Below are 271,471 nucleotides of genomic sequence, written 5' to 3'. Positions count from 1 at the left end.
AGACACACAAACAAACACAAACATACACACAAAATTCAAGCTTTCGCAACAAACTGTTGCCTCATCAGGAAAGAGGGAAGGAGAGGGGAAGACGAAAGGAAGTGGGTTTTAAAGGAGAGGGTAAGGAGTCATTCCAATCCCGGGAGCGGAAAGACTTACCTTAGGGAGAAAAAAGGACAGGTATACACTCGCACACACGCACATATCCATCCACACATACAGACACAAGCAGACATATCTGTATGTGTGGATGGATATGTGCGTGTGTGCGAGTGTATACCTGTCCTTTTTTCCCCCTAAGGTAAGTCTTTCCGCTCCCGGGATTGGAATGACTCCTTACCCTCTCCTTTAAAACCCACTTCCTTTCGTCTTCCCCTCTCCTGCCCTCTTTCCTGATGAGGCAACAGTTTGTTGCGAAAGCTTGAATTTTGTGTGTATGTTTGTGTTTGTTTGTGTGTCTATCGACCTGCCAGCGCTTTTGTTCGGTAAGTCACCTCATCTTTGTTTTTATATATAATTTTTCCCACGTGGAATGTTTCCTTCCATTATAGTTATTTATTTGTAATTTTAAGTGAGGTAAAAGTTGAAATTTATCCACTCTGTAGCCCAAGATTCAGCACTAACATTACATTGCCAGATCTGGTACCAAGTGTAATGAAACTTGTATCCTTTGTTTAGAGTTAAAGTAAAAAATGGCATAGAGGAATGTGTGAAGTGGTGGAAGAGAAACAAATGGGAATTAGAATGAAAATGAAATTGATGGGACAGACCAAAATAGAGATAAACAGTGATGAAATTGAGACCTTAGATACCTTCCTGACCTTGTTTATTCCCAAATGGTGCATCATATGGTGTCATTGAAACTTCACAACATTGCAGTGAAACACGTTTTGCATCGGCGGGCAATAATACTGACTTAGTGTATGGCCCGAGGAAGGCACTAATTGTCACAATGATACATGTAATGTGCAGGCATCAATTATTGGTACCTGGATAACAGTATAGCATGTTTAAAGGGCAATGAAAATGGGCTGTTGGTTGCAGAATCCAAGGTGCAAAAAAATGGTTGCATTGTCCCTTGTAATTAATATGATTTCAGCATGCTTAGATTTGTTCAAATATCGTGAAGTGTGAACAATACAGTCTGATGTTATTCTGAGAATCTCTCCAACAATGACAAAGTTGTATGTCAGGGTGTCCTTTTCAAATAGTGTGTCAAGTACTAGATATTTTTTGTGTTGGAGGTTTTCGACAAATTTATGCTTTTACATCCCACCTTTCTTCAACATTGCCTTTCTTTTATTATATACTCTTTAAAAATAGAGCTTTATCAGTTATTTCAAACAACAGAAAGTCTGGGATGGAATAACAACTGTGTTATATTACCAGTAACTATATTCATTTGTTTATACTCTTTAACTATTTCTGAAGCTACCATTTAACTTGCACAGTGCATCATTATGTCTCATCTGTCTTTTATTCATGTTGAGAGATGTTGCTTCATTTTCGTTTGTTGTAATTTAGAATTAAAAAGAAAAAGATTATTTATATTGTTTACTGTGTAATATGTTTGAGAATCTCCTTTATGCCTGTCAGAGTGTTGTGTTGGCATCCAAGCCTTGAGGTTACATATGCTAAATCAGAAACTGTATGTAAACGAAAAAGTTGTAGACTTATCCTCATGGACTCATAAATGAAACAAAAACTTCTCTAATTCACAGTTAAAGACAAACTTGTCAAATATTTCATAAAATTCTTTGTGAAGTCATGATGGGTGAATTATGGGCAAATATATAAGTGGGTTGGAGGAGGTAGTCTGGCCACATTTATCTCTGTATTAAAATTATGTTGTCCACCTTTACAAAGAAGTGACAAGTGATTGTTGTTGTTTGTTTCTTGTGAATGCAGGTGCCAGTTTTGTTGACAGTTTCAGTATAAAATGATCTCTTCTTACCAGCATATAAATAAACATGATTTTGTTCCTGTGAAATATCAATGCATAGTACAACATATTTTTTTTTTAATCAGGTATTGAAAACGTTGTTTCAGTCAGAGATTTGCTGTTTCTGCATTGTGGCTAGTTCAGAGAGAGCAGAGCATCCCATCTCCCCACACTTATTACCACCTCCAATTTTTTACGTGAATATATCGTCAAGAGATACCATGTCTTAAGAAAGATTACTTGCTTCTCTTTATGTGGAATTATTTGTCCAAAGAACTTCGGAAGACTTCCATCCCTTCCCCCCTCTGTTCAGATTATGTTGTGTTCTGAATCAGGTGAAAATATCAGAGCCCCAAAACTTTTGAAAATATTCGCTTTACTTGTATAATTATGCATACCTCTTTTGCACCTGAAAACAGATGTCCTTTGTGTAAGTTAATCATTACATATGATTAACAAAAACAGCTCAATACAGTTCGCACACTACTTTGGTGCTACAGTTCGGATGTGTTTTGTGTATAATTTTATACAGAAAATTTTATGGGAGGTTTATAGTGTATTGTCTCAGCATGAATTTGTGGCACAAAAACTCGATAAAGAAAAGATGAGCTTCCGTAAATAATTTATATTCTTCTCCAACCATTAATCTCCACAGGTAGCACCCAGCATTTCTGTGGCTTTAGGAGACTTAGGTGTGCCTTACGAATATTTTATCAAATGACATTTTAAAAATTTAGAAGTAATTGGAAATAACGTTTGGTTACAAATAAGACAAGCAGATACTGTGTGTCAGTGTGGAAATTTTCTAGCATTAAATGTATAAGAAAGTAAACTTAGAAGCAGCTAAGCATCCATTTTGTCTCTCTTCTTTTCTTTAAGAATTGTTGGATGTTGATCACTGTATAATGTAAAACAACTATTTTTAACCTTAAGTTAATTTAGATACTTCAGTTTGTGTAGAATCCTAACTGCTTAAGTAAATCACAGATGTCTTGTTTATTTGTTCGACTCTGTAATCACTAACTCTATTAAAGTATCTTTGGAATTTATAATATGTGACAGCTGTAACAGTAGATATTCAAAATGGACATTTTTTTGGTTCATGGTTTGATCAACTATTTACAAAATGAAACCTCTTTTTATTTATTTATTAAGATTAGGTTTACTGAATTTATATCTTTCAAAATGGAGGCATGTTTTTTGGTATGTCATTCGGGGTTACCTGAGTAGAACATTAACTATGAATTGATGTTATCACATACTTGAATAAAATATTTTGGTACATGACATAATAATACAAGATGGAAACACAATGTTAATTTTATTGCGGGGTAGGCAAACTTTAGATTGGAGTTCATCAGGATGGGTATGAAAGGTCATTTTTTTGTGTTAAAATTGTATTGAAAATTAATCAGTAAATTCTCTTGATAGTTAATTAAGACTCTGTGACCATATACATAAAATGCTGGTGCCATGAAATAATTGTTACAGACATGCAATCTGAATAAATGTAAATACTCTGCGCACATTATTTGGAAGTTTTTGCAAAATTGTGCTGGAAAAGAACAATTTAACAAGAAGCCCTAATTGTCAACAGAAAAAAATACAGAAATAAATTTGAAACAGTGTTGGTAGACAGAACAGTGAAGAAAGTAGTAATAAGCAGTATGTGAAGTAAAGGAACATTCAAACATTTTTATATAAAAATGTTCATCTACCTCCCTCAGACTCGTTCCACATCATTACGAAATATCGTATTCATGATCCATGGAACTAGTATTAATCTAATCTAATCTAATCTAATCTCAGAACAGAAGTTGTGTTGAACAACTTGAGTCTGGCCTTTTAACAGAATGAAACTTTCAATGTTTCGTAGTGTGTGTGCTGATGTTACTCAGACCTTAGCCTTTTGCAGCCTGTGCTTTACCAACTGAACCCTTCAAGCATATGTCTTGGCACATTAAAGTTGTGAACTGGATTGTGAAGTGATGCTCAACTGTAATCAGAATCATAGGCACAACAAAAAGACTGTCACAAAATAAGCTTTCAGCCAAGAAGGCCTTTGTCAAAAATAGATGACCACACAAACATGCACGCGCACGCAACCATAGCGCACCTTGTGGCTTCAGCTGCCAGAGGTGGTGGTCATATGTGTGTGAGTTAGATTTACATGAGTGTGCATGTGTGTGTCTGCCATCTATTTTTGACAGAGACCTCCTTGGATAAAAGCTTATTTTCTGACAGTCTTTTTGTTATGTGTATCTGCGACTCAGCATCTTCGCTATATGGTGAGTAGCAGCTATCCTTTTCATTATATTGTTAAAGTATCTGCATTTGTGTGGGGTGGGACGTGCAACTCTTCTGCCATTTTGATTGATGTATTCTGGTTCCCCCCTCCTCCCCTTTCTCCCCACCCTCACGAAAGATGAATGTTGGGATAGCTCTTTAAACAAGGCAGTGGCCAATTTCCTTCCCTATAGTTGTCACTGTTGTTGAAGATGCAACACAGGCTTGGATTTGACACCTATGAATAATCAACTTTTACCTACTTCACTTTCATTGTAAATTAATTTTTGATCACGTTTGTCTTTGCATGTAAAATGAATGTTTCTTTGAGAATAAGGCTCTTAAAGTACTCTACTTATAGCTAAAAACCACTGGGTGCTCAGTGAAACAGGTAGTGGGTAGCTCGCATGGGCATTCCACTCACTCCAGTCTGTTTGTTGTGTGCTGTGGCTTCATTCCAGTCAAACAGGAGATGAGCACCCATGCTGGATTGTCCTTGCCCATGGTGGGAAGCTGCAGAGTGTGATTTTCTAGAGACTGTGGTGGCCAAGTGAGTATAACGTGACAGAAGTAGTAGAAAGATTGCTTGAGTTGTTGCATGCAAATGTATTCTTGTACAATGCACAATGTGGTGACTATAAAAATGTGATGGAAAAAGGTTGAAACAAGGAAGGAAATAGGCACAAGTATAAATCAACCAGTTATTTTCTCTGTTTATAAATACATGGGTTGTAGCATAATGTGTAGCACAAGATGCATATTGTAGTGTAAAACACAGTTCAGTTGAAATAATAATATGTTAGCACAAACTAGTGGTGCCTTTGTAGCATAATTTTAGCTACAAACACATTATTCATAACAAGAGGGAATATCTTGTTACCTTACAACTTATTACTATACGAATTAGGCAGAAATTGGTCCAAACAACATAAATGGAACCATATGATCTTTCCTTTAACCTTTGCATGTTTGAAAAAGTGTTAGTTGGACTGTTGCCATGCTGTTCCTGTGAGTCAGTAGGTATGCTATTTGAAGGATGTTCTGTAGACAACATTCTGCTCTGACAACAGGTTCTGCAAAGACTTGCCATTTTGGACGAGTATACCAAAAGCTTTGCCCACGACACAATGGACCCCACATATTTGTGCTTTGAAAATTGACTTTGAAGGGTCTTTCAGAACTGAAGGTTTGGGGAAACGGCACATCAGATATGTTTGTAATTTAAGCCCTTCGTCACCAATCAGCTCATGAGGGATGGACACGTTTGTTCGTGGCAACGGTTTTGTCAACAGAATACATTTGCTTTGTATTAATTCAAAGAAAAACTTGAAGTTTTCAAAAAATGTGCAATCAGAGTGTCTGCTATAACAACACATGTCAGCTACCATGTAGCTGTAATTGTGATTAACAACTGCAAGCAGAACAAATAAATACAGTTTATGTAAAAAAAATAGTTTGATGCGAACAAGGGAAAGTACAGGCTGGAGAGTCAATTTGATCCACTGTCCCTAAGGACACTTTATTCTCACTTCCTTCCCATCTGTGCTGCCAAAGCAGTGAGGAAACTGCCATCATTCAATGAAACTCATCTCAGTTTTCTTCCATATTTCCTCTGTCGATCGAAGTAAATATGATTGATCTAAAAAGTTATACAATTACTGACACACGTTTGACTATACTGGAGACAGTTGTTCTTCCCATGTGGAATGCAAAAGCAATGGTTTGGTGTTTCATCAATGGCCAAATATTGGGAACCAAATGTTCTAGGCCTATACGTTAGTAATAATTGCATCATATGAAATGAAATTAGCAATTTGCATATGGCTTGCTTGACAGGTAAGGTTGCATGAGCAAAGTGGAAGAACTTAAAGAGACTACTACTGCAAATACTAGAATTCATAGAGGGAGGTGCAATTTCAGCCAAGAAGTATCAGAATTGGCCATGGGCATGTCATTTGAAGTTTCTTTCTGACACACAGTCGTCATGTCCTATACCCTCAAATGTTGAAAAGTCAGTGGAACCATTGCCTGATGATGGGGATAGATTCACCATAATCTGTTGTTTACTGTTGTTTTCATGTACACGCTTTGTTCCCTTTCTCAAAATGAGCGTAAATAAAAACAACAGTTGGTCATCATCAGAACTATTACTCATGCTTACTGCACAGCACTGACTCTCAGCAGACCACGGTGGGCAAGACGTGCTCTGACCACAAGGACAGCTTGCTCTCTGTTTTACTGAGCCTTAAACAGTACTAGTTTAAAATCGTCTCTGAGAACTTTAAATACTGGAGACGAGATAATTTCTAAAACTCTGAAACTGATAGTAGAAGATATTGGCTTTGGGTGGATGGACTTGATAACATGGTAATGGAACTGGGAAGTGAAAGCATAATTTCAAAGGCACAGAAACATTATGGATTTTTATATATATTGTGATGATATGTCTTGTGATTATTATTTCAATATTTACCTGAATGTGATGCCCATTAAGTGCCATGATGATATAGGATTATTGAGATGTACTTGGTATGGCCAGGAAGTAATAGGGTTCTATTTTTGGTTACTAGCTTGTAGAACATATTGCTATTTACCAAAGCAGTGGCAAAAATAAGTTAGGTTGTTATTCTCTTGTAGCAGCTGGAAAACTTTTGTATGTATGAACTGATGAGTAGTGACCCACACCAAATGAATTGTTTCTAATTTGTACAGTGATTTAAGAGGACAAGTATATATACCGATACATTCATTATACTTATGAGATTTGATTGATGAACATAAGATTGGATCGGTAGTTAATTCCAAAAACCAAAATATTCTAGATTTGTTGAATCCTGAAAATAATTTTGAACGTTGTAATTGGCAATGAACTGCACCAGTAGCAATATGATAGGAGGCAAACTGCCAGTTGTATATTTAGATTATGATATTCATTTAGCACAAGCAAAAGGTAATGAAAATGTAGCACTAATTTTAAAAAAATCTGTGTGAGATTGGGACTCTTAGTTCAGATTTCCTGCTTTATTGGGGGATGAGAATTGTCAGTGAAGGACTGTGGCGCAGCATGCTGTAAGGGATATGCAAGTTGTAACAAAACGATAGCAACAAACTTTGAATGATTGTAGAGGAAGTTTTGAGGAACAAAATGAGGAAAGCAACACGTCTCGAAGAATCGACACTACATTGTGTCGAAGTTACAAGGTCGATGCCTGTTGTTAGGCCACCCCTTCAGTAGCAGAAGTGAATTTATGCAATTAAACAGTGTTGTCGTGACTTGCGTGAATGCATCCAACACCACCTATTGTCATGAATACTTTCTGGCCTATTGCAAGAAGTATTGATAATGGCCCATCAGCAAACACTCATGTTTGCTGTCAAAAATATGACCTTGCAGTAGGTGTAGGTCAATACAATTTCGAGGCCATATAGTGCCATTGAACAACAGTTCTGGACGTGAGCTGCAATTCTGGATAAATGTTGCCAAGTGCTTAAAGGGTATACTGCCCACAATCGGTTGCATTGTGCATCTGAACCTGGAGAGGAAGGAAGTTAGGTAGATCTTTCTCCTCCATTGACTTTCAATTTGTGAATGATTTGCTAAGATTTTTTCCCTTTTTCAGTCTTGTATTAGTGTGTGCTTAAAAGACTGGACAAAAATGTGAAGAAAAATTACTTTGTTTCTTGTATGATTAAATTGGTGCATTCTTAATTTTCTCATTCTGTTTACAATTAACTACATGATGAAGGTTTCAAATACTAGTGGGAGAGGAAAGAAAATTGAAAAAAACGGCAGTGTGTGGTTCATCTGGACGACTATTGAAGATATGATAATTTGGCTCCTTACAGGACTCATCTTTGAGAAATTGCAAAATCTAAATGGATTTTAACCAAGACGTTGCTGCACACAACTCCATTGCTAGAACCATATTGTTCATAAATGTTGCACATTAATGGCTGATAGACAGTATTCTCAAATTCGTAGATAACTTATTTGATGAGGATGCCTATAGTTGCCAGACAGGAGGACCTCACAGTATTATTATCATGGAAAACAGCACACATTTCTAAACATTATTGTGCGAAAGTAACTAAAGGGAGGTAATTCCTGCCTACTATAATTTAAAAACTGCTTTATTTGTCTCTCTTTATTACTGCATTATGTATGATCAAGTTTGACTGTATTTTGGTGCATCATCACAGTGCCAAGAACAGTAAGCAACATTAACAATATCAGCTTATTTACTGTTGCAAATTTTGAAAATGTGAAACTATCAGAATTCTGTGGCATCTCATTTGTATTGCTTGCTGCAGTATTCCATCACATTCAACCAGATCGTCGATAGGGAGTATTTCTGTGAAATGATATTTTGAGTAAATGCAGATCAGTGTCTTGGATAGTGGAAATTCTTTCATGGTCGTGGCTGTTTGTTTGTAGAATCAGTTCAGAGATGAGAGAAATTCCCTGGGAGATGAAAGTCAGTAACACCTGCTACTAAAGGAAATGCATCTTCTGTTTATGAAATAATTAAATAGAATGCCATTGGCAGAGTTAGCACAATCAGTGTATTTGCGGGATTCATTGTGTAATTGTATAATTTTTTATATTAGTCTTTGCAACAAATCTTTTGAAGATATGATTTGATATTCGATATTGCAACTGGTGACAAATTATAGCTGTACCAAACCAAATGAGGATTTCATTTTAGAGCAAACTGTATCGTATAAGATTATTCATAAGCTCTGAGAGCTATGTAGACCTTCCAGTAAAGGAAACATGGAAAGGAAAAGTTTTCTGGTTTAGATATTGCAACAAAGGAAGCATGCAGTGAATATTGTTCAATGATAACACTTGTAGGGGCAGCTATCATACATTGAGGAGGATTGTTACTGCAAGTGACCAATAAGAGCTAGTGAACTTAACCCCAATATAATTATATTATTGCCTTCTACCAGCAATTAAGATGTGACAAGACACAGCTTGATCTGAATTTGAAATATATATATATATATATATATATATATATATATATATATATATATATATATATATATATATATATATATATATATATTCTTGCTGAAACTTAAGAATATCAATAGTTTTTGCAACCAAGCTGATTTTCTTTAATTCTTTTTGGGTACCAAAATCTAGAACTATGTTTTCGATATCGCAGGCGAATGACTTGAAAGAAAAACAGATTTGGAACATAGCAATGGACCATTAACAAACTTCCTCATTAACATGAAACTTTCAGTCTGTGGTTGATTCTTGTCTTTCTTCACACCCTCGATGTGTTTCTCCATGTTTATATTGACTGATCTATGAGGAGCTGAGGAATGCTCCTGACATCTGATATAACGAAGTATTTTTTGGAATTGTAGTGGAACCTGTCGGTGTACTGAGTATATAATGCTCTCCAGGGTGAGACGTTCTGGAACACATTACTTAAGGCTCTCAAAAATAATGCAATGTCCCAAAGTGTTGCCTTGATTGCATCTTTGAAAGGATTATACGTGTAATGAAGGCCCCAACTACCAATATCTAGCAGTTTAACCTATGCTGAATGTGCTTCATATTCTTTCAGAAACAGCCAAATCATATTTGGTCCTTCTATTGAAATCTGATGAATCACCCATTTGGTATGACTTTCATCACACCAGTTAATGAAGATAAAAGGTTGGTATTTCTGGAGCAACCAAGAAAAGAAGAAGTAAGGTATCTTGTCATTATCTCTTTTTCATCTTCATGTGTAAATAATGCAAATTGCACTTGGTACATTGGGAATATGAAAAACAAGATTATAAGTGCGCAATTTTTAAATAGTGCTTTTCTTTCAGTGACTGAATGTGCCATGTCGTCAACAGAGCACCCTGCAGTATAAGAGTTTCATGTAGAAGTCTTGTAGTTTCTCCTGCAGAAAAACCTCACATTTTAGATACATTGTGCAAAGTTTCCAGATAAAAAGCAAAACATTAATAGTCAGCTAACTTAATATTTTAGGAAGTGAAATGTCTATTTTTCAGTGTGTACGTTGTGCATGCTTATACTATCTGAGCTGCTACCTGTGTAAATATTAAATTAACAAATATTCACGTTATCAGAAATTTAACATTTATTAATCCTTCCATTGCATAAAACATACACAGTGAGTTGAGATATGGACAGTATCCAAAAGGTAAACAAGTAATGCATATAGTTTTGCAGGTCATTCTTCTACCTACGAATTAACTAGAATGATAAAAGGAAGGGAGTGGTCCACCATTGCATTGCCCTTTAAACTTGGTTTATTCCAGTACTATACCTGTATTTTGATCTTATTTGATCCTATTTTGAAGTAACACAGATAATGAGTAAGGATTTTGTATTGTTTATTGAAATTTCCATGATATGACAAAGTTTTTGATTATTGATTTATTTTGTACTATCGTGGTTTTTTGGGTGATTGGAAAATGTTGTAACTTGAGATTTACATTAACAATATATTTGGCTATAATGTATTAAAATTTCATTAACCTCATACAAATACATCGCAAGCCATATATTTTTAAAGTGAACGTTTCCTTCCGAAGACACCTAAAATCGCAAAATCCGAACCAGAATAAGAAAAAAAAAAATACATAAATTTGACTGTAAGACTAAAGTGCTGCATATAGCCTTACGCAGAATAAAACAAGGAAAATATTGGTGTATCACATTTTGTGATACATTTATCGGTTCGCTCGTAATTAAAGTGTAAATTCGAGTGTCCATAATAAAAAATCCTATAGTAAGAGGAGTCGTCAGGAACCTAATCTGATCAGACAACAAATAAAAATAAAATAAAAACAAATGATGTATACATAACATAATAATGTAATATACATACCAGTATTACTACGAAGAACAATATCCAGTAGAGACGAACTCCAATGCAGAGGCGCTGAGTCAAGCAGGTCGAGCCGCCAGCTGTATTACTGCATGAGCTAAGACCGCAAAGACCAGAGTGACACCTGAGTTGCTTTGCTCAACGCTCTGGCTAGAGTCGAGAATGGTGGGATGAGCGTTTAGAGGGCGACTTCAGAGGGTGGGGGGAGTGGTGAACGGCCACCAGTCACCCTCTCCGAGACAAATCGTCCATTCTCTTGCGAGCAGGTTGTTGCAAGTAGTTCTTATGTTCTCTGCTAGGAGGCTCTCGGTCCTGTTGCTCGCATCAACAGCCCAGAGGGCAGGACGTGCGACTGAAACGATCGCCGACGGAGTGCGATGCTAAGTTAAGCTGTGCCAGACACTGCACGTGGCAGAGGAAGCACAGAGACGGCACGGCATATGTGAAACACAAAATCCAATGGGGCACTGCACAATGCAGGCAGCCAAGGCAGAAGCAGGGTAGAGGCCGGCGCTGGCTGTGTTGTGTGGCATGCAGTGTGTTCTGACCAGCAGAGGCCCCGCTGATATGCTCTCTCTCTCTCTCTCTCTCTCTCTCTCTCTCTCTCTCTCTCTCTCTCTCTGCCGTGGGAAACGTTTGGAGCTACCGTTCTTTTTTTCTGAATCACTGATTGTTCACTCCTTTGAAAGATTCAACTCTATGAATCAGTTCAGGAGCAGATCCCCCATCTCTACTGTCAAAAGGGAAAGTACAAAATTTCACAAAAAAACCTAGGAATACTGAATTTTCCAGCTAGCAGTGGTTGGTTGGTTAATTTTGAAAAATGGAACAACTAGGTTTTTGAGAAAGGCACTGGGGAAAGAAAATCTGTGGGTCAGAGTCTTTGTAAGCACTGGGCTGAAGATGTGCTAATTCTTTCATGCAGGTCTCATCCAGACAACACTTACAATCCAGATCAGACTGGTTTCCTAGTGCAGCAGCAAGTTGTCACCTCAGACTACCTGTTCCTGGCACCAAACCATTACCTGCATTTTTGATTACAGTACAGTAATACCAATGCTAGCAAACTGTATCTTATTGCCTGAAAGGAAAAACTGCCTTCATTGGGGCATGATACATGTGTCTTGAATGATATTCATGGGCACTTTATCATCGAGCTTTGTGATACTGTAATGAAACTAATGATAACACTACATCATTCATCAAAACAGCCATGACTGATGAGCCAGCAACAGCATTTCATTGACTGCTGTATACTTAGTCTTTGGTTTAAATATGTCATTTTATTTTCATTTTTTTGCCCATAACAAAACTAGTTTCAATTTTTTTTAAATGTGATTGTATTTCACAGCTTTATCAATAATGGGAGACTTATAGGATGTCTTCTTAACTATCTACAAAGCTATTGTAACTGGGCAGGCTGCCTGTTACTGGCCACTCATGACAATGTTCACATCAAGACTAAAAAACGTACCTGCCACACGCTCATGCAAAGTGGTATGAGATCCAGCTGTGATAACACTGGCAACAGGGCTGCCTGGGCCCTTGCTGGTTCTGGTTGAGAGGAATTGAGGCCATTGTTGGTCTTATATTGAACAGGATACCTTTACTTCTGTCTGAATAATTCTAATTGTGCTAATGGGGCTAATTTCAGCTGCCTTTGAAGGGGAGGGAGGGAAAGCATGAGCTAAATTTGCAGTTTGGTAATTTCATTGTTCACGGGTGTAAAGATTCCATCAATTGCCTATGATAGCAACAATGAAGGGTTGCATGACGATGGAAAAATTAGAGTGATAGCTGAAGGAAGAGAGTGGAGTCAAGAACAAAGGAAGAAAAATCATTCTATTTATTGAATACTGTTCTACTCACATTGATTTTCCAATACTCTTGAAGAATTGCTTCAACAAAGCTCGATTTTGGATCAGCAAAGACAGCCAAGTTTCTAGAGGAAATTGATGCTGAAACTGGACCTAGCAATTAGAAATGGACCAAATTCATTTATGAAGAAATGAGCATTTCAGCGTTCATATTCAAAGACTTTGTAGACGTTGATGATGTACTGGTTGTCAGAGAATACACAGGTGATCACATTGTCGCAGACTAAGTACATCTATAGACAGAAACGATGAAGATGATTATTTAAGACAAATGGATGTTTTGATGAGTACAAAATCTCTTATTCAAAGAAGCAAGGAGCTTAAATATACTAGAGACAGTGCACAGATTTTCTGAATTTTCCAGGGATACTGATCAGTTAGCTTTTGATAATGTATACGATCTTGAAAACACGTTCAATGTACCAATATGGAAAAAAGACAAAAACTGACCAACACCTTCAAATAAGTGATACTGCAAATTTCTAAGATTATTATGTTAAATGTCATTGCTGTATTTCTTAATCCTATGTGCATTCCTGATCTGTTTCTAATGTTTAAGGAAACATCCCTAAGTGAGGGATCTAGCCACTAGACATGGATTAAGGAAAACCTTTCTCAGTGAGAGAAGTCACTAAACCGGTGTAACTGAAGATCTGGTTAAGTGAGAAACCTCGGTAAGATGTCTCTAATCCAGGTTTGATTGTGTGTAAATATTTAGTTTGCGCAGCAGAGGAAATAATTCTCGAGAAACAGAATTTAAGGTCAGTAGTCACCCTCATTAAATCACACAATGCAAATACTAAAAAATGACCAATCACATTAAAAAAGAACTGTTGTTCTGGGTTAAAGTTAAACTGTATTTTCTATGATGCTAATGAGTGCATCAACAGCTATCATGTTGCTCAGTTGGCAACTTAAATTTATGCAATTGATCAGCATTCATCACACAATTACTGGACATTGTTCTAATGAAAGCCACAACAGGTGCAAATATTCTTGCAAGAGTATAGGAGACTGATGTCAATATGACTTGCAATGGAAGGATCTCTCTCTCTCTCTCTCTTCCCAAGCAATATATGCCGTGGTGAGGAGTGGTGAAAGAAATATCAGTTTTGTTGTAATTTTACAAGACACACTGTAATTTTTATCCATTTCTGTAATACTCTTAGTTATCCACAAAACAATATATATAAAGAGCGTAAGCATAAGAGAATTGGTGAGTGTGCTGGCTTGTTTCATCTATGGACATTAACTCAAAATACTGTCCATGAAAACCCTTTTGGCAAGACCTGTAAAGGTGTTGTAGGGATTTAGTGCATTACTGTGAAATATACTGATTTAGTTGAAGCATAATTCAAGGGATTTTTGTATTAAATTTCATGGACATAGTGATAAATCTGTTGAAGAGCTGTGGCATCCCTCTCTAATGTTATTCAATACATGAATCTTTTATATTCAATGTTTCAGGGTAAATTCAGAATGTTTGACAACATACACAGTTTTCACATAAAACTGCCTTTGTGGAATAAACTAAGAAATAGTGAAGTGTTTAGGGCTGTGGTTATGGGTTGTAACTGCTTTATTTGCGAGTTATGGTTGTCTTCTCATGTTTTCCTGTCGCCATGGACCTGCCGTGCAGAGTCACCACTTGTACCACGGGACTTCTTCACGATCTGCAGAACACTGAGGGCTGTAAGAGTGCTCACATCTATGTCAACTTGCTACAAAATGACATAACTGCCTCTTCAGAGAACTCTTCTGTACTTGATTGTTTTTGTATTCAGCATCTACAATATTAGGTGACAAATCTCATTACTCAAGACAACATACCTGAAGTGGATCTCAGAACAGAACATATGAGAATGACATTTCTCTTCAGCTTTTTCAACTGTTTCTGAGTGTTGTCATTGTAGGAAGAACTGCTTTGTCTGTGCCTTCCAAAACACTGTGATGCAAAATCATAAATACCACCCCAACAACAGGCGGAGACTTTTTGACAGCATTGTGTCCTTGTACTAATACTTTTCCCACTGTCTCAGCACAGACCAAAATAAAAGTGGGCACAGTAGAAATTCTCTATATGCTAACTACCTAACCAACAATCTTAAACATCTGAGTGTGAGGAAAAGGTGGAACAACATCTTACACCATAGATCCCCTAACTAAGATGAAATTTTGTGTGAAATAATTTACTTAACTAATTTTATGAAAGTATACTTGCTACTCACCATATAGCGGATATGCTGAGTCGCAAATAGGCACTCACAAAATGAGCTTCTGGCCAACAAGGCCTTCGTAGTGCACCCCCCCCCCCCCCCCCCCCGCGCCCCTCCCCTTTAACTCATGCACACATGATCACAATCACGGGTGCTGAGGCCACACTGAGCAGCTGCGCATGATGGAAGACACAATTGGGTGGAGGGGGCAAGGAGGATTCTGAAGCAGGGTAGGGGTGGGGAGCAATAAAGTGATGCTTATGGGAGCATACAGGGCTGAGGTGGAGAGAGGGTAGAGCAACTAGGCACAGTTGGGGAAGGAGATATTAGCACATAAGGAGAGAGTTAAAAATACTGTGGGTACATTGGTGCAATAGAGTAGAAGTTAGAGAGTAAGGACAAACAAAGTCTGAGGCCAGGAGGGTTACAGGAATGTGGGATACGTTGCAGGAAGAGTTCCCACCTGTGAAATTGAGGAAAGCTGGTATTGGTGGGAAGGATCCAGATGGCACAGGCTGTGAAGCAGTCACTGAAATGAACGTTGTGTTGGATGGCGTGCTCAGCAACGGAGTGGTCCAGCTGTTTCTCAGTCACAGTTTGTCGATGGCCGTTTATGCGGACAGACAGCTTGTTAGTTGTCAGTTGTCATGCTCACTTAGAATGCTGAGCATGCTGCCCAACACAATGTTCTTCATTTCAATGAGTGCTTCACAGCTTGTGCCACCTGGATCCTTCCCACCAACACCAGATTTTCTGAATTGTGCTGATGGGAAATCTCCCTGCTGTGTGTCCTACGTTCCCGTTACCCTTCCGGCCTCAACCTTGGTTAGTCTTCCTCCTGACTGCACCTAGCTACCCTATGCCCTCTCCACCTCATCCCTGTATGCTTCAACAAGCAGCACTTTACTGTCCCCCATCCCTACCCTACTATCCCTTCCCCTCTCCACCCTAGCCATCTCCTTACCCCCACCACATGGTTGTCTCTCCCATCATGTGCAGCTGTTCCCAGTGTGGCCTCAGCAGCCAGAAACTGTGTGTGTGTGTGTGTGTGTGTGTGTGTGTGTGTGTGTGTGTGTCTCCAAGGCCTTGTTGGTCGAAAGCTCACTTTGTGACAGTCTTTTCATTGTGCCTATCTGTGACTCAGTGTCTCCACTATATGGAAAGTAGTAATTTTCCTTTTCATAATACTGTTACATTCTGTCCTGGATTTTCATGGTTCAATTTTACTTAACTAGATATAAATTTTTTATCATCATCAACTTTTGATAAATTATTTTTGTTACAAAAATTAATATCTCAGAAGACTGAATTCAGTGTCACTTCTCCACACAGCAGAACATTGCAATAAGTAGCAAGTCAAGTAAAGATTTAGAAATAGCTGCTAATCAAATTTTCACTGATGTTAATAAATGGTTTAAAGCTAATTCACTGTCACTAAACTTTGAGAAGACCCACTATGTGCAGTTCAGAACCTGTAAGAGATTTTCTTCCAGCATGTGTATAACATGCAGATTGAAGAGGTTGACAGTGTTAAATTTCTGGAATTACAACTCGATAATAAATTCAGTTGTGAAGGGCATACCACAGAATTGCTTAAGTGCTGAAACAAGTCTGTATTTGCAGTGAGAATGATGTCAGATGTAGGATGCATAAATGTAAAAGAGCTTGAATACTTTGCTTTCATTCTATTATGTCATATGGGATCATATTCTGTGGTAACTCATCAAAATGAGCAAAAGTTTTTAGGGTTCAAAAGCGTGTGATAAGAATCATTTGTGGCATAAATTCAAGGTGGTCATGTTCAAAGAACACTGTTTCTCAATATATTTATTCCTTAATGAAATTTGTTGCAAGTAATATATCTGTATTTCCAACCATTAGCTCTTTACATAGTATCAATACTAGGGATAAGAACAATCCACATAAAGACCTAAAATCACTTAACTTGGTCCAAAAAGGGATCCAATATTCAGGAACACACATTTTCAGTAAATTGCCAGCAACCATTAAAAACTTGGTTTCAGATAAAGCACGGTTTAAACAGAGTTTGAAAGACTTTCTGATAGGCAACGCCTCCTACTCTACAGATGAATATCTTAACAGAGACTGTTAAGCCAGCTTAAGTAAAAATGTCTATTAGAGTTCAGTTTTAACAGCACTGATCACAACAGTCAAGATTAGATATTTTGTGTATGATAAATTTATTAATAAGTGCATAACGATGTTTCATTCTGACAGTGTGTTAATTCTGTATATATTATCTGTTCCCTTTTACTACATTGTAATCACCTATTTCGACAATCTCCTGACAAATAATCAGGTTTAGTAAGTATTATTTATATTCAAATGTTTTATGTTATACTTGCTGACATGTTCCACACCCTATGGATTGAAAACTTAATCTAATCTAACTTCATCACGTAAATCATACATCTTAAGCCAATTATTTTAAGTTTTTAATTCTTAGATTCAACAATAGCTCCATTTATCTTTTGATTATGTCTTTAGCGCATATTTATGCTTACTTAATTAAAGTGTAAAATGTATTTTCATTAAGTTTGTTTTTCTATTCTCCCGCATTTTCTTAAACTCCTGTAGCCATCCAACTACTTCATAAATGCATTGTTAGATTTGCACAGCAGAAAGCAAACCCATAAGACATTAGTTCTATTTGACCAGGCTCAACCATTAGTTCATTACTTTTGCTCAAAGGCAAGTAGCTTTACGTTGTTTTTACATCATTGTATATAACAGCACCAGGGTCTCAAATTTATTACAGTGTACAAGGTTTAAGTCTTTACTTACCACAAGGATTGCACGCCGACATGACACTCTATGCTATTTTCCATAGCTTTCAATCTCAGATTTTCTGTAAGTCAACATGTAAGGAAATGAAAATTCATTGCGCAGGTAGGGCCATTTGTTTTGACTACTTGAGTGAATACTTCATTAGCTTGGCTAACAGTCACATTATAAGTCCCTACATTTGTAAGAACTGCACTCACACCTTATCGTATGGGAAGACACTGTATACATATATTATTATTTTTGTGATGTGGGTGCTCTTTCCTTACCCCTCTACATAAAAGAAGTGGTACAGGTCATTCCTCCTGTGGACTCACCTGACCTAGGCATATGCCATCCCTTTTTCGGGTCCACCTGCCCTTTACTCTGCAATACACCTCTAAAATAGTATAGGTTGTTGCATATATGGATTCACCTGACCAAAAATTAGATCAGTCCTTCTCTGGGTTTCTTCTACCCTTTTTCCCTCTCATACCTACACGAAACTGGACCCATCCAAACTTACAAATTTGAAATTATATCTACAGCTTATGACCTTTACTCCTGTAACTTTCAATAATGAAGTTTGCCCATATCCTGCTGTACCTGGATATTTCAAATCGTTACTTCCTGACTCTTTCATAATTTCCTTATGCATGTTGCTAAAGTCTATTCACCTGTGGTTTATTTATTGTTATTAGACTATTATGATTATATTTTTGGATCACTGAAGTAGTAATATTACATTCTGATGGAGCCTAGATGCAATTATATATTTAACTGTAATACATTGTAAGACCACACCACGAAAGAATTATCTGAATGAGATGGAAATCAGTAGATATGATGTACACGTACAGAAACAAATGATTACAATTTCAGAAAAATTGGATGTTTTATTCAAGAGAAATACACTCCTGGAAATGGAAAAAAGAACACATTGACACCGGTGTGTCAGACCCACCATACTTGCTCCGGACACTGCGAGAGGGCTGTACAAGCAATGATCACACGCACGGCACAGCGGACACACCAGGAACCGCGGTGTTGGCCGTCGAATGGCGCTAGCTGCGCAGCATTTGTGCACCGCCGCCGTCAGTGTCAGCCAGTTTGCCGTGGCATACGGAGCTCCATCACAGTCTTTAACACTGGTAGCATGCCGCGACAGCGTGGACGTGAACCGTATGTGCAGTTGACGGACTTTGAGCGAGAGCGTATAGTGGGCATGCGGGAGGCCGGGTGGACATACCGCCGAATTGCTCAACACGTGGGGCGTGAGGTCTCCACAGTACATCGATGTTGTCGCCAGTGGTCGGCGGAAGGTGCACGTGCCCGTCGACCTGGGACCGGACTGCAGCGACGCACGGATGCACGCCAAGACCGTAGGATCCTACGCAGTGCCGTAGGGGACCGCACCGCCACTTCCCAGCAAATTAGGGACACTGTTGCTCCTGGGGTATCGGCGAGGACCATTCGCAACCGTCTCCATGAAGCTGGGCTACGGTCCCGCACACCGTTAGGCCGTCTTCCGCTCACGCCCCAACATCGTGCAGCCCGCCTCCAGTGGTGTCGCGACAGGCGTGAATGGAGGGACGAATGGAGACGTGTCGTCTTCAGCGATGAGAGTCGCTTCTGCCTTGGTGCCAATGATGGTCGTATGCGTGTTTGGCGCCGTGCAGGTGAGCGCCACAATCAGGACTGCATACGACCGAGGCACACAAGGCCAACACCCGGCATCATGGTGTGGGGAGCGATCTCCTACACTGGCCGTACACCACTGGTGATCGTCGAGGGGACACTGAATAGTGCACGGTACATCCAAACCGTCATCGAACCCATCGTTCTACCATTCCTAGACCGGCAAGGGAACTTGCTGTTCCAACAGGACAATGCACGTCCGCATGTATCCCGTGCCACCCAACGTGCTCTAGAAGGTGTAAGTCAACTACCCTGGCCAGCAAGATCTCCGGATCTGTCCCCCATTGAGCATGTTTGGGACTGGATGAAGCGTCGTCTCACGTGGTCTGCACGTCCAGCACGAACGCTGGTCCAACTGAGGCACCAGGTGGAAATGGCATGGCAAGCCGTTCCACAGGACTACATCCAGCATCTCTACGATCGTCTCCATGGGAGAATAGCAGCCTGCATTGCTGCGAAAGATGGATGTACACTGTACTAGTGCCGACATTGTGCATGCTCTGTTGCCTGTGTCTATGTGCCTGTGGTTCTGTCAGTGTGATCATGTGATGTATCTGACCTCAGGAATGTGTCAATAAAGTTTCCCCTTCCTGGGACAATGAATTCACGGTGTTCTTATTTCAATTTCCAGGAGTGTTGTTTCTCAAGCTGAGAAAGTCAATAATGCATTTGTCCACCTCTGGCCCTTATTCAAGCAGTTATTTGGCTTGGCATTGATTGACAGAGTTGTTGGATGTTCTTCTGAGGGATATTGTACCAAATTCTGTCCAATTGGTGTGTTAGATCAAATCCTGAGTTGTATAATGAATCATATTATTTTTTCTTTCTCTGTTCTTTTCCTTATATACATGTAAGCTATATATACACAAAGCCAATGGTAAATTAATGATTTGCTTTGTGCCAGAGATAATGTTTTGATACAAAAAAGAGAAGACATATCCTCTTCAACTGATTGATTTCTGTACCTTCACCTCTTCGTTTCGAGAAGTGGTAGCGGGCCAACATATGATGAGATCCGTCATACCAGTATTGTTTATAAATGTCTATTTCAAGCGTACATTAAAAGTGATAGAAAAAGTTATTAGGAAAGTAAAACTTTATTCATATATTCACATCAACCACACTTGTCTGTTAATCATTTTCCCCACGCCGAGAATCCTGCATCAGGGGGTTTGGAGCAGACAAAGAATTTGTGCGAGCAGTGGAGGAGCAATCCTGCATCGGCATTGTTATAATCAGGACTACACACAATGGAATTAAAGTGAAGAAGTAGTTAACTTAAATGATGAATATTTATCTTAAATGTACTGACATGGAAGGTCTGTTGATATTAGTACCATTTAAAGTTCACCCAGGAATGTGTACCTTCCATTTTCTTTTAATTATTCTTTCCAGTTAATTTTTTTAAATTATTTAAGCAGCAATTATTAATCAGTTTCCATTATTTATCCACCCGCTTATATGCCATTATTCAATGGATGGCACTGAGTGAGATATGAACAGACCTTTCAATCCAGAATGAGATTTTCACTCTGCAGTGGAGTGTGCGCTGATATGAAACTTCCTGGCAGATTAAAACTGTGTGCCCGACCGAGACTTGAACCCGGGACCTTTGCCTTTCGCGGGCAAGTGCTCTACCAACCGGTACCAACCGGTGAGTACCGGGCGTGAGTCGTGCTTCGGTAGCTCAGTTGGTAGAGCACTTGCCCGCGAAAGGCAAAGGTCCCGAGTTCGAGTCTCGGTCGGGCACACAGTTTTAATCTGCCAGGAAGTTTCATATCAGCGCACACTCCGCTGCAGAGTGAAAATCTCATTCTGGAAACATCCCCCAGGCTGTGGCTAAGCCATGTCTCCACAATATCCTTTCTTTCAGGAGTGCTAGTTCTGCAAGTTTCGCAGGAGAGCTTCTGTAAAGTTTGGAAGGTAGGAGACGAGGTACTGGCAGAAGTAAAGCTGTGAGTACCGGGCGTGAGTCGTGCTTCGGTAGCTCAGTTGGTAGAGCACTTGCCCGCGAAAGGCAAAGGTCCCGAGTTCGAGTCTCGGTCGGGCACACAGTTTTAATCTGCCAGGAAGTTTCAGACCTTTCAATCGTTGAGAATTTGTTTTTTTGAGATAAATATTTCATTTTATTGTTAGCAGAAACTCATAAAACTTTCACTGTATTTGTTACACGTCCACGAGATTGGGGCTCATAAAAACTTGAAGCAGCAAATTAAAACTAATTTCTGCCTACAAATGAGACGCACCGGGAATGGTGATGTCAGAGGTAAAGGTAGGAAACTGCTACGCTGCATGCTCATATGGCCATGCTTGGTGCCATCTCTCTGGCAGTAGATAATCTCTTATCCTTCCAATTAATATCCTTAACAGAATGTGCATTTCTAAAGAAAAGACGAAAATTTGTATAAAGTAATCATGAAAGTGCAAGATAGGTCATCAAATTCGATAAGACTGTGTCAGAAAATAATCAGGCTTATTAGTGAATAAGCAGCTAAATCTACTTTAATTGAAGGGTGCCAAAACATATAAAACTTCATCTTTTTGAAAAATTTTGTTCATAATTTTGTTAAAAAATATTCACAACGGAGTCAAAGGAAATGGCCATTGCTGAAAATTCATGACAAAATTGCAATATGCCAAGATGTTGGAAATCCGAGCTTGGCAACAGTTGAAGATAACATGCGAACTTGTGATCTGGCCAATGACAACCAAAACAACATGGTTGGTGTCCCACTATCAAAAAATTATGACATTGGTAATATAACTAATCGTGATGCCACTTTTATGATGCTCAATGAGGCAATTTCTCAGTTATCTCTGGGAAACATTTTTCCAAATAGTGAAACTGAAGCGCGACATTGAAAATTCCTTTGATTATCTGCTGATGACGTCATGACCGTAAGACAAGGAAACAATTTGCAAAACCAATGTAAATACTAGTGAGACACACAATTTGCTCAACTCGTGCAACTAACAACACAACAGTTTACACAGCAGTTCACAAAACACCAGGAAAATATAGGACAACAGCTTACGCAGTAGTAAACAAAACGTCCAGAAAATATAGTACAACAGCTTACACAGCAAAATCAGGTGTTCAATGACTTCAGGAATAGTATTAGTCAAAAGTTCAGTGAGGTGAGCAAAAGTATACGTACTGAATTACCTGAAGAACTGTTCGGAAAGTTGACACAGCTAGGTAAACAACTAAAAGAAGAAATAATTACTGACATATTCCGCAATATAAATACATTAACGGAAAAAGTATCATCCGTAGACAATAAACAGGAACAACTTGCAGGTGAGTTACAAAACCTTGTGTATTAAACCGGGTACCTCGGAACAATGGAGAGGCTTCATGTACACCAAACCTAGGGTTATTGTGCAGTTCGGCCCCCAGTAGATCTTCCCCCCCCCCCCCAACTTGGTAATGTCTCATACCTGACGAGTGTACTCGAAATGTTTGTGTGGTAGAGCAGTTATGTTGTATGCGTAATGGTAATCACAACGGCAGTGGAGAAAGTCGTAAATTCGAAGGTGGATATAAAAGAAATGGGCAAAAATTTAACAAAAATAACTACAAGGGTCAAGTAGCATATGGCCAGCCTGTACAGTATGTACAGACACCAGCTACCAGCAATAATCAGCTGATTGCTTGGCAAACACAAAACAGTACCAAACAGACGAATAATCCGCAGACAGCGGGATTCGGCCAGCAAAGTAATGCACGTATGGTGAAGAACACGCGAAGGCAAAGAGAATTTCAGTTGTGAGCCTCACAGGATACTAATTGGCGTAATCAAACACTAACAGTCCATATAATGGAAGTTACACCTAACCCAGAGACTGATGCCATTGTGATGCCTGAAAACTTGAACTGGTCATGGTAGGCCCCTGTTCTGTGATCCTGGAGGAGAGTGGGGGTATGAGCTCAATCAACACTTGCTGTATCAGATACAATCAAGATAGTGATCTGAAAGTTTATCTCCATCAAAGTGATGAGGGTACACAGAAGAACTTGACAGAGAGCAAGGTACAAGCTACTATTAAAGCTGAAATATTTGACCTTCATGGACGGTACCCATTATGCTTGACACAGGTGCTACAACTAATTTGATGACACAGGGATTCTTTCAAGAACTGAAGAAATCTGGGCATACAGCCACATTGCCAGTGCAAAATTGCAAGGTACAAACTGCCACTGGTCAGAAATCAAAAGGAGTCAAAATACAAGTCATAATTCCCTTACAATTAGGACAGTTATCTGTATGATGCAATGTTTTGATAGTAGAGAAATTAATAGTTGATTGTTTAATTGGTATGGCTACATTTAGGACATACCAAGTACAAATTCCCCCCCCCCCCCCTCCCCCCTCCCGCCACGCTCCCAAGAACAATGGACCTTGCCGCTGGTGGGGAGGCTTGCGTGCCTCAGCGATACAGATGGCCGTACCGTAGGTGCAACCACAACGGAGGGGTATCTGTTGAGAGGCCAGACAAACGTGTGGTTCCTGAAGAGGGGCAGCAGCCTTTTCAGTAGTTGCAGGGGCAACAGTCTGGATGATTGACTGATCTGGCCTTGTAACACTAACCAAAACGGCCTTGCTGTGCTGGTACTGTGAACAGCTGAAAACAAGGGGAAACTACAGCCATAATTTTTCCCAAGGGCGTGCAGCTTTACTGTATGGATAAATGATGATGGCGTCCTCTTGGGTAAAATATTCCGGAGGTAAAATAGTCCCCCATTCGGATCTCTGGGTGGGGACTACTCAGGAGGACGTCGTTATCAGGAGAAAGAAAACTGGCGTTCTACAGATCAGAGCGTGGAATGTCAGATCCTTTAATTGGGCAGGTAGGTTAGAAAATTTAAAAAGGGAAATGGATAGGTTAAACTTAGATATAGTGTGAATTGGTGAAGTTCGGTGGCAGGAGGAACAAGACTTTTGGTCAGGTGAATACAGGGTTATAAATACAAAACCAAATAGGGGTAATGCAGGAGTAGGTTTAATAATAAATAAAAAAAATAGGAGTACTGGTAAGCTACTACAACTAGCATAGTCAATGCATTATTGTGGCCAAGATAGACACGAAGCCCACGTCTACTACAGTAGTACAAGTTTAGGTAGTACAAGTTTATATGCCAACTAGCTCTGCAGATGATGAAGAAATTGAAGAAATGTATGATGAAATAAAAGAAATTATTCAGATAGTAAAGGGAGATGAAAATTTAATAGTCATGGGCGACTGGAATTTGGTAGTAGGAAAAGGAAGAGAAGGAAAGGTAGTAGGTGAATATGGATTGGGGGTAAGAAATGAAAGAGGAAGCCGCCTGGTAGAATTTTGCACAGAGCACAACTTAATCATAGCTAACACTTGGTTCAAGAATCATAAAAGAAGGTTGTATACATGGAAGAACCCTGGACATACTAAAAGGTATCAGATAGATTATATAATGGTAAGACAGAGATTTACGAACCAGGTTTTAAATTGTAAGACATTTCCAGGGGCAGATGTGAACTCTGACCACAATCTATTGGTTATGAACTGTAGATTAAAACTGAAGAAACTGCAAAAAGGTGGGAATTTAAGGAGATGGGACCTGGATAAACTGAAAGAACCAGAGGTTGTACAGAGTTTCAGGGAGAGCATAAGGGAACAATTGACAGGAATGGGGGAAAGAAATACAGTAGAAGAAGAATGGGTAGCTTTGAGGGATGAAGTAGTGAAGGCAGCAGAGGATCAAGTAGGTAAAAAGACGAGGGCTAGTAGAAATCCTTGGGTAACAGAAGAAATATTGAATTTAATAGATGAAAGTAGAAAATATAAAACTGCAGTAAATGAAGCAGGAAAAAAGGAATACAAACTTCTCAAATACACTCCTGGAAATTGAAATAAGAACACCGTGAATTCATTGTCCCAGGAAGGGGAAACTTTATTGACACATTCCTGGGGTCAGATACATCACATGATCACACTGACAGAACCACAGGCACATAGACACAGGCAACAGAGCATGCACAATGTCGGCACTAGTACAGTGTATATCCACCTTTCGCAGCAATGCAGGCTGCTATTCTCCCATAGAGACGATCGTAGAGATGCTGGATGTAGTCCTGTGGAACGGCTTGCCATGCCATTTCCACCTGGCGCCTCAGTTGGACGAGCGTTCGTGCTGGACGTGCAGACCGCGTGAGACGACGCTTCATCCAGTCCCAAACATGCTCAATGGGGGACAGATCCGGAGATCTTGCTGGCCAGGGTAGTTGACTTACACCTTCTAGAGCACTTTGGGTGGCACGGGATACATACGGACGTGCATTGTCCTGTTGGAACAGCAAGTTCCCTTGCCGGTCTAGGAATGGTAGAACGATGGGTTCGATGACGGTTTGGATGTACCGTGCACTATTCAGTGTCCCCTCAACGATCACCAGTGGTGTACAGCCAGTGTAGGAGATCGCTCCCCACACCATGATGCCGGGTGTTGGCCCTGTGTGCCTCGGTCGTATGCAGTCCTGATTGTGGCGCTCACCTGCACGGCGCCAAACACGCATACGACCATCATTGGCACCAAGGCAGAAGCGACTCTCATCGCTGAAGACGACACGTCTCCATTCGTCCCTCCATTCACGCCTGTCGCGACACCACTGGAGGCGGGCTGCACGATGTTGGGGCGTGAGCGGAAGACGGCGTAACGGTGTGCGGGACCGTAGCCCAGCTTCATGGAGACGGTTGCGAATGGTCCTCGCCGATACCCCAGGAGCAACAGTGTCCCTAATTTGCTGGGAAGTGGCGGTGCGGTCCCCTACGGCACTGCGTAGGATCCTACGGTCTTGGCGTGCATCCGTGCGTCGCTGCGGTCCGGTCCCTGGTCGACGGGCACGTGCACCTTCCGCCGACCACTGGCGACAACATCGATGTACTGTGGAGACCTCACGCCCCACGTGTTGAGCAATTCGGCGGTACGTCCACCCGGCCTCCCGCATGCCCACTATACGCCCTCGCTCAAAGTCCGTCAACTGCACATACGGTTCACGTCCGCGCTGTCGCGGCATGCTACCAGTGTTAAAGACTGCGATGGAGCTCCGTATGCCACGGCAAACTGGCTGACACTGGCGGCGGCGGTGCACAAATGCTGCGCAGCTAGCGCCATTCGACGGCCAACACCGCGGTTCCTGGTGTGTCCGCTGTGCCGTGCGTGTGATCATTGCTTGTACAGCCCTCTCGCAGTGTCCGGAGCAAGTATGGTGGGTCTGACACACCGGTGTCAATGTGTTCTTTTTTCCATTTCCAGGAGTGTATGAGATCCACAGGAAGTGCAAAATGGCTAAGCAGTGATGGCTAGAGGACAAATGTAAGGATGTAGAGGCTTATCTCACTAGGGATTTGATAGATACTGCCTACAGGAAAATTAAAGAGACCTTTGGAGAAAAGAGAACCACTTGTATGAATATCTGGAGCTCAGATGGAAACCCAGTTCTAAGCAAAGAAGGGAAAGCAGAAAGGTGAAAGGAGTATATAGAGGGTCTGTACAAGGGTGACGTACTTGAGGACAATATTCTGGAAATGGAAGAGAATGCAGATGAAGACAAAATGGGAGATACAATACTGCGTGAAGAGTTTGACAGAGCACTGAAAGACCTGAGTCGAAACAAGGCCCAGGGAGTAGACAACACTCCATCAGAACTACTGACGGCCTTGGGAGAGCCAGTTCTCACATAACTCTACCATCTGCTGAGCAAGATGTATGAGACAGGCAAAATACCCTCAGACTTCAAGAAGAATATAATAATTCCAATCCCAAAGAAAGCAGGTGCTGACAGATGTGAAAATTACCGAACAATCAGTTTAATAAGTCTCGGATGCAAAATACTAACGCAAATTCTTTACAGATGAATGGAAAAACTGGTAGAAGCCGACCTCGGGGAAGATCAGTTAGGATTCCGTAGAAATATTGGAACACGTGAGGCAATACTGACCCTACGACTTACCTTAGAAGATAGATTAAGGAAAGGCAAACCTACGTTTCTAGCATTTGGGGGTAGATGGTAGAGCACTTGCCCGCAAAGGCAAAGTTCCTGAGTTCAAGTCTGGTCTGGCACACAGTATTAATCTGCCAGGAAGTTTCATATCATTGCACACTCCCTGCAGAGTGAAAATCTCATTCACGAAACTTTTTGTTCTGCTTCATACCCTATACCCTGGACAAAAAGGGAAGCAGTAAGAAAAGAGATTAACAGTATGCTTGAAAGGAGCATCATTTTCCCCCTATTGCAGTCTTATTTTGGCTGTGAGTAGGCCAGATGGTAAGGTGCCCTTGGTCCTCGATACCCGTAACATTAATAAGAGTGTTGTACAGACCAAACACATCCAGACAATATAGAGGAACAGCTTATGAAATTCAATGATGCTATATTTCTTACTATAATCAACCTCTGGTCTTCATACTGGCAAATAAAACTACATGAAGAAAGTCGGAAGTATACTGCGTTCATATGTCAGGACAGGGGCTTCAAATTTCCATTATTACCGTTTGGATTGAACATAATGTGCGGGTGTATTTGCTCTTGACTGGACAAAGTGCTAGGCCCAAACTTTTGAGTAAGGTAATGGTGTAAGTGGACAACCATTTAGTCGCTACATCCAATTGGATATTACACTTAAGATTAATTGAATAAGTATTGAGCCGCTTTTCAAAATATGAAGTAATGGCAAATCTCAAGAAATCTAATTTTTTTCAAGAAAAGGTAAAATTTTTAGGAGAGATAATCTCTTCTGAAGGCATACTGCCAGATCCTAAAAAACTTGATGTCATTAGGAACTGCCCTGTTCCTCAAAACAAAAGGCATGCTTAGGCCTAGTTCGATGCTGGAAAGTACTAGTTATGCCAGAATGGACAGGTAAACCTGACAGCCCTTCTCATATATGCAGTCTGAAAGAATATTTTTCCTGGAAGTGAAATATTGGACATTATTGTTGAGGAGTCAAACAGGCTATCCATTCAAAAAAATCCTGCAAAAGGGCTGAAACCTGACAGACAAAAATTAGAACTTTGGATAGGAATGGCGTTCTTTATGTCTGTGATTAGACCCCCTTCTACTAGAGATTACTGGAATTCTGAGACTATAGTTCCCATTGCAGTTGATAGAATGTGTACAAATTGCATTGAATAAATAAAAAGTAACATACATTTTTCTCATAATTTGAGAACAATACACAAAGGAGAGCCAGGGTATGATTCTATATACAAGACTAGAAGCCTTATTGACTGTTTCTAAGTGTAAAGTGCTACCAAAGCCGGAAAAATTCAGCCTTGACAAGCAGATTATACCATTTAAAGTTTGTCATTCAATGAAACAGTACAATCCAAGCAAACCAAAGAGATGGGGCTACAAAATGTTTGTACTGTCTGATGTGAATGGTTTAGTATACAATTTTGAACTGTACGAAGTGGAATCCAAAGTTTTCGGAACTGGTGCTGCCATCTGGAAAGTAGGCGTAGTAGATCTTTGCACCACTAGGTAGCGAGAGCTGCATATCTGAAGAGCCAGTGTGCGGAGTGGTATTCAGCTGGGAGGACATGTTGCGTGTCCACAGTGATTTCCGTAATACTCTGTGTTTGGTATGTGGCGATTTTATGATGGATCTGTGAACAGAACAGTGCGTTTGTGTCAAATTCTGTGCAAATCTTGGGAAAAGTGCTACAGAGACCCTTGCAATGATTCAACAAGTGTTTGGGGGACACAGCATGAGCTGTATGTGTGTGTTTGAGTGGCATGCTCAGTTCAGGGGCAGCCTTACAGGTGTTGAAGATGATGCTCACACTGGAAGGCCCATTAGCCACACAATACCAGACATTGTTGCCAAACTTCAACAACTGGTTCGTGCGGATCGACGTTGAACCACTCAAGACTTTGCGGATGAAGAGGGTATTGGTTACGGGACATGTCAACGAATGTTGACTGATGGATTGGGCATGCATCGTGTCACCGCAAAATTTGTGCCAAGGATCTTGACTGCCGATTAGAAGGCACAGCATGTTGAAGTGTGCACAGACCTTTGTCAGACCACATCTGATGATCCAACTTTCTTGTCATGGGTTATCACCAGCAATGAGAGCTGGATTTACGGTTATGACCCAGAGACAAAGTAGCAATCATCCCAGTGAAAGAGCCCAGGCTCTCCAAGACCGCTCCATGAAAATGTGCAGCGATGACGGCCCGAACTTTGGTGTCAAGGGAACTGGCTGCTGCATCATGACAACGCACCCTGTCACACATCCTTGCTCACCAGGACCTTTTTGGCAAAAAAAACAACATGGCTGTTGTACCCCACCAACTGTACTTGCCAGATTTGGCACCTTGCGACTTCGTGCTATTCCAAAAACTGAAACTCAAGCTGAAAGGCTGTCAGTTCTACACTCTAGAGAGGATTCAAGAAGCATCGCTGGCAGTGATAATCACCCTCAAAGAGCAGGACTTCCAGAAAATGTTTGTCCAGAGGCAGAAGCACTGGGACCGGTGTGTACATGCGGATGGGAACTATTTCGAGGGTGGTGGTGACCATTAGTCCAAAAGTAAAGTTTTCAACAGATGGCAGCACCAGTCCCAAAAATTTTGGACAGCACCCTGGCAGAACTAACCAAAATGAACATCTTCCTGACATAGGAGCCAGTGGAAATCTGCATGTTAGTGTAATACCTGAGCACAAAAATTGTAAAATATTTTTTGACAACTGGTTCTGTAGTTTAGATCTGCAAATGAAACTGGCAGAAAGAGGAATCTACAGCCTAGGCACTGTACATTCCAATCATCTAAAGGGATGTGTGTTCAACTCTGACAAGAAAATGAAGAGTTCTGGAAGAAATGCAACAGATGAAAGACAGTGTTCTACTGCAAAGTGGCATGACAAAAAGTTTGTGACATTACCTAGCAATTTTGTGGGAGCAAATTCCAATGAGTGAAGTAGAAGGTTTGAGAAGAAGTTGAAGAAGTTAGTCAAGGTGACTTGCCCCAGGGCAGTAGAAGAGTATAATGAGTTCATGGAGGTGTAGATCGTGTGGATTCAGTTCTAGCATTGTCTAGGATTCAGATACGTTACAAAAAATGATATCACAGAATATTTTTTCATATTGTAGATCTGACGGTAGTGAATGCTTTGTTTCTTTACAGAAGAGATGCACCATCAAGTGAAATGCATTGGGAAAGCATGCTTACTTTAGCAGAGTTCAAGAAGGCCATAGGAAGAGGTTTGCTGTTCCAGGGGAAAAGTGAGGCAAGAAAGCAAGGAAGACCTCGAAGTAATTCCACTGAGAGAGCCTACACGAAGAAGAAGAAGAAGAAGAAGAAGAAGAAAGGACCAACAGCTGCACTGCCTGAAGAAGATACGTGGCTAGATGGCATAGAACATTTGCCTATTATGGATATCAAAGGAAGGTGCAAAGTTCCATCGTGCAATAGAATTGTGTGAGTGAAGTGTTTGAAATGCGAAGTGCATTTATGTTTCACTGCAAATTAAAACTGTTTTTTGAAATTTCACACTGAGTGATGAAACAAGGTGTTGAATTGTTGAATAATATGACAAAATATTTTTTTTAAACAGAAAAGTAACAGTTTTTCATCTTATACGATTCACTAATGTATATAGGAGCACATATGTGTATCTTTCCTAAGTCATTTTATACATGTATGTGAATATAAGTGTTTGAGTCTTCTGGGAAGTGTGTTGACATACCAAGGAGTTGCCACATGGCAACAAACTTAAAATATTGAATAAATCAAAATTACAAAAAAATTTCTATGTTTAAGCTATTATACAGTATTTTGCATATCAAACCCTATGTTTTTCATTGAGATAGGTTTCTAAAGAAAAGTCATGCAATAGAAGGTTAAGGGAGAGTCTATACTACAACTACAACTATCTACACAATACACACATACAAAGATAAGTTAAGGGATAATATACACAGGAAAGGGCCGCTAAATATGAGATGTTTACTTAAGTTATGCTACTATATACATTATATCAACATTTGTACAATATTTACAAATTTGTAGTACTGAATGTACGTGCACTAATCATACTTGATGAACGAGAAAAGTCTTGCTGCAGGTAAACAAGCGAGTACAGTGCAAGTGGCAAACTGAATAAGAGGTCGCACCATGCCTCTAATACACTGTATCTTTCAGATTTATAAGGTAAATAGAGACACACACTTGACATTAAATAAGTTTTGTAACAGCACAACTGCACACTGAAGTGAATGAATGTATGGTTGAAGATATGAAAAAGGTAACCATTGAGCACTATACACTTATCTATGAAGATTTTGTTTTAAGTTAGTATTAAGTTTTTTTCCTTCCTGGGAATGATGCATCAGCACATCCTGAAGTGAAGAAAGATAAATGCTTGTAGAGTGTTAGGTACCATTTAAACATAAGAAAGGACTATACAGCAAGTAAATATAGTTGTATGTTTATGATACATATGAATGTGATAGTGTGAAAGTATGTGAAGGAGAAAACTGTTGCAGTACATCACATACCACAATGCTAAACTAAGATTGTGTACTACCAAATAATCAAGGGGTTCAAACCTACCTACAAAAGTGTAAAATTTTTATGCACATTTGTTACTTATGTAAATAGTGTTTCATGCTCATTGTACGTAACATATCGTATTGATGAGACAACTCTGTATACCTCAGCATATGAAATGGTTATCCTTTATACAATGAACATAACAAGTAAATACTGAGCTGCACTTTTAAACACTGAATGAGTATCTGATACGATTGGTATTGTCAGATTTGAGTTGTGTTTATAAACAAAAAACTATTTTGTTCTTGGGATCACAGTTAAGTCTATCAAAAGTATCCGGACACCTGGCTGAAAATTACTTACAAGTTCATGATGCCTTCCATCGGTGATGCTGGAATTCAATATGGTGTTGGCCCACCCCTAGCCCTGATGACGGCTTCCACTCAAACAGGCATACATTCAATCAGGTGCTGGAAGGTTTCTTGGGGAATGGCAGCCCATTCTTCACGGAGTGCTGCACTGAGGAGAGTTATCAATGTCTGTCGGTGAGGCCTGGCATGAAGTCGGCATTCCAAAACATCCCAAAGTTGTTCTATAGGATTCAAGCCAGGACTCTGCGCAGGCCAGTCCATTACAGGAATGTTATTGTTGTGTAATCAATCTGCCACAGGCCGTGCATTATGAACAGGTGCTCGATCGTGTTGAAAGATGCAATCGCCAGCCCCGAATTGCTCTTTGACAGTGGGAAGCAAGAAGGTACTTGAAACATCAATGTAGGCCCGTGCTGTGCTAGTGCCATGCAAAACAACAAGGGGTGCAAGTCCCCTCCGTGAAAAACACAACCACACCAAAACACCACCACCTCCGAATTTTACTGTTGGCACTACACATGCTGGCATATGATATTCACCGGGCATTCGCCATACCCACACCCTGCCATCAGATCGCCACTTTGTGTACCGTGAATCATCTCTCCACACAATGTTTTTCCACTGTTCAATCATCCATTGTTTATGTTCCTTACACCAAGTAAGGTGTTGTTTGGCATTTACTGGCATGATGTGTGGCTTATGAGCAGCCGTTCGTCCATGAAATCCAAGTTTTCTCACCTCCCACCTAGCTGTAATAGTACTTACAGTGGATCCTGATGCAGTTTGGAATTCCTGTGTGATGGTCTGAATAGATGTCTGCCTATTACACATTACGATCCTCTTCAACTGTCGGGGGTCTCTGTCAGTCAACAGACGAGGTTGGCCTGTACGCTTTTGTGCTGTACATGTCACTTCCTGTTTCCAGGACAGTGGTCCTAGGGATGTTTAGGAGTGTGGAAATCTCGCGTACAAATGTATGCCACAAGTGACACCGAATCACCTGACCATGTTCGAAGTCCATGAGTTCTGTGGAGCGACCCATTCTGCTCTCTCATGATGTCTAATGACTACTGAGGTCGCTGATATGGAGTACCTGGCAGTAGGTGGCAGCACAAGGCACCTAATATGAAAAATGTATGTTTTTGGGGTGTCCGGATAAGCGACAATAATGGCATTTCGGCAAATCAATAGGATATGTGTATTTTGTAATTGTATTTTTTTTATGTGCGTAGTATGTGTAAAGGTCGCTAAAGAAACTGTATGAAAGATGCAACTGTATGAAAGATGCTCAAAAACAATGTGCAAAAACATACAAAACCTGGCTGCAAAGTATTAAGTGTGCTTGCAATATACATGGGTGTGTGTGAGGTAAACTAAAGATGGCAATACTTTGCATAACATGAATTTTCTGTGCTCAACAATGACGTAAAAGCGGAAAGAAACTTACCTTGCCAACGGGTGTCAGACATACAGCTGGTGTCCCCACTGAATAAGTGAGAGCGATGAGGTGAAACAAAATTCCTCGGGCTGCTGATATGGAAACTAGTTTTCACCGTATTGAAGATTTTACAAAGGATCATACCTCTGAACATGAGCTTCATAAATTTGTGCAGTGAAAGCTACTGCAAATGCATGACGCAGACACTCTGGCCTTGTATTGAACCTGTGAGTGCGAACTGGGATGATAACGGATGTTGAGCTGCTTCACAAGCTTAATACTGTGCAGCAATGGAAATCTGTGGTTACAGCAAGCACTTTGTTAGGAGAGAAAACTTATGTATTTATGTGTTAAAAGAAGCTGAATGCCCTTATAAATTGATTACCATAAGGCCAAAAATAAAGGCTATGCCCATACAGGCCAGGTTTATTAACCCTCAAAAAGGGAAATATTCTCAGACAATGCGTACCTCCACATGACATCAGTGCATAGGAGGGGGGACAGTTATAATGGATCATGTTATTTTTTCTTTCTTCATTCTTTTCCGTTTATAGATGTAAGCCATTTATACACAAAGCCAAATTAATGAGCTACTTTGTATCAGAGATAATGTTTTGCCGCAAAAAAAGGAAGAGATATGCTCTTCAATTGATTAATTTCTGTATCTTCACCTGTTCATTTCGATAAGTGGTAGCGGGCAGCTGTATGACAATATCTGTCATACCTGTATTGTTTAAAATGTGTATTTCAAGTGCACATTAAAAGTGTTAGAAAAAGGTATTAGGAAAGTAAAGTTTAATTTATATATTCACATCGACCACACCTGTCCGTTCTGTTCATCATTCTCCCCGCACTGAGAATCCTGCATCAGGAGGTTCAGAGCAGACAAGGAATTTGCGCAAGCAGCGGAGGAGCAATCCTGCATCGGCATTTTTATAATCAGGATTATGCACAATGAAATTAATGTAAAGAAGTATGTAATTAAAATGATGAATATTGATCTTAAATGTATTGACATTGAAGATCTGTTGATATTAGTACCAGTTAAAGTTTACTCAGGATATGTGTACCTGCCAATTTCTTCCAATTATTCTTTCCAATTATTTTTTTTTAATTACTGAAGTAGCAATTGTTTATCAGTTTTCATTACTTATTTGCCCACCTATGTGCCACTATTCAGCTGGATGGAGGGCCCTGCCCATAATGCTCCAAATGTCCCCAAGTGGGGAGAGAACCGGTGACCCTGCTGGCAAAGGAAGGATTTGGCAAGCACGAAGACAAGAAGTAGAAACACTTGCTGTGTGGAGGCGAGCATTATCTTACTGAAACATCAGCCCAGGGTGGTTTGCCATGAAGGGCAACAAAGCAGAACATAGAATATCATCAACCTACCCCTGTGCTGTAGTGGTGCCATGACTGACAATCAAAGAGGTCATGTTATGAAAAGAGATGGCACCCCAGACCATCACTCCTAGTTGTCAGACAGTATGGCGGGTGACAGGATGATATCCCACTGCTGTGTGGGACATCTCCAGAAATGTCTTCAGCCTGCAATCTCTTTGAATGGAGTAGAACTGTCTTCAGGGATGAGTCTTGATTCAAACTGAGCCCTGATGATCAGCAAAGACATATCTGGGGATGTCCCAGACAGTGGTGGAATACCATACTGACCGTCGCCCACTGTATGTCCCAATAACCAGGAGTCATAGTCTGGGGTGTCATTTCTTTTTATAGCAGGACCCCTTTAGTTGTCACCCATGGACCCTTATAGCATAGTGGTACTTCAACAATATTCTAAACCCTGTTTCATTGCCATTCATGGCAAGGTGTCCTGGCCTTATATTTGAACAAGGTAATGTTCACCGTGGTCTAGGGTTAGTGTCTTTGATTTATAATAAAAATGTCTTTGTTCAAATCCTGCCGCTACTTAAATTTTGATTAATAATCAGCATTGGCGGCCGAAGATTTCCGGCATAAGAAGTCACCTCTCATTCTACCAACGGCCTTGTCAAAGAGGGTGGAGGAGTGGACAGAGGTTCAGGGCACTCTCTTGTCCTAGGGGTGGGAAACTGCCCCTAAAGGTGGAAGAATCAGCAATGATCAACAGCATAAGGATGCAGAAGACAATGGAAACCACTGTGTTAAAGACACTTAGCGTGTATCCACAGGACATGTGGCCTGTAATTGAAGAAGTGTCATGATGATCTCTCCATTGGCAAAAGATTCCAGAATAGTCCTTCATTCAGATCTCTGGGACGGGGCTGCAAAGTGGGAGGTTACCATGAGAAAAAATTGATTAATCAACGAAAGGATAACATTCTATGAGTCGGGGCGTGGAATGTCAGAAGCTTGAACTGGTAGGTAACCTAGAAACTCTGAAAAGGGAAATGCAAAGGATCAATCTAGGTATAGTAGGGGTCAGTGAAGTGAAGTGGAAAAAAGACAAGGATTTCTGGTCAGATGAGTATAGGGAATACCAACAGCAGCAGAAAATGGTGTAATGGGAGTAGGATTTGTTATGAATAGGAAGGTATGGCAGAGGGTGTGTTACTGTGGACAGTTCAGTGAAATGGTTGTTCTTACGAGAATCGACAGCAAACCAGCACTGACAATGAGAGTTCAGGTATACATGCCAATGTCGCAAGCTGAAGATGAAGAGAGAGAGAAAGTGTATGAGGATATTGAAAGGGTAATACAGTATGTAAAGGGATTTGAAAATCTAATAGTAATGGGATACTGGAATGCAGTTGTAGGTGAAGGAGGAGAAAAAAAGGTTACAGAAGAATGTGGACTTGGGACAAGGAATGAGAGAGGAGAAAGACTAATTGAGTTCTGTAACAAGTCTCAGCTTGTAATAGTGAATACTCTGTTCAAGAATCACAAGAGGAGGAGGTATACTTGGAAAAGGCTGGGTGATATGGAAAGATTTCAGTTAGATTACTTCATGGTCAGACAGAGATTCCAAAATCAGTTATTGGATTGTAAGGTGTACCCAGGAGAAGATATAGACTCAGATCACAATAGTAGTGATGAAGAGTACGCTGAAGTTCAAGACATACAGAAGAATGGAAAAGAAAATTGAGGATGTGCTAGATGACAATCAGTTTGGCTTTAGGAAAGGAAAAGGCACAAGAGAGGCAATCCTAATGTTGCAGTTAATAATGGAAGCAAAACTAAAGAAAAATCAAGACACATTCACAGGATTTGTCTACCTGGAAAAAGCGTTTGACAATGTAAAATGGTGATAGATGTTCGGAATTCTGGGAAAAGTAGGGGTAAGCCATAGGGAGAGATGGGTCATATACAATATGTACAACAGCCAAGAGAAAATAATAAGAGTGGTTGACCAAGAACGAAGTGATCTTATTAAAAAGGGTGTAAGACAAGGATGTAGCCTTTCACCCCTACTGTTCAATCTGTACATCGAGGAAGCAATTTTGGAAATAAAAGAAAGGTTCAGGAGTGGAATTAAAATTCAAGGTGAAAGTATATCAATGATATGATTCACTGATGACATTGCTATCGTGAGTGAAAGTGAAGAAGAATTGCATGGTATGCTGAACTGAATGAATAGTCTAAAGAGTACAGAGTATGGATTAAGAGTAAATTGAAGAAAGACGAAAGTAATGAGAAGTAGTAAAAATGAGAACAGTGAGAAACTTAACACCAGGACTGGTCACAAAGTAGATGAAGTTAAGGAATCTGCTACCTAGGCAGTAAAATAACCAATGACGGTTGGAGCAAGGAGGACATCAAAAGCAGACTAGCAATGGCAAAAAGGGCATTCCTGGCCAAGAGAAGTCTACTAACATCAAATATCGGCCTTAATTTGATGAAGAAATTTCTGAGAATGTATGTTTGGAGTACAGCATTGTATGGTAGTGAAACATGGACTGTGGGAAAACTGGAACAAAGAGGATTGAAGCATTTGAGACATGGTGCTACAGACGAATGTTGAAAATTAGGTGGACTGTGTGGTGTCACAAGGCTTAGGCCTGTCCCACCCCTCATTAAATTGACCAAGACTTATATGAATAATTGTAAGAACAGTTATTATTATTATGTTCTTTAAGTTTGTTTTTGGGTTTTCAGAAATACTGTGGGAAGAAAGTTTATTTATGTTGCAGATAATATGGAAGATGTTGCCCAATGATCACCAAGAAAGTTTGACGTAGCGGCAAGTGGGCAAGGAATAAAATGAATGCTGCAAACTACTGTGAGCCATGGAAGAGCCTGGGCCATGAGGGCGTCGAGCTTCCTAGGTTGTTGTTGGACAACGTCAAAGGAAGAGATATTCTGCTTTCTCTTTGTAAACAGATTGATTGAGTCTTGAAAGGTTCATGTAAAACATATAGGCGGGTGACACATTAGGTGGAACCCAATGCCTGTAATACTTCCACAGTTATTAAAAAGTTGTTAAACGGCAAAACCAATAGTTCAACATTTATATAGATAAAAAGTAGTAAAGATATAGGAAAGGAAGAGTTGTGGCGTCAGAACAAAAAGTGATACATCGCTCAGCAACGAAGAAGGACGTAAACAGCGGGCGTTACGTGGTGAAAACAAGTCAACTGATAAAATAGGAAGTCTGTAATTAAGCATAAAGTCATGTAACAATGCGACTGATAAGGTAAGGAATGAGGAGGTTCTGCGTAGAATCTGAGAGGAAAGGAATATGTGGAAAACACTGATATGGAGAAGGGACAGGATGATAGGACATCTGTTAAGGCATGAGGGAATGACTTACATGGTACTGGAGGGATCTGTAGAGGAAGAGAGAGATTGGAATACATCCAGCAAATAATTGAGGATGTAGGTTGGAAGTGCTACTCTGAGATGAAGAGGTTAGCACAAGAGAGGAATTCGTGGTTGGCTGCAACAAACCAGTCCAAAAAAAGAGGTTCACCCACAGCTGGCAAGAGTTTCTACTGCTTGTCTTCATATCTCCACCCAACTGAGAACATTCAGAGCATTATGGGCAGGGCCCTGCAACCAGCTTGGGATTTTGACAATCTGCGCACCAATTGGGCAGAATTTGGCAAGATGTCCCCCAGGAGGATATCCAACAACTACATCAATCAATGCCAAGCCGATTAACAGCTTGCATAAGTATCAGAGGTGAACCAACATGTTACTGACTTTTATTTGTGAAGCTCTTTCTCTTGAATAAATTATTCAATTTTTCTGAAACTTTAATCAATTGTTTGTTTGTACATGTACATCACATCTACCAATTTATACCCCATTTGGATAATTCCTTTATGGTGTCTCTTTTTGTGTTTTGGATGTATAAAAGATTACCTCAGTCACTTTGCGTCACAAAAAAAAAAAAAAAAAAAAAAAAAAACAGAGAAAACATTGTCTTTGTCAATACATTTATGTATGGCATAATCTATGTCACTTCATAGTCTCGGATGTTATTGAACTTAGCATATGTTAAAATTTAGGAGTAAGAAACATGTATTTTTTTGTTTTTTCCAAAAAAGTTCCTGCCCCGAGATACAGGCCTCCAAAGACAACACTGCGAACACCATTTTGAAGATGTGAATTTTGGAAAATTTTTAAAAATGCTGTATCTCTGTAACAGTTCTAGATACTTTGTCAGAGTTTTTTTATTTGAAAGATAATTGCTATATGATTACAATGGTATCCTCCATTTGGACATATCTGTCAAAATTCTTTTACTGTGACCTTTTGAATTTTTTTTTATAATTTACAGAAAAAAATTTTCTTTATCAAAAATGCCAATCCAGAAAAGTTAGATTTTTTTCTGTTGATTAGTACCATGTAGTACTATATTCTCTGAAAAGGAGAGCTTCCACTTTTAAGTTGGACAGGTTTTATTTTAGAAAACATTTTTTTTCACTTTCAAGGGGAAAGTATATCTTCACTGAAGTTGTTTCTATCTAATTTCTTTGTTACAATGTTTATTTCTGTTGTCTTTGTTGCAGTTGTTTCTTATCACTTTCTTTGTTGCAGTTATTTCTTTTCACTTTCATTGTTGCAGATATTTCTTACACTTTGTTGTAGTTTCTTGTCAGTTTCTTTGTCGTGGTTGTTCAGTGCAGATTTCTGTTTTGTAGTTGTTCAGTGCTAGTTTGTTTACTGAATAGACTTCTAAGAAATCTGAGACCATCCAGTGATTTCTGCATTTTTGTGAGGAATTTGCCAGTTGACACAGTTGCAGTGTGTTTTGTGAAAAGGACCGTTTGAAATGTCTTCGGACTGGGGCCACAGGAGAGTGAAGCGTGCTGACTATTTGCGTATCCATAAAAGAGAAATATATAAGACAAACAAAAAAAAAAAAAAAAAAAAAAAAAAAAAAACAGACTTTGTTCAGCCTGGGAATAAGTGTTCTCACTTGAAGACTCTGTTTCAAAGTGAATGTGTTTCCAGTGATGACTGTTTGTGTTCTAAATGGTTTTGACAGAATAACAACGGTGATAGTATCTGAACAAGGTGAAGCCTCCCATGGCGCAGATGATGCAGATTTTGCACCAATAGAGGAAGAATTAAATATCATGAATCAGTCAACTACAGAGGTAGGTGTTAGTCCTGTTGTGAAGTCGAGTCATAAGCTCTATGCATCAAGAACACCCAGAGAAATTACTAAAGCTATGGATGAATACAATACAGCAAAACTGACCACACTCTTCAAAGTAGAAATTCCATCTTCAGAAGAAAATGAACTAAAGCACTCTTACACCTCTTGCCAGGAATTTTTCACAAATATCAATTCAGCTGTTGAATAATGTGCATCCTACAGTGGAAAGGAGCAAATTTTAACTATTATTCCAAAGATGTTTTCAAAGAACCACGTTCCATCAGTATCAAAGTACATGGTAGACAAATCAAGAAATGTGTGGTCTGTAAAAGGACTCTTTGGAAGAGCAGATCCCTGTTATGGTCATCCTGTAGAAGCAGCTCAAGTTCAAATAGTGCAATCATTTTAGTGCTTCATTGTGATTTTGCTGAGAACTGGTTTGTAATTCTCCCATAAGAAATACAAAGGTATTGTTAGAGCAATGTCCAGGTTTCAATTTTTACAGGAGTGACATATTTTCAAAACAAGACCACAAGTATTGCAGTTATAAGTGATGACACAGGACATGACTCAGCACATGCTTTGCTAGCAATGCACAAAATTCTTCAACTGCAAGCAGGGGCAGAGATCATCATTATTTCTGATGGTGCTCCTAGTCATTTTAAAAATTGTTACCAGCTGTTTGAATTGAGTAAGTCATTTCTGCCAACTGACTGGGTATACAGTGCTACTGGTCATGGAAAGGGGCCTTGTGATGGTGTAGGAGGCTTGCTGAAGCACCACGCTACAAAACATAATCTGTCCAGACCAAATACAGCTGTGATTCAGAATGCTGAGGATTTTATGAGAGTCGTGAAATCTTAAACATCTACAACCCTCATTCTTTTGTCCAAAGAGGAAATTGAAGAAATCCGTGAGCAGAAAAAAGAAGAATATTCTCAACAAACTACTCCTGTGAAAAGAATTAAGAAAAAACCTTTTTGAACACAAAGAGACGGGCGAACTCATATTGCACACACTTTAAAGAGCAAGAAAGAAGAAATTTCATTTGTTCGGCCAACACCTCAGAAATAGCAGGCGTATTATTGTGACTGCTGGATTGCAGAGATTATAGACACCACTTATGAGTTAAATGAAACTGTAGTGAACTTTATGCTACCACATGGGCCAGCTGCTGGATATAGGGTTTCCAGCTGAAGGACAGCAACTACACCATCAGTGTTCACTTCCTGTTCACAATGATCTGAAGATTGTAAGTGCTCCTGTTCCTATTGATTCAACAGGAAGGCATCACTCTATATCAAAGTAATATACTGAAGCAACAGAAAACATTTTTAGTTAATTGACTGGCTAATTTCAGTACAAAACAGAGTGGTACAGAAACTATATAAATTGAAACCTTGAGGTCTTTGGACCTTTCACATACATTTTGGAACCATTTAAAATGCTTGAAAAATGAGTCTCTTACTTATCTTACAAAATTAAAATTGATATGAATATAATAGAGGGAAACATTCCACGTGGGAAAAATATATCTAAAAACAAAGATGATGTAACTTACCAAACGAAAGTGTTGGTATGTTGATAGAGACACTAACAAACACAAACACATACACAAAATCAAGCTTTCGCGCCCCCATGTGAATGTGTGTGTGTGTGTGTGTGCGCGCGAGTGTATAACTGTCCCTTTTTCCCCCTAAGTCTTTCCGCTCCCGGGATTGGAATGACTCCTTACCCTCTCCCTTAAAACCCACATCCTTTCGTCTTTCCTTCTCCTTCCCTCTTTCCTGATGAAGCAACCGTGGGTTGCGAAAGCTTGAATTTTGTGTGTGTGTTTGTGTTTGTTAGTGTCTCTATCAACATACCAACGCTTTCGTTTGGTAAGTTACATCATCTTTGTTTTTAGATAAAATTAAAATTATATTACATAGGACTAAGTTTTGATTTTTATGAGCCTGTTAGGTGACAATGTGATGATAATACGGGTTTTACATATGGCAAAAATTTCAGTTGTTTGTAAAACCTTTTCAACCTGAAAGCGGAAGCTCTCCTTTTCAGGGAATGTAGAACTATATGGTACTAATCAACAGCAAAACATCAAAATTTTATGGATTGGCATTTTTGAAAACAAATTTTTTTTCCATAAATTATAAAAAAATTTCAGAATGCTATAGTAAAGGAACTTTGACAGATAAGTCCAAACAGAGGATTTATTTGTAATAATAAAGCAATTATCTTTCAAATAAAAAACCCCAATAAAATATCTAGAAGTGTTTCAGAGATACAACATTTTAAATTTTTTTTCCAAAATCTGGTTCATCAGAATGGTATGTGCAGTGTCATCTTTGGAGGGCTGTATCTTGGAGCAGAATTTTTTTTTGGAGAAAACAAAAAAATACATCTTCCTTACTTAGTCCTTCATTTTAACATATGCTTAATTCAATAACATCTGAGACCATGAAGGTAAGATTTTTTCCTGCCCTGCTTGAATTGATGTGGACTATTCCTTGTATCTCTTGTCTCTACCTGTCTACCCTATGCGGTATGGATAAAAGAAGGGTTTCAGCAATAGGAACATATGAATCTGGAAAGAGGGAAGACAGAACTGGTACTCCAACTGTAGGAGGAGGAAAGGAAATACCAGAGTGTGTTAGGACAGAAGGAATATAGATAGATCCCCAGAGACAGATTTCCATACTACCCACAACCCCAAGGTAACCATCCTGATGGGTCCTTCACCAACACACTGGAAGAGTGTTGTCAGCTTGCCTCACATAACGGACATGTCCTGGTTTCAATGTACAGGCCCCAAAAGTTGATTCAAATGACACCCCTTTGTAATCATCAGTCTGTAAGTCAAAGGATGCCTACAGTATTTCATCACTATGAAACACACATATTTGATTACAAGTATCTCACTTAAAGAACCTACCTAACATTACCTAATCTCCTCTACAAAAGTAATATGAAACCAAACCATTTTTCAGAACAAGAAAGGAAAGGTAGAAAATCCCATGACCAAAATATACAAAAGCACTATTGTTTTGCTCAAATACAGTTTATAATCACTATTCAGTAATGTATGTTTTTTATCATACAATGAAGGCTTTCACAACCGGATGTTTCAGCTGCTGAGAATTCTTCCAGGTTGTATGGCCTTGGCCCATGGAACTCTTCTATCCCTGACATTTAGTCCAAAGCTATGTTGGACACCTTTGGAGGTGCTCCTGGTTGTGCTGAGTCTTGCAGTCGGCAAGACTCAGGACAACCATGAGCACCTCTGAAGATGTCCATTGTAGCTTTGGACAAAATGTAAGGGATAGAAGAGTTCCATGGACCACGGCCATACAACCTGGAAGAATTCTCAGCAGCTATGTTTTTTTATGCCCAAAATAAGTCTTTCTCTGTTACTTGCATGGTGCAAGATAGTGAAATAAGAGAGTTGTAAATCACAGATAACAGGATATTTGAAGAGGAAGAAATCGCTCCATGGAAAACTAAATATTAAGCAATGAAGCAATTATCTCAGAATCTGGAAGTCATCAAACCATGTAATCTGTAAAGGTGGCAGATTCTCCTGAGGATTTAAATTTCTTTAACATGTCACTGTTGTATAAGCTCTTCTCCTGGTAGACTCTGAGTCTACTTAGTATACTGCCTTTGTACATGGTATATGCAGCACATTATAGGGTCCTTTGCTGAATGGAAAAAAAAGTCACATAAACTGGTTTTTCATTGCATTTTTAATCCACTTTCCGCATGTTTTCATACGTTTCCCTTTACCATATTCTATAGTTCTGCTGCTTCAATAGGTACTGAAGGTGGCCTGCTGAACAACTCTAATAGCGGTTCACCAATAAAAGTCCTATTTATTGTTTCTACTGGTGACAGACCTTTAGACTTATGGAGTAATTCATTCAGTATAGTCAGGAACTTAGCGTATGTAGTATTTTTATGAGGGCAATAAGCTCTACATTGAAGTCCAATTTCCTTCATTAAGAGATATTTCGAGATGGATGCATTTATATCTTCCCATGCTAAAAATTCCTCCAAGTTATTTCTTGTAAATTGTGACCCATTATCAGTATGGAATATAAAAGGCTTACCCACTTCTTTGAAATAGTCTCTTAAAAATTTTATTATTTTATCTGTGTTGGCTTGTTTAATAGGGTAATGTTTTACATATTTTGACCAACACTCTATTAGTACAAAGATGTAAGTTACTCCTCAACCTTCAGCAGCCATTAAATCATGTAATTCTTTTTGTATTATTGGATATAACTTATATCGTAGATGGCTGTTATCATCTCTTTAATCTTTTGATATACCTCACAGGAGTGCAGTGGTTTACTATTTTCCGCAGGTTATCTTCCATTAGAAAAGTGCGTGCACTCAGCAATTGTTATGTGATTTGTAAATTATAGAGTGCAGCAGTCAGTCTTATAATTTATAAATTACTATTTTCCTACTTGAGTTCTTAAAGTAATAAAATTTATTCGTGTGCCTGATGCACTTGTGGACACCAATATGCCCATATTTCTTATGGGTAAACCACATTAAATCTTCTTCCACACTTCAAGGTATGCATAACTTCAACATAGGGACGGTGTTGTTTAGTCTCCGGAACAAAATATAAGTAATTGTTCATACTTTCTGCTCATATGATAGTCTTCTGGCCTGTGAGCATTGCTGAAATCTGATGCTAAAATATTTATGCCTCGCTTTATTCTAAAGCTTCATCTAAGGCTCAAATAAATGCTGAAACTGAAGTACTTAGTCCAAAAGGTAGCATTTGTAAATTGATACGACTTTCCATCAAATTAGAAAGCTGTATAATGATTCAAATTTTCATGTAATTTTACTTGCCAGTATCAAGGTGTCACATTCTCTGAACTGAAGTATTTGGCTTGTTCAACCCTAGAGAGCAATCAACTGGTGCACATAAATCTCCATCTTTCGGTCTCTTATATGCTTATTGAGAGTATGTGCAGCTAAGACCAGGTGCACACTGCCTGTGCCTTTTTTAACAATTAGCAATGAATTTTCATACACACACAACATTCAATAACTGGATTTCCTATCATTTTATTTATTCCTTCCTGTACCGCAGTTTGCAAACTTCATTGTACAGGATAAGGTTTACGCAACAAGTGTTTCATCTTTTATTTTGACAAATGTAATTCCTTGTTCCTGCTGGTTTATCAGAGAATACTGATCTATATTTCGATATGATGTTGTATAACTCTTTATTCTGCTCCTTCCCTAAGAGGACGGATTCATAAATCTTACTATGTCTTTGTTAGTTATCAATTTGTGTATTATGTGTAGGTTCTCCCTGGTTCATCAATCTCGCATTTGCAGTTAAACATATGTTGTTGACCGATGTGTCTTTTTAACACATCACGGTGTCCATCTTAACAGGTAAAACTGCCCAACAATCATCAATTTTCCAGAACAATAATTCTGCATTAAAATCTGAAGTCATGTTATGCTTCAATAACCAATCTACAGCAAATAATATTTGTAAGTTAGCATTTGGTACTATCAGTAAAGTTTGAATAAATCAGTAATTTACTACACGTATAGATAGAAGTATTTCTTGTTAAATCACCTTACCTTCCCTTCCAATAACCCTACAGTATATACCTTCATAACAGACAATATAGGACACAACATTTATTTCTCATCATTTGTAAAAACTCCTGAGAGAATAGGGAAATTTCACTGCCTGAGTCTGTAAAAATATTTACCTCGTGTAGCTGTAGATGTAGGGAATATGCAGCAGTCCTCAGCAATTAGGAGGCCTAGGTTAGTCGCAAAGTCTAGCAGAAAGAAGAAGGTTATGCTGCTAGGTAGTTCTCACAGTAGAGGTGTGGGCCAGCAGTTGCAGGAAGTGTTGGGGAGTGAGTACCAGGTCACCAGCATTGTGAAGCCTAGTGCAGGGTTGGCTCAGATGACTGAAAGCATAGGGGAGTTATGTAAGAATTTTACAAAGGAGGGTCAGGTAGTGATAGTGGGTGGAGCAGGGAACAGCCTCGAGAGGGGCGGGGAATATGATGTAGGTGGTGACCTGGTTAAGATAGCTGCTCAAACTGGTGGCACTAATGTGCATTTTGTGCAACTGTTTCAGCATTATGATCGACCTCACCTTAATGCGGCTGTTAGGCACGTTAACGTGGGGCTGGGGAGGGCGCTGATGGCAGAGGGCATGGCTCACATTTCAGTGGTGCCAGTTGGGTCTATCAGTTGATTGGGTTTCACTAGGCATGGCCTGCACCTCAATAGGTATGGGAAGGGGATGCTGGCTAAGCTTATAGATGACAGTGTAGTGGGTGGTGGTGTCACTTATGGAAAAATTCCTGTAGTAGTTAGTGTTAGGGGTGCACCTTTTTTAGATTGAAGTCAGCTGATAAGTATACCTGCTTAAAGGAAGTACCTGTAATTAAGGGCTCACCTTTCGCGGATGTAATGTTTCCAAGTAGAGAAGGAATTAGCATATTTCATCAAAATATAAGAGGTATTAGAGATAAAGTTAGTGAACTGCTTATAGATGTTGACTATGAAATTATTGGTATATCAGAGCGCCACTGACATAATTTGACAATTTAGAGGCTTCCTTTACCAGCCTACAGATTAGCTGGCTGTTTCTCAAGGAGGGAGGAGGAGATTAGTGTTTAACGTCCCGTCGACAACGAGGTCATTAGAGACGGAGCGCGCAAGCTCGGGTGAGGGACGGATGGGGAAGGAAATCGGCCGTGCCCTTTCAAAGGAACCATTTCGGCATTTGCCTGAAGCGATTTAGGGAAATCACGGAAACCTAAACCAGGATGGCCGGAGACGGAATTGAACCGTCGTCCTCCCGAATGCGAGTCCAGTGTGCTAACCACTGCGCCACCTCGCTCGGTCGTTTCTCAAGGAGTTCCTAGCTGGGTGGGGGAGTGGCTCTGTACATAAAAAACAGTATTCCATTTGAGTCCATAGACGTATAATGACACTGCACTGAGCAGATATTTGAATGTTGTGCAGCGGTAGTTGAATTTAGTGAAACTAAACTTCTAATTGTTGATGTTTATAGGTCCCCTAACTCCGACTTCAGGGCAGTTCTGCTCAAGCTAGAGAGGGTTCTTGATTCACTTTGTAGGAAGTACCAGAAACTAATTATATGTGGTGACTTCAATATAAATTTTGTATCTGATGGTGCAAGGAAAAGGATGTTGGTAGATCTCCTAAATTCACATGATATGATGCAAACTTTGTTTTTTTCCAACTAGGGTGCAGGGGAACAGTAGCACAGCGATAGACTATATTTTTATTCCTTCTTCATTACTAGATGGGCATTCTGTTAGTAAAAGTGTGAATGGCCTTTCAGACCATGATGCACAAATTTTAACACTAACAGGCTTCTGTACTCAAACCAATGTCATATTTAAATACAAACTATGTAGGAAAGTTAATCCAACAGCAATAGAGAGTTTTTTAAACGCTGTCAAGGGACAAGAGTGGCAGGATGTTTATAGTGCCGAAAACATAGATGATAAATAAAATGATTTCCTTAACACATTTCTCTTGCTCTTTGAGAGTTGCTTCCCTTTAGAATGTTCTAAATGGGGTACTAGCAATAATGGGCAGCCAGGGTAGCTGACTAGTGGGATAAGGATATCATGTAGAATAAAGTGGGAATTATATCAAAATATTAGAAGTAGTCACAATCAAGTTACAATAGCCCATTACAAACAGTATTGTAAGGTGCTTAAAAATGTTATCAGGAAGGCAAAGAGTATGTGGTATGCAAATAGAATAGCTAATTCAGAGGATAAAATTAAAACCATATGGTCAGTTGTGAAGGAAGTGACTGGTCAGCAGTACAAGGTCGACGATATAAAGTCAGTTCACAGTAAAAATATTTCTGTTACTGATAAATCAGAAATGTGTACAATATTTAACAGTCATTTTCAGAGCATTGCTGGTGTATTAAATAAAAATTTAGTTTCTACAGGAAATCATATAACTTTCTCGGTAAATGCCTTTCCGAGATTGATGTCTGAAATACTCCTCTGTGATACAGACAGGAGGGAGATTGAGTCAATAATTAAATCACTGAAGACTAAGGACTGTCATGGTTATGATGGAGTATCTAGCAGAATATTAAAGTACTGTGATGCACATGTTAGCCCTGTATTTAGCCATATTTGTAATTTTTGCTTTAGGAATGGTCAGTTTCCTGAGCGATTAAAGTACTCAGTAGTAAAGCCGCTTTATAAAAAGGGAGAAAGGGATAATGTAGATAATTTTAGACCTGTTTCTATGCCATCAGTGTTTGTAAAAGTTATTGAAAAGGCTATGTATGTAAGAATAATTGATCATTTTACATCACATGATTTGCTATCAACTGTACAGTTCGGCTTTAGAAGTCGTTTAACAACTGAAAATGCTATATTCTCGTTTCTCTGAGAGGTACTGGATGGGTTAAACAAAGGGTTTCGAATGCTAGGGTTATTTTTTGAGTTAACTTAGGCATTTGATTGTGTTGATCACAAAATATTGCTCCAGAAGTTGGACCATTACGGAATACGGGGAGTAGCTCACAATTGGTTCACCTCCTACTTTAGCAACAGGCAGAAAAAGGTCATTATTCACAATGTTGATAACGGCTGTGATGTGGGGTCTGAGTGGGGTACTGTCAAGTGGGGGGTGCCCCAGGGATCAGTGTTGGGGCCGCTCCTGTTCCTTATTTATATAAACAATATGCCCTCTAGTATTACAGGTAACTCTAAAATATTTCTGTTTGCTGATAACACTAGCTTAGTAGTAAAGGATGTTGTGTGCAACTCTGGCTCGGTTTCAAATAGTGCAGTACATGACCTCAGTTCATGGCTTGTAGAAAATAAATTAACGCTAAATCACAGTAAGACTCAGTTTTTACAGTTTCTAACACACAATTCAACAAAACTGACGTTTTAATTTCACAGAATGGGCCTATGATTAGTGAAACTGAACAGTTCAAATTTCTATGCATTCAGATAGATAGTAAGCTGTCATGGAAAGCCCACGTTCAGGATCTTGTTCAAAGACTTAATACTGCCATTTTTACTATTTGAACAGTATCAGAAGTGAGTGACCATTCGACATTAAAATTAGTCTACTTTGCTTATTTTCATTCGCTGTTGTTGTATGGTATTATATTTTGGGGTAACTCTTCCCATTCTAAAAGGATATTTTTGGCTCAGAAATGGTCAATTCGGGCAATAAGTGTGTTAGTTCATGAACCTCTTGGCGACCTCTGTTCACGAGTCTGGGTATTTTGACATTGGCCTCTCAATACATATATTCCTTATTGTCGTTTCTTGTTACCAATATTAGTTTATTCCCAAGAATAAGCAGCTTTCACTTGGTTAATACTCAGCAGAACTGAAACCTGCAGTTGGATCGGACTTCCTTAACTTTTGTGCAAAAAGGTGTGCAGTATACTGCTGCATCCATTTTCAATAAGCTGCCACTCAAATTCAAAAATCTTAGCAATAATCCTAGCACTTTCAAATTGAAACTGAAGAGTTTCCTCATGGGCCACTCCTTCTATTCTGTCAAGGAGTTCCTTGAAAAATTAAGCTGATTTTTATTGTATTGCTGATAGTGTTTACTTAAACTTATGGACTGACTCTGTTAAGGTTCACAAACATTTATTTTTATCTGTTGTTGTTATGTTTATGTTGTAAATTCATATACTGACACGTTCCATGAACTTGGAGATTTGCTCCTCAATTTGGTCCTATGGAACTTGACGAGTACATAAACTTACTTATGGGCAAAGGCTATAAACTTTTCTATGTATGAGCATACAATTATAGTGTCATGTCTTGGATCCTAGGCCCTGTCCCAGGATGTTCAGTTTTTCCGTTTTAATAATAGGATAATTCCCTTTTAGTACCACATTATTGGCCATAGTCTGGTTTACGTAAATCATATCACTGTAGTCTGTGTTTTGAAAAAACACTTGCGACTATGTGTTATCCTTTATCCACTTTCGTGACTTTTGACTATTACTTCTGTTACTCACATGACATAAATTAGTTTCCCTCTTTCTTGAAAAAGTGTTGGGGAAATGTTTACCTTCTGTATTATAACTGCCCCCACTTCTCTCCCTGGACATCTTTGTTACGTTGTTTATTTAATGTGTCCAACCATTCAATGCAGGTCAACAAATCACTAATGGTTATCCATGCTCTCCATCAAATTTTCTTTTTTGCATAATGTGGAAACTTGTGTACTAATATCTTTGCAAGACATACTCTTCTGTTGGGTTATCCAAATATTTATACCTAATTAATGTCATTAAATGTATTTCTTATAACTTCCCCAAGAATTATTATAGTATTTCAGATGTAACAAATTCTAAAGTCAATTTCTCCTGTGTACTAGAGGACCAATATTTCTTCTTTAATTCCTCCTGAAAGTCATCCTAGGATTTCAAATCCTCCGAATGAGCTGTTCCCCATTCTGCCGTGTGTCCCCTTCCAAAAAACTAAGGGCACAGTTAATTTTCTTCTGTTCTTCCCACTTCTTAGGTAATGATATACAAAATACTAGTAGAAAATAACTGAGGTGTATTTCACAGTCTGGTTTAAACTTTGGAAAATGTTTTGATAAAACCATATTGCTTCCAGGTTGTAGTTCCCCTACCACATTATTTGATAATCAAGTACTACTGATGGCCATTTTCTTACGAAATTCTTTTTGGGTATGTTCTAATGCTTCCCACAACTTCTGAATCTCCGTCTGATGTTTTACAGTGTCACCAAAAGAATTAGTGGTAGCACTATTTAATTCAACTCTCTCTTGTACTTTCTGTTCAACTAATTCTTGTAAATGCTCCTCCAAATTAGTCAAAATGTTTGGGCTGCTAATTACTTTGCCAAAATCTTTACTTTGTTATAAGGGTGCTACTTGGCTTTGTGTTTCTGAGTTTGACTATGTATATCCTCAGTTTCCTGTGTGGATGTTCCTCGATATGTAGTATCTTGCCATTCTTTTCTTTAAATTGTTCTGTTTGCTAGTTCCCGACTAAATTGCATTGTTTTTCTATTACAGTTTGTAACTTCTTACGTAACTGGGCCAACATATTTTCTATACTAGAAATCTTACATACTTTTGTAGCTGCCTCCTCTAATATTTGCCCTGAATATTAATACTACTTTTTTACTTCCCCTAATGCTTGGCCAGGACTGTTAGTATTATTTGATAGTTCTTCTTTACTGTTTTAATACTATTTTTTGATTGCCCCATTTGGGTTTTGGAGTATTTGAAAATTCTTCTAGTTTCTTTAAGATGTCTGACACGACTGCTATCCATTCTGCGTGCAGACACTGGAATAGTGATACCAAAACTACATACACATATCCTCAAGAACAGTAAAATCCTATGATGCTGTTTTAAAAAAAATTAATAATAATATAATAATAATAATTTGCAGCTATGTCGTGTATTGGTGAAGCAATGTCAAGATGCTGTTACACTGGTTGGCTGCTACAGAACTGAACTCAGAAATTGCTCTTGCACTTGTAGCCTCAGAATCATCATACTGAAATCTTCCGTTTTGCCAACATAGTGTTTCTTGAATCATGTGACAACAGTTACTTCAACCAATAAATATTTTCTGTCATTGACCTTGTTGCTATGATCAACTAATCTCATTTATTGCTTCTGTTGTGATAATTCAAACTTTGGTTTTTACCAAATCACATAATTACTTCTTCTTAAATACTGTAATTACACTGGGAAAAACTACTTTGTGTGCTCACCTATATATTTTTCGTTGTTTACTCTAGGTTGCTCTGTTGTTGTTGTTGTGGTCTTCAGTCCAGAGACTGGTTTGATGCAGGTCTCTTTGCTATTCTATTCTATGCAAGCTTCATCTCCCAGTACCTACTGCAACCTACATCCTTCTGAATCTGCTTAGTGCATTCATCTCTTGGTCTCCCTCTACGATTTTTACCCTCCTAGCTGCCCTCCAATACTAAACTGGTGATCCCTTCAATGTCTCAGAACATGTCCTACGAACCAATCCCTTCTTCTAGTCAAGTTGTGCCACAGATTCCTCTTCTGCCCAATTCTATTCTATACCTCCTCATTAGTTATGTCATCTACCCATCTAATCTTCAGTATTCTTCTTTAGCACCACATTTCGAAAGCTTCTATTCTCTTCTTGTCCAAACTATTTATCGTCCATGTTTCACTTCCATACATGACTACACTCCATACAAATACTTTCAGGAATGACTTCCTGACACTTAAATCTATACTTGATGTTAACAAATTTCTCTTCTTCAGAAACGTTTTCCTTGACATTGCCAGTCTACAATTTATATCCTCTCTACTTCGACCATCGTAAGTTATTTTGCTCCCCAAATAGCAAAACTCATTTACTACTTGAAGTGTCTCATTTCCTAATCTAATTCTCTAAGCGTCACCCGACTACATTCCGTTATCCTTGTTTTGCTTTTGTTGATGTTCATCTTATACCCTCCTTTCAAGACACTGTCCATTCCGTTCAACTGCTCTTCCAAGTCCTTTGCTGTCTCTGACAGAATTGCAATGTCATCGGCGAACTTCAAAGTATTTATTTCTTCTCCATGGATTTTAATACCTACTCCAAATTTTTCTTTTGTTTCCTTTACTCCTTGCTCAATACACAGACTGAATAACAAATGCTGGAAACGTAGGTTTGCCTGTCCTTAATCTATCTTCTACAGTAAGTCGTAGGGTCAGTACTGCCTCAGGGGTTCCATTATTTCTACGGAATCCAAACTGATCTTCCCCGGGGTCGGCTTCTACCAGTTTTTCCATTCGTCTGCAAAGAATTCGCGTTAGTATTTTGCAGCTGTGACTAACTAAACTGATTGTTCGGTAATTTTCACATCTGTCAACACCTGCTTTCTTTGGGATTGGAATTATTATATTCTTCATGAAGACTGAGGGTATTTCGCCTGTCTCATACATCTTTCTCACCAGATGGTAGAGTTTTGTCAGGACTGGCTCTCCCAAGGCTGTCAGTAGTTCTAATGGAATGTTGTCTACTCCCGGGCCTTCTTTCGACTCAGGTCTTTCAGTGCTCTGTCAAACTCGTCACGCAGTATCATATCTTCCATTTTGTCTTCATCTACATCCTCTTCCATTTCCATAATATTGTCCTCAAGTACATCAGCCTTGTATAGACCCTCTATATACTCCTTTCACCTTTCTGCTTTCCCTTCTTTGCTTAGAACTGGGTTTCCATCAAAGCTCTTGATATTCATGCAAGTGGTTCTCCTTTCTCCAAAGGTCTCTTTAATTTTCCTGTAGGCAGTATCTATTGTACCCCTAGTGAGATAAGCCTCTACATCCTTACACTTGTCCTCTAGCCATCCCTGCTTAGGCATTTTGCAGTTCCTGTCGATATCATTTTTGAGACGTTTGTATTCCTTTTTGCCTGCTTCATTTTATATTTTCTCCTTTCATCAATTAAATTCAGTATTTCTTCTGTTACCCAAGGATTTCTACTAGCCCTCGTCTTTTTACCTATTTGATCCTCTGCTGCCTTCACTATTTCATCACTCAAAGCTACCCATTCTTCTTCTACTGTATTTCTTTCCCCCATTCCTGTCAATTGTTCCCTTATGCTCTCCCTGAAACTCTGTACAATCTCTGGTTTAGTCAGATTATCCAGGTCCCATCTCCTTAAATTCCCACCTTTTTGCAGTTTCTTCAGTTTTAATCTACAGTTCATAACCAATAGATTGTGGCCAGAGTCCACATCTGCCCCTGGAAATGTCTTACAGTTTAAAACCTGGTTCCTAAATCTCTGTCTTACCATTATATAATCTATCTGAAACCTTCCTGTATCTCCAGGCCTCTTCCATGTATACAACCTTCTTTCATGATTCTTGAGCCAGGTTTTAGCTATGATTAAGTTATGCTCTGTGCAAATTTCTACCAGGCGGCTTCCTCTTTCATTTCTTACCCCAAATCCATATTCACCTACTACCTTTCCTTCTCTTCCTTTTCCTACTATTGAATTCTCGTCACACATTATTATTAAATTTTCATCTCCCTTCACTATCTGAATAATTTCTTTTATCTCATCATACATTTCATCACTCTCTTCGCCATCTGCATGGGTAGTTGGCATATAAACTTGTACTACTGTGGTAGGTGTGGGCTTCATGTCTATCTCGGCCACAATAATGCATTAACTACGCTGTTTGTAGTAGCTTACCTGCACTCCTATTTTTTTATTCATTATTAAATCTACTCCTGCATTACCCCTATTTGATTTTGTATTTATAACCCTGTATTCACCTGACCAAAAGTCTTGTTCCTCCTGCCACCGAACTTCACCAATTCACACTATATCTAAGTTTAACCTATCCATTTCCCTTTTTAAATTTTCTAACCTACCTGCCCGATTAAAGGATCTGACATTCCACACTCCGATCTGTAGAATGCGTTTTCTTTCTCCTGATAACGACGTCCTCCTGGGTAGTCCCCGCTCGGAAATCTGAATGGGGGACAATTTTACCTCCGGAATATTTTACCCAAGAAGACGCCATCATCATTTAAACATATAGTAAAGCTGCATGCCCTTGGGAAAAATTACGGCTGTAGTTTTACTTGCTTTTAGCCGTTCGCAGAACCAACATAGCAAGGCCGTTTTGTTAGTGTTACAATTCCAGATCAATCAATCATCCAGACTGTTGCCCCCGCAACTACTGAAAAGACTGCTGCCTCTCCTTCATGAACCACACATTTGTCTGGCCTCTCAACAGATAGCCTCAGTAGTGGTTGCACCTACGGTATGGCTATCTGTATCGCTGCAAGCCTCCCCACCAACGGCAAAGGTCCATGGTTCATGGGTTGCTCTAGTTACATATACTTTTATTTATTGAAAATTCTTTTAGTGTCACAAATGCACTCTTATTTGCGTCCTTCACTTTGGGCACCATAAAGAGGCCAGTAGAAGGCAGAAGTGGTTGTGGTTTGTAACTGAACCAACAGCTTCACTAGCAATCTCTCACCCTGATGATGATCATGAGAACTTTTATCTTATTTAAGATTTATGTTACCTTCTTGCATTTTCTTGATGCTGTGCACCTGCTATGCAGTGTCACCACTTGTACCGTGGGACACCTTTGCTGTCTGCATAAGGTCGAAGGCTGTAAGAAAGCTCACATATACAAAGACTTGCGACAAAATGACATAACTGCCTTTTCAGTGAACATATCTGAAGTGGATCTAAGAACACAACGTAAGAGAATGACATTTCTCCTCAGCTTTTTCAGTTGTTTTTGGGTGTTGTCATTGTAGGCAGGGGTTCCTGCTCTAGGCCTTCCAAAACACTGCCAACCCATGACGCCAAAGTATAACAGGGAAACAACCTGTTACACCACAATAGAAACACTTGATTTATCCAAGTTGTCAGCTTTCACGACATGTGGCCAAAATTTTAAGTTATCCCCACAGATTTCTAATTTTAGGGCATGTAGCCCTTTTCTGTTGGTATCGATAATTTGGAAACTGAACTACACTTAGAACACACAGATCTACAGTGTGTCAGGAAGAAGGAAATTTAGTGTCAGAAGCTTAGAATGGAGAAGGATGGGGAACAAGCTTTTCAAAGGAATCACCTTGGCACTTGTTTTAAACCTGAAACAACTAAACCTGGATGGTTGAATGCAGATAAGAGTAGTTGTGATAAAATTTATAACAAAATTAGTTGCATACATTTCTGTTATTTGCAACTGAAGCTTGCAGCTATGATTTTGTCAGTGTTTGTGTCTACATAGTTGTTATGAGCAATGTTTTTACACCACAAAGAAGATTAAATCTATCCAAAGAAGTTCATTGACTGACTTCATCTTCAAAGAATGACTTTCATCAACTGCTTTTTAGGGAGTCGTACAGTTGATGGTTTAGTGGAAGAAATTATATTTATTAACTTTCAATATTTTAATGTGTAATCTGCAAATAAAATGTTCTGGAAATATAAATTGACATCAAAAGAAAATAATGTTTTCATATTAAAACTGCCCCATGTTTTTGGTTTCATCAGACTGTTACAAGCAAGGTGTGTATAAAGGAAACAATTTCCCATGAATCACACTGATGAGTCACCATATTATGGAACTCCTGTCCACAACATAACATCAGAAGACAATAACTTTTGTAGCCAACTCCCATGCAGCTTATCCTGGCAATCCCACATATGTTGTCATTCTAGGGCTGGAAGTTAGTAACGCTCGTCTTGGCTGCAAATGCAAACCAGCTTCCACAAGCAATCGGTCAACATGTCTGAAGGACTGGAGTCCCTGTTTCCAATTTCCAAACAAGGAAATGTTTGGGGAGCAAGTGGGCTGCCTGTCCACATTGATGAAGGAAAAATGAGATTGTGTCAAAATATAAAGCAAACTGTACAATTATTAAATACAGTACAGAAATGAAAATTCTTAACACAGTGGCACAGCTTGAGAACTAATCAAAATAACTATGAAATAAGGTAGGGTAAAAATAAAATGAGCATAGATTTTTATCAAACACTTTATATTCTTTACAAATCATTTCATACTAATCTCTACATCTTTGCAGAATTGCACCATACCACTTAAAGACATAATTCAGGCTTTATCTGAGCATAATTTTGTTAATCTGCTTTTTAACAGAAAACAAAATGTTAAATGAGACTGAAAATGAAAATACTGACTGGTAGATAGTTTGATGCAATTGTAAAAAATAAGTAACGAAGACAAATAGCTAATGGAATGCTGACGCCAAATTCTCTCAATTTCATTCTCATTAATATCCTACATAAATATAAAAAAATCTCATCATTTTTATATTTTCCAGGGTAAAAAACTTTATGCAGCTTTGATTGGCAAAGGCATTGTTATAACAGGATATAAAATAAAATTTGAACCTTTGTATATCTGTTAAGAGGACAGACATGTGGTCATAAAATTCACATTACACATGTTTATTATTAACATGACTATCATTACAGATGATAAAATGCACATAATCTGTGGAAAGTTAGAAAATAAAAAAACTGTGGTTTGAGGCAAATCAAATTTTTGCTTTAATAAAATTGAGTAGACATTTATTACTACTATAATCCTCATTATCATTCAGATACATGCAATAAGTTTAGTATTGGTGTCTGGCACAAGACTACTGAATAACAAAAGATAGTTTGGTAATTCATATTACTTTCAAGGAGGTATGTATTTCAATACTGAAGAGTTTCCAGAAACATACTTTATTACTAATTATGATTAACCTACAGCAGGTCTGCAGGACACTTCATTTGCTATTTTACAAAGAGCAACATATTAAATTAAATAAATAAATGTTTTCTCCTGCAGCAAACAGCTACAACTTCTTTTTCCATTACCACAACAATTAAAAACAAAAGACATTTAACCCAATTACCTGTAGTGATAATTAGTCCTGAAGATGAATCCTCAAACAAAACTGCAGACGTCCCTGCATGTTAAACATACGGCATTTCATGAGGGTACAAAGAGCACAATTCTAACAACTTCAAAACTGCACATTATAAAATGCAGTCTACAATGTGTGAGGTATGTATAAATAAAAAAAATCACTCAATATTCATGTACACACATGTAAAAAGTCAGATTCCCATTCAGCATTAGAAAATAAACTGGACACAGACTGAGAACTTAATGACACACTCCTTGGAAGATTTAATTTATTTACAATGGTTGATATTAATTCAATCTTTCATTTCTGTCCATATAAAATATATTTATAGGTGTCAAACACTTCAGTATGAAACAAATCTAATCACTTTCTCTATCAGCTTTAATCCCTCAATAAACATAACTACACTATGTTGTGGTGGCACAACAACCCCCACTGAACAGTAAAAAAATGCAAAAGGGCTCATTGAAATACACTGAACAAGTCAAAAGAAAAATATAAAACACTCTAATTTCTATATGTATATATTTTTATATATTTATATATATATATATGTGTGTGTGTGTGTGTGTGTGTGTGTGTGTGTGTGTGTGTATACAATTGTACTGTACAGCATGTATTCTTAAGTTCTCTCACTGCACACTACTCACTGCAAAATTTAGTACAAGTCAGTACAATGAATAAAAAATCTATTTCTGGTTAATTACTTTTAACCCTCAAGAAAAAAATGTTTGGTGTGACAAAACATTCATGGAAGCTATGTGCTTTTAAAACATTATTAATGTATATAGGAATATGTACACAATTTAAGTACACAGCTAGCTGTGTCGAATGGATTCACAACATTCAGTTGTACTGTTTACCATTTGCCTGAATGTACATATGCAAGATCATGTAATATCCATACTCTTCTGAAGTCGTAAAACTTGATGAACACCTGAGGTGTATCTTAAGAAGAAAGAAATTCAAGTATCCCTTGTGTATACCAGTTGTCATATCTTTATGCCTGACAAAGCATTTATAAACATCCCAACAGCAGTGACAGCCTACAAATCCACAATGAGGGATTCTGTAACTGATAGCTGCTTTGCTTTACCTGGAAAGAAACACAATCGCGCTTTAGTGGTAGAACAGACAGGCTCAGGCGAGAAAGAATATTAAAACATATATAAAGTGTAAAAGGTAATGAGAAAGAGCACTGGACATAGAACAAGAGAGACCATGTTTGTGTTGTGTGTGTGTGTGTGTGTGTGTGTGTGTGTGTGTGTGTGTGTTAGTGGGGTGGCAGTATTAATAGAAAGACTGAAGTAATATAGAAAGGTCACAAACAGAAAAAAAACACAAATTCATGAAAGGAAGATAACATATAAGTGGGGGGGGGGGGGGGGGGGGGGGGGTTGAGGAGAAGAGGAGAAGAAGAAGAAGAAGAGAAGAAGAAGTCTGCTTCCCCAAGTCTCAGTTACCACATGGAGCTGCAGATTACAATTAAGGGTTTTTTGACAACAGTTATGATTCAATTTTGCTTTGTGCTCTATTTCTCTATTTTTACATACCAGAATATCTGAAACTAGCAGCTACAGTGCATAGAAAAGTGATATGGCTACTAAAATCATGCGACACAAACTGATTATTTCATGTTAATGGGGGAGGTTTGTAAATGGATTCAATACTCCATGATGGGACAGACTGCAACTCAATTTCACCCTTGTTAAATGTAGAAAAATAACCCCTGTGCTGGATCCCAATGGCCTCGTATCACTAGCAGTCGAGATGACAGGCATCTTATCCGCATGGCTGTAAAAGTTCGTGCAGCCACGTCTTGATCCCTGAGTCCACAGATGGGGACATTTGCAAGACAACAACCATCTGCACGAACAGTTTGACGACGTTTGCAGCAGCATGGACTATCAGCTCAGAGACCATGGCTGCGGTTATCCTTGACGCTGTATCACAGCGTACTCGACGGCGAACCTGGGTGCACGAATGGCAAAACGTCATTTTTTCAGATGAATCCAGGTTCTGGATCATGATGGTCGCATCCATGTTTGGCGACATCATGGTGAACGCACATTGGAAGCGTGTATTCGTCATCGCCATACTGGTGTATCACCCGGCGTGATGGTATGGGGTGCCATTGGTTACACGTCTTGGTCACCTCTTGTTCGCATTGATGGCACTTTGAACAGTGGATGTTACATTTCAGATGTGTTACGACCCGTGGTTCTACCCTTCATTCGATCCCTGCAAAACCCTACATTTCAGCAGGATAAATGCACGGCCGCATGTTGCAGGTCCTGTACGAGCCTTTCTGGATACAGAAAATGTTCGACGGCTGCCCTGGCCAGCACATTCTCCAGATCTCTCACCAATTGAAAACGTCTGGTCAATGGTGGCCGAGCAACTGGCTCGTCACAATACGCCAGTCACTACTCTTGATGAACTGTGGTATCGTGTTGAAGCTGCATGGGCAGCTGTACCTGTACACGCCATCCAAGCTCTGTTTGACTCAATGCCCAGGCGTATCAAGGCCGTTATTACGGCCAGAGGTGATTGTTCTGGGTACTGATTTCTCAGGATCTATGCACCCAAATTGCATGAAAATGTAATCACATGTCAGTTCTAGTGTTAATATATTTGTCCAATGAATACCCATTTATCATCTGCATTTGTTCTTGGTGTAGCAATTGTAAAGGCCATTAGTGTATAATTATTTTGTTGTGTTTTATTAGGAACTATGAATGCAAACAGATATTTGTATATTTTCAAGTCCAAATTGCCAGTTGTTGGGTTCTCCCAGAAATGCGCAAAGTAAATTAATACGTGAAAACTGTCACCACTTAACGCTTTCAGTGCTACGGCAACTGCTGCATGTCAAGTGCTGGATCACTCTTGAATTTCATATGCTGCACTCGTTTGAAATCAGTTTCTTATATTGTTTACCATGATAAGTACTATCCTCTGTTATACCTATTTATGTCACTCTAAGCTCAAAAATTATATTGTCGCGCTGTGCCATTAATTGTTGCTTTCAGAACAGGGACTTTCTGATGCAGCCTTTCTTACCTGTAGGGATTCTAAGTAATTGTTTTTGTAAAACTGTATAGAACTGGAAAAGTTTTTTGCCAAAAAATCGAACTTGTCTCGTACACATATTCTGTAAAAAGTGGCACTGCATCACGATGAACTATTTGTCTGGTCTACCTTCAGCTCTTTAAACATCTACATCTACATCAATACCACACAATCCCATCTTATGGCACATGGCTGAGGATACCCCATACCAATACTAGTCATTTCCTCTCCTGTTCCACTCACAAAAACAACGAGGGAAAAATGACTACCTATATTCCTCCATATACGTCTTAATTTCTCATATCTTATCTTCATGGTCCTTACGCACAAGGTATATTGGAGGCAACAGAATCATTCTGCAGTCAACTTCAAATGCCGGTTCTCTAAATTCTCTCAATACTGTACCCCAAGAAGAATGTCGCCTTCCCTCCAAGGATTCCCATTTGAGTTCCCAATGCATCTCCATAACACTCACTTGTTGTTTGAGCCTACCAGAAACAAGTCTAGCTGCCCGCCTCTGAATTGCGCCAATGCCTTCCTTTAATCTGATCTGGTACAGATCCCAAACACTCAAGCAGTACTAAAGAACAGGTTGCACTGGCATCCTATATGCGGTCTTCTTTAGAGATGAACCACACTTTCCAAGAATTCTCCCAATAAACCAAAGTCTACCACTTGCCTTTCCTGCCACAATCCTCATATGCTCGCTCCATTTCATATTGCTTTGCAACATTACACCCAGGCATTTAAATGACGTGACTGTGTCATGCAGGACACTACTAACGCTGTATCTGAACATTACTGGTTTGTTTTTCTATGTTTAGAGCTAGCTGCCATTCATCACACCAACTAGAAATTTTGTTTAAGTCATCTTATATCTTCCTACAGACATTCAACTTCAACACCTTACCGTACATCACAGCATCATCAACAAACAACCACAGATTGTTGCCCATTCTGCCTGGCAAATCATTTATGAATACAGAGAATAATAGCGGTCCTATCACACTTCCCTGGGGCGCTCCTGACAATACCCTTGTTTCAGACAAACACACCCCGTCAAAGACAACACACTGGGTTCTATTACTTAAGAAGTCTTTGAGCCTTTACATATCTGTAAACCTATTCCATATGCTCATACCTTCTTTAACAGCCTGCAATAGGACACTGTGTCAAATGCTTTCCAGAAATCTAGAAATTTGGGCTCTGCCTGTTACCCTTCACCCATAATTCACATTATATCACGTGAGAAAAGTCCAAGTTGAGTTTCGCGTCAGTGATGCTTTTTAAAACTATGCCAATTCATGGACATAAGCTTCTTTGTCACAACAAAATTTATTATATATGAACTGAGAACATGGTCCAAAATTCTGCAACAAACCGATATTAGGGACAGTGGTCTGTAATTTTGTGGGTCTGTTCTTTCGTTCTTCTTACACACAGCTTTTTTCTAGGTCCTTGGGACTTTGCACTGGGCGAGAGATTCATGATAAATGCAAGCTAAGTAACACGCCAATGACGTAGAGTAATTGTTGGAAAACCAAATTGGAATTCTATTCGGACCTGGTAACTTATTTGTTTTCAACTACTTCAGTTGTTTCTATACGCCAGAGATGTTAGTTACTACGCCTATTTGATGGTCAAATGACGGTATGTTTGGACTATTTTCCTGCTTGAAGAATTTCTTTGGCTTTCATTTTGCTATCTTCATCTTCCACACCAGGTTGGTCAACAAGTGACTGAATGGAAGCCTTGGGCCCACTTAGCGATTTTATAATGCACCAAAATTTTCTCACTTTCTCTGCCATATATTTTATGAAGGTATGACCCAGGTAGTAGTTGTATGCTTCACGCACAGATGTTTTCACATGCACAAGAATCTCAACTAACCTTTTCCATCCTTAATTCACTTACTTTGCGCATAATTCTCCAGACCAAGATTTACAATCTGCTTAAACTTTACTCATAATTCTTCTACTTCCATCTTACTGGAACTAAGTGACGTCAGTTCACTTTCTAAGTGAAATGCTAACAACTGCTCACCTGCTCTTTTTAGCAGAAACACTCACCTAGCCTTCTTAACTGAGTCATTAACTTTTGTAACCATAGTTGCATCATGATCACTAACCCCTGTTACTATACTGATGTCAATAAGGTCCGCCTTATTTGTAGCTACAAGGTCTAAGATATTTCCACTTCTTGCCGGCTACCGAATTATCTGTTCAAGACAGTTTTCAGAAAATGTGTTCGAAAGGACTTCTCATGACTGTCTGTGTGAATCCTCTGCAATGAATCCACAGACATCCCAGTCTAATCTCGATAGGTTAAAACACCTCCAACTAATAACCTGGGTATTAATGTGCTACTGACCATAGACATTCTTTGAATGGCTCAAGAACTGTCACAGTAGATATCCTACAATTAGCTTGGTTTCACCTAGACCTGTTATACGTAAAAAGATAACTTCAGTGTCACACTCAACTTCGATCTCACAACGAATACTCTCCCCTCCTATAGCCTCTAATCTGTCTAAAGTCTTGCTAAATCTGACAGAGCTTTCCACTTCAGGTTTAAGCAAGATCCCAAGAACAATTTGAGTGCAAGAACTTCCTGAAGGACAGCAAATTCAGGAATTTTGTTACGTATACTTCGACAATTTACTGATAAAATTTTGACAGCTTAAGTGTCTTTACAATGAATGCAGTCTCACTTCCCTCGCATGTATTCCACAAGTACCCTGCTACACGAGTAGTGCACTAGGGGAGTCCTACAAATCTATAACTGATAATGCAGGTCTAGATATCTGCAGCCAAGGCCAAGGCCGTCGCAGAGTCAACAAATCCTTTTGTCGAGATCCTCCACTCGGCTCTAAACCCAAAGGATCCCGATGAAATCTGGGTACAATGCTGCAAATTTAGAGCTCTGCTTGCACCCACGCGAGAGGTCAGCAGTCTTCACCACTTCTGCCATCCACCAGTACTAACTGAAGATGGCCCCAGAACACACAACAGATGTCTTTGGTGTCAATGTGAGCCACAGCTTGCGGATGACTGCACCCTGTACACTTTAGAGTCACAGGCAAGGCCACCTCCACATCTCAGACGAGGCCCCCTGGCAGACACACTGAGTCCACTTTGGCTTTCTTTCCAGCCCTGAACACCATCTGCCAAAGAGATCCATAAGGTGCCTAATGTTGGAGCTCCCAATAGCTAGTAAACCCCTGCACCCGTGTGCCTGCTCGGACCCTGTTGAAGGAGTGGCCACCTGTCCACTCACACAGTATTAGGTGAAGCCTGATGACCAATCTACACATTGGCCCTCTGCATCCAGTGACGTGAACATGTTACCACCTGCCACTCATTCTGCCCTGAGGGTGAATCCACAACATTGGGTACACAAGGTACCTCGGTAGCAGAGCCCACGGGAAAAACAAGCGACACAAGGCATCCCGTGCGGCACACCAGATTCTCGGCTACTGCTACAACCTGGAGCAGCAGCCTGAAGGCGATTGACTGTAGCCAAAAGCACATTCAGCTGTTCGCGAACTGTGGCCAGCTCCTCCTGTGTCTGCACACAGAATGCACACATCCTACTCATCCTAGTAAGACTAGCTAAAGAAGTAAATTATAAAAGCACTCAGAATCCTAGACATGCAACTTTCTACCATCCTGATATGTCACCAATGGACGCTGATGCCTCAATGAGTTATGAAGCTGGCTGTTCAAAAATAAAAACTGCACTACAGATGCCTGAATTTACAATTATAAAATGTGTGCTTACAGCTCTGGAAACATGTATGAAATTTAATAAATATACTATGAGAAAAAGACGGAAAAAGATGAACACTTAACAGCTACAGAGCTGCAAATCTGTATCAGCCAAGAGCTGAAGCATCACTGACGTGCTTACTAAATGAAATGTACATGAGTCAACAACATGGTGTTCACAGAGGCTGCAACAAGTCAATGGGTCTCACTGTTAATGTCCCATTTTTATTTTGGATGACCCGTTACCATGTTCTGTTTGCATCAGCTTGTTTGTTTCATGAAATTAGAGTCACGTTTTACCTATCATCCAGACAGAAGCATGCTGAGTGAGAAGCCATCTTTCACTGGTATTGCTGTAAATTATAACAAGCAACAGAAATATTTGTTGCCAAGTTGAGTGGATAGTGTGTGGGTTAGATGTGCGACGAAGAGTTGTGTAGCTTTGGCATGAGAGTAAAGTCGCCATATCTTCCCTGATCACACGTAATTTTTGTTTGGTAGAAGAAGGTGGCACTTCAGATAGATTTTTAAAAAGATTATTATTCCTTTGAAGGGAGAGGCTGTATATAAACTAAAGAAATTTTATCTCAGCTCAGAAACACAGAATGAAGTGTTAACAATTTCTTTTTTAAATAAATTATACACTTTATTGAAAAGAAAATATTAAGTTACTACTGCCATTCCAAGTTTCAACAAATTAATGTTAATAGTAAAGGCAGTATTAAACTAAAAAGGGAACCGGAGCTTGAATACCGTAAAAATGCATTAGTTTAAAGTTTTATTTGTAACTGGACACAATGTGATGTAAAGAAAAAAGTTTGCAACCAGCCTAAATGAAAGAAGTTTCACTCTCAAGCCACATTATCTTCAAGTTCTGGGGGAAGGAGGGCTTACACAAATAAGTTTACGCAAAAGGGAAAGTGAATTGTAGGGTCACTGATTTAAAATTCTGAAACAAAGTAGTAATATTGTTGTCAGTTGGCTCAATATTCTAGTTGCACACATACCACTAAAAATCAGTTTCATAATGCATGTAAACTGCACTGCCTACAATGACTAGCAAGAAAATCAGATCACAAAAATAAATGACAACCAGCATTGAGATTCCTTGAGTTTATCCCTGTTAATTTTTAACATAATATTGATATGGTGACAGCATTTTGCTATCAGCTTACATCCAGTTATTGTAGTGTGTACACACACACACACACACACACACACACACACACACACACACACACACAGCTTAGCAGATATACCTTGTTCAGTTATTGTGGCACAACAAGTCTGTGGAACCCAACAAGAAGAGCCCCCTTCCATATGAACCTTGTGCAGTCAACATAGCCTGGGAAATTGGATGGCATGCACTACAAATTTCTCAACCACTTCATCTGGTATACCAGTCCTGTAAGAGGCTCCTCATCTTTCTGACAATGCGTTGAGGAGCATTAAGACTAAGTTTGCAGTATGTCTTGCCATTCATTAACAGTGACAATATGTGCTGGTTATCTTTAGTATCAAGTAATCTCATGCCATTTCCTTTATTAGGAAATACAACACATGCAAATAGTGTTCTATCCACACCAATGTTAGGTTTTGACAGTTTTGCCCCTGTAAATCAGTTAATCATCTTCTCCTCATCTTTCATGACTCAACAGAGGTGGTCAAGAAACCAGCATGTCTTCCTTACTATGGCATGATTATTAGCAAGATGTGACGTGTTCTGTACAGTTTATGGAACACTCTGATTATTGCAAAAAGATGAAATTTGTTTTAAGAGTGCCATGTGTGTATTATATTCCCTGCAAATGTTGCAGTAGTTACATAGGACAAACAATCTGCACAGTCGCTGTGTGCTAGATTGAACACAAGTGTCGAGTAAAACATAGTAAGCCTGGAGAACGGTTACGGCATATTATTTCAGAAGATGAGGAGCGCAGCTCATGTGGCTACATACTGGAATTCTATCATACATGAAACAGCAGAGATTTGATTAAGATGCAATAACTTCAACCAATCTATATTGGCTGCTTAATTCACCTTATTGCATATGCGATTATTTGGCTCAACTGTGGAACATTGTAGAAGCTGCTGCCTTCTATCATACATGAAACAGCAGAGATTTGATTAAGATGCAATAACTTCAACCAATCTATATTGGCTGCTTAATTCACCTTATTGCATATGCGATTATTTGGCTCAACTGTGGAACATTGTAGAAGCTGCTGCCTTGACTATCTCAGCCGTCTATAGTGACCTTGTTGTCAATGTGACAGCAAACACTAATATTCCTTTCTTCTTGTGGCCTACCTCAGCAGACAGGAGTTTTAATTTCTAGGAACAACAGTCAATGTTTATTTCAATAAAACAGAGAAAATTTTATCCAGTAAATATTATTATCAATGGAAGATTCTTATGTATCTCAGTTTTTTAATTGCTACACATTCTGGACAGGAACTTCACATTTTTTTCATAAAATTTCAATAGAAGGTGCGAGCTTGGAAAAAGAAGTGTGACAAGCGTGGCAATGGTTAGAAACTTTAATGTAATCGCTACCTGAGGACATCTCTGGATCCATAGCAGTAATAACTAAATTAATATTACATAATAACAAATAAAATGAGAACTCAGCCAAACACTGACAAAAAATTGTTTTGCTTACAACTGGCAAAGCTGAAAGTTAACACACAGGTACAGATAAGCTAGATGCGTCAATCTCTTCTACAACTTGGAGAGCAGATTTACTATTGTTTTTAGCCAATCGAGCAACTGTAGCTACAGATATTATCCATTACTTTTGACATTTAGCTTCATGACCACAGAGAAATTGTGATGGACTACCTTTCCGAGATGCTAACTGTAAAAGGATAATACTACTTTAAAAAGTAACAATAGTGTGTGACTGGGGTAGCTTGGAGCTGATGACTTCAGAGAAATTCAGTACCATAATCACTGCAATGGCTAACTGAACTACTTGTAAATGAACCCTACAATTTAAAACACACTTACCTGAAATTAACAGCGAAGTCTTTCAGTATTTGTTTCTTGTTGTCATGTACAAATAAAGCCTTCTTGGAGACTGTTTGGCCTTTCCTAAAATGGAAGAATAGTAAGTGGTAATAAATGAACAACAAAAGACAAGCATGTGATTAGTACAGAAAAGTTACAGCATGGGAAATGAAACACACTACATACACAATAAAAAATGTATTTAATTTTATTTTTCACAAAAGAAAACGTGGGGATTAATTCTAGAAGTTAGCGTACATACTCTAAAAAAATTGTAATACAGGTTATGTTTCATGTAGTAGAATGAACAATAGAAGAGTAAGAGCCAATGTTTTGCCTATTTTACAGGTAGACATGATGAGAGTCTGCTTGTGCTGTGCCAATGATGCAGCACTACTAGGCTGCTATATCTGCAGATATTCAAGGGAGGAGGGGGGGCAAAGAGAGAATTTTGCTGGTGAAAGAATTTACATTTTATTTTGTTATTTGTAATTGTGGATTAGATTGCAAATGCTGCCATGACATATGTTTATGCACTTTGCACAACACCTTGAATCTCAGTGTTTCTGATTACTTATTAATGTGCTTGGTAGGTCTTCCCTGTTGGCCCAGTGACAGGTAATCGTTGGTAACAAAATGGCAAGTTTATAATTGTCCTTGCGGTTCATGCTGGTATTTGTTTCTTTTATCTTGCCAGTTTCTATAATTTTTCTCTTAATTTTAGGAAGCTGCTTAAGAAGGGCATAAGCTTTGCTAAGTAGTATTGCCACACATACGGTAAAGGGTAAACTAGTAGCATCAATATAGAATGAGTCTCAATTGTTAGAAAGAATTTTGTTCCTCTTGTGCGAGGCTTATTAATGGTACATTTAATGGCAGTACCTCCGATTCTCTTTGTATTATAAAACGCCAAAGCACTGTTCTTCTTCCTTGTTGAACCTGTTCCTCGATGTCAAAACAGAACGATTCTTTCCCTCTATACATTTGTTGTTAAGGTATAAATAGCTCCTGTAGCTCTACTCTGACAGACAGCATCTTTGATTCATTGGGTCCCTATGGTTAATATATTTTTCTGGCTTAGACAGTGGCAGCACAAAGCATTCAGATATCCATTTGTATCCAATAGCTTTCTGTATACAATGTGTCCAAGTCTGTCATCTTGTATCCCGAATGCTACTACATCCTGGAAAACCAAACACAAGTGCCTGTGACATGCGACACTTGGAAAAATAGGACACATGCAGTACATCTGCAATGACACATTATAATTATTATCCTCATGAAGGCTGCCTGAAATGGCGGTCAATCTTTATTGTAAATTGTGACACAGTCACACACATAGAAGACTGTTATTGTATACTATGCATACATGTTCCCTTAGCTTCCACTGTTTTCAGCAGATTATTTACTGAAATGAGTACTTGGCATTTTATCTCCTGAACTCCTTTTCAAATATCTCTTAAATGCTATGTTTGAAAAATTCCAGTCTTTCCACATTTACAGGAAAGCTGATGACAACCAGATGAGGTAGATTGCATACAGATAGTAGTTCAGAGCAGAAATACATAATATGAGTGTGTTAACAAATGCATTAAAAATGACATAAAGGGAGAAATAAAGCAACAAGAAGTATAATACTTCATCAATGGCGACAAAATACACAAGTTTCAAAAATGAATGGAATATAAAAAAAATATGTTGTTGCTGTGTCCTTCAGTCGAAAGACTGATTTGATGCAGCTCTCTATGCTAGTCTACCCTGTAAAAGCCTTTTCCATGTCTGCATAACTACCACACACTCCTCCTGTTTGAACCTGCTTACTGTATTCAAGTCTCGGTCTGCTTTCACAATTTTTACCCCATACTTTCTTTCCATTAGCAAACTGACAATGCCTTGATGCCCGAGGATGTATCCAACCAACTTATCCATTTTTTTCGTAAAGTTGCACCATAATTTTTCCCCCCAAATTCAATTCAGTACCTCTTAATCATTAGTCGATGTACCCATTTAATCTTTGGTATTATTCTACAGCAACACATTTCAAAAACTTTTATTCTCTTCGTGTTTGAATTGTCCACATGTCACTTCCAGAAAAGACTACACTTCAGACAAATACTTTCAGAAAAGACATCCTAAAACTTAAATTGATATTAAATGTAAACAAATTCCTCTCTTTCAGAAATGTTTTTCTTCTTATTGTCTTTCTACATTTTATATTGTCTCTTCTTTGGCAATCATTAGTTATGTAGATGTCCAAATAGCAAAACTCACCCACTACTTTTAGTGTGTCATTTTCTAATCTAATTCCTTCAGTATCACCAGACTTAATTCAATTACATTCCATTACTCTTATTTTTCTTTTATTGATGGTAATATTGCAATCTCCTTTCAAGACACTATGCATTCTGTTCAACTGCTCTTCCAAGTATTCATAAATCTCTGACAGAATTACAATGTCACTGACAAACCTCAAAGTTTTTATATATTCTCCCTAAACTTTACTGCCTTTTCCAAATTTCTCCATGATTTACTTCAGAGCTTGCTCAATGTACAGACTGAACAACATTGGGGATAGGCTACAACCCTGTCTCACTCCTTTCTCAACTATGGCTTCCCTTTCATGTTCTTCAACTCTTACTGCAGTCTGGTTTCTGCACAAGTTTTAAATAACCTTTCACTCCCTCTATTGTGCCCCTGTTCCCAGCAGAATTTAAGAGAGTGTAGTCCAGTCAACATTGTCAAAAGTTTTCTCTACATTTACAAACACTTGATGTAGGTTTGCCTTTCTTCAATATATCAAGCAAGGTAAGTCAAAAAGTCAGTATTGCTTCACGTGTTCATTGATTTCTCAATAACCTAAATTGATATCCCCTAGTGTTGACCTCCACCAGTTTTACATTCTTCTCTAAATAACTTGTGTCATTATTTGCAACTATGACTTATCTAATTGATGGTTTGGTAGTATTCTCTCCTGTTGGCATATGCCTTCTTTGGAATTGGAATTACTAAATTCTTCTTTAAGCCAGAGGGTATACAGCATGTCTCGTGTATCTTGCACACGAGGTGGAATAATTTTGTCATGGCTGGCTCTCCTAAAGATCTCAGTAATTCTGAGAGGATGCTGTCCACCTGCGGTACCTAGTTTCCACGTATGTCTTTCAGTGTTCTGTCAAATTCTTTTTATTTTCTCCTCTCATCTTCACCTACTTCCTCTACTCTTTTCTATAATATTGTTGTCAAGTTTCCTCGAGTTTGTTCCCTCATACAGGCATACTGTATATTCCTTCCACCTTTCAAGTTTCCCTTCTTTCCATAGTATTGGCTTACCATCTGAGATCTTGATATTCACACAGTTACTTCTCTCTCCTCCAAAGGACTCCCTAATTTTCCTACAAGCAGCATCAATAGTTATGGAAGCTTTTGTAGCCTTGCATATGTCCTCTAGATATTCCTGCTAAAGCTTTTCGCACTTTCTGTCAATCTAATCTTATTATTTTTATTTTTAGATTTTATTTTTTATGGACACTAACATCCCTAATGCCTATGGCCTTACTGCTACTGAACACTATATTCCCCAACACACGATGGTTCGAAACCAACAATCTCCTTCCTAGTTGCCATGACCAACTACATCCTCATCCATGACTACTTCTCCTTTGAAGCATTACCTACAAACAAATCCAGGGTACTGCTATGGGCACTCGCATAACACCATCCAATGTCATCCTACTGATGAGGCATCTAGAGGAATCCATCCTAGAACAAGAATCCCAAACCTCTCACATGGTTCAAATTCACAGATGACATCTTTGTAATCTGGATTGTGGGTGGGGACACTCCATCCACATTCCACCAAAACCTCAATACCTTCCCCCCCCCCCCCCCCCCCCCACCAAAACCTCAATACCTCCCCCCCCCCCCCCCCCCCACATTCGCTTTACCTGGTCCTACTCTACCCATCTTTGATTTCCACCTCAGAGATCGTTACATCAGTACTTCTGTCCACATCAAAACCTATCAACCACCAGCAATACCTCCACTTCAACTGCTGTCACCCTTTTCAAACCAAGAAGTCCCTCCATACAGCCTAACCACGCTTGGCCATCGCATCTGTAGTTACGAGTGCTCCCTTTTGAATGTACTGAGGGTCTGACTAAGGTGTTAACAGATTGTAATTACCCTCACAATCTTGCATAAAAACAGACCTCCTGTTCCCTTTCTTTCCAGTCATCCAATACCGTCCGGCCACAGATGAGCATTCCCATCACGACTCAGTACCACCCAGGACTGGAGCAACAGAATTACATTCTCTCCAGGGTTTCGACCACCTCTCATTGTGCCCTGAATGAAAAATGTCCTACCCACTATCCTCCTCATCCCTCTGACAGGTGTATTCCGACGCCCGCCAAAACTATACAATATCCTCATCACTACCTACACAACCCCATGCTCCCAATCACTTACCTCATCGCTCACAGCCCTGTAATAGAACCAGATGCAACACCTGTCCCATACGTCCTCCCACACACCTACTCCAGTCTGGTCACAGACATCAACTATCCTATCAAAGGCAGAGCTACCTGTGAAACCAGTCATGTGATCTACAAGCTAAGCTGCAACCACTGCGCTGCATTCTATGTGGCATGATAACCAACAAGCTATCTGTCCGCATGAATGGCTATCGACAAACTGTAGCCAAGAAACAACTGGACCACCCTGTTGCTTAGCATGCCGTCCAACATGATGTTCTTCATTTCAATCACTGCTTCACAGCCTGTGCCATCTGGATCCTTCCCACCCAGCACCAGCTTTCCTGAATTGCACAGATGGGAACTCTATCTGCAATATATTCCCATAAACCTCCTGGCCTCAACTTTCATTACTCACTGCCCTTACCCACCTAGCCCCTTCCCTATTCACATTCCATTACTACATAGCCCTCTATTCCACCAAGGCACTCACTCTCTCTACTTCTCTCATTTTCTGCTACACTCCTCTCTCTCCCCTGCCATCCATCTAACCTCCCGACTGCACCTAGCTGCCCTGCTGTGCACCTCGTCCATGCACACTCCCAACAGCACTTAACCACCATCCCCCACCCCTACTCTGCTACCCTTCCCCCTTCCTGCCCCAACCTTACCCCCACCTGGTTGCCTCTCCCATAAAGCAGTACTGCTTGCAGTCTGGTTACAGCTGCCAGGGAATGTGGTCATGTGTGTGCAAGTTGTGGTTTTGTGTGTGTGTGTGTGTGTGTGTGTGTGTGTGTGTGTGTGTGTGTGGGCGCGCGCGCGTTTTGTCGATTTTCGACAACGGCCTTATTGGCCAAAAGTTAACTTTCTGACAGTCTTTTTGTTGTGCCTTTCTGTGATTCAGCACCTCTGCTATATGGTTAGTACCAACTATCCTTTTCATAATACTGTTACATTCCATCCTGGATTTCCATTGTCTAATTTTTTATTTTTTTTGCATTCCTTTTTGCCTGCTGAATTTTAATATTTTCTCCTCAGTTCTGATTTGCAATTCATAATCAATAAATTATGGTCAGAGTTCACTTCTGCCCCTGGAAATACATAACAATTTAAAAACTGGTTTTGAAACCAGTGTCTAACAATTGCATAATCAATCTGCAACAGTCCAGTGTCCCCATATCTTGTCCATGTATACAACACTCTTTCATGATTCTCAAACCCAGTGATATCGATGGTGAAATTATGCTCTGTGCACAATTTTGCTAGGCAGCTTTCTCATTCATTACCTTCCCCCAGTCCATGTTCTCATATTTTTTTATCTTCCTTTTTCAACTACAAAGTCTCAGTCACCCATAGCAAATTTTCATCTACCTGCAGTACCTGAATAATTTCCTTTATCTCAATGTAGATTCTTCCAATCTCTTCATCATCTGTGGAGCTAGTTGGCACACAAACTTGTACTGCTGGGGTGGGTATTGGATTTGTGTCTGTCGTGGCTATGATAATGTGTTCACTATGCTGCTCACAGTAGCTTACCCACATTCCTATTCTTTTATTCATTATTGGGCCTACTCCTGGATTAGCCCAACTGATTTTGTGTTGAAACTTCCTGTTCAGATTAAAACTGTGTGCCGGACAGAGACTTGAACTCGGGACCTTTGCGGGCAAACTCTCTACCATCTGAGCTACCAAAGCACGACTCACAACCCATCCTCACAGCTTCAATTCTGTCAGTACCTCATCTTCTACCTTCCAAACTTCACATAAGCTCTTCTGCGAACCTCAGATGGTAGAACGCTTGCCCACGAAAGGCAAAGGTTCCAAGTTCAAGTCTCGGTCCGACACACAATTTTAATCTGCCAGGAGATTTCGTATAAGCGCACACTCCGCTGCAGAGTGAAATTCTCATTCTGATTTTGTGTTGATGGCACTTTACTGACCTGTCCAAGAAGCCCTGTTTTTGCTGCCACCACAATTCACAAATTCTCCCCCAATCTAATTTCAACCTATCAATTTCCCTTAAATTCTCCAACTTACCTACTCAATTAAGAGATCTAACATTCCATGTTGTTTTTTCTGATGCTGCCATCCTCCTGGAAAATTTTGCCAACGAGGATGCTATCATCATCAATGCACTGACTATTGCACAAAGTTGCAACGATCTCTCCATCAGGCCACGTATGCTGCTTAGAACTGCTCTGATTTCTGATATTGTAATGCTAAACGCTCAAGCAAGATTGGCACTTACTTGATGCAGGTGTGTAAACATATAAGGTCCAATGTTTCTTATCATAGTACAAGATAACTATGTTTAGAATGATATGATTATGGATATTCTTTCAACACTTTGCAAGCTTTTGCACTTTATTGTCCCCCCCCCCCCCCACCCCTTCCCCTCACTAGATAGGATTTCATCACGACCGGCTTGTGGCCTGGGATCTGTTCAAGTTATGACAAAGCAATACAAACATTGTAGAACTGTTTGTTGTTTATATTCATTCATTTCTCTCCAGTTCCTGGTCAAGTGTACACAAACATCTGTCTTTAGCCTTGAATGTGAAAATGTTGATCACAGAGAGTGAAAGCAACAGCAGTGAAATTATTTATCCTAATAAACAGCACAGAGTGGTTGAGTTTTGTCATTAGAGGAAGGAGAGAAGAATGTTGCAGGACAGCATGATCTGGAAAGTTATCAAACACAGCTTATACCTTTCGCCTGTTGTTCTGCATCTGGAATTGAAAATTTGAATATAAGGTCACTACTCAATATAAAGTGGAGATGCTGAGTCACAGATAGGTACAACAAAAAGCCTGTCACAAGTAAGCTTACGACCAGCAAGGCCTTCGTCAAAAATACAAGACACACACACACACACACACACACACACACACACACACACACAGTGAGAGTGTTTTGTTTGCATGACTGTGTTTGTGCCTCTGTCGTCTACTTTTGACGAAAAGCTTATTGGCTGAAATCTTATTTGCGATAGTCTTTTTGTTGTGCCTGCCTGCGACTCAGCATCTCTGCTATCTATATGGTGAGTAGCGCGACCTTCCTTTTCATATATTGTTACATTCCGTCCTGGATTTTCCATTGTTTGAATATAAGGTCAGATGTAGCAATAGAAACCTTCTACAAATTATTTGCACTGGATAAATTGTTTGAGGAAACCAATGAACAAACAAACTTTTATGCATCACCGTACTTGGGCAAATGGACAGTGACAAATAAAAATGAAATAAAACAATTTTTTGAGCCAATTCTAATAATGGGGTTGATTAGACTAGCATTCTTACATTGGTCCCATGATCCTGCATGTATGCGAAAAAAATCACACCCAGAAAGAGATTTGAAATATCATTTGACAAAGTGGGTCCTCAAAGAGCTTGGGAGTAAACTATTGTTTCCTTCTTATGATACGAAAAGACTTGTGATGACTCAAACTGATGATTTCTTATTGAATTATGTGAGACTGTGCCACAAAATAAATCATTAAAATGTTTAAACAATTAGAGATATCTTTCCAAGACTTCACGTTAATTTTATTTTTATGCAACATACAGTGAGCTGGTTTACAATATATGCCACAGTTGTATCACATTCATCTCTCATATTAATACAAAATTCATTCATTCATTCTCTCTCTCTCTCTCTCTCTCTCTCTCTCTCTCTCTCTCTGTGTGTGTGTTTGTGTGTGTGTGTGTGTGTGTGTGGTCATGTCACATCGAACAAGAAAATACAGTAGTGCTGCCTTTACTCTTTACTGAGTACACTTCGCTCACATCTGCAAAATATTATTTAACTGTAAATATAAATGCTTCATTGAAAAACTGAAAGTTCCTGTAAGGCTCAGCCTTTTCCAAGTTCTGAAGCAGGGCACTATAATACATTCATCAAGTTAACATTGTTTTGCTGTGAGTACCAAGAACAAGACAGTGTTCTTACAGATTCCTTCAAAGTTTGTCTGGAATCTCTATCAGTTATGCCATTTACTGTCATTGTTCTAGAGATTCTTGTAAATGCAGTCACTTCTTGATTCCCTACAGTTTTTTAGGAAGAAAATACTTTAGTTTCATAATTGTCATATGTCATCATGTTTATCAGCCAGAATAACAGTTGAATGCACAGTGTTTGCTCCTTCCAAAGAACAGACACCACGCAGATCCAGCAGCTGTGGAGCACTATATATGTTAATTGCAGGAGCATCACTGCTATCAGTTGCAGCAGGATATTTTGCGGAATCAGTGGTGATGAACCAAAATGTGTACCAGACCGGAATTTGAAAGCAGGATCTCCTGCTTACTAAGCAGGTGTGGTAACCACTGCGCCTTCTGAGACACAGGAATGGCCTTTCTGGGCAATGTATCCACTTTCTTCAATGCAAATGCACAAATACATCCAACGTCAGGTGGAAATCTCTAAGTAGTGAACAGGAGGGACTGCGGATAAGGTGGCGCTCAAAGGGAGTGAGGATCTGTGAAGAGACGTACCGAGATAGTCCGTGCAGTTGCGGTACAGCAGTGTCCCAGATGGGGCAATGGTTACCACACTTGCCTAGTAAGCTGTAATATGAAGCAATTTACTTTCTATCTATCTGCCTATCACTCAGCACAGCTTCACCTAAGTGGTGAGTAGCAGTGTATTCTATTTCATATTGCTGTAACTCTTAAATTTCTCAGATTACAGAATATCAATACAATGAGGATAGATTGCTACTCATCACATAGAGGTGGCACTGAATTGCAGACAGGCACAACGAAAAAGATTACTAAACATTTATGATTTCGGATGAAAATGACCTCCTCCTGAAATAGAACACACAAACGGGTGTGCACAGGCATGGCCACTGTCCCTTGTCACTGGAGCCTGACTAGCAGCTTACATTATGTAAGACCATAGTAAAAATCACAGTATCCCAAATTCCACATTTATGTTTACAGATTGAATTTAAGATAAACCTGAAACAAAAATTCAATGGATTGTTGAGACTTCAGATGTTGGAATACACTCAGAAGAAGTCACAAGAGTGTCTAATTATGCAGTGAGGACAATCAGTAAATGGTTATGGTAATTTTAATGAATAATGAACTACCACTTCACATCCAACAAATGCCTTGGAAGTTTTCCCTAAACTATCCAATCTTTTAGTATTAAACCACGTAGAACGGGGTAACAGGCAAGGAAAATTATCAACAGATTAAAGCTGTCATCAAATAACTACAAATTAAATTTTTAACTAACAGAGCAGAAACAGAGATAGGCATGAAGAAGAAATTACATTTAGTGCAAGCTTCCAAAAACAATGGACATTCTATTCACCAGAAGAAATTAGACACTGTAGGAAATGAGACTAATCAGGGACAAAGTACAAAACTAACACAATCTCAGATCATGAGAGATGAGACATAAAAAGAGACTGAAAACACCCAAAGATTACTGGCTTTTAAAATTAAAAAAATTAACTGTTTGTGCAGTCCAAACAATGGAACAAACTTCATTTTACCTACAAAGAACTTGCAATGTGTTATCTGTGCCTGGGTGGAGGAAAGAGGGGAGAAAGGTGGGAAATGAGTGGATGACCTATGTCACATCCGTGATGGAATATAAATAATTAAAGGAGTAAAGGTAAACTCCATGAAGAGTTGAGATGCTGAGTTGTTGACAGCATGCACACACACACACACACACACACACACACACACACACACACACACACACTGAACAGTTACAATGTCCTGGCTAACTACATGTAGATTACAATCAACTCAGCTAGAAGGATCTAGCCTCCCTCTCAGACATATGACATATGAAACTGCGTCCTTTACATGTCAGGGCAATAGACCAAAGAATTCATGTCTGAATGTCAATTCATCCCCCTACCCCTTTCCAATACTTTCTGGATTACTAATAAATATTAATTTGCCATCTGGTTCATGTTACATGTTAAAACAGCAAGAACCTACAGCCTGTCAGATGAGGTAGTCTGCGGACTAGGGGAACATTAGAGAATGTTATATTCCATGGTGGTAACAATCTGCCAGCTGCCATACAAACCTATATATGGTTTTCTAATTTGTTTATTCATGGCATAGGTGACAGTGAAGACAATATAATTTGTCATCAAAATAATGGGAACACCTATTTTCTGGAATACTATGTATTTGTGCATTAGTAATGCTGATCATCTGTTCAATGTGTCTGACCTGTGCTATCGCAGTGCAGCAATTAAGATTGGAGCATGTTAAGCAGTATGTTACAATCCATGCAACTGGTCAGATGTAGCTGAGGCAAAAGTGATAACTCACTCTCAATATGAGTAAGGGGAGGATGTCACAGTGCAGTTAGTGACTTTATTGAACACGGCATGTAGGTCAAGTGTACCGATAACAACAAAGTCCTGATGTGATGGCACACATAACTAGTGATGTGATCCAGGCAAATGTCCAGTGGGCAGAAGATTTATAAATGGGAATTTGCCCAAAGCAATTTTAAATGCTCAGAATCTGGGTATTTATTTAAAAAAGTACTTTTGAAAGTTTTTACAGCTACAATGTATAACTTACCAATTAAAATAAGGGATGGGACTATACTCCTGATATTATAAGTTAGTAAATGTTTATATTTGAACATACGTGTGCCATTCATTGCCTGTATTACCAAGAACAAAATGAAAGAAGTGATAAGCATTTTAATTTTCTTTATTTATTTTTATCACTAGCATTCCAACTTGCTGTACCAATGAAGGATGCTTTTTACTGACAGTTGCTCATCATTTACAATGTCCTTTTATTTTTATTGGTTCTACTCCCCCCCCCCCTTCTGCTCCCCCAACAAACAAACACTGCACTGAACAACTGTGTAGTGATAGTAGCCTGGTACAAAAGAACATTGTCCCTAGGTCACAACTTTGTAATGTAACACACTTTATAATCTGAGTCAAATCTCGGAATATTACTGAAGACTAATTATTGATAGCACAATTATTACTGAATGTATTAAACAGCTGGCATGTGTTTCTTGATAATAAATGTTAAACTGTTTTCAATGAGGGGGAGGGGAGCAAGCTTTATTGACAGATAAGCGACATAGCGAGATTTGAGGCAGACTATACTTTTCTATTCTATTCCTCTCTTTATCTATTTCTGTATGATTGCACTGCTGCGAAGATGAAGTAAGAAAGGCAACATACAAGGGATTTAATAACAAATAATCAATGCCCAAGATTCTGGAATCATTCAATTCCTAGAGAATTGGCAATTCTTGGACCCATGGAAGCTGAACTGGCACGACTCATCCCTAATTAAAATCATTATTCATAAACTTTTTTTACTCTCTTTTTTTGCAGTTGTATAGTGTATGTAAAAATACTATCAACAGGCTACCTACTTAATACAAACCGACCTTTATTCAAGAATTACTTTTCAACTTCAGTTTTTTTTTCTATTTTTTATTATGTACTATCCCACGAACTGACCTCATTAAGAATGTATAGTTATGTTTACACTCCAATTTATTTCCCCTACTGACTCTTCCCTAACGCTCCTGCAGCTTTTTCAACTTTTTTACCCTACCACTACTGAAGCAGTATTGCAAAAGACCTTTACCAATATAAAATATAAGTACTCTTCAAAATGCATAAATGCCCAGGCATTTTACATCACTACACACAATCCCCACTAAAACATCACCATACTGAATCAAGCTAATAGTTAGTTGTCACTAAAAAGAGAAAATGTCTGTCACAAGGAGCAACAAAGCTAATGTTTCACAACTGACCTAAGAACTCAATTACCAGTCAAATTCCATTACGACCTGCACAATGTAAGCATCTAGGATCAAGAGGCAATCTCTTAACCTCTTGTCAATACCAATAATGAGGTAACACTAACCAAATGACACCAAATTGAGATAACTGCTGATGACTGGAAGACAGTAATTTGACTTGAGGAGTCATTTTTCGCTCTGTTTCCAATTCATATGGCTTCCCAGTGGTATTCCAATGGTTCCACTGTTACTTTAGAAAGATGAACTTGGACTAGGAATTTAAGTTACTTTAGATTAAGAACCAAGAACATCACACAATGTTGTTATTTTACTGATAACCAGATTTGCAACTTTGTAGGCAGCATATTGAGATTGTAAATAACACCAGCTGGCAATATGCCACAGCAAATACAGAGCAGTGTACCAGTTATCAACAAGATAATAGGAATCACAAGCATTAGCTTACAATATTTTCTTAGGACCATTAACATATTCAAAAAGTCATCTGTTTCTGTGGATGGTGACATAATTCATTGTGCAGTCTAAACCTGTATTGCTAGATTTTATGTGCGTTCCGTACAGAATCGTGCTCGCAAATGAAAGGGAGAGTAGCCATCAGCCTTCTGACATTTGAATCTTCACAAATCTTATGAAAATGGTTTTATAAATAACCAATGAACAATCCTTTCAGTTTTACTGGTCATGTTTCTCTTGTTTGATAGCACTTATTTGAGTGCAGTTTTTAATAGTATAGAATGAATTAAGGTATATCTGCAGTTTCCCAAATGTTTATCCATTACTGTACCCAATTTCGTTAATTTGTTACTGGTTTTGTCTTCTGCTGTCTTGCATTCCCCTCTCCTCCTCTGGCAAATTCTTTTGTCTATGCACAGCTCTGTTCCCCCATTAAATGTAAATTAATTATTTTACTATCACTGTATCTCCATTAGCTAGACACTACCTGTAACTTTTTCCAATTTTTTTATCTCCATTATGCATACTTGGACCAAATACACAAAAAAACCTATGTGTAGCAATACCATATACTGTATTTTCAATATCATATTTACCCAGTTACATAATGATGTAATTGTTTGTGTGTGCATTCCCCTTTTGCAATTATAAGATGTGGTTTTTTCTCAAATTCTTCATTACAAAAATACAGATTAAACTATTGCAGCCGAGGTCAATATTTTTAGGTTGATTGGTAGAGTATATAGGGTTAGTGTTACATTTATAGGAGTCTTTTACATTCAGAGATGAAGCTTTGGCTAATGAGGTTACGTGCAGACTTTTTTTGAAGAACTCCGAAAGGCAGGGCTCAGCAAATTTAGTGTTGTCTTATACTCGGCTAAATATAGTAGTTCAAGCAAGATATGAAAGCTGCTTTTTGCATATACACCCCACATATTATGAAGAATGAGCAGCCACCTTTTGGATGTCACACAGGATACATCTACAAATTGTGGCTTATGGATTAATATTCACATAAGAACGAGTGACAGAAACGACAGAACATTTTAAGTGCCACATAGTTGCAAACAAACTAAGTTAAATCAGATCTGTCTGGTGCGGCTTGTCAAATACAGTATGTGTGAACACTTTCATCATAATGATATAGAACAAAACATAAAATCATCATCTGTCATAAATTATGACACTTTGCAAGCAGAGAATATTTTATGACTGGTTCAAATTTGCCCATAATGTAAAGGAAACAGTTTACAATGAATCACTTTTTGCCTAACTGCTAAGGCACATAAGGACAGCCAGCTACGAGGCATTTCCCCACATGGCATATAAGGGAATGTCTCCCAGATACAGCTGGAGGAGGGAAATGAAATAGCTCTTGGGGACCAACATGCAATGCAACATCTGACATATACCCCTATGACAGGGGGCAGCCTCCAGGATTAAAGAAGGTAATGGAATACTACTACAAATTACTTTCCCAGCAATACACAGTCACAATTTTCTATGCAAAATATGGCTTCCTTCATGTTAGGTTTATACCTGAATGTAAAATGCGCTGCCACTAAGATCTCAGGAAACTGGAAAATCTTGAAAGAGAGATGGCTAGAAATAAAATTAGCCCGGTAGAAGTTGCTGAGTTACTGTAGGATGGACACGAAGACTGAAATCAGAAGAATATGTAATTTACTACTCACAAGGGAACCTCCCCATCACATCCCCCTCAGATTTAGTTATAAGTTATCACAGTGGATAGGCCTTGAAAAACTGAACACAGATCAATTGAGAAAACAGGAAGAAGTTGTGTGGAACTGTGAAAAAATAAGCAAAATATACAAACTGAGTAGTTCAAGGGAAGATAGGCAAAATCAAGGAGACCGAGAACGAAGGAGCGACGTGGTCTCGTGGTAACGTGAACAGCTGCGGATCGAAAGGTCCTTGGTTCAAATCTTCTATCTATTGAAAAGTTTAATTTTTTATTTTCAGTTTATGTCACAAACTCTTATGTTTTCATCACTTTTTTGGGAATGATTATCACATCCACAAGAAAACCTAAATCGGGCAAGGTAGAAGAATCTTTTTACCCATTCGCCAAGTGTACAAGTTAGGTGGGTCAACAACATATTCCTGTCATGTGACGCACATGCCATCACCAGTGTCGTATACAATATATCAGATGTTTTTTCCTGTGGAGGAATCGGTTGACCTATGACCTTGCGATCAAATGTTTTCGGTTCCCATTGGAGAGGCACGTCCTTTCGTCTACTAATCGCACGGTTTTGCGATGCGGTCGCAAAACACAGACAGTAAACTTATTACAGTGAACAGAGACGTCAATGAACGATCGGACAGATAATAACTATGCAAAAATAAAGAAAGTAAAATTTTCACTCGAAGGAATACTTGAACCAAGGACCTCTTGTTCTGCAGCTGCTCACACTACCGCGGGACCACGCTGCTCCTGAGCCCCCGGTCTCTATAATGTTGTCTATGTGGCCCATGGACTACCCAGTTTGTATATTTTGCTTATTTTTTCACAGTTCCACACAACTTCTTCCTGTTTTCTCAATTGATCTGTGTTCAGTTTATCAAGGCCTATCCACTGTGCCAACTTATAACTAAATCTGAGGGGGTGCGATGGGGAGATTCCCTTGTCAGGAGGACAGTGTAATGGAAGAAACTAGAGAGGAGTGATTAAAGCATAAGAAATGATTAACTGTGTGGAAAATGTAGACAATGCAAATGACAGTATTACCAGCATACGACTCAAATGAATTGTGAAGGAAGTGTCTGGTCAGCAGCACAAAGTCAACAATATAAAGTCAGTTTGAAGTGAAAATATTTCTATTACTGATAAATCAGATATATGTACAGTATTTAACAATTATTTCTCAGCATTGCTGGTGAATTAAATAAAAATTTAGTTTCTACATGGAAACATATAACTCTCTTGGAAAATGCCTTTCTGAGATCGATGTCTGAAATACTCCTCTGTGATACTGACAAGGGGGAGATTGAGTCAATAATTAAATCACTAAAGACTAAGGACTCTCATGGATATGATGGAGTACCTAGCAGAATATTAAAGTATTGTGCTGCACATGTTAGCCCTTTACTTACCCATATCTGTAATTTTCCCTTTAAGAATGGCCAGTTCCCTGAATGATTAAAGTACTCAGTAGTAAAGCTGCTTTATAAAAATGGAGAAAGGGATAATGTAGACAATTTTACACCTATTTCTATACCACGAGTATTTGCTGAAATTATTGAAAAGGCTGTGTATGTAAGGATAGCTGATCATTTTATATCACATAATTTGGTATCCAATGTACAATTTGGCTTTAGAAGTGGTTTAACAACTTAGAACGCTATATTCTCTTTTCTCTGTGAGGTACTGGAGGGATTAAACAAAAGGTTTCGAATGCCAGGCATCTTTTTTGATTTAACTAAGGTGTTTGTTTGTGTTGATCACAAAATATTGCTCGTGAAGTTGGATCATTATGGAATACGGGGAATTGCTCACAAAGGGTTCACCTCTTACTTTAACAACAGACAGCAAAAGGTCATTATTCACAGTTTTGAGAATGACTGATGTGGGGTCTGATTGGGGCACGGTCAAATAGGGGTTTCCCCAGGGATCCGTGCTGGGGCCACTTCTGTTCCTTATTTATATAAATGATTTGCCCTCTAGTATTACAGCTAATTCTAAAATATTTCTCTTTGTTGATAACACTAGCTTGGTAGTAAAGGATGTTGTGTGCAATGTTGGCTCTGTTTCAAATAGTGAAGTTCATGACGTAAGTTCTTTGCTTGTATAAAATTAACTAACCCTAAATCACAGTATAACTCAGTTTTTAACATACAATTCAACAAAACCTAACATTTTAATCTCACAGAAAGGTCATATGATTAGCGAAACTGAACAGTTCAAATTTCTAGGTGTTCAGATAGATAGTAAATTGTTGTGGAAAGTCCATGTTTAGGCTTAGCGCTGCCATTTTTACTATTCAAACAGTATCTGAAGTAAGTGATTATTCGACACGAGAAATAGTCTACTTTGCTTATTTTCATTCGCTTATGTCATATGGTATTATATTTTGGGGCAACTCTTCCCATTTCAATAGATATTTTTGGCTCAGAGACAGGCAGTTCGGGCAATAAATGGTGTAAGTTTGCGAACCTCTTGTCAACCCCTGTTCACTAGTCTGGTATTCTGACATTGGTCTCTCAATGTATATATTCTTTGCTGTCAATTCTTGTTAACAGTATCACCTTATTCCAAAGAATTAGCAGCTTTCACTCAGTTAGTACTATGCAGAAATCCAATCTGCAATTGGATCGCACTTCCTTGACTATTGTGCAGATAGGTGTGCAATATACTGCTGCATCCATTTTCAAGAAGTACCACAAGAATTCAAAAATCTTAGGAGTAATCCACACCCTTTCAAATTGAAACTGAAGAGTTTCCTCATGGGTCACTCCTTCTATTCTGCCAAGGAGTTCCTTGAAAAATTAAGTTGATTCCTATGTTATATTGTTGACTGCAGTTACTTAAACTTATGGCTTGTCTTTTTTTGGGTCCATAAACATTTTATTTTATCTATTATAGCTTTTATGTTATAATTTCATGTCCTGACACTTTCCATGACCTTGGAGATTTGCTCCTCAATTTGGTCTTACGGAACTATATAAAATAAAAAAATAAACAAACATATGAGTGAGTGAGTGTGTGTGAGAGAGAGAGAGAGCACATTTTTCTAATATGTAAGGGAACTGGATATACCTCCTAATCTCCTCCTCTCTGCTTTCTCTGCCCATCTTCTCCTCCCCCTCTCATTGTCCTTCTCCTCTTCCCCCCCCCCCCCCCCCCTCACTCCATTTCCTCCCACCCCTCTCCCTCCATTTCCTCTCTTGCCCTCTCTCTTTGTTCTAGCACATGCAGATTCTGTAGCAGTATTTTAAACATAGCTGATAGGCAAAAAGTACAATTTCCCTGTTGGCTAACAATGTTTTACTATATCGAAAAATATAGAGCACTGTGTAGAAATTTAAACTAAATCGGTCAAGAAAAGTTCAATATTTTTGGTAATAATGTAATTTATACTCCCTTTCTCAAAAAAGTTCCAAGACAGATTTTTTTTAAAAAAAAAAATGGAAAGTAGCACTTACCCAGTAACAATCCCAGCTCCTACTTAAGTAGTCCACGCTGCTATCTATACACAGTTGCCAATGTTTCAGGAGGTCTTGGAAGCAAGCAGGGAAATTTTCAATTGCAATACTTGTAAGCTAATTTGTCAAAGCCCATTGGATGTCTGTGATATTTCATGATGATGATTGGCGCCCATACAAAGTCACAATTTTTACACAGTCCAATTTTTGTACACAGTCCAATCTAGCTATTATCACGAATGATGATGAAATGATGAGGACAACACAAACACCTAGTCCCCGTCCAGAAAAAAAATTGCCAACCCAGCCGGGAATTGAACCCGGGACCCTGTGATCCAGAGGCAGCAGTGCTATCCACTAGACCCTGAGCTGCGGACACACAATATTTGATGAGCCTTTCCCTTCAGTCGCCTTTTCATTTGCCGAAACAAGGGAAAAAAAATTGCAAGGCGAGAGGTTGCATGAATATGTGGATGTAGAATGGCAATAATAAAATTGTCTGCCCAGATACTCGGTAACAGATGAAGCAATAAGAACCAGTCGTGAGAATGCCACAAATCAGGGCAATGATATCGAATTGCTTGTCACAAATGTCTCAAGACTTCGGTGTAAAGAGTCTGGTTCACTGTTTGAGCTGGAGGAACATACAGTGAACTACTGCTTTACTATCAAAGAATGCGATCAACATTGCCTCTGTTCTCAAAAGTTGTCGTTTGACTTTTTTTGAGGCTTGTGATCTGGCACAATGCCATTCAGCATTAGATGCTTTGTGTTACAGTCATACTTGTAGCACCAACTTTCATTACCAGCAATAATCTTTGACAGAAATGTGGGATCACATCTGGCTCTATCCAGTAGTTCAGCAGAAATTCTTTGCCTTTCCTCTTTCTGTTCGTGTGTTAGTGTAAGAGGGATGAGTTTCACGTTAAGTTTCTGTTTGCCTAAATCTTCGCATAAAATCTTATGATACACGTCACAATCAAAATTACGTTCTTCTGATGTTGCATGCACAGTTATACGATGATCTTCTTGCAATAACTGCCTTATATGCTTCACGTTGGTATGTCCTGTAGACAGGTGACCAGCTCTCGGATTGTCTTGCACTGAATCTATGCCTTCACAAAACCTTTCGCCTGAATATGCTTGCTTAGTCATTGTCCAGATGTCACTAGGGGTTTTCCTGCATTTAAAGCAGAACTTAATGTTCACTCTTTGCTCACAATTAGCATCCATCACGTCCACATAACTAATGCGCCAAGAACCCATACAGTATGTTGCTCAGCACGGCCCTGCCACCTACTGAGCTTGCACAGAAACATGAGTAAGGTCATTTCAAGGATGCACACATACCAGGTAACATTAAAACATTTGTTCCTTTTTAGTACTGCAATAACAGCAATAAAAAAATGCTGTCCTATACTCCATACAGCGAGAGAAGAGCTCTTGACAGTTGATGCGGCCTTGGCACACGTACTTTGCGCATTCATGACGGCCAATCAGATCGTGAGCTTTTGTTTACGTTACCACGGCAACGTCCCAGTGTTGCTGTAGTGCTGCGTGACTGCTGCTTTCAGCCACTTGTGCCACATGCTACGTTCGGGTTCGTGTGTATACATAGACATGTGCATTCCGCTACTTCTGCGAGTTTCTTGCTGTGTGCAAGCGGAAAATGGCTGCCTGTTGCACAGAGAAGAGGGCTTTTGGGAAAGGAGCTACCCTGTAATCCCAAGCACGCGAATTTATACACAGATTGCATGTTTACTTTGAAAGGGAAAGGGACATTGGTGGGCCTTTGATATCAGTGAGTAAAGTGGTTAACAGAGTGGCAGAAGCATTGAACATCTCTACAGCGACAGTGAAGAGTATCACAAATGATAAAGAAGCTGTCAATTCAGCTGTGAGCCCTGTTATTGTGACACCTGGAAAGTCAAGGAAGAGATCACGTCGTATGACTGAAACAGACAAATCTGACGAAAGTGCTATCAGGCAACACATATATGCGTACTACAGAAGTGTCCAACATTTAAAAAGGTGAGGGCATCACTGTCAGACAGTGGTTTGTTCGCAGGCAGAATGACAAGTCTCTCCACTGTTATGAAAAAAATTGGCTTCTGTTGGAAAAAGTTCTCAGATCAAAAGGTATTAATGGAACATGGAAACATTGTAGCATGGAGATGTAATTTCTTGCGGGAGTTGCTAGCAGTGAATCCAGAAAATGTAATATGGATTGATGAAACATGGGTCAACGTGTGTCATGCACATTCCGTCGCATGGACAAACAATACATGCCATGGAACTATGACTATGCCAACTGGTAAGAGAGGGCGAATAATTATAGTTCACGCTGGCTCTATGAATGGTTTTTTGCCTGGTGCTACGATGATGTTTCAGTGGAAAAGAAATGTAGACTAACACGAGGAGATTAATGCAGATACACTCAAAGACTGATTTGTTACTCATTTGCTACCAAATGTCTGTTATGGTAGTGTTTTGTAATGGAAAATGCGCTGTACCATTCTGTACAACTAAATAAGGCACCAATGGCTGCTGCAAGGAGCGCTGGATTGAAAGAGAGTAAAACAGGCTTTGAACACAATATGCGGAAAGCGGAACTTCCGGAATTAGTGAAACAATACAAGCCATGAAGACGCATTATGTGATTGATACATTAGCAGAGAACCACGGTCCCAAAGTTATACATCTTCCACTGCCATTACAACGCAATTGAACTCATCTGGGCTCAAATAAAAGCAGATTATACGGTGCGAAACAAAACAAAGAGGCTAGTAAATGAAGCTGTCACCTGAATAACACCAGGAAATTGGAAGAATATTGTGATCCAAGTGCGGAAGGAGATTACAAGGTCAAAAATAGAAGAAGGTGTAAGAGAAGAATCCGTTCATAATATTGTAATTTCTTTATCAGACGATGAGGACAGCAGCAGCAAAGATACGAAAGACTTTGTGGTCGTGACGAGATAAGATCAATCAGATGATGATGATGATCTTGGGTTTTCTGTCCTCCCGCATGAAAAATTATTCGATATTTTACACACAACATTTTTGTAATTTGCTTCACCTTGTTAATGCTGAAAATCTGACTCTGTGTATTTTTTATTTTGGCTGGAACCATAGTCATGGTAATTTTTTAAATGATGTTATCCTCGTTTGACAGTATCAATTTTTATTTCATTGTTATACAGTCCAGAGTTCGGCTACAGGCCATTTTCAAGTACAGTAACTTACTTATATGTCAAAAGATATCAGACTGGTATGAAATACAGCAAAATCTGAACCGTATAACAACAAAATAAAAATTGTTGCAGTCAAATGTCTGCAACATCATTAAAGAAAATATTTGCGTGTGCGTGTGTGTGTGTGTGTGTGTGTGTGTGTGTGTGTGTGTGTGTGTGGTGACAAACGAACACTGGTAGCGCTTGTGAAAAAATATTCCATCAAGAAACACATCAGTCAGTACATTGCTGTCCCTACAGGAATGCTTCAATGAATGACACAGCATTGTTAGATTCTGATGGAGCCAAGTGTTGCCGTGGGTCGAAGGGTGGTGGGACGAGAAGGCCTGTCACCCCCCCCCCCTCCCCCCCCCCCTCTCTCGCTGCCTGTCTGTGTCGAATACTGGCAATTGTACTGCCAGCTGTCAGAGCTCTTCTCTCAACATACAGTGTATAGGAAGATTTCTGATAAAGGGTGCATATGTATAAAAAAAAGTGTGTATTTGAATGGACTGCTGTGTCTAAATTTCAAAACGATCAGTGAAAAACATTTGGAAATTCACAATTTTGTACAAAACAACATTGTCGCTTTTATTGATTTCACCTGTAATTATTACATACATTATATGTGGCATCCTAGCAGCTTCATAAAAAATGCATTTAAGTGTTTATCGAAGGATGATGCACATCTTTAACATAGGACTACAACTGCAGTGACTTCACGAGAAGAAATACCTGCTTGCATGCAGCAACAAAAGTCCCATGGATTGCTGCCCTGCCTTGGAGATGTGCTGAGTTCCAAAACGTAGGGAGAAATAATAGAATCTTGTTAAGAAGAGAGCAGTTAAAATAATCTTTGTTACTCTTTCTGATTCTGAGCTGGGACATGACACTGAACCAAGACAGTGAAATGTAAACTAAACTAGTTAATGTATGTTTTGTGAAGAGAACACAAATGTAGTTAATACTATTGAAATCTCTTGAGTTATCTGGAAAAGATTTAGAAATGTGGTGTAACAATTCATAACTGCAATGCAAGAGAAGACAGATCAGAAGTGGAATGTAAAAAGGTAGATTGATCAAGAATAAAGGTAAAGAAGGGCAAAATCATGTTAAACATTACACCTCATTTGTGACATTCCAGTGAAGGGGACAGATGAAATTTATTGTTGGATGTGAATTAAAAACTGAAACTAACAAGAGACTACACATAAACCACAAAAGAAGATTAAAATGATGAACATTAAAGAAAAACTGATAAGGAAGATTAGTGGAGTTAGGTACATGAGAGGAAAAATCTGTAACCCACGAGAAATTATTATGAAAATGTGGTGTAGCCCTCAGCAACCGAAAAAATGACTGATCCATGAAAGAAGGTATACATGCTAATCCAAGTGTCACAAACCAGTGATCAAGAAGGAACTTGGTGCTGCTGATATACAATTAGTGGTCACAGCATTGTACCACATAAATAAGTACTGCTAAAAGATGACTGAACAAAAAGAAAAATGTTCAACTGCTTGGCAGACGGCAGCTGATTTCAGTGGGAAACGGGCAATCATGTAGCAATTTCCAGCATGAGAGAGAGTTGTAATCCCACTTCACAGCTGCACCGTGTTACAGCAGTGCAGTGAAGCACGCTGCACAGAAAAGCCAGTGAGCTGCATAAACGCCAAAACATCTTTATTTTTCTTCCTTGTGTGACACTGTGTATTACGGCTGAGTCATGACAAGAAAAGGCTCCGATAAATAAAAAAATACAGGAATTAAAATACACTATATTAAATTTAAAAGGGAATGACATTCTGAGATAGTTAAGCTATGTGATATTGTCAGGAATGAAAGAAATGAATAATTTAATTAAGTAAATACAGATATAAAACAAATTAAAGTCTACAGAAAGTCAATTTGGTGAAGTGCAAAAGCAAACTTTTGACACTACCGTAAGACTGAGATGAAATAGGAGAAACATGAATGATATGACTGAACAAATTTTAACATTAAGAAGAGAGACTTATTTTAATTTCACTGTATGACACGGAGCTGTATACAACAACAGCTTGACTAGTGGGAGAAATACAGGAGGTGGACAAAAATATGGAAACACCAAAATGCAAACATTAACATGCCTAATATGGTGTAGGAAACCCACTGGCATTTAGAACAGCTTTCTGTCACCTCATAACAGTTATTACAGGTCCTCTATGGTTTTCAAGGGAATCTTATACCATTCTCTGTGTAAAATAGAGGCAAGTTCAGGTAATGATTATGGAGGTGGATAACAATCATGCATCCTTCTCTCCAGAGTAGGTCACAATGGCTTTATAATTTTGAAATCTGATGACAGTTGTGACCAAGGGAGATGCAACAGTTCATCCCTGTGTTCCCAAAATCAGTCCTGGACATGAGCTGTTGAACAAGGGTCCTGTCGTCTCGGAAGACAGTGTCACCATTGGAGAACAAACATTTCACAATGGGATGGACTTGATCAGCCAAAATTGTGGCATAATCCTTGGCAGTAATGTGGTCTTGCTGCACAAACATGAGGCTTGGGAATATCATAATATGGATACTCAAATCACCAAAATATTTCATTCTTGGGATGTAAACTTGGAGAGAAGTCAGAAACAGTATAAAACGGACTCATCCGTCCACATTTCTTCCATTGCTCCACAGTCCAAGTTTTATGGCCTTGACACCAAGTTTTTCCTGTTACGGGCATTCGTGTCACTGGCGAGTCGTTTTGCAATTCCAGCTTTCCCTGCAATTCCCTGCTTATGGATATTCCGTTAATGAGTACGAAATTTAGTTCTGTAGTGATTTTTCCTGCTGTCATCTTTTTTGGACTATCCTTTTCAATGACGGTTCATCACGATTACTCAACATACACTACACTTTTGTCCTCATTATAACTTTGTTTATGACATTTTTCCACTTTCCCTGCATGCAGTATAAATCTTCAAAGTGGTTTCTCTTGAAACACTCATATTTTGGCTACCTTGGATATGGAAGCGCCTATCACACAAGCATCAACAATTTGCCCAGGTTTGAATTCACTTAGCTCCGACATAATGCACTCACAGCTATGCAGAACACCATTCTCCACATGAGTGACATTTGCATTGTATTGAGGACAATGCACAGGTGCCGTTTGTGGTCAAATACAACAGTGCAGCCTGTAGGCTTGGCTAGTATTGCATTTGAATTCCAGCACACTTTCCTCATGATATTTCCATATTTTTTTCCAGCTCCAGTATTGCGTGAATTTCATAAAGTTTAAAATTAATGAGAATGACTTTTGTTGTCATTAAATGATTGATTCTGATAGAAAACTAGGTAATCATTACATGACAGCAGCATTCACTGAAAGGACTACTTATGAGAGTTATGTCTGTTTATGGTTTTGATTTAAATTTAGAATTGAAAGAGAGAATGATTTCAAAATGTATAAATAGGATTATGTTTGGGATTGGAATTGTAGTGGAAAAAGTACCACAAGATGTATTAGTAAAGACCATCAAAAAGCCACCAGATATATTAATGCCTTTCCTCAAGGAAAGCTGCTTCTTTGTGAATTTTTAGTTGAGACCTAATGGGTCTGAAGTTGATCATATTTTTTCGTATTTTATTTTCTGTGCAACAACCCTTCTCTCTTACTATTCTATAAACTCTATCTGTGGCTTCTTTGATTATCAGCATCTATCTAAAAAAGATTAAATAAATATAATCATAATTATGAGTTCATCTCTTGTCTTTGCTGGAAGGATGATGATAAATTTATAGTGAGAGTTGGTTTGGCTCGACTAGGAGCATTCTGTATCTATCTGAATGGCTATGCATTAAATATTTGAAACAAAAAACATTATGCACTCGCTATAAGAAATGCCTCTTGCAAGTGCAAATCGTATCCCTTCTTCAATTTTATTGACAAGACAACTGAGCCAGAGCCTACTAGATCTTTAAGTGTTAGCATTCTCACATTGTTATGGGGAAGAACAGCCAGACTAATGATCACAACATGTTATAGCACACTAACATGACCATTAAAACAAAAATTGTACTATGCTCACATGACAGATAAAACAATATTTATGGCTTACTCACACAATTTTCTAACAAGTAACTTAATGTCAAGGTTTGCTAGCTACTATTGAACAGATGGCGACATTTAGAGGGCGTATAATCGAGTGGTTTAATTTTTCTATTTGCAAGGTAGGGATGACAGTATCTCAAGAGGAGAGATGGAGATGGGGGAGAGGGGACTGGGGGGGGGGGGGGGGAAGATGGGGTGGAGAGAGGGGGAATGGGAAATGGGGAGGGGGGAGGGAGAGGGGGGGAGTTGTACCAAGGAAAGAGGACCTACGTCTGTGGCAAGACATGGGACAAATTGAAGGATACTGTATATCGTATCATCATCACTGATGTGTACACACCTGACAAAACCCACATAATGATAAAAGGTCAATAAATAAATATGTCAACATGAATATGAAAGATACAGCAAGGCTGAAGGCTTTTGAAGTGTTGACTTAGCAGAGAATGGAAAATGTTATGTTGGAAAGATAGGGTGGAAACTGATAAGATACTGCGAAAAGTGAGAGAACAGAGACAATTAGAATGATACAAAAAGAAACTGAATATGACATGCATAAGGTCCAGATATTAATTCAGTATTATGCAAATAATTTGTATGGTTTGGTTCAATAAATTTTTACTAACAATTTCCAATTTTGCATGTCTGTTATCTATTTATCTCTTAAATTTTTTTATAGCTGTTGCAAGAGGAACGGATCAATGATTCCGGAGATTTCATTTTATGAAGTTTCGAAACTTAAGTTGAGTGTTCCTGATACATAAAGAGGCAGTGATAGTGACAACAACTTGGGCTTTTGTAATATGGCAAAAGAAGCGTTAACTACTGCCTCTCTTACTTGCTCCTCCAGTAACTGAAATACATGCTGAATCCATAACACCTTTCTAGCTGATGTACCACCTATCTTCCTCTTATTTTTCCCTTTTCATTTCTATAAGCTGAGTAATTTTTGTAAGTTTTGTTACTTAAATGAGACTGTCATGATGTAGGATGTTTGTGAATAGAAGGACAAGTAGAATTCAGATAAGTCCCACATCCACCCTGATGTAAATACAAAATCAAGGCAAAGTCGCTTTTGGGTAAAGAAATGCATCAGTAATTAACTGCCAACAAAAACAAGTTTTTGCAAACGTCTCAAACAAAGGAACCACTATCTAATCTATGTCTACATTTTTCAGATCTGCTCCAAAGAAGATATTATTAATATTCAACAAGTATGCTAATAAGCTGAATAAAACTGGAATAATCTGTCACTAATTTTCATACAAATTTCAACTATAATAGTTATTAGCTCATACTGATGTAAATATGGTAATTTGTAAGAATATTGCAAATCCTTTTTAAAAAACAAGGGCCAAAAATGAATAGTAGAAAACGAAGGCATCCATAAGTGTTGGCCATATTGCAATAATTACAAATTGTTTCGCACAGACAATAAAATCACCACCATGAATACAGCAACATTTTCAAATGAGAATGATGATGTATCTTCTTACAACTGTGAAGCCACAATTCAAGTGCTTAGTCAACAATCAATGCATGTGATGCAAGGTGTCAAGGGTGTACTTGCGTCACAGAGCAGCACCAAAATGACAAGGCTAAACACAAATGATGCAGTTACCTAATGCACAATGCATAAAACTGTGATTCTATTGTTGGCAGTCCCATTCATTTGACTTCAACCCACACACTGTATGTGGATGGTCTCATATATCTTGCACATACACCATGTCACTGTGATATAGTGAAGTTTTGTGCGCCTCATACTGATATTGCCTTTTCAACCATCATCAAGTGCTGATGTCCTGAGTAATGCTCCAACATGACATTCTGAGCAGTCTTTTACATTGCTGACTGACACACAGTACATGCATTACTGAAATATGAAGCGCAAGTGTATTATTGTGTTGATACAACTAATGGACATTCCAAATATTAAAAACAGTGGCAACTTAAATCATTACAAGGAAAAAATACACTACCTACCATCATTCACCAATTTTTGATTGTGAATGTACGCAAAGATGAAAAATAACCTGTTGCACAGTGGCAAATAAGAAACTATTTTCCTAATAATTATTATGCTGCATGAAGTATCAACAGTGAGGTCAACAGAAATTACGGACTCAAATAATTTATAGACTGAGGTGCAAAACTTACAGACAGAAGTAACTTACACATAGCATGTCACTACCTAGTAACATAGTCTGACACTTGGGCCATAAGTAGTTAATGCAATTATCAATCTAGAGATCGTTTCGAACACTACAGTGCTTTACTAGGCATGGTCCTCCTGGAGGTGATATTCTGTTGCTTCCTCCAACCTTTGAACTGACTTACCTAGCTGCTTACAGGGGGACCTACAGTTTAATATGGATTCTGAACAACGGTGTCACTCGGCATTTTTCACATAAACAGTCTGAGGCGAAAGATGTGATATGTGATGGATAAATATACTTGGATTGATCATGTGTCGAACCAGAGACTTTTTGATTTGTAGTCTGGTACTTACCACTGAGTCATACAGATAAAGAGAACTGCTACAGTACAGAAGGTAACTGAAATAAAAATCCAATGAGATGAACAGAAAAGGCATTTGCATTCAAAGACAATAATTACACTAAAGTCACTGTGATTTATGATGGTCCCTTGGACATCACAACAGATGGGATACAGATCCCAATAGGGTATATGATCATTGCACTGCACACTTTGCAAACATGCTCTCACATTGGCCACAAGATTTGTAAGGAGTTCTTGTGGTAGGATGTTCTATTTCTCCACAGCGTGGTTCACAGTTGCTAGATGGTCATTGGTGCATGTGGACACGCTGCAAGATGTCTCCCCGACGCATCCAACACGCGCTCGATGGTATTTAAATTTGGGGAACATGCATGCCCCTCCATTTGCTGAATATCCTCTCATTCCAAGAGCTCCTCCATCGTAACACCTAGACCACCAAATAGATGATGTTCAACAATGCTGGGCCCTCATACGGCGAGTGGTGGGAAAACGTAATGCACCCAGGAACACTGTGGTACATTATTGTTTTGATGGTACAGGTGTTATGGTATTGGGAGGCATAAAGTTGTGAGGCATACTGACCTCCGAATCTTTGAACAAGGCACACTTTCAAAATTACTGTGACTGTAATCCTTCCCCATATATGTCTTTTTATGGATACATTCGGCCCCAAGTTCATTTTTATGGATGACAATGTGTGATCAAATTGAACTGCACAGGTGGAGCAGCTCTTGGAAAAACTCTTCAGCTAGGGGACTGCTGACCCCTCCCGACTTAAACTGCATTGAGCACGTGTAAGATGTGTTGGGGAGACGTATCATAGAACGTCCACATGCACAAATGAGAGAGATGCATTGGAGAGATGTATTGCAGCGCATCCAAATGCACAAATAACCATTAAGCAGTTTCAACTGCACTGATGGAGGAATGGAACATCCTATAACAAGATAACCTTACCAATCTTGTCGACAGCACGGGTGGGTGTTGCAGAGCATGCACTGACATCCGTGGCGATCATACTTTTTATGAAGAACCATGTCCTGCCTTTTGTAATGGCCACAGGATCATCATAAATCACAGCAGCTTCAGTGTAATTTCATTTCTGTTTGCATATTTCTTAGTTATGTTATGTACTATACTGTAGCAGTTCTTCCAATACATGGTCCAAGTGTCATCGAGCTATGTTACTTGGCAGTGACACAACATGCAAAAGTGGCCTTTTTTCTTAAATTTTTCTCAGCTCTGTAGGTCAATTATGGTAAGCATAAATAGGAAATGATATTCCAACTAGACACGGCCACATGAATGCAAAATTTCTTGCTCAATTAATGTACAGAGTGGTGCAACTAAAACAAGCCTTAGAAGTGTTTTTGGTGTTTTGTGAGAACAATCTAACAGCAAACAGAACTGTAAAAATTGATACAAGCAGTTCAAAAGTTGTCTCAGCACATAAACCAGGGTACTAATTCCACTGAAATGGTAATGCCATATTAATCCTCTTCTACTCTAACCCTACCTTATACTTTCTTAAACTGTGGGTCATAAATCTGTAGTTTGCTTTAATGGTGTTGTGAAATTTTGTAAGTAGAATTGGACAATGATATAGACTATGAAGGCTGGAAGTTCAAATAGTTGATTAAGAATAACAAACTTATTTTTTGTTATGCTGTTTCTTACATAAACACCAACAATTGTAAATACAAGATGTCTGAAAAATGCTTGTACGGCATGACTTTTGAGAAATTCTTCCACATTAAAATCATCATCTCTGTCACAAACTTTGACGTGACTAATTAAAGAATGCTACTGACCAGCTGCAACAACTCATTCAAATCTTACAAAATATCTTCTTTACACAGTGCAGCACAGCTTCAATGTATTTGTAAAACATGGCATCACAAAACCACCAAAAGCTGCTGCAATGTGCATTTATTTATCGACAACCAGTTTCGGTCAAGTGATCATCTTGAAGTCACAGACACCATTACCTCAAATTAAAGGAAGGCCCCTTAATGCAAAGAGCATTAATAAACCCAAAGTAAAGAAGTTTTTGGTAGTTTTGTGATTTTTTTTTTTTTTTTCCAAATCTTACACCCAGTACAAACAACAATGATAAATCCTGAAACATTGTTGATACTAAAGACTTTTTTTTTTACCACTGAACACAGGTTAAACAACTTTTGACGCATAATTACTGCCACATGTCACCACTGGACAGAATAAAAAATATGAGAAAAAGTAACAAATCCCTTTGATGTGTGAGGATAAAGGATCCTCACACTATGCAACTTATTTTAGGTTGGACTTACAAATATTCAACAAGCCAGTTTAATTTTGGCCATCCCGTATTTGTTATACAACTTGCAAGCAATGTTTACTTCATTTGAACTTTTCAAGATTCACACTTTACATTCCACACAATGGAAAATTTGTGCCTCACAGTGTGTACTTCGAACACAGTCACCTGGTCTGACCAGCACATTTTCCAATTTATAATAATGTACAAAACAACATTGATGAAACTTACACAAGAAGACTGAACACTTCATAAAGTAATTTTAACCCCAAGCAACCAATTCAGAATTGCTTCCTGCTTACTTTCATAAAAACTCTAGCACAATATACTGTGCTAATACATTCTTCGAGTTACATTCTTCCATCACACTTAATCTCTCTCTCTCTCTCTCTCTCTCTCTCTCTCTCTCTCTCTCTCTCTCTGTGTGTGTGTGTGTGTATGTGTGTGTGTGTGTGTGTGTGTGTGTGTGTGTGTGTTTAAAGAGTAAGTGCACTTTGTATTTTATTAAAGGAGCAGATATCAGTTTTGTGAATTCAATCTGTTGATATGAGGTTTGTTGGAGATAGCCCAATATCTCTCGGTTTGGGACACCTGGCTCCTAGAATTCAACTGTTCAACATTAAAACATTGTTTTATTATCACAACTTCCAATCGTGTAGCTCAGTCTGGGGAAAAGCCAAAGTCATTTATGCAACTTATCTGCAACATGTACAACCACTAGCATATGACAAAACTGCCAGGAATAACAAGTGAAACAAAATTTTAAATTAATCATGTCAGCTTGTATAGCTGTATGAACAAGCAGTGGAAAATATAACTTTTTAGCTATGATACGAAATAACAATAATAAAAATCACTCTTCCATGACAGTGTTACAGAGCATTACATTAAATAATAATTATCTGCAGTTTTGATCAACTTTCCAAAATTCCAAATTCAACAGAGTTTCCTGATCACCAACCACCTGGACATAAAAACATGTTACACAGCTGTATGAAGTTGTATGACTAATCCAGAACAATTTCTGACAAATGTGACTCGTGAACCTATGAAAGTACCAGGTGTTACCTGTACCTCTCGGTTGATTGAGATGTCCTGAGAAACATCCTCTTCACTTCTCAACTCTTCTCCACTAAGGCCACGTTCATCCACAGAGTTGGAATCCTCACAACAGTGAACTACTATTGAACTGCTTGGGGATTCATCACCCTATGCATAGAAAAGAAGCAAACATGTACAGTCACCCAGTAATTTCAAATTATATAAATTATTATAAATTAAGAAAATAATTATATAAATTATATAGCACTTTATCTCTGTCACTTCCACAATGTGTAGTGACGAATGCCTGACTAATTTACCCATGGTCCCTTCTTTTTTATGTACCATTCACAGTTGGTATACATCTATATCTACATGACTACTTTGCAAATCGCATCAGTTTGTCTGGTACAGGGTTCACAGACCCAATATTATGCTATTTCTCAACCATTCCGCTCAAATAGCACACGGGTAAAATTAACACACAGATCTTTCTGTGCAAGCTCTGATTTATTTTATTGTGAAGCTAACTTCTCCCTATGTAGGTGGGTGATGCTCACAAACAATCTACTTTCACATTCAGAGGAGAAAATTAGTTATTTAAATTTTTTCCCAGAAATATTGTACACAGCCAATTTAACTTGTACAATGTACTCGAGTTTTTGTTCAGTAAATTATCAGCCACTTTCAAGCATAATGTACTGGAGAACTAACCACAATTAAAAACACCCTTGTTTTAATGACTGCCACTCCAAATATCTTATCATATCTGTGACAAAGTCTCCCCTATAAAGAGCTACCTTCCTTTGAACTTTTTCAAGTCCTCTGTCAATCTCATCTTGTACTGTACAGCACAGCAATACCCCACAAGAGGACAGAAAAGTAATGTGCAGACAGCCTTTTCAGTGGATTTGTGGCATATGCTACGTGTTCTGCCAATAAAAAGCAGTCTTCAGTTTGCCTACCCCACAACATTTTCCATGTAATGGTTCCAATTTAAGTTTTTCATAATTGTAATGTCTATATATGTAGTTGAATGTACAATCTTTAAATTTGTGTGATTTATGGCTTAATCAAAAGTTTTTTAGTGCCCATCAGGAGGAGCTTACATTTTTTTATTGTTTAGTGAAAATTGCCCCATTTTGCACTATGCAGATAGCTTGACAAATAATTTTGCAAATTCTTTTTAATCTTCTGATAACTTCACTAGACTGTAAATTACAGCATCATCTGCAAACAATCTAAGAGGGCTCCTCAGATTCTCTCTTCAGTCATTGATGTAGGTCAAGCACAGCAGAGGGCCTGTAACACTTCCTTGGGGGGGCCTAGACAGCACTTTTGCTTTACCAGATAACTTCCTAAAAATTACTATGAACTGTGATCTTCCTGACATGAAATCATAACTCCAGTCATACAATTGAGACAATATTCCATAGGCATCCAATTTAATTAGAAGCCGCTAGGGAGGAAGGGTATCAAAAGCCTTCTGAAAATCTAGAAATGTGGAATCAATTTGAGATCCCATTCGATAGCCTTCATTACTTCGTGTAAGTAAAGAGCTAGTTGTGTATCACAACAGCAATACTTTCTGAATTAGTGCTGGTGTGCGTAAATAGTCAATTTTCTTTGAGGTACTTTGTAATGTTGGAATACAGTATATGTTCCAAAATCCTACTGCAAATTGACGTCAATGATATCCGTCTATAATTCAGTGGATTACTTCTATTTCCTTTATTGCATATTGGTGTGACCCATGCAACTTTCCAGGTACAGATCTTCAATCAAGTGAGCAGTTTCCAGAATAAGATTTACACTCTGCAGCGGAGTGTGCACTGATATGAAACTTCCTAGCAGATTAAAACTGTGTGCCCGACCGAGACTCGAACTCGGAACCTTTGCCTTTCGCGGGCAAGTGCTCTACCATCTGAGCTGGCAGAAGTAAAGCTGTGAGGACCGGGCGTGAGTCGTGCTTCGGTAGCTCAGATGGTAGAGCACTTGCCCGCGAAAGGCAAAGGTTCCGAGTTCGAGTCTCGGTCGGGCACACAGTTTTAATCTGCCAGGAAGTTTCAAGTGAGCAGTTGTGTATGATTGCTTAAAATGGAACTATTTCATCAACATACTTCGAAAGGAACCTAACTGGTAAGGATCTGAAAAATTCACATTTGCAATAAATGCAAATATACATGTGAATGCTGCCTCAAAATGCAAAAACACAAAATTTCATAGTTACGCTATTTAATAGTGAATTGTATCCAGATGAATTATTTTATCATAGACACTTTGAAACAGGTTAATTTTCAGCACACAAGTATCAGAAAGGTAGCAAGATTTCAGTTATGGGTATTGCACAGCATCAGAGAAACTCCAGACAAGAAAGATAATATGAATAAAAACATGTCCGGCAAGGGGGGATGGGATCGCGCAATGATACATAGGTGCGTTCAATTATCTGGTATCACATCAATTGTGGGCCGCTGAATAGTCTCTATAAGATCCATCTGGTGTAGTGGAACAGATAAGTCAGCTATGGGGTCCACCATCTTAGAATGAAGAAATGCATACCAAATGTTTGTCTGCTAGCTGAAGTTCAAAAGATAGTGTAATGCACTGCACTTTAAAGCGGCAGTTTTAGCTGATGAGAGTAACTGTGAATGTGTTAAGTATCAGTAGAAGTCAGGCATGAACGACCTTGTTTACAACAATGCCAGTCTTAGCAAGTAACTGTGATGTAGCTGTTATTGAACACTGTGTGTTGTATATTGATCGTTGTTTTCCTGACTTATTTTGAAATAACTGATGAGAGTAATCCTGGTCCATCAATCAGTAATCAATATGACAAGTTCTGCTGTCACCGTTAGAAACCTTGCGAGAGGAAGGTGACTCTTGTTTCTCCTGTGTAACTCTACACTAAAGCAGTCAAAATTCTTACGCTTGCAGTCAACCGTCGGAGTCTGCAATGTGCACAATAGCAACCAGAAAACAAAACCTGGCAACATATTTCAACCAGGCCAAAAGTCTTCCCCTAATCAAGTATTTTCAGTTCTACTGCTACATTAAGTACCAAATCCATTCTATCTGTAGCATTATAAAGTATGGATCGGATGGCTATGAAAGACCACATAAGGTTGAAATCAATATTCTGCTGATTTTGTGGTTATTGAGCTGGGTAGGAAAAAGAAAAATAATAACAAGAAACACCTTAAATCAGAGCAGCACTCTATTCGTTGACAGGAAAATGCTGCTGCTTCATAAAAAAAACACTATTTTGTTGGAAGGTGGGGAAAATGGGAATGGCCATTCTGGAAAGAAAATTTTCAAATTTTTGAAACAGCAAAAATTTCAGTCTAAAATCTCCCCAATAACCACTTTGTTTTTTTAACAGTCACACGTAAGCTGATAACCTCCTTCATTTGTGTGTCCAAAAGAAGTGAATTTCTCCACAAACATATCCTACATTTTCCGGTCCCTACTAAGATGTGCTACACAGTAATACAACTGGAGCCAAAAGCTTGGCTTTCTAAAGTGACTTACGTAGCTTCGGTACACAAAGTATCTACCACAAAATCACTGATGTTGGCAGCTGTTCTTAATTTGAATTTTGGACTATTTACTGCATCTTCTTTGGTGAATGAATTTCAGAAAACAGTATTTATTAATTCTGCTTTGGTGGCACTGCCAATGGTAGCATTACCATTGTTAATTATTTATTTCTAATTTATGCTACGAGTAACTTTTTCATTTTTTGTTTAATCCAACATAATAAAATACGTTTCGAACATGTTCTGTTGATCTTCAGGCGTTTATACATACATACAGAGAAATGTTACTCCAAAATAAACAGTCTTAAACTAAATTAATGTAGAACTCTTTGTCCAATGTTTGTTACTGTAGCGGCTGGTGTAGCATTTTGATTGGGGGGGGGGGGGGGGGGGGCAGTGGATGGCTAGAAACCAAAATCAGTGATGTCTTCTTCTTGTTTTCTTACTTGTGGTAGACTATGTATAATATCACAGCCTGTATAGGACTACAAATCTGTCAGTACCAATAATATCGATACAAAAACCTCGATAATCGATACAGACTCACATGCTACAGTCCGCCATCTTGTTTTGTGTGCATAACGTTTACATGTATGTCAAAGTAATTTGTGCAACAAATTACATTGGCCATCAGTGAGAAAATGCAATGTGCAATAGCGTAATATTAATCAACAGCTCCGCCATTACACCAGTGAGTGATACAAGTGAAGCAACAAGATGATGAAATTGTAAGTGATCAACTGTCATATAAAAGCCCTTCACATTATTTTCATAACACATAACTGATGCAAATCTATCTGCATCCTATACAGGTTGTGATATCATACACAGTCAACCACAAGGAAAAAAACCAGCAAAAAGACATCACTGATTTCCATTTCTAGCCATCCACTGCCCCCCCCCCCCCCCCCATGCCACACCAGCCGCTCCAGTAACAAACAATTAGATTAATCTAGTTTAAGACTGTTTATTTTTAAGTAACATTTCTCTGTATGTACATGTAAACACCTGAAGATGAACAGAACATGTTCGAAACATGTTTTATGTTGGATTAAACTAAAATAAAAAAGTGACTGGTAGCAGAAATTAGAAATAAATAATTATCCCACACAGTCACAGTTCACAAACGTAGCCATTATGGCCGAGAATAATTACCATTGCTATCGGACAGTGAAGTCACTGATTGTCTCTTGCCTTTGGGGTGTACCTTACGTACAACCAGAATCTCTCTGGGTTTTTTGCCAGATTTTGAGTTGGTTTTGTTGTGAAGACTACTAAGAGCATCTTGCACTGAAATCCATTATTATTATTATTATTATTATTATTATTTTTAAGTATATGTAAACTGCCATCCATGTTGGAGATACTGTGTTCCTGTAAATGTGGTATGCTTTTATTGCCGAATTTGCAACTGTGCCCTGAACTGTTTTGCATACCATGGGGGACCTGTTCCGTCTTACTAATTTACTTGGTAAAAATCAGACAATGGAAAATCCAGGATAGAATGTAACAATATGAGAGAAGGAAAGTTGCCACTCACCATATAGCAGAGATGCCGAGTCACGATAGGCACAATAAAAAGATTCACACAATCATAGTTTTCGGCCATTAAGGCCTTTGTCAACAGTAGACACACACACACACACACACACACACACACACACACACACACGTGCGCGCAAGTGCAACTTGCACACACGTGTGCAGTCTCTGTGTGTCTACTGATAATTTACTTGGTGTACTGTCATCACCACTATTCTTTGAAATGAAGCCATATTTGGCGGATGCTTGCACAGTTGGTATGCAAGACATGATGACTGTCCCTTATGATGGAATAAGTGAACTTTTATGTGCTTCTTAATTAATTAAATATATATATATTTTGCATTTATTTTTGGTGGCTTTCGATGTTACTGTAATGTCTCGCTATAATGCCCTCGTAGCCATTAATTCCTGTATTTGATGTGATACTCTCTGTTTGTTGCTAGAGGTCTGGTACATTATTGCAACAATATATGCTTTGTGTTGGCTCCTCAACTAATTGCTCAAAATAACTTTCAAAGAAAGCATTTAGTACAATTTCAGACTATCTTTCATGTTTACAATTACATTAAATTGTGTATTTTTGCCAACATAACAAGGGCACATTAAAATTACCACAAACTATAATTGTATGAGCCCAGTACCTATTTGAAAGGCTGATTTTCATAATCTGCAGCTGAGTGCATATCCGTTCTTTTGTGTATACACCACCACCACCACCACCACCACCTACACCACCACCACCTCCCCCTCCTCCTCCCCCTCCCCAACATAAATAATAAAATGCAGCCATATCATAGGTACAGCTGCCTCCATTTCTATCGTCTTGAATCTGGAGAAAGCTTACAAAGTTGAAAGGGCTTGCGGATAACTTACATGCGAAGAATTTTCATCTGTTGTCCTTGGTTTTTTGGGCAGTCCATCAAGTGACGAATCAGAAACACGTTTCTTGCCAGCTGTGTTACCACTACCATCAGCAGGCACAGAAACATTATTAGCACCATTCCTTTGCTGTGGTGGAGTGCTGCCTGGTGTGCCACTTGCCTGAAAAAGAAGTTTACAGGTTGTTATGGTGTAAATCTCATTTCTGGACAGACAACTGAAACAAAATATACAAATTTTGAATGAGGAACACATTCAACTTTTAGATCTATTCCATTAATGAAAAGATACACTGCTATCAGTAAATGTTACAGTGCTACAATCAATACATCCATACCATTAAATATTTTGTACATATTGTATAGGCTAAGATAATCTAAGTTTCACTTCAATCTCAGAAAAGTAATTCTCCTGCGGCACCTCTATACACTTAGACAGATTGCTTCTTTCTATGTGAAATGGAACTAATGGTACAAGAGGCAAGATCACGAACTGTAGAGATTGGCAGTGACACTTAGCTGAGTGTTTTCAAGGGAAGTTCATTTCATATTTGTTAAGTGGTGAAATTAAAGCACTACCCACTGCAGATGATGAAGAAATTGAGGAAATGCATGATGAGATAAAAGAAATTATTCAGGTAGTGAAGGGAGACGAAAATTTAATAGTCATAGGTGACTGGAATTCGAGAGTAGGAAAAGGAAGAGAAGGAAAAATAGTAGGTGAATATAGATTGGGGGTAAGAAATGAAAGAGAAAGCTGCTGGTAGAATTTTGTACGGAGCATAACTTAATCATAGCTAACACTTGGTTCAAGAATCATAAAAGAAGATTGTATACATGGAAGAATCCTGGAGATACTAGAAGGTATCAGATAGATTATACAGGGCTATTACAAATGATTGAAGCGATTTCATAAATTCACTGTAGCTCCATTCATTGACATATGGTCACTACACACTACAGATACGTAGAAAAACTCATAAAGTTTTGTTCGGCTGAAGCCGCACTTCAGGTTTCTGCCGCCAGAGTGCTCGAGAGCGCAGTGAGACAAAATGGCGACAGGAGCCGAGAAAGCGTATGTCGTGCTTGAAATGCACTCACATCAGTCAGTCATAACAGTGCAAGGACACTTCAGGACAAAGTTCAACAAAGATCCACCAACTGCTAACTCCATTCGGCAATGGTATGCGCAGTTTAAAGCTTCTGGATGCCTCTGTAAGGGGAAATCAACGGGTCGGCCTGCAGTGAGCGAAGAAATGGTTGAACGCGTGCGGGCAAGTTTCACGCATAGCTCGCGGAAGTCGACGAATAAAGCAAGCAAGGAGCTAAACATACCACAGCCGACGGTTTGGAAAATCTTACGGAAAAGGCTAAAACAGAAGCCTTGCCGTTTACAATTCCTACAAGCCCTGACACCCGATGACAAAGTCAAACGCTTTGAATTTTCGGCGCGGCTGGTGGTGGTTGTTGGGATGTTTAAGGGGGACTAAACAGCGAAGGTCATCAGTCCCCCACGGCGTGGTTGCAACAGCTCATGGAAGAGGATGCGTTCAGTGTGAAACTTGTTTTCAGTGATGAAGTAACATTTTTTCTTAATGGTGAAGGGAACAGACACAATGTGCGAATCTGGGCGGTAGAGAATCCTCACGCATTCGTGCAGCAAATTCGCAATTTACCAAAAGTTAATGTGTTTTGTGCAATCTCACGGTTTAAAGTTTATGGCCCGTTTTTCTTCTGCGAAACAAACGTTACAGGACACGTGTATCTGGACATGCTGGAAAATTGGCTCATGCCACAACTGGAGACCGACAGCGCCGACTTCATCTTTCAACAGGATGGTACTCCACCGCACTTCCATCATGATGTTCGGCAATTCTTAAACAGGAGATTGGAAAACCGATGGATCGGTTGTGGTGGAGATCATGATCAGCAATTCATGTCATGGCCTACACACTCTCCCGACTGAACCCCATGCAATTTCTTTCTGTGGGGTTATGTGAAAGATTCAGTGTTTAAACCTCCTCTACCAAGAAACGTGCCAGAACTGCGAGCTCGCATCAACGATGCTTTCGAACTCATTGATGGGGACATGCTGCGCTGAGTGTGGGAGGAACTTGATTATCAGCTTGATGTCTGCCAAATCACTAAAGGGGTACATATCGAACATTTGTGAATGCCTAAAAAAACTTTTTGAGTTTTTGTATGTGTGTGCAAAGCATTGTGAAAATATCTCAAACAATAAAGTTATTGTAGAGCTGTGAAATCGCTTCAATCATTTGTAATGACCCTGTATAATGGTAAGACAGAGATTTAGGAACCAGGTTTTAAATTGTAAGACATTTCCAGGGGCAGATGTGGACTCTGACCACAATCTATTGGTTATGAACTGCAGATTAAAACTGAAGAAACTGCAAAAAGGTGGGAATTTAAGGAGATGGGACCTAGATAAACTGACTAAACCAGAGGTTGTACAGAGTTTCAGGGAGAGCATAAAGGAACAGTTGACAGGAATGTGGGAAAGAAATACAGTAGAAGAAGAATGGGTAGCTCTGAGGGATGAAGTAGTGAAGGCAGCAGAGGGTCAAGTAGGTAAAAAGACGAGGGCTAGTAGAAATCCTTGGGTAACAGAAGAAATAATGAATTTAATTGATGAAAGGAGAAAATATAAAAATTCAGTAAATGAAGCAGGCAAAAAGGAATACAAACGCCTCAAAAATGAGATCGACAGGAAGTGTAAAATGGCTAAGCAGGGATGGCTAGAAGACAGATGTAAGGATGTAGAGGATTGTATCACTAGGGGTAAGATAAATACTGCCTACAGGAAAATTAAAGAGGCCTTTGGAGAAATAGAGCCACTTATATGAATATCAAGAGCTCAGATGGAAACCCATTTCTAAGCAAAGAAGGGAAAGCAGAAAGGTGGAAGGAGTATACAGAGGGTCTATACACGGGCGATGTACTTGAGGATAATATTACGGAAATGGAAGAGGATGTAGATGAAGATGAAATGGGAGATATGATACTGCGTGAAGAGTTTGACAGAGCACTGAAAGATCTGAGTCGAAACAAGGCCCGGGAGTAGACAACATTCCATTAGAACTACTGACGGCCTTGGGAGAGCCAGTCCTGACGAAACTCTACCATCTGGTGAGCAAGATGTATGAAACAGGCAAAATACCCTCAGACTTCAAGAAGAATATAATAATTCCAATCCCAAAGAAAGCAGGTGTTGACAGATGTGAAAATTACTGAACTATCGGTTTAGTAAGTCACAGCTGCAAAATATTAATGCGAATTCTTTAGAGACGAATCGAAAAACTGGTAGAAGCTGACCTCGGGGAAGATCAGTTTGGATTCCATAGAAATGTTGGAACACGTGAGGCAATACTGACCCTACGACTTATCTTGGAAAGTAGATTAAAGAAAGGCAAACCTACGTTTCTAGCATTTTTAGACTTAGAGAAAGCTTTCAACATTGTTGACTGGAAAACTCTTTCTCAAATTCTAAAGGTGGCAGGGGCCAAATACAGGGAGCGAAAGGCTATTTACAATTTGTACAGAAACCAGATAGCAGTTATAAGAGTCAAGGGGCATGAAAGGGAAGCACTGGTTGGGAAGGGAGCGAGACAGGGTTGTAGCCTCTCCCCGACGTTATTCAATCTGTATATCGAACAAGCAGTAAAGGAAACAGAAGAAAAATTCGGAGTAGGTGTTAAAATCCATGGAGAAGAAATAAAAACTTTTGAGGTTCGCCGATGACATTGTAATTCTGTTAGAGACAGCAAAGGACTTGGAAGAGCAGTTGAATGGAATGGATAGTGTCTTGAAAGGAGAATATAAGATGAACATCAACAAAAGCAAAACGAGGATAATTGAATGTAGTCGAATTAAATTGGGTTATGCTGCGGGAATTAGATTAGGAAATGAGACACTTAAAGTACTAAAGGAATTTTGCTATTTGGGGAGCAAAATAACTGATGATGGTCGAAGTAGAGAGGATATAAATTGTTTGGACAAGAAGAGAATAGAAGCTTTCGAAATGTGGTGCTACAGAAAAATGCTGAAGATTAGATGGGTAGATCACATAAATAATGAGGAGGTATTGAATAGAATTGAGGAGAAGAGGAATTTGTGGCACAACTTGACAAGAAGAAGGTACCGGTTGGTAGGACATGTTCTGAGTCATCAATGGATCACAAATTTAGCATTGGAGGGCACCGTGGAGGGTAAAAATTGTAGAGGGAGACCAAGAGATGAATACATTAAGCAGATTTAGAAGGATGTAGGTTGCAGTAAGTACTGGGAGATGAAGAAGCTTGCACAGGATAGAGTAGCATGGAGAACTGTATCAAACCAGTCTCAGGACTGAAGTTTGTTGCAATGTACGATGCAGCTGAGTGGTTGTGTGGTTGTGAAGTGAAAAATGCATTTTTCTGTTTCACCTGTCTTCTTAAGATAGTACTGATAGTGCCTGGACTGAAACTGGTATCACTGACTTACAGAATTTTCACGCAAAGGTGAAAAAACGTAATTCCAGCGAAAAACATTTAAATGGTTTCATTGAGTTTTCAATGCTAGGGAAAGTGGACATTATGTGCCAATTAGACAGTGGTTACCACTGTAATATAAAGGTATATAATGAAAATGTATAAAAAAAAATTGGTATATTCTGGGTAAGCTCATAGACTGTATTATATTTTGCGGCAAATTCGAGCTTGCCTTAAGGGGCCACGACGAAACAGAAGATTCCAAAAACCCAGGAATTTTTCAAGGATTAGTCAGTCTTATGGCAGAACTGGACTGCGTCTTGAAGCAGCACATTGAGAAATCAGAAAACCATGTTTTCTTAGGCCTATCGAAGACAATTCAAAATGAACTCCTGGAATCAATTTATGAGGTATGGCTCAATCTCATCAGGAGTGAACTGTCGAAGGCAAACTTTGTCGCAATAGAAGTTGATGAAACTACTGACTGTGCAAATTTGTCACAATTGGTCCTAATAATTTGCTATGAGCTACTGGGACAAATAAATGAAAGATTTATCTCCTTTGTAAGCCCAAAAAGTCACAGTGCAGACGATGTAACTGCGGCTGTTCCCTGCGAGCTAGAGAAAATGAATGTACATGGAACACCTGAAAACTGATAGCTCAGTGTTACGACGGTGCTCCTGTTATGAGTGGCCATAGAAGTGGAGTTCAAACTAGAATTAGAGAAATGTACAGGAATGCTCACTTTATTCACTGTTACGCCCAGCAGTTAAATATAATTGTTGAATGTTGTGTGACGGGCAATAAACAAGTGCGGATCTTCTTTAGCAACTTGGAAGGAATTTCCACCTTTTTTTCCGGGTCTTCTAGCAGTACAGCCATTCTTGAAGAAGTCAATAAGCATATTCCTACCTGTCCTCAGCCCATCAGATGGAATTTTAAATCACGGAGCGTAACCACTGTGTACAAATACCAAAAGGAAATTGAGTGCCAAGAAAGAATTATTGATGATGATGCCAGTGATTACAAGACAATAAACAAGGCCACGGGACTGAAGGGTTTCCTGCAAGACAAAGATTTCCTCTTCTGGATAATTTTTTTTAATACAGTCATGCCTCATTGTGACATTCTCTTTAATCAGCTGCAGCAGAGGAATACTGATGCAGTGAAAACTGTTGAATATGTATCGCACTTTGCAGATTATGTCCAGCAAATTAGGGCCTCACTTGAAACTGACGATCACCCGGAACAGGTAGAACCAACTGCAAAACGAGGATGTTTCACAGAATCAAGAATAGTGTGGGCACAAAACGTTTGCGACCTCATCACAACTCAGATCAGAGAACGATTCAGTTTCAATGATCACTTATCGATTGCACAGCTGTTTGATCCATTGTTGTTTGCAAAACATCAAACAATTTTTCCGGAAAAAGAACTTAAAATAGCTGTTAATTTGTTCAATTTACAGTCTTCAGATCTACGTCATGAGCTGCATATGTTGTACAGCCGAAAAGATTTTATGAAGGCGTCAGGTGCTTTGACCTTGTTGTTGAACTTTGTTATCGTAAACAATCTGGCTAAAGCTTTTCCTGAAAGTGTAAAACTTCTGCAAATAATAGTAACCTTCCCTATGACGACCGGAGAGGCAGAACACTGCTTCTCTACTTTAAAGCGAGTGAAAACATTCATGCGCAACACTATGAATGAGGACAGATTTTGTGCGCTTGCAATGTGTTCCCTAGAAAAACAATTACTGAATCGGCCAAATTTCAATGAGAAGGTCATAGACCATTTTGCTGCGCAGAAGGGGAGACGTGCGCAGAAGAGGAGACGAGCTGACTTCATCTATAAACAAATGAATTGAGGTAAGCAAAAGTGCATTCATAATTGATAAGAAGTCCTACTTAGCCTATTAAGCGAAGTGAGTAAAAAAGGGTAGTGTCATGTTTAGCCAGTCATAAACGTGATGACATTTTCCCAAACGAAGCACTTTTGGTACCAGTACAGTGCGTTGCGCTACAGTGTCACATTTTGTGTACTTAAGCACAACAAACCGTACTAAAAACGACGTATTTTGGAGAGATCTTTAGTGCGCTATTTCACATAAATGCATATTTTCATAATACACAATAAATACGAACTGTTCGCTTCTTAAACATGTGGATTAATATGGCAGTTGCGCGGATTGCTCATGCCACCCAATCACAGCACAAGACCTGTGACGTCACCAAAACATCACAGTATCGTCATGCGAACTCGTAAACTTCGAGCTTTGGAGATAAACCACAATAAATGCCTTAAGTTTAGAACTGAAAACACCAAAAATATTAAGCAGCCGCAAAGTTAACATTCATCGCATTAAAGATCTCTCCGAAACGCGTCTTTTCATATGATTTGCTGCAAAGTGTCAGAAAATGTAATGATCATGTATAAAAACACTAACCAAAGATTTCAACTCGAAGTTAGCTTCTAATGATATTTAATACCTGATTATAGAAGATGCAGTACGTAAAATTATGGGTAGAGAGTGATCTGCCCACCCCCACCCCCACCCCCTGAATTCTTAGTTGTTTATGTCAGACTAAGCTGTAGCGTAACCCGAGGTCTATGTTGACTCCGATCAACAAATGCCGCAGCCTTCCCCAGTATAGAAACCACGAGCCGCGCCTGGTTAAACCTTTTCAATTTCTAAAGATGTTCCAATTTTATTAGAATACCAGATGGATGACAATGTTCAATACGAGACCACACAGGTGTCACACTTTCCACCAAGTGTGTGACGAGCACCTTCCGATAGTCCTTGCAGCATTTGCATGTTGGCGGTGGTTTAGTCACTACATTTTTTCTGAATAGATCAACAGAGATACAATCAGATCTGACTATGCAATGCCACATATTTGATGTGTTGTGTACAAATAACACAGCATACAAGTCCACCTAACAAAATATGAATGAAAGGTTAACATAATCTATCTGTAACAACTACTGATTTATGCCAATCAATGCGTACAGTATGCTGACTATACAAATAAAGTGAATGGAGTATATACCTTCTTCTCTCTTTTGAGCAGGCTTGGTGACAGATACATATGTAATTGTTTCCTGGAAAGAGAAAGATAAAAGGCTTTAGTTTATAACATAAAAATTACAAATTCATAAATAACTGAAATTGATGTAGTAAGGACCTTTGTATGGAAGATTAATGAACAGTATGAAAGAATGAATTCCTCGACATTGCACAGAAACTATTACCGAAAGAAATAAGAACCCAGTAAGAGTTACATTAATGTCGTTTTATTTCTTTACCATCTTTTTACTTCAGAACATCAATCTTTGGCTGTACATTCCTAGTTCCTAGTCAGGCAATTATGAGTGAACTTTGTTACATTGCAATTAAATACTAATTCTTTCATTTACATTTGCGCTCTCTCTTGCTTTCTTGGATTTTCTTAATAAATCATCATGTTAAATCTACATAGGCTGAAAATTAATTTAGCGTGCTTACACTTAAAGATTATGACCAGTAGTGTCAATTTTAAATTTCTTTGTGAAAGAGGCAGGGGGCGCAATTTTCTTCTCCAATAAAAGAAGAATAAGCTAAGAAAATAAATCCAAATTTATACGGAAATGGCAAGGGCCAGAAAACAACCAAAGAACTAAAAAGTGATGGATTAAGAAAGAAATTACTAAAATAAGCAAAATGAAACATGTACAGGACAAACAGAGGACGAACATAAACTTAGGAACAAATGGTATTGTAGTTTTAAATTACGGTAGCAGTGTTGGGAAAGAACTGGAGCTCCAAGTGCTAATCAGAGGCTCTGAAGCTCAAGCCGTCATAGATACTGGAAGCTGGCTAAAGTTGGAGATAAGTTCAGCTGATATTTTCACAAAGGATGTAATGGTGTTCAGAAAGGATACAGTAAATACAGTTGGTTGTGAAGTGTTTACTGCTGTCAGAAGTAGTTTACCCCGTAGTGAAATTGAAGTAGATAGCTCCTGAGAGTTAGTATGGATAGAGATTATACCTGACAATCAGAATAAATTAATAACTGCTTCCCTTTACTGATCCTGCTTAGCAGATACAGTTGCTGAACAAAGAAAACTGGAGTCTCAGTTCAAATAGGTACAGAATTCACACACTTACAGTTGGTGGTGACTTTAATCTACCATCATCCTGATCATATAGGGACCATCATGATCGATACAGGGATTAGTGACAACAAGGTTGTAGTATAAAGATGGAATATCATTCACACACTTATAGTTAGTGATCACTTCAATCTACCCTTTATACACTGGAGGAAATACATGCATAAAGTCGGTGGTTGGCATACAACATTATCCAAAACCGTATTGAACAGTTTCTCCAAAAATTATTTTGAACAATTAGTTTAGGAGCCCACTCAAAGTGTAAGTGGTTGTGGAAACATACTTAATCTTTTAGCAATAAATCATCTAGAGCAAATAGGGACCATCATAATGGATACAGGGATTAGTGGCCACAAGATCATTGTATAAAGACTGAATACCATACCATCCCAACCCACAAAAAGTAAAAGCAAAATATATCTATTCAAAAAAGCAAATAGTGATTTGCTTGGCACTTTTCTAAGAGAAATTCTCCACTTCTCCCAATCTGACTATGTAAGCATAGACAAGATGTGATTTCAATTCAAAGGAACAGTTTTGATGGCAATTGAGAAATATATATCAAATAAATTAATAAGAGGTGGTACTGATCCCCCATGTTACACAAAACAGTTCAAAGCACTGTTGCAGAAGCAACGATAAAAGCACCCCAAATTTTAAAAACTGCAAAATCTCCAAGATTGGTGATGTTTTACTCATGCATGAAACTTAGTGCAGACTTCAATGCAAGACATTTTCAATAGTTTCCACAATGAATCTCTGTCTCAAAATCTCGTAGAAAATCCAGAGAAGTGCCAGTCATACATAAAGCACACAAACGGCAAGACCCAATCGATACCTTCACTGTGTGATATCAATGGCAATCTTATTGATAACAGTACCACTAAAGTAGTAGTACTAAACATGGTTTTCCAAAATTCCTTCACCGAAGAAGACAGAGTAAATATTCCTGAATTTGAATCATGAACAACCACCAGCATTAGCAACATGAATCCTTTGTGTAGTGAAGCACATTAAATCTGCTTAATAAAGGTAAGGCGTCCGGTCCAGATTGTATACCAGTCAGATTCCTTTCAGAGTACATTGATGCAATAGTCCGTACTTAGCAATCATATACAACTGCTCGCTCGACCAAAAATCCGTACCGAAAGACTCAAAAGTTACATAGGTAACATCAATATTCACGAAAGAGAAAATAGGACTCATACAGAGGCATATAGACAGTTGTTTGCCTCACTCTACACAGACATCACAAAAGACGTCAACAGTATCATGTACACTTGGCATAAAGGGGCAGCAGATATACAGTGTCAAGAGTGTGCTGAGAATACCAAATTTCAGTCATTATCTCTCACCATGCACAACATAGTGGCCGACGAACCTTCACTTAGCTACAAGTTGTGAGTGGCTAAAAAACAAGCTACACCACATAAAATAATTAATGTGGGACACACAACAAACATATCCATTATGACAGTGTTGCAAAATTTGGCATTAATGGGTTATGGCAGCTGATGACCAGTGTGAGTGGCTCTGCTAACAGCACGGCATCGCCTACAGCACCTCTCCTGGGCTTATGGCCATCAGGAGGGGAATGCGGAAAGAAACAAGAATCTGGTGTGAAGACTGAAACCTTGCGTGTGGATCCTTGCTTCAAGATATACCACACTCACAAGGAACCTCTTGAGTATGAGGTCGTAAAAGGCGAATGATGTTTATGGCACATATCATCTGCCATGAAACCACAATACTGGCTGCTAATACCAATAGGGCGTGGGACTGGAGGTATCCAGTGGTAAGCACACCATAAGGTTATGGAGTGTAGTTTAATTGCTTAGTCGATAAGTAACTCACAACAGTACTAATGGTGCTGATACAAAACAGAGCAATGTTAACAATAAACAAAGCAAACATTGCCTCATAAGTAGAACACCACTTGCCAAAGTTGACATTTTGTCAAAAAGGAACCCAAGGAATTTTGTAGAGTGAGAAAGAAGTGGCACATGAAATATTGGCGTTTCTGCAAGATGAGTCAGTGTAATGTGCGGTGTCACATATGCTTGACTGTGCGGACAATGTACATGAGTAGTACACTGATGACGATACATGCTTAACAAGTGCAAGTGATAGTGAAACCTGTGTTGAGCCATGTGGTTCATCATCCTTGTCAGGCAGGAAGCCACAAATCCCATCTCCAACGAAACATAGTAAGGAACAATCACTGACCAAAGAGTGGATACTCAATATAATTATGTGCATGGAAAATCATCCACAGCACAGTAAAAAAAATCAATAGTTATGAACATATTTCTAATAAATTTGCAGCATTATGACCATGTAGTGCATAAGAAAAACAAGAATATTCAAGGGAGGACAAGGTGCACTTGTTAAAAAATTAGTGCTTGCACGTATCAAGGATGCTCGATGCAAGTTATAGGACGTGCATCATAGTGACCTACCACGTTATGCACATCAAAATTGTGTGTGACACATTACAGTGATTTCAATGAAAGTAGTGGATATAACTTCAAACACTGCTACAGAACTTGAAGATGTAATATAATGCAATTTAAAGCAAACCATCAACTTGATGGTGCACAGCAAACGGCGGAATTGGCCTGAAAATTTGTAGATGAGATAAACTTATCCCATTGTTCAGTAAGGAATTTGTGTTCAACTTTGACCAAACAGAATTTGAAGAGGAAATGAATATAAAAGGAGCCCTGGAAATTAGAGGTACCAAGAGAGTTGTATCGAGATCAACTAACATCAAGGTCTTAATGCATTAGTATATGATTAAGTGGACTGTCAATCTGGATGTTAGTGTGGCTGGAAAGTTATTTATTGTGCTACGAGAAGTTGAAGGTGCTCTGCTCCCTATGATTTTTTCTCATGTGCGTGATCTTGCAAGGACAGCAGGTGATGTTTACGTCACAGCAACATAGAGCAAGAAAATGGGCATAAGAGAACTACAACTATGGTATGACCTCCACAGTACTGGTCTGCGCATACAAATCACTCCTTAGAGCAAGCCATCTCTCCTGAAACAGGTGAACAAATTCAGCCTCTGGATTTCTGCAGCTATGCCTTAAAGGATAGCCAGTTTCACGGTAAGTTCAACAGACTGTTTCACATTCAGTTTCATGCCATCGCATTCCATTAGTTCTCATCACCCCGTTACCCCAATATAATGCTATACATAATCCTTAAGAGTGGATAAATACGAGGGCAGTTCAATAAGTAATGCAACACATTTTTTTTCTCGGCCAATTTTGGTTGGAAAAACCGGAAATTTCTTGTGGAATATTTTCAAACATTCCCGCTTCGTCTCGTATAGTTTCATTTACTTCCGACAGGTGGCAGCGCTGTACGAAGCTGTTAAAATGGCGTCTGTAACGGATGTGCGTTGCAAACAACGGGCAGTGATCGAGTTTCTTTTGGCGGAAAACCAGGGCATCTCAGATATTCATAGGCGCTTGCAGAATGTCTACGGTGATCTGGCAGTGGACAAAAGCACGGTGAGTCGTTGGGCAAAGCATGTGTCATCATCGCCGCAAGGTCAAGCAAGACTGTCTGATCTCCCGCGTGCGGGCCGGCTGTGCACAGCTGTGACTCCTGCAATGGCGGAGCGTGCGAACACACTCGTTCGAGATGATTGACGGATCACCATCAAACAACTCAGTGCTCAACTTGACATCTCTGTTGGTAGTGCTGTCACAATTGTTCACCAGTTGGGATATTCAAGGGTTTGTGTCTAACCGAACACCATAAAGAGCAAAGGAGAACCATCTGTGCGGAATTGCTTGCTCGTCATGTGGCTGAGGGTGACAATTTCTTGTCAAAGATTGTTACAGGCGATGAAATATGGGTTCATCACTTCGAACCTGAAACAAAACGGCAATCAATGGAGTGGCACCACACCCACTCCCCTACCAAGAAAAAGCCATATCCTCAGCCGGTAAAGTCATGGTTACAGTCTTCTGGGACGCTGAACGGGTTATTCTGTTCGATGTCCTTCCCCATGGTCAAACGATCAACTCTGAAGTGTATTGTGCTACTCTTCAGAAATTGAAGAAACGACTTCAGCATGTTCGTAGGCAAAAAAATCTGAACGAACTTCTCCTTCTTCATGACAACGCAAGACCTCACACAAGTCTTTGCACCCGAGAGGAGCTCACAAAACTTCAGTGGACTGTTCTTCCTCATGCACCCTACAGCCCCGATCTAGCACCGTCGGATTTCCATATGTTTGGCCCAATGAAGGACGCAATCCGTGGGAGGCACTATGCGGATGATGAAGAAGTTATTGATGCAGTACGACGTTGGCTCCGACATCGACCAGTGGAATGGTACCGTGCAGGCATACAGGCCCTCATTTCAAGGTGGCGTAAGGCCGTAGCACTGAATGGAGATTACGTTGAAAAATAGTGTTGTGTACCTAAAAGATTGGGGAATAACCTGGTGTATTTCAATGCTGAATAAAACAACCCCTGTTTCAGAAAAAAATGTGTTGCATTACTTATTGAACTGCCCTCGTAGCTGAATGTTCTGCTATGTTTGTAACTCCCAAGGAATTTGCCCCCGATCTTGATGGTGCAAGCTTTTGTGATCACTGTGGCATGTCATTTTTCACTCTGTGTTCATGGTGCAACTTAATGGTTTGTTTTGAACATTTCTTAAATGTTGACGCTGTCAACTTTGTGAAGTGTAAACATAAATCCCATAGAATATTGATTTCTGTAACTCCCAGACACTTTCTGTCACCCTCCTTATGCACATGGTGAGTCATTAGCAGCTAATGTGTTTCCTCTCATGACTGTTAACACCACAATTTCAAATGAGCCTTACTAAAGATTGAACTTGTGATGTAGCAACCAAGCTGTTACTTGTCAGAAGAATTTTTAGTAAGTTTCTCCTGTGTTTATAACATCGAAAGCAATTTTAACATTTTCTGCATCATGTACATTAACTGTGCATTAAAGATCACTTCTAAATTAAGTTTTTGGTTTTCGTGTGACACTCCTTTAGTACAATTCTTACAACTAGTCTATTTCTTGGACAAAACTGGTTTATGATTTTAGGAGTAGAAAATACATTCAAGTATGTCTCATAGTAAAAATTTTATTGCACAGAGAGTCTGAATGACTACACTGTAGAAATGTTTCTATTTAGAAGAGTGTTCTCACATTACTCTACCATCTTCTGATGCCACAGAGGAATCTTCAGCCAACAATAATTCCTGTTGGCTCACATTTCTTCAAGGATCACTGAAGCAAATGTTGTTGCTAAAGGGAATCCTGGGGTGCGAGATAGATGTGTGTCTCATAAGAAGACACAAGAGAAATTGGGACACACTATTCTATTAACTCGTGCAACTTCACAAAAATACATAAAATGGATAGAGCAGCATATGGGACATTAAGTCTTGTGGTGCACACAAATAATCAAAAAATTCAAAATGACTCATCTTTTAATGCAAAATCTATGTGAGTAACTTCCAAAATTTTTGAACATTGATCTTCATCACAGGATTCAATGTCTCATACACACTGAAGAGCCAAAGAAACTGGTACACCTGCCTAATATCGTGTAGGGCCCCTGCGAGCACGCAGAAGTGTCGCAACAAAACATGGCATGGACTTGACTTATGTCTGAAGTAGTGCTGAAGGGAACTGACACCATGAATCCTGCAGGGCTGTCCATAAATCCGTTAAAGTATGGGGGAAGGAGGGGGTGGAGATCTCATCTGAACAGCACGTTGAAAGGCATCCCAGGTGTGCTCAATAATGTTCATGTCTGGGGAGTTTCGTGGCCAACGGAAGTGGTCAGAGGAGTGTTCCTGGAGCCACTGTAGCAATTCTGGACATGTGGAGTGCTGCATTGTCCCGCTGGAATTGCCTGAGTCCACTGGAATGTACAATGGACATGAATGGAAACAGTTGATCAGACAGGATGGTTACATGTGTGTCACCTGTCAGAGTCGTATCTAGACGTATCAGGGGTCCTATGTCACCCCAACTGCACACCATTACAGAGCCTCCACCAGCTTGAACAGTCCCCTGCTGACATGCAAGGTCCATGGATTCATGAAGTTGTCTCCATACCCATACATATCCATCTGCTCGTCCGACCAGGCAACATGTTTCCAGTCATCAACAGTCAGTGTTGACGGGCCCAGGCGAGGTGTAAAGCTTTGTGTCATGCAGCCATCTAGGGCATATGAGTGGGCCTTTGGCTCCGAAAGCCAATATCAATGATGTTTCATTGAATGGTTCGTACACTAACACTTCCTGATGGCCCAGCATTGAAATCTGTAGCAATATGCGGAAGGGTTGCGCTTCTCTCACTGTTGGTCCTGTTATTGCAAGATCTTTTTCCGGCCTCAGCGATGTCGGAGATTTGATGTTTTACCAGATTCTCGACATTCACAATACATTTGTGAAATGGTCGTACAGGAAAATCCCCACTTCATCACTACCTTGAAGATGCTCTGTCCCATTGTTTGTGCGCTGATTTTAACTCTATGTTCAAACTGACTCAGATCTTGATAAGCTGCCATTGTAGCAGCAGTAATCGACCTAACAACTGCGTCAGACACTTGTCTTGTATAGGCGTTGCCGACCACAGCACTGTATTCTGCCTCAGCACTGTATTCTGCCTGTTTACGTATCTCTGAATTTGAATACGCATGCCTATGCCAGTTTCTTTGGCGCTTCGGTGTACTTCCCTGTGAAGTGGTACCCAAATTCACTTACACTCCCTCCATTTAATGTATTTTTGCACAAATATTTGTATGTGGTTTGTAAGGAAACAATGACGGGCTCTTTCTTCATCATACACACAGGGGCCACCATTTGAGTGAAAGAATTCTTAAATCTTTAGGGTTCTGATACAGAAAATGCAATGATGAAACACACATTCTGATAGAAAGGTCTGATATTGTAGCAACTAGATCAACTTTTCGGAGAAAAATCCAGAAGATCAGAAAATTAAATAATTCTTGCCCTATTTATCTCTATGATGCCTGGCTCAATCAAAAGAATGCCACAAAGCACATATTGCAGGATTCAAAGGGTAACGGTGGTTTGAAAGTACTGACTGGCAAAGGAAACAGACATATTTACTGCCATGCAGTATCATCTGAATATGGCTTCATAAAAAGTTCAAAGGCAATATTTATATCCTACGAATCCAGTGATTATCACGAAATGATGAACAGTAATTTATTTAAACAGCAATTTTTAGATTTATTACACAGTTTAACCTAGGGTTGTTTCATAGTTATGGTTAATAACTGATATCATTCAAGAAATTAGGAGAAAGTTTCTAATGCAGATACTAAAGGAAAGGTCCCCAGCAGAGGGATCCATTTTTTTTTTTTCCAGTAATCTATATGGTAATGTAGGTTAAGCTCCCAGGTATTATACCATATAACAATTCACTCTGGTGGGCCCTCATTTGCAAGTAATTGACAAAAATTTTTTTGGGAATTTTGCGTTATGCTCTACACCTTTGAATATGTAACCAATTACGAAATGCTTGCATAGTGTAATGGTTATAGTACTGGCCTCATATGCAAGAGTTTGTAGATTTGAATCTCATTGGCTACTTTGAAACTTTTTATTTTTAAACTTTATCGAAATAATCTTTATTATTATTTATATTCAATTAATTGTTTAAATCGATTTTTTTTTAAATTTCTATTCCCCTGTCAAAGCACTTTATTCGTGGTATTAAGTTTTTTCAAATGCTGTCTTTTTAATCCCTATCATTCTTTTTCCACTTTGAATCTTTATGCATGCGATTTTAATGAATGCCGTGTATTAACATAAATTTAATTTCTTCTGTTCCATCATCCTATAATTTCATCCATTTTATTGCATTTATTATTTATATTCCTCATTCTGCTTGAATTTCGCTTTACTTGCAATCCTTTCCCTGGTTTAAATCTTCATCTGTGTTATTTTGTCTATTATGCAGTAAGAACTTATGATTTAAATGTTTGTATAATGATTACCATACAGGAAAATGTACACCTTGTACGAAAATCGCATTTTTGGCACCACTGCACATAAAATAGATTTTTTGTTTTTCATTTTTTTAACTGATACATTGGTATTTTCATACGTTTAAATATTATGACAGATAAATAAAAAATTAAATAATTAAAGTCACGCGCACAAAGCTTCCAACTGGAAAAAAATATAAAAATTAAAAATAACAGCAACTGAAAAACTTAACATGGTGATTGAAATGATGTGACGAAGAAATACAAATACAAAATTACATTTAAACCAATGAATTGAATAAAATAATGTTCAAAATCATTTTGATAAAGATTTAATAATAAAAAATTTCGAAACACCTGAACAGATTCGAACCCATAAGCTCTTGCACATGAAGCTAGTGCTATAACCATTACGCTATGCAAGCATTTTGTAAGTTGTAATTTATTTAAAGTTTCAAAGTATCACATCAAATACTTAATTTTTTTTCATCAATCACTAACAAATGAGGGCCCACCACAGAGGATGGTTGCAGGTTGTAAGGCCTTGGACCTTAAGCTACGTGACCACATACATGGTTTCAATAAGTTGATCCCACTACTGGGAACCTATTCTTGCAATTAGGAAGAAATTGCACAGTACCTGGAAAAGAAAACTATATTGATTTCGACCTGCTATATGAAAGCAGAGATGTTGGAGGAAACTGGGCATCACAAGTGCTTTTACAAGGAATTTGAACTTGATAGATTAGCAATGGAAATGGATCATGAGCTTGTGGGCTGCCCAATACCATTACCAATACAACATGACAGAAAATGTTTGGCCCCTAGTGAAAAGAAAGGTCCCATCTAGAAATTGCACACTCAAAATTAAAGACGTTACTTGAGGAAGCCATTGATGTGTCATGGTAGAAAACTGCATTAAATGTGTGTACGTGTTGCACAGGGGGGTGGGGGGAAATGATGGAAAGCATCAGAAAAAAGTTGATTGAGCGTATTTTTCATTGCTTCAAATGAGTCCTGGGATAGTGCGACTTCAGAACAGGACAGTTAAACAACAATAAATTGCATGAAATGTTAATAAAATTCCTTCACCTCGCCAAAGCTGCCAATGCCATTCCCTCTCTCCGATAATTTTCTTGTCATCTCCCCACCCCTTCAAATTTGTCAATACAGGAGAGAACAGCCACTAAGTGTACACTGCCTGTGGTGCATACTTGTTGGTATCACACGCGGGGAGCAGAAGATGTGTGTTTTTATCTTTGTACTGAAGTTTAAATATACAAGCAATGCTAAGGAATCCTTAAAGTCACTTAATCAAAATCTAAATAGCTTTGTAGCTTAATAGATGAGTATTAATAATGTATTTTGTTGTAACATACTTTCTACATCATATGAAAAAACATTGTTATGGAGAAGCTGCTGTTTCATTATAATATTTTCGTAAGTTTAGTTTTTTCAGCCATAATAAATTGTTTAAAATATGGCATAGTCCAATTCTGGGTGTAAAATTGTTATTGCGGTGTGCAATCTACTGACTTCGGGTATAACATCATACAAGTGCCAAGCAACATTGTCTGATGGCATAGTTATCTGGATTTGGTCTGACACCTGAAGGCCAAAGGCTTCTGACTTGTGACAGTTGAGGTTATGACAAGGCCAACAATGGAGGAAGCATATATGAAATATAAAGATATTACCTTTACACTTGCCCCCTCAAGCCACCACTTTTTCCTTACTCTAGTCAAACCTTAGTCTCCATTTACAATTTTTACACCCCAACCCGACCATTTACCTCCATTAGCATGTCAACTATTCTTTGATGCCTCAGGATGTGTTCTGTTAACTGATCCCTTCTCTTAGTCAAGTTGTACAAAAAAAAAAAAGTTTTTTCTTCCCAATCTATCCACAACGGATAATGTTACAGACAAATATTTTCAGAAAGCACCTAATAATTAAATTTCTATTACTATATATTTAAAAACGTATCTGTTTCGTATACAATTTTCTTGCTAATGTAAGTCTGCAACTTATATCCTCTCTACTTGAGGCGTCACAGTTAGTTTGCCACCTAAATAGCAAAGCTCATCTACTATCTTTAGTCTCCTTTCCCAATCTAATTCCTCATCATCACCTGACATTATTCAGCTACACTCTATTACCCGTGTTTTACTTTTGCAGATATTCATCATAAAACCTAGGTCCAGGGCACTAATCATTCTATTGAACTGCAGTCTCTGTCAGAATTACAATATCACATATAAACCTTAACCCTAGAGCGGGCAAGCCTCTGCATGAAGTTTGCCAACCACAAATAACACTGTCTTGTACTTATCCATTATTGCTTTAAAATTGTGAGCCCATACCTTTTCCTTCATTATTGCTTCAGCTAACACACTGCTAAGTTGTGCTGTTATATGTACAAGTGAGCAGCCGTAATATACAATAAACAGCAACCTAGGCGAGAAAAAAATGTACAATCGATGCAAGAAAAAGGACCCTGATTCCAAGCTAGTGGCACAATGCCACAATGAGGCAGCTGTCTACTAGACAATTAGCAATTGAATAAGTGGTTGGCTATGATCTAATGCAACTGCACTGTTTACTATGTCGAGTGTATTACCGTATTTAATCGAATCTAAGCCGCACTTTTTTTCCTGTTTTTATAATCCAAAAAACCGCCTGCGGCTTAGAATCGAGTGCAGAGTAAACGGAAGTTCTGTAAAATGTTGGTAGGTGCCGCCACAAACTACTGCCGTCGAATATATGTAGTGCTACACAGGCATGTTTTGCAGGCACAAAGATAAATACTGGTGTCAAAACCTCTGCATCAGTAAATAAATTAAAAAAAGGTGGAAGACAAGCTTTTTTTTCTCCGCCCCGAGCTTCGACCACTGCATTTCCTACATTATCCAACGAAGTAAATACAAATTCCATATTGTTCATCTTCGAATGTAGCAGCATATCAATGAACTACGAAAATCCGACTGGCAAGACTGTTTGGGTTGTTTGTCAATATGGCCAACTCTATGATCTGAATTTTTTCCTTCCTGTGAGAAGAGATGGTTACTAATAGGGACTCTTATGAATTGTGAATCACATGCAGTATTCTCTTCACCATAAGAATAACGCGAATATAAACATTTTGCTATGTATTCTTTCGTGTTTGCTGCTATTTCATTTAAATCTTGTCTGCCTAACAAACTACGGAACTAGAGTGAGACAACAGCAAACCGCGTAAGGATATACATATAATGTCATGTTTATATTCGTATTATTCTTATGCCTAATAGTGATACAGTCAGAAATGAAGCACGGCAACTGACTAAATTTTTAAATCTAAGATGACTCTAATTTCTGTGCAGAATATAATGTACTAAAGAGGCGTCTGCAAATATTTTCAAACGGAGAAAAATTTTCGCTAAACTCTCGTTCAGATCATCATCTATCATCCGCAGTCTATTATTTGGTTCCTGTTGATCATTATCAAAGAAAGCAGCAGTGTAAGTAACAACAAATAGTGGTCTCTTGCCATTGTTTCGCTAATGAGACGATTCCTTTTTTTTTAGTCGGCGACAGGCCGTAAACACCCAGTATCAGAATGCGACAAACAATGCATGACACAGTACAGTAATGCATTTTCAGCTTAGAGTAATGTAAACACCTGTAACAAAGAGAACCACACTTATCAGATCAAAGAAAAATAAGCAATCAATTGAAACCAGACAATGCACGTGAAAAAGGAACGGTACCCTTATACATACAGACGGAGCGCCTGACGCATAGCAATGGCAACCTGGTATAGCTTAACTGCTAAGCTTACGTCTCGAACTAAACTACTGTGGCAGTATCGTCATTCATTCGACCTAAATTGTGTCTCATATTACAATGGACCAACTCTGTTTCGATTTGGAGGTGCGGCCTACAACTTTTCTCTCCCCTTGAGTTTCGAGTCTCAAATTTCAGGTGCGGCTTAGATTCGGGGAAAAATTTTTTCCTTGATTTCGAGTCTCATTTTTCAGGTGCGGCTTAGATTTGAGTATAGCTTAGATTCAAGTAAATACGGTATTCCTGTGGGCTAACACTTTTATGCAGCATCAGAGTGATACAACTGAAGTTTATTTCATCACAGTTTAATTAAACTAAGATTAAACTGTGATTTTGTTCATACATGTATACTTTGGTAACAAAGACAGCTATTCTTTATCTGTGTACAAAGTACACCACATGCCCGCTTATGTTATAAAAAGCAGCACACCTGCAGGAGGGTTAAAGAAAGTCGCCCCCTCCCTCCCCCTCCTCCTCTCTTCAACCTGAACTTGTCACAGCTAAACTCAGCATAGAAATTTCTAAGCAGTTAAGCACATAGAACACGTTTCCTTTTACATGTACATTCCATCTGCTTATAATGAATTCCAATAATTGTAGAACATATTTGTATTTTTTTTTAAATCTTATGTGACTTAAAATATATTTGTACAATACTCTGTAATATGTCATTATTATGCTCCAATACTTCCCCGTGTAACTGAAATTTCTTTTCTGCAGTGAAGTTCTGATCTTCCTTTCCATACATTTCCCCACTTCCCATCACCCATTATTTACACTTCTTTGGCTGCAATCCCACAGGATAAGGAAACTATTAAGTTTTATTTCCATAATACGAGGTTGTACTGTACAAATAACCCCTTACCTTTTTACATGGCGTGCTTCTATTTTCATCCCATCCTTCAACATCTTTATCTGTGCTGCTTGTCTGTGAACTGAAATTAGATCCCAAATGCACATCAAAACACAAAATCAAAATATGGGCACAAAATATTTTAACACTGAAACATTACAATTTGAGGTGCAATACAACTTACACAAGGTCTGATATGTCTATTCCCAACACAAGCCAGTAAATGGTAATGAAGATTACAAGAAACGTCTGCAAACAAATTAAGTATAAAAACTACATAAAAATTATTACACTGTGATTACACATTTTTATCAAGACTTAATGCTTTAGTTGCCATTAAAAATTTAACTAAAGTGCATGAATTACTACACATACACTGTTACTAAATGTGAATGTTGCTACCATAAAACAAATGATTTGAGATTATGGGATGAAGCTTGCTTCTGTTGCCACAAAGCTTGTCAAACAGTATTACTAAAGTGAATCAAAGTCTTTGCCCGTATTATTTTTTACCCAAACTATGGCTGTAAATATGAAATCACCATATCCCTTCCCAGCAATGGACCTTTCTTGGACTGGCCTGGCCTTATCTACCACTAGCTCAACAGTGTGGCACTGTTGTCATCTGCTGAAGCTCGCACCCACGTATACGAACAATGAAATGCGATTCATTTTCTATGGAGCAAGGGATGAATGTCCATCAAAATAAACGGGAAATGCAACCCATGTTTGGGGAAAAGTACCTCGCTTTGAGAAACGTGAGGTGCTGGTATTGAGAGTGTGCAAAATGCCATGAAGAATTGCATGAAAATAAGCATTCGCTGAGGCCACATTCATCGTTCATTGATGGCAACATTTTCCATGTGGATGCAATGGTGAAAGCAGATCAGTGTGTCCACCTCAAGGCATTTCCCAGGAGCTTGGCATTTCATAAGGGAGTGTTTATGACATAGTTCACATGTGCTTCAGGTACTGGAAGGTTTCATATTGGTCGGTGCCTAAGCAGTTGGATGACACGATGAAAGGCAAGTGAACAATTGCTTCACTAATCAGCTGTGGCCAGAGACAGTGTTCATGTATTTATAGTTTACCAATATTCTTAAATACAAGGAACTCATATACAAAGCAAGCACTCTTTTCGGATTTTTGTTCTTCTGCTTCATGTTGAGCAACAGAACAGTATGTTTTAAATAACTGGGCGAACTGTTGAGCTGGGTGTACTGCTGGAATAACTGAATCTGCACTTGCTTGATGATGTTGATGAAACCAATCATGAGGGCACGGGATGATATCACTTAAATTAATGATCGATGACAGTAAAATAACATCAAATATTAATTTTTCTGCAATGCACCAATGAACACCATTCAGTTCTCATAGTTATAGGCCAACCACCACCCATATATCTCATCTACTGCCCCTTCCCCCCATCCAGCTGAAAGCAATGACTGTGCCATGTCAAATTTTCCTGTTTTCTTACGCTATCTGTAGCATGTCTTTCCCTGCATGTAACATGACCTGTTTGTTCATCTGGGTTTCATATACCTGCAAATGTTTTCAGTATCTCTGCAAGGATTTGTAGTGCCCATTTTCTGGCATCCTTGTTGCAATACAAGCATTTGAAGTCTTATAGAATTCTAAGAACTCCACAATGACAGTCACCATTGTGATGCACATACACATGACCTTTTTGTGGTGACGTCCAAAGCACAACTGAAGAGCACTACAGACAGTCCGGTGTGGTCAGGTAGTGCAACCACCTGATAAGGACCCGACAATAAACCTGTCAGCTGACACAGCAACACACGGCCCGAAAACATCTCACCAAGTCCGTCCAACCAACTGTCCAAAACAGATCATCTGTAGGCCACTTAAGGTACATAAAATTAAACTTGTATCTGTAGTTACCTGTATGTACACCTTATTTTGGTTAATAAAAAATAGTAGCATACAAATTCTCATTTGCCCTTGTATAATCCCAGACAATCATCCTTAAATACCAAGATTCTCAACTTCACTATCATTGCTATTGTACAACCTGCCATCTGCAGCATGTGAACTACTAATTCCAGCACCACTACTGGCAAATCATCTATCAAAGGCAGAGTGATATATGGAACTATTCAGTAACTAAAATGTATGTGCTGCATGGCTTCTTGTCCTAGAATGATGACCATAAATCTGGCCAAATGCATGAATATATATAAAAGAATTTTGACAAATGTTTCTGTTTCTTGATGTGTCCAACACGATTTCTGTTTCATTCTAGAATGAAGCACAGAACATCAAAGCCACATTAAATCAGACAATTTTGAAAAATTTGTTGTTGGTGTACACGGCCTCATAAAGAAACATATGATTATGTTTGATGAAACAAAAATCTTATGCCTTGCACCTACCTACTGCAATTCTGTCATCAAAGTAGCCATTCTGATCTGAATGTGCAACAATAACTTTCACTGGGATAGCAGTTGTAGTCTTAGGGCCCTACTGCACTAGGACATCATGGCACATCTGCTAGCAGATCTCCGGTCCACCAGCTTTAGATACCAGGGAAATTCTTTCAATTTAAGCTCAGTATCAAAATACACACAGAAGAACTAGTAGCTCCACTTTGTGTGTGATATCCAAATAAAAAGAGAATGCAGAAGTAGTAGTTTTTGATACAATCCTTCACTGCTGACTGACATAAAGAGATTACTTCGCACACTATACAATGATTTAACAAATTACTGTGATACATTTTTCAGTGCCATGAAAATGTCTGTACGTTATTTGAGATCTGCCAATATGAACTGAAAAAAAGAACACTGATTTAAGAAAAGCGTTCTAATTGGAAAAAAAGATTTTCTTAAATTAAGGTCTAATAAGAAGCCAATTATTTGTCACTTGCACAGATTTCGACTATTTTAGTTGTAACTGTTATTGTATACACAGAAGAGATTTTTTCAGTTTTTATTTCAAAAGCGCTTCTTAATAAACTCAAATTCTATACCACAATAATTTGGACAAAAATTATGTGATCTGTCTCATTTGTTTACAAGTCTTATTTCTTAAAATAATTCTCTTGCATCTGATGTATCAGACCCATTAATGACATTCACTGCAGCACAAGACGTAGGGACGCTATTTCGAACAGGTAGAACATTCTGAGGAAAGCCTCCATATCCCAGCTAGTAATGTGCTTTGTCTATGGTGTAAAGTTCTTGTGACTGGAGTAGAAGAACAGGAACAGGTTAAAGCACATTGTTATAAGTAGTTTGAATGTTTCGTTAATGTAGAGGCGCATATTCCACAATCTTCTCTTCACTTATGACACTCATGATTCTAATTTTAGTGGTAATTTTCTTTTCTTTGGGAATACTTTGAAGTGAGTTCAACAGAGACAGTAAAAACATCTTGTCTTTGTCCTCTTCGGCTTGCCACACTCTTAACTCTCAACTGCATACTTGCATTAAGCATCTTAATTAAAAGGTCATCATCGTCATAATGAGGTCTCATGAGGTAAGGCAGTTTTTTCATCTCTGAGAGCAGCTTTGACTTGTTCTTGTTTCCTTATGCCAGCAACAACCTGGAAACACACCATCTGACTGAAATACATATATTCACTCTTCTTTAAGAATGCACCTGATCTTGGCTTTACAGATTCCCTGCAGTGCAGTTCATATGCAAAAGAACTCCTGAAATCTTCCTCCTCTTCTGTAACCAATAATGAATGCATTAGGTATTAAGGCACAGGAGAGTGATCTGTGATTGTAGTGAGAGAGAGAATAAGGCAGAGGAGAGTGATCTGTGATTGTAGTGAGAGTGAGAGAGTGAGAGAGTGAGAGAGAGAGAGAGAGAGAGAGAGAGATATTTTTGCTGAGTGTTTTGTTAAACATGATACCCTTGTGTTGCAAAATACTTATGTTCACTAAAATGAAGTAAAATAAAATAAGGTGTTTAGAAACACCCAGTTCTTTTATGTCTTCCAAACTTGCTTCCAAAACTTTCCAGATTTTGTTTCAACACACTTTTTTCAGTTCGCGGTTTGAATAGTACCGAAATAAAGTATCTCAAATTGCTGGTCTCTTCTGAAAATCACAGATAAAAGATTTGGCATCAATGCCATCCACAGCACACGTAAAATTTGAAGAAAACTATGAGGGGCAGTCAAATGAAAACCGAACGCCTGCCTTAACAGAACCACGGAATGGTTCCATTTAAAAGTAATCACCACATCATGTGTTATGATATTCATCCCACTGGGAAATGAGGTGATTAATTCCTGTTTCACAGAACACAGTCAGCTGACGACAGATCCACAACAGCACACACTCTTGCACTTTTTCATCCAACTAAAACCAACATCCACGCGTCTTTCTTCAGGTTAGCAAAGATGTAAAAATCAGACAGTGACAGATCTGGGCTGTATGGAGTGCTGCCGCAGGGTTTATTAACCAAGTCGTTGAAGCATAGACTCTGTCTGATTGACAGTGTGGGGTAGGCATTATCATGCAACAGGATGATACCGTCTGACAGCCCGAGTGCGAATGGTAAAGCCAACAAAGGAAACATCATACATATTTCCCCCTCCCCCCCCCCCCCCCAAAAAATCAAAGAAATCCAAAGCTGTTCACACAAGTTCCAGTAGGGTCACGACAACCTCCTTCGACTGCAGGGTCCCTCTGTGCATCAATTTCCTCAAGTGTGGAACCACAATCAATGCACTGCACTATTAAGACACTTTTGCAGAAAATGCAACACGCTGTTAAGTCAAAATGCCCAAAAATACTGTCGGACATTATCATACTGTTGCACGATAATGTCCGGCTTCGCAGTGGCAATCGAACAAAGGGTACACTTCAGAACTTTTGCTGGGAAACACTGAAACATCCTCCCTATAGCTAAGGTCTGTCACCACGTGATTTTCACATCTTTGGTTACATGAAGAAAGAGAGACATGGAAGTCACTTTCAGTCAGACGATGAAGTGCAAGAGTGGGTACGGGTGCAGATCTGACACCGGCCAATGACGTTCTACGACACAGGAATCAACCATTTTCTCTCCCAGTGGGATAAATGTTTTTAGGCGTGTGGTGATTACTTTTGAATGTAACCATTCCATGGTCTCATTGTGGTAGGTATTTGCTTTTCTTTTGACTGCCCCTTATATTTGTGAGGTGGCTCTAATGGTGTCCCGGTTGGAGTGACCCTAAGCTGCCGTGTGTTCAAGTGGCAACACTGCCAAGCTAGCAGCCCCGGCAGCAGAACCTCGAGGTGGCAGCTCTGTTGGCAGAGCTGCCACACTCAAGTTGATACCAGGTGTGGCGGCTGCACAGAGTTCCACACATTGTGCCTGGCATCTCTGGCAGCAGACTGGCTGCGGCACCCCACTGCAGTAGGGTCCTTAGTGGCCACGGAAACAGACGATTGATGTAGAAAGGCTACAGAGAAATAAACAGTGTTATCCAGCGTCAGTACTAATGTTCCTTCGTCATAAATGTAGACATAATCTCTGGTAGTATACGAGAGCACCGTGACTTTGTAGCATCTCGATGATACAATTTAGCCATTTACATACGAAGATACGTCACAGTCTAGACAGTCAACTCCCAACAATGATGACAGAGAAAGCTGTTGAAAATTTGAGTTTACTAAAACAACTGACATGTCAAAAAAACATGAAACTTGCAGCCAATAATATCACTGAGCTATGTTCTTATATGAAGAATAACAATTGCTTGGGCATCTGGTGTCCACTTGCCAAGAATGGTGTACTGGATCCTCACACCTAGTACTCAAACTAACCTGTTTTTAGCATAGCTTCCATTTTCTTATATCGTAGAATTTCCTTTCAGTTACTTACTTGTTTTCATCCAACGCCCCCCCCCCCTCTCTCTCTCTCTCTCTCTCTCTCTCTCTCTCTCTCTCTCTCGCTTACCACCCCCTACTCTCTTTCTCACATTTAAATTAATTTCTCCCTCTCTCTTCTTTTCACCCTTAACTGCTTTGTTTCTTTGAGTTTACACTTTCTTTTTCTCATATTATCCATCCATCTTTACTTCTCACTCAGCAGTTCCCATCACATCTGAACTAAAACTGGGAAACTGGTTTATTATCTTTGACCTCCTACTCTCTCTGAAGTCATTCTCCTTTGTTTTTGCCTCCCACCCTCATCCCCCACAGCTGCTGAGCTGTTCTCAACTTAGGGTCTCTGTAATCTGTTCCGCCCCACCTTCCATTTAATCTCTTTCTTCTTCTTCTTCTTCTTCTTCTTCAACTCACGGAGTAAGCCTACAGCCTGTACCCTCAACAGTGAAGTCATCTGCTCCTTGGTCATCCTACTTTTCTTTCTCCCACTGATTTATAATTGATTACTTTTTTCTTCTTCCTCCATTTAGTTGATATGTTGTTTCCATTTCGTCTATCCATGCTCTATTTTCTTATTTATATAGTATGTATTAAATTCTTCTATTAATCTCTTTCTGCTTCCAAAAGAGGAGTGTTAGGAATATTATTTTCTACTCTGAGCACTTGTACCTTCAGTTCTTGCAATTGTATTCCCAGAAGGTGTGTAATGGCTAATCTCCTCCACCGGTTCCCAGTTTTAACAGATGATTCTTGTTTACTGAACACTGCCAAATCGTCGAACACATCTGAGTGTAGCTAACTAACAGTTTCAAGAGGAATAATGAATTACACACAAAAATAAAAGAGATTTATTTATTTATTTATTCATTCATTCATTCCAATCCACGTTCTTGGTGACAAAAATGGATCATTACATATAAAATTAAATTAATGTGAATCTTTATGGTATTTTTCCCTATTCTGAATACTGAGTTAGGTTTACAGTGTCTATCATGCTATTTTTCCTTATTTCTGTTTGTTTCTACTACTACTGCTCTAAAATTTAGATTACAAAATGCTGAAGTTGTTATATTAACTTACACTGTAAAGAAATTACAAGTCCAAAGGACATCCAAAGCTGTGAACTTTTGGATTGAGAGAGACGGGACAGCGTGCCAATCTTAGCTGCTTAAATGGAAACTACTTTTTCAGTGCTGACAGACCCACAAATGGCAGAAAGAGACATTTAAACTTAAGCTTTCAGAACTCTACAACAAGTTCTCTTGGCATCTCATAAAGTATGGATAGGACTGGTATACAGGCACTAATAGAAGAAAAAGCAGTACTCTGCAATGAAGAGGGCAATTACAGAATATGACAAAAGAGTCACAAACAACAATCTTCTCCTTTGAGTATACCACAACCGTATGTTTACTGAATGAACGCGGCATTTTTTCCCCACTTGTTCTGTTGCTCACTTAAACTTTTCCTTTGTTTTACAATTAATATTCTTGAAGAAACTGAAATTTTTAGTCATTTCAAATTCAACCAAGTACAATTAACAAACAAAGTTAACTACCAAACAGAAGATAGCTCAGCAATTTTACTGGAATCATGCATACTGCTAATCACAAGCAAAATAGTAATTCTATTTGTAGTTTCCATACTAAAAGATAGGATTATCAATCCGTAGTTTCCATGCTAACTGATTGCTCTTTTGCTACTGTATCATCTGTATACTAACAAGGAACCCCTTGAGTGAAAGGTCACAAAAGGTAGTGATGTTTATGCATTCGATGCCCTACATATTGTCTACCATGCAACCACAATATTCGCTGCTAATGGCAACAGGGTACAGGACTGGAGGTACCCAATGGTTAGCACAGCATGAGGCTACGGAGTGTAGTTGAGCTGTTTAGTCAACAAGCAATTCACAACAGTGCTAGTGGTGTTGATGCAAAGCATAGCAATGGCAATGATAAACAAAGCAAACATTGCATTACAGCTATAACAACATTTCCTCAGAAAGGAATCCAAGGAATCTTGCAGAGTGAGAGAGAAGTGACTGCTGAAATGTTAGTGTTTCTGCAAGATGAGTCAGTGTAATGTGTGGTGTCATATACATTTGACTGTGCGGACAATGTATATGAGGAGTACAATGACGACGATACGCTCTTAACTAGAGAAAGTGATACTGAATCAGGTGTCCCGCCATGTAGAAAATACCATCTAGTAATCACACAAAGAAACACTCAGAAATATACTCAAACTAACTTTCTGTATAATGTTTGGTGTTGTCAAGTATCTGAAATGTATCGAAAATTGGAACGGAAGGATTTTTTCAATACAAGTATAATTTTGTCACTTTGACACAACTCTTTCAAAACTGCGCCAAAAATGAATACGGCTGACAACTATGTCAATGGTGATACTGATTCTCAGAAGCAACAGCAACTTGTTTCTGAACTGTTTGTCTGTAGAGTACCAGTTGCCAATATTTTAATAAAAAAGAGAGAGAGAGAGAGAGAGAGAGAGAGAGAGACAATAATTGCACTATGTGGGATTTTATTACTGGTAATGGATCAGCAACCATACTGTTGAACTGAGTGTAACCTCTTTCTTTAACAGAAACATTCACAGAGACTAAATGTACAGTGCAGAAAATTCAAAATGGTATGTTGTACCATGACTAGTCATTCCTTTCCTTGTTCCACTTGCAAATGGCGTGAGGGATTCCCATTTGAATTGAAGGAGAATTTCCTTAATATTTGCTTGTTAATCAAACCTACCAGTAACACATTTAGCAGCAAGCCTCTGAATTGCTTCATTTCCTTCTTTTAATCATATGTAGTGGGAATCCCAAACACTTGAGCAGTACTCAAGAATGGGTTACACTAGAAGAGGTACTGTTTATTACCTAATGCACTAAGGGTATAATTAAACAATGGAAAACACAGGATGGAATGTAACAATATTATGAGGGGGAAAGCTGCTACTCACCATACAGCGGAGATGCTGAGTCGCAGGTAGGCACAACAAAAAGACTCTCACAGTTAAAGCTTTCGGCCATTGGCCTTCATCAAGAATAGACACACATAAGCTCACACACAAAAACACAACTCACACACATGACTGCAGTCCCAGGCAACTGTGGTGAGGTGTGTGTGTGTGTGTGTGTGTGTGTGTGTGTGTGTGCGCGTCTTTTTGTTGCGCCTATCTGCAACTCAGCATCTCCACTATATTGTGAGTAGCAACTTCCCTTCTCATAACAAGGATATAATTAACATAAGTAATGGTCAACAAAAAGATCAAAACTTTCAAATGTCAGGAAATTCAGATGCAGAATCTTCACCTAGCATAACAAAAATGATCTGATGAAATGCAACTACTCATTCCTGAAAGTAATAATATGGAAATTCTATTTAATACACACAAAAAAATCAAACTTACTTTCAGTAGTAAAAGATCATGTTTCTTGTAGCTACTGTAAAAAAAGGGCCCAATTCTCAAGAAGGTATTTGAAAGTGGAACTAGAAAAACACATGAAAAATTGTGCTCTGACATTAACAAAAGGAGTGCAAATGACTGCAGAAGAAATTATAAACATGAAAATATATTGACAAACAGAACTAACAATAAAAACACAAACAAAAAGCTAGGTAATGTACAGTGTTGCATGCATTTTTGTTGTGTGCAAATAAATAATACTATGAGGAATTAATGTGTTTTCCACACACGTTTTTGTTTTTCACCAGACACTGTCCAGGAAAATGGATAAGACAAAACCTGAAACTGCACTCACATTAGAATGTATGAAGACTAAAAGGAATGATTGGAGGTAGATATTTACTATACTCTAATTATTTGAACAAATTTTGTGTGTATGCAAATACTGACCACTTCAATCAAGTCCTAATACAATTAAATAAATTTTAAGTATTTAAGGCCAAAAGAATGAAGAATAGCCCATGACTTTCAGAGTTGTTACTTCAGCAATAATGTGAATCATCCCTTAAAATTCAGAGACTTTGTTAATCAACTAATTACTTGTAACTTCCATTAAATTACTTCTCTGTTTTACAGAACACACTAACATAAGTAGCACACTCAAAAAGTTTACCTATCAACCACAACGGACACTTAATATTGACATTATTTACTAACTCCTGAACATAAGCAACAAGTGTCTTCTCCTTTTTTAGGAGAACGGATGTACAGTGAATTACTGTTATCATCATCATCATCATCATCATTTTGTATTTTTGTTTTTAAGGGAATTCTTCCTAGTTCGAATTGAGGTAATCTCTATATGTACATGGAAAAAGATATGCCTAGCATTGCACAGACATACATACAAATGATAAAAATTCACACAAAGCCAATGTTTAAATACAATGAAAATGCTAAAGCTGTTTGGAAGACTTATAGCATTGGTGAACTTACCGGAGTTAGTGAATGACTGAATGTCGTATGTGAGATCAACATTTAAATTCTCAGTTTTGGCAAAAACAAGTCCAATGAACCACATGGAACAGAATACACCGGGTTCAGCATCAAGAGGAGGGAAGCACTCTGGGTTCACGTGTGCTAATGTTATATGCTGATTGCGTTCCAAATTGCCTATAAGGTGCCTCACTTTAGATTCAACTAGTCCACACCACTCTAACTGATCCTCCGCTGAAGCTGAACTTGCCAGAAGAACTATGAAATGCCTATGAATTAAGTAAAAGTCAGATTAAATTTATGTCAACTACACTCGGAAGACAACACAGTCTAAATTCACACACACACACACACACACACACACACACACACACACACACACACACACAGAGAGAGAGAGAGAGAGAGAGAGAGAGAGAGAGAGCAAACTTTATTAAAATGTGTTAAGAGTATTTTGTGAAATGTACTCTGCAAGCCACATAGTTATCTCATAGACTGTATTTTTTTGTCATAAGTAGCTTCTGCATCTGATGTCCGACAAGATCGCTTATATATTAGGTAGTGGATATGTACAGATAAAGGTAAGATGATAGTATATAAAACATTTATTGTTTATTCTATTCCATATTTCTACACACACAAATTTAAATTACAAAACTAAATTTAGAAGCTATACATGCAGGGTGTTTCCTTAAGAGCATGCAAAAGTGTAAGAGCACATAGAGAATGCTCCACTGACAATTTGATGTAGGGAACCTGGGGTCAGAGACACCAACTTAAGGAGATATGGAAGTAAACTTGTCTATCGCTTTGTCTAGCATTACTGTTTTCCAGCATATTTAAACCAATATGTGTAAAAGTTGATACGTACTGTGATGTTTACTCTTCAATTGCTGCAAGAAAACAAGGAGGACAAGCCCGATTACTAGGAAGTCACAGTGCAGGTTTTGTTTACTTTAGTTGTCCATATAATGGCTCTGTTGCATCGTATTTACATTGGCCCATGATAGAATGTGCTATGAATCAATGACAGATCCATTCATTACTCAGTGATAGTCAGAGATGTACAGTACAACAGGACGGAGCGGTACCGGTATAGTTTCGCAGAACTCACTGAACATGTAGAAGAAATCAACACAAGAAAGCAGATTACCAGGGCTGGCTGACCATGAGAATAAAAACGAGAAGCCAGCCACTCTGCAACACATTAAAACCTCCACCATAAAAGCACTAGGGTGGAGGACACAGAGGGACAAAGGACATGAGCTAGAACTTAGATCAAATGATAAAACCCACCCTCACAAATAAAACATAAAACTAAAGCTGCTGTTGAGACATTGTTGCCCAACACTGAAGGTAGGGTGCTGGGAAAGTTAAAAGTCCACCAAAGAGCGGCTAAAAGTGGGCAGTCCAGCAAGAAATGGATGACCGTCATTTGTGAGCCACAGTGACACTGAGGTGGCCCCCCCGTGACGGAGGAGGTAACCACGCGTTAGCCACATATGGCCAAGGTGGAGCCAGCAGAAGACAACTGATTTCCTGCAAGAGGACCGCATGGAAGAGTTCCATACATTCATAGTTTCCTTAATGACACACAGTTTGTTGTGCTTACTGTTATACCATTCCATCCCCCAAAGCCGAAAAACCCTGTGGCATAAGACCTACACTTCTCGGGCTGAGAAGTGGGGACTGTCCCCAATGATTGGAGGGGTGTTGCTCCTGAAGTATGTGGTGCAGGAGCAACAGACAGGGAAGTGTTCCCCACCATCAAGGGGGCAGGTAAAGGCTGACGGCTCTGAGAGCCAACTGTATGCGGCGGAACGGAAGATGGTAGAGCCGTTGTCGTAGTGGCGGCATAGGTTGACGTCATATGCCCAGGATGTAGGCTCTCATATTTTCTCTTAGCCTCAGTGTAGGTCAGTTAGTCTATGGTCTTGTATTGCATTATTTTTCTTTCTTTCTGGAGAATCCTGCAGTCTGGCGAGCAAGGCGAATGTTGTTCTCCGCAGTTGACACAGATGGGAGGCAGGACACAGGGAGTATTGGGATGTAAAGTACATCCACAATCCCGAAAGTTGACGCTGGAAGTACAGCAGAAAGACATACAGCCAAACTTCCAGCACTTAAAGCACTGCATCCGGGGAGGGATATACGGCTTTACGTCACAGCGGTAGAATATCATCTTGACTTTCTCGGGTAATGAGTCACCCTCGGGTAATGGGTCACCCACGAAGGCGAAGATGAAGGCACCGGTGGCAACCTGATTATTCCTCAGAACACAGCAGACACGCTGGACGAAATGGACACCTCGCCGCTCTAAATTGGCGTGCAGCTCATCATCTGACTGCAAAGCAAAGTCCCTGCGATATATGATACCCTGGACCATATTTCAGCTCTTATGAGGTGTGATGGAAACAGAAACATCCCCCAGCTTGTCACAGGCGAGTAGTGCCCGTGACTGGGCAGAGGATGCTGTTTTGATCAAGACTGACCCTGACCCCATTTTGGACAAGCCATCCACCTCCAAAAACTTGTGCTCTAAATGCTCCACAAAAAACTTAGGTTTCACTGACACGAAAGAGTCCCCATCAACTCTTGTACATGTGAGGTACCAGGTTCTGCTCCTCTCATGGTGTGGCCGGGGGAGGGGAGGAAGGGGGGGGGCATTTGGAGTCTTATTTCTTATTAGCATTGACGTTAGTGCTTGATCGCTTAGAGACTGCTGGTGTTGGACCACTAGCAAGAGATGATGTACTATGCTTCATGGCATGTCATCCGCCCTGATGCCACCCACTGTGACCAGGGGGCCTCGCCATGGGTGCCACCCAGCCGCAGCAAAGGCCACCTGGTAGGATGGCCATTGCCGGGAGTCCTGATGCCCTAGGGTGACAGGCATCTACTCCTTGGGGAGTTAACGGTGCAGGCATCAGCTTAGTGATCCCTGTGTGGTCAGGGGGTTACAACCAACAGCGAACATAGCGGCCCCACCACAATGGACTGGTTACCATGCTGGATATCAGGCGCAAATGAGCTAAGAAGTCAATTATCGTCGACAACGCAGAAAGCAATAATGCACAGAGGATAGTTGGAGAATGAGCGAAGTGCAGATCCACATTGACAAAGAATGTGAGAGGTCTCAGCGCATGATGGACTCTATGCACCATGTAAGGTACCCTTCCCCAATTGGCTCACTCTTCGGGAAAATTTTGAAAAATGGAGGTCAAACCCTACAGGGGAACATCACATAAAGGCTGAAACGTGTGAGGCTCCTTTTAATAGTCTCTTACAACAGGCAGGAATACCTTGAGCCTATTCTAACCCTCGGATCCGCAGTGGGAGACATACACCTTGTGTAAGTGGAAGTATGTTACAATGCTCTCACTGCTGAAAGAAAGGCTGTACAGGGAACGATTTCCTAACAGGCATCATCCATCACGATGATTTATTATTTCTCTTGATCAATGAATGAGGGACATTGGTTCATTGTAAAGAAAAAATGGGAGACCTGGCAACGTAAGAACCACTTCACACATCCAACTGTGAAAAGCAGGTGCTGGAACGTGTTGCAGCAGAGAAGTCATATTGCATGTGAAATGGGCGCTGCACACACTAGCATATGGCAAGTACTCCATGAACAACAATTACACCCATATCATCCACAATGGGTCCATGCAATGCTTGTGGCTGACTTTGCACCAAGGGTTGCATTGAGTCAGTGGTTGCTCCAACAAAGGAATGATTGACCAGATCTCATCCAAATCATGCTGTTTACTGACAAGGCAGCACTTGATCATGATGGTATTTCCAACAGTAGGAATAGCCATGTGTGGGATGAGGAAAACCCTCACACTGTAATAGAGTCACACCATCAACTATGCTTTGCTGTGAATATCTGAGCTGGAACTGTAGGCGACAATATCATTGGGCCATATCATCTACCTGGCTGTCTGAATAGCCACCTGTACTTGAGATTCGTGCAACAAGTTCTTCCTGAGCTGTTGGAGAACATACCCTTGGCTGTTCGTGAGAGGATATGGATACACCATGTCAGTGCACCACCTCACTTCATTGTGGATGTCCACAACCATCTCAATGGTGTATTTCCTGGTCACTGGATTGGAAGTGGAGGTCATATTCCATGGATATGAAGAAGGAATTAGTTGCCAGAATTGTAGCTGCCTGTGATGTGATGTGATTTGAAAAACACCCTTGGTATTTGTCTGGGTGCATCAGAATCTTGTTCGCTGACGTCATGCTTGCACTGAGAGTGATGACTGTCAGTTTCTGCACATTTTGTGAGATACAGTACAAATGGTAGATTCATTGTGTCAGCGATGGTATTTGCAGTTAACTGTAACTAATGTAAATAAAAAAGAAAACAGTAATGTGATTTTATTCCAATTATCTCCTTAAGCTGGCTTCTCCAACTCCAGGTTCCCTACCTCAAATTGTTCAGTGGTGCATCCTCTACGTCCCATTACATTTTTGCACACTCTTACTAAAACACCCTGTATAAAATCTAAATTTTTATTCTCTTTGCAACAGCAGAGGGAGATAATCAGAATGAGCATATGTATTCAATTACAGAAGTTGTTAAGTAATACACTTTATACATTTAAATTTTCTTCAATGGAGCAAAAGTACTGATGCTGTAAATATAATATACTTGACCATAAAGTTAAAATCGGGGCACTATTAAGATCCATAGTTTGCTTACAACGGATCACTAACTGATTTGCTTCATGAACACTTCAACTTTTTGCAGACACAAAATGTGTAGTGAACTGATGTTTGGAATTATCTTTGAAGTTCAGTCATTTAGGATGATTAGGTCAGTGTGTTAAGAAACACATTTATACAAGTTATAGGGCTATTACATTTCATATACAATAAACAGATTCCTGATAACCATACAACATGGGAAGATAAGACGCAACTTCTTTCCACAAATCCTATACTAATCATGAACATGAATACTATCATTACATTAAGTCATAAAAGAGAACCAGAAGTTACAGAAAGATATTCATGATATTAACAAAAACTAATCGCATATGAAAACAAAATCCCAGAATACACTAAGCTATAACTGACTAAAAAATGCTCGATTGCCTATGAAAAAACAGAATGTGTGCCAAAAATGCACAAACTTAATTGAGAAAACTGCAGCAGAAATCAAACGTGTGTGTGAAACGATGCAAGAAACAGTCAGAATCTATAACTTGAAATAATGAACAAGCACGTAAGCAATGGCAAAATACAAACATAAGCAGTACATAAAAAGATATTTTATCATGCACATTGACTGAAATAACATACACACCATTTCATATTTATAGATAATCAGTCACACAATGTGTAGTAACATGAAACAAAATTTTAAAAATATAGGAACAGGTTTGTCAACAGAGTACTACTCACCATGTGAAAGAACAACAGTGCAGCAGATAATACACATAAAAAAGGGGTCAATTGCTCTTACTCAATTACTGAACTTGCCTTCTTATAACAACATGCCCCCCCCCCCCCCCCCCAGATTCATGTCATCACTTGTCCATTATTCACTTCATATGTTACGTGATTGATAGTCTGTTTACATATATATAAAACTCCCAGCATCCTTGTCTGGAATTTTATGTTTCTATATTTAAGCTAGATGAAAATATTCACGGAATTTAACAGTATGAAGCTTACTATTATCAAGGTACTTGTCCTAAAAGATTACCTAAAACAAGTATTTCTTTCGCATCTGTCTAACAATCAAGAACTGGCCACTATTAATTCCTTGTTATCTCAAAAGGAAAATAATATTTGGGCATTGTTCTTCAACACACAAATAATCCGCTTTGCCTACATAATGTGCTAACATTCCTTAAGAAGGTTGCGAATTACGGAATGCCCATGTAAGTGGTTCATGAGGAAGCAGCAACACATACAATTAGAATAAAGTCACTACGAGAAAATGGAAATTTCCTCTACTTTCTTCACTCTTAAGGGTGAGCCTAACAAAATCTTTACAATCACACTTGGGGCCTCAATATGAACTTAGGAATACCCTGCTGCATCAAATATTGTTGCATCATGTTTCACTTTGCAGGAAATGCTCTTCCAGCTCATTAATCACACGTGTTCTGTTGAGGCAACCTGTCCTTTTAGGAATCTTCAAAATAAATAGTAAGAAATATAAACTGAATGAGCAGGTGAAAAAATGTTGGCACACTCGCATACAAGATGTCAATTAAACCTCTGAGAGACTGCTGCCACTAAAGCCCTAGATGTGTGTGCAGTTTCACAACTCATTACATTCAAATGCCAAATTGTAATTATCACAATCCTTGATTTCAGTCAAAGCTATTGAGTAAGAATATCAGCGTATGCATTCATAACTATGACATATTTGTACAGCCAAAAATCAAACAATGGAAAATCCAGGATGGAACGTAACAATATTATGAAAAGGAAAGTTTCTTCTCTCCATATAGAGGAGATGCTGAGTCACAGAGAGGCACAACAAAAAGACTGTCACGGATAAAGCTTTCAGCCATTAAGGCCTTCGTCACCATCACCACCACCACCACCACCACCACCACCACCCACACACACACACACACACACACACACACACACACACACACACACACAGCTGCAGTCTCAGGCAACTGAAACCAACTGCCTGAGACTGCAGTCGCGCGTGGGTGTGGGTGTGGGTGTGGGTGTGTGTGTGTGTGTGTGTGTGTGTGTGTGTGTGTGTGTGTGTGTGTGTGTGTGTGGGCACGCGCGCGTCGTCATCTACTGTTGACGAAGGGTTTAATGGTCAAAAACTTTATTTGTGACAGTCTTCTCGTTGTGCCTATCTGCGACTCAGCATCTCGGCTATATTTGTACAGCCTGTATTTAAAAAGTGTGGATTTTGACATGTGGTGTACAGCTTTTCTTGATCAGAAGTATTTTGGATTACTGAATGGTGAAGACTGACCTGAAAACCATGTCTCATTATTTGCTTTCATTATCCCATATAAATGATGATCAAACAATATTATTCAGACACAATGAACACTGAAGTTCTGTGAAAAGAAGGAATACAGTATCTTTCAAAAACCTTAAAGGACGAAACCTGTCAGAAGTTAACATTGGTTGTATTCAAGATAGTTTTTAAATAATTGTATGACAACAAAGATCGCTGTTCTCCAAGAAAGGTATATAAACCTAAAAACTTAACTGGTTTACTCCCTAGTACTACCAGCCTATATTGCCAAAGTTTTTCCAAAGGAGTCAGTTATAAGGTAATAATTCTTTTTTTCTACAGCGTTTCTATAGTGCACACAAAATGCCATGGCCGTTAGATGTGCAGACAGCAGGGAACGTATGGGGAGAGTGGTAGTGGTGGAAGTTACAGGCAGGCGCTGTAGGGGGAGTGCCATTCTGAACTGAAGCCCATGCTCACATTTTCTGTCAATATTAAGTGGGAACCCTCCACACCCACATTTGCATGGTGGCCATTCAAAAAGATCTACTGTCACCTCTGCTTTGGTTAGTATCTGAAAAGAATTTTGGCAAAAATGCAGTGATTTATTTTTGCCTGGCTTCTTAACCATTTGTAACTTTCAGAGAAGCATCACGAGTGGCAAATTTTGAGTAAAACCTACACATTTCTCTGGTTGCCACATTAAGATTTGCTTCTTTTACCAAAACATAGTGGAGTTCACACAATCGCACCTCACATGTTGTGCAGACACAGTTGCAAAAGAATTCTGAAAATGCAGTTTATTAAATTTATTAAGTGGGGAAATGAGGAAAAGTAAGGTCAATAGTTTATGAAACAGCACATGCTTGGTACAAAATAAATGTGTAATGTCTTCACTTATGTTGTTCCAAAACCCACAGAATTTTCATTTCACCAGCTATAAATGGCCCTTAAAAGTTGCATTCTTTCATCGAAAAAGTCTGTAGCTAGCGGAATAACACAGTAGATAATGAAGTTTTGCATAATATCATATAGCAAAATGCTCACCTCTTTGTGTGCTATTATTTGCCAAAATCTCATTTTGATATCTCAAACTGTTTATGGAATACGAGGAATGTGGATATTTTACTGTGGCTTCTTTTGCTGGTGCAGTGCAATCATAAATGAGTGTGCTATGTCAGATAAATTTTCTCACCACCAGTCAAGTCTAAAGAAAAATTCAATATGTTAGCTAAATTTCATATGCTGCAACATATTACGTAATAAGGACCAAATGCAAAATCATAGCAACCTCCACTTTTTGTAACAAACTTTTTTTATCGTTTGAGAAAGACTGCAGGGTGTGGGCCTCGATTCTGTCACTGCCAACTGGTCAAAATGTTTCAGACACTGTTGGCCTCCCACCCCAAACAAACGAATGAACTCGTCCAGAACTTTGGATGAAAATTGGTCACTGCACATCAGCCACCGTACCCTGTGCGGGCTATAAGCAGAGAATTCCTTTCAGAACTACAAATCTAAATATCTGGTGATGAAGTTAGCCCTTTGTCGCGATGTGCTCAAATGGTGGAGATGCAGTTAGACACGAAGGTGGCAAAAGTCAAGGGACAGGAATATGCACACAAGCAAATGTCAGTAGTACCGCGTAGACAAGGTATAAAACGGCAGTGCATTGGCTGTGCTGTCATTTGTACACATGTGATTCATGTGAATAGGTTTGCAACATGATTCTGGCCGCATGACGGGACTTAACAGACTCAGAATGGGACATTATAGTTGGTGCTAGACGCATGGGACATTCCATTTAGGAAATTATTAAGGAATTCAGAGGGTGCTGAGAGTACCAAATTTCAGGTATTTCCTCTTACCACGGACTACACAGTGGCTCACAGCCTTCACTTAATGACCGAGAGCAGATGTTTGTGTAGTTGTCAAAGCTAACAGATACGCAACACAGTGTGAAATAACCCCAGAAACCAATGTGAGGTATGCGATGAATGTATCTATTAGGACAGTACAGCAAAATTTGTCATTAATGGGCTACGGCAGCAGATGACCGACACGAGAGCCTTTGCTAACAGCATGACACCACCTGCAATGCCTCTCCTGGAGTCATGACCATATCGGTTGGACCCTTGATGGCTGGAAAACCATGGCCTGGTCAGATGAGTCACAATTTCAGTTGTAAGAGTCAATGGTAGTGTTCGAGTGTTGCGCAGATCCTAGGAAGCCATAGACTCAAGTTATCAACAAGGCACTGTGCGAACTGGTGATGGCTCCATAATAGTGTGAGCTAACACAGCTAATCAATCATTGACTGGATGACTGGAAATGGTTATTCAATACTGCAGCACCTGTGTAGTAAGCAAAATGTAATATTCCTTCAGACATGCAGCAACTAGGCAACTACAGCTATTATGAAATACATGAAATGTATTTGCAGTTGCGAATATGAACAACCATCAACTGTATAATGGAATGACAACAGTGAAAATTTGTGCTGGACTGAAACTCCAACTCAGATTTCCCGCTTATTGTGAGCAATCGTCTTACCATTAGGCTATCCAAGCACACATATGGCCAGACCCAAACATAATACATGTACGAGTTTGGTTGTAGACAGATGGAAGTTTGGGGTACTCGGATAGCCTAACAGTAAGCAACCACTCATGATAACTGGGAAATCTGAGTTGCAGTCCCAGTCCGGCACAAATTTTCGTTGTTGTCATTACATTATACAGCTGATGGTTATTCATATTCGCAACTACAAATACATTTCATGGAAATGGTTAGGTTTGGCTGGCAATGGTTACGTTCGACTATGTGGAGACCATTTGCAGGCATTCATGGACTTAATGTTCCCAAACAACGATGGAATTTTCATAGATGACAATGCACCATGTCACCGGGCCATAATTGTTAACTATTGGTTTGAAGAGCATCCTGGAAAACTCGAGCAACGGAATTGGCCATTCAGATTGCTCAACCTGAACCCCAACGAATATTTATGGGACATTATCTGGAGGTCAGTTCATGCACAAAATCCTGCACTGGCAACAATGTTGAAATTGTGAGTGGCTATAGAAGCAACATGAGACAATATTTCTGCAAAAGATTTCCAACGATTTGTCAAGTCCATGTCACATCGAAGTGCTGCACTACCCTAGGCAAATGGAGGTCCAAATGAATATTAGGTGGTATCTCATGACTTTTGTCATCTTAGTGTATGTCCACTCAAGGTATTAAATATGGAACAGCAAGTATATTACAGTCTGTATTTTGCTGCTGACCTTAGACCAAATGCAATGACAAATCAGACCTTAACACAGTGCACCTCATGCAGTTCCTGAAAGCATCAGTGTTTTAGCATGAACATATTTTCTTGGACAGAGCTATACATGAGGATATGTCATGTTACAAATTCTTATATATGATTTTAGGAGTTAAAATCACTCCACCAAATAGCAGAAGTGTCCAGTCGTCAAAAGGTACAGACAAAAGAGAAAGGAAACTTACTAGCTTCCAGAATAAATTCTTTGTCGAGATAGAGCGCACACACACACACACACACACACACACACACACACACACACACACACACTTATATCCCAATGTTGGGACTGCATCTTGGCAAATGGACTAGAGTGAGGTGGAGGTTATGTCTGGTGGAGTGGGTAGTGGGACAAAGAGGTGGGAGGCAGGAAGAGAGAATGGGGCCATGTAGCTAGTGGCTAGGATGTAGGCAGCAGGTCTGCTGGCTAGGAATGTGGGGGTTGGAATGGTAGGTGCATGGACTAGGCATGTGATGCATAGGTGCCAGTGGAGTGCAGCACATGATAAAGGTGATGTGTATCAGGAGGGGGTGAAATGACAAAGGGGATCCTGTTTGGTGAGTGGTGTTGGGACAGTGGGTTAACAGTGATTCGAGCCAAGAGGCTTATGGAACTGAAGGATGTTTTTCAATTATAATTGCCATCTGCGTAGTTTGGAAGAGGTGGTGGTAGAAGAGGGAGAGATTGATAAGGACTGACTGGTGACGCAGTCATTTAAATCAAACATGTTGTACTCAGCTGACTGTTGTGGTACTGGGTGGTCAACTATGTTCTTGTCCATAACTTGGCGGTGGTCATTCATTCTGGTGGACAGCTGGTTGGTTGATATACCAACAAAAATGCTGTGTAGTGACTGCAGCAGAGTTGATACAGAACATGGCTACTTTCACGGGTAGCCCTGCCTCCAATGGGGCATAACAAACCTGTGACAGGACTCGTTTAGGAATTGCTGGATCAGTGGATTGGCGAGGTCTCGTATCTGGGTCTTCCACATGGATATGATCCCTGTGGCAAGGGGTTGGAAGTTGGAGTAGCATAGGAATGGAACAGAAAGTTGTATATGTTGGGTGGAGATGATGTGTAAGTTGGGTGGGTGACTGAATATCACTTCTGGGGGGTAGAGAGGACCTTCTGTGGGATGTGTCACTTCTGGACATGATGATAGATAATGAAAGCCCTAGCAAAGGATGATATGGTTCAGTTTTTCCAGTCCAAGGGTATGTTGGGTGACGAGGTGGCACTCCTTTGTAGCTTATTCTTGGAGATGATGGGAGGATTAGGAGTGTGCCAGGACAGAATTTGGGAAATCTGTTTGTGGACTAGGTTTGGAGAGGGAGGGGGGTAGTGCTTGTCTGTAAACTAGGCTGTATGGAAGTGATTTCTTGGTGTAGAAAGAATGACAGGTGCTGCAGGCAGTTAGTGGGTTTAACACAGACAGTGGTGAGGACAGAGCCATCACAGAGGTGAACATTAATGTCCAGGAATGTAACACAGCTGAGGAGGACCAGATGAAGCAGATGGGAGAGAAGGTGTTGAGGCTGTGGATGAATGAGGATGGGGTGCCTTTTGATCCTAAGTCCAGGTAATGAAGAGATCATCAATGAACCTAAATCAGACAAGAGGTTTTGGGAGGCTAGGAAGGTTTCCTCTAGATGGCCCACAAAAGGTTTGCATAGGAGGGTGCTATGTGGTGCTATGTAGGTGCCCATGGCTGTATGCAGGTTTGTTTATATATCGGTACCTTCCCCTCAAAGGAGAATCAGTTGCTCTTATAAATAATGGGCTTAATACTGTAATACAAGAAGAACGATACAAGAAGTATAAACCAAATTTTATAAATCTGATCCATACCATGTCAATTTTGATGAAACCTGACATACGTAGAAGCCAAATGGAAAATAAATGTGAAAGAAGCTTAACTGTTCCTATACTCTGCCAAACTGTCCTCCAGATCCTGGTGAGGTGATGTCGAGCACCTGCCTATAGGGTCCACTTCGGGGAACACACCGAACATTTAGCATCGAGTTTCAAGTTAGTTTGGATGTGGTAAAGGTATCTGGCGGCTGCAGGGTTGATTAGCGATTGTGTAAAGCAAACACATCAAGTATTATATCGACAAATGACAGCAAAAATTTCCTGAGAATATAATTCCTTCTACGGACAGTCAAGAGACAGAAAAAGGGGCTCAATGTGGCACTTACCCCAGCACTACCAGTAAACATGGTATGTAAAAGATGGAGCATAAGGGGTGTAGGACAAAGACAGAGTGTACCCTGGCAATGAAGTATGCTCAGTCTTTGTCTGCACAGAACACATCAAGCGCCCGCCCCCTTACTTGCACACTGTTATAACAAAAGGTACAACAGTGCACACTCAGCTATTCCCTATGTTGCATGAAAGCTCCAAAAGGCCTAAAATTAACTTCTCATGCAAATTATGCACTGATTTTTAGAGGAAACATTGGGCTCTGTTCTAACATTCACCTTGCTACATAGAATTATCATTCTCACAAACTTTGATTGTATGGTTCTATGTTAGCTTGCTTACTAAGGCATCTGTATTTCTCAAGTCACTCATAGAAGCAACACAATCAACACGTTTCCTTTACATTAACTGATGTTGTAAATAGGTCTGTGTCTCACTTCTTACCATCCGTAACATGAGAGAAAAGATCAATACCGTCCCAATCACATACCACTCTTCTCCCAGTTATTATCCTATTGTATATGGTTTCTGTTTCAAACATAATTAAAATATCCTGTCATACCAAACAAATTCTTAATTAATGATTTTTAAGACTGTTAATAAAGACTTATTAAATTAAAAAAAAATACTACAAATTAATTTTTCGGGGGCAAAAAATGAAAAATTAAATACTGTTTATCTGGACTGTGATTATATGTTTATATCACATATATGGTCTCACACTGACTAGAGTGATAAGCCTTGTAAAAACATGGGAAACAATAATTTTCATGGCATCGCACACACAGTACAAATGCCTGCATTCACTCAGTTTTCCCCTCAACTCAAACGCAATTTCCATAGTAATTAGATACATAAAAATTAGTATATATTTTATGAGTAGTAGATTTAAATGACATAGATATTCTAATTTGGGGGGGGGGGGGAGAACACAATATAATGACTGAAATGAGACACTAATCACCAATCTTTTCCCTATCTTTCTGTATTTTACACTTAACAAAATTTCTTGTACAACACACATATTTGTTTAAGAACATGAGTTGGCTGGGAACTAAACTGGGACCACCCACGTGACAGCCAAGCATTTTACAATAGAGCCACACAGCCCATCAAAAAATTATACTCACTTTAATCGATTAAAGACGCTCCAAAAACCTCAAACTCAATTTTCTTGAGAATTTCTGAGAGTTGTATAGAACTGCTTTGGGAAATTGATATCTGAGGTCTGAATTTCACATACCATAAATACAAAAATCCAACTGCTATGTAGTCTTCTTGTTAAGTCCTAAACAGCATTATTTGGTTTTTCTCAAAGTTTAGTCATTTAGATGAAATTTGCTAACTGAGTTATTTAGAGAATTTATGATATAAGTGAATAATACTGAATTATAGATAAATCATTTACATAAAAGTGGTAAGGAATTCATCGAGAACTGTATCTTGTGGGACAAGAAAGTGGTTATATGTGCTGACTTCAACATAGATGTAAGGACTGATGACAAATTTTCTTCACACTTAAAGAACCTGGTAGCCACAAATGGTCTAAATCTCAATTTCGATCAGTATACAAGAGTTACAGCAAGCTCTGCAACATGTATTGACAATATTGTAAGTAGTTATAATTATTATGTAAAAGAAAAGTTTCTTCTAGATTTAGGAATATCAGACCATAAAGCACTATTTGTATCACTACCGAAGCAAAATTCAGTCTGCACAACAAAAAGATGTAGGAATTTCAGTCAAGAAAATGTGGAAGTATTTTGCAAAAAACTAAGCCAAACCAAGTGGACAGTCAGCAAACACACTTCCACAAGTGACAATTACAATAACTTTTTAACTGAATTCTTGGGTATATTCAATGAATGCTTCCCTTATGTAACAGTGAGGACCAGGTCCCAAAAAAGTAGATCCTGGGTAACAAAAGGAATTAGAGTGTCTAGTACTACTAAGAGGAAACTGCATATGGAGGCAAAAGTAAATCAAAGCCCTCAATTTCTTAAGTATGTAAGCACATACAAAAAAACATTTGACAAAATAGTTAAACTAGCAAAACGTACTGCAAATAACGACTTCATTTCAAATGCAAAAAACAAATCAAAAGCTGTTTGGTCTGTTATAAGAAGTGAAGTTGGCAGTGAGGCAGAGAGAAAATGCCCTTCTAAAATAGTGATAAATGGTAGAGCTGTTACAGAACCCAGTGCCATTTGTGAATCATTCAATGACTTTTTCATAAACTGTAACAAATTTGGTGACTGTTCACCACCAAATACAAAGCCCAATATGACAGATAGCAATTGCACATGTTTTAAGTTTTCTCGTGTTTCCATCTCAGATGTCATCAAAATCATAATGTCCCTAAAAAATTCAAAATCTGCGGGGTGGGATGAGGTCCCCACTGAAATAATAAAAATAGTCCGTCACAGTATTGCATATCCACTCTCTTTCATAATCAACCAATCATTTGATGAGGGATGTTTCCCAGATCGATTAAAATATGCAGAAGTTCGGCCCATACACAAAAAAGGCAAACAAGATGAATTGGGCAACTATAGGCCAATCTCACTGTTACCAATTTTCTCAAAAATATTTGAAAGAGCTGCATGTGATCAGATTGAAAATCACAATTCATCTAACAGCATTATCTTAGGCAATCAATATGGTTTCAGAAAAGGCCGCAGCACAATCCATGCAATAAATGAATTAGTCACAAAAGTCAGCAGATGTCTTGATGATAGAATGTGTGTGTCAGGCATCTTTTGTGACCTGTCCAAAGCCTTCGACACAGTAAATCATGACCTGCTTCTCCAAAAATTGGCACGCTATGGTTTTCAAGGCAAATCTCTTAGCTGGATGTCATCATACTTGGCAAACAGAAAACAAAGAGTACTTATTAACATCAACGGCAAGAAATTTCTCTCTGGCTGGAAAAACACTCAATTAGGTGTTCCACAAGGCTCAATATTAGGGCCACTGCTTTTTCTATATTATATTAATGATATGCCATGTCAGGTCCAGTCTGATACTATCCTCTATGCAGATGACTCAACAGCCGTAGTCTGTTGTAAAAATGAGGTAGACCTAATTCGTCATATTGAACAAACACTTGGGGAAGTGGAGGCATGGGTCAAAAACAATAACTTAACATTAAACTTTACAAAAACAGAAATTGTTCATTTTACCACAAAACAATCTGCACAGTCTATAAGTGAAATAAGGTATATGGACAAAAAATTAGAGACTGCAGACTGTGTCAAATTCCTTGGCGTGTTAGTCAATAAAAACCTGTTATGGAGTCGCCATGTGGACAACATACTAGGTCGACTGAATAGCCTTGTATATATTATGAATATCTTGTATAGTATTACTGATTTAGCTGTAAGAAAAACTGTATATAATGCATATTTTGTTTCAGTCATTAGGTATAGTATAATTTTCTGGGGGTCTGAAAAAACAAATTTACTTAGAGCTTTTAGACTACAAAAAAGAATCATCCGGGCAATGGTGGGAGCAAAACCAAAGCAACACTGCAAACCTTTATTTGTAAAACTGGATCTAATGAGCATTCCAAGCATATACATCTATGAAACTCTCACTTTCACGAAAAGAAACCCAGAACTTTTTGAGGGCAACTTCTTCTTGCATCAATATGATACAAGACATAGAACGAGCTACATGTTACCTACCCACCGTTTAAAATCATATGAAAAAACCCCATACTATATGGGCATGAAATTTGTAAATAAAATATGGAAAGATATGGATGACCCAAATGTAAAAGGCACCAAAAGAGACCTGGAAAAATATCTGAAAGATAAATGTTACTATAGTGTAGAAGATTTCATGAATGGTAACAATGCATTATAATTGTAATTAAAATACCTCTTTGAAGATGTTACACCATGTATATTATTAGTTTGTTGTATTTTTAGTATTGTTATATATAGTGTAAAAACTGACAAGTCACCTATGTCACAATCTTTGATTGTATAAGGCATGTTATGTGATAATAAAAATTGAATTGAATTGAATTGAACTCCATTGTGGAACTGATTTCCACCGCGAGAAATGCTTTGTTGTTGTTTGATGCTACACTGAATCTTTGTTTTCAGTTAGAGAGATATTACATGAACCACACCAAAGCATTCTCTGATCTTTTGTTTCTAATTTATGGAACATAAGAGTATGGTTCAGGTTACTGAATACCTTTGTAGGGTTGCAGAAAATTCCTTGGACATTTTTGATTTATACAAAGAGTACCAGTAGCTAATGTTCTTCACGAAATCAACATTGATTTTTTTTTGTTACAATGACACTGAACTATTATATCTCTCAAGCAACTTTTCGGTACACTTAAGAATATAGGAATAATGGAGATCCAATGGTAATTATGGTCTCAAGTCCTCTTTTGAACCTTCTTTTATATAGTGGTTTCATCTCTGCACATTTTTCTCAATATCGGGGAAACATCTTACATCTAAGAGGGTATGTTATTTCTTTAGAACCTGCTTTTACTCCTATAGCAGGTACTCTATACATCACCCCCCCCCCCCCCTTTTTCCTATTTTTTCAGCATAGTATTGGTTTTCCTTTACCTTTTGACACAACTTGCTTAAACCTGCCTAAATATTATTTTTCTTGCAGGTCTAAACAACTGTACTTTGCCAGAGTAACCAAACACATCAAGTAATGATTCAGAAACTGTTTTAATAAATTGATTGAACTGTTCTGGTATTGAAGTATCACTTACAATAGTTTTGTTTCATGACTTAAATTTTGGGAACTTCTCGGCTACTAACAGTAATATCTAGCTCAGGTTTAATAAGTCACACCACCTTTGAGTTCTGGCAATGTTTCAGGATGGAATTTTCATTTTTCATTTTATCCTTTGTTGCAATTTTTTCAAATCGGTTTCTAAGTATTAAAGCATTCAACATAGCTAGTAAAATTAGAATTTTTATTGCATTTTAGTTCATAGCGAAATTTTATTTCTGTGGTAATCTAGTTTATAAATTTTTTAAGGAATATTCTGAGTGGAAATTTTTTTCTATAGAAAGTTAAGCCAATTTTCTGAGTATGAAATAGTGTGCTGTACTGAGCAGTTTCTCATTCAGCATATGACCAAAACAGGCCAAATTTTCTATGCTTAAGTGCCTTCTTTTGTAGGTATTTCTGATGTTGGGATCATTTATTTCTGGCACTTCATTATATAGGGCATAAGCATCTGAAATTCCTAAATCTGGATGCAGCTTGTATTCGCCATCAAATTTTTATTTGTGACTATTCTGTGTTTTTAGTTGCTGTATTCTCATTTTTTCTACTGAAAACTCAGACATTTACTTTACTCCTTATTTTCTGACCAAGTCAATAAATTCTGCTCATTCACAAGGTTCACTTCTTGTACCTGTCTAAAGCTTGGCAGCTATCTAACCTTTCTTCTTACTGACTTCTTTTAGTTTTTATATGACACTCTGAAGTTTTTACCTAGACAATCAAGGACATTTCCCTATTTGGAATTCTAAGTAAGGGTATCATTATGATACTGTTTCTAATTCACACGGCATCTTTCAAACATGCATTCTTTCATTATAAATTTAAAATTATTTCTAACTGTGGATTTGAGGGTTTATTATTATTATTAGAATGAAATTTTCACTCTACAGCGGAGTGTGCACTCATATGAAACTTCCTGGCAGATTAAAACTGTGTGCTGGACCGAGACTCGAACTCCGGTCCTTTGCCTTTCGCTGGCAAGTGCTCTACCGACTGAGCTACCCAAGCACGACTCACACCCTGTCCTCACAGCTTTAAATCTGCCAGGAAGTTTCATATCAGCTATCACTCCACTGTAGAGTGAAAATTTCATTCTAGAAACAACCCCCAGGCTGTGGCTAAGCCATGTCTCCCCAATATCTTTTCCTCCAGGAGTGCTAGTTCTGCAAGGTTCGCAGAAGAGCTTCTGTGAAATTTGGAAGGTGGGAAACGAGGTACTAGCGGATTTAAAGCTGTGAGGACGGGGCGTGAGTCATGCGAGCACTTGCCCGCGAAAGGCAAAGGTCCAGAGTTCGAGTCTCGGTCCGGCACACAGTTTTAATCTGCCAGGAAATTTCTTTATCATTATTATTATTCTATAATGTAGGTAACTTCATGGACTATGTTGCTTCTACAGAAGCAACTGCCAGCAGTGAAACTTACTAATTTATTTTCAGACTGCTACACAGATCGCTTTACTGCACGTTGCATTTAACATTTTACTGTCCGTTGCATTTAACAAATTGAGAAATTCACTGGACACGGCAATCATGCAAATTGGAAGTTCTTCGTACAAGTGTATTTAGAACAGGGTTGTATGTGTGTAGTACAAACAATAAGCCAAAGAAAGATGTCAAAGCACGGTTGAATTTCATTTCATTATTAGTTCCAATGAATTACATGCACATACAAGATGCACCAACAGCTAAGAAGGTCTGCAGGAACTGCAAAAAGCTTTTGATAACAATGGTTTAAACAGACGAATGGCATTATATATATGCCTTGTTACCATACTGTGGAATTGTCTAGGTGTGTTAAGCTTACGTGGACAAAACCATGTCAACTGCTCAAGTGCTCATAACTTCTTGTTGTTGTGGTCTTCAGTCCTGAGACTGGTTTGATGCAGCTCTCCATGCTACTCTACCCTGTGCAAGCTTTTCCATCTCCCAGTACTTACTGCAACCTACATCCTTCTGAACCTGCTTAGTGTATTCATCTCTTGATCTCCCTTTACGATTACCCTCCACGCTGCCCTCCAATGCTAAATTTGTGATCCTTTGATGCCTCAGAACATATCCTACCAACCGGTCCCTTCTTCTTGTCAAGTTGTGCCACAAACTCCTCTTCTCCCCAATTCTATTCAATATCTCCTCATTAGTTATGTGATCTACCCATCCAATCTTCAGCATTCTTCTGTAGCACCACATTTCGAAAGCTTCTATTCTCTTCTTGTCCAAACTATTTATTGCCCACGTTTCACTTCCATACGTGGCTACACTCCATACAAATACTTTCAGAAACGACTTCCTGACACTTAAATCTATACTCGATATTTACAAATTTCTCTTCTTCAGAAACGCTTTCCTTGCCATTGCCAGTGTACATTTTATATCCTCTCTGCTTCGATCATAATCAGTTATTTTGCTCCCCAAATAGCAAAACCCTTTTACTACTTTAAGTGTCTCATTTACTAATCTAATTCCCTCATCATCACCCGACTTAATTCGACTACATTCCATTACCCTCGTTTTGCTTTTGTTGATGTTCATCATATATCGTCCTTTCAAGACACTGTCCATTCCATTCAACTGCTCTTCCAATTCCTTTGCTGCCTCTGACAGAATTACAATATCATTGGTGAACCTCAAAGTTTTTATTTCTTCTCCACGGATTTTAATACCTACTCCGAATTTTTCTTTTGTTTCCTTCACTGCTTGCTCAATATACAGATTGAATAACATTGGGGAGAGGCTACAACCCTGTCTCACTCCCTTCCCAACCAGTGCTTCCCTTTCATATGCCTTGACTCTTATAGCTGCCATCTGGTTTCTGTACAAATTGTAAATAGCCTTTTGCTCCCTGTGTTTTACACCTGCCACCTTTAGAATTTGAAAGAGAGTATTCCAGTCAACATTGTCAAATGCTTTCTCTAAGTCTAAAAATGCTAGAAACGTCGGTTTGCCTTTCCTTAATCTATTTTCTAAGATAAGTTGTAGGGTCAGTATTGCCTGACGTGTTCCAACATTTCTATGGAATAAAAACTGATCTTCCCCGAGGTTGGCTTCTACCAGATTTTCCATTCGTCTGTAAAGAATTCGCGTTAGTATTTTGCACCTATGACTTATTAAACTGATAGTTCGGTAATTTTCACATCTGACAACACCCGCTTTCTTTGGGATTGGAATTATTATATTCTTCTTGAAGTCTGAGGGTATTTCGCCTCATACATCTTGCTCAGCAGATGGTAGAGTTTTGTCAGGACTGGCTCTCCCAAGGCCTTCAGTAGTTCTAATGGAATGTTGTCTACTCCCGGGGCCTTGTTTCGACTCAGGTCTTTCAGTGCTCTGTCAAACTCTTCACGCAGCATTGTATCTCCCATTTAATCTTCATCTACATCCTCTTCCATTTCCATAATATTGTCCTCAAGCACATCACCCTTGTATAGACCCTCTATATACTCCTTCCACCTTTCTCCTTTCCCTTCTTTGCTTAGAACTGGGTTTCCATTTGAGCTCTTGATATTCATACAAGTGGCTCTCTTCTCCAAAGGTCTCTCTTTAATTTTCCTGTAGGCAGTATCTATCTTACCCCTAGTGAGATCAGCCTCTACATCCTTACATTTGTCCTCTAGCCATCCCTGCTTAGCCATTTTGCACTTCCTGTCGAAGTCATTTTTGAGACGTTTGTATTCCTTTTTGCCTGCTTCATTTACTGCATTTTTATATTTTCTCCTTTCATCAATTAAATTCAATATTTCTTCTGTTACCAAGGATTTCTACTAGCCCTCGTCTTTTTACCTACTTGATCCTCTGCTGCCTTCACTACTTCATCCCTCAGAGCTACCCATTCTTCTTCTACTGTATTTCTTTCCCACATTCCTGTCAACTGTTCCTTTATGCCCTCCCTGAAACTCTGTACAACCTCTGGTTTAGTCAGTTTATCTAGGTCCCATCTCCTTAAATTCCCACCTTTTTGCAGTTTCTTCAGTTTTAATCTGCAGTTCATAACCAATAGATTGTGGTCAGAGTCCACATCTGCCCCTGGAAATGTCTTACAATTTAAAACCTGGTTCCTAAATCTCTGTCTTACCATTATATAATCTATCTGAAACCTTCTAGTATCTCCAGGATTCTTCCATGTATACAACCTTCTTTTATGATTCTTGAGCCAAGTGTTAGCTATGATTAAGTTATGCTCTGTGCAAAATTCTACCAGACGGCTTCCTCTTTCATTTCTTACCCCCAATCCTACTATTTTTCCTTCTGTCCCTTTTCCTACTCTCGAATTCCAGTCACCCATGACTACTAAATTTTCGTCTCCCATCACTACCTGAATAATTTCTTTTATCTCATCATACATTTCTTCCATTTCTTTGTCATCTGCAGAGCTAGTTGGCATATAAACTTGTACTACTGTAGTAGGCACGGGCTTCGTGTCTATCTTAGCCACAATAATGCGTTGACTATGCTGTTTGTAGTAGCTTACCCATACTCCTATTTTTTATTCATTATTAAACCTACTCCTGTATCACCCCTATTTGATTTTGTATTTATAACCTGTATTCACCTGACCAAAAGTCTTGTTCCTCCTGCCACCGAACTTCACTAATTCACACTATATCTAACTGTAACCTATCCATTTCCCTTTTTAAATTTTCTAACCTACCTGCTCGATTAAGGGATCTGACATTCCACGCTCTGATCTGTAGAATGCCAGGTTTCTTTCTCCTGGTAACGACGTCCTCTTGAGTAGTCCCCCGTCCAGAGATCAGATGGGGGACTATTTTACCTCCGGAATATTTTACCCAAGAGGACGCCATCATCATTTAACCATACAGTAAAGCTGCATGCCCTCGGGAAAAATTACGGCTGTAGTTTCCCTTTGCTTTCAGCCGTTCGCAGTACCAGCACTGCAAGGCCGTTTTGGTTTGTGTTACAAGGCCAGATCAGTCAATCATCCAGACTGTTGCCCTGCAACTACTGAAAAGGCTGCTGCCCCTCTTCAGGAACCACATGTTTGTCTGGCCTCTCAACAGATACTCCTCCGTTGTGGTTGCACCTACGGCCATCTGTATCACTGAGGCACACAAACCTCCCCACCAACGGCAAGGTCCATGGGGAGGGGGGGCTCATAACTTACGATCTTTAAATTTCTGTGAATTACAAGTAGTTTGGAACACCAATATTGGCTGGTTTGCCTAAGACATACAAACCAATCATAATTGTAACTGGACCTTTTAAAAACATAGCTTTTACAAAAGTAGCGGACCCAGTGAGTTCAGAATCCTTCACAGAGAAAGAGGCATGTTCAAAGAGAACACAAATAAAACACACAAAAAGTCAGTATGAGGCCAAGGTATTTCAAATGCAATTAATACGATCACTTAGCTAGACAGTGCCACAATATGCAGAAAAAGACATGTAATTCAGAAGCTCATAAAGCTTTCATTGCATGTTTTACAGCTTCCTCACATTCAATAATCCAGACGTATGATTTGTGGACTCAGGTGTCTCAACACAGAGGACATATCGATCTGACTGGATGTATGATGTTCGAAGCTCAGCAATACCTACCATAATTGTTGGCAGCACATCATCACTACCTCTAGAAAATATGGCAAGTTTCAATTTGATACCAAATGGTGGCAAAAAACAGAATAATTCAGATTAAGAAGGGTATTGTGTGTACCAAAACTTGCTGTTAATCTTTTGTCACTTATTACTATGGTCAAAAACATTTGGCAAATGAATTTTAGGCGTGATGATTGCAATATATAACAGGGAGGAAACATTTGCATGTTCAGTGACATAAATAAGTTTGTATTTACTAACAGCACGTTTGCATGTTCAGTGACATAAATAAATTTGTATTTACTAACAGCACTATCCATCAACACATATACAGACACAAGCAGACATATTTATAGACCAAATATGTCTGCTTGTGTCTGTATATGTGTGGATGGATATGTATGTGTGTGTGTGCGAGTGTATACCCGTCCTTTTTTCCCCCTAAGGTAAGTCTTTCCGCTGCCGGGGTTGGAATGACTCCTTACCCTCTCCCTTAAAACCCACTTCCTTTCGTCCTTCCCTCTCCTTCCCTCTTTCCTGATGAGGCAACAGTTTGTTGCAAAAACTTGAATTTCATGTGTATGTTTGTGTCTGTTTGTGTTTTTATCGACCTGCCAGCGCTTTCGTATGGTAAGTCACATCATCTTTGTGTGTGTATATATATATATATATATATAGTGTCTTTCCGCTCCCGGGATTGGAATGACTCCTTACCCTCTCCCTTAAAACCCACGTCCTTTCGTCTTTCCCTCTCCTTCCCTCTTTCCTGATGAGGCAACAGTTAGTTGCGAAAACTTGAATATGTGAATGTTTGTGTTTGTCTGTGTGTCTATCGACCTGCCAGCACTTTCGTTCGGTAAGTCACTCATCATATATATATAAAAACAAAGATGATGTGACTTACCAAACGAAAGCGCTGGCAGGTCGATAGACACACAAACATAGACACAAAATTCAAGCTTTCGCAACAAACTGTTGCCTCATCAGGAAAGAGGGAAGGAGAGGGAAAGATGAAAGGATGTGGGTTTTAAGGGAGAGGGTAAGGAGTCATTCCAATCCTGGGAGCGGAAAGACTTACCTTAGGGGGAAAAAAGGATGGGTATACACTCGCACACATACACATATCCATCCACACATATACAGACACAAGCAGACATATTTAAAGACAAAAGAGTTTGGGCAGAGATGTCAGTCGAGGCGGAAGTGCAGAGGCAAAGAAGTTGTTGAATGACAGGTGAGGCAACTCGAAATTAGCGGAGATTGAGGCCTGGTGGGTAACGGGAAGAGAGGATATATTGAAGAGCAAGTTCCCATCTCCGGAGTTCGGATAGGTTGGTGTTAGTGGGAAGTATCCAGATAACCCAGACGGTGTAACACTTTGCCAAGATGTGCTGGCCGTGCACCAAGGCATGTTTAGCCACAGGGTGATCCTCATTACCAACAAACACTGTCTGCCTGTGTCCATTCATGCGAATGGATAGTTTGTTGCTGGTTATTCCCACATAGAATGCATCACAGTGTAGGCAGGTCAGTTGGTAAATCACGTGGGTGCTTTCACATGTGGCTCTGCCTTCGATCGTGTACACCTTCCGGGTTACAGGACTGGAGTAGGTGGTGGTGGGAGGGTGCATGGGACAGGTTTTACACCGGGGGCGGTTACAAGGATAGGAGCCAGAGGGTAGGGAAGGTGGTTTGGGGATTTCATAGGGATGAACTAACAGGTTACGTAGGTTAGGTGGATGGCGGAAAGACACTCTTGGTGGAGTGGGGAGGATTTCATTTCAGGGCATGATTTGAGGAAGTCGTATCCCTGCTGGAGAGCCACATTCAGGGTCTGGTCCAGTCCCGGAAAAGTATCCTGACACAAGTGGGGCACTTTTGTTGTTCTTCTGTGGGGGATTCTGGGTTTAAGGGGATGAGGAAGTGGCTCTGGTTATTTGCTACTGTACCAGGTCGGGAGGGAAGTTGCGGGATGCGAAAGCTGTTGTCAGGTTGTTGGTGTAATGGTTCAGGGATTCCGGACTGGAGCAGATTCGTTTGCCACGAAGACCTAGGCTGTAGGGAAGGGACCGTTTGATGTGGAATGGGTGGCAGCTGTCATAATGGAGGTACTGTTGCTTGTTGGTGGGTTTGATGTGGACCGACGTGTGAAGCTGGCCATTGGACAGGTGGAGGTCAACGTCAAGGAAAGTGGCATGGGATTTGGAGTAGGACCAGGTGAATATGATGGAAGCAAAGGAGTTGAGGCTGGAGAGGAAGTTCTGGAGTTCTTCTTCACTGTGAGTCCAGATCATGAAGATGTCATCAATAAATCTGTACCAAACTTCGGGTTGGCAGGCCTGGGTAACCAAGAAGGCTTCCTCTAAGTAACCCATGAATAGGTTGGCGTACGAGGGGGCCATCCTGGTACCCATGGCTGTTCCCTTTAGTTGTTGGTATGTCTGGCCTTCAAAAGTGAAGAAGTTGTGGGTCAGGATTAAGCTGGCTAAGGTGATGAGGAAAGAGGTTTTAGGTAGGGTGGCAGGTGATCGGCGTGAAAGGAAATGCTCCATTGCAGCGAGGCCCTGGACGTGCGGAATATTTGTGTATAAGGAAGTGGCATCAATGGTTACAAGGATGGTTTCTGGGGGTAACACATTGGGTAAGGATTCCAGGCGTTCGAGAAAGTGGTTGGTTTCTTTGATGAAGGATGGGAGACTGCATGTAATGGGTTGAAGGTGTTGATCTACGTAGGCAGAGATACGTTATGTGGGGGCTTGGTAACCAGCTACAATGGGATGGCCGGGATGATTGGGTTTGTAGATTTTAGGAAGAAGGTAGAAGGTAGAAGGTAGGGGTGCGGGGTGTCGGTGGGGTCAGGAGGTTGATGGAGTCAGGTGAAAGGTTTTGCAGGGGGCCTAAGGTTCTGAGGATTCCTTGAAGCTCCGCCTGGACATCGGGAATGGGGTTACCTTGGCGAACTTTGTATGTGGTGTTGTCTGAAAGCTGACGCAGTCCCTCAGCCACATACTCCCAACGATCAAGTGCCACGGTCGTGGAACCCTTGTCCGCCGGAAGAATGACGACGGATCGGTCAGCCTTCAGATCACGGTTAGCCTGGGCTTCAGCAGTGGTGATGTTGGGAGTAGGATTAAGGTTTTTTAAGAAGGATTGAGATGCAAGGCTGGAAGTCAGAAATTCCTGGAAGGTTTGGAGAGGGTGATTTTGAGGAAGATGAGGTGGGTCCCGCTGCGACGGAGGACGGAACTGTTCCAGGCAGGGTTCAATTTGGATGGTGTCTTGGGGAGTTGGATCATTAGGAGTAGGATTAGGATCATTTTTCTTCGTGGCAAAGTGATATTTCCAGCAGAGAGTACGAGTGTAGGACAGTAAATCTTTGACGAGGGCTGTTTGGTTGAATCTGGGAGTGGGGCTGAAGGTGAAGCCTTTGGATAGGACCGAGGTTTCGGATTGGGAGAGAGGTTTGGAGGAAAGGTTAACTACTGAATTAGGGTGTTGTGGTTCCAGATTGTGTTGATTGGAATTTTGAGATTTTGGAGGGAGTGGAGCTGGAAGTGGGAGATTGAGTAGATGGGAGAGACTGGGTTTGTGTGCAATGAGAGGAGGTTGAGGTTTGCTGGAAAGGTTGTTCACAACTCTGAATGTGGCTCTCCAGCAGGGATATGACTTCGTCAAATCCTGCCCTGAAATGAGATCCATCCTTCATGAAATCCTCCCCACTCCACCAAGAGTGTCTTTCCGCCGTCCACCTAACCTACGTAACCTGTTAGTTCATCCCTATGAAATCCCCAAACCACCTTCCCTACCCTCTGGCTCCTATCCTTGTAACCGCCCCCCGGTGTAAAACCTGTCCCATGCACCCTCCCACCACCACCTACTCCAGTCCTGTAACCCGGAAGGTGTACACGATCAAAGGCAGAGCCACGTGTGAAAGCACCCACGTGATTTACCAACTGACCTGCCTACACTGTGATGCATTCTATGTGGGAATGACCAGCAACAAACTATCCATTCGCATGAATGGACACAGGCAGACTGTGTTTGTTGGTAATGAGGATCACCCTGTGGCTAAACATGCCTTGGTGCACGGCCAGCACATCTCGGCACAGTGTTACACCATCCGGGTTATCTGGATACTTCCCACTAACACCAACCTATCCGAACTCCGGAGATGGGAACTTGCTCTTCAATATATCCTCTCTTCCCGTTACCCACCAGGCCTCAATCTCCGCTAATTTCAAGTTGCCGCCACTCATACCTCACCTGTCATTCAACATCATCTTTGCCTCTGCACTTCCACCTCGACTGACATCTCTGCCCAAACTCTTTGTCTTTAAATATGTCTGCTTGTGTCTGTATATGTGTGGATGGATATGTGTGTGTGTGTGTGTGTGCGAGTGTATACCCGTCCTTTTTTCCCCCTAAGGTAAGTCTTTCCGCTCCCGGGATTGGAATGACTCCTTACCCTCTCCCTTAAAACCCACTTCCTTTCGTCTTTCCTCTCCTTCCCTCTTTCCTGATGAGGCGACAGTTTGTTGCGAAAGCTTGAATTTTGTGTGTATGTAGGTGTCTGTCTGTGTTTCTATCGACCTGCCAGCGCTTTCGGTAAGTCACATTATCTTTGTTTTTATATATATATATATATATATATATATATATATATATATATATACACACACACCTAATAGAGGGAAACATTCCACGTGGGAAAAATTATATATAAAAACACAGATGAGGTGACTTACCGAACGAAAGCGCTGGCAGGTCGATAGACACACAAACAAACACAAACATACACACAAAATTCAAGCTTTTGCAACAAACTGTTGCCTCATCAGGAAAGAGAGAAGGCGAGGGAAAGACGAAAGGATGTGGGTTTTAAGGGAGAGGGTAAGGAGTCATTCCAATCCCGGGAGCGGAAAGACTTACCTTAGGGGGAAAAAGGGACGGGTATACACTCGCACACACACACATATCCATCCACACATATACAGACACAAGCAGACATATTTAAAGACAAAGAGTTTCAACATAACAAAGATGATGTGACTTACCAAATGAAAGTGCTGGCAGGTCGACAGACACACAAACAAACACAAACATACACACAAAATTCAAGCTTTCGCAACAAACTGTTGCCTCATCAGGAAAGAGGGAAGGATAGGGAAAGACGAAAGGATGTGGGTTTTTAGATATATTTTTCCTACGTGGAATGATTCCCTCTATTATAACCATATATATATATATATATATATATATATATATATATATATATATATATATATATATATATATGTGTGTGTGTGTGTGTGTGTGTGTGTGTGTGTGTGTGAAATGATTGTGTCGCATTAATGGCCAGGAGGCCCCGTCTGAGGAAGTCTGACTGCTGACTGCAAGTCGTATTTCGGGTGGTTGCACATTGGAGGACTTGCGTGCTGGTGATGATGACAACACAACACCCAGTCCATGAGCGGAGAAGATCTCCAACCTGGCTGGGAACTAAACCCAGACCCGCTGCATGGTAGGCAAACACGTTACCACTCAGCTAAGCAGGAGGATTCAATTCCCGTAAATTACATGCCAGTAGTTTGTGGGCACAGACTTGGTGTGTGATAGCTTCCCAGATGTGTACCATCGGGTAGCGAAGACTACAAAGTGAGTTCATATCATGCTCTTCAAACCACAATAGCATTATTCTAATATGGCAGTGATGTCACCTCTGTCAGTGAAGACAGCAGGAAGGGATGCAGGTGATATGCAGTTATGATCATACAGTTGACAGCTACCATGGTGCCTTTGGTGACTATCATAACTCCAATGGAGTCCAGCTCCATGTCACTTGGAGCTTAACACTCCTGCAACCACGGCAGCGTGCATCTTTTGAGCAGCTGTTTACCAGAATGATGGTGTATCCCGAGATGACCACTGACATGGTGTAAAAAGAAATGTGATTCATCTGACCAAGTGACATGTTTCCCTTGATTGAGTGTTCAGTCTTGAAGATTGTGTACCCACTGCTATAGTAACTTACCATGCTCTTTTGTCCACATGGGAACACACAGAGGTTGCCTGCTGCAGAGACCCATGTCCAAAAATGTGCACTGAACAGTGTGCTCTGAAAACACTTATGCCTGCACCGTCGCTGTACTCTCTACTCACAAGGATCCCTCATTATCTCTGCTTTTCTTACACAGTGAACCTCACTTTTACACTTTGTGAGACACTTGAAAAAAATGGTGTAAAATGCAAGAAAACATAAAATGTGGGAAATAATGTTTAAAGAAGTAAAAGTTATGTATAGTATCTTTCTTTGCATTTTTGCACTTTATGTATGATATATGTATGTAATAGGGATCAAAATACTTGTCAAGAGGCTTGTTTATTATTTAATAACAGTTTGTTATCTAATAAAAACCACCAATGTAACTGAAACTACCTACTGTCTGGGAAGTAGAAACATTTAACTCAATTTCATACATCATAATCAATGTTTCTGGAAAGTCTGCAACTATCATTCATTACATAAATAACAAAACACTGCACCAGTTACATATTTTTTCACACTTAGCATGACACCTTTTGAGAATTTGTTCTTGTTGTCAAGTGCAAATACACTCCTGGAAATTGAAATAAGAACACCGTGAATTCATTGTCCCAGGAAGGGGAAACTTTATTGACACATTCCTGGGGTCAGATACATCACATGATCACACTGACAGAACCACAGGCACATAGACACAGGCAACAGAGCATGCACAATGTCGGCACTAGTACAGTGTATATCCACCTTTCGCAGCAATGCAGGCTGCTATTCTCCCATGGAGACGATCGTAGAGATGCTGGATGTAGTCCTGTGGAACGGCTTGCCATGCCATTTCCACCTGGCGCCTCAGTTGGACCAGCGTTCGTGCTGGACGTGCAGACCACGTGAGACAACGCTTCATCCAGTCCCAAACATGCTCAATGGGGGACAGATCCGGAGATCTTGCTGGCCAGGGTAGTTGACTTACACCTTCTAGAGCACGTTGGGTGGCACGGGATACATGCGAACGTGCATTGTCCTGTTGGAACAGCAAGTTCCCTTGCCGGTCTAGGAATGGAAGAACGATGGGTTTGATGACGGTTTGGATGTACCGTGCACTATTCAGTGTCCCCTCGACGATCACCAGTGGTGTACGGCCAGTGTAGGAGATCGCTCCCCACACCATGATGCCGGGTGTTGGCCCTGTGTGCCTCGGTCGTATGCAGTCCTGATTGTGGCGCTCACCTGCACGGCGCCAAACACGCATACGACCATCATTGGCACCAAGGCAGAAGCGACTCTCATCGCTGAAGACGACACGTCTCCATTCGTCCCTCCATTCACGCCTGTCGCGACACCACTGGAGGCGGGCTGCACGATGTTGGGGCGTGAGCGGAAGACGGCCTAACGGTGTGCGGGACCGTAGCTCAGCTTCATGGAGACGGTTGCGAATGGTCCTCGCCGATACCCCAGGAGCAACAGTGTCCCTAATTTGCTGGGAAGTGGCGGTGCGGTCCCCTACGGCACTGCGTAGGATCCTACGGTCTTGGCGTGCATCCGTGCGTCGCTGCGGTCCGGTCCCAGGTCGACGGGCACGTGCACCTTCCGCCGACCACTGGCGACAACATCGATGTACTGTGGAGACCTCACGCCCCACGTGTTGAGCAATTCGGCGGTACGTCCACCCGGCCTCCCGCATGTCCACTATACGCCCTCGCTCAAAGTCCGTCAACTGCACATACGGTTCACGTCCACGCTGTCGCGGCATGCTACCAGTGTTAAAGACTGCGATGGAGCTCCGTATGCCACAGCAAACTGGCTGACACTGACGGCGGCGGTGCGCAAATGCTGCGCAGCTAGCGCCATTCGACGGCCAACACCGCGGTTCCTGGTGTGTCCGCTGTGCCGTGCGTGTGATCATTGCTTGTACAGCCCTCTCGCAGTGTCCGGAGCAAGTATGGTGGGTCTGACACACCGGTGTCAATGTGTTCCTTTTTTCCATTTCCAGGAGTGTATTCACATAAGTATTTCACGTGGTGTTTGCATATGTGTTGTTCTGCGTCTCTTGCACCGTAATCATCTTTTTGAAGTTATCAGGTACTGTGCCTGTAAATATTTGCACTTCACAACGAGAATCAATTCTTGAAACACATCTTGCTAAGCATTAAAAAATATGAACCTAGTGCTGTGTTTCAAACAAAAATATTTGAACAAAGCAAAGCGAGCAAAGGTGTCAACTAGCTCTACATGTAGTCAAACTAACAAAAACACACTAAATATGGTTTCAATAACACAAAGTTTTCAAGACGACAGCAACAATCTTGAAGCTGCGCATGCGCAGTACAGAAATTTTTGACATAGTTGTGTTTTGTCATAATACCTTTATTCAAACAAACCACGTCAGCCACCATGCCGAGCGGCACTTGGCAGTGGTAGGAGATAAAGCATGAATTGTTTTGACTTTTATCCGTTTCCCAGTTCAGATCTGCTGAGTAGAGGGTCCTGGTGTCAAGAAGCTTAAGGGGAGCCGGAGGTGGTCGAATCCAAAAAATTACAATTTTTTTTTTTTTGCTACCGAAAATTAATTGGAACATTTCTCTTTAATGTAAACTTTGAATTATTGTTCTACTCGCCCTGGAAGTGGAGTTATTACCATTTTCCCCCACTCCTGCAGAGGAAATGGGCGGCCGCTGAATGCATCTAACACCCTCTCGTGACTTCCTGGCGAACTGCTTGGGATTTTCTCGGCCTGTTACGCATACAGCACCTTATGTTACACATACAGCGAGTGTGCAAGGGTTGGCTACATTGTTTTCTGTGACAAATGAAGCGCTAAGAGCGCGGAATATCGTCTCTTTGCTGTTTACCGTTTCGAATTAGTTCAGTGTTGCGCCTGTTGTTGGTAGTATTATACTTCTTGTGTAAAGCGTTGTTCTGGTTACGATGCCACGTTTTAGTAACCGTGTATACAAGAAGACGAAGAACGTAGGGAAAAGAAAATTAACACTAATATCAAGTTGCGATACTACAATTACTGAAACAGTGCGTTCTTCTGCTAAGCAACACATGGCCGGCCATAGCCCTGTGACATCTTCTAGCAAGAAGCTGACTGGTGGAAGTGAGAGATTTCGTGAATATGTTAGTGACAGTGATGATATTTTTCATGACTTAGCACAGCCAGAATTGTTACACAAATGTCTACACGGAAAGACGCAGAATCCTAATGAGAGCGTAAACAATTTGATTTGGAAAGTGATTCCTAAAAGGGTGTTTGTAAGCATAAAAACACTGCACTTTGGCATTTATGATGCAATAGCAACCTACAACCAAGGGAACAGTGTGAAGTGTGAAGTTCTGAAGGCATTAGGATTTACAGCTGGGGTGAACACTGTACGAGTACTAAGAAATATTGACAGAGAAAGGATAAGAGGAGCAGAAAGAAGAGAGAGTCATATGAAGTATGATGGAACAACAGACCGGAAAAGAAGACAGAAGAGGAAGCTTTTGGAGGATGAAGAAGAAGACCCTGATAATCCATCCTATAGTGCAGGAATGTATTGAGAAACTTTGATAGCCATTTCTCGTAAATTAGAATTTTTCGAATATAAGGAACATTTTCTCAAAATCCACTCAAGCTAGAGAGATGAAATTTTTATACAACACTCCTAGTGGTCAAACTTACATTGTAATACAGCCATTTGGCAATATGTTCAGTAGTTTCATTTCAGTTTAATTATAAAGCAATTATTTGTAAAAAAAATTTGGGTCATTAATAAAAAAAAATAATTGGAAGGTAACTAGAAAAGATACTCCAAAATCCCTCTGTCATAACTGCAATACTAAACCACTCTATATGTAAAAAAAAATTCAAATTTTTCTATTTGGTAGTTTATTCATGAATGTTCCTCAAACTTAGTGATTTTAACATGGGCAGCATAGGCACCTCCAGCTCCCCTTAACCACGTAACATTTGTAAACATTATTTGACAATCAACGTCCATTTACTTTAGTTCTTTACTCCATGAATATTTTTTCATGTGTAAATTGTGGGAAAATAATAGATACGTTAACATCAAACTGGGTGTGAATTAACACAGGTGATGAATGACAAAAAATTTCATAAACATCAGGAAAATGTTAGTTCCGGAAACATGAGAGTGGGGTTATGCAGTATATTTTCCTCACCGCACAACATGCCTGCATCACCATCAGATGGCATTTAATCTCACAGTGGGAGGGGGGTCATAATGTTTTGCCTAATCAGTGTACTCTGTAAAAGCAGTAAGATTATTTCTACAAGCCCAAAAAAAGAAAGACTTTTAACTTCTCTAGTAAAATAATATTTTGATCAGATGTATTTCCAAAATCTTAAACACACAGAAGTGAGTTTAAACTTCCACTAGCAGTGCATTACTGGAATAGAAATATTTCAATAAATATATAAGCTGTATGTATAATATTCTTACTTGTATTTGGAGAAAAAATTAGGAGGCTCGAATAATTTGTTCCAAGTGCATTTTCCAACCATTATGTCTTCCGTTATTGCTAGGCCCTGCTTAAATTCTTCTTGCATTATTGTTCTGGTTGATATAGATACATTGAAAGTAGAATTTTGTTGTGGATATGCTGGGGTGATAATAGGCATCAAATGATATCTATCTGCAGCATTTATCTGAAAAATAATTTATAAGATACATAAAATATCACATACGAACAAAATATTTTGTTCAATAATGGTATTGAAGGCAAGAAGAATAAGTACTTCCACTAGAAACAAAAACTCACAGTGCAGATACAATAATCTTAAGTTTGGACAATCAAACAATAGAAAATTCAGGATGGAATGTAAGAATATTATGCAACTCACCCACACATGATCACAGTCTGTGGCAGCTGAAGCCACAGACTGGTTCATGTGTGCGTCCTCTATTTTTGACAAAGGCCTCATTGGCCAAAAGCTTATTTTGTGACAGTCTTTTTGTTGTACCTTTCTGCCACCCAGCACCTCCGCCACATGGTGAATAGCAACTATCCTTTTCCATAATATGGTTAAGTTTGCACAATGTCACTCATCTTTGTCACATGGTCAGGAGAGTAATTAACAGATATCTGCTGGTTTCTAAACACCGACCAAACAGATCTTTCTGAAAGTATATATCCTGAGAATTGGACAACATGAAGACGAAATTTAAAAAGCAAGACAACCCTAGAAGAAGAAGTATCTGAAATGCAATGTAGTGGGGGATGTTACTATACAAGGAGTGAAATCAAAATAGCAACAGTGCTGAGTTAAACTTGCCAATGCATGCAGTGAAAATGAGCAGCTCGCTGGCAGGAGAAAAAGGCAAATGAACATTTTGTAAGGCACACAAAACAATGAGATAGCAAAAGATATGGGAAAACATAGCAAAAGACAAAACCAGCAGAAAACTTAATGACTTTAAGACTAAATGAATTTTCTTTCGATATCTCATTACATTAGTAGATTTTTAATGCCAAGTCTAACGATGGCAGTTCATGCTGTGGAAATTTCTGTGTGTGATAAGGTACAATCAGAATTATGGAGATGACAACAAGACATAAACCAGAAATATATCCAATACTAAGGAATATTAGTACACTCACTGCACAATAAAATGGGATAGAAGAAATGTAGAAAAGCACTGAACAATATAATTACTTCACACACATTTTTCTCAATTATTTGCCCAGTTATCATCAGTCTTTTCAACTAAATGTCCTCCTCAATCCAATTCTACTTTCCCTCTCTTTAAAGAAATAACAATATGTTCCCACTAATAAGGCTTAAATTTTCTTTCCATTCAAAGTATATCTCCTCCTTTTTACTTCACATCAGCTTAAAGTGAGAATTTCAAGTTTACTATTCTAGAATCTACAAAGGTATACAGCAGCATAAAATACATTTTCAAGACAACTGTACAACAAACCATGACCTAATCTTTTTTTTTGTACAATAATTTTATAATGAATCTTTAGCTTACCCTTGGATCCCACACAGGGAATCCCAAGTTAACAGTGTCCGGTGGTTTCAGCAAGACAGGTTGGGGCCACTTCCACTGAGAAAAAACGAGGAAGAACTTGTGCACCAAGGTCGCAGCGACGGCATTTGGATACAGCTGGCAAGTTCGTGCAACTAACATTGCCCATGAGACACCTCCAAGATATCCCAGTGCATTGCTGTAAATCCCATGCTCTGGATACAAGCAATTACATGAATAGTCATTTCATAACCAATTGCAATACATGGCAATGAATTTATGCAGTAAACAAACATATTGGACAAATATGGTACAAATAACAGCTTCCCTAAATGCTGGTGCAAAACTAGTGTCTTGTAAGACTAAAAAATAACAATATCAAAACATTTTTTGAGAAGTATGCAGTCCACAAAATAATTAGCACTTAATAAAGTTTCAACTTAATTCAGACTTTTTTCGTCCTGCATACAAGAAATTACAGAAAAAGTTTCATAAGACCAAGCAACTAAAACAATTATAACAGAAACAATTTGTTCTGGCAGCATGAAATACAGCAAATATAAACAGCTCTGAGTTAGTAAGCTCATTCATAACCCAAATAAGAAACTGTAAAGATAGTGAACACACACACACTGTAATTGTGTTGTAACAGAATTGCTACCAGCAGGTAGTAACATGTCTTAATGCATCAGTGTTAACATTATAAAACATTCACACTTTTTCGTCACATTAGAAGTGGCTAGCAAAAATACATGCAAAACACATAAATACTATAAAAACAAATGAAGAAACAAAACCATGTTTTAATTAATGAATGAATGTCAGAGGCTACATTATGAAAAAAAGATGCATAGGTAATTTAATTGTTTAAATTTAAATGAACAAATTCATATAATTTTATGAGGTTACCAGACAATTTTCAGTTTTGCCAAGTCAGATGGTGCATACTATCCAAAGCATTTCATTAATGGAAAAAACTGACAGTTGTGATATACAGGATGTTTCGAAAAGAATGCCCCGATTTCAAACTTCTATATTTACTGACAAAAACGTATTACAATCTTGGAATAGACTGCAAAATACTCAAAATTATTTTTAACGTTTTGGCTATGCTATTACAAATGCTGTATGTGTCCACCAGCATCAGCACGAACAACATCCAAATGATAGCTAAATTCGTCATAAACCTGACACTCTGTATTTGGTTTTATACATCAGTTACGGCAGTTGTTAATCTGTTCTTCACTACTTCTACGCCATGAGGTAAAGGGGAGGGTAGATGAACACACTTTTCTTCACATCCCCACAATAAAAAAAATCAGATGGGGTCATGTCTGGCAATCTTTGAGACAAAGAATGCAGGACAGTGTCTCTGGGTCCTGTGCACACTATTCAGTGTTGAGGTAGAATGTTATTGAGAAACTGACATACACCGTTGTGCCAGTGTGGTGGAGCTCCATCCTGTTGAAAAATGAAATCAATGGAGTTCTGAAGTTGTAGAAAAAGCCAATTCTGCAACATTTCAAGATGGCTCACTAAAGTCACTGTGTTTTCCCTTGTGAGGTCGATCTGGGCTCTAACTTTTGCATAATCACCCTGTGTCTTCAAATTGGCGATACAACAATGAATGCTTTCGGGTGCAGGCAGATCTATGCCAAAACTCTGACGAAAAGCTCACTCGACTGAAATCAGAGACTCACTCTTTGCAAACTGCAGCATACAAAATGCCTTTTCTTGAGTGAACACCATCTTACTTCTGACTGATTGCAAACTGAGAAGGCACACTGACTGACATCTAATAGTGATTTTTTGAAACTCTAGGCCACACTTATTCAAATGACATACATTTCCTTGCTGACATATCCCGTGTTTCATAATTATTACTGTCCAAAATCAGGTAATTCTTTTTGAAACATCCTGCACAATTTGGTGACCATAAAGGCTCTGTATTAAGGAGCTTAAGGCAAAACACTGAATAGTTATTATTAACATTTTTCTTTCTCTGTTTTTCAAAGCTGCAAGACCTAAGCAGTCACGGCAATGTTTAAATGCTGCCTGTTTCTTATAACTGCAGTGAACTTAAGAGATTAATGAAATCTGCATTATGTCAGTGTTAAGCTCATACGTTGTACATTTCAATGCTTTTAAAGGCAATATGAATGTTAGTGATTCTCTAGAAATAATACTCTCCATGATAAACAACTACACATGCGCAACAAACTGTTTTCAAGATGGTCCTCTCCTTTATTACACTGAGCTAGAAATATAGGCACCATGTGGTTCATTCTCCAAGTACATCATAACAGAGCTCCTACCTTTGATCATTGCTCAGAAGTGAAAATTACAGATAAAGAAATAAATGACCAAGGAATTGAAAAAAAAAAAAGAAAGAAAAACTGAAGACATCACTGGCACTGACAGGATACCGGTTACATTTTAAATTGCCCTAAATGAAATTCATCTTTTGGGTTTGCAGCTCGTCTTTCTTTCCACGTTTGCAGTTAAATTACAGGATATAGGTTCTCCCTCTATATGATTTTGCAGGACCATCCATATGATGTCCTGCACTGATAGCTTGTCATCTGCAAACCAAATGATGTAAATGTAGATTTCATAGGCAAGTTAACAAATCCCTAGATTTTTTAAAAACATTATTTTGGGGTGGCAAAATGTTTTGTGTATATGTTTGTTATTATGCACGTATTTTTGTGACTGAGCTTTCTTCTTATGCGGTCTGAGGGCACAGGACACACATATTAACGTACTTTGCACGATTTTGTTTTTTATAAATGCAGTTTCGCTTCACAAAATTCAGTGAGTACTATGTTGTGTTTCCTAACGTTGTTGGCGTTCATTTGTTCCCAAGATAGTTTGGTGCCGTGCTGCTTGTGATTTCATATATTTTTGATCTATTGAATTTATCTGTGGGTGTCTTATGTTCTGAGTTTTTTCTGTGTCATGTTGTCTGTCCCGTATCCTATTTGAAGTCCTGTTTCTTTAACATTTTGTCTGCTCTGTGGACAATTTTGTTATTGTAGGTGTGTGCCATTTTGTTTTGTGTGTGCATTGTTGCCATTGTTGTCTCTTGCATGTGGTCTTTGACTTGGTCTGTGTTTTGTAAGTTTTTGTGTTTGTGTTGTGCATTTGTTCCTTTTCTGTTTAGAAATTTGTTGGCTTAATTGCTCTATCATGTGGAGCTGGCACTCGGGCAGATTGGGTGAATCGACTGATTCCTTACATAAAATATTTTTGGGCTGAAATTAACACTCAGCTAATGGCACCATTTGTATGTGTGCCATTAGGATTTAACGTGCAAAAACAGTCACCCTTGTTCAGATTTTACATGCAAAAACAGTCACCCTTAATTCTGTTTATTGTGTTTAGCTCCTGAGTGTAACTCTGTTTGCTTACTAGTGTTCTGTTGAGTCTGTGGAGCATGAATCTGAAGCTTGCTTGCTTGCTTGTGTGCCACTGGGTGGTTCAACAGATTGTGAATGGTGATACTCAACAGACAACACGCTAAATTTTCTGGACCACACAATACAAAAAATGAACAACCACCATGACTTCAGAATATTCTTCACTACAATGGCCGCAGTTCATTTCAGAATTTTGGTGTGGCTGCAGTCCATTTCAGGAGTTTGGTCCCAGGGCTCACTTGTACCAACACTGTGTTCAATGTACCAAGCAGTAAGTCAAAATATGACTTCATATTAATTTGCTACATCCTGCTAGTAGTTCGTGTGTGTGTGTGTGTGTGTGTGTGTGTGTGTGTGTGTGTGTGTGTGCGTGCGTGCGTGCGCGTGCATTTGGTGTCTGGAGGGAGGAACGCGCTTTAATTGGCTGCCAACTGCATCAGCGTGGGCCGGCTGCTGGACGCTGCTTGTGGTAGGTGAGCACACAGCATGGTCTCCGCTGTGCTGTCAACTTGCAAATATATATGCACAGAGCAGTGATGACTGATTCTCTTTGCATTCTTAGTTGTACTGCTCACATTACATGTGGATTCATGAGATGCTATTTCAATTACTGTTCAGAGGTTTATGAATAAAGCCGTATTTGTGTTAACTTGATTAGTTTTGTGTATCACCTGGTTACTACATAATTACATTCATTATGAATACATAGTTGACAAACAGTAACAGCATCATCAGTCATCAGCAATGCTTTTCCAGTGATGCCTACGTAACTTTGCTAGGCAATTACAAAAATACATGTATTGTTGTTCACATGACCTATCTCAATGTTAACTCACCCTTAACTGCCTGTCGCTGTGCGTCTCAAAAATCTACTTATTGAAAGCCCTCTTCCCATCAGTTTAAGGGAAATGACATCACAAAAACGAAGTATAATATGTACTTTACAGCACAATTAAGCTGCCTGATAGGGGGCACTATTCTAATTTACATTAGTTTTCACACAAAAAAACTGTTCTTTGTACATTAATGTAGTAGCAACAAGAATTTAGTCATCTACTCCTTCCATAAATCATTCTGCCACATAAGCAAAATGAAAAAATTGGAATTTCTACAAAATTTAAAACTAGTTTATAATAGTGTGCAAAATGACTCATGTTTAAGGAAATTTTGTGTCTTTTTTTTTTTTTTTTGTTCAGCCTCGAAAAGTGGCCACTTGTATAGCCATTTGAACAGCTGTCTTACTGTAGACATGTTACAAAATATTAAGCAATGTTTGAATGACAACTGGAGCTGGCACTCGGGCAGATTGGGTGAATCAACTGACTCCTTACATAAAATATTTTTGGGCTGGAATTAACACTCAGTTAATGGCACCATTTGTATGTGTGCCATTAGGATTTTATGTGCAAAAACAGCCACCCTTGCTCAGATTTTACATGCAAAAACAGTCACTCTTAATTAACTCCGGACTTGGAGCAAGACTGATTGTTCAAATTGGGTCCATCGGTTTATTGGAACTTAGTTTAACCATTTGAAAAAAAAGTTTCTTCATTAGGATTTTAGGGGCAAAAAACATGTTTATCTGTTTTAAAGTGAATCAAATAAATGAAAAATGCATTCTTAAATCAAGTTAAAAACTCGCTTTCAAAAATCTAGCTTCATTTGAATTTAAAGTGCATAAAAAATATATCTGGGAGTTCTTTTTGTGTGCCACTTGTTCCAAAGCCTTTGTAAAATGGTAGACAATTATATCTAATTAATGGTCATGTTGTTGTTTTGTGAAAGCTATACATGTTGTTGCATTAGCAACATGGTTCAAAAGTCAAAAAAGATGTGTTGATTTGAATATCTATGAAGCTGTCAGGTAAGTCAAAAAGTGAGTCCTTTTTTTACATCCCTAACCTTGCCCAGGACACAGTCACCTTTTTATGCTATGACAGGAGTACTTTTCATTCTGGTTTAAAATCATGATTAATATTTAATTAATGTTAATTCACCTGATGGACTTGGGTTGCAGTAATGCGTGTAAAATCTGATCATTTGTTCTCCAGCATTGATTGAATGGCCACTACTAATGGAAAATGGTCCATTTAACTGATTTTCATGTTATCATTGATATTTAGCACAATTTTAAAATTAGCCAGAACAATAGGTCATCTGTGAAACCCATTATCCTGTCATTATCATTAGCTGTTATAGATTCTCAATTTATGATAGCAAAATATGAGCTGAAGAATTTAATTGGTTTCAACATTCAAAATGTGAACAACTTACATGAATCATAAAATACTATTTCAGAAGTATTACATAGCATCTACAGAATTAGCAATGTTCTGTTGCTTTTAACATGTTTTATTAAAAAAAATAAAAAAACAGAATTTATTTAATATTAATTTAAGTTAGGTATCCACTGTTTAGCCCTACAATAAACATTTGAACTATGATATCGTCTTTCAAACATTAGAATGCATGAGTACATCCCATCACACCTTCCTTCAGGAGGCATGAGTAAACTGAATGCAAAGGCTAGCAATATCTGCTTACATGAATTCAAGTGAGTATGCTTGGAAACAATTGAAACTATTAGTGCACTATAAGAATCCTCCTCACACTGGAGTGATCAGACTCAGAAGGCCTGAGCACCAGTGTCTCAGCCACTTTGTGGGCAATATGGTGTGAAATATCCAGAAATATCACAATTCACAGGGTGAGCAATATATTACTACATGTTACCCAGAAGTAGATTTTGATTTCGTCAATGTGCACTTTTACACAGACTGCCTTTGTTTTCTTCTTCTTTCATATTTACTTCACAGAAAAGTTATTTTGTTGGTTACACAGGGCTTATTCTTTCATTCTCTGCTCCCAGTCAATTAAGCCCACACACCTTCACAATTATGTAGTAGTTGCAAAATTTTTTTCAGCAGTTTATATAAAATATGTAAGAAAATTTGCTCTCCTTCTCACAATAGTCTATTGTCATTAGCTCGCAGAAACGAAGGAGCATCTCACACAATTGGAAAATGTGCAAAAAATTTCAGGCTTTAAGAAATGTCACAGATCAAATACTCTGAACTGGAGACCTATGTCGATTGTATCAATTTATAGAAGGATTTTGGAAATTGTTTTGTGCTTGCATATCACATCTTATTTGGAGACTGAAAGGGGAGGGCACTTAGGGAATTTAAGGTACAGGTATGTACTGAGATTGTAGCCTTCTTGACAAACAGAACATTTTTCAGTCAAAAGCATAATATGCAACCAGTACAGCTTTAAGTCTGATACCTCTGTTACTGTTCTCAATTTATTAATGATGTGCCCAACTAGGTCAGACATAACAGTGGAATCTTGTTAGTATGTCACTCATTTCCGTGTTGTCCCTGCTTTGAATATTCCAACTAATGGTACTGTGGTTCATGCTAAAGCAATATATTTGGCACAAAAGTTGGAACTCACATATTTCAAAGCCTCTAATGGTTAGATTGAAAAATTCAAAGACTGACATTGTTTATTGTACAAATGTGTTTGAGGTGAGGCTGGAAGCGTAAACACTGACACTGTTAAATTGTGGAAAAATACTCTACCATCAATCGTAAAAAGGTAAAGTAAAAATGATGTTTTTAAAACAGATAAAATGGGCTTATTTTTTCACCTTCCGCTTGACTTAGCATAATGGTTAAGGCATAGTCCTTACATGCAGAAGGCTGTGGGTTCGAATCTCGTCAGGTGCTTTAGGCCTATATCATTGACGTCAAAACTGTAGTAGAATTATGGAACGTGTTTTATGCTCAAGAACCAAATATGGCTCTTTGAAGAATGGAAATTGCCTCTATAAAAATCAACATGGATACAGCAAACACAGATCTCGCAAAACTCAGTTCCCTCTGTTCCTCCACGAGATCCATAGCATTGTAGACAATGGCACTCAGGAGACGCTGCATTCCTTCACTTCAGGAAGACATTTCACACCATCCTGCCCTGCTGTTTAGTGAAAAAAATATGAGCTAACCAAGCATTGGACCAGATTCGCAACTGGACTTCCTTGCAGACATAACTCAACACTTTGCTCTTAATGGAACAAAAACAACAGATGTAAAGGTAATTTCCGGAGAAACTCAAAGACGTGTGATAGAACCATTATTATTTACAATGTATGTAAAATATACGGTAGAAAGCAGAATAAGCTGTTTGTGACTGTTTGCAGATGGTGAGATTGAATGTAAGAAAGCAGTAAAACCACAATACAAAATCGATTTGTAGGATCCTACAGAGGATCGATGAAAGGTGCAGGTTTTGGCAGTTGACTCAGAATGTAAATAAATGTAATATATTGTGCATACAAAGGAAAATAAATCTGCTGCTGTTCAACTAAACTACTGTTGACAAATTGCTGAAAAATGTACCTACTGTAAAATACGAGGAGCAACTACCCAGAGTGGCCGTAAGAGGAATAAACACATTACACAAATAGGAAAGTGGCTTATAATGCACATGTTCAACTGATTCTTGAATATTGTTCATCAATCTGGGGCCCTTGCCAGGTAGGATTAGTAGACAAGATAGAGAAGATCCAATGAAGAGTGGGATGTTTTGTTATGGGACCATTTGGTCAGTGTTCTTCAGAGATGCTCAAAAAATTCCAGAAGCAGACATTACAAGAGAGGCATTGTGCATAATGGAGAGGTTCACACTTGAAATTTCAAGAGAGTCAGTCAACATATTACTTCCTCTCACATACATCTTGCAAAATGACCACGATGAGAAAATTTGAGAAATTAGAGCTTAGGCTTACCAACAATCATTCTTCCCACATGCCATTCGCGAGTGGAACACTGGTCAGTCAGTAGTACCAGCAGTACCCTCTGCCACACTACATCAGATGGCTTGCAGAGTACTGAAGGCAGATGTGGACCCAGATAAAATTTTTGAGTTCAGCACAGCACACTATAGCACACCACAGAAACGCCTCACCAGAAAATTTAGTAAAGGGAGGCTAACTGTTTTATTATGTTGTAATGAAAGAGGAACAGAAAAATTGGTGCCATGGATAACTGAAAAGGCAGAGTCCATGATGCTTTAAAAATGTGTTGACATTTCCAAGTAAATATATGTCTAATGTGAAAGCTTGGGTAACAACAACTACATCTGAACAGTTCTTGCCTGACTATGATGCAAGGTTAGGTGTTAGAAATAGGAAAATCATCTCGTTTATTGACCACTGTGCTGTGCGTCCCCAAGATACAGTGATCTACGTGATATAAATGTAGCGTTTTTCCTCCCAGCTGCACAAACCACCCTCACCCCCTCCAACCAATGCATTATAAAATACCTGAGACAAAAATTCTTGTACAGAAGGGGCTGGCCTGTCTTCATAATGGAATGAAAATGGTAATGATCTTGGACATTACACATTTTTGAAGAAGTTCCTTGAATTCCATGCAAGAAATCACAATTTCAAACTGCTTCAAGAGAGTTAGCTTTCTTCAGAGAATACTTCTCACCAGAAAACGAAGGAATTGCAGCCGAACAGTGGCAAGAAATAATGGAGCAAGATGAAAACTGACTATCTTAATTTTGATGACTATGTTGAACAAGAAAAAGGTGTAGATGTCTGTCAATCTGTGATAATTGATGAAGTGTAGCTGGAGCAAATGGCAGAGAAACAAGAAGAAAGTGAAGACAAGAATCAGAGCCTTTGCCCATTCCTACAATATCATATGCTACTGAAGCAGTGGACACAGTTAAGCAGTGAACATAGTTAAGCATTGTGTGTTGAGTTTTGAGGTCGACAAAGGAGTGATGCGCCGCATGGGGCAGCTGCGCGGTCTAAGACACTTTGTCACGGTCAGTCTGGGCTTCCCTTATCTCTCAATTCCTGTCAGAGCTGCCAGTGGTAGTGGCCATATGTGTATGGGATGTGCTTGCTTGGTTGTGTGTGTGTGTGTGTGTGTGTGTGTGTGTGTGTGTGTGTGTGTGTGTGTGTGTGTTTCCTTTGCTGAAGAAGGCTTTGACTGAAAGCTATAATGTGTAACAGTCTGTCTGTCATGTCGGTCTGCAACTCAACGGGTCATCTTTACGGTGAAAAGGCCAGTAGGCATAAAGTCTGAATCAGAAATTAAACAATGGAAAATCCAGGCTGGAATGTAACAATATTATGAAAAGGATAGTTGCTACTTACCATACAGTTTAGATGCTGAGTCAGAGATAGGCACAATGAAAAGACTGTCACAAAATAAGCTTTCGGCTGAAAGCTTATTTTGTGCCAGTCTTTTTGTTGTGCCTATCTCTGACTCAGCATCTCCACTATATGGTGAGTAGCAAATCAGAAATAGCTGATGCAAAAGGTTTTATTGTTTTAATGGCTTCATTTGTGGTCCACTATGATGATCCTAAGCCCCCCTCTCCGCAGAGTTAAGCTTAAGTGGTGAGGGATAAAAATGTACCCCCAAAAGGGGGGTATTGTTGTGGTTTTATACTTGTATCTAGTGAAGGACTCACAGTAGAGAAAACATGGTCCTATTAAAAGATGTAAGGCATTAAATTTCGCATTGAATGAGACCAGAACACGTCTTTCGGACCAATCGTTCCCATACTAGTGCTCATCAGAGTTGGATAAATTTTACATATTTTTGTTTTAACTTCTGCTTTTTGGTAATATCACCTAAAACAACTCATCTACCAATAAAGTGGTCAATAAAAAAGTTATAGAGAAATGAATTTTGCATTCTATGAGAACAAGAGCGAATCTTTTTGACCACTCATTTCCGTACAGCTCCACCTTAAATTTGGACCAACTCACATTGATTGTGTAGGTTGTGAGTAGGAGTAGAGAATTTTTTTGTTGTTGCTTAAAGAATTATTCTGTTATGTACTGGCACCTATCCTCTCTCTCTGTTTGATGCAGTTGGAATGAGGAAGACTCGCAAGTCAGTGTTATACGACTTGTTCACACCAGTGAATCAGGTCAACCTGGAAGGAGCAACTTTTGTCGTTGATGGTAGATTTCTTCCCTACTGGGTTGTGTGAAAGAATGGTGAAACATTCCAACTAACCCTAAGGAAATATGCTGACTGCCTAAAATGACACTATAGCCCAAGTGCAACACACGTGGTGTTTGATGGCTACCCAGAAGACTTGTACACCAAATATGCTGAGCGCCTCTGCTGAAGCAAACCAAACAATACTTCTGAGATCACCTTTACAGAGTTAATGTTGGTGAACATGACTCGGGCACTATTCTTTTCCAGTGACAGAAATAACGTGTGTCTCATAAGCTTGCTTACTGAGAGGCTCAAAGGAAAAGGCTGCTCAGTACAGCAAGCTATTGGAGGCACAGATCACCTGATTGTTGCCATGGCCCTTGAGGTATCACTGGAGCGTGAGAAGTAGTTGGTGAAGATGCTGATGTTCTTATCATGCTCAATGCCTAGCCACATCAGCAATTATATAATTCTCAAAACCTGGAAGAGGAATGACACCATCAAAAGTATTTGGTCCCAACAGCTTCAAACTGGCAGACGTCAGAAGGCCACTCATATTTCTCCATGCCACAAGTGGCTGCGACACAAATTTAGCACTCTTCAGGCAGAACAAGAAGATGGTCAAGCTGTCTGTCGAAAATAAGTTTCTTCTAGAAGAAATCAAACATTTCTTCGAGCATGCCATTCAAGCAGAAGCTACTGCCAAAGCTGGTGTACGACTTTTAACAAACCACTACGAAGATAGGGCACGAGATACTTTAGATAAATTGTGATTCAACCTCTTTTCCAAAGCCCTTGTGAAATTCAAATTCAACCTGACATCCATACCAATAACATCTGACACAGCCCAGCAACACTGCTTGAGTTTTTACCTAAAACTACAAATGTAGTTACGACACCAGGTGGATCTCCTCCTCTGGGCTTGGCAGGCTTCAAAGTCTGGTCTTGACCACATTTTTACTTTCACGAAAACAGCTCTGCAGTCTCTTCTCTCCACAATTTTCTGCAAATGCAACAAGTGGTGTGAGATGGTTGTGGGTGCCAGAAGGCTGGGATTAACTGCTCTTTGATTTGTGCCAATTGGAAAGGGAACTCCTGTGCTAATTTCCCCCAACCAGATGAAACTGAAAAACCAGATGCTGACAAAGATCTGGAATGCACCTATGGGGAGACAAAAATTACAGACTTTGAGAATCTGAGTGGTGGGAGCAACAAATTCCCAATCGAAAATTACAGACTCTGAGGTGCCGACTGATCCAAAAACAAGCAAGGGATTGACGCCTGTGAAATTTGTGAACCTACCTATTTTTTCCTCATTTCATCTTCATACCTTTATCCACAATTTTTCTTATCATGAAATATAATCCTCACTAATCGATTTCAGAGAACTGTGTTTCTTATCCTGCCTCCATCTTCGTATAAGTGGACCTCATCATATTCTACATGAAACCATTTCTTAATATTATCTTTTTATATATGTTACACTTTTAATATTTTATTGTACCACTATATTTACCAAGTACAAGACTAGTACAAACGAGTACCATATTACTACATTTAATATAGTGTAAATAACAATTATTGCAGAACTTCACTTTAAACAGTTTTCATAGATGGTGGGAAATGGTCCAACTTTAAGGTGGAGTTGTACGGAAACGGGTGGTCCAAAACATTCACTTTTGGTCTCACAGGATGCAGAACTTATTCCTCTATAAATTTTTTAGAGACCACTTTATTGATAGATGGGTAACTTTAAATGATATTACCAAAAAGCAGAAGTTAAAATGAAATTTTTTCATAAATATGAAAATTTGTCCAACTTTGATGAGCACTAGTCTGGGAACAGGTAGTCCAAGAAATGCAAAATTCAGTGTCTACAGCTTTTAACAGGACCACACTAACAATACCTGAGCCCTTCACGAGACATAACACTAAAAATAACAGAAAAAATTGTAAAAAACATCCATTTTGGGGGCATATTTTACCCCTATCACTTAAGCACGACTCTGCTGGGATGGGGAAGTTGGACAGTCATATTGGGCCACAAATGAAGCCATTAAAACAATATAATCTTTTGTAGTAATTATTTTCAATTCATCTACTTTTTTGCTTTAACGTTAGTGTAGCAATCTATCCTTTTCTCTCTCATAACTTGCTGACAGCACTTCTACCAGTACGGTTTCCCCTTATTCTTACCTTGTAGTGATAATAATGTCTCTCATTCTAAAATATGTTTGGGTTACTTACTGTTTGTGCCATATGTATAATCACTTAAGCGATTTGAAATATTCTTAAGATTTTGTTACAACTTCAACTGTTGGGAGACATTCCCAAGACTTCATATCTCTCTCTCTCTCTCTCTCTCTCTCTCTCTCTCTCTGTCTCTGTGTGTGTGTGTGTGTGTGTGTGTGTGTGTGTGTGTGTGTGTGTAAAGGGGGGGGGGGGGGGGGGGGCAACATGTGCACAACCATGTGTGGCGGTGGTGGGGCACACTTGCTCCTTTGCTTCATACTCCATTCCTTTATCCCACGCCTATATCACTTCTGCCTTCTTTCCAAGCTTATTGTCAGTCCATGCTCAGTCTGCTGTTTTCTGCCACTTTCACCCTTACACTGCTTTTGTATGTAAAGATGTTCAGTTAGTAAACAGCATTACATGTATAAAAATACTCAATACAGAAAAGAAACAGCTTTTTTATAAATTCATGAGGTATGTTCTTAAAGTACTGAAAAAGTTATATTTCCCTTGAAAGTTAGGTCTTTAAAAGACAACATTTTATCACTACTCACTTTTCGCCCAAAGTTTTATTGTTCGAAGGGCCAAACGGAAGCTCTCAATATTTGGAACCAACCTAAGGATTTCATCAGTCACTCGGCAGCCATTCAAACTTCTCACACATTTTTGATCAAGATTTTTTAAAAGACAGTCATCTCTCAAGTCCTGTAACAATTGACACAGATAGAATTATAAATACACAAACATATAATATACACATCCAACACATCTACTTTGCAGATGAGTGAATATAGTAATTAGCATCTAAACTGGAAGGCTTAAAGGCCCCTTAAACTGCAAGATTTAAAGAGTGTCAGCCACTGTGAATTATTGTAGTTTGGTAAATTAAATGTCAGATACTAATTCTACCATACAATATTCACATTCAAACAAACGTAGCTGCACTTCTGTTAGTGCCTAATTGGTCAACTGTTCAGTCTATATTTACCCTATACCCATACTTTGGAATATACTACTATTTGGAGGACAGTACATAATGTATCATATAATTATTTTTCTCCCTTCTTGTAACATTCACAAACAAAAGCACAAATAATGATTGTCAGTAACCATTTGTAGAAACCCAAATTTCTCCAATTTTATTCTCATGATCATTATGCAGTAATGTAAATTTGAGGAAGTAATGCTTCTTGGAAAGTTAGCTCTCGGAAGTTTGAGAGTATGACTCTCCACAATGACTTTCTTTTAAAGTGCGTTATTGTATTTAGTTAAACACTGTTGTCACGCTCTACCCCCTCCCCTCCCCGATCTCGTCAAACCAACTTAATAATGGTCCCCTACCAACAAACAACACCCTCTTAATTTCACTGAAGCTCTGCATTCGCAGAATCTTCTTTAAATAACAAAACAATTGTGAGAGTATTTTTGTTGTGCCTGTATGCGACTCAGCAAAAAAATGGTTCAAATGGCTCTGAGCACTATGGGACTCAACTGCTGAGGTCATTAGTCCCCTAGAACTGAGAACTAGTTAAACCTAACTAACCTAAGGACATCACAAACATTCATGCCCGAGGCAGGATTCGAACCTGCGACCGCAGCGGTCTTGCGGTTCCAGACTGCAGCGCCTTTAACCGCACGGCCACTTCAGCCGGCTTGCGACTCAGCATCTCCGCTATATGGTGAGTGGCAACTTTCCTTATCATAATTTTGAAAACAAGAGATCTGTGTTTTACTAAGGCAAACAAATAATAGCACTATGTTTGACCAGTTAACTTTTATACCTTTTAAAAGGATTCTTTATAACAAATACATACATACTGCACAAGCTACTGCACAGAGCAATTAGCATTTCTTTGGAAGCTAACTGTAATATGCTATGCAGACCACCAAAACGGCTAAAGTTTTAGTTTTTGACTTCTATATTGATCACAGAAGTCACACACACAAAAAATCTGGGTCACTGTAATAAAAGTATACCACAGAGTGACTGCTTAGGAACGTTCCTTTATTAGCGCAGTGCATAGGTCACTTCCAGATGCCTCATCAGCTATGTGATAGAGAGTCTGAAACCTACCCATACTGTAACACACAATGTTTGACCATTGCAACTCAAAATGGTCCTTGATACACACACACACACACACACACACACACACACACACACACAGAGCTCTTAGGGATAAAGGAACCAGAATAGTCAATGGGTTAAATCTAAATCTAAGATGTATCCTGGACAGAGCCCACTACTTCACAAAACACTAGTTTAATGTAAAACTAAGGAAAAAAATATGTTACCTTTGATACTTACATCTCATTAAGAAAATGGTAAAAAGCTTTTACTGAAAAGGCTATTTTCAAATGGGGTATAGTTGTGAATTAAAACGCTCACTTTAAATTACAACATAACTTTGAATGAATTATCCTAATGATAACAAAATGAGATAGGATACCAAATCAAATAATTCATATTCAATCACATAATAAAATTATTATTTTATGCACCAAGTATTCTTACAGATGCCAACAGTTCCCACTGGCACAGTCTCAAACATTTAGTGACACTCTGATAAGACTAAATTAATACTGAATACTGAACCAAACTATAACTTAAAATACTAACACACATAGATGCAGTACAACAAGAAACCTTATCTTTTATTAATCACAACAGAAAACAAGACACTGCTTCACTATTTTAAACAATAAAATGTAAAATGGAATGCAAGATTAACCCTGGAAATGTTGTCTGCATTACCCGACAAAGCTAACTGATGATCTGGCAAGGCTGGCAAGCACAGTTGTGCTTAAGAAATGAAAACAGGAAAGGGACTTAGTAATAGCATACACTGCAGTGTTCTCACAGGTGGAGCACTGTCACACACTACACATCTGAACGCCAACCCCCTACGCAATATGGTAATTAAACACAGAAGGCACTTTTGTTTGACAATACTCCTCGGACTATCATTTTGCCAGTATTTACCCACAATATAATCTGTATGGATCCACATTTTGTCTAAATAAACCATAGGCTATTAAAATTCGTGCACTTGATTTTTTTTTTATAAAAATTGAATGTATTTTGTGTTTTTCAAAGAATCCAGTCTCATTCACATATAATATCTTATTTATTCTGGGCCCTTTTATAAACAAACAGCACAGAACAATTTTTCTCAAAAGGGGAGAACACAGGCTTAATAGTGATATACAGAGAAACCCCAATTTTACACTTTTCAAGGAGCTTTAAAAAAATAGTGTAAAATGCAAGAAAATATAAAACATAGGAAATAACTTTTTAAGCAGTAAAATTGCATATGGGTAGTTTATGTATCATATGTGTACATAACAGGCATCATAATACGTATCAGGGACTTGTTTATTATGAAATAAAGGTTATCTGGACTTTGTACTCTGTTTAGCCACAGGTGTAAATGGAACTGGTAACTGTTTGGGAAGTAGAAACATTTGACATAATCGATGTTTTCTGGAAAGCCAGCAACTGTGTCGTTCAATATTTAAATAATGAAACATGGCACCAATATTTTGTGCTATGTTTGCATATGAGTTGTTCTGTGTTTCTTGAGCTGTAGTAATCCTTTTGACGTTATAAGGTACTGTGCCTCACAATGAAACACACGAAATATGCATTTGAGGTGTCATGATGACCATGAATTTGTGCATGTGTAGCATAGACAGTTTGAAAATGGTTGTGACTGATCATGATACCTTAACTGGAACAAACCTAGTTACTCCCATCACCCACCACGCCGAGGAGAGCTTGGCAGCGGCAAGATATAAAGCACAAATTGTTCTGATTTTTCCCCAAATCAGATCTGTTGAGTAGAGTACCCTGCTGTCAAGAAACTTAACCATGTAACAATTCTAAACACTACTTGAAGGCCGAAGTTATGCCAGTGTAATTTTATACCACATCATTTTTTTCTCCATGAACACTGTCCCATAAAGCATAAATTGTGAGAAAATTAGAAGTATGTAAACGTAAAATTAGATGCAAATTAACACTGTGAACATAAGAAATTTGATGGGAGCTATAAAAATTGTCATAAACAGCAGAAAGACATTAATTCCGGGAACATAAAAACAAGGTCATACAGTAGTTTAATATGCCAGCACTCTCACACTAAAGCCATTCACCCTGTGGATCTTAGTACAGAACACATCATACTTGAAAAACAGAAGGGACGATTTTGCTTACGAAGCATTAAAATTGCACGTTTTTTTTCTGCATTGCTGAGACAGCCAACTGTATATGGTGTCAGACCACATATGTAAGGTCTTGGTTTCGATGCTAGCTGTGTGAGAATTTTGTTTTTGTGGGCATCAAAATACACTGGCATATATGAGCAAAATTAAGTCAGAAGATTACTGAATTTAGGTTAGATGCTGGTTTATTGCTACAAAATTACCTGCCGGTCTTGCTGAACATAAGTGTTTTTAATTAAAATAACACATCCCTATTTTAAAAATATAGAAAAATCTTGTAACAGCTGAAATCTTTCTATATGTGTCACTTGAGGTTTTTTGCCAATTTCTAAAATATAATAATAATAATAATAATAATAATAATATTGTAATACAGACGGAATAATCATTGTATACAATGTCATAAATAATAAATTAGTTACGGACATGGACAAGATGAACAAAAATCCAGTAATGTTTACTCATTTCATACACCTAATTCCTTACAGGATGAAGTCATAGATTAATATCAACATCAACAGTAGTTATTAAGCTATCAGTAAGGCTTACCATTGTATCGGGAATTTCTTTTAAAGCCAGTCTTGCAAATAACATATCTATTTCTATACCATCAAAATTCATTTTTATAACAGGAACAAATGCTTCTTCAACAGCCTGTGAAGGAGACAGACAGAACAAATAAGCAAGCAGCTTGACATTTAACATTTGTATAAACTTTTTTATTTTAAATGTGATGAGATCTCAAACATTAACATGCACTGACTGATGCCTCAGTGAATAGAAAACATGATACAGAGTATGTACTTGCAGTTTCAAGGTTGCAATAGCTTCAGGAAAAAAATAACAAACACTATATTGGTGCACACGTTAGAAGGCAGCTGCATTATATTTTCTGAGCAGAGAGAGAGAGAGAGAGAGAGAGAGAATACTTTGTGGTGTCACCACATACTACAGCCATTGCAGCCCTAATAACTGGTAATGCAGAGATAGGCGCCATACAACGCCACTGTTTCTTTTCGTGACTCTCCCTAGTGATATTTATGCACTTGGAAAACTATATCTGTTGCTTCTTGATGTAAAACTTATCATGTTTGCTTTATGTCACCCACAATGAGCACTGTAGTGGGTAAGTGACCTTACCGTACCTAAAATGACATGAAAATCAATGCTAAATGTTCTACTCACACCCTGAGGGGTGCACTACAGACACAGCTGAATGATGCTACTTCCTGAAGCATCAAACAGTACACTGCTTCTTGTCACTGCACCTTGCCCTACCACCCTTCTTCTTATGTGCACACCACTTTAATGATAGACTGAACTCAGATCCAGACAGTTACTGCATTAGATTTATTCATTCATCATGTTCCATAGATCTCAATTAGAACCTATACGAATGTGGAATGAATTAAGGTATACATTAAGAAAAGAACAAGAAATTGTACACACAAGCAATCACTATACTGTTTATGCTTTTAACAGCTACATATAATCCATTAAATTAGAAAGAAAGTGGCTACTTTGAAAAAGGTGTTTCCTCCTCGTTTATACCAGAAAACCATTTATCTGCTGTTTGTGGTTTACTATACAATGGCATTTCTCAACGAATATAATTACCCACACCTGCAAACAAGCAGTCCTATCTACAGTACATTACTACTAACTTGTCAGGTTGCTTTACAGTGAATATTGCTATCTGCCATGAAGCTAACATGAAGATGACAATTCTGTAAATATTTTTGTCCCCTCTCATAATGTTCAAAGCTGTACTCACATTAAGTAGACCAAAATATAAAGTCTTCAGGAATATTAAGATTTATATTCACTTTTCACTGTCCTAAATGGCCTTTGGCACAAGTTTCCTCTCCAATATTCATTTTGTTCCAATTTCAATAATGAAACAAGTGTTCTAGCATTATGATTTGATCTGAATTCATTTTTCAACCCTCTATATAAATTACAACAACGCTAAACAGCTTTTGGACTTTTCGGAACTGTGCGACTTGGATTTACAGATTAAGGCTGGGGACTGCCAAATGGAAACTTAGGATGGTACGAAACACATCTGTGAGAGGGCCAGCAAGAGTGGTGATGGTGGTAGTTGTAACAAAAGAGGTTGATGTGGTAAAGGTGCCATGCTGCTCCAACTCCCCACCCCCTCCCCATATCCATATATACTCCTTACTAGGAACCGGAAAAATCTTGGCGCATTTTTATTAAACATGAAGTAGCTTTAAATTCTGCCTCAATATGCAAAAATACCTGATATATACTATTTTATAGCAAATTGAATCCAGCTGAAGTATGTTATCAGAGATAGTTGAAAACAGCTATATTTTCTACATATAAATATGCAACCAATTTTCAGTTACTGGCATTGTACATCATCTAGCCAAGTCCAATTCGGAAAGGTAATGCGCGTCAGAACCGGTCTGTGTAATAAAAAGTACATAAACATTAACAACTTTGATGGTAAGGTGCCATGGCAATTGTGGGGGGTTGAATGGTTTATTTAAGACGGAAGCCGCACAATGCAACATAGTACTCAGCTGTGGGATCTAGCATTTTATAACAAAGAAAGACATTTTTGTTTGTTACTTAAGTTCAAAAGTTGGTATAATACAGATACTTTAGCATGGCAAATTAGGTGGCTGAAGTTCTGATCCATGGTAGGGTCACATACCACTATAGGTTCGGCCTACGCTATGTCATGAACAATACTCTGCCAACCCCAACAAGCAATTGCACAGTAGCTGTTTCCGAATGCTTTTTGTTGAGCTTTGCTCATTGTTTTCTTTTCTTATTTTGAAATGAATGAAGCGACTAATCCTGGTCCACCACGTTATAACACCAAAGGAGATCAGTTATACCTATGTCAGTACAGCTTTCACAGAATATGGGTGTAGGTTGCTTCCCTGCAAGAGGGAGGTGGGACTTGTTTCCCTGCACTGCTCCCTTCCCCTCTAGTGGTCAAAATTCTTGTTTGTTTATGCTCACAGCTGTTTGCCACTATAGGAGTATAGTGTCTGCACTCTACACTTTGTTTATCAACAGAGCTGAATTTAAAATAAGAGTTACTAAGTGCCTTGTCAGTTCTACCTGTGGCAATGTCAAGCATGGATTGCACAGAAATAAATGCCAACAAAAAGCCTAATTTAATATTCTGTAGATTTTGTAATTGTCAAATTGGGCAGAAAAAGCAAATAATTTCCAGAAACACCTTAAATCAGAGACACAGTCAATTCTCTTGCAGAAAAATGCTACTCTTTTCAATAGAATGATCATTTGCTGAAAGCTTAAATACAGCCAAACGAAGAAAACAAAGTCATTTCAGAAAAAAAGCTCTTGAAATTCTTGCAAAACCAAACATTCTCATCGAAAGTTCCCAATCTGCATATTATTATTATTATTTTTTTAAGTAGTCAATTTCAAAGAACAACAGCTTTGTCTGTCTTCACTCTTATAGTGTGACAACCTTTTTAGTGTGTGTGTGTGTGTGTGTGTGTGTGTGTGTGTGTGTGTGTGTGCGTGTCCAACGATTTTTTTAAATAATGGAGTTGTGACAAAAATAGATGCAAATTTTCCAAAAATAGAAGCAATATTTTCTGGTCCCTACCCCCTACCCCTTACTTACTCCTGCCACACTATAAGTTATTGAAAGGCCACCTCATATTTACATGAATACCTTGAAATAGTTAGTCTATATTTGCAATCTAGAAAACTTGGAATTAATGTTCCCTTACATACTGCCTCATTTTCCACATGTCTATCTTAAAACAATTATCCCCGTTTGCACAGAGTCTCGTGACTCATTACTGAAAAAATTTTTAATGGTATCCAATGTCTCTTATTTAGCACTTTTGACCACATTTTCTATGGCTCTCTCTTCCTTTGTTTTCCCTATCTAGTATGGTCAGACACAGCTCCCCATTCTACCTTGTTTTCCCCTTGTTTTACTCGTGTAGCCTCTGGATATTTTCCATAACCCCTTGGTGTTAATTGCAGCAAGGTCATTTGAATCTCCATAGAATTGTCCTACTTCTTCATCTTTACTTTCAGCTCACTGTGCTGTCAGTTTCATGGGCAGAGGCAACATTGTAACTAGAGCTGCTGAGTAGTAGCCTGTATATAATATGTTGGTGGTTTCTAGACTTTAACTCTTTATTTTACTTCCAGTCTTTTAGATCCCTTCCCTCTATCGATTATACCTTGTTACTCTACATTACAAAAACTGGGAAACAACAACAACAACATTTTGCAAATCATGGTTCTAGTTCAGTATGTCCACAGAACAGTTGCCAGCACACTGTGTGTGAGGTGAAAAGTGGTGTACTCTCCATGAAGTAGTGATTGTTAATACCAAAGAAGAAGAGCTGCAGCTATATAACATATACATACACACTGCATTATATATCCCTGCAACAATGAAAACAACTTTGTTCTATACTTACTCTGAGATCTGTGACTTCCTTTTGTTGCTTTAAGAGTTCAAAAAATGAAGTGAAATAATCGGAACGTTCGATGTGTCTTGGTGCAACACAAAGAGCATCAATATCAGCTCCTTTGTGATGTACACCTAGTCTATACGATCCGAATGTATATATTTTACCGCCCACTTGCTCTGCTACATTCAGAGGCATATTCCTTTTCACACTAGCCTCACAAATCCATTCCTTCACAAGAGAATTAAGTTTACTAAGAATTTCCATCCTAGAAAATAAAAACATAGAAATCAGTGACAACACTAAGAGAAATAGTGTATAACAGAGTAATGTGCTACCTGGAATAACATAAAAAAGTGACAGCACAAACAAAACTAATTTATCACAAGTCATCTCTGAACTTTTACTGTTACACTCGTAAATATGCTCCAAAATTTATTCTGGTAAATGCAGAACTTCTATGTAAGACACTGTTTCTAGATGGATGTAAGCCCAAGGATATATATTCTAAAAACAACATTACTTTTAATTTTTTTTAATATGGACCTGTCTGAAGCACAGATTTGTTGGCAAAAGATAAAAATTTGCACAATTATTTATTTACTGTCTGAAAGCAGTTGTGTATTAAGCATTCCACGAACCCTGTTGACATGAACAGTGCAATGTTATAAACAGAGAGCTCTACACTTTACATCTTTTTATGCACGTTCTCAAAACACTGGAGTACTGTCGCGAGGTCAGTGCTACTAATCAATGTTAAACAAAAATTTCCATGCATATAGGTGATACATCAAAGCAAAAACAGTCACTTGTAGTTCACACTACTTTAAGATTCTCTTGAAACTTGCTGCAAGAAATTTCTTGGATATCATTTAAATATAAGCCACCAACCAAACGGCCTTCACAGCATATGGCAAACTTTCAATATATGTCCTAGCATAAAAACCTCACTCAACAGTTTACACAGTATTGATAACAGAATCATTTTCACTGTTTCGGTATTCTGTATAGCGTTTTTATTATTGGTGACGCAGACTTTTATTGGATGGGCTGAAGAATGTGGAACAAAAAATTAAAATACAGTGAAATACTTTACTGGATGAAAATATGCCATTATAGTGTAACAGCCTCCTCCATCACTGGATTAAAAAAAAATGCTGTTGTTGAATCTGAGGAAAATAAAATTGGCAACTACAGCAGCTGGCATAGTCATCAGCCGAAAAATCAACAGAGAAATTATTCAAGCTGTTCCTTGGTTCAATGATAGCATGTGAAGGAGTGTGCATCCAAAACTACTCAAGCTTTGGCTAGCAATAAGCTACAACACAGATGAGTGATCAGTTTGTCTGTTCATAAGACAATTAGATTACAGTATGTACTATTCAGACACCACTATTAAGTACAATATAAAATTCCACAAAACACTTCAGTCCTTTCTGAGGTTACAATCGACACACGGGTAACACCATACAACTACTGTAAAACCATTAATTTTTATACCCACAAAAAACAGACAATAAAAGAAAAATATATTTAAAAACTACAGGGAATGTAAGAAAATACTTCGAAATTCAGAAAAAAACTAAAAAGACATATCTCATTTGCTAAAGGGTTTATACGCAAAATAATGACACTGGAACTCTGTAAATCAAATTATTTACACTATAAAATGAACAAATATGTGCATACCACTAGTCTTAAAAGGGACATTACTGGGGGGAAAAAACCCTAGCCTGAAGTAATTAAAACAATAAACGAAGTGTCATACACGTCTTTCACAACCACCTATGAAAATGTTTGGTTAAGTAGCTGTAAAGAAGTTGTTTGTTAAATAAAGTGCAGAACAGTTCACCACATGGGTAACATCTTCAGCAGACGATAGTGAAACAACAACAACAAATATTTAAATTGATAACATTAAAAATACTAGCACTTACAGCAGTACAACCTTCCACCAGTGGATTGAAGCACCTGTCTTCAGGATTGATACATATGCAAAACATTATTCTTAAATAAAATAATACAAGAATTCCTATTAACATTGGCAAAAACCAAGAATGTTTTAAACATACTATCAAACAGTGCACCGCGACTGGTACTACAAAGCCATAACTCTACAACACATACCCAAAATAGTTACAATTCTGTAAATATGGTATCTTGGGACAATGGAGTATGTATCTCTAATAGATGGATTACAATAGAGTGAACTGATTATCATTGAATGAAAATCGTTGAACACAACTTCCTGTTGGTGTAAGCAAGAGAAGCAAGATCAAATGGCCTCTCTCTCTCTCTCTCTCTCTCTCTCTCTCTATATATATATATATATATATATATATATATATATATATATATATATATATATATATATATATATATATATATATGGTTTTGCATCTGTAGGTGTTAGTTTTGCGTTCTGTCAGTTGTCAGTATTTTTTGCAGATCATCAAAAGATATTCACATTTGCCAAATTGCAAACAGAAGAGAGCACTTGCTTTCACCATCAGCTACTTCTCTGCATTTTTAAATAACAGTAATCCAATAGTCATGCTTGTTTATGTTAGCAATAAAGAGGTCTTGGCAGCAATTAAAAATATCAGATGTGGAAGTGCTTGTGGGAGCCAAGAGGTTTTCAACATAAAATAAAAAATAATGATTGGCATGAAATTACCAAAGTCATCAATTTTTCTCCTGAGGAGATGAGGAAGAAGATTAACTTCACTTCCATCCTTTGTTCAGAAAGGAATGTAGTACCTACACTGTGTAGCTGTGTACCTACATCGTCATTAACAGTACAAATACCACTATATTGTACGATGAACAGGTACATTCATACTGAACTGTTGCAGCTGTGAAAGTTAAGGATGACACAGCTCAGAAGGAACTTTGAGTGCAAGGACCATAAAAATCATTCATATACAGCAATGGAAATTGGGGTTATGTTATAACTGCTACCTTCTTAGGGTCCACAAGCACAACCACAAAAGAGCTGTTTCAAACTATTGTTTCAAGCAGATCATATTTTATCAGAAGTATTACGAAATTGTCTAAAACACACAGCCTGTTACTAAAGATATAGGGTTGGACCTCAAATCCGAAAAATAAAATGGTAATTGGTCAAAATAAAGATGAGACTGTGCCTGTGAACAGGTAATAATTTCTAATACCAAACGAAATATTCACAAAGAGCTGCTAATGATAGCCAACTGATAGCTGGAGAGCATACTTTCAATAATTTGACCAGTACGAATAAAGGCATGGCACATCAAGAACAAATGCATATGAAGTGTGAAACAGTAACTGACAATAAACAAGCAAAGAGGGTAAACTTCTGAAGCTTCCTAGCAAACAATTTATCTTTTTACGATGAGGAAGACAAGATGATATAAGGCGGGATGAGTCATTTATATTAACAGCATCCACTAGAAATTTGAAGAAGCAAGCAGGAGGGGAGACTACTCCTACTGGAATTTCTTTAGAAGTGAAGGTAGGTGTGTGTGTGTGTGTGTGTGTGTGTGTGTGTGTGTGTGTGTAGGTGGGAGGTGGCTGTGTAAGTGGTGGTGTACTTTAGCTCGTTAAAAGATTCTTCTTTTTTGTATGCCTATCAAGGAATCAATACTTCTACTACTAGGTATGCTGTCTTCTTTACTCCTAAATTATATGAACACTGCTTCGGCCAAGCTACAAGTGAAAATATCAACACAGTCCATACAAATCAGAAACCAGATCAAGATAATCAGCCTGTATGTGATGAAAATACGAGATTCAGGACAATGGACATTTAAGTAGCAAACTGAAAACATAATACAGTAAACCCCAACTCCCACAAGAACAATGTTATTTTTCCCTGCTTTTAATGAACCATACTTTAGAAAAAGTCTGTTTTTAAGGAATAAACATGAAACACTTTGCAAACTGAAATCTATTTTCTATGTAATACCTAATATGTTCAAGTGAGTTTCTGGTTTCTTTCCATTCCACACAGGTGGTATTTTTTGTCCAGTGGCACAGTAAATGGTCGCCGATTCAACCACTCTACACAAACCTAGATAATTGTCAATAACTCCACTTTGCTTCTAGCAATACTGACAGACATGTTGAAAGAATCAGAAATGTATTTCCATGCAACTTAAGTTCACGTGATCTGATGTCAGTCTCTCCGAGTCCAGGGAGCTTTCAGGCATGGAAAACACACACAATTTAATGCCATCTACCCATGCAGCACATTCAAAAATGAGGAAGCGTTCTTAAATGCTGAAGCTAACAATTTCTTTGGACCCAAAACAGAAGAAAATTCATATGTCTACATTCAATGATGTGGACAATATTCTTTTAAAGTTGTTCCAAGTATTGAGAAGTCAAAGTCTTCCTACAAGTGGAAACATACTGCAAGAGAAGATTCGTGAAACTGCTCTGAAGTTCGACCTTGGAAATTTCAGTGCACCGAATGACAGGCTGAATCATTTTAAAGAACACCATAACCTGTCATTTCAAAGTGTATTTGGAGAGTATAGCGGAAGTAGGATTTTTTACGAATAGGAAATTAGGGCACAGTGAAGCTACTGTGAACAGTTCAGCGACAATATTGTTATCAGATTTGACAGCAAACCAATGCAGACAATGACAGTTAAGATATGCACGCCAATGTCACAAGCAGTTAATGAAGATACAGAGAAAATATACGAGAATATTGAACACATAATTCAGTATGTACAGGGTGATGAAAATCTAATGATTGTGGGAGAATGGAAAGTGGTTGTAAGGAAAAGAACAGAATAAAGAGTTAAGATGAGTTGTTTTGGGGGAGGAGACCAGACAGCAAGGTCACTGGTCTCATCGGATTAGGAAAGGAAGTCGGATGTGCCCTTTCGAAGGAACCATCCCGGCATTTGCCTGGAGTGATTTAGGGGAATCACGGAAAACTTAAATCAGGATGGCCGGACACAGGATTGAACCGTCATCCTTCCAAATTCGAGTCCAGTGTGCTAGCCATTGCGCCACCTAGTTCGGTAAGTTAAGGGAGACTACTGGCTTCACAGGAGACACAAGTGAGGAGTGAGACAGTTCTGCAACAAATTTCAGATGGTAATAGTCAATATTCTGTTCACGAATCATATGAGGAGAAGGTATACTTGGAAAAGACCCAGAGACATGGGAAGATCCCATCCCCTTTGTGGACGAAGATTCCGAAATCACATATTGGATTGAAAGCCTACCAAAGAGAAAATATACACTCAGACCACAATTTAATAGTGATGAGTAATAGGCTGAACTTAAAGGGAATTGTCTGGAAGAATCCGTGTGGAAGAATGTGGGATACTGAAGCACCAAGGAATGATGAGGAGCATCTGAAGTTCACTACGGATTTGGATACTGTGATAAGGAACTTCGGAGTAGGCATATCAGCTGAAGAGGAGTGGACACATCTAAAAAGGACAATCACAGATGTTGGACAGACAAATACGAGTACAAGGAAGGTAACTGCGAAGAAATCATGGGTAACAGAAGAAATATATCAACTGATCGACAAAAGCAGCAAGTACAAAAAGGTTCAGTGAAAGACAGGAACAATAATACAAATTACTTATGAATGAAATGAATGGTAAGTGAATGCTGCATGAAAATTGTGTGAAGAAATTGAAAAAGAAATTATCATCAGGAGGACTGACTCAGCATAAAGAAAAGTCAAGATAACCTTCAGTGAAATTAAAACCATGGATGTTAATATTACAAATGGAATGGGAATACCACTGTTAACACTTAGGCAACCGAGGCTGAGTACAGGTCGGGCCACAGAACTGCTTTTAAACAACCACATTCAAGTACAGTTCGGACGGCTCTTAGATGCCGCTCACAGCCTATTAGCCTTCTGGAAGTAGGCCGGCTACTGTGGTAGTGCTGCGTGGAACGCCTGCCTATATGTCATTTGACTGCTGCTCCCCTGTGTGTTCTGGTTTTAGAACTACGTCAAAACACACATAGCAGCTTCCATGACACACTGTGCCACTGTGCATTGGTGTAGTCCTGAATTTCAAACATTCTAGTTACTGTTTGGTGTTTCTTGTTAATTTTTCTCTCAAATATGTCACGTTTTCTGAGTGAGAAAGAAATTTTAGAAGCCTTAGAGGAAGAATTGGGTGAGTCTGGTTCTGGGTGGGAAATGTCTGAATGTGAAGAGAATGAAGAGGATTCAGACACAGGTAAGGAGATGTCTAGTGCAGTTTTTCTTCAGTGTTATTATTACAACTTATATTGCTCGAATTGCTTCAGTTAGCAGAAAATTTATTCCTGTTCATCTTATCTATCTTGCAGAGGAATCTGATGAGCCTGCATCTGTGCAGGTGCTGTTTACTGAACAAAGTACATCCTCTGCAACACAGGCGTCAGCTCCAACACAGCTGTCTGGAAATTTGCTGATGATCAGCCTACTGTCCCACAATTTGTAGAGAAAAGTGGAGTAATGGCAGCTGTTCATAAGAATTCCACTCCTCTCGGTGTGTTTTTGATCTTTTCCCCTGATTCCATAATGAAACACACAAAATCCGAAACAAACAGCTACGAAAAGTCTGTTTATGACAAACTCAAAGCACCTTCTAGGATAAAGCCTCACAGTTTTTGCAATTCATGGGTTGGAGTAAAGCTGCACGAAATGTATGTTTTTTGGCATATTTATACATGTGTCTTGTGAAAAAAACAAAACTGATTACTGGTCTACCAACAATTTTATTTCAACCTCTTTCCCTGGTTCTGTTATGGCCAGAAACAGATTCAAGGCAATATTATCAAACCTGCATTTGAATGACAATGCAACTCACATTCTGAAAAGTCAACCTCAGCATGACCCCATGCATAAAGTCAGGCCAATCCTCGATCATTTCTTATTAGAATCATAAAAATCATTTTACCCATCAGAAAACATCACTATTGACGAAGGCATGAGTGGTTTTCATGAAGAGTGGTATTTCGGGTGTACATAAAAAATAAACCTGACAAGTATGGAATCAAGATGTTTATTGTGTGCGATTCCAAAACTGTTTAAGTTCTTAGATTGGAGGTATATGCTGGGAAAGGAACACAAGACAACTCCATAAAACCATTATTTGAGAGGTTGCTAGCAGATTATCTGGGAAAAGGCCACACTGTTTACATGGACAAATTTTATACTTCACCAACAATATTCGATTTTCTGTGGCAACATAAAAATGAAAGCAGAAGGTACATGCGTGACTTACCAAAAGGAACTACCAAACAAAATTGTTTCCAAAAAACTGAAAAGGTATGAGTCTGTGTCAATGAGAAGGAATAATCCACTTTGTTTGAAGTGGAAAGACACAATGATCAGCTCTGACACGTCTGATCATACAAAGGAAGGTATCAAAGTAAAATCAAAATCAGGTACCATTCATGATTATAATATTTACAAAAACGGGGGTCGAAAGGAGTGATGAAATGATTTCTTACTATGCATTTAGGAGGAAACAGATGAAGCAGTGGAAGAAGTTTTTCTTCCACTTGCTTATACTGGCTGCAACAAATGCATTTGTCTTATATCGGGAAACCAGGACTCCTGCTCAAAGGAAGAGCTGCCATTTTTCCACTTTTCTACGACAAACTGGTGAAGGACTGATTCACAAAGGTACAAATTTGGCACTAGACAATGTTCCTAGTGAAATTTACAGCAACAGACTTCCAGGACGACACTTCGCAGAAAAAATTTCGGCCAATGAGAAGGAGTGTCCAACTAGGGTTTGTAAAGTTAGCTCTGAGAAAACAAAAAAATCTAGTGGTAAAGCAGGTAGGAAGGAAACCAGCTGGTGGTGTCCAGAAGGCAATGTACCACTCTGCATGCCAAAATGCTTCAAAATCATCCACACTGAAGCTAATTACCTGCAAATTTACACAAAACTAAAAAATGCATTTTTTGTGAAACCGAAATCATACATTTTATGTTTATTGTTATTAATTTTGTCATCAAGCAATATAATTAAAATAAACCTTAAAGACTGTTCTTTCATAATATGTTTTCTGTTTCAAGATATCTTATATAGAAACAGGCCAGTGACATTTCAAAAATCACTAAAAGTGGCCACTCCTCTGGACCAAGAATGTGTGTAAGCTGCCAGTCCTCAAAGTGTTAAATGTCAAGGAGAGAGTGGATAGGTGGAAGGAGTGCACTGAAGGCCTCTATGAGGTGGAGAACTTGTTCGATGACATGACAGAAGAAGAAATTAGAGTTGATATGGAAGACATAGGGGATTGAGTAGTAGAGGCAGAATTTAACAGAGTGCTGGAAGACTTGAGACGAAATAAGCCAGAAGGAATCGATAACATCCCAACGGAATTTCAATAATCACTGGGGGGAAGTGGTAACCAAATGACTATTCAAGTTGGTGTGTAGAACCTACGAGACTGGCGATATAGCATCGGACTTTCGGAAAAATATCATCCACACAATTCTGAAGATATCTGGGGTAGATAAGTGCGAGAACTATTGCCGATCGGCTTAACAGTTCATGCATCCAAGCTGCTGATAAGAATAATAAATAGAAGATCCAAAACAAAATTTTAGCTTGTGTTAGATGACTATTAGTTTGGATTTTGGAAAGGTAATGCACCAGAGAAACAGTTCTGATGATGCACTCGATAATGGAAGAAAGACTGAAGAAAAATCAAGACACGTTCATTGGATATGTTGACTAGAAAAAGTGTCCGACAATGTAAAATGGTGCACAATGTATGAAACTCTAAGAAAAATACGAGTAAGCTACAGGGAAAGCTGGGTTATGGTGTGATAAAAAACCAAAAGATTTTTTTTTAATTTCGGGGGCATTATACATCTATTTTCAAATTTTTATTTTTATCTTTTTGATAGCCATGTTACTGATGTGTGTTTGCATTTTCAGGTGTTTTCGATATTTAGTTTATTGTTGACAACTGAAAAGTTTTTACCTATTTTCGAGTGCTTCGAGAATTTGTACTTTCGAAAAGGATGAATCAAAGAATCTGTATTAAATTTTCCCAAAAATATGGAATAATGTGCAGTGCTGCATTTTAAAGTTGACTGTAGCTTTTGGCAAATCTGCTAGGAGTAAGACAGGAGTTTACGAGTGGTATAAACATTTCGAACAGAATCTAGAAGATGCTGAAGACGACTGTCCCGGACACCCTAGCAAGTCAATTACTGACGAAAATGTGGAAGAAATTAGGGAAATGGTTCTGGAAAATAGCCAAATCATCCATCAAAGAGGTGGTTGTTGATGCCGGCATATCCTCTGGTCCACACCAAACAATTTTTCCTGCACATCTGTGCATGAAACATGTAGCAGCAAAGTTTGTTGCGAAACTGTTGAATTTCAACCAACAACATGTCACTCAAGAATTGATGAATGAAGTCGACAGCAAACCGAAACTTCTAAAGTAGGTTATAAAAGGTGACGAAACATGGGTATATGGGTATGACATCAAAACCAAGCCTCAATCGTCCCAGTGGAAACTCCCTGAAGAGCCAAACCAAAAAAATTGACAACTCTGACAGCATGTGAAGGTTCTTCTCATTGTTTTCTTTTATTATAACAGGATAGTGCATGGTGAGTTCCTGCCTTATGGCCATACAGTCAATAAGGAATACTGCCTGGAAGTTATTTGTGTGAAGCAATCCAAAGAAAATGACGAGAACTGTGGCACAACCACTCGGAGAAACTGAATCACAATAATGCTCTGCTCACACCTCAATGCTTGTTCATGGTTATTAGGTAAACAACAAAACTGTTACATTGCTTCAGCCACCGTATATGCCGGATGTGGCCCACTGCAACTCCTTCCTATTCCCGCGGCTGAAGAGAATCATGAAAGGATGTCATTTTAACACCATAAATGACATAAAAACAGAATTGCTGAAGGAACTGAATACCATACCACAAGTGAGCTCCAGAAGTGCTTCCAAGATTACAGAATGTGCCGGCACAAGTATATTAGACTTGAGGGGGATTATTTTGAAGGGGACAAAGCTGATGATAATGATGAATAAATAAAATACTGTTTAAAAAAACAAAAATTCCTATTATCCTCTGATCATCCCTCATACATATAAGAACCAAGAGGGAACAATAAGACTGGGAGATCAAGAACACAGGGTTCAAAATAAAAAGGGAGTAAGACACGGATGCAGTCTTTCACTCCCTACTGAGTAGTTTATATATCAAAGAAACAATCACAGAAATAAAAGTAAGGTTCACGTGTGGGATTAAAATTCAGGGTGAAAGGATATCAATGACAAGATCTGCTGATGGCATGGTTTTTCTCAGTTAAAGTAAAGTAAAATTACAGGATCTGTGGAATGGAATGAGTGATTTCAAAACACAGACTGGCAATAAACTGGAAAAAGACAAAAGTAATGAGAAGTCGCAGAAATGAGAAAAGCGAGAAGCTTAACATCAAAATTGATAATGAGAAAGTACATGAAGTTAAGGAATTCTGCTACATTGGAAGCAAAATAACCCAGGATGGAAGGAGCAAGGAGAACATAAAAAGTGACTATGAAGCCACTGGTACCAAACAAATGCCTTGAAGAAGAAATTTCTGAGAATGTACATTTGGAGCCGGCATTATAACGGTAGTGAACCTTGGACAGAGGGAAATCTGTGACAAGGCCATCAAAGTGTCCAAGACGTGGTGCTACAGAAGAAAGTTGAAAATTAACTGGAAGGAAGGAAGATTGGGTTTATTGTCCCACTGACACCAGGATCACTACAGACGGAGTACAAGCTCGGATTGTGTCAAGGACGGGTAAGGAAATTGGCCATGTCCTGTCAAAGGAACCATCCCGGCATTTGCTTTGAGTGATTTAGGGAAATCACGGAATTACTAAATTTGGATGGCCAGACATGGGTTTGAACCGTCACCCTCTCGAATGCGAGTCCAATATGCTAACTACTGCACCACCTCGCTCAGTGGAAAATTAAGTGGACTGGTAAGGTAAGGAATGAGGAGGTTCTTCACAGAATTAGCACAGAAAGGAAAGACTGACAAGAAAGCAGTATACGATGATACAGCACTGTTAAGGCATCAGGGAATAACCTCAAAGGTACTATGGGAAGCTGTAAGGGGTAAAAACTATAGGGGAAGACAGATACTGGAATACATCCAATGAATAATTGAGGATGCAGGGTGCAAGTGCTACTCTGGAATGAAGAGGTTATCACAGGAGAGGAATCTGTGGCAGACAGCATCAAACCAATAAAGGACTGGCGAGTTATAAAAAAAGTGAGGCTCAAGTTATAGAAAGTGTAAACTATTGGACACAGATTACACTGACATGATTAAATATGGGATTATGAGTCCACATACATTTTTAACCTTGAAGATACTGACATCTTCTATAGTTTACTTCTTGCAAAATCATATTCCGTTAACCCTTTTTGCTGCTGTGGGTGTGAGTACACATCCTGCTACACCATTTCAAAGGTGTTAAGGACGTGTATAGGCATGACACTTGGATTTTCCTGCAGTGCTATGGGCATCTGAATGTATTCAGAGCTGCTGACCTCTCACCGCTGCGGAAGAGTTACTTCCATATCTTGGTGAACAAAAAAGTTTCGAGTATTTATCATAGAACTTATGTGCCTTATTGCACGCTATCATTTGCAAAAAACTTCTTTTTGACATCTTGAATCATTTATAAGATATGAAGATTGTTATGGCCACCATTCGCGGTGTGCAACAATGTAAAAGGGCACATCATGTGCGAATGACCTGCTTATATAACACCCAATAACTTGAGAATGAAATGAGGTCCTCAATTTTAAATAAAATTTTGATATCTTATCTACATTTCACTCACTGCGATGTATGAGCTAAAATCAACCAAGGTTTATGTCATGTGTTTTTACCTCTGCAAACTCTTTAAAGTTTCATGTAGTGTTTTACCTGAAGCAGCACAGTAAGTATGAAAGGATAATGAAAAGAAATTCAGTTCTTCATCAAGTGAAGAGATCAGCCTGTAAGATGTGTAAATATTTTTTGAAAAATCAGATCATGAGCACTTCATATCTGTCCATACTGACCCTATGACTCATCTTAGAAGATAGACTAAAGCAAACCTATGTTTCTAGCATTTGTAGCGTTTCTGAAGAACAGAAATTTGTTAACATCGAGTATAGATTTAAGTGTCAGGAAGTCCTTTCTGAAAGCATTTGTATGGAGTGTTGCCATGTATGGAACTGAAACGTGGACGATAAATAGTTTAGACAAGAATAGAAGCTTTCGAAATGTGGTGCTACAGAAGAATGCTGAAAATTAGATGCATGAATCACGTAACTAATGAGGAGGTAATGAACAGAGTTGGGGAGAAGAGGAATTTGCGGCACAACTTGACTAGAAGAAGGGATCAGTTGGTAGGACATGTTGTGAGGCATCGAGGAATCTCCAATTTAGTAATGGAGGGAAATGTGGAGGGTAAAAATCGTAGAGGGAGGCCAAGAGATGAATACACTATGCAGATTCAAAGGCTCTAGGTTGCAGTGGTTACTTGGAGATGAAGAATCCTGCACAGGATAGATTAGCAAGGAGAGCTGCATCAAACAAGTCTTTGGACTGACCACCACCACCACCAAAACAATAACAACATTGGTCAGAATGTCATCTCTCAGCACAGGTACCACATTTGATGAGCAGTACAATCATAACAAAAGCCACCTCAGCACAGAATCCAAAGAGTACATCTGTAGCAGCGAAAGGGTTAAGGGAGAAAAATGCCATGGAGATAAAAATATGTAAAGAAAAGATGGCAATGCTACTGCATGTAAATAGAGATTGAAGTAAGAAGTTGCCTCCCCCATTAATTCCCAAGTGTTTCCAAAACATGAAAACACTTCTTCATACTTATGAGTACAATGGCAGTCACCACAGATGCCAGAAATGTTTAAAATTTTTTTATGTGTTTTGATGCCAAGATGGACGCCAGATATGTTTATTGCAGCCTGGAATTCTGTAAAACAATAGTCTGTGTTAAACTGTTTCACTACGGTACATCAATTGAAGAAAACATTGTCTTTGAAGAAGAATGGAGTACCAAAACTGTTATTTCTGAAAGTGCAACCTTCTGGGACACTGTTGGTTGTGACTTTCATATTGAAGATTGATGCAAATTAAATTCTTATGAAGAAACACGGGTAGGAGCTGGTGGTGGCAGCGATGATGATGGAGGAGGAGGAGGAGGAGGAGGAGGGCATTGCATCATGTTTCACTGCCACAGTGCAAGTAATTCATACTGTCAGAAATTTTCTCTTTTAATTTAGATGTATCAACTCTAACTTATATCAACCAGCTGGAGCAACACCTTCTTTCATGCTGGAAGAACAAGACAAGACATCTTGATTAAAATAATAATAATAATAATAATAATAATAATAATAACAATAATAATAATAATAATAATAATAAATAAATAAAATGTGCTGTTCTGTGAAAAGTGAAATAATTATATATTTACTGCATTTAAATTTTCAGCAAAGAATATTGGTAATTTTATAAATAAATAGCTGTTACATCATCTTAATATGTTTGAATTATGATTCTGGGTCACTCCCTTCATGTACGCTGGCAAAACCATCCATTTAAGAAAACTGCCATCTAAGGAAAAAAATATTTAGGTACACGGAGATTCGTTAAGAAGGGGTTTTACTGAACTGAGATAAAATAAAACACAAAATCTGAGAATCAAAATTTGTCATAAGACACACTCCGCATATGCCCAACTCTGAAATACTAAGTGAAAGAATCTACTATTATGTGTGATGACTTATTTTATACAAAGGAATGCACTGTGACATCTCCAATAACACCCTATGTCACAATTTGATTGCTAAAATTATTCTATTACAAAGGTTTGTTAAGCTAGAATCTCTTAAATGCAGTTCATAACAGCAATATGAAAAAATATTTAACTTTATTACGACTTTGGCAGAATTTTTTTTAAAAACAAATAAACATATTTGTAATAACCAAAAGATTAAATATGTGGTCAACATTTCATTGCAAAAAACCTGAAGTCAAACACTGGCACTCAGTAAACATACCGATGATTGAGCTCTTCGTCAGTTTCAAATACATTATACGGTTTAAGGACTTCTTGCAGTTCTAGAGTTCTCTGAATGTCAATGGGTTTGGGCATGGCAAGGCTGATGGCAGAGGTCATCCCAAGGGTACGAGGACCAGTCTGCTGTTGCTGGTCCTCCTGTTGTTGTTGTTGCTGCTGCAGTTGTTGTTGCTGCTGTTGCTGCTGCAGCAAAGAAGTGGGTTGTGGCAGCAGCTGCTGCTGCAGTTGCTGCTTTTGTACCTGCTTCTGATGAAGCTGGTTCTGGGTTTGCAACTGCTGGAGCTGCTGTGTTTGTATTTGGGCTGGCCACATCCTGCAGGTACAAGAAATTATTAATTCATTATTATTATTATTATTTTGATAATAACTGCACTAGAATTGGCATGTAAACTATAACTAACAACAAAGGCTTCCACCCCCTAGACCTACTCACCTATCCCTCAGGGAGACGGAGGGACAGACAGGAATAAAAATGATTTCTTTTTAGAAGTGCAGAGCAATGTCAGAAATTCAATTAATTCAATCTGCTGTGGTCCAATAATAGCAGTGTATCGCCTACTTTACATAAAATAAACTGTGTGTGTTCTATTTTGCACCACAGGACATCTGGCACTGTTTTACTACCATCTCACCAACTCTAGTAACCAGATCCCCAAATCTGTTTTGATTGTGGGTATTTGATTCAAAAGTTATGAAACTATTACAGTTATGTGTTAACATAATTAACTCATTTTTTACTCATAAAAACACAGTTGATTTATTTCAGTAAAAGTCATGAATCTACTGAATACGAAAATAATTAACCCTATACCCAAACTCCAGTTTTGCACTCAGTGATCACTTGTCCTTCCCTATTTTCATGCAAAGAGCAATGTTCCGTTTCCAAACAAGTTATTTTCTGTAGTCAAGTATTTAATGTTCATGCCTTTTTAACTGCAAAGACTAAAATCAATTCTACAATTGTTTCAAGAGATACAAGAAGTGATCAAAAAGTTTCTGTACGAGGGTGTTGCTGCAGCGTATACGCAATGTAGCTTCACTTCAATGTGGGTATATAAGCAGCTTTTTTTTTTTTTTTTTTTTTTTTTTTTTTTTTTTTTTTTTTTGCACTTTTCATTCCCACCCCTGATGGGGATGGGCGGGCTGTTTGAGGGCTTGCATTGCCCTTTTCAGCCATTTGCTGTACATAACTCGTACATTCATTTATTTATTAATTCAATATTTCTTGCAAAGTGCATTTGATCATATTGAGTATACATAGATATAGCATATATAGAAATGCAGGAATATAAAATAATACAATAATACAAAATAAAACAAAATAATACAATAATACAAAATAAAACAAAATATAAGGTAGGTACAAGGATATTAGATAGGTACAAAATGTTACATAAAATGAGGTTAGAGGTTGAGGTTTAAGTATTAAAGATTTTAAGTCATGTTGTGATATAGTGTTTCTTTATAAATTATTCCGTATTTTCCGATATGATTGTTTTCTTGGAGTACTTTGGTGTGTATTGAGGTTGTAGCATACGATAGTAGTACCGTAGTTTGGTGTGTATGCTACTTTTAATGTTAAATTTGTTATTTCTATGCTACTTTTTAGATGTAGCTTAGGTCTACAGTTCTTGTGTATGTTTTGTGTGTGTGCGTGTGCGCGCAGGCGCGTTTGTGTGTATATTCTGGGGTCAGTTTCTGTGTCTTTGGGTGAGGTGTGGGGGAAGTTGGATGCCTTGTGTTAGTGGTTCCATGGTGGGGGCGAGGTCTGGGTATTCTTGGCTGGTGTTTTGTGCTACTGTACACGCTGGTTGGGTATACTTAAATTTTGGTCGTCTGTTCATTCGCGGTCTTGTTGTCAAAATGTCTTCCATGTCTGGGCGTTTCGTTAATATGTGTCTACCGTAGTTCGCTCTGAGTTTGGTCAGTCTGTTTTGTAGCGGCTCCACGCCTGTGATGTCATATACGTCGTCTCTAGGCGTGAGCCTTGGCAGTCTACAGATGCTGCGTAAAAGTCGTCTTTCGGTCGAGTAGAGTTGTTCGGCTACCGGTTTGTGCAAGCCTCCTAGGGGGGCTGCTGCATATTCTACCACTGGTCTGATGTACGTCTTGTAGGTGTGTATCGCCGTGTGGTCGTCACATCCATGGAAACGTCCTTGTACTTGTCTGATTAGGCATTGTCTTTTCCTCGTCTTGTTTAGCAGATAAGTGAGATGTGTCTTCCAGTTTAAGTACTTGTCTAGGTACACTCCTAGGTACCTGGCAGTGTCATTAAGTCTTAATGGTGTGTCCCACAGCGTCAGTTGTATGTCATTTGTGTTTTGTTGTCGTTTTTTCGTCAGGTGTCTGTGTCTAAATAAAACCATTTGGGTTTTGGTTGGGTTTGGTCGGATTCTCCATGTCGTCATCCAGTTTTCTAATCTTTGTAGGTAGGTCTGTGTTTTTTGTTGTATGGTTGTCGTCCTCAAGTCTGTGCACCAGTAGGCGGTGTCGTCAGCATACAGTCCTACCGTTTCTTTGGGGGTTGTTGTCGTTGGTATGTCAGCCGTGTAAAGCGCGTACAGCAGCGGGGATAGGATACCTCCTTGTGGCACTCCTGCTTGGGGTGTGAATTCTTGGGAGTAGGCTCCGCCGACATGTACCTTGCACTTCCTGTTTGTGATGTACGTCCGTATTAGTCGTATAACTTTGGTCGGGAGGCCCAATTTGCTCAGTTTGTATAGCAGTCCTGTATGCCAGAGCTTGTCGAAGGCACGCTCTATGTCTAAGAAGACTGCAAGCGTGCAGTGTCCTATGTTGAAGCCTTGTGTTATTCCGTTGGTCAGTCTGATTAACGGGTCGTTAGTGGAGTGATTTTGTCGGAAGCCTGATTGTGTCAGAGGGAGGATGTCGTTGCGTTCTACATACGTTTTTATGCGGTCAGTTAGTATCCTTTCGTAAGTTTTCCCTATGACGTCGAGTAGAGATATCGGTCTGTAAGATCTTGGGTCAGTCCTTGGTTTGTCAGGTTTTGGTATCATTATTGTTTTGCTAGTCTTCCAAGTGGCGGGTAGCGTTTCATTTGTGAGACAATAGTTGTAGATGAGGTAGAGGATGGGTGTCAGGAGGTGGGCTGGGGCTTTTTGAAGGTGTATACGTCTTATGTCATTTTGTCCTGGAGCTGTGTTACGTCCTGAGTTTATGGCATTGATTATTTCTGCGTTAGTGATTTCTGTTGTCAGCGTGTTTTCGTCTTCTGTTGCTGTCGTTGGGGTGTTTAGGATTATAGTCAGCTGTTGCTCGGCGTGTTGTCTGAAGTTGTCGTCAAATTTTGCGTCTTGTGGGAAGGAGTAAACTTGCTGCAGTACTTGTCGAAATGCGTCTGCTTGTTCTGCTTTGTCTGTTGTCGGTTCATTATCCACTAGTAATGTAGTGTTTGTTGTCCGTCGTTGTCCCGTGAGCGTTTTAAAGCGTTGCCAGAATTTCCCCCCTTCCCTGTAGTTAAGTCTTCTGCATGTGTCGTCCCATTGTCTTTGTCGGTGTTCGCATATGATTCTTTTAACTCTGGCATTCAATCTATTCCATTGTCTTTTTAGGTCTGGGTTGTTGTCGCGTCTGATTTGTCTATAAAGTTGTTTTTTGTGTCGTATTAGGTTGAGGGCTTCCTGGGGTATGGCTTGTTTCCAATTTTCGACTACTATAGTGGGTATGGCTTCATGTATTGCTTGATGTATGGCAGTCTCTATTCTATTTGTGGCGTGTTGGAGGTCGTCGTCGTCTGTTATTGTCAGTGGTATTGCTAGTTGTTCCGTGAGTACTTCTTTATATTTGTCCCAATTCGCATTTGCGTATTTGCGGATTGTTCGTCTTGTGGGTATATGGTCTGGGGGCAGGGTGGCGCTGGTCGAAAAAAGGATAGGCAGGTGGTCGCTAGTTATCGAGGTGCCCACGACAGCATCTGACATTGTGTCGCTAATGTTGTGTCCATATAGTACGTGATCTGGTGTCGAGTGGCCTCGGTGTCCTATGAAAGTCGGTTGGTTAACTGGTAACCGTTCCATTGGTTCTGTTGTCAGGAAGTCGAATAGACTACGTCCGTTTCTATTGTCGGCTGTGTCCCCTAGCATACGGTGTCGTGCATTAAAGTCTCCTAGTATTATGTATCTATTGTAAGTCATCATATGTCGTAGGAAGTGCAGTGGCAGGGGCGTTCCAGATGGGTTGTACAGGCATGCTATCGTAAGAGTGCGTCTGTTTTTGTCTCTTATCTGTACTATCACTGCTTCTAGGTTATTGAGTGGTGCCGGAAGAGGGATCTCCTTTGCTGCAATAGTGTTCTGCACGAGTATAGCTACTCCTCCTCTTCCGTCCTGCCTGTCTTTTCTGAATGTATTGAACCTGGGGATGTTAAAGGCGTGTGTGTTTCTTAGCCATGTTTCGGTGATGCCTGCAACATGGATACCTTCCTGTTGTATGGTGTGCGTTAGTATTGGGCGTTTCGGTTTGACGCCTTGGGCATTTACCGATAGGAGACGTAGAGTGTTGTCCATCGCGGAGGTGCCTGGGAGGGAGGGGGTTGGAGTTAGGGTGTGGGTGTCTGTTTAATTCGTGTCCTGTTGTGTGTGTTGCGGTGTGTGCTGGGGTGTGTGTTGTGGTGTGTGTCTGAAGCGTGTTTCTGGGTGCCAGTGGTCGCTTATTGTGATATGTATTTTACTTCCTGTTTGTGTAACCTCAAAGTCTTTTTCTAGAATCTGTTTAGTAGCTTGTTTCAGTGATTTTTTGATGGCTTCCCTGCGATCCTGGAACAAGTCCAGCAGAGTTGCAGCAAGGACTCGCAGCAGGTCTTCCTTCAGCACGAGCTCTTGCTTGAGGTCGTCGTTGTTGTTTGGAAGTGGCGCTGGTTCGTCGATGATTTTTATTGGCGCGCGCGTTTCCTCACTTGTTGCCTCCTTGGGACGCATGGGACACCTGTACGAGAGCGCGGAGTGGTCACCCTTGCAGTTTGCGCACATCTCTTTCTCTTTTATGTTACAGCGTGAGAGATCGTGCGGTCCACTGCATCTTGGGCACTTTGTCTCTCTAAATATAGCATGCAGTCCTGTTTAAACACTTTCGGTAATAACATTGCCTAGTTCACATTTACTGCATGCACTCCAGAAACACAAGAATTCCACACTAACTCCTTGCCTACATGTTGCTGCTATATAAGCAGCAACATGTAGGCAAGGAGTTAGTGTGGAATTCTTGTGTTTCTGGAGTGCATGCAGTAAATGTGAACTAGGCAATGTTATTACCGAAAGTGTTTAAACAGGACTGCATGCTATATTCTTTTCTTGGTTGTCAAAGACCAAATACTGGTAACCATCCATAGGAGAACAAAGAATGTGTTTGGGGCAGCATGCCTGTCGAAAACCACTGTTGTGGAATGGTGTACCAAGGGGTGCTGCTGCTTCATGATGACACACTTCCATACACTGTAAATGTCATAGCACAGACGTTACACCAAATCAGATGGGAGATACTTGCGCACTCTCCCCACAGTCCCAATCTCTCCCCGTGCGATAATCATGCTTCAATGACTTAAAAAACAGCCTTGAAGGGTTTACGATTCCTGTCAGATGAGGATTTGCAGCATGCAGTTATGGTCTGCTTCGTGCAGCAGGACGTGGTGTTTTACAATACAGGTATTTTCAACCAGTGTGTTGTTGGGATGATTGCCTCAATGCTCAGTGATTTTACCCGACTGGCATACCAATTCTGGACAGTACGGCCTTTGAACAGAAACTTCTTGATTATCTCTTGTAATTACAATGACCACACTCTTCAAGTTAATTTAGAAAATGGTATCACAGTGAAAAGAAATACTGCTATGAAACAAATAAATTAAGAGGAGAACTGAGGAGGAAGAGGTATACATGGGAGCTGGATAAAATCAAAGGCAGTGTTAAGTAAGTTAGCACATGAATAGTGGTACAACAGAATATCAGTTCCCAACTTCAAATCACATTGTAAATGTCTTGATGGAACATAATGGGAATAATAAATCATATTAGGTTGGCACATAAGCTCACAGTTTCTTTTTTTTCAGATTGCTATGGGTTTATTTAGCAATTCCTATAGTTCACTGCTGCCATTTGAGCTTACATATTGTCATATTATCATTTGGAGATCTTGACTGGAGCTGTGGACACTAGAAAATGGAGTGCCAAGTGGAGAAATGTGAACATTTCCCACATATTCTTCTGCTTGAGTTCAATGGAGGGGTGACAACAGCAGAGGCAGCTAGAAACATTTGTAACTTGTATGGGGATAATACCAGTGGACAGAGCATGGCAAGAATACGGTTCTGTCAATTCATGAAGGATCATTTTTACATTAGTGACTTTCGACGTTCAGGAAGATATTTCAGGTTTGATGAAGGTTGTTTAAACACATTAATCCACAATGATGCACATCAGTGTGCTTGAAAACTGGCAAATGGAGTAAACTGTGATGCACCATTGTGTGACATTTGCATGAAATGGGAAAGGTACTGCATGCTCTAAGCCAAAATCACAAAAATCAGCATGTGTTCATATGTACATCTCTGCTTGCTTTTCATCAACTGACTTGTCAACAACATCAGTATCGTTACTGGTGACAAGAAATGGTGGTTTTGTGCTAACACAAGGAAAAGAAACGAATGGTTGCACCAAAACAAAGCAAAAACTTCCCATACAAAGGCCTGAGCAACAAATCATCACACCTTTTCAATGTAGTGATGCATCAGGAATAAAATCAGTCAAATTCTTAATCTGTCTTGCAATAGTATCTATAGCTGCTGTGAAAATGGTTTACAGCACTAGTAATGTGCAAGCAACCACTGAAATATTCAAATAAAATAATACTGGAGAGCATAATTAGGTCACAACAAAACAGAAAATTAAATCTTACTAGCAAGACAATAATGTTCAGATTGCCAATAACGCACACTACTAACAGCTATGGGGCATAGGGAAAAAAGGAAAGATTGGTTCCTCTGCTCTCAACCTCATAGGCATTCTTCTGCACTGCCAACAATAATGTGGTGGAGTTTAAGACTGAATTAAAGAACTTTCTACTGTACCATTCTCCACACTCCATTGAAGGGTATATCAACAGAAACATTTAAAATTAATGTCTTGTGTTATTTTACAATTGACATTAGCACTGTAACACAATGACCTATCACAATGTTAATCAAACTGTATTTAGATAAAATATATATCCCTACTTCTTCCCCATCCCAGAGACCCCTCTCCATGGATAAATGAAATATAACTAAAGTAATGTAAATTCTCCTCTGTCCTTAATACAATATCATTCTCCTACTGATTCAGGGAAATCTTTCCAAAGAAGTATAGTAGAAGAGTTTACTATAAGGGGCGTTCAAAAAGAAATGAGCTGGAGTCTGGAATGCGCAAACTGGTGACAGGACAGTAATATCGTGGCGAGTGTAACAAGGTGTGGTTCCGACCAGAACGTGGAAGTTCACAGCCCGTCATTAGAGGGCACGCATGCATGTCACGTGACTATACAGAGCTAGCAGCAGCATGCATCAATCGTCCAATGTTGCCAGTCACATTGTGAACAGTGACATGGAGGCATCAAATGAAGAGCAAAGAGGTGGTGTTTATTTTTGACAGCAATAGGTGGACAGCAGTAGGTGGAACAGACATTCATCGACGAATGTCGCAAGTGTACGGCGAACACTGCATGTCCCTTGCAAGAGTCATGGCGTGGTACACGCGCTTCAGCGAAGGACGGGTGTCGTTCGCCAATGACCCACAGTCTGCAGCACCACACTGCATTACCGATGACATTGTCCAGCTGGCGGACGCACTCATTACCCAGGACCGAGTGACAGTGAAAGCCATAGCTGCCATGGTCGGACTGAGCATTGGAAGTGTTCACACCATCATGAAGGAACGACTGCACATGTGCAAAGTGCAAGCCCAATGGGTGCCCCACAGTCTTCAACCACACCAGCAAGCATGTCGAATGGCCCATTGTCTTGCTCATCTGCAGCACTATGCTTGGGAAGGGAACGCGTTCCTGGCACAAGTGGCGGCTGGAGATGAGTCATGGTGTCATCATTTCGAACCAGAATGAAAATGACAAAGTCTCCAGTGGAAGTATCCAGGGTCACCACCACCAAAAAAGCCAAGGCCATCCACACAAGTGCAGGAAAGGTTATGCTGACATTCTTCTTTGACCAAGATGACCCCCTTCTGATTCACTTGCTGTAGCACGGGACAACAGTGAATGCCCAGCATTACTCACAAACCTTGACCACCCTTCGCCAAGCGATCAAATGAAAACGACCAGGCAATCTCACGTGTGGGGTCATTCTGCTCCACAACAGTGCAAAGCATCACACGGCCAAAACAGTCACGGCACTCCCGCAGAAATTCAAATGGGAGTTTCTCGGCCACCCTCCATACAGTCCAAACCTCTCTCCCTGTGATTATGCTATTTTTGGTCCCCTTACAAAGGCTCTGAGGGGCAAACAATTCACCTCGGAGGAAAACGTCCAGCTGTACGTGTGGGAACTGGTTAACATCGCAGCCCCGGGAATTATATGAGGCAGCCATTCACCACCTTGTGTCACAGTGGGAGAAGTGTCTCAACAGCCAGGGTCAATACTTATAACACACAGTTAGTGGTTTCTGTAATTATGCCTCCAGCTAATTTCTTTTTGAACGCCCCTTATATAACAGCAACTGTCACTAAGAAAATGTCACTAATATTACATTTGTCAAACATTATTAGATCTGATTAACAAGCACATAAGTCTGTGGCAGCACATAAAGCACATAATGTGATACCAACAACACAGAGTTAAAATAATACTGAATCATTCTGTTGCAGAAACTGGCTAGACATCAAGTATTATAATACGGATGGGATCCGTTTTCTATTTATTCATTTACTGTATTTATTTGGCACTTGGCAGGAGAAATACCACATAGCCATGAATACTGCAAATATGTTTCAAATAGCTGTTACAAATATTATCTTAACTATTTATTTCCCAAGCAGAGAATATCTAGGTATTAGGAATAAGAGCTACACCATAATTTGTGAAGATGTCAAGAATTTAAGTATCATCAGATACACTGACTGACAAAATGAAGAAATGATCGGAGGTACTTTGTACACTTACACACCATTTGCAGGTATGTAAATGTTTTAGAGTCGGTGTGATCAGCATCAGATGGCAATTGCAGTAAAGAAAGCAGATGCTGCTTACTCTTGTGATACAGCATATCAACAACAGACTAAGAGTTTGAAAAGGGCCCCACTGTGGGTCAGCACTGAGCCAGCTGCTCGAACTGTGCAGCATCTAGATTTGTGGGACATTCGGGTGTGACAGTGGTCCGGTTGAACTGCATGGGAACGTGAGGGCAGGCATATACATTGCTAAAGTTCTGCTAAATCACACTGTCTGACCACCACAAGTTAGGATCCCTATAGTGTGCACTAGAAACACTAACCCCTTCACAGCTGCACCTACAATCCAAGAACAAGTAATGAACTCCCAGCAATATTCTGTGTCATCCCGAACCACTGGCAAATACTAGCAGCAGTCCAGCCGTCCTAGGGAACTGCCGTCCTAGGGAACTGCCGTCCTATGCATAGGCCATTATTAACACAACAACATAAACAGATGTGTCTGCAGTGTTGCCATACCTGAATTGCAAACTGGTGCTACATGGCACTGCATTGTGTTCAGTGCTGAATAGTGATTCCGTATTAATCCACATGATCATCATTGTCGAGTGTGGCAGCAACTAGAGAGAAGTGCGATTATTCCAATGTTTAGGAGAGGCACAGCAGTGTTACTCCTAGCATCATGGTGTGGTGAGCTACTGAGTATGACTTCAGGTCACGGCTGATTGTAATTGACAGAACTCTGACAGCACAAGGGTACTTCATGGACATCCATCATCTTCACATTAACTCTCAGACAACAGTATTGTGGTGCCATTTTTCAACAGGACAATGCTCTTCTACAATGGCACTTGTGTCTCTGTGAACCTTCTGCATGATGATGAGGTACTCCCATGGCCAGCAAGATCTCCAGACCTGTCTCTGATATAACTTGTGGGGACCAGCTAGTACGTCAACATGTCCCAGTGCCCAGTACCTTGGAATATCAAGGAACAATTGCTAGAGTTGTGGGTCAGCTCGCCTCATGAGGAGATACAACAACTTTATGACAACCTTCCCAAACAAATCAGTGTATGCTCCCAGACCTAAGGGGGTGCAACATCATAAGTGGGCTGCCACATCCTTTGTAAATTTGACATACCCCCTCAACCCCATGAAGTTTCACTTCATTTCCTCCATCCCTTCTGCGCGTTCCACTCTTTCGGCAGGTGCTGTATACACATATGGAGTTGGCATAGAGGAGACCGAGATAACAAGAAGATAGATGGATGGCAACTTTTCTCAAATCTTCCATAAAAAAAGTCTATGGTTACTGTGTTTAAAACAACAGAAGAAAATATGATTCAGATCAGCATACAAGACACTGTCACAACCACAACAAGGAGAATTCAAGATTTGCATTTTATTAAGATGAGATGGTACCCATGATTGATACACATCCACGTCACTCTTGTTATTAATTTCCTTGAGAACTTTTAGTCACAGAATCATGGTTTAGGTGGAATAGTTTTTGACAAAGCACACAATTTGATCTCACTTGATGTGGATAAATTCCACTACTCTTACCGATAGATATTAATTTATTTCTTGATTAATTGATTAAGGCCTGACTCACGAATTAAAGTGATACAAAATTCCTAAGGGCTACAACAGTGGTTCCCAACCTGCAGTACTTACCCCCTGAGGGGTAAAATAAAATTTTCTGAGGTGTGAAAACCTAATGATTCGATTCTATTTCAGTCACAAAACAAAATTATTTTCAGAAGAGTATCAGGATTTTGTAAGACTCCAATACTGTTTATGTGAGTTATCAATAATTACTTTTGCTCAATTAGTAGCATTAATGCAGAGGACGTTTCAGGTTACCCATTTAGTCCAACCACTAAACACACATGTTGTGCTTTGTCCCGCACAATGCTTATGATAAAAGTGAGACATATACTAACAAATGCTAAATATTTCAAGAAAATGTCTTCTCCAAGTTGTAGATAGTACCTGGAGTAGTTCAGAAATAGCTTCATTATTCACTTTGAAACACACAAATGAGTTCATTGCTAGAACGAAACAGCAGTAATCACAGGAGGGCTGCTATAGTGCTGTACACAGAGTTATTATTATTATTATTATTATTATTATTATTATTATTAGAGTGAAATGATAATTAAATGGACACCCTAGCTGCAAACAGGCGTTGATGTACATCATTGGGGACATGTTGAAAATGTGTGCCCCGACCGGGACTCGAACCTGGGATCTCCTGCTTACATGGCAAACGCTCTATCCATCTGAGCCACCGCAGGCACAGAGGATAGTGCGTCTGCAGGGACTTATCCCTTGCACGCTCCCCGTCAGATCCACATTCCCAACATGTCCACACCACTACATTCGTAGTGCACCTAATAGATGTTTGCCCATCATACTCATTACTCGTGGCAGATTAATCCACCAAGTCCCGTACGAGTTCGGGCATAGCGTGTGCGTTCGCACAAGAAGGTCAATGGCCGGGAAGCCATATTTTAACTATATATGACAGTAGTATCTGTTCCCAAAAGAACAGTTACCGTGAATGACCATGCAGCTTTGCTAGAAATGAAATGATAATTAAATGGACACCCTAGCTGCAAACAGGCGTTGATGTACTTCATTGGGGACATGTTGAAAATGTGTGCCCCGACCGGGACTCGAACCCGGGATCTCCTGCTTACATGGCAGACGCTCTATCCATCTGAGCCACCGCGGGCATGCTGCATGGTCATCCATGGTAACTGTTCTTTCGGGAACAGATACTACCGTCATATATATTATTATTAGAGTGGTTAGACGCAAAGCATTAACAGCCTGAAGTCGTTCAATTTCTGCCAGTTCAGAAGTAAGGAGTACACAAATGAAGTGATTTACGAACAGTGAATATAGTGCATACATCTGAACTTGCTTGATTTTAAATGGGGCCATGGCATGCAGGTCAAGTAACTGCCACAATGGAGAAGAGTAATGCAAGTTTTGTAACAAGGGTATACACTCACTGTTGATAGTTAGCTTTATTTTCTGAGAAGGAGTTGTGGGAGCACTTGTGATGCACCACAAATTCCTTCATTATTCATTCTAATTCTCTCTCTCTCTCTCTCTCTCTCTCTCTCTCTCTCTCTCTCACACACACACACACACACACACACACACACACTCACTATCATTCACCTTTCACCATTTAATAAAAATAAATAATGTTGACAACTAGAAATAACAAAGCATATCTCACCAAGAATGTGAACACAGGAAATGAAGCATGACAGGTCAACTGATATCAGCAGGGAGCTGTAAAAGTTTCTGAGTATGTAATTCATCATACACTGTTCCAGATAAAACTGCACAACAGGTAGCTTGTGTATTTCAACTTTTTTGCCCAATAACATCTGTAATTTCAACTATAGTGGACATATGAACATCCTGTTTGGATCATGAAAATTAACTACCAGATGAAATGAATCAAGCTTCCTGTTAAATAATGTGGATGGTTGTCAGAATAGTGTCTTCCATCTAAATATCTGTTAAACACATGTGCAGCAGGATATTCACTATCAAGTAGCAGCTGTCCCAAAGTAAGTAAAATAACTCTGAACTCCTTGGAATTGAGATTTTTTTTTTTTTTTTCCTTTTTCAAAATGGAAATTGCAATCTGTAGCTATAGAAGTTTTATTGTGAGTGGATTTCATGCCTTCATAGTTCATGTTTTACCCACAATGCATGGCACTGTCATCATGAGTATGTCCCATAGCAGTAGCTGAAAAATCATTATGTAAGTATATGAGGAAAATAATGGGAAAATCTGGCCTCAAAAAAGTTGTGCATATCAACCTTTTTACACAAATCTAATGTGTTTGTCAAGCACCAGCTCCAGAAACAACCTATTCATCATCTAAATACCAAACTGAGCTGAATATGACCTGTACCTTTCCCCCAAAACTCAGCCATAAAAAAATTGGGGTTTTCGCACAGTACAAATTTCAACTCCAGTGCTTGCTCCTTAGTTGCAAATAAAGAATAAAGCAGCATCACTGCCATCCAAAGAAAATTATCACTAACCTTCAGAATTCAGTGCAATTATGATGCAAATCTCAAACACTATGTTGTTTGTTATGTGAAGGGTATATCCAATAAGAGTCAGCACAAAGTATTGTTTGGATGAATCTAATGTGCTTTGTTAGATCACAATGGAGAATGAATGGTAAACTACTGTTTCAGCAAAAAAGTTCTACAGATGACCAAAGGCTGGGAAAAGCCTGAGCTTGAAAATATTCATTTCTTTGTACAAGGTAAAAGGAAACATGGGATATCTAACACAGGCAGAATTCCATGGAAGTATCAGTTGGTGTCACATGTTTATACATACAAGTGGCCCTCTATCTCATTAAATATTTCCCTAGCACATATACCATGACTTGCTGGTGTGCAATATTGAAAGATGCTGCGTACCCCCTCTACTCCTCAATGACCTAATTATGCAGGGTGTAACAAAAAGATATGGCCAAACTTTCAGGAAATATTAATCACACATTGAGGAATAGAAACTGTTATATGTAGGTCCAGGAATGCTTTTTCCATGTTAGTGCTCATTTTCTACTTTGTTTCATAATCACACTAATTGAGGGAAATACACAGCAACGGAGTACACCAGGATTACAAGAAGTGTTTCCTTACATGAAACATTCAAAATATCTTCTTGGTTATGATTTGTTAGATTATATGGTCAGTTGTAACAGTGTTTGTTGTTCCAATTTAATGAAGGTAACGTTGGCATGTGACTATCTCCATTGCTGTTCTAGCATCAAGCATGTAGCATCAACTGTTCAGTGTTCACCATGGGCTTGGTTTACATAACAGGGCAATGGAAGTGTATTCAAATGCGGAGTTGGCGAATGCCTAATGGCTGTATAGATTAGCAGATGGTAATGGCTATGATGTTCAATGTTTGTAATCGGGAGAGACTTCCAGAAAGACGACAGTGCCCCTGCAGGAGGATGTTTGAAGCAATTAATTGTCATCTTTTGAGTAAGAGGAGGATCAACTGCTTGACCTCCATGTTCTCCAGCACTAAACCGACAAAACCTTTATTTCTTGGGGGGGCTTTTGAAAGCTCTTTGTGTACAGAATCTCATTATAAAATTTACAGAGCCTTCATGCCTGTATTGTAAAGCGCTGTGAAACAATGTGCAACTCTTCCAGGATACACCAGTGCATCAGGGATTCAACGTGACACTGGATTGATGCATGTATCCCTTATAACAGAGGGCATTTTGACCATATGAGTTAGCAAAGTGTTTCACACTGCGCCGATATGTTCTTTTCTTTCATGTTTCCCTTGATTAATGTGATTATGAAAAGCAGAAAATGAGCTCTAGCATGGAAATAAAACATTTCTGGACTTATGTACATGTAACATATTTTCTTCCTCTACATGTGAGGAATGTTGCCTGAGAGTACGGTCATACCTTTCTATTACACCCTGTCCACTTTCTTGTACTGGTATTCTTAGGGAGATAAAAACAAAAAGTTCAATTGGTAGCTGTTACTAATAGACCACTGACTGTACAATTTATTACCCAAGTTGTTCTTTGTTTCAAAACAGTTCAATACACTCAGTTTTAGCAATTTCCTGCATGACACACTACAATGTCAATCATTTCACACTGAAACCTGTAGACCATACGAGTGCAGAACAGTTAATGAGCCTGAATGCATTAGAGTGTGTGGCAAACCAATGCTGACTTCCTACTGCAACTGTCCACTTGGTAATGCTGTGTGTCAAGCTTGCACAAGAAGCAACAGTCACAATTTCAGAAAGCACTGACAATGGGCAAAGATTTCTCTTAAATGCTGGACATGGTTACCAATGGTAGCTGCAGTAACGAACTACATACTCTGTGGTAACGCTAATCAATAAACTTACAAAAAATATCACAAAATATAACAATTCTAATGTTGGAAGATACAGAATCCTCACACATACATACACCAGAAGATTTTACTGAGGGATTTGTCAGCTGCCAGAGGCACATAATCCAAATGCAGCAGCAGCAGCGGCGGCGGCTGCACTCTTGGCCTCTCCATGAATCAGCAATGACAATGAGACTTTGGATATACGAAGCAACAACAGTAGACTATAAATGAATAAAAAAGTATCTCAACAGGGACAACTAGAATTGAAGAACACAAAATTACCACGGTATCAGTATGAAAGCTAACCCCCCTCTCTCACATTATTCTGAAGTGTAAAATTTTTCTTAAGGGAAAGTGCTGAATACCTTTACACGTCACTGCACATCTGATGTAATAAATAAAGTTTCTGCATGCACACAGACTTAACTATTATTTTTGTATTTTGACAATTACAACTTCACTGGAGAAATTCACACACACACACACACACACACACACACACACACACACACACACACACACACACAACTCTGTCAATGACAATTACGGTACTTAACTAATACTGATTGGACTTGCAATATCAGTGACTCACGTCGAGTCCACAGCCAGAGTCCACAACTGATCTCGAGTACCCATTTTGTTAAGTTGTAGAAAGAAGCAAAATCATCATCAATAATCTGTCCTATATGTGCTGTCATACTCACAACCAACGGCAATTTGAACTACCCGCCTCTATCAGCGTAACCCTATTTATCTTAGGCTCTGAGAAGTGGGGCCATTTGCGAGTGGTACAGATACTACTGAACATTTTCCAATAGTATCTTCTGAGGCAGAGAACACCGCGCTGCCCTCCAAGCTGCAATAGACTGACCTCAGATATTTGCAAGTTGTGATATAACAGTTTTATCAGGAGGCACGACTTCAAAACTGTAGGTGCTTGATCATGTCACAAACAAGCAATTTAAACACAGTCCCCAAAAACACTAATCTTATTGGCTTTCAATGGAAATCATGCACTCATTCGATTTGGCAAAATAAAAATGGCATCAGTTACCCTTAAGTGTGATTAGATTCTCCCTTCATGGTACACAATATCACCATATTCTACCATCAAAGGCATAAAGAAATGGTGCATGCCCAATGCCCTATATGATAGTGAGAAAAACATATTTTGAAAGGAAAATGACACAAATACTGACAGCGATGAAAAAAATACATACAAATAGTGAAGTTCTTTAAAAAATGTGATAAGAGGGACCATATGACAAGTCTTTGTAAACAGGTAAGGTGACCTTTCTTTTCGTACACCGAGTTCCCTCTTTTCTCTCAACTCAAAAATCAGTGCTGTGTCTTATATACAGGTACAAAATCCATGTAAAAATCTGGTACCCTCTATCTTCTGGAACAAACCATAATCTACTTCATGAGGTACTCCAGATGATTTTGGCTTGACAATGGTGTACTTAGATGCTACTAGGAGGCTGCCCAGTGTGTTCTGTGCTGTTAAAGCAGTACATGCCTACACAGATTAGCATCAAGGACTTATTAGATCTGGCAGATTCTTTATCATAACAGAAACTGCCCTCCCCCCCATGAACCATGGACCTTGCCGTTGGTGGGGAGGCTTGCGTGCCTCAGCGATACACATAGCCGTACCGTAGGTGCAACCACAACGGAGGGGTATCTGTTGAGAGGCCAGACAAACGTGTGGTTCCTGAAGAGGGGCAGCAGCCTTTTCAGTAGTTGCAAGGGCAACAGTCTGGATGATTGACTGATCTGGCCTTGTAACAATGACCAAAACGGCCTTGCTGTGCTGGTACTGCGAACGGCTGAAAGCAAGGGGAAACTACAGCCGTAATTTTTCCCGAGGGCATGCAGCTTTACTGTATGATTAAATGATGATGGCGTCCTCTTGGGTAAAATATTCCGGAGGTAAAATAGTCCCCCATTCGCATCTCCGGGCGGGGACTACTCAAGAGGATGTCGTTATCAGGAGAAAGAAAACTGGCGTTCTACGGATCGGAGCGTGGAATGTCAGATCCCTTAATCGGGCAGGTAGGTTAGAAAATTTAAAAAGGGAAATGGATAGGTTAAAGTTAGATATAGTGGGAATTAGTGAAGTTCAGTGGCAGGAGGAACAAGACTTCTGGTCAGGTGACTACAGGGTTATAAACACAAAATCAAATAGGGGTAATGCAGGAGTAGGTTTAATAATGAATAGGAAAATAGGAATGCGGGTAAGCTACTACAAACAGCATAGTGAACGCATTATTGTGGCCAAGATAGCGTAGCGTTGCTCACGTCCGTAGGTTTAACCTTAAAATACCCTACACGTGCCTCCTGGGTGGTGCTAATTGAGCAACAGTGATTACAGGCAGCCAGACTATCCATAGGATCTCCTGGCAATGACATATCAACTAAATAGCAGAAACAGTTCTTTTCAGAGCTCATTAACAAGAAACATTGGACCAACTATCAGACTCCTTCAACTGAATATCGAAAGCATTAGCAGGGCAAAGTGTGACTACCTGTCAAAATTTTTGCTGGACAACAATATCGATGTCGTCGCCATTCAAGAAACTCGTGTTTCCAGCGAAGAAATATTCCGAAGCCGAGGTCGAATTCCTGGATATTCTGCACTTGGTGTAACTTACCACGAGGTGTATGGAATTGCTACGTATGTCCGTAACAACATAAACGAAGCTTCGCTGATTTCTGTAAGTGTGGAGGCAGATATACATACAGTTGTCATACAATTGCACGGCATTACTATTACAAATGTTTACAAACCACCCAAAACAACATGGCCCGATTTTGTCCTACACACAGCAGAACATCCTGCAATTTACATAGGAGACTTCAATAGTCACCATGAACTTTGGAAGTACTCTCAAAATGATGAAAATGGGAGCATGCTTGCAGAATGGATCGAAGAGAATAATCTTCATCTAGTGTTTGATGCCAAAGATCAAGGCACTTTCAGGTCAGCTGCTTGGGACAAGGATTCAAATCCTGACTTATGCTTTGTTAGCTGCAACGAAACTGGCTTTCCCATCAACACCACAAGGAAAGTGATAGATGCCTTTCCTCACAGCCAACACAGACCTGTAATAATACAAATTGGCTGCACTGTTCCTGTCATACGATCAACTCCGCATGCTCGATGGAATTTCCAGAAAGCCGACTGGATGAAGTTTTCAACGGAACTGGATAAGACCATTTGATGGATACCTCCATCACATAATAACTATCAACGCTTCATTGGTGCAGTAACAGCAACAGCTAAAAAGTGTATGCCAAGAGGATACCGAAAAGAATATGTTCCAGGATGGAATGAGGAAAGTGAAACACTGTACCAATACTTTCAGCAAAGTGGTGACCCAGAGATAGCTACGGAACTATTGTCCAGCTTGGACATGTCTCGGAGGCAGAAATGGGCAGAAACAGTCAAAACTATGGACTTTACCCACTCGAGCAGGAAAGCATGGAGTCTTCTGAGAAAACTGGGAGGAAGTGCACCAGCATGCAGAAAAAATTCCGAAGTAACACCAGACCAAATTGCTTCCCACATCATTACCACCTCAAGAGTACCTCCTGACAAGAAACATACAAGACATACCAGACGACAGCTTCGTGACCTTAAAAAGAAGGCATCTCCCTCATCTGAGTATACCCATCCCTTCACAGTTTCAGACATTGACTCTGGACTGAAGGACCTCAAACCTCTTAAGGCACCTGGATTCGATGGTATCCACCCAGAATTCCTGATCCATATGGGAGGAAAAGCTAAGAAATGGCTGGCAGAATTCTTCACTGACATCCTGCTGACTGGTCAACTTCCATCTGAGTTTAAAAAGGTGAAGATAATATCTGTTCTGAAACCTGGCAAACCCAGCAACAGGGTAGAAAACTATCGCCCCATTTCCCTACTCAGCTGCTGCTACAAGCTTTTTGAAAGCAGAATAAGTAGCACTATCTTAGAGAACGTTCCAGTTGATCAGGCAGGCTTCAGACCAGGGCGTAGCTGCTGCGACCAAGTATTGTCTCTCACATCCTTCATAGAGTCAGGATACCAAATGAAGCAGAAAACATCTGTGGCATTTGTTGATCTAACTGCCGCCTTCGACACTGTGTGGAGGGAAGGCCTTATCTACAAATTTCTCCGCATCATACCCTGCAGAACAATGGCTCGACTGATTAACAGCATGCTAAGTGATCGGAAGTTCCAGGTAATCACTGGAAGCAACATAAGTAAGGAGAGGAAGCTGAACAACGGATTGCCTCAAGGATCAGTTCTCTCACCCTTACTGTTCAACCTATATCTATCTGATTTACCTTACACTTCGTCCAGAAAATACTGCTATGCCGATGATCTGGCTCTAGCCGTCAAACACCAGGAAATGAAGACAACAGAAGAGATTTTAGCCAATGACCTGTCTGCATTAGACAATTACTTCAAAATCTGGAGACTCCAACCCAGTGTGAGTAAAACAGAAGTGTGTTGCTTCCATCTAAATAACCAGTTGGCGAACGTAAAACTGGAGGTAAGTTTCAGAGGCAGAATTCTTCATCACAACTGGAACCCAAAATATCTTGGTGTCACCCTGGATCGTACACTATGCTTCAAACAACACCTTCTTAACTTAGCTCAAAAGCTGAGGACTCGAAACAACATCCTCCATAAGCTATGCGGAACTACCTGGGGATCTTCAGCAACCACCCTGCGAACTTCAGCTCTGGGCTTGGTATACTCAAGTGCTGAGTATTGTGCACCTGTTTGGATGAATAGTCATCATACAAGGCTTGTTGATACCCAGCTGAATACGACAATGCGCATAGTATCTGGCACAATCAGATCTACTCCAGTTTATTGGCTTCCACTGTTAACTGGTATAATGCCTCCTGATCTACGCAGATGTACTGCCCTTATGAGAGAATTCCACAAGATCTCCAGGAATTCTAACCTACCCGTGCATAGCGACCTGCCACTTTTAAATCGCAAGAGACTGAAATCACGTCATCCAACTCTGTGCGATGCTGCTGACATGGTGGCTAAGAATTTCAAACCTCTTGAAGAATGGAAAGGTCGGTGGGAAGCAGTGACAGATGTGCACCTGCATAACATCTTCTCAGGTGCTAAACTTCCAAGTGGATTCGACTTACCACGCAAGACGTGGTCTACTCTCAACAGAATCCGTACCAGCCATGGGCGATGCAGGGATGCTCTCTGTAAGTGGAACAAGCTGCCTGATCCAGCTTGTGACTGCGGGGCTCCATACCAGACTGTTCACCACATCGTCAGTGAATGCAGGATTCGAGCCTATCACGGCGCCAAAGAGGACTTCCTGCTAGCAACTCCAGATGCAGTGCGCTGGATTGAAGGACTGGATATTCAGTTGTAAAAACAAACTTAAGTTTCTTGTGTGCCAATATGTACATATATATATGTAATTTCATGATATGTCTGTATTAGCCATACGCTAAATAATAATGTGGCCAAGATAGATACGAAGCCCACACCTACTACAGTAGTACAAGTTTAAATGCCAACTAGCTCTGCAGATGACGAAGAAACTGATGAAATGTATGATGAAATAAAAGAAATTATTCAGACTGTGAAGAGAGACGAAAATTTAATAGTCATGGGTGACAGGAATTCGAGTGTAGGAAAAGGGAGAGAAGGAAACATAGTAGGTGAATATGGATTGGGGCTAAGAAATGAAAGAGGAAGCCGCCTGGTAGAATTTTGCACAGAGCACAACATAATCATAACTAACACTTGGTTTAAGAATCATGAAAGAAGGTTGTATACATGGAAGAACCCTGGAGATACTAAAAGGTATCAGATAGATTATATAATGGTAAGACAGAGATTTAGGAGCCAGGTTTTAAACTGTAAGACATTTCCAGGGGCAGATGTGGACTCTGACCACAATCTATTGGTTATGACCTGTAGATTAAAACAGAAGAAACTGCAAAAAGGTGGGAATTTAAGGAGATGGGACCTGGATAAACTGAAAGAACCAGAGGTTGTACAGAGTTTCAGGGAGAGCATAAGGGAACAATTGACAGGAATGGGGGAAAGAAATACAGTAGAAGAAGAATGGGTAGCTTTGAGGGATGAGGTAGCGAAGGCAGCAGAGGATCAAGTAGGTAAAAAGACGAGGGCTAGTAGAAATCCTTGGGTAACAGAAGAAATACTGAATTTAATTGATGAAAGGAGAAAATATAAAAATGCAGTAAATGAAGCAGGCAAAAAGGAATACAAAGGTCTCAAAAATGAGATCGACAGGAAGTGCAAAATGGCTAAGCAGGGATGGCTAGAGGACAAATGTAAGGATGTAGAGGCCTATCTCACTAGGGGTAAGATAGATACTGCCTACAGGAAAATTAAAGAGAGACCTTTGGAGAAAAGAGAGCCACTTGTATGAATATCAAGAGCTCAAATGGAAACCCAGTTCTAAGCAAAGAAGGGAAAGCAGAAAGGTGGAAGGAGTATATAGAGGGTCTATACAACAGCGATGTACTTGAGGACAATATTATGGAAATGGAAGAGGATGTAGATGAAGATGAAATGGGAGATGTGATACTGCGTGAAGAGTTTGACAGAGCACTGAAAGACCCGAGTCGAACAAGGCCCTGGGAGTAGACAACATTCCATTAGAACTACTGACGGTCTTGGGAGAGCCAGTCCTGACAAAACTCTACCATCTGGTGAGCAAGATGTATGAAACAGGCAAAATACCCTCAGATTTCAAGAAGAATCCCAAAGAAAGCAGGTGTTGACAGATGTGAAAATTACCGAACTATCAGTTTAATAAGTCACAGCTGCAAAATACTAACACGAATTCTTTACAGACGAATGGAAAAACTAGTAGAAGCCAACCTCGGGGAAGATCAGTTTGGATTCCGTAGAAACACTGGAACACGTGAGGCAATACTGACCTGACGACTTATCTTAGAAGAAAGTTTAAGGAAAGGCAAACCTACGTTTCTAGCATTTGTAGACTTAGAGAAAGCTTTTGACAATGTTGACTGGAATACTCTCTTTCAAATTCTAAAGGTGGCAGGGGTAAAATACAGGGAGCGAAAGGCTATTTACAATTTGTACAGAAACCAGATGGCAGTTGTAAGAGTCGAGGGACATGAAAGGGAAGCAGTGGTTGGGAAGGGAGTAAGGCAGGGTTGTAGCCTCTCCCTGATGTTGTTCAATCTGTATATTGAGCAAGCAGTAAAGGAAACAAAAGAAAAATTAGGAGTAGGTATTAAAATTCATGGAGAAGAAATAAAAACTTTGAGGTTCGCCGATGACATTGTAATTCTGTCAGAGACAGCAAAGTACCTGGAAGAGCAGTTGAATGGAATGGACAGTGTCTTGAAAGGAGGATATAAGATGAACATCAACAAAAGCAAAACAAGGATAACGGAATGTAGTCGAATTAAGTCAGGTGATGCCGAGGGAATTAGATTAGGAAATGAGACACTTGAAGTAGTAAAGGAGTTTTGCTATTTGGGGAGCAAAATAACTGATGATGGTCGAAGTAGAGAGGATATAAAATGTAGGCTGGCAATAGCAAGGAAAGCGTTTCTGAAGAAGAGAAATTTGTTAACATCCAGTATTGATTTAAGTGTCAGGAAGACATTTCTGAAAGTATTCGTATGGAGTGTAGCCATGTCTGGAAGTGAAACATGGACAATAAATAGTTTGGACAAGAAGAGAATAGAAGCTTTCGAAATGTGGTGCTACAGAAGAATACTGAAGATTAGATGGGTAGATCACATAACTAATGAGGAAGTATTGAATAGGATTGGGGGGAAGAGAAGTTTGTGGCACAACTTGACCAGAAGAAGGGATCGGTTGGTAGGACATGTTCTGAGGCATCAAGGGATCACCAATTTAGTGTTGGAGGGCAGCGTGGAGGGTAAAAATCGTAGAGGGAGACCAAGAGATGAATACACTAAGCAGATTCAGAAGGATGTAGGTTGCAGTAGGTACTGGGAGATGAAAAAGCTTGCACAGGATAGAGTAGCATGGAGAGCTGCATCAAACCAGTCTCAGGACTGAAGACCACAACAACAACAACAACAACAACAACAGAAACTGGCCAAACAGTACACAAAGTGCACAATAAACCACAAGTTCGGTAGTTTTTGTTGATTTCTGCGACTTTGATAAATTGTAGAACTGACACTGTGTAACAACATAGCTTTACGTGTTTGAAAATGACATTGATACAAAAGCTGAATAATATTCATTGAGCAAATGGGGAAATCACGCAATAAAAAATTATATTTCCTCACAAAAGATATCTCAAAACACAGTTGTCAATGGAGAAACTTACTGAGCATTTAACAACAATCGAAGGTCATAATTACTGACACACCTTTCTCTGAGAAAAAGTATGGCCTTCACTTGCCAAATTCTGATACACAGAACAGATAAACAGGGGCAACATCACACCTGACAGTTTCATTTCATTATTACGACACTAAAAATGCACCCCATCAACACAAAATAGATCACAGCTGCCAATCAAGCTGTTTTATTTTAAGTAAATGACAACAATTACATTTAGGGTATTCCCAGTTGTCCTTGATTTTTTTACTGCCACACAAAGTGTGTATTTCACCTAATACAAAAATCATTTGATTGGAAAGACGAAATACACTGCACTATACTTACACTGTGCTTTAGTATATAGTACGGTAGTGTGTTTCAGATCTTGTCTACTGTTCTCTGGTATTAATTGTCTGTATACAAGAAAGTGATGGCTCTTTTTGGAACCAAAATCTTCCATAAATAATGGATCTATTTTAAACATGAAGGTACATCTTAAAAGGTTTTTGTTTTACATGCTTGTTCCCTGCAACCATTCATGGGTGTACTACAGAGGGTGTCCAACAATTCACTTACCTAGGCAGCATCATGTCGTCTGATGTAGAAACCAAGAAGGACGTCACTTGTAGAAGAGGAATGGCATCAATTGTATCTCAGTTCATGCACCCTAATTGGGCAACCAAAGCCATAAGCACTTCTATGAAAATTAAACTCTTGAATAAATCTTCATCCCAATAACTTTATACACCTGTGAAACATGGAAATTCATAGCCAAAATGATCAAATAGATAATGTTTTGGAGCGACGTTGCCTTGGGAATGTCCTTGGTATTCTTTGTCCTGACATATACGGAATGATGAGCTAGTAAGGTGACATATCACATCTCTTTCTGAACACTTACTAGAAACATCTTAAAAATGACTGAAAGCCAATCATACATTGGATATCACTTCAAGAGAACTTAAAACAAGGCTGGCCATGGAAAAATTTGAAACAAACATTGAAAGATGACCTGAGAAATGTCAACACCTGCTGGGATGAAGCTGAAGACAGAGGAGCAGTATTATGTAGAGGTCCCATTCTGCACAGGATGAAATAGTTATGAGCTACTTCTACTACCCAGAGGTTATAAACACTAAACCCATAAGTAACAAAATAACTATCTGTTGCAGTAACATAACAAAAGCTATGAAACATATTCTTAGAGTTTAACTAAAAACTACCTGACCTTGTTAACAGCAAAGGCACAGGCATGGATAATGTTACTGCAGTAACAGATTTTGCCAACTGTCTCCCATAATTTCATTGTTTCTTGTTTTTCCTTTATGGAAATTGCTGCAGTGATTTTAGTGGAATTTTCATTTTATGCCTGCCAAAGATAGTAAAATTATACACCATTGAATAGCCATGCCAAGGGCTTAGCACAGCAAATACGATGATTATTTCATGTGGCAACCCAACAAAATATGTTTGGAATGGAAACAGGCTACAAAAAAGTCTACCTTCTTTACAGCTAGGGCATGGAATTCTACAACATGAATTTATATTTTTGCAACTGGAAAGTAAATGTCTCTATCCAATTACTTTCTCACACAGATTATTTTAAATGAGATTTTGCTTCTGTTAAATTATTTACAGTGATACAATATCTTTCGTAACTTATTCCATTGTAGACTGTCTTCATAGCCAGTAAGATATACACTATATCAGTTTTTACTCTGAAGACCTGCACAGTCTCCTATCTTTACCAGCTCAAAGTGCTGAACCACTGATCTGATTTCCCACTTTCCCCTTGAATAAAGTTGGGCAGCTATGTAATTTTTCATAACCTGTTTCTTTGGGTCTCTACACAAATGACACCACTCAGTCATTTTTCTGATCACTTACTTTGGGTTAGGCGAACTAATTCTTAGGGAGTCATGTCATAAATCAGAACAGCACACAGACAATTAAGTATCTCAGAATTCAATATTATCCATAAGTTATTTTTATGCTTTCACTAAATTTACTCTTCGTCCGCAGGTAATGGATTGATGCATATCCCATTAACAACTACAATCTACAGTATCCAACTTGCAGCACTATAGTAAACCACCGTTTGTAACAAACTCTAAAGTGATTTTCATGAATGCCTCCATTTCAACAAATCTGAGTACCTGTTGGCTAATATCTGGTTGCACCATTGCACTGATTTTGGTTATCAACCTTTTTCTACTGCAGCTTGTCATCTTAGCTCTTCATAAGCTGTTAATTTTCTGTCCCTCCACTCAGTTATTCGCCCTCCCACATCTACACATCTGTACTCCACATTTTGTGGCAGACAGTATGTTTACTATTTATCATCACTGTATACCCACTCCTCTTCTTATGTCCTGTTCTCATGGAAGTCTAATATTTCCCTAATTTCGTGAGATGTACATGGAGAAAAAGCTACATCTCTTGCCCCATGTTAATGTAGTAGAGTACTTTTATTCACCCATGGTTCACTTTCACAGGGATACAAGCTCCGTCAATTTCATACAAGAGAAAATATGTCATGTATACAGTCATATAAATACATACATGTGTTTAACGAGAATGGGACAGGTCACACGCCAAGGCCTTGTAGGAATTGGAACTTACACTTCCAAAATTTTAAGAGGAACATTTTCCTTGACAAACAGCAGATTTGCTTCGTTGAAGTGAGAGACCTTCATTAAATTCCAGTGAGTAGCCAGAAAGATCTGTCATCATCTTGCATATCTACCAACAGAAACCTGACTGTTTATCCCACATGTGAAGTGCAGCATCGATAAGGTATATTATATCGGTAACTGTTGTGATCAAATACGATAATTGTTGTGATCAAATACAAGCAGAGTATGAACTATCCCTCATTAATCTGCATAGCAATTTTACACACACACACACACACACACACACACACACACACACATTCTCTCTCTCTCTGCAGACAATCCCTCATTACTTCATGACGACTGAAAGCTTCTGTGAACTTCAAGAAATAATTAGTACATCATTCCCTCTCACACTACTGATGGCCCCTCAATGGGTGATTGAAGGTTGGAAAAGTAATTGGGCATAAATTTGCAATTTTATTGGTCACACTTAGAATCAAGTGGCAATACGTAGATCATCCAGTCCCTTCCCTAACTATACAACACATCTTGTACCGACCTTCATTACTTCCAGACACATCTCAGCTCCAGACCCAGCAAACACTGACATTTACCACTGTAGTTCAAAATAATATCAGCAACAAACAAATTATTAAAGTTTACATACAAAAAGTGACAATAGACAATTACTCACAGGCAAATAGTGGTTGCCAAACACATGCACTTCAACAACACGTGAGTCATCACTGCTTTCTCAGCATCAGTGTGTGTGCCCATGCTCGCTCGCTCGCTCACTCACACACTCTCTCTCTCTCTCTCTCTCTCTCTCTCTCTATCTATCTATCTATCTATCTAGCAACAACTTGGTATATTGTATAAGCATGCAATGGTCTTTAGACCTTATAGTGTGTCCTTACATTGTGCCAATTTCATAAATATCAATCACTGGCAGTGTAAAAGCAACCAAAGCCAATCTTTACTGCACATTAGCAGCAAATGTTATGAACAAAATCACATCACAACACAAAATAAGTTACACCTAGCTGAGTACCTTGTTTCTTCCACAGTTCAAAACAGTGATATTACAACTTCCAGTGGAGCACAGTAGTGCACTAGTAGTAAACTGCTTGCTCACTACCACTGAGCTGACCAATTTTGATAAAACGTGACACAGTGTAAAGACTCAGTTGAAGACTGGAAAATTAGCTGCATATTACTGTGCACAACAAATACTTCCTTATTGTTAAGGCATTAATTGTAACATTTATACCTAAAAGACAGCCACTGTAAAATCATTGTAAGGAATTAATGAAGACACTGTTATAAGCCGATTCAATTTACACTTTCTAGCTGACAGGACAACTTAATTCCTAAGAAACCTTAGTTGCAAACAAATATTATTTGCACACAACACCAAATTTTATACCTACTTGGTTGTATGTTTTACAAATCAGTCCAACCATGATAATTTCAAGAGATAATTCGTCGAGCAACTGTTTTTTAGCTCGGGTTGCAGATGCTGCACCAGAAATGACACATCTGAAACCAAAACCACAAGCTGAAATATATAAGCATTGTGTTGACCTTTTATAGCAAGATTAAGCACAGCAGCCTGTAAAAAAAAAAAATAAATAAAATAAATAAAAAATAAAAAAGCCACCAGCATACAGCATATGCAGTAAACCTCAAAAACACCTGAGGTACCCTCACCTGTACTAAAACTAGTGCACCAATCCGATTTTCTTTTCTTCATTGTAAATAAGAGTACTCCTGCATTTTTTTTATATGTCCCAAATCAACTGTTCCAACACACTATGTTATCTCTAACATCTGTAAATAATCAAGACAGAAACTACTAACATCTACAATACACAGTCATCAGAAGAAGCCTAGAATTGAACTACCTATCACAAATAAAAAAAGCTGTAACCATCATTTGCAAGTGGGAAGGAGTTTCTTCTTCAGTGAAACCTACAAATGAACTATCAATATAGCCATTATGGAAGAATGTATTATACAAGAGGAGCCAAAACATGAAGCCAAATAACATGTAAATCATTCTATTGTTTCATAGTAATGAATAGCTAAACAAGATTGGATGTAGTGTTTTCAATTCTAATAACAAGTGTCTCTTTTTTCTACTGTTATTATATTAATAAGTACATTTAAGTATAATCATTTGATTAAACCCTGAGTAGATTTTGATGAGGGTGATCAAGGGCTCAGATTTTTTTTGATTTTTTGTATTTTTTATTTTTTTTACCTAGATCCCTCTCTTACAGGAGACTTTTATGTGAGCTTAACAGAGGAGTATTGTGGAATTTTTTAAAAAAGAACAGAAGGGCAGCTGATGTGTGGCATGGTACTGGCTGAAAGCAACATAGTGATGACAACAAAAGCCAGACAGGGTTTTTCTTTGTTTGCCACAAGGGGAATACAGAAGCGCCCGATTCTGTCTGTCTGCTTTGACCCATGACGTCACCAATATGGCAGAAATGACCATTCTCAACATCTCCAATATGGCACATATGACGCCATTACACAAACACAAAAATACATATAAAACCAACAAATACATCTCCCTCCAAAAATATAATCAAACTAATGGGACCAGTGCGGGAAATTGGGGGTTTTTGGGTGGGGACAAACTAATTATACATACAGACACACCACAATCCCAAACCACACAAAATGACGACATAAAAACACCACAAAATTCCCAGATTCCGCTATACTAACAATATCAACAGGAATCGGTCACTTCCCTTCACCTACATAGCTCAACTGCAATTGTCGATACCACAAAATAGAAACCAACTATTCCAAAAATTATAATCACACCGCAACTGTCAATACCACAAAAGCAACACCTAAAACAACAAAAATTGGTATCGGATGCTTACCAGAGCTATATACGTCAACAGCAGCTCACGATACCAAAACACACACAATTATGATGACACATTGGAAACGGACACTTCCCTTGACCTATACAGGTCAACAGCAGTTCACGATATCAAAACACACATAGCGACGACGACACAGTGGAATCAAACACTTCCCTTGACCTATATAGGTCAACAACAGCTCACGATACCAAAACACACATAGCTACAATGATAAATTCGAATCGGTCACTTCCCATGACCTATATAGCTCAAATACAACTGACGATACCAAAACAATTGAAATCGAGTAATTCCCCTAAGATACATACATCAACCACAAGTGCCAATACCAAAACATCAACCACCAACACATGCAGTAAATAACACCGAGCCGACAACACATAAAAACCCCACTGATCATCATAACGCGCAAACAATAGATCCATAAAAACGACTATTTACCACAAAAAACTTCCGGTGCTATACATTAGGGCAGGCACCCCAATCTCTCTCTCTCTCTCTCTCTCTCTCTCTCTCACACACACACACACACACACACACACACACACAAAGAAAAACACAACCAACTCGCATATTCTGCTTGCATACACCGCATTTCACTGTCTCCATCACAAGCCCAAAAAGTTGCAGAAAGTTAATGATGGACAACATGTCGTCCCCCATTTCAGCCCTCAGATGCACACTATTAAACTTAGGAGTCATATCCATACCTAACAAAAGAAGCCACAAATTGAATTAAACGACTTACTGCACGACAAACAGCAAACCAATAACATCAAATGACACCGCAGTAACAAAAACACAACAGAAACTTAATTCTTAACTCACTGAAACCAATTTCCATTCTTCTATAGCAGTCACTACCAACAAATGCACACTTCAAGCACCAACACCCAAATGAATCCCATACACCACATAATATGCAGACCATACACATACCACCAGAGGACACTACTAACTGCAAAAAGACAATATCTACAGAAACAACATACGCATAAACTAAACTCTACTCCGTCATGACGTCACACACAACAACACGCTTACGTCACGGATCAAAGCCGACGGGTGGGATTGGACTCCTCCTCTGACCCACCACAAGCTTTAACATGCAATAAATGTCCATTTAAGCATACATACATAATCTGTCCTCCTCACATGAACACAAATCAGCTAGTGTACTGTCAAGGCAGTATACTTGGGTCCCACAATTTGGTTGCTGTTATTCAGTGTGACATCTGTAATCTAGTTTTGTTTGAAACTGAGAAATTTCTGCATTGTCAATTGAGAGTAAAAAAAATTAATGTATATATTCATTAAACAGGAAACACAGAGAACATTTCTATCTTATTCAATGTATTTCATTTCCATTCCTTTCAGTATAAGTATGTTCCCTTCACTCTAGTCAGCTGCAGATCCCTTTACTCTCTTAAAATCTATACATAGAAAAAATTCTGATAATCCACATATAACTGTTACCAGTGTGGTGAGATATACCTGATAATGTTGTCACCTAGTAACTTTCGAATTCCATTTATGCACACCATACAGGAAATGTGGCTTGATATGTCCCTCAGTGGGTATGCTAATTTTATCATTGGTCTATAACAATAACGGAGTAAAATAGTCATTGAAAGCATCTCTGAAGACAGTTCCTTTGGATCATTTATGAAATCCTTCTAGTTTGTTTAAATCTCTGAAACTCAGGCTAAGCAAATAAATTCGTCAAAACTGCACAAGTCCTCTTTGTACTCTATTTCCCTCACTTCTTCTTTTCTCTGGCCTTATCCCATGTCATTACAGGCTTGGCATGTTAATCTGGATTGAGCAATGTTAGTGACAAATGGTGATCAGATGTGTGTCCTTTTGCCAACCCTTCCCTCCTTGGGACGGATTCTTTCTATGCCATCTGCTTGCATCTAATATTATCCCAATGTGAAATTGTGTCAACGTTTTCAAAATGTTCACAAGTAGTGTAATGGGACATAGGTAGCAGACTGGAGTTCAACTATCTGGAAGAGGTAAACCACTTGAAAACCACACCCACACTGGCTGGCACATTGGTCCTCATTGTATATCTGTCGGAAGATTTAATCTGGAGCAGGCATGCTTCTTTGTACTACACTTTCAAGCACAAACAGATAATTAAGCAGACAATGAGATTACAAAACCAACAAAAAAAGTTGCACAGTAGATTGTTTAAATTTTGGCTAGTTTTAAACTTTAGTTCATTACTAAGCCATCTACATAAGTCCTACCATAATGTGTCTACACTAGCCACGTTACTTGTTTGAGTGGCTAAGTGTAAGTTACAATTTCCACATAACAGTCCAGTGCTGTGTTTGGTTTTTGGGGCATACAGCCCTGGACTATTGCATGCAAATATTACCTTGCACTTAGACACTCATAAAAACAATGCGGCTAGAGTACACACATTACAGTGTTAGGGTATGGCTTGCATGGTTGGCTTCATAATGGACTGAAGTCAAAAGCTGGCTGCTACGTAAATAAAAACAAACTTCTGTGCAACTTTGATGGTTTTGTAATTTCATTGAATTTTACTAATGTAAAGAAACTTTTCCTCACAAATCAACCAATAAACACAGTCTGGAATTCGCCTTCACCAAATAAGGTAAACTAGGCTGTTTCAACCTACTCTGATATGTTGTGAAAGCATTTAACCAGAACCACTTACACAGATCAGTGACATTTTATGGGGGAAAAGCAGGGATTAGTTAACATGATGCTGCAACAACAGACAGATGTGGTCATTAACACACAAAAAGAAATGATCAATGGTTGAAATTACTAGCATCAAGAACACAACAGAAAAATAAAATTCAACAAACTAAGAGGACCTGAACGGGACTCAGGGTTTTGGGCCTGTAATGTCCATGTTATCAACATCTTCGAACACATTAATAACTTGAAAAATCAGACCACAGACAGAAAATATTGGTTTTGATGAGTGTATAAATGTTCATATTAAACATGCAATGTTTATACAAAAGAGGTCTGTAATCATACATTCAGCCAACTCAAAATCACACAGTAATCTTCCAGTGTAACCTATGCCTCAGGCTCCGATACAGAATAGTCCGATACTGCAAACTTCATTTAACAAAAAGGACAGTTTTTTATAACATATTTCATTGACTTTGCCAACTCAAAACCTATCACCTATCAACCTAGCCTAGTTCAATCCATAACCACATCATCATAAAACAAAGTGAAACCCTATGTATGTCTAGTATACAACACAACTCACAACTTCATTCCCTCAATGCATCATCTCCACTAAACCTATATCGGTCTTGTAAACAACACACACTAAGCCACCACCCACATTATAAACAAAATGTACAACCCTTATCTACAACTAAAACATAAAAACAAAAGCATCCCATATGTCATCTACTTAACATATGACGACATAATACAAAAAACATTGGATAACTCACATTTTTCAGTAGACCAGCAAAAAATACAATGAATACCTATGTGCACTGCATTCACTCTGTCCTTTCTGGACCAATTCACATATGACTACCCAGGCAGTAATTTTCTGGGTATGTTGTTGAATTTTTTAACTGCTCCAGGAAGAGAAATTCTTGTAAATAATAATATATGTAAACGAATTTATACCAATTTTATGACATTATCTGCAAAAATTTTACTGCAATAGGTCCCCAAGATTAGTCAATACTCAATACTCAATACTAAATAACAAACAGAAACGATAATCTTTAATTCATTCTGGAGCATATTCTGATAAATCAACTACGTATCATCATCATCATTTACTTGAGAAGAAAACCTATGTCGAGCTCGATATCTTGCTCAACAACACACAACAGTTAACCTCCTGTGACCACTTCTCCCTGTTATTACTGTTATTTTGGTGTTCTGTTGTGTTATTTCTGTTACATTCCTTTGAGTCAGTTGCATGACATATTTAGCATTACAACAAATAATTCTCATAATCTTTCAACCAGAACAAAGTGTTTCCGACATTTTAAACCACATTCATCCCCATACACACAAATATCACCTAAGAGCTGACATGTTAGTGGCCACAATGTACAAAATGCTTAACCAAATGGTGAAGTTTATTCTCCAATTACACATTTATAATAATGCTGCACAAATTTCATGCCTCAACAGTGGCTAAGACAACAAATGTATCTGGAAGGAGCAGAGATCAAATCACCAATCAACCACCACAATATATTTATCTGTAGTTTCCACAAAAACTTGAATGCCAGGATATTTTTCTCTGCTCTGTTCCATTTTCCGTCCTAGCTGACTTGGGTGAGCATCTAACAGACAGAACTCGCAAGGGAAATTACCCATTGCACCTCCCACAGATTTAGTGGTAAAATAGTCCAGTGAATAGCCCATCAAAAACTGAACACAGACCAAGCACGAAAACAGGAAGAAGGTGTACTGAACTGTTAGAAAAAGAAGCAAAATAGAAAAAGTGAACAGTCCAAGCTTATGATGAGCAACATCGAGTAAATTACAAGAACCACAGTGTCACGGTTGGATGGTCACAGTGTTGGACTCCAAAGCGGGAGATCCATGTACAAATCTCCTTCGTCTCCCTCCCCCCCCCCCCTCTCTCTCTCGCACACTCTCTCTGTTTCCCCCACAAAATTATGAACCTTCCAGGCGGTCACCGACATGTCTGTTCTCCTTCTGCAGGTTTGGCGACTGTTATACTATACACTGGTTGTATAATATGAGTAGTGCACCGAATATATCACCATCACCAGTAAATGTGATGAATAGTGAGACAAGGCGAGATGACGCATAGACCTCTCACAGAAATGGAAACAATGCACAGGAGTAAACTATGTTCCAACAAAGGAATTCAAGAGTCAAAACTTCCAAAAAGGAATGCAAGAGTCATAACATGCTGTACTTGCCTAGAATAAATAGGAGGTATGTATGCCTGTAGGTCCCTTCCTTACATCTCACTGCCCCAAACAGATGTTAAACCATGACAGAGACAAATTTGAATACGCTGAACAGATATGTCAATGACCAGACAGACAGTTCATAGTTTTGTGAAGTGAATAAATAAACACAAATAAATAAATATTGTGCATGAGGGAGATTTGAACACGGATCTCCCACATCGGAGTCCAAAACCATGACCACATAACCACCACACCATGGCTATTCAAATTCACTCGATGCACATGTTGAGCTTGGATCGTTCACTACTTCTATTTAACTTCTTTTTTTCCCAATTCAGTGCAACTTCTTCCTGTTTTCATGCATGATCAGTGTTCAGTTTTTGACAGGCTATCCACTAGCACATCATACCACTAAATCTGAGGGGCTTGTGATTGGGAGTTTCCCTCGTCAGTATGCACATAGTTCTGGAGGGCAACCAAAAATTCAAACTGAGGACTATGCCACAAAGAAGTGTAGTGGACCACTGTGTTTCAGCATGACTTAACCAATCATTTCTGAGGGATGCAATCATTCATACGTAAGCGAACTTCCGTGAACTGCTGTGGCTCTAGTAAAATTTTCAGAAAACCAGTGTTAGGTATGGAGGCTAACAACATACTTTAAACATAAGCAAACAGACAGTAATACACACAGATTACGTATTTCTGTTGGCCTATATCATAAACAAACACTGTAGTCAAGATATTGTATTATTACAACTTGGCGTAGTCTAAAATAAAATGACCTACAATAGTATATGCAAATGCCAGACGGATTCAATCTGCATTGTCATTGACAGGCATTGAAATTTTATACAAAGGAAGTAACTTAGAACATACCTCACAATTCACCAAACGGTACTGGTTATCTGTCAACGATCAACATCAGATCAAGTACAATGAAGAAACTGAACAACAATTAGAAAAACTCCTTGACATCAAAATGCACGTTTACCTAGAGTTTCTACAAAAACTTGCCTTACAAACACATTTTTTGAGATTATTAATGACAAAAGTTAGTGACATTCTTACAGCCTACTAATGGCAGGCTTTTGGCAATGACACTATTGCAATTCTTTCCCAACACACCAGGAAAATTATTGCACTCTCCTCTTCCTGTTTTTAACAGTAAGCCCAAAGAGCACATTACTGGAGTGGATGAAACAAGGAACTGAGAGAATTTTCTCTCCTTATCGAAAAGTGTGAAAATTTTGGCAACAAGGCTGATAGACCTACCTCTACATGTACAATGCAATGTTCACAAAACTGCGAAGTAACTGTGTGAGAGAAAGAGACAATGATCTCAACTATAAGAACTGAAAATATACCACAACTGTTAAGGCATTTCTTGAGATTTGACTATGAGAGTGATGAAAAATCACAGTACCGAGTGAGGTGGCACAGTGGGTAGAAACAGGCAAATATCGGGATAGTTTCTTTGAAAGGGCACATCCAACTTCGTTCCCCATCCCTCCCTATTCCGATGGGGCAGATGAACTCATTGTTTGGTCCTTTCACCCCAAGTTTGCTTACACATGAATGGCAGTCACAAACTATAGCAAAAATAAACGACCACACACAGTTATGACATTCTCTCTGTTTCACAAAATAATGAGTGTGACTTCCAAACTTGAGTTTTGAGGCCACATAAGTAACCCAAAGTTATACTAATGGAGCAACAGAAAACATTACATGTTGAAAGCAACTACTGGGTTGAAACACATGAAAACAAAAACAATATATCAAAACGAAAGCAGCTTCTAATCAAGTGCATCGAATTCAAGATAGCATTTGTTTCTTTCTAACACATTAAGTGCACCAAATAGGCTACCACCATAAAACTGTATCTGTATCAGTATGTAACGAAACTTTCAGAGATGCCTAAGCACACTATTGCCACAATTAACACAAATCATAAGCAGCAAAAGTTATGTTTATTGGTGTGCAATGTGGTATGTACACCCCTACTGACATGAATCGGCTGTAAAAATTTCTAAGCAGTCGAATGTGGAATGAGAATCCTCCATATACAAATACTTAGCAATCGTAAACTCACATTTAACCTATTACATTTGACGATAAATGGCAAACAGTCCTTACATAGCCCTACAAAATTCCCCAAACAAAACGTGAGTCGAAAAAGTAGGTTAGAAAGCAATGGAGTAAACATTATCACAGAGCATTCGGAAATTTTTAACATGTTTGTCGTCTCAGCGGAGCTGTTTCGTGTTTAACTGTTTTATGACTACTACTGATAATCCAGCTTGAAGCAAATTACTTTAGATCCGTGCCTCACAACATAAACAAAAATTTCGTCAATTACTTCAATGTGCATCAGAAGTCTACAAGCAAGGAGCAAACTTTCGCACTGATATAGGAATTGCCATTCATGAGTAATATTCATCAATCACGAGGAAACAGGTTTTCAAAATCGGGGCACTTCTGTTGACACACAATAACAAAAAATGTATCGTGTGCGGACCAAACAATATCATTCAAATGGATGCAAATCATCGATACAGAAATGACCAGTGTTTTTAACAAATCAATAACACGAAGAATGAACACAAATTGTTTTTGTGAGACAGCAGCACCGATCGACAGCATATACAACGACAGATAAAATATCCACCACTTGACCACACCGTGTTTTTCTCTTAAAGGATGCTTTTCAAAATTACAACCAACATATAAATAACGTGAAACAATAATACACTCACCGCAAGAATACTTTTTCCCTCTTCTTCAAACCTAAACACAAACGAATCTGTTACAACGTTGAAATTATACAAAACAAATCATCCTATACGAAATATGGCGTCGAATGAAAAACAAAGACGTATCAAAACTCCAATATGCGATTTCGAGCTATATCGAGACAATTCAAGCTGTCGTATCGATATGGTTTCAACTGCGATAAGAGCAGAAATAAACAAATAAGACTTCAAGAAATATAATTGCTAATAGTTGTCTATATACTTCAGTCGATCATTCCAGTAACATTTATGGCTATTTTATTGTAATAGACCATAGATATTGTACTGATGAGATGACTACTTTTAGAAGACTATATTTCTCAATAATGGCTGAGATAATGTCATGCGAGATAACGCAACTGTGAAAACATATTTTAAAACATTAGTACGTAAGTCTTAGGTGCAATTTATCTCGAATAAAAACTATTGTGAATCACCTCATGATCATCTTTACACGTAAAACAAATACGAAACACCTATTTGAGTAGAAACATCTACTTAAGTACATAACATAAACTGAAATTATTTAAAACTATAATTCTGAAATTTGTCCCTGATACAGTGGATAACATATTCGTAAAATGTACCTGATTAATCAGGAGTTGACAAACATCTAAAATTATCAGGAGCTGTCAAATGTATGTAACAAACTTGTGACAAGATACCACTTAAATTTTTCACAATTCTGTTATAGTGCTGTCCCTATTATTTTTACAGCTAATATCTATGTTCTTTTATAAGAATATTGTCTTTTCACAACTCATGATTAATCAGGTACAATTTAAAAATATATGTATTTTAAATCATTTTAGTCTACATTATCTACCTAACTTAGATACTTATGAATGTTTTATTTTATTGTTAGATCCGCAGATAACCATTAAGTGACCGAAAGTGGTTACTATGAAAGATATATTACAACTGAGACTGTTACAATAAGTATTAGAAAGATATATGTGACTGTAGGCTTTCCTGGTGTAAACTATTGATCAAGGTTTCTCGGTTTCTTCAGCAGGGTGGTAGCGTTGATATCTCGCGACGTTTCGGGAAGTGTCATAGTACCCATATTCTTCGCCGGAAGATGGGTAGTATGACACTTCCTGAAACATCGTGAGATATTAACGCTACCACCCGGCTGGAAACCTGAGAAACCTTCATCATTATAAAGATAGTTTTGTAATGGAAAATGTGATCTCCTACAAAGCATTGTCGTACAGAAGCTAAAACTTTTATGGGTTTGTGGATAATCATGAACAAACTCTCACTTGAATTTAAAAATCTGATTAGAATTCCAGTTTCTTTTGGTAATGAAGATTGCACAGTAGTTAAATTTGTTACACTCCTATGATGTAACTACAAAAATTTGCTGCACTCTGTGCAATTTTACTGCCACCGTTAAAATGAACTAAGTGTAAAAACTTCAACCAATATTATCGATACTACGTATAAACAAGAGTCTATCGTTTAAAAATGACGATAATTATTTCATTATTTCTGTAATAATTTAATTTCTGAGTGAAATAAAACTGTTATCAGAGAACTACATTCATAGACAACGACAATTATGATTTATTTTCGTTATCTGTGTTAATTGTGGTTCAGTTCTTCTTCCTGTGCTAACCGATGAACTGTTTGGAAATGAGATGTGTAAGGTATATAAGGAGACAACCTGTAACTACATTGTTAATCATTACTTGAAAAATAGAAGCGCTGTTGTCTAGACATGGATTTGTATTTATTTCAATTGTAATCCAATCTAATTAGTGTTTTTAAGTGTTAATTTTTAGCTCCACAGTTAGCAGCGCAGCCATTAGCGCTAGTAACTTGCAGTGGACTTTACTAGTAGCTGCTATAAAAAATATGAAACATTTTTCGTCAAGAATAATTTTAAATGCTAAAGAATAGGGAACAAAAGGATTAAAGCCTTTTATCTGAATATATTAACTTGATATACAAGGAATCGAGAATAACAATAGGCAAATTGACTATCGTCTGTCTGCCGCCACCTTAGCAAAAATATCCCAACGACAGTTTTGAATCGAGAATTTTAACAAACATAAATGCTGTTAGATATAAATGAATGGAAATAAATGTGCCCCAGTGGTCCTGAATGTAATTTAAAAGACAGACTTCAACTCAGATTGAATCCTTAAAAATAGTGCTCACAGCACATTACATTGTTGTTGTATGGAGCCTAATAATTTCGGACGATTTACATGAAATATTTTTATACGAGATATATGCCAGTATCGCATGTGGGTAGAATTTTGTGACTAAATGTTCTTTTTCCTAGAGAAAAGTGCTCCCATCGTAAGTAACAGTTGTGTAAAATCTGGTAAATGATATGCAATTTAGTGCCACTCACACGACTTCACAAACAATTTTTCTACACAATGTCAAGTGAAGATTTCTTTAGCAGAGTGACAAATATATGCCAGGACAATCATTTTTGAGATCAAACGAATTGTTACACTGCCAATAGGTAAATGGTTTTATATATTTCTTTGATCTACCTGATATATCATTTATAAGTAATTAAAGTCACGAAATACTAAAAACCCATTCCGCCACACTGGCGCCCAACGTGGGGCCACCAAAGCACATTTATTTATTTAATGATTAAGTATTGGGATTTCTTACAGTTACAGTGTACCATAAGAAAATATTATTGCTTGTGTTGTTCTTTATTTCATCACTGATCTTGCTGTGCGAGTGTTTGTCAACCGTGGAGCGAGAGCCGTCCAACACTGAATAACCAGTGGTGTCCATCCACACACAGATGTAAAAAAAAATTAGGAACAGATGTTCATGTTAATGTTCCAACACACACGCAATTGGCATTGGTTGCTTGTGTGCTTTGAAAAGTAGTACCAACAATCCTAATGGAAAAGTTTCTTCGAATGGAAACAGTGGAAATAGGGGCGAAGGTAGTCCCAAGAAAAGTAAGAACAAGAGTTATAATAATGGTAAATATAATAATAGTAGACATTCCTACAACCAAAATTCGGAATATTTCAATAATAACAATAATTACCAGAAGTCCAATGACTACCAGCATCTGAATGGTAATGAGAGGCAGTATAATAACAAAAATTCTAATAATAATAACAACAATAGTAATCGTAAAAGACGAAATGACAGTAGATCAGACAGTCCGTACAAGGATAAACCTAGAAACATATGAGGCAACTATGAGTATTGGCAACAACCAGGGACAAGTCATTGGCAGCCGCAACAAAATTCTATGAATCCAGGTCAGCCAATAAATTATATACAGGCTGTACCCATGACAAATAATCAGTATCCACAATGGTGGGACCCAAGTAGGCCACCTCCGACTGAAGACTCACAAAATGTGAAACTAGTGGAGATAACCTCAGAACCAAAGCAGAATATACAGAAGCCAACAAATTAACCTTGGTCCCTGTAGGCCTTCACCAGGCGACCAAGACCAAGAATGAAGGCAATAGGTCAATAAAACAGAAAATAAATATGATTCGCTATCAGGATGGTAAGAGGATCACAGATGAACTCTATCAAGAATCTGTTGTCCCTGATAGGCAAGAAAAAGAAAATATTCAAGCAAGAGTCACAGGAACCATCAATGGTGTAGCAACTATTATTCTCCTCGACACAAGTGCGAGTGTGTCAGTAATGAATACACAATTCTTCAAGGGGGTAACGCAAATAAAAAACTGCCGATTTTTCCTGTTCCGAATTGTAAGGTTATAGGAGCACTGGGAAAAAGGCACAGATTATAAAGCACCAGACACAGATTGAAGTTTCCTTTGGAAATGATAGCGTTTTATGCACATTCCTATTAATGGAAAACTTGTCAATACCAGTATTACTTGGTCTTGAGTTTTTATGGGACAGAGAAGCTGTAATTGATCTCGCCGATGGAACATGTATACTTAAGTGTCAATGGCAACCAATAACATTGAAGCTGAATCGGGAGTTCAGTGCGAACCTTCTGCTGATAAGAGATGTGAATTGTGTACCAATTCTGATTACTGTTACAATATATATTCTTACACAGTTTGTTGAATGTTTATATGCCATGGTCATAAGGTTAGTAATTAACTAATCCAATAGAACGTTGCATAGGGTGGCAGTCCGGCGTTCAAAACTATACCTGGATCAGGAGAAAAATGTGATAGACAGCTACATGTTTACAGGACAGCTACCATAGCAACAAACAATCAGAGGATAAGCTAAGTCAAGGCTTGTATTCTATTCAGTGTGGTAATATCGTTATTGTACCTCAAGTGCCAGTTGCCACAGTCAGTTGCAGACAAAACTTGCAGTTAGTAATGTAACAATGGTGATTCGATTTGGTTGTTTGCACTATTTCTCTTTACAGTGGTGTCTGTATATGGCATAATGTCCTAAACTAGTTACGAAAGCGGACATAAAAGCGGTAAGACCACTACAGTCCATCTAAGCAGACACAATACTGGATGTGTGAAGGCATCCAGACAGGAAATGCACAGATGTTGCTGCTGCAGCCATATTAAATGTACAGACAACAGGAACCAACAACATAGTCCACTTCCACAATCAAATGTCAATCACTATGTTATTCTGATCAAGTTATATCTTCAAGTTAGTAAGTGCTATATTTGTCATCAGATGACCATCTCCCATCTTTCTCAAAGCAGTGATTATGTAAAGGTTATTGCTTGTATATAGTAGACATTATTTATCAAAGACCAATAACTGTGTCTGCTTTATGATAACAGGTCCTGGTAATGCAACCAACTCCTTCAATTCCAAGAAGCCATAACAGTAGAGCTTCCCTTTGTTTTATTTTGTGACCATTGAGACACATAATTTATTTTCATATAAATGCAGCTAATTACGCGCTGCTCTTAGTGTTAGTGCATAAAGATACAAATGTGTATTACAGTAATAATAATAATAATAACAATATCTGGAGTTAATTTTAAAACATCCATCACCAATGTCTTCAGAAAATTAGATGTTTTTAAAAACTGCTTCACAAAATGTATTGGTGAACATTCATTACATCACCTGTTGTTAGCTATATTTCTCTATTCCCAAAAAAGTGAAAAGATAATGTAGTGGAGCTTTTTATATATGTATAACTCTTAGATATTGTCCAGTTAAGCTTTTGGGTGATTTTATAGCTGAGGTTGTTTCTTGAGTTGAGAGTTGGTCTGATTGGACAGTCCACTTCTGAATTATATTTTGGACTCTAAGACAACATGTTTTTGAGCTGTGGTTCATGTTTTGTCTGAAAAGTTTTGTGGAATCTTTATGCATCCCTGCAACGTCATTTTCAGTGAAGAACTGAAAGTTTTTGTGGTGTGTTGTGTTCTGTCACTATAATTAAGGTATTTACTTTGTCAGCTCTGGTAATTATGACTTCATTGTCGGTTAATTTTCGTTAATTACATTACATTATTCATAGTCCTGGGATCTCACAGAGACTGGTCTCTGAAATGTGGACAGAAATTTAGAACATATATTAAGTTAACTTTAAGTGCAGTACAGTAAAATGGCATTATATTACTGTTTTATAGTGCTCATTTTACTAGTACATTAACCAAGGAATTTCAGTGAAGATACACCTCAATGGAATAGAAAGAATTGCCCAATAGAAAATCCTTTAATTCAGTTTTAAACTCCATAAAATTATCTGCATGACACTTAATGTTTTCTGGTAAGTTGTGTAGCGCCCCCAGAATTTTACGAAAGTCTGGAGACACTTGTGTTCCAACCATTTCGAATACACGTTATTTTAAAGCAGGGCGTAAGGATGAGCATGGGATACTGCACCCATTTATTGTTTGTGCAGGCGAAACTGGAAGGGAGCTAATTCGCCGGCGCTGAAAAATGTTCAGCGCGACCTGCCAAGAATAATCAAATATGGCCCGGAAGCTCCGTTGCCGGCTGCAAAGGGTAATGTAGTATTGTATTGTTAAAAAACAAATGGAGAGACTCGAAATAGTGACTGTTTAGTAGATGTTGAACTGCTGTTGAGAGTACGTGGACTGGACGTGGATAGTCAGCCACGATAAAAGCTTATGTATTAATTGTGTTCAAAAATGTGTACTTAACTGATTCTGGGTGCCCAGTAATGTGTGGGCTTACATCATAAAGTTTAGTTGTAATTTTGTACAAAGTGGAATCAAATACGTTCTGGTGCATTGAATGATATTCCAAGAGAAGCGTATTTTTTAAATAAGAAGAGAGAGAGAGAGTGAAAATTTCCCCTTCCTAGCAGTGAAATCTTCGGAGAAGCATCCGGTGCTAGCAGAAGACATCGGCGTTGCAAGAAAGCAGAACCAGCATCCTTCAACAAGTAAGTCCACGAAAACGCTTAAGCTGTTTAGAGAGAGCTTAACATTACACTGGGCCACCACAGTTGTTGAACACATGTGTACCTAAGCAGGTGTACCTGTTGCCTACTTGCACTACTGTTAACTTCTTGAGGTCTTTTTAGAGGTTGTTTTTGTTCTTAGCGCTCTTCACTATTTTTTGTTACAAGAAAAATATTGATAATGTCTAAAGACATTCACGAATAATAGTATAGTGTAGTATTTGTCAAGGTACCAAGTTTTCTGAAGATACCCCTACAAAATGTTCTCGATTTAACACCAAATACAATTCCTATAGCACACACCTGTATTCTGAAAACATGATGCCAGTAAATTGAATTTTCCTAGACAAAATTCATTAAGTCAGATTGAGGGGAAATATGCAAAATAAACTACTTAATTTATTTTAAAATCACCTGTAGCAGTAATCATCTGTACTTTAAACAGATCTGATTCAAGGTACTTTATTAATTCTATGCAGTAGATTTTCCATTTAAGGTTGTAATGTATCTGCAGGTCCAAAAACGTAACCCCTTCTACTCCTTGTATTCTGCTACTTGAGAAACTTATTTTCAAAGCTTGTAGAGTTCTGTGGATAGTATTCAACTGTTTGTATCAAGTATTATCAAAATTGAATGATACTCCATTTGCTTTGGACCATCTGTTGTTGTACTTGAATATTTTATTAGCTGCTTTTTCAGTAAGGGAACGAATACTATTTTTACTGCTAAATCTTGTAGCACTGGCAAAAATTAAATTTTATATCATCTGAAATTGCTAGTGGAAGGTCATTTTTGTTTATCAGACACAACAGAGGACACTTAACCACATCTTGTGATACACCTTGTCTGAGTATTTCAAATTCTGAATGCCTATTGTTATGTCATTAACATGGAACTGATACACATTGCTTTCTGTCAATAAGTAAAGATACAAACTATGAACCTAATATTCTGTAATATTTTAACTTCTGCATTAGAATATTATGGACCACACTATCAAAAAGACTTGGCAAATCAAAAAATATTCCTAGTGGTAGCAATTTCTGATTTACTGATAACAGTATATCATATGTCAAGGTAAATAGATATATACCCATTTAAGTCCGCTGTGTTCTCTCTGCTCAGTGTACTGATGAGTTGTTTGTTTCAATCCCTATGCCTTGGTCATACTATGAGTTGTCTGAAGCAATTGGCATTAACAGCTATGGCATCAAGTGCAGATGTTTGTGTCAGCATTTACAATGAATAGAAAAAAACGTAAGTAGACTAGAATGATGTCAGATGTAAATATGAAACTAAGCCTTGCAAGACTTGAACGTGGGCCCCCTTGCAATTGTAAGCGATTTGGCTGCTACCACATCATGAGTGAACATGACATGAAATACATGTTACATCAGTTCAATGACTTAAAATCACCTGATGAACAGAATTCATATTTGGCAAGGGTAATTAAAGTTAGGTCTGTGACAAATAGAAGGCCATAGAAGAAAATTTTCACAGTGCTGGTTTCGTTTACAGAGTTCACATCTGTCAAGAAGTGGATGTAGTTCAAAAAAAGACATTGAGGGTTGTGCAAAATCGTATTGTGTAATGTCATCAAAAATAAGTTTTATTATTTGCAGAAAAGTGATGTGCACCTTTAGTTAAAATGGATAAGCATTCCACAAAACACAGGCAACAGTATAAGACAACCACAACCATGACTCAGAATCACATAATAAGTTTGAGGGTTTGATAGAATCACTACAGCCTCAGAGACTTTAAAAAAACATACTTGCCTGAAAATCTAAATATAAAGAAAATATTCAATCTTTTTAATGAAATTCATCCTAGCATATCTGTATCTCATGGTACATACTGAATGATTTTCTACACAAAATCCGATATTAGGATATCCTCATGCAGACACTTGTGATGAAAGTGATGCATTCACAGCGAAAATGAAACCTTCAACAATGGAGGAACATAAGACACATATTGACCTGATTAACATCATGAGCAGTCAAGTGTTTTACAATTGGAAAAAGAGTGCCAAATTATAGGCAAAAAACAAAAAGAAGGTAGCTAAGAGTATAGACTCTCCAAAAAAATGTATTCCCACCACAGATGTTTACTTTAAATGGAAACCTCCGATGCACTCATTCAAATTATATGAACTTTTAAAGGGCGAATCGTTTTTTATATTTATCCTGAATGTATTGCGACAAGGGGCGCAAATGAATTGATGTCTTTTCTTTTCCACTTCATCATACATGCCTTGCATGAGGACACTGAAACGCTCTAGATGCAGTGTGTATCAAAAAGAATCATCTGATTTGGACGTTTATGTTTCTGAAATTAAGAAAGATGTACAATGAATTTTTTTTATCAATGGGAAACCCAAAAAGTTTTTTTTCATACCTTTTCATAGGTATTCAATATGCCCCCCATAAGATGCATGGCATATGTCAACGTGGTATTTAGACTGTTTCCACACAGCAGCGAGCTTGTCTTGAGTTACAGCTTCCACAGCTGCTGTTATGTGATGTCAATTCATTCATTGTTGTTGGTAATGGAGTCACATAAACAGAGTCTTATATAAACACACACAAGAAATAATCACATACAGTCAGGTCCAGTGACCTTGGACACCAGTAATGTAAGGTTGAATCATTTGGTCCAGTCTGACCGATCCATAATCCAGTAATCCTTTGATTTAAAAATTCTCACACTTGCAGACAAGAGTGTGGTGGTTCCCCGTCCTGTTGATAAATGAAATCATTTGAATAGGTCTCCAACTGAGAGAAAAGAAAGTTCTCAAGCACATTGAGACATGTGCTCCCTGTAACATTGTTCTTGGCAAAGAGAAATGGACCATACACCTTTTCCCGTGAAACTGCACAAAACACATCAAATTTTAGAGACTCCCTTTCATGTTGTACAACTTGATGTGGTTGTTCAATACCTCATATTCTCACATTATGGCGATTCACCTTTCCATTTAAATGGAATGTTGCCTCACCACTAAACATTAAGCATGGAAGAAAACTGTCATCCTCCATTCTGAAAGCATGAAATTACAGAACTCCAGAGGTTGCTGTTTGTCACCTTCACAAAGAACATGTAGTAGCTGAATTATGTATGGTTTCATGTGGAAACGTCGATGCAATACACACCAGACTGACATCAGGGGCATGTTGAGCTGACAAGCTGCACAGTGAGTGGATTTGAGCTGTTGAGCTGCATGGTGAATGGATTTGTGCAGACTACTTGTGAAACTGTGTCAGACACTCTGGGATGTCCCGGCGATTTGCCTTTAAACAAACAACCTGTTTCTCGGAAAGGTTCATGCAACTGCCTAATGCACTGTGCTGTGGGAGGATCCACACAGTACCTAGTATGAAAGTCATGTTGAACAGTTATTACTGACCCTCACTGCAAAAACGCAGTGCACAAAACGCTTTCTGTTGTCCCAGCACCATTTTTACTAGAACTGAAGTGGGCCACACTGCTGCTACGTAGCAGGGACCATGTAAAACTCGACATTTTGCTCTTTCCAACGGTACGTTGTTTAGGAAGACATCTCAAATAACATAATAGTTATGATTTTTATTAAATTAATTTATTCTTTTTTATACAACCCGTATTTTGTGATTCTAATGGTGCTCAAAATCAAAGCTTCACATTTTCCACTTAATTCATTATGTATCTCTCAATCAAATTAGTGGCGTGAAGAAGATCAAAATTACATTCCATTGGTCTGTAGAAAGCAAAAAAATGTTGGACTATGGAACTGAAAAGCACTGATGGGAACACCTGAAGATTTCAAGAAAATGGTCGAAGCATCCACATGTAAGCTATCCCATTTCACTGTGGCCAGACTTAATCAAAAACCGATGTTCTACTGACAGACTCAACATACACTGCAAAATGCTATTTCAGAATGCAGCCTATTAAGATAATATCATCTGATTCTAGCCACTGCTGTATACTAAAATATCAGACGAATTATCATAGAGGAACTGTTCTTTATTCTAGATCTCCTTCCAATTTCCAGGCTAAAAGATAAAGATAAAGATTTCCTGGTGCTATGAAGTTCTTCAGTCAGCTGTGCCATAGTGAAATATAAGTGGTGTGAGTACTATTGCTGTGTTATCACACCAGTGAGTATAACGACAACTTGGGGAGAGGTTCCACTCCTTCAGTGTTTTGGAGAGGCACACCAGTGTTACTCCTGGCATCATGATGTGCAGAACAATCAGGTGAGACTTCAGGTTACAGGCGGTGGCGATTGAGGGAACTCTGACAGCACAATGGTACATCATGGACAGTCTGCATCCTCAAGTGTTACCTCTCATGTGACTGTGTTGTGGCGCAATTTTTTAGCAGAACAATGTTTGTCTACAGATGGGATGAGTCTCTATGGACTGTCTAAATCACATGTCCAGCAAGATATCCTGATATGTCCCCAATAGAAAAGATGTGGGTGCAGCTCAGACATCAACTCTATCCCAGTGCCACTAATCATGTATAAAGGACCAGTTACAAAATTTTTGGACAATTTGCCTCAGGAGAGTATTAAACAGCTTCACTATACCCTTCACAACCGAGTCAATGCATGCATTTATGCCAGAGGATGTGGAATGTTGTATTGACTAGTGGGCTTATACTGCCAAGTCCTTTGTAAATTTGACACAATATTGTAATCAATGAAATAATATCACATACCATTTCAATTCGTGAAGTTTTATTTTATTTCCTCCTCCCTTTTTTATTAGGCAATGCGTTTTGGAATAGTAATCACAGTTGGTTCACAATTGTTATTTTATTTGTGTGTACAAAAGCAGAAGGCATCAATTGCATCTCAGTCACACGAAAATAGGAGCTCAGAATTTGTATCCATCAGACATGTTGTACCTCAGGGTAATATTCTGCCTCCATTACTATTTCTGGTACCCATCAATGATCTTTCACTTGCATTGTCAGAAGACACAAAGTCAAAACTTTTTGCAGATGATACAAGTACAGGAAAAAAAATATTTCCAGACCTCCTGGCGAAACACCATCTAACGAAATATTCGATAACAACATCTATATCTATGTCTACACGTACTCCACAAGCCACCTAATGATGTGTGGCGGAGGGTACTTTTTCTAACACTAACTGAGTCCTCCAAACCTGTTCCACTCACGAATAATGTGTGGGAAGAATGATTGTCAGCAAGCCTCTGTATTGGCTCTAATTTCTCAAATTTTCTCCTCATGTTCATTACATAAAACATATGTCAGGGGAATTAATATGCAGTCCAATTCTTTCTGGAAAGTGCTCTCTTGAATGTTCGATGTAAATCCCTCTGTGAAGCACAATGCCTCTCTTGCAATGTCTGCCAATAGAGTTTGTTGATCACCTCCATAATGCTCTCGCACTAGTTACGAAACGAGCCACTCTTCATTCGATCTTCTCTATCTCTTCTATCAGTCCTACCTGGTAGGGATCCCAGATAGATGAGCAGTACTTAAGAATTGGTCATCAACATGGTTCAAGTCATATTGATTACTGTTAAATTTTGACAAATCTCAGGACACACAAATCAGTAATTCTCACAGGACTGTAAAAGCTATAAAAATAGTTTACCCAAATAATTAAATACAAGAGTAGTCACAGGTATGGAAATGATAAATGTAAGTGGGTATAAGCTTTCAGCACATACAAGTAGAGACACTATGGAGAGAGGAGTAGTTGCCCTATATATGTTAAAATCTGTCACAGTGTGAAAAATTTTGAAATTAAAAATTTTTGTGCAGAGCAACATATAGAAGCATCTGGGTTTGAGCTTAAACTAATTAATGGCGCTTTGTGGGGATTACAATGTCGATTTTCTGAAAAAGTCCTATAGAAAGTTTGAACTTGAAGTATTACTTGGTTCTTTCAATTTGACGCCAGTTATTTATTTTCCTACTCAGATGGTATAGGAATGTAGCACACTGATAGATAACATTTTTATAGACCAAGATTAATTTCATCAAATAGAAACTTTTCCTATTAAGAATGGTCTGTCTGATCATTATCCACAGTGAGTTACAGTATATGACATAGCTCGATACAGTAGTGCAAAACAGTCCTCCAAAATAATGGGTTCAATTAACGACTTGACAATTGAAAATTTTAGGGAAAGCTTGCAACAGCTAGACTGGGAAGAGGCGTACAGGGAACGTGATGCTAATTTAAAATTTAACGTATTTCATGATACTGTTGTGAGTATACTTGAAAACAGTTTCCCCAAGAAAGCAGTCAAATATAATTGTAAGAAACCATGTAAAAGCCATGGCTTACAAAAGGGATAAAAATATCTTGTAAACAGAAAAGGGAAATGTATCTTATAGCTATGAGGAGTAATGATTTAGAAACAGTGAAACATTATGAAAACTACTGTACTGTATTAAGAAAAGTTATTAAAAAGTACAGAAGTATGTGCATTATGTCTGAGATTAGCACATCTGATAATAAAATTAAAACAATATGGAATATTGTTAAATCTTCAAAAAAATGTTCAAATGTGAGTGAAATCTTATGGGACTTAACTGCTAAGGTCACCAGTCCCTAAGCTTACACACTACTTAACCTAAATTATCCTAAGGACAAACACAAACACCCATGCCTGAGGGAGGACTTGAACCTCCACCGGGACCAGCCGCACAGTCCACGACTGCAGCACTTTAGACCGCTCGGCTAATCCTGCACATCATTGTTAAATGGGAAACAGGGCAACCAAGAGCACAGGAAGACTGTATTTCTATCAAACTCAATGAAAAGTTTGTTAACAAGAAATCAGAAGCAGAAAACATTTTTAACAATCATTTTTTAACTATGGTAGAGAAAATAGGATCCAGGTATTCATTATAAAATATAAGACAGTCTATGGAAGAGGTAATACCTATGCAATTTGATAAAATTGAAATTCAACCAACCTCTCCTATTGCAATTAGGAAAATAATAAATTCACTCAGAAGTAAAAGCTCACATGGAATTGATGGCATTGCCAAAAGAGTACTAAAAGATTGTTCCCAACAAATAAGTAGGATTCTCATCCACATATGTAGTAGCTCACAGGAACAGGGCAATATTCTAGATAGACTGAAACACACTATTGTTAAATATTGCATAAAAATGGCATAAGTCTGATGCTAACAACTACCTCCCAATATCACTTTTGACAATGTTATCCAAAATCCTTGAAAAAGTGATGTATTCAAGAGTAGCATCACATATTTGTAAAAATAAAATACTAACACAATGTCAGTTTGGTTTTCAGAAAGGCTTTTGAACAGAAGATCCTATATATGCCTTCACTGATCATATATTAAATGCACAGAATAACTTAACATCACCCATTAAGATATTTTGCGATCTCTCAAAAGATTTTGATTGTGTGAATTATGAAATTATGCTAGATTAGCGTGTTGTATGAGTAGGACAGTGCATAAATGGTTTAGTTCTCATTTAACTTGAAGAATGCAGAAGGTTGAAATTGTCAGCACAGATAGTCTGCAAAAATTAGCAAGGTCCTGTAACTGGGGAGGTATCAAGAATGGTGTCCCACAGGATTCAGTCTTGGGTCCCTCATTTTTCTTAATATATATTAATGACTTGCCACTCTATATTCATGAAGACGCAAAGCTAGTTCTTTTTGCTGCTAATACAAACTGAACAAACAAGAATCAGCTGAGGAAACTGTAAATAATGTCTTCGAGAAAATTGATAAGTGGTTCTTTGCAAATGGACTCTCGCTAAATTTTGAGAAAACACAGATTATACAATTCTGTACACTAAATGGCATAACACTATTGATAAATGTAGACTATGAACAGAAGTATGTTACTAAGGCAGAATAGTCAAAATTTCTGCATGTGTGCATTGATGATAAACAGAATTGGTAGAAACATATCGATGATATGTGGAAATGGTTAGGTTCAGCTACTTAAGTTATTAGTTATAAAATATTGCAAATTTGGAGATAAACATATCAGTAAATTAGCCTATTATGCCTGTTTTCATTCACTGCTTTCATATGGCATCATATTTTGGGGCAATTCCTCATTAAGAGAGAAAGTATTCATTGTATAAAAGTGTGTAATCAGAATAGTAGCTGCATCCCAACCAAGATCACCTTTCAGACATTTATTTAAGGAACTCAAGATATTCACAGTACCTTCGCAGTATATATATTCATCTATGAAATTTGTTATCAATAACCCACCTCAATTCAAAAATAACAGTGAAGTCCATAGCTATAACACTAGAAGAAATGCTGATGTTCACTATTCTGGGATAAATGTGACTTTGGCACAGAAAGGGGTGAATTATGCTGCCACAAAAATCTTTGGTCATTTGCCAAATAGCATTAAAAGTCTGACAGATAGCTGACTAACATTTAAAAGCAAATCAAAAGAATTTCTGAATGACATCTCCTACTCAATAGATGAATTTTTAGATATGTAGTAGTAACTGTAAAAAAATTATTAATTAATTATTCTGTTAAAGCAACATATTCCACATCATTACAAAATGTATTCATAATCTATGGAACAAGTATTAATGTATGTCTGTATGTATGTATGTAGAAATAGAAAGTTTTTGGGGGCACAGAAGGATCACAACCTTCATTAGGCAACCCACTGCCTAAAATTATTGAATCGCCTTATTTAACTCATGTTCACAGTACATAATAATAATACTATAGTCGATTTAAAAATGTATTAACTATATTTTCACTAAAAAACGAGTTACAGTGTCTTTTCTTTAGAGTCAGTATTTTCAGAATACGGTATGGAAGCGAGTTGTAAAAATTGTAACTTTTGTTATTTATGCAACATCATGTGGAGCCTTCACAATGTCTTAAAGGAGGAAAAATATTATGGGCATAGTGTCCCACATTGAGCTACCTATACAAAATTACTTAATGTTCCTATGCCAATATATTGCAATGAAAAATACAAAGGGAACATTTTGAGTACGTTTTGAGTTCACCTTAATAAGCCAGGAGGAAAGACTGGAAATACTACAGCATCTCCACACTTTTAACAGAATCATCATATATAAATATCTACATCTAGATCTGTATTCAGCATACCTCCCCATGATGTGTGGTGGAGGACACAATGTCTGTCAGTATTTTTCCCTCCTTCCTTTTCCATTCACAAAATGTACCGAGGTAGAAATACTGTTGCTACCCTCCAGTATGAGCCAAGGTTTCTCTAATTTTGTGTAACGGTTATTGAGCGAGATTTTGGAGGAAACAACATGATTCTGAGTCATTTTGAAAATAATGTCCTTGGAATTTTGTAGGTAAGGCTCTCTGTGACACATAAGTATTTCTTGTAACATCGTCTACTATAGTTTGTTGAGGATTTCTGTGACACTCTGACTGTAACTAAATAAACTAGAGACGAATTGTAGAGCTTTTGTTTGTATATTTCTATGCCTTCCATAAATTAAGCCTGGCAAGAGTCCTAGATCGAAGAACAATACTTAAGAATTGATCGAAGAACTTTTTGTAACGGATCTCTTTTGCACATGAACTACATTTCCTTAGGATTACGCCATGAAAACTAGGTTGCGAATCTGTATCCTCCTCCTCAGTTTAATGTGTTGTCTTTCAACCTTAAGTATCTCTGGACAGAAATTCTTAGGTTCTTGAAGGTTGTGACTGATACCAGTGAGTTAATGCTGATATGTAGACAAACGTTACAGAATCCTTTCGTCTATTTACGCATGTTGCATCACATTATTTACATTCTGGGCTAAATGCCAATTGTCACTCCATTTCGTAGCAACTTCTTTATTCTCGACTGCATCACCTGCGAAAAATTACAGTCTGCAACAGACTATCTACCTAATCTTTCAAATATGTCATAAAAGCTGCTGTCCTATGACACTACTTTAAGTTACATCAGATGCTATCTTCATTCTGACGATAATTTTTGTTAAGAACGTTATGCTGAAGTCTGTTCACAAGGGAGTCCTCTGTCCAATTGCATATTTGTTTGAATATTTGAATATTTGCAATGTGACGGAGCGGAACTGCATAGAACGCTGTCTAGAAGTCAATAAAAACTGCGTCAACCACATCCCCACATTCGACCGTCTTCTGGATTTTATGAATAATGGAAGCATTATGGTTTACAAATGAACAGTAGTCACTGAAGCCATGTTGATTCCTACATAGGAGTCGTAAAGTCTCCATAAAAGTCTTCATACGAGAAGTAGTTATACGTAGGTCATTCTAAAAAGAAAATATCGTTTTGATCTGACCTGGTGTACAGTTCTCCTCCTTCATCATCCTAATCGCTGGCGCCACTACGACGCAAACAGCGAGCAGGGATAGTCGTTTCTTGTTTACAATATTTGTGTGATTTTAACATATGCAACAGAGTTAGTGGTCCCGCCAAGTGTAGGGTTCTTAGTGAAATACGATTTCTGAATGCAAAAAGAAGTCCATACTCCCAAAATTTACAGACAGACAAACAATGTTTACGGAATTGTGAAGAATGAAGCTTCAGTTCGAAAATACTGCGTCATATTTGACAGCGAACGAACAAATTCATAACAAAAAGCCGTCTGGGGAAAAATTTCAACAGGACAGACATCCCTCTATTGATGGAGTTAGCTCACTCTTTCCTAAAATCAGTTCTTTATGAACTTGTTAGTGGTGATTTAGACTATAGAAAAGTGTGTGCCCGGTGAGTTTCTCGACTTTTGACAAATGACCATAAAAAACAACGAATAGGAGTAGCACTGACTTTTCTCAGTCAATAGAATAATAATAACTAGGAGTTTTTGAACCACAGTGTTACTGCTGACGAAACCCGTGTTTCACATAAAAGTCGGGAAACAAAGCCCCACTCATTGGAATGGTATCATTCGCGATCTCCAACAAAACCAAAAGAAGCCAAACAAATTCTGAGTAACAAAACCTTATGCCATAGAGTTTTGGGATCAAGAGGACGTCCTACTCGTCGACTTCGCGCCTAGAGGAGAGGCCACAAATGCAGCAGCCTTCTGTGACACTCTTTACTGACTGCGGTGCATCGTCCAAAAGAAACGGCGTGGATTGTTGTCCAGCGGTGCTGTGCTCCTTCACGAGAATGCTCAACCGCATTCTGCTGTGTTGACGAAGGATTTGCTTTGGAAATTTAAGTGATCAGTTTTTGAACATACAACTGTTTGACTGGAGTCGGCAAAGAGTAATTCAGTCTTCTTCTCCAATTGATGAAGTTCTGAAACAAGGTGACATTAGTAACTGGTCCATCAACTTGGCAGAAACTCAGTACACAGGCATAGGAAAGGCTGTAAAGAGCTCTGGCGAATGTTTAAATGAGAATAGTGGCTATGTAGAAAAATAGTTAAGATATCAAAATACGAGGGTTGCCCAGAAAGTAATCCACCCCATTTTTTTTTCTCAGCCGAAAACAATGCTACGAATGCAAAACTTTATGTATGTATTATTTGAAGTCTCCTGAGCTTCTGCCACTTTCGATAGATAATGTAGCTGCAGGACAGTTTCAAAACGGCGTCTGTAGGTGATGTACATTACAAGCAATGTGCTGTCACTGAATTTCTCACTGTAGAGAAAGAAACTGTGAGGAATATTCACAAACGCTTTTGCATAGTCTATGGACCATCTGCTGTCGATTGAAGTGCAGTCAGCCGCTGGACACAGAGGGTGAGGTCATCAGAAGGCGGTCTGGTGGAGCTTCACTATTTGCAGCGGCCGGGGAGACCATAAACGGCTGTCACGCCTGACATGTTGCAGCGAGCTGATGTCATTCGCGAGGACAGACGCATTACGACTCGGCAGTTGGCGCTGGATCTGTCAATCAGCAAAGTAAGTGTGGATGCAATTATCTGTACTCTTGGATATTCAAAAGTGTGTGCACGATGGGTTCCGCAGTGTCTAACGGTGGATTACAAATTACATAGAAAAAACATTGGTCTTCATTTGCCGCCGTTAGTAGCCGAGCGGTTCTAGGCGCTTCAGTCTGGAACCGCGCGACCGTTACGGTCGCTGGTTCGAATCGTGCCTCGGGCATGGATGTGTGTGATGTCCTTAGGTTAGTTAGGTTAAGTAGTTCTAAGTTCTAGGAGACTGATGACCTCAGATGATAAGTCCCATAGCGCTCAGAGCCATTTGAACCATTTTGTCTTCATTTGTTGCAGTGTTTTGAAGCTGAGGGGGAAGCCTTCTTGTCCCGGATTGTGACAGGTGATGAAACCTGGGTTCAACATTTTGTGGCTGAAACAGAACGACAATCGATGGACTGGCGCCATTCCCACTCCCCACAGAAGAAAAAATTCAAAGCAACTGCTCCCACCGGTAAGGTCATGATCACCATGTTCTGGGACTGTGAAGGTGTGATTCTCATCGATGTGATGCCAAGAGATGGTACCATTAACCTAGAAGCATGTATCAACACATTAACAAAACTACACAAGCGCTGCCAGTGACTTTGGTGACATGGCAACACAGGAGATGTTTTGCTACAATACGATAACACTCGGCCCCACACAAGACTGAAGACTGCTTGAACACATCACAAAATGGGGTTGGACAGTGTCACCCCATCCACCCTACAGCCCTGACCTAACCCCCTCAGATTTCCACTTGTTTGGGCTCTTAAAGGATACCATTCGTCGATGACATTTTGAGGAGGTGGTTCACACAGTGAAGCACTAACTCCGCCACTAGGGCGAGGATTGGTACTGACAGGGCGTACGCGCCCTTGTTTGCCGCTGTAGAAAGGCCATAGAACAGAATGGAGATTACATGAAAAAATAGGGTCTGTAGATAAAACACCATTCTTTGGTGTGTGTAGTTCTCATTATGTTCAATACAGAATTGTTGAAAAAAACTGAAGTGCATTACTTTCTGGGAAACCCTCGTATGTAATATCAGATTTCTTTCATTATCTAGAATAAAAATATCGCGACAAGCTAGCACAGTTTACTGTTAGAATGACTCCGTATTTTCCATATTTCAGTACAGAACTGATGTTCGTTACACAGGTCTACAGTTACACATATCAGTACTGTGATACTTCTTGCAGACTGGAATACTACGGGGTCTCACTGACCTACAGTCAACTGTGCTACAGGAGGGTATAGTTCCTCTACATACTCTATGTAGAATTTATAGGACACTGCGTCAGGTCCTCATTTATTTCAGTATCTCACAATTATCGGAAATATATGTGGCAGAACGTATGAAATGTGTTGTGATTGCTTGGTGGATGTTTCGAAAGATAAAATTTAGTATTTAGGCCTTATTTTATCATCTTTCCCTTCGGTGCCCTTGTGGTCAACATGGTTTAACTGACTGATATTACATCCGGCCAAACTTTTTAATGATTTTGAGCCACTCAGCAGATAAGATCTTACTCTTAACATCATTTAATACAGCTTGTACAGCTGCTCTTCACTTATTTTGTTGAGATTTTTTTGTCTATAGAGGTTTGGATTCTTATATATTTGTTTGGCCTCACTCTAAATTGTGCAATGAAAAGCAAATTAGGCCTTCACTAGGCATATTCAAATAGCATGTACAATTAATTTATGGAGATAACAAAAGTCGTGACAGAGATAACCGCAATTTCACCAAACAACGATGATAGCAAGATCAAAAATATTTAAGCAAAACAAAATCCATTAACATCAAAAGAAAGTAGCAAAACACTTTTCTAAAGGAGTAATAGTACTCATTCTTGGGTTCAGATCTAGAAGTCGTGGCTTCAGGACCCAGTGTGGGTATTTCTGCCAACATTTGTGGGTTGCCTAGAGGCAATGACATCAAATTCCATGAGGCCCTTGGCGGGAAGCTTAAAAATACAAGATCGTGGTGGCTGGAAATTTAAAAATCCATCATGCTAATGGTGGAATGTTTAAAAAATTAAGCAGATAATGACAGCACACTATATTACCAGGCATTAAAATAAAACAGGCAGCCAGTGTGTAGAAACCACGTTCAAAAGTATCCAAATGATGCGAATTTTTTTGCGTCGTATACAAGAGTAACCAAATGACCTGAATTATTTATCAAAAAATAGAAAATGTGTAGCAATGTGGTGTACTGGTTATGATGCTAAATTGTTGCATGGAGGGCTGTGAGTCCAGAACTCACCTGGACTGTACAATTTTCATTTATATATTCGGTTCGAGTATTCTAGAAGTATCCACAAATGGCAAGAATCATTGTACTGGAATGTTCTGTAGCTGCACATATACTGTATGTGTTCTGGCCGGAGGCAGTTCGCTCCGCGCTGTTGTATGTGCAAGTTCTGAATAAACCTTCGTTAAGTGAAGTTAGTGTTCGTCATTCATCTAATTACACCTTCTTCTACGTGACATTATTCTGGTGGAGGCGCTGGGTATTGGAACTTGTGATAGCGCGACTACATCAGGCCACGACAGAGCCGCCGTTTACGTGGCGAGAAACCCAAGTTCGAACCATATTCAACAGATCGCAATCTACCGGAGAGAGAAGAAGAAGAGGCCGTTACGATGACAGCAACTGTGTGCCACCACATGAGACATCCTTCCGGGTTCTCTGGTGCCGATGGTCAAGATCCAAACAAGTGGCTGAAGTTACATGAGCGTACAGCCAAATTAAAAAATGGGATGACACCGTGTGTTTGGCTAACATATTTTTCTACTTGGAGGGCACTTCCAAGCAGTGGTATGAGAACAATGAGGAGAAGTTCACAAGCTGGAAAGTATTCCAGGCGGAACTGTGCAACTATTTCGGCGACACACAACGACAGAAGTGCAAGGCTGAAGATAAATTAAAGTGCAGGGCATAGCGTCCAGGAGAAACTACAGCATCCTACATTCAAGACGTCTTGGAGCTGTGTAAAATAGTGGATCCTAGAATGAAGGAGGAAGATAAGGTTGCACATCTCATGAAGTGTGTTGCTGAGGACATGTATCAAGCCCTACTCCTGAAGGAGGTTTCGACAGCAGACGGCTTCATAAAATGGTGCCAGTATATCGAGACAATGCATCAAAAAAAATTACAAGCAAGAAGTTTGACGGCTTCCAAACGTCGTGTCAATGTCTCTGATGGAGGAAGCAACTGATTTCACAAGTGTTCTTCGTCACATAGTGATAGAGGAAGTTCAGAAGACACTTGGATTGCACAGCGAACAAAAAATCGAGACGCTTCAAGAGATCATAAGAGAGGAAGTGGAACAGACATTGAACCCAATCTCTCGTCCTTCATTTCCCTTTAAAACGGTGAAAAAGTCGAGAACCAGGCGGAGTTACGTTCCTACAATGCCGCATGAGGAATCTGTTTTGGCACCAAGGAAGACTGACGTCTGGAGGACCCAGGATAACCAACCAGTATGTTTCCACTGCGGACGACCGGGACATGTGGTGCGCTATTGTCGAGAAAGGCGGTGGATATTTGATGACACTCGCGCCAGAAGACAGCAGACCGATCTTAGCCGACGCCAACCCCGGATGACGAAGATGAACAAAAAGATGTGGGTCCAGGACGACGTAGGTCACCATCGCCGAAAGCTAGCCGCTGGAGAGGACGCTCCCCAACACGCCGATCAAGGTCTCCATCGCCATTTAGAAGCTCCAGCCTATCACCTAGCCACCTCAACCTGGAAAACTAAAGGGTGCGACCTTCCTTGGAGGTGAGGCTGCCGAAGAGAAAAATCCTCCGCCGTCGATCACTATAAAAATGATAGGAAACTACGTCGATATCCTCATGGATGGCCGACCAGCTCAAGCTCTTGTGGACTAAGGAGCATAATATTCAGTCCTTTCGGAGAAGTACCGTCGCCAGTTGCAGAAAACCTTATTCGTCGACAACAAAACATCTCTGCTGAAGGTGGCTTATGGGAAATAGGTGAAACCTACAGGAAGATGTCATTCGATGTGTCATTCCTCAGCCCTTAGAATTCATCGTCTTACAAGAGTGTAGTCATGACTCATTCTCGGATGGAACTTTTTGAAAGCTTCTCAGGCAATTGTAGATTGTGGTCGCTCGAAGATTATGCTAGACGAGATGAGATACAGTAGACAGGAAGATGCGCATCCGAGTGTGTGTGGAGACCATGTGTGCTGCATGAAGTGATCATTCCTGCAGTCAGCGCTAGAAAGATAACTGACATGTGTCATGCCATGCACCAGCCCATGGATCTTGTAGTGGAATGTATGAGAAGCATACCACTGAAGAATAACTTGGTCATCCCAGCCTCTGTCGTCTCGTTTACGAACGGATTCGGTGAATTGTGGATAGTTAACTGTCGCTGAGAACCACAGATCCTTCCAAGACGCATGTGCATAGTAAAAACTGAGCCATAAATTGGAGAACAGCTCAGCGTCATAGAAAACTCCCATGCCGAGTCTGTGGGCGAAATTAGTGCTAACACTACGAGACGAGATTTTCTAGCTCGACTATCACCAGATCTCACTAAGGAACAACAGAAGAAGCTGTTTGCCATTTTTCAAGCGTTCTCTGAATGCTTCAATCCACTGATGAAGAGCAAAGTAGACATATCGACGGTGAAGCACCGGATTAGCACTGGAGACCATCAATCAATAAGCCAGAGAGCACACCGTGTGTCAGCAACGGAACGTCGAACAATTCGCGACGAGGTAGAGAACATGATGAAGAACGACATCATTCAGCCTTCGCAGAACCCATGGTCGTCACCAGTGGTCCTCGTCAGGAAAAAGGATGGCAGTTGGCGCTTTTGTGTTGATTACAGGAAAATTAATAAGATAACTAAAAAGGACGTTTACCCTCTTCCACGAATTGACGATACACTAGATTGTCTGAAGGGGGCTAAGTTTTTTCAACCATGGTCATGTACTCGGGATACTATCAGATCGAAGTATATGAGTCTGATCGTGAGAAAACTGAATTCGTCACCCCTGAGAGCCTGTTTGGTTTGTGGAATGCACCAGCAACTTTTGAACGGATGATGAATAATCATCTACGTCACCTGAAGTGGACGATGTGTCTTTGTTATTTAGATGACATATAGTGTTCTCAGAGACATTTGATGAACGTATAAAAAGACTGAGGGCCGTTCTTAACTGTCTCCTACAAGCCGGACTGAAACTTAATTCAAGAAAGTGTGTCTTTGCAGTAAAAGAAATCAAAACACTTGGACATCTTGTGTCAAACGAAGGTGTGCGGCCAGACCCAGAAAAGGTGAGATCTATAACGGAATTTCCTATTCCTAAAAGTATTAGAGATGTGAGAAGCTTCCACGGATTATGTTCTTATTACCGTCGTTTTATCAAAGACTTTTGTATCAAAACGATGCCACTCCAAGAGATGTTAAAAGCTGATGCTAAATTTATCTGGGGTGGTGCTCAACAAGATTCTTTCGAAGTGCTGCGAAAAGCTCTGACGACTGACCCTGTACTTTGTCTGTATGATGAGAGAGCACTTACAGAAATACACCCAGATGCCAGTGGGTATCGTATCGGTGCTGTTCTGGTGCAAATTTCGGATGGAAAAGAGAAGGTTATAGCCTTTGCTTCTCGGACACTTACAAAAGCCGAGAGAAACTACTCAACTACAGAAAGAGAATGTCTTGCTGTGATCTGGGCCATGTGCAAATTTCGGCAGTATCTCTATGGAAGGATATTCACAGTTGTTACAGATCATCATTCACTTTGTTGGTTGACAGGTCTTAAGGATCCAACAGGACGACTCGCCAGGTGGGCACTACGTCTTCAAGAGTATGACATTACCATAGTGTACAAAAGTGGAAGAAAAGACCAAGATGCCGACTGTCTCTCAAGAAACCCTATGCAAGGCCATCAAGACTTTGATGAAGATAGTGACTGTCTCGCTGCACTCCAGGATCTCTCTGCTGAGCAGAAGAAGGACGCCAAGATATATCAAATTATGCTTGCCTTAAATCGGTCAGAGGATGTAAAAGGACAATTTAAAGTAGTTAATGAATTATTTTGCAAGAAAAACTTTGATTCGTTTGGAAAGAGGTGGCTACCAGTGATTCCTAAACACATGCGCTTAGATGTTCTACAGCGATTCCATGACACACCTGAGGCCGGACATTTAGGATTTATTAAGACCTACGATAGATTCCGCAATAGAGCTTTGTGGCCAAGTTTATTTAGGAATGTCCGTCACTATGTGTCCCACTGTCAAGAGTGCCAGAGGTGGAAGGAAGTTCCTCAAAAACCCACCTGGCCCACTCATACCAATTCCACCAGCCGAAACGCCTTTCCAGCATGTTTGGGATTGACCTCCTCCAACGATTTCCAACGTCTGTTAATGGCAATAGATGGATTATTATTTTCACTGATTATCTGACACGCTATGCCATTACAAAAGCCGTGAAAACAGCCGAAGCATTCGAGGTAGCCAAATTCATGGTGGAAGACATTGCATTAAAACACGGTGCCCCAAGGTCGTTAATTACGGATCGAGGGAAAGTTTTTCAATCGAATCTTGTGACAGAGATAAACCGTCGGTGCAACATTACTCATCACATGACGACTGCCTACCATCCGAAAACTAACGGGCTTACTGAACGCCTTAATAAGACCTTGGCCGATATTCTATCAATGTTCGTCACTGTTGAGCAGAGCAACTGGGATGAGGTGCTACTTTTCGTGACGTTTGCCTACAACACCGCCAAACGAGACACAATAGGATCCTGGTGCATGGGCGTGAGGCGACTACGACGATGGACACTGTGTTTCCGTTACATCTTGATGACGTAGACGACGACTACATCGGCCAGGTGTTAACCAGAGCTGAGGAAGCTCGGCAGTTAGCTCGACTCCGCACGCTGCAGGCTGAAGAAAACGATCGCCGAGGGTATGACGCGAGACACCGCCCTGTTGTCTACCAGCCTGGTGACCTCATCTGGATCTTCACTCCCGTTGGTCTCTCTGAGCAGCTCCTCAGGCGCTTCTTTGGACCTTATAAGGTTGTAAGACAGTTGTCTGATCTTACTTAAGAAGTTGAAGATTTCGACTCCGACGCAAGACGACGAAAGATCAGAGATACGGTCCTTCGAATGAAGCTTTACAAGGATCCTGCCACCCAGGGTAAATTGGAAGCTCCAGCGACAGGCAACAAGCGGAAAGGTGACGAAGAGCGTAGCGGCAAAAAAAGTTCTAACAAGGGAACCTCCCCATCGCACGCCCCTCAGATTTAGTTATAAGTTGGCACAGTGGATAGGCCTTGAAAAACTGAACACAGATCAATAGAGAAAACAGGAAGAAGTTGTGTGGAACTATGAAAAAAAATAAGCGAAATGTACAAACTCAGTAGTCCATGTGCAAGATAGGCAACATCAAGGATAATGTGATCTCAATAGTGCCGTGGCCGTGTGGTTAGCGCGAGCAGCTGCGGAACAAGAGGTCCTTCGATCAAATCTTCCCTCGAGAGACAAGTTTAATTTTTTGTTTTCAGACAATTGTTATCTGTCCGTCCGATGCGAGGTAATTGCGCCGTAGTATGGGGACGCTACACCTAAACATACGTCGAAACACACGACGTCAGTCGACTACAGCGCACGGAAGAGAGAGTATTCCTGCTAACCAGGCTGGCAGTTGACTGTTCACTACTTTGGACGAGAGTGCATTAAATACGTGAGATGTAATCCGTTGCCAATATGAATCCAGCAAATATAGCTCGCGACTTCAATAAAAAGGTCAATGAATATTTTCCGAACGGTAAGGAATCGGAAAGTTCCTTAAGGAATCGAGCGATTGTCGAACATTTGTATGATTATTTCCTACATTTGTTGATAAACAGTACGTGTGGTGATGATTGTTTGAAAATAAAAAATTAAACTATTCACTTGAGGGAAGATTTGAACCAAAGACCTCTCGTTTCGCACTGCTCACGCTAACCAAGCGACCACGGCGCTGCTGAGCTCAGAGTATCCTTGATATTGTCTATTTTGCGCATGGACTACTCAGTTTGTATATTTTGCTTATTTTTTCATAGTTCCACACAACTTCTTCCTGTTTTCTCGATTGATCTGGGTTCAGTGTTTCAAGACCTATCCACTGTGCCAACTTATAACTAAATTTGAGGGGGGTGCGATGGGGAGGTTCCCTTGTAAGAAGATCACCGCCAGGGCGAGCATCAGTCACCGGGAGTTGGAGTATGCGGGACCGATGACTCGTTCCCGGACTAGGACGACGTAACACCGAGATGCTGTTCGCTTAAGGAGGGAGCGATGTCGCAGAAGAAGCTGAGTAGCACCGTGGTGTGGAGGTTATGATACTAAACTGTTGCATGTAGGGTCGTCAGTTCAAAATTCAGCAGAACTCTAAACTTTTAATTTCTGTATTCGGTTCGTGTACATTCTAGAAGTACCCATAAATGGCAAGAATCGTTGTACTGGAATGTTCTGTAGCTGAATATTTACTGTATGTGTTCTGGCCCGAGGCGGTTCGCTTCGCGCTCTTGTATGCTGAATAAATCTTCGTTAAGTGAAGTTAGTGTTCGTCATTCATCTAATTACACCTTCTTCTACATAACATTATTATGCACACGTTTCAAGTCTTTCGGCTGAATGAGCAAGGTAGAGAAAATGTTGACTAGTTGACTACTTTATCTTAGCATTAGATATTGCACATATCTGCAAAGCCATGTCAAGTCAGCAGCTGCAGGAGTTACGTGATGTGAGATACGTGATGCAGGGGCTACTGCCTGTTGACGAGCCAGCAGCTTACGGTATCGAAATTGCATTTTATCATTTTTTTTACAGATCTATGTTCGAGATGTATAAGTACCCATCTCAGAGCCAAAGATTTTTTATATTATTTTAAGCAATATTTCACAGAATTATTAGCATTTTATTGGAAATTGAGACAGTTAAAGCTACAAACATGATGACAACTTTTTGATTTTGTACAGTAGCTACACTTTCAAACTATCCAGTTCCAACTGCTTTTCGGAGTCAAACAAACATCATAGTGAGTCCATGCATGGGTAAGAAAACTTTATCTTGGAGTAGAAAATTTTGTCATACTCTACGGATGAGGAGAACTTATGCTCTCTCATAACTGGAGACTACATGACAGTTTGATAGAATTAACATACTGAATGGTTGACGATACACTACTGGCCATTAAAATTGCTACACCAAGAAGAAATGCAGATGGTATACGGGTATTCATTGGACAAATACATTATACTAGAACTGACATGTGATTACATTTTCACTCAATTTGGGTGCAAAGATCCTGAGAAATCAGTAACCAGAACAACCACCTCTGGCCGTAATAACGGCCTTGATACGCCTGGGAATTGAGTCAAACGGAGCTTGGATGGGGTGTACAGGTACAGCTGCCCATGCAGCTTCAACACGATACCACAGTTCATCAAGAGTAGTGACTGGCGTATTGTGACGAGCCAGTTGCTCGGCCACCAGACGTTTTCAGTTGATGAGAGATCTGGAGAATGTGCTGGCCAGGGCAGCAGTCGAACATATTCTGTATCCAGAAAGGCCCATATAGGACCTGCAACATGCGGTCTTGCATTACCCTGCTGAAATGTGTGGTTTCGCAGGGATCGAACGAAGGGTAGAGCCACGGGTCGTAACACATCTGAAATGTAACGTCCACTGTTCAAAGTACCGTCAGTGCGAACAAGAGGTGACCAAGACGTGTAACCAATGGCACCCCATATCATCACGCTGGGTGATAC

General features: G+C 39.1%; 1 protein-coding gene and 1 non-coding gene across 6 annotated transcripts; both read right to left on the bottom strand.

The window, feature by feature from the left end:
* Window positions 1–57,109: 57,109 nt before the first annotated feature.
* Window positions 57,110–243,541, bottom strand: LOC126485133 (poly(A) polymerase type 3-like). 5 transcript variants are annotated; one of them, XM_050108778.1, is made up of 17 exons: window positions 243,392–243,519; window positions 234,515–234,634; window positions 234,235–234,343; window positions 230,763–230,934; window positions 206,724–207,056; window positions 192,652–192,910; window positions 188,750–188,854; window positions 184,531–184,681; window positions 171,346–171,557; window positions 169,810–170,015; window positions 136,499–136,767; window positions 126,237–126,306; window positions 112,437–112,488; window positions 104,895–105,062; window positions 98,965–99,105; window positions 67,876–67,959; window positions 57,110–59,123 (listed from the first exon to the last, which is right to left on the bottom strand). In XM_050108778.1, the coding sequence occupies exons 4-16, from the start codon at window positions 230,774–230,776 to the stop codon at window positions 67,918–67,920; spliced, it is 2,022 nt and encodes a 673-aa protein (XP_049964735.1). In that variant the 5' UTR covers window positions 230,777–230,934; window positions 234,235–234,343; window positions 234,515–234,634; window positions 243,392–243,519; the 3' UTR covers window positions 57,110–59,123; window positions 67,876–67,917. The 5 variants fall into 5 exon arrangements, with proteins under 5 accessions (XP_049964735.1, XP_049964734.1, XP_049964736.1 ...); XM_050108777.1 differs by lacking the exon at window positions 234,515–234,634 and having other exon boundaries at window positions 243,392–243,541; XM_050108779.1 differs by lacking the exon at window positions 234,515–234,634 and having other exon boundaries at window positions 98,971–99,105; window positions 243,392–243,540.
* Window positions 218,581–218,655, bottom strand: Trnat-ugu (transfer RNA threonine (anticodon UGU)). The gene has a single exon. It is a non-coding gene; the product is annotated as a tRNA-Thr (tRNA).
* Window positions 243,542–271,471: the final 27,930 nt, after the last annotated feature.

Source organism: Schistocerca serialis, chromosome 6 (genome assembly GCF_023864345.2).
Source record: "Schistocerca serialis cubense isolate TAMUIC-IGC-003099 chromosome 6, iqSchSeri2.2, whole genome shotgun sequence".
Lineage (NCBI taxonomy): Eukaryota > Metazoa > Arthropoda > Insecta > Orthoptera > Acrididae > Schistocerca > Schistocerca serialis.
Note: the sequence above shows the minus strand (reverse complement) of the source record. Positions and strands in the feature narration are given on the sequence as shown.

Excerpts from the sequence above, each read along its gene's own strand:
- LOC126485133 (XM_050108777.1), bottom strand. Across the intron at positions 171,558-184,530 it reads AATAAAACTTTGGGCGAAAA|AGCATGGGATTTACAGCAAT; the intron begins GTGAGTAGTGAT and ends GCTTGTATCCAG. Across the intron at positions 126,307-136,498 it reads TCAGTCATTCACTAACTCCG|TTCACAGACAAGCAGCACAG; the intron begins GTAAGTTCACCA and ends ATCTAATTTCAG.